The 288,358-nt window shown below is 44.1% G+C and overlaps 1 protein-coding gene across 4 annotated transcripts; it reads right to left on the reverse strand.

Moving 5' to 3' along the window:
• Positions 1-34,981: 34,981 nt before the first annotated feature.
• Positions 34,982-236,175, reverse strand: CCBE1 (collagen and calcium binding EGF domains 1). Of its 4 annotated transcripts, XM_039545813.1 has the most exons (12): positions 236,033-236,144; positions 234,499-234,623; positions 232,979-233,105; positions 69,096-69,148; positions 60,178-60,312; positions 59,313-59,450; positions 52,177-52,283; positions 46,244-46,364; positions 43,080-43,219; positions 42,938-42,973; positions 39,815-39,850; positions 34,982-38,437 (listed from the first exon to the last, which is right to left on the reverse strand). In XM_039545813.1, exons 3-12 carry the CDS (start codon positions 233,032-233,034, stop codon positions 38,204-38,206), a joined length of 1,056 nt encoding a protein of 351 aa, XP_039401747.1. In that variant the 5' UTR covers positions 233,035-233,105; positions 234,499-234,623; positions 236,033-236,144; the 3' UTR covers positions 34,982-38,203. The 4 variants fall into 4 exon arrangements, with proteins under 4 accessions (XP_039401747.1, XP_039401746.1, XP_039401744.1 ...); XM_039545812.1 differs by lacking the exon at positions 234,499-234,623 and having other exon boundaries at positions 236,033-236,175; XM_039545810.1 differs by lacking the exons at positions 232,979-233,105; positions 234,499-234,623; positions 236,033-236,144 and adding exons at positions 222,489-222,569; positions 222,690-223,004.
• Positions 236,176-288,358: the final 52,183 nt, after the last annotated feature.

The raw sequence follows: 288,358 nt of genomic DNA on the forward strand, positions 1-288,358 counted from the left end.
ACAGCATTGAGCATTCACTGTGCTAACTGTGCTGGGCCTATTCACCTTTTTTTTTCTCCTTCCCTTTAGATGCATTTAAGACTGTTTTGCTGGGAAGCCGGGCCTCCCAGGAGTCTCATCGTTCCCCATTCAGGGGCTACCTGTTTACAGCTCACAGAGCAGAAGGACTTAAACAATCCTATATTGTACGCTTAGTGCTTCCTTAAACTTAGGCCTCAATAATGGCATGTTTTCAGTGGCCGGGCAGAATAAGTTAAAGGCTGGCTTTATACTCATTAAGTGTTCTAGTTGTACTGTCTTCTAATTACATGGGAGGGCAACAATATATTTTTTTTCAATGAGAGTTCTTTGGAGCAGTTAATTTGGTGCCTGTACTAAATGCCCCAAACATTAATTAGTGTGGAAGGAACCCTAATTTCCTCAGTAGCTTTCCTCTCCATTTACTCCCCTTGTTTTCACATAGGCTTGGATGAGCCTCTATAATGAAATTACCTCATTAATGCCTTTATTCTTGCACAGCAACTCATTCAAGATCTACCATTTAGCTTTAATTTAATGCTGTCAAAAGCAAAAGGTGCATTCATGGCTTTGATTAGTGAATTTTTTTCTCTCTAAAGGGTGGACAGATTTAAATTATTAAGATGGCAAGTAGTGAGTTATAATTGGATACAAGCAGCACTTCAGAGAATATTAAATGCTTTCAAAGCCTGGCCTATGTAGTCTGCTGACTATTAACTGTGTCCAGCAGGTTTTTTTGTGGTTTCTGAATTAACGGCATCTTAACTACTGTGAAGCAAATTAAGTTTAATTTTTGTTTATAAAACCAAGGGTGATGCCTTTTATCCGCATGACATTCAGTTCAGTTTTTCCCATTGTCCTAGCCTGACCTCATCACTTGCTACTACTGGGAATCTGGGGCTTCATCCTATACTCCTTATACACACAAAACTCCCACAGTGCCTAATGGGAGACTTGCCAGAGTGAGGAATACAGGATAGGGCTCCTGAATTGCAACTGCCACTTAGCTCTTGATGCTCCCTATAGGGTAACCAAAGCCGAATGAGCTTTCAGGTGGAATCCACCTATATGACATGCAAACAAGCCTGCATTTCCTTTTTAAAGGAATGATACTTAGCACTTATATCAGGGGTTCTCAAACTGGGGGTTGGGAACCCCTCAGGGGGTCGCAAGGTTATTACATGGGGGGTCACGAGCTGTCAGCCTCCACCCCAAACCCCACTTTGCCTCCAGCATTTATAATGGTGTTAAATATATAAAAAAGTAGTTTTAATTTATAAGGGGGGTTGCTATGTGAAAGGGATCACCAGTACAAAAGTTTAAGAACCACTGACTTATATAGTGCTTTTCATCCATAGATCTCAAAGGACTTTACAGAGATGGGTTAAGCAAAAAGCTAGCACACTTAAAACTGCCTTCACCAAACAGGAGCACTCCACGAGAGGAGTAAATTGCATCGTGGAACAAGCCACTCAACTACACTGAGAGAACCTGCTTCAATACAGAAAAAAAAAGAAAACACAAAAAAAACCCATAAACTACACACTCCTTGTTGTCACCTACCACTTCACACTGGAACTCATATGGGTATCATTAAACAATTATAAGCCATACTTGATGGGGCCTACATCCTTAAAGAAATCTTTTCCAACCTCCCTCTTCTGGCCTTCAAGTAACCCCTCACTTCACCAAGCTCAGCATCGGATGCAAACTCTCCACAGATGAGGACACACCAACTCAAAGCAGCACCAGACCCTGCCATAACAACAGATGTAAAACCTTCAGACAGATCAACACCCCTCAGAACACACCTTTCAAGATCCATGGGTCCTACACATATCTATCACAACATGTGGTGTACCTCATCCAGTGCACTAAATGCCCCAATAACAACGATGTGGGTGAAACCAGACAATCACTACTCTCTCAGACTCACAGAGGAAAATGATATAAGATAAAAACACTATCACCCAGGGATGAACACTTCACAAAACAATCACTCGCTATCTGACCTCTCAGTTCTCATCCTCAAAGGAAAGCTTCACAGAAACTAAAAATCATGGCCTCGGTAGAGACATTGGATTTATGGCTCATTACAACAATCTCTAACCCACTAACCCCCTTTTTTGGTCCAGTGACTTCAGAGGTGTTAACTGCCCACTTCACCTTGAATGGTCTCTTGCAACATGTGCTAATGCCTTTACTTAACAATCTGTTCTACCTTGTATCTAGCTGTAACACTCTGAGGCCTGGTCTACACTGCAAAGTTAGGCTGATGTAAGCCACCTTGCATTGACCTACTCATGCATGTGTCTACACTTGTATTTATTTCCCACTGATGTAAGTGCCCTGTTACACCAACATAGTAACACTGCCTCCCAGAGCAGTCTTGAGCCAGGGTTGATTTATAGAGGTCATTGCAGCACAAGTGTAGACACTGCGTTACCTATGTCGACCCCCAACAGTCCTCTGGATGCTGTCCCACAATGCCTCACACTGACCGCAGTGGTCACAATTGTGAACTCCACTGCTGAGGGTTCAGGTAGACCTCAGCCAGCCCACCCCACGCCCAACTTTAAAACCCCTGCAATTTTTTGAAATGCCTGTCCTTGGTTGTCATGTTCAGTGAGCACACCTCTATCTGATCTCCATAAATGTGTGCAACTTCCCAACTGACCATGCTGGCTGGATGCTCCGGACAAACTCCGGCCTGGAGTAGACAGGACACATGGGATCTCCTGGCCTGTGGGGAGAAGAGGCTGTGCAGACACAGCTATGGACCAGTGATAGAAACTTTAACATCTACAAGCAGATTGCCCAGGGAATGCAGGAGAAGGGATATGACAAAGATGAGTGGCAGTGCCACGTGAAAGCCTAGGAACTGTGGCGGGCCTACCAGAAGGCCAGGGAGACCAACAGTTAATCCAGTGCCAAGCCGCAGACCTTCTGCTTTTACAATGAGCTGAATGCTGTACTTGGTGGAGACCCCGCCTCCCCTCATCCACACAAACCACTGTGGATACCCCTGAGACACCTAAGTCACAGGCCTCTGTTGGGAACAGCGAGGAGGAGGAGATGGACAAGAAAGAGGAGGAAGCGTATGGGGGACAGGCGACTGGGCAGGCAGGGGCCAGCTGTGCCACAAGCCAGGACCTATTTTTGACTACACCACAGTCTAGTCAGTCCCAGCAGTCAAGCATGGGCAAAGGCCAATACTGGGGAAGGAGCCTTGGGTAAGGGTGTACATAAATTTGCCATTACAGTGGTGGCACCCCCCTAATTTAGCAGGACACAGGTATTGACTTTCCATGAATTTACTTGTGCTGGAAGAGAGAGAGTGATACAATGAAGAGAGGTAGAGTTGCTATCTGCTTTTCATTCCCCTCTAGAATTGAGGGGGCGGGGGTTGGGGGGCAGGCATGTGGCGCACTTTATGTACAAAGTGATGTCTCTTGAATCCTGCAGAGAGATTTTGATGACACTTCCATGGAGATATTCTGCAATCCTCTCCCAAAGGAGCCGTACCTTCTTCCTCTGCAGGAGGACAGTTTTCCATGCCAGTTGATGATAGCTTCAACAGGCACCATTGCTAGTGACATACAGGCCTGTGCTCTATGTGCGTTTGTTACGCTCTCAGGCATGTATCTCAGGCATGAGATCTCAGCTACAACCACCACCACCTGGGGAAAATGGTGCAGTATTCAGTGCCATTGCCCTATGATCACAATTTCATGCAAACGAGCAATTCCCTCCTAGTTTCCTGCACCCCTCATAGACCGGGCTCACCATGGCTTGAGCTGAGTGTGGCACTGGGAATCAGGAACTCCAAAGCAGAAGTGTCAATAAACTTGTTTAACACTTTTGGGGAGCACATTCTGTTCCTACTGTAATGACAATAGTACATTTATGTGTTTTATCGGCAGATGTGGCCATGGCGGGCTTGAAGGGTACCCCTCCACACCAGCAGAATGACTCTCCCAGATAAGGATGAGAAAAAAAGAAGACATGGGAGGACATGTTCTGTGAGATCCTACAAGCTAGTGCTGCATCAGACCTTGAATAGCAGGCCTGGAGGATGAATATTGCAGACTGGAGAAGGAAAGAGTGGTCAGGAGACAGGTGCAGGAAAAGGAGAGGGAGATGCTTCCTGTGCTTGCAAGGGTCATGACAGTAGTGCAGAACTGTGCAGGCTCCATGCTTCTGTCAGAGATGGCAGATAGTGACAAGTACCACGCCGATTCATTGGAAATAGGTGCACAAATTATGGGATGAAGATATTATTATGGGATGTACAACACTGAATTATGGGAAGGTGATCCCTTTCTCCCGGTCACCACTATGCAAGTCATCTCTGCCCCACTGTGATTGGCCAAAACTACCCAAAAGACAGTGTGCTGGATGGTGATGGGTTGCATACTGGGATATCTACCCTTGGTGCACCACACTATGCATTGACACAAGCACTCCTGGTGAGTACGCGCACCGCCAACGCAAGGAGCCATGTATACACATGTACAAATGATATACTAACTGTGGCAGTGATATGCTGATGTAGCTTGGGTCAGCAAAACTTTGTAATGTAGATGTGGCCCGTGTACCTTTCCCAGATCTGAAGAAGAACTCTGTGTAAGTGCCAAAACCTGTCTCTTTTGCGCCAATAAAAGATATTACCTCACCCACCTTGTCTCCATCCTATCCTGGGACCAATACAGCTACAACAACACTGCAAGCAAAAAGCTTTGTCAGTTTCACCAAGCACAAGCTTCAGAAAAAATACCGATCGTGACAAGGCAATCATGTACTTAAAAGTGTTAGGTGCTAGTGACTGTATATTTACAGTAAGACTTTTCTGTGCACAGAAAAGAGTGAAGTCCAGGGATGTTTCGCATTACATTTTATCTGTGTGAGGTGTATGCTCCTGTATGGTACTGGACTGGCATACCTAGAGCCTGAAGGCCTGTATTTATCCACAGGCAAGCTGTAGCATGTGTTTCAACTCTGTCCTGGAGGCGTCACTTCTAGGCATAAAAGGATAGTTGAGGATCCATGTGACAATAATGTTTCCTTTTTATTTATTTATTAATTAGTGGCCTGATCCCAAGACCACTGCCCTTAATTGAAAGACTCCCATTAACTCCAGTGGGCTTTGGATCAGAACCTTGGTCATTAATGTGCTATTAATTGTTTGAGGTTTATATGCTGCTTAGACGATGTGAAACGCTGTATTTCCTAAGAGCTGAGTCTTACTGTTTATTTTCTCCCTGGAAAGAAGGCACAAGAAGATTTGCTTAAGAGGAAATCTTTGGTTTTGTTTTATAAAAATAATAATCGAGTGTAATTGCTGCTGCAGGTTTTTGCCTTCAAATTATTTGCAGGTGCAAATGAGGGAATTTGGAACACCTGAATACCTGATTTCTGAGAGAAACTTCAGGGACAAACTTTGTCTACAGTTAAGTGTGGATGCAAAGTCACATGCTCATTCATTTGTGTCAACAAGCTGTGGTCACAAAAACAGAGGGCGGATTTCAGAAATCTGGTCCTTGAGCTTTAATCCATTGCTCGTCTTCCCTCTTTTCTTCCTTTCTAAATCATCTAAGATGCTTTAAATGGAGGAATATTTACTTTGATGCTTTAGTGCTTACCCTGGCTCAACTCCATCCCCCTGCCTCTCACTGAAAATGGTCAACATTGCACACAGAAGAGATCATAATGGGAAACAGATAGGTAATACCTTATCCTATGCCAGGGTTCGGCAACCTTTCAGAAGTGGTGTGCCGCGTCTTCATTTATTCACTCTGATTTAAGGTTTTTAGAAGGTCTCTTTCTATAAGTCTATAATATATAACTAAACTATTGTTGTTTGTAAAGTAAATGAGGTTTTTAAAATGCTTAAGAAGCTTCATTTAAAATTAAATTAAAATGCAGAGCCCCCACCCCGAACCGGTGGCCAGGACCCAGGCAGTGTGAGTGCCACTGAAAATCAGCTCATATGCTGCCTTCAGCACAGGTGCCATAGGTTGCCTACCCCTGTGTTATGCTAATCATTACCTGCTGGGACTCCCCCAGGCATCCAAATTGGGTAATGGTTGGCTGGTTATTACCCTTGAAAACTGGCCCATTACAAGGGCCTGCCTGTTATTTCTGGGGGCGGGGAGATAAGGGGGAAAGAGGTAGAGAAAATGGATTTGAGGGCCAGGAGCTTTTTATTTCCTGTCTTCATTACAGATTTTTCTCAATTTGGTTTGTTTTTTTAAATGGTGCACTGGGGTGGGGAGTGCGAATGAGGAGCTCAGCTCTCTTCCAGCCCTTTTCAGTGATGCAGGTTTCCTCTCCGGATAGACTGAGTGCCGCTGGAGAGAGGACAACTCGAATCTCAGCAAGGGCTTGCACAGGATCACGCTGGCTACAAATTGAAATACTGCACGGTACATTACCAGGAGCCACTCAACCCAAGGAAAACCATCTGGCAAAGGAGTTCCAGCTCAGCTGGATGTTCACAACACATGAGAGTCCCCGAGCATGTTCAGATATGAGCTCTTATAGCATGGTAGGGCATTAAATCCCTATTTAGAAGCTATATACCAATTTTCCAGTAGACCTCCAAGCACTGTATTATTGACTAGCTAGCGAATAAAAGTTACCTTTCAAAAAAATGCTGAAAAGTGTGGCCGTAGGGAGCTTTGCGGGCAGGGTTGGGAATTTGGGGAGGGAGGAGTCAAAATGTGAAAGGCCACTAAGGTCTACCGACTGGATTAATCTCCAACACTGTATTCAAAATTGAATGTGAAAACAAATGCAGTGAAACCCAGGCAAAGAAAATAGCTTGTTGAAAATGTGGCTGCCCATTTCCTCCAAAGGTTAGGCACACACAAACACATCAGTACTGTTCTTCAGGCTCTCCCCTGATTCCTGGTTCAAAGCCTGGGTCCTGATCTTCAAATCCCTTAGTGGAACAAGTGCAGCTACATTAGAGGCTGCATCTCCACCTATGTTTCACCCCCACAGTTGTACTCCTCTGGGAAATGCAGATCACAGAGCCCAGTGCGAAGGATGTAAGAGCCAGGGGCAGGCCATTCTGAGGCCTTGGCTACACTGGCGCTTTACAGCGCTGCAACTTTCTCGCTCAGGGGTGTGAAAAAACACCCCCCTGAGCGCAGCAAGTTACAGTGCTGTAAAGCGCCAGCGTAAACAGTGCCCCAGTGCTGGAAGCGCAGCTCCCAGTGCTGTAAGCTAATCCCCACGGGGAGGTGGAGTACCTGCAGCACTGGGAGAGCTCTCTCCCAGCGCTGGCGCAGCGACCACACTCGCACTTCAAAGCGCTGCCACGGGAGCGCTCCCATGGCAGCACTGTACAGCTGCAAGTGTAGCCATACCCTCATTTGAATACATCGGCTGCAGAAGAAACTTCTAGAAGAGCTGAGTCTAATCCAGAGTTTGACCACATGTAGGTCATGCTGCAAAATCTTCCTCTTTGCTAAAGCCTTCCCAACATTAGCAGATGGTGGTTACAGCAACCACCATTCCCTTCCACCAGCACCCGTTCTCTCCCCCCTCCAAAATCCCCCCCCAAAACAAAAGAAACAAAAACAAAACCCCAAACCACTCTACTGCAAGAAGAGCCAAGCACTCCATGAAGTCCACCGGGGCCCTTATTATACCAGGCACTCAGATACTATGGTGATGGATGCCAGTACAAAACGGTAAGAGGAAGAAACAGAGCAATGGGGTCTGAAATACAAGAAATGTTAGCCTATAAAGTAAGAAATGCACCCCTCTTAAAACTTTTGGATTTGGTCAACTAACTAGCTTTCTCTACGAGGGCTACTCCTTTGTCCAAACTACCCTAAACAGCTGAAAAAGGTGAATTGTCCAAGGAGCCTGATGAAGGTACCGGTCAGGTAACCCATCTGTAAATATGGCTCCATATCCAAAGGAGAGTATTCAAATTTGCAGTGGAGATGAGGGACTTGTTCAGTAAAAGAGCAAATAGTTTGATGTAGGTCCAGTGGCAACATTGAAGGGAAGTATATTGTGCGTATGAGAATGATTTGATGGAAAACGTAGTCTCTTATGATTGATGATCCTGAGCTTCAAGGTACCAGATCATGCAACTCTCATGACAATGTAAAGGCTCAGAGTTTACATATTTTGAGAAGTGATCACACCTAGACTAGGACAGGGGGTTGAGTTGATGATAGAGCAGTAGATCTAAGCTGCTTCTTCTTATGTGGCATCTCCATTACTGAAGGTTTGCAATCATGGTAGCCCATTCTGTATGGTCTGCTGTTAATCTCTTTGCTGATAAATAATCTTTTTTGATCCACACAGGATACCACATCGCCCATCCAAGATTCTTCTGCCATCAATTTTCCTGAAAGTGCCTGTAAACATGCATTGCCCACTGAACCTCTTAGGAATATGTCCTGCAAATAGAATCTCTTTTTTTTTTCATACAATCTGTCACTAGCATTTGCCAAGTTCTAATAATTTCCAATACTTCTTTGTTGGTTATGTGATCTATCTATGATATTTTCAGAATTCTTCATTAACACCATAAATGAAAGGATTGTAATTTCTTTATTATTGATTGTTCTTTCATTATCAGTTATGTCCATGTTTCACAACCATAATTTAGCACAGAGCAAATGTAAGTTTTTAAGAGTTGGAATCTTGTCTTCAGATTTATGTCCCTTCTTCTCAGATGTTTTTTCTTCCAGAATTCTCTTTTGCTCTTGCTATTTTGATGCTGACTTCAGTATCCAATTTTCCATCTTCCATAATGATGCTTCCTGAGTAGCAAGCCCTAAGTTACTGTGAGCCAAAGAGAAACGGGAAGAGAGGAACAACCCAAACAAATAAAAGCACATACAAATGAAATTTTTGAGGAAATGTAAGATTATGAGGATGAAAAAGTGGGCAGATTTTTAAAATGAGGAAGAAAATGGTTAACAACAGGCTGAAGTAAAAATTGCAGAATCAAGGTATAGGGCAGACCTCAATAAGGGAACAAGTAGAGGGGGGTAAGGAAAAGATGTAAGTAGCAGTGAGGCACCATAGTGCTCGCAGAAATACAGTTTGCAGACATGACCCGGGTCTCATGTTGGCCTCATGGCTGGTACAGTAGGATAGAAAACCTATTTCAGGTATAGATGAAAACCGAGCAAAAGCTGCAGTGGATCCAGTAATGTTGGACTGTAGTAGAACAAACATATTTGGAAGTAAACCAGTTTTGAGGAATTAGGAGCTGTTTGGAGCAGGGGCTATCTTTTTATTCTGGTTTTGTACATTACCTCGCACAATGGGATTCTGGTCTATGATTGGGTCTCCTAGATGCTACAGTAAGACAAATATATAAACTAAATGAACTAACCCTAAAATAAAATAAGAATAGGATGCACACTAAAGAGCAGGACTTTCATCAATACCTTGACCAGCCTTTGGGATGGGTAGACAATAGCAAATTGGAAAGTTGGCCCCCCCAAAAATCAGTGCTGATCATGGGAAGGTTTTAGATTTGTAAGGCAATAAGAGTCATTTTAAAGGTAATGTAGCCCATATTTGGGAGACAGGCAGTGTACTAGTGCCCTCTTCTGTTCATGGGTAGCCTCAAAAGAAGAGACAGAGCTGTAAGGAGACCATACGCTGGGGAGGGGGAAAATAAGCATGTGAGGATGCCAAGGGTAACTTTACAGGGGCAATCAGAGGAGAAAGTGACAAGTATAAGAGTGGCTGAAGAAACAAGGAGGACATATTATGAACAGTAACAGTGATCATTTAAAGGCCTCACGGAATTAGAAGAGGAACATAAAGAGGAAAATCAGGTTTAATCCACAAATATGTTAGATGCAGTTCATGTGAATGGAAATTTTAGAGGTCAGATGCAAAATGAATGGAAAAGAAAACAGGGACAATAAAAGCCTGTGCAGAGATGATTTTCATGTCTTGGACTTACCTGGAACATGGCAGGGAAGCGAGATATCAGTAGAATGTCTGTATTGGGGATACGCATTATTAAGAGATGTCCAAGGAGACTTGAAAGAAGTGAAGGAAAGTCTTCCTATAGCAGCTGCCTGGCAGGGCCAATCCTCCTTGTTTCCAGATGCTCATGGGGTTTGGAGTTCAGGGTTGGGTGTGGGGGAATCACTCCTTTTCAGCTGCAAGTTTCAATGCTTGGTTTCAGCCCAGAGGTGAATTTTTAGTAAAAATCCCTTCACTAGGGTGACCAGATGTCCCGTTTTGGGGGACTTTTTCTTATGTAGGCGCCTATTAGACCCACCCCCATCCCGTTTTTTCACAGTTGCTATCTGGTCACCCTACTCTTCACCCTTTTTGGAGTTATGGAAAAGTGAAAAAAAAATGAATTTGATTTAAAATGGGGAAAAATGGTAAAACCCTTTTAGCTTAAATGTAACACCACCAGCTGGCTTTACAATTTGAAATATTCACAGAGGCTGGAGTCTCACTGAGATCTAGGCTCTATCATTGTTTCTTCTTTTCCCCTCCAAGAAAGAGTAGCAGTTATAAGATTTACAAACTCAGATCCTCATCAGGTGGATGGTAGTAACTTTTGCTAATGCTGGGAACTATGATGCTATCTGTGGTTATAAGTTATTTACATGATACATCTGTCCCTGTGAGCCTACTACTGTAGTCCCCAGGTGCTGTGTGGATGGATAATTGAAGCCAGCATTCAGAAGAGAAGGTCAGATCTCCAGCCCACTCTTTAGTATAATCACTAAGCACATTTGAGTGCACTTCTGGTCTCCCTCTGGGGAATGCGAGAGTAAAAGGTGAGTCTTTCAGCCTGAGGGATGGGATCAGATTAAAATGCCACATTTATCCGAATGTCCTTCTCATTGGATGATAAGGTTGATAATGCATCATAAACAGGGATAGTCTGCACTTCACTATTCACAATCACAGAATGTTCCTATTTGGGCTTACTTAGCTCTCTCTCACTCCCCTCTGCAGATGAGCCCCCCTCCTCCTGAACTGCTAATGCTAGAGAAAGTGCTAACCTACAACTATCTGTTCCTATTTCTATCTGTAATTTAACATGTCAGGTATAGATGCTTCACAGGGGATTAGGCAGCTGCCTTACTTATCCCATGTGGTCCATGCACTGATTAATTCCTACATATGACCGGTGTGTATGTAGAATACCTGGTCAAGTGTCCAATTCATTTGGATCAAAAGAGCCGTGGCACAATCAAGCTTTTAGCTGAACGAGCAATTCACTTTGAATAGCACAAATATTTGGATTCAAGTATATGTCAGCAACGATCAATTGAAATCTTAATAATGAAAGCCTGTGGGAACAAAATGGGGATAAAAGAGGGGAAAAGATTCTTTGTGGGGGGAAGTCATTGCAGAAGGACTACCCGAGAGGTTTCCCCCACTGCAAATAAACAGGGTTAGTTAGGTTCTGAGCTAGAGCAGAATGGGACACAGAGCTGGCAATGAACCAGTCTGGCCAAAAGACACAAGCCCAACCCACCTTAATATCCTGTCCTTTGTTCGGTTCGGTTTTAAAAGTCTAGGATGAGAAAAATGATGACCTCTTTATGTTAAAAGAATGTAAGGAAGTTGCAGGACCTGCTGGTACCACTGGGTAATTTTAACTAGTCAGGCACTCACTGGTTGAATGGCCCCTGGGGCCTGGTTAAGGGAAGCAATTCTTCTCACATGCTATTTGGGAGGAGCTAACTCACAACTCATCCTTGTGAAGTACATCGGAGTTAATAATGGCAGCAAGTGTAGGCGCTCCCGGGATTAAAAGGGCCTGTGCACAGTTAGGGTTGATACTGTAATGCAGGGTGACTTTCTGAAACAGGTGACTCAGTGACTATGAACTTTAAATGGGTAGATTTTTAAAAGGAGGAGGAAACTGGTTAATAACAGGCTGAAGGGTGAAAATAAAAAATAAAAAACTCAAACCATAGAGTTTTGGAATCTCATGGAGACAGGGCCGCTCAGACTCCAGCGCCGCCGCGCGCATGGGGGCGGGCATTTTCCTGGAGGGCGGGGCGGGCGGTCCGCGGACCTTCCGCAGTCATGCCTCCGGAGGTCCACGGAGCCGCTGGACAGCCTGGACCTCCTGCAGGGATGATCGCGGGGTGTGTGCTGGTGGTGGCGCTCGGCAGGCAGGGCAGCCCTGCAGAGACTCTCCCCCCCACCCACCCCAGCGCCCCCCGGCGGCCGCGGCAGCAGCGGAGGTCCACCTGAGCCTGTGGACCTGTCCTGGTCCCCTGGTCCCCGCCCGCCCGCGCGACGCGCCTACTTGCGCGCCCAGCGCCCCAAATTGCCCTGGAGAATGTCATCATTGAGGCACAGAAGGTGTGAGTGCCTCTAAAAAGAAAAGGCAATGACTAGAGAAAAACTACATGGTTAAGCTTCCACACAAACTTATTAGGGCTAAACAAAAGCATCCTATAAAGAACAGAAAATGCTTTTGGGATGACATCCATAGACAGGGAAAATATCAACTGTAAATTAAAAAGGACACAATGCCAATCTGACTAAGGCACCCCTGCTGTCACACATACTTCTCCATTTCCATCCTCCAGTGTCTCTGTAAGTGCCTCACCTATGCCAGGGAAACCCCGGTGAACACAGACTCTCCACCAATGGCTGCCCACGGAGCTTTGGAGAGCTGCAGTGACGGTCCCTCAGAAGTGGTCTGCTGGTGAGTGGCTGGTAGGGTGAACCTGGTGTGGCCAAATGATTTTGGAGTGAGTGGCTGTGGAATAAATACACTTTGAAGGAATGTGAGTGGAATGAGCACAGCACAGAGCAATCACCCCTCAGAGCTAGTACCTTTCATGGGGAAATGGCAGTGGGAGTGTGAGCCTGTTGATGCTCCCAAACTCTCCGGGGCACTGTAGTTCAGGGGAACTACAGTGTAATGCGAGGTGGTAGGGGAGAAAAGACAGGAACACATAAGCGGGACCAGATTGCAAGAGTGAAATATCAGGACACATTGGGCGAGTGGGGAGGAAGGGGTCAGGGAGACAGACAGACACAGGTGCACAGCCCCGACCGGAGCCAGATGCACTGGTCTGCCTGGCCCTGTGCTACCAGCGTGCCCCTTCCTGTTGGGGGTGGGCCCATGCTGTACCACAGTTCCCTTGGCCAGTGCCCCCTGGATCCACTATGCCCAGAGCCCCCCTACAACCCTTCCACCACAAATGCACAGTACTGCACACACACATACACACACGCCGCCTAGTGCCCCCCTGCCCACAGCCCCACCACAGCTGCCCAGCACCCCACACAGAACCCCCCACTCGCTAGTTTTCCAAAACACACAGATTTCCCCTCCTTCCCTTCCTTCCTCCCTCCCAGTGCCCTTCCCCACAGCCCCACCACCACAACTCCACAATGCCCCACACAGACCCTCACTGCCCAGTGCCCTGACACACACAGATCTCCCCCACTTCCACACAGTCCCCCCAACAGGCCCCCACTGCCTAGCACCCCAACACACACAAACCACTCCCACGGCCCAGCGCCCTGCACACCCTCACAGCCCTGCACCCCACACATACCTCCCAGACACTCACTCCATCACACCCTGCCCCCTTCCCTGGCTGCCCTCACCAGCCCTGCTGGGAGGTCTCTGGCTCCTAGGGGAGAGCACCGAGGGGAGTCTCCAGACTCTACACGTGCTGCGCCCGCCACAAGCGCGAGCTCCATGGCTCCCACTGGCTGGGAAAGGCACCGATGGGAGCTGCCAGAGCCGCAAAGCAGGGCTTGCAGGCGCCGGCAACACGCAACTCCCCTCCCCCCATCCAAGAGCCAGAGGGACCTGCCAGGCGGCAAGGTGGGGAGTCCCAGCAGTGCTCACCTGAGGCAGTTCCCATCCCAGGAAGCATCTGGCAGGCTGGCCCCTCTGGCTCCTAGAGTCAGGTCGAAGGGGGGGAGGGCGCCTGGGAGCTGCCCCAAGCAGCGGTGAGTGGTGGCGGCACAGCTTCAGTCCCGTGGCTGCGGTCCGGATGGTTCCTGATATCAGGACAAAGTGCATCCCAACCGATGTAAGGTCAGGACACGGGACAAGTCCGCTATAATCAGGACTATCCCGATAATATCAGGATGTCTGGTCCCCCTAGGGACACGGCTCCTCTCACTCAGCAATTCTGAAATATATTTTTAGAAACTAAGTAAATTCCTGAACAAAAAGCTCTGTTATTCTAAAGTTAAAGGTCAAGCGTATGTACAATACCACTTACTTAAAGCTTAGAACGAAACACTTCAGAAAAACATTGTAATGATCAATAAACAAGCACTGGAAAACCAGGAAATTCTGAGTTAAAATAAAACTTAGCCATAGATTCATAGATTCCAAGGCTAGAAGGGACCACTGTGATCATCTAGTCTGAGCGCCTGTATAACACATGGCGTAGAACTTCTCCAAAATAATTCCCGGCGCAGATCTTTCAGAAAAATAACCAAGCTTGATTTAAAAGCTGACAGTGATGGAGCATTTACACCTTATTTCCAGTCTGGATTTGTCTAGCTTCAAGTTCCAGCCACTGGATTATGTTTTGGGCCCTACCAAATTCACGGTTCATTTTGGTCAATTTCACGATCATGGGATCTTAAAAACCATAAATTTAATGATTTCAGCTATTTAAATCTGAAATTTCACAGTGTTGTTTTTGTAGGGGTCCTGACCCAAAAAGGAGTGTGTGTGTGTGTGTGGGGGAGGGGGTTGCAAGGTTATTGTAGTGCGGGGCGGGGGCTGTGGTGCTGCTACACTTACTTCTGTGCTGCCGCTGGCAGTGATGCTGCCTTCAGAGCTGGGGACCCAGCTAACAGCTGCTGCTCTCAAACCACCCAGCTCTGAAGGCAGCACAGAAGTAAGGGTGGCAATACCACGACCGCCTTAAAATAACCTTGTGACCCCCTGCAACTCCCTTTTGCATCAGGCCCCGCAACTTGGGAAATGATGGTCTCCTCCCATGAAATCTGTACAGTACAGGGTAAAAGCACACAAAAGACCAGATTTCACGGTGGGAGAGCAGATTTCATGGTCTGTGACGGGTTTTTCATGGCTGTGAATTTGGTAGGGCCCTAATCATGTTAAACCCTTTCTCTGCTAGATTGAAGAGCCCATTATTAAATATTTGTTCCAATGTAGGTACCTATAGACCACGGGTGGCCAAACTTACTGACCCTCCAAGCCACACAGGACAATCTTCAGAAGTTCACAAGCCAGGGCGTGGCTTCCGGGACTCGGGGCTTCAGCGGGGGAGGGGTGAAACCCCGAGCCCCGCCAGGCACCTCCTGGGGATGAAGCGCCCAACCCCCCCACCCCTGCTGGACAGAAGTCCCAAGCTCCCCAGTCTGGTAGGTAGGGGTGGCAGGAGCTTCACAAGCCGCATTTTAACTATAAAAGAGCCACATACGGCTCATAAGCCACAGTTTGGCCACCCCCTTATAGACTGTAATCATGTCACCCCTAAACTTCTTTGTGCCACTAAATAGACTGAGTGTCATGCCCCTGGCAGGAGGCAACTTTGGGGGGCAACAGCTGGCTCAGAAAATGGGCTCACATTAATGTTGTATTGTCCCTTTCTTCTCTCTCTCTCTCTCCTTTGCCCCACATTCAGCTAGGGTTTTAATTTACCTACAGCAGTTTGGAACTGTCTATCCAGGTACTCATTCAGTATCATCGTATCAAGCACTTACTTTATATCTGCAGGCGTCATTTTGGACATTTGATTGGTTCCGGTTTAATATTTACTTTTTGTGTCTTCTCTTGATTGAAGAGATGGTCTAGCGCGCGTCTGTTCATTCCAGTCAGATGGATTAATTGAGACCACAGGTAAAGGAGTTTTCCAGTTCTCACTTGGGCACGGCTGCTGCAGCAGCAGCCAGGAGCAGCAATTGAAGGGTTCAGCCCTGTCAGTCGCTGGGCTGGAGCATGTGCAGTGTAGGTGGAATCTTTGGATCATTTTGCTGCCATACTCCAGCGAGATCATGTAAAAACTGAGATTTTTTGGAGCTTTTTAATTTGGCCCAATTAGGTGGCTTTTTTCACAAGAACTACAAAAGCCATCCTGAGACCAGAGTGATCCTCCTGCCATATCTGAAGTCCCTGCTGGGAAGCGTGGAAGTACTAGAGGGTTTCAACAAAATGGTTGTAAGATTTTTTTTCTTTCATGGGCCAAAAACAATGCGTTCCCCCTAATGTCATTCTTGGAACCAGCTGACCCAAGTTTAGCCGAAACTTTCCAAAATAATTCAGCCTAAGCATCCGAGCATGGAAATTGGTTAAAGTTTGTTAGAGTTATAAACAACTGGAGACAGGATCTTATTCAACAGTGGCAAGTGTAAGGCAATCTTAACTAAAGGCATCGCTGCCTGCTTCCACTAAAATAAACAACCCCAAACTAGTAACTGTAACCCTGGCTCTCTCTTCTATCTTCCCTTTGTCTGTTATCACTTGTAAGATGACTACATTTAGATCGTCGTCTCTTTAGAGTACGGACTGTGCAGCTCCCACACTTTATGCACTATATAAATAAAATGAATAATAATAAATAATTCATTCCTCATACCTTTGATTGTGTACACTTTGAAACTACTAGCACTGTAGCACTATGTGTGGAATTGGGAACAAAGACAAAATGGACATGAAAAAACAACAAGGAGTCCTTGTGGCCCCTTAGAGACTAACACATTTATTTCGGCATAAGCTTTTGTGGACTAGAGCCCACTTCATCAGATGCATGGAATGGACAATACAGGAGCAGGAATAAATACATGAAAAGATATGAATTCCCTTACCAAGTGTGAGGTCAGTCCAATGAGACACTTCATTTGCCAGCAGGATACCAAGGGAGGAAAAATAACTTGAAGTGGTAATGAGAGTGGTCCCTGGTATGGCCATAGTAACCTTAGGGCAACTTAATCTAGGAAATGTTGACAAATGTTGAAATTTTCCTAATAATTCAACTGTGCCATCTGCTGGGCAGCCAGGAAAATACAGCACTGTAACAGATTTTTAATACAGAAGGTAATGAGGAACTCTATAGCGTCTTTAACAGTTATTTAGCTGACTCTGCATGGGCTGATTATTTTCACCCAGTAATTTCTTCTTGTATTTTCATGTGCACCTGGCTATAAAGCATTGGTCACCTGTTGCTTTTCCCATTATGCTCCCTGTCTGTGGAATCTCCTTGCAATGGCGAATTATGCAGAGTCTTCTACAGCTTTAAATCAGCTGACATTTTATTTAGTTAGTTCTGCATTAGTTTATCAAAGGCTTGATCCCACAATGCCTAAGGTCAGGCTTGCCAAATAGCTCTCTGTTTGCACTGTTGGGAAGTGCTCAGAGGTACCTGCCCAAAGAGCACCCTATAAAGGGAACTGATTGCTTAATCATAGAAGCTAGAGGTGGAAAAGCCTGTGAGGTCCATTATTCTAGCTATATAAGTAAGAAAGTTGACAGTCAAGGAGAGTGAAAACACAGTGCCTTCTTCCGAGCTTCCTGCCCTCAAACCCCATGGATCCGTAGCCTCACCCCAATAAGACTAACCCCAAACATTCCCTTTTACACAGCTGATCTGGAGGGATTATACTATAGCAGGACAGAATCAGTGGCTGGAGGTCAGGGAGCTGAGAGATTCCAGCCAAACTGAGGATCCTTCCAGGCAAAGGATAAGGTAGACTAGTGGGGCTGGGGACACTTGCACGGCGGCTGTGTGTGCTGACCCTCTCCTCTGGATGGAGGATTGTGGCTAGAGCCTGTCAAGCCAGATCCTGACAATGAATTCATGTATACTGAGAAAGAAAATAGAAATGGGGGGAAGAGAGAGAGAGCAATGGACTCTCGTCATACAATGTGCATTATTGTTGCTTCTGCTGAACTATTCTGCTGTGGATGTGAGCTCTTCTGAGTGGCTGAAATAGACAATGGAACATCCTTTGTGCACAGTCAAAAATCTACAGATTAGCACCCCCCTCACCCCCGGTTAGGTCTGATGCCAGCTGCCAGGCACAGATGTTGATTGCGCTGTAGTTTATTATTCACAGCTCCTGATTAGACATGCCCCCCTTAAAAAATATCTTCAGTCCCAAGATACATGAACCGTAAAAAATATCTTGCTGGAGTGAAATATCATTTCCTCCCCTGCCCACCCAGCCAGCAAATCATGGCACCGATTTACAGCCACAGCGAGCCCAATCTAAAACCAGCGGAAGGGAAGTTTTCTTTCTAGTTATCCTCTTTCTAACTGGGGAACCCAATTCCAAACCAGTCTGCTCCACTGAAATGGATTTATGAGTCTCTTTCTGTGCCAAAGCACAAGTTGTACCTTTGTTTGGTTTTTTTTTTAAAAGGACATTATTACATAAAACCAAATGTAACACTTCATTTGTCACATGTCTTTAATTTCCTGCCTGTCCCCAACGTTTAAATCAGTTCTTGTGATACCATCTGGATTTCCAAAACTGTGCTCCCCAAGGTAACTTGAGTTGTGGCAGCACATGACCAAGTTTTTCATTTTCTCTGGGAATGTGTTTTTGGTCTTTTGAAAATTTTGATGCTGTGTATCAGGAGGATAAAGAATTGCTCTTGATTTTATTACCTCTTTCTTGACAAGTCTCTGATCAGATACAGTCTATATTCCTTTCCAGATGACACCTAGCTCACAAAACCAGAAACCAAAACAGTAACATACAGGATACTACCCATGATCACACTCCATAAGCAAGTCAACATGCACAAGATAAATTTGATGAATGTGTGAAACATGCTATAAAGTGCATAGTGTTACTTTATGGGAAATATGATAGAACTGTACATTAAAGCAAGACATATCAGAAATCAAAAGCATTTTCTAGTTTCTTCTAAAAATTCTCACAGTTGCTACCACCAGTAAGCTTCATCAGTGGTACCTACAATGAAAATGGCAGTGTAGGTGTGTCCGCCTGTATTTTAGCCAGCAAAGCCTGGATGCACAAAAGGAATTAGGTGTTTGTGACTGCGCATCACTGCATCTCACTTTTAGGCACATAGAAAATCACTGCAATTCACAAAGGATGAGTTTGGCGCCTAGGTTTCTCTATAATGACTGGGGAGAGATAGGTGCTTTAAACTGTGATTCACAAAAGCCAGCACATTAGGCAGGGACCTGCATAAGCTAGGTAATGGGAGATGCTAACCAGAGGGGTGTGCTAAGGCCCACCTCTCTCACAGAAATAGGTGCCTTACTCCAGGTCATGGGTGGCGGAAGAACACGCCCTTAGGGGAGGCTAGCCCCCGGTCCCTCCCCCTCTTCCCTGCCTCTTCTACCCTCCCTCCCCTGCTGGAGCCCAGAGCACATTGCCCCCACCCCATGTGACCCCAGCCCCAGCTGGAGGCGAAGGGCACAAGGAAAGTTAAAATGAAAGCCTTAGTTAATACTTTACATTTCAACATAAGAACATAAGAACGGCCATACTGTGTCAGACCAAAGGTCCATCCAGCCCAGTATCCTATCCACCGACAGTGGCCAATGCCAGGTGCCCCAGAGAGAGTGAACCTAACAGGTAATGATCAAGTGATCTCTCTCCTGCCATCCATCTCCATCCTCTGACAAACAGAGGCTAGGAACACCATTCCTTACCCATCTTGGCTAATAGCCACAAATGGACTTAACCTCAGTGAATTTATGCAGTTCTCTTTTAAACCCTGTTATAGTCCTAGCCTTCACAACCTCCTCAGGCAAGGAGTTCCACAAGTTGACTGTGCGCTGTGTGAAGAAGAACTTCCTTTTATTTGTTTTAAACCTGCTGCCCATTAATTTCATTTGGTGGCCCCTAGTTCTTATATTATGGGAACAAGTAAATAACTTTTCCTTATTCGCTTTCTCCACATCACTCATGATTTTATATACCTCTAGCATACACCCCCTTAGTCTCCTCTTTTCCAAGCTGAAAAGTCCTAGCCTCTTTAATCTCTCCTCATATGGGACCCGTTCCAAACCACTAATCATTTTAGTTGCCCTTCTCTGAACCTTTTGTAATGCCAGTATATCTTTTTTGAGATGAGGAGACCACATCTGTAGCCAGGAAGAATAGAAGAGGTTGTGCGGGGTGGGGAGTGGCACTATATGTGAAAGAAAATGTAGACTTAAATGAAGTAAAAATCTTAAGTGAATCCACATGTTCCATAGAATCTCTATGGATAGTAATTTCATGCTCTAATAAGAATATAACATTAGGGATCTATTATCGACCACCTGACCAGGACAGTGATAGTGACGATGAAATGCTAAGGGAGATTAGAGAGGCTATCAAAATGAAGAACTCAATAATAGTGGGGGATTTCAATTATCCCCGTATTGACTGGGAACATGTCACCTCAGGACAAAATGCAGAGACAACATTTCTCGATACTTTAAATGACTCCCAAAAGGGGAGAGGCAATTCTCGATTTAGTCCTGAGTGGAGTGCAGGATCTGGTCCAAGAGGTAACTATAACAGGACCGCTTGGAAATAGTGACCATAATATAATAACTTTTAACATTCCTGTGGTGGGAAGAACACCTCAACAGCCCAACACTGTGGCATTTAATTTCAGAAAGGGGAACTATGAAAAATGAGGGGGTTAGTTAAATAGAAATTAAAAGGTACAGTGACTAGAGTGAAATCCCTGCAAGCTGCATGGACACTTTTCAAAGATGCCATAATAGAGGCCCAACTTAAATGTATACCCCAAATTAAAAAAACACAGTAAAACACAGTAAAAGAACTAAAAAAGAGCCATCGTGGCTTAACAACCATGTAAAAGAAGCAGCAAGAGATAAAAAGGCATCTTTTAAAAAGTGGAAGTCAAATCCTAGTGAGGTAAATAGAAAGGAGCATAAACTCTGCTAAATTAAGTGTAAAAATGTAATAAGAAAAGCCAAAAAGGAGTTTGAAGAACAGCTAGCCAAAACTCAAAAGTTAATAATTTTTTTTAAGTACATCAGAAGCAGGAAGCCTGCTAAACAACCAGTGGGGCCCCTGGATGATCGAGATAGAAAAGGAGCACTTAAAGACGATAAAGTAATTGCTTCAGTCTTCACGGCTGAGGATGTTAGGGAGATTCCCAAACCTGAGCTGTCTTCTGTAGGTGACAAATCTGAGGAATTTTCACATATTGAGGTGTCACTAGAGGAGGATTTGGAATTACTTGATAAACTTAACAGTAACAAGTCACTGGGACCAGATGTCATTCACCCAAGAGTTCTGAAAGAACTCAAATGTGAAATTGCAGAACTACTAACTATGGTTTGTAACCTGTCCTTTAAATCAGCTTCTGTACCCAATGACTGGAAGATAGCTAATGTAATGCCAATATTTAAAAAGGACTCTAGAGGTGATCTCGGCAATTACAGGCTGGTAAGTCTAATGTCAGTACCAGGCAAATTAGTTGAAAAAATAGTAAAGAATAAAATCATCAAACACATAGAAGAACATAAATTGTTGGGCAAAAGTCAACATAGTGTCTGTAAAGGGAAATCGTGTCTTACTAATCTATTTGAGTTCTTTGAAGGGGTCAACAAATATGTGGACAAGGGGGATCCAGTGGACATAGTGTACTTGGATTTCCAGAAAGCCTTTGACAAGGTCCCTCACCAAAGGCTCTTATGTAAATTAAGTTGTCATGAGATAAGCAGGAAGATCCTTTCATGGATTGAGAACTGCTTAAAAGACAGGGAACAAAGGGTAGGAATAAATGGTAAATTTTCAGAATGGAGAGGGGTTACTAGTGGATATTTTGTTCCTCAGAATGATTATGTCCCATTGATTGTCCTCACTCCACCAGGTTTCTGTGATGCCTATTATAACAATATCCTCCTTTAACATGAGGCACTCTAGTTCACCCATCTTATTATTTAGACTTCTAGCATTTGTGTACAAGCACTTTAAAAACTTGTCACTGTTTATTTGTCTGCCCTTTTCTGATGTGGCGGTTGTGGCGGATTCTTTTTTATGTGAATGTTTCTCATCTGATCTGGACCCTAATTTATCCTCTTCCCCTGACTAAAACCTAGAGAATTTCTATCAATAGACTCTCCTCAAAGAGAAGTCTCTGTCTGATCCACGTGCTGTAACTGTTTTTCCCTTCATTTCTGTAGCTTTAATAAATTGTCAAAGGATTTTAATGGTGTGTTTGCCATGGTATTAAGCAGGCTGAGGCCTCTGTATATCAAACCCCAAACCTTGTTTGAATTTTTTTATTGCTGGAGAGCAGCTGGGTTATGTTAACACCTTTAGCCCATATATTCCATCTAAATTAATATAACAGTCCCTTAACCACTGGGCTAAAAGTTATGAGTGAGCCCCTTCCCCTTCAGGCTCAGAGGGCCCCTACCCAACTGGGCCCTACATTCAACTGAGGCAGCCAAACCCCTCTCTTCCTCTGTGAATTGCTCTGGAGCTTAGGTGGGAGACAGGTTCTTCAGATGCCTAGAGGAAGTCAGCAGTGCTCATGCCCAGAGGCCGAAACATAGACACCTAGGGAATTTTTACTGCAAAAATTTAGGCTCCAAGTGAGTTTAGGCTCCTATGGGGTTTAGTGGGAATTTTGCATATCACAATGATGATGGAACTGGGATTTAGGTGCCTCAATTCTTCCATGTATCTAGGCCTGAGTTGTCTAGATCTGCTGTAGATGACAGGATGTTAAGGCAGTGCTGACAGGTCTATTATTATGTGCATTGTGGTAGCACCTAGGAGCCCTAGACATGAACCAGGACCCAGTTGTGCTAGGCACTATACAAACACAGACCACAAAGGCCCCTGAGTTTACACTCTACACAAATGGTCCCACTGTTGCCACCATTGGTGGAGTTGAAACAGTGAAAGTGATGGTAGGAATTGTCACATCTAGTGTTGACACAGACAATGAGGGGAAGTGAGATCCAATTCGGTGAGGTGCCGAGTGCCTAACAGCAGTGAGGGCTTAAGTTCCCTCTAAGCTGCATGGCCGCACAGCAGGCTTTCAAGGGCCATGCAGGCCGGGAGAGGTACCCTTCCCCCAGCCCATTCCAGCCCCGCTGGAGCTGCTGCAGCCATGGAGAGGCACCCCTCCTCAGCCCAGCCCAGCCCAGCCCAGCCAGAGCTGCTGTGGTCATGGAGAGACAGGCACCCCTCCCCTGGTCCAGCCCTGCCAGAGCGGCCATGGAGAGGTGCCTCTCCCCACAGCCCCAAGCTGCTGTGGTGAGAGAGGGCTGGGGGGAGGCCTCTCTCCCTGCTTCAGCCCCAGGACAGCCTACACCCCAAACCCATCATTCCCGGACCCATCCCAGAGCCTGCACCCCCAGCCAGAGCCCTCACTCCCCTGTACTCCAACCCTCTGCCCCAGCTTGAGCCCCCCACACACTCTGAACCCCTCATCCCTACCCCACATCACCTCCATATTGGTGCACATAACAAAATTCATTCCACACATGGACATAAAAAATTAGAGGTAACACTGGTGAGGGCTATGGTTGCTGAAAGGGCTCAGTATCTCACAGGAAGGTCTCACCACCTTGCAGGATCCAATCCATTTTGAATGCAAAGAAAGAACATAAATGCAGATTCAAAACAAAGAAGGGACATTAGGATACTGCTGTGAGATTTTGTGGTCTCCTTCCTGGAGCAGGGATTTGAACAGGGTCCAGCCACCTCTCAGGTGAGTGCCCTAACCATTAAGCAAGGGGATAATCTGCTATGGGTTCCCTCAGTGTCTCCTATTAAAGTTGTTAAATAGCATTTGGGCCAGTGATAGAGTTTGAAAGACTCTATAAGAGCTGTTTTGTGGCATTAGATGGATTGAGCATGCCTACCGGCTCAGGCCCCACACTTGAGTTAAGCAGCCAAACTCCTATCTTTCCACAGTGCATGGATCACAAGCAGAGGCAGGTCCCTTCCTGCAGCCCAGAGTTAGGCACCTATCTCCAGGAGAGGGGCAACCCCCCACACCTCGAGTCAGCATCTTCCATTGGCTACCTTAGGTGGCTCCCCACCCAGCATGCTGGTTTTGTGGCTCACAGGCTAAGGCAGGATTCTCAACCTTTTTCTTTCTGTGCTCCCCCACCCCCTCCAACATGCTATAAAAGCTCCACGGCCCACATGTGCCACAACAACTGTTTTTCTGCATGTAACAGCCAGGCTGGCATTAAGGGGTAGCAAGCAGGGCAACTGCCCAGGGCCCCACACCACAGGGCCCCCGCGAAGCTAAGCTGCTCAGGCTTCAGTCTGAGGCCCGGTTGGCAGGGCTCGGGGCAGTGGGGCTTTGGCTTTCTGCCCTGGCCCCCTGTGAGTCTAATGCTGGCCCTGCTTGGCAGACCCCCTGAAACCTGCTCCCAGCCTCCCAGGGGGCCTCGCACTCCTGATTGAGAACTGCTGGTCTAAGGTGCCTGTCTCTCCCCATTCATTGTATCGGGAATCTAGGCCCGTAAGTCAGGCTTTGTGGATCACCGTGTGGTTCCTGCGATTTGTTAGGTCCTGTGACGCTCATAATCTCAATGCCTTAGTCCCTTTGTGGAGCTAGGCCTTTATGACTTCCCAGCCATGTAGGAAGCACCCCCTCCCACTACTTCCTGAGGGCGGGGTCTTTCCCCTCTGGAAGAAGCCATGCAGGGAGTGTTTGTGGGTGTGCCACACACAGAGATCCAGAAACTGTGCCACAACACGCTCCTTGAAATCCTTCTGGCAAAGAGTTGATAACTCTTCTAAAAATGGCCCTCTTTTCATGCGTGGCTGAAATAGGAACAACTTCTGTTTGGTCCAAAAAACAAGATTCAGCTAAAAAAATTATAAAGTTAAGCCAGTTATGGTTTACTGTCAGCTATGGAGGAGGTTTTTAAGGCCCTTAAGTATAACATTCTTTTCCCCTTTCCTGTACTTCAGTTTATCTCTCTACTGGGGTATAGAAAAGAGTTTAGTCTTTTCAGGACTTATGTAAAAAATACAGAGTTAAATCTCAGAGAACAAAAGTGACACAAAAATCTCTAAAGAAAAACACATTTACTAAATCCATCCAAATGTGTGTGTGTAAATGCAAAACAGTTTACCTATGACCCATGAAACAAATGTGATTATTGCCAATAACAACTTTTTAAAGATAACACTTTCAGGATGTCTTCCTCAAGTTTTTTTCTACCCCAAGTTTCAATGCAAAATATAAATTATGCCTATGTACATACATATGATTCCCCAGGACTCTTTTCTGGGAGGATTTACCCACTTCAGTCTCTGAGTTGTGGGCTCCAAAACCTCTGTAAAGCTGCAAGTTCCTTTGAGTTCTTACAGTCTCCTTCAAATTCCCCTTGAATCTCTGCAATAATTGTCTGCAATTTGCACAGCCTGCATCACATTCCAGTCCTCTTCTTCATCTACAGTGTGAAGGAACCTGCAGTCAAATCCAACAAAACTGGAGCACAACACTTACAGCCATTCTGTCTGTGGTTGCACCATTACTGAATCTACAGTTTGGCACCTATTCCTGCTATTTATAAACTACTCCTCCTCCTGTTGAGTTCCTATTGGTTCCACTCTCATAGAGTATCTCTGGGTGTCTTCAGCCAGAGTGCTTGCCCACAATGGAAATCACTTAAGTGGCTTCAAACAGCTAATGAGTATGCCTAATGCCTACCACATGCAATTTCTGGATGATTCTGGTCTATCCAGCAGAGTCATCCCATCCAGCTCCAGCCAGTGTGCAGGCACACAAAGCACCACAAACAAAAACATGAACCAAGTAATAAATGAATGTCACCTCTCCAGTGCAAAGAATGGGAATAGTATTGTTCTTATTCTTTGTAATTGCTGAAGGATCCAGCCTGGCCTCACTGGGCAAGCTGCTGTTTGCCCACAAAAGGAGACACTCTCTTCGTCCCATTTACCATCTAATTTATCCGGTCAGCCTGAGTGAGAATTGAATGTTTTAATTTTCTCAATTATTGTTGGCCAACACAGAGAAACAAATTCCTGCGGCAGAAGATGGATACTTGGAACTTCATTAGCTCAGCGGGAACAGCATGCAGATCCTTCTGCTCTCGCAGTTTGTGCCTCAGCCGCTGTGCTAGACGGGAATCTCCGTTAGCTGCTAGCACTATCAGGAGCCATACCAGGCATACCTTGTACTGGGAATTTGGCATGATCATGCAACTAAGTCTGTATGGCACATGTCCTTGGAACACAATGCAGAGGTGCAGGGATGTGCCTGCAGAGTCAGTTACAGGATCAAGACCTTAGTCATTGCCCTTGGTTGTTGGTGTGGTAGTTTTACCCAGCCTCGGGGGATAGAAAGTGGGTAAAACCAGCAGGATAACGTGACTGTAATATCACAAAAATTGTATGAGGGGCTCTGGGCCCTGTGTAACTGCTTTTGACCCACTCTTGTAAATGGCCTTATCTGACATCTCCTAAAGCATGCTGGGAGTGCACACAAGATGGTACCTGCCTCAAAGGGATTATAGTTTCAGTTCAGCTGTGAGAAATAAAGGGTTTACAGATCAGAGGGGAGGGGGGAGGGCATGACTTACAGCAATAGGATTACAGCGTTACCCAGCAAAGATTAGTGCACAGCACAGTGAACGTGTTTTATTATAGTAGCTTTGCCGAGTCCCTTGTTCTACACATCATAGCACTAGCTGTGCTGGGCAAAGTAATTGCTAAATTTCATGCTGACAGACAGCATCCCTTTCAGCTTGAAGTGTGCATGAACTAGTGAAACAGTTCAGCACGCAAACCACAGCCCCACTCTTCCCCCAGCCAGATCCTGGTTTTTTCCAGGGAAAATGTTCTTTCTTGGTCACATAAAAATAAAAAACAAACAGCAGTTGAAACACAAAAATACTTCTCCCTCCCAGCTTGGAGTTTCTTACCCAGCCCCAGGAGTAACAAACAGCCTCACCCATCCTTTTCCTGGAGCAGCTGCTCTGATGGGCTCTCCCTGAAATACCTGTATGAGCCTGAGCGGCTGTTATTTCCCTGTGTGCCAGGGACAGCATAAAACCTCTGCATCCTGCCATCACACTGGGAAAGTGAGGGACGAGGGTGGGTAAATGACTTTCCCAAGGTCACCCAGAAAATGGGAACCAGGATTTTGACAACGCATTCCTGACTCCCAGCCCCCCACTCTAACAACCGGATAATAAATATTTCCTTGGACACTGACATGTTTCACGGTATTTTAAACTATAAGCTTCCCCTAACATAGCTCCTCTGTTCTGCTACACCACAACAAAATGCAAAGCACGTTGGATACGCCAACTATAACAAAGAGACCCTATGACTAATTATGTTTATTGAGACATAAAGCAAATTAATTTACATTAAATGCTTTCATGCACAGCCTGTGTGAACCTTGTCTAATGAGCATGACAAGCCTTAGGACTACAAGATGCTGATAGTTTAGTTAACAAAACGCAGAAGAAATCTGAACATCGTTTTTATGTGGTTTTAGAATGGTGTTTTGAAGCCACTTCATTGTAAAATGATTTCCAGCTGTTATTTCCTCTTTAAATAATGTAAAACAAATTCAATTTGTGCAACTTTCACATTTCTAGCCTTTCTAAAAGGAAAGTACCAGCATCTGGTTCTCTCTATTTCTTTTCAACATATGTTTGTCAGTTGTGAAATATACTTTTATGGTATATAAAGAGCATAATCTGCAAACAGAGGAAAGACAGACTGTAACTGTGCCATCTACAACACTGGCAAAAAAGTATCTGAGTGACACGGCCAAATTGTGCTCTTATTTACACTCATGCATGTCTATCACTGAGAGCAGAAACAGGCCCAGCGTGTGTATTGTTACTAAATAAAAATGTGACAATGTCAGTAATTGAGATGAGTCAGAGCAGTTCCAGTGAACCAGATTAAATATTGTATTACAGAGAGAAAAAATGTAAAAGGAAAAATAGCCAAGAAAGTCCTCCAGAATGTCTTTAATGTTACATGCTGAAAGACGGCCCTTTGCCTCATCTACCAGGCACATCTATTTGTAAAAGCAAATGCAAACTACTTGGGGATCATTAGCAGTTTGATGTAACTGTTTCTGCCCTTCATAAAATGACTGGCATGTGTAATGTGGCTGCAAAAGGAGAGATGCAACAGTGCTGTGGTCCGAGGCTAAAATCTCTTCAGGTGAGCAGTTAATTGCATAGCAGGTGACCAGAGGTAGGTTGTGTTCTGAGGTTCCACAAATGATGGCGCAGCCTGAGTGCTGGCTTAACAAGTCAGACTATTGCAGTGCTACATTCTTTGTTAAAACAGGTCCGTGATTATTGACAACTTGTCTTGGGACCCTCAGCCTAAGTGACACACTAATTCATGTGGTTTATGTACCCTAATAGATATTTTAGTAGACTGTAGAATCAGTCAACTTGCCCCTGCTGGTGTCAACTGTAGGAGTAGTAACAAGAAGCTTAGCTCATTTGTTCAAAAACTTTTTTTTCCAACTTGAACCAATGGAAAGCAATTGTAAATTTGGATTTCTGGTAAAAGGCCCAGTTTCTCTCACTTCTGCTTGTTTATGGCTGAGGAAACACGTCTGTTTCTCAATAGGCAACGTTGTGCTGTTGGCTATTCATTTTCTGTACTTTGTGCATAGTTTAAGCCATGTCCTTATCTATCAGTGTCAGTAGGAGCTGTGTGGCTAATTCCCAGATCAATAGCCATATGTTTTTGCAACAAAATCTGCTATCACAATATAAATGTTTCCCCACTGGCCTGTGTAATGTCAGAGTTCGTAAATAGCACCTCAACTACACAGCACTAAAACAATCAGTGTGAATCTTAACTAATAGCCACGATCCCCATGACCTTTCCTGGGGGCTCTCAAGACAAACCTGGAGAACTGATTTAGACTGTGTCTATACTGAGCTTTCTCCTACTCATGCAACAGTGGGAGTTCCTAACAGTGGTAACTGTAGCAGGGTGCTACTGTAAAGTGCTGCCAGCATTTTTACCACCTTGTCATCTAGCTCTGTTCTGAGAAGGTGCAGAAACTATGGGGTTACTTTCCTCAGGAGCCGTCTCCATTATCATTATGAGCAACACCTGGGCTGCACCAGTGGTAGTGCACTAGTGAGTGTGATGGTGGCAGACTAGGTGGCAGGTCAGGCCAAGGTTCACACATCTCAACTAAACACTGACAAATACATAGCTGGAAGCAGTCTCGCTCCCCTGTGGGTTAGTATTGTTAAAATAGGTATTAAAGTTATAAGAATGTGCTTAGTGTTTAGACTTAAGTGAATGCTTGTGAGTTGCTCTCACTTACAATATCTGTGACAGTGCACCCCACAATGCTTTATGGAAATATGCTTGTGAATGTAAATATGACATAACTGCAATATGTTTTATGCTACATATGCCATGTAACATATCTCTGGAAAGGTTATTATCTACTGAATATATTCATCCTATTTGTATGCATGTATTTTTGTATTAGAAGTTATGAATATTAGCTTTGTACTTATTTGATTTTAAGTAGCCTTAGTAAGGCATTTGGTCAGCTTCTTTAGAAAGGAATTTGCAAGTTAAGTGCCTGGCCAAGAAACACTTAACGGACAATGGATCTTGGAAGACTCCAATCCACATAGAAGTCTACCTGAGGATGTTCAAGGTAGCATGTAAACAATGGCTGCCACTTGTAAGAAACTGAGTCATGCAAGGACATGTGACTTGCCCATGTGACTCCAAAACTCCATCTTATAGCTGGGATTCTTCACAAGGGGAAGGAGGATATATGTACATGTGGTTATCAGGACAATAGAAGCTATTACTTTTTGAAACTTAAGATTGGAACTCATTTACAAGAGTAAAGCAGGCAAACATATAAACCCACCAATAACTCTCATTCCCTTTTCCTAGTTAATAAATCTGTATATAGTTTATTATAGGATTGGGTGCAAGTGTTGTCTTTGGTGTGAGCTCTAAGGTGCAATTGACCTGGGGTAAGTAACTGGTTCTTTGGGACTGAGCGTAACCTGAATACTGCTGTGGTATTTGGTGACAAGATAGATCAGCGTATGCAAGGGGACAATCTATGATTCCATGGTTAGGTTGTTATAGTGCCTGAGGCATTTACACTTAATTAATGGTTGGTGAAATCAAAGTATAGAACTCATGGCCAATTTGGGTTTTGGGCCCTGCCTCTTAACAGCTTGCCCTTAGATTGGTACTTATGCTCTTGAGCTACTGCAGGACAGCTTGACAGTGTGGAAACCACTATAGGACCCTTAAACCCATATCTCTACTTTTTAAAGATCAGCAGTGTGGATATAGCAGTATATACTAATTCATTAATACCAATACAGTGTGGATACAGCAGTATCATACTCCCATTTCTTTGAAACTCTTACTAGGTGGCTCTACTCTGAAAAGTGATTCTGTAAAAATGACTTCTTGAAGTTTCATGTTAATTGCCCTCCAGAATGTGGAATAAAAAGATAGTGGAGTGTTTCCCCCTCCCACCCCACCCCATCAGTCCTGCAAACTGGTTAAGCTAAGTTCTTTCTTTCTTGTGCATCATCGCTAGTTATAAATGTCCTGGCTTTCACTTATACCTGTGTATCCTCATTGTCTTCCATTTTTGCATGGACAGCTGTGCATTCCCCGTGGGGTCAGAGTTTGCACAGGTGAAACTGACTGGAACTTAGTAAAGAGTTTGGCTGGTGTTGCACAAGAGGGAGCATGGGCCAGCTCACTCCTTTGTTAGTGTGTTGGCTCTGCAGGGCTAGCCACAGTGAAAAGCAGAAAACAATGTATTCCTATCACTAACAAAGTGCATAGACCTCTGAATACAAAAAAGGGACTAAGAAGGTGCCATGATTACATAACCACTTTTTAGAAGTGAACCATATTCTGTTGAGTTAAGATCAAAAGTGGAAAACACTATATAAGAGCTAGGTAATAATGAATTAGTATTATTAATGACCTCACAAGAACAGTCTCCTGCTTCCTCCTCCCAAATAACAGTTGACAAAATGAATCAGGACCACGTGTGCATGCATGAATCCGCACTCGCACATACACATGTTGCCAACTGGCCACATACATGGAACTCCAACAAGAATGAAACTAGTTTCCCACAGTATAGACTTCTGTCCAGGGATAGCAGGCCCATTCAGTCTGCTGGCAGAGAGAATTGTTATAAATGAACAGGTGTTACATATTGCTGTGAAAAGCAGCTTTACGTTGGGAATAATAGTCGTCAGACGTTGACCACCTAGAAGGTCACAGTGCTACCAAGGTATAAGTGGTAAGGCTGGGTAAAAATATTCCATGAACGCTATTTTTTGATGAAAAATTGTTTGTTTGTTTTTTGACAAAGTGAAATTGTTCACAAAAGGTGTTTGCTTTCCATGGAAAATGTTGATACTTTGTCAAAAAACTGACCACCTGAAAACCAAAAGGTTTTCGTTTTTGGGCCAAACCCCCCTAATTTTGATTTGGAAATACTGCCATAGAGTCTTGTAAGAGCTGGGACTGCCATGATGCACTGTGGCATCTCAGCAAGAGGGGAGACTCTGGTGCATCATGGGAGATGTGGTCTGCTCAGGTAGTCCAGTCCATAGAAGATAAGGGGGGCATGCAGAGCCGGTGCAACCATTTAGGCGACCTAGGCGGTCGCCTAGGGTGCTAGGATTTGGGGGGTGCATTTTCTTCAGCAGTGACCAAGGTGGCTGGATCTGCAGCCGCCCCGGTTGCCACTGGCATTTAGGCGGAGGGAGCTGGGGCAGGGGAGCGTGGGGAGGGCCGCCTGAAGCAAGTAAGGGGGGCGGGCGGCACGCAGGGGAACTCCCTGCCCCAGCTCACCCCTGCCCCGCCTCCTCCCCGAGCACGCCGTGTCTGCTTCACTTCTCCCGCCTCCCAGGCTTGTGGAGCCTAAGCTGATTGGTGCCGCAAGCCTGGGAGGCAGGAGAAGTGAAGCGGTGACAGCGTGCTCGGGGAGGAGGCAGAGCAGGGGTGAGCTGATTCACTTCTCCCGCCTCCCAGGCTTGCGGCGCCAATCAGCTTAGGCGCTGCAAGCCTGGGAGGTGGGAGAAGTGAAGCAGTCACGGCGTGCTCGGGGTGGAGGCGGAGCAGGGGTGAGCTGGGGCGGGGGGGTGCCTCAGGGAGGAGGGGGGGAGCTGCTGTGGGGGCACCTCAGGGCGGGGGGCACGGGGAGGGGAGGGCACAAGGTGGAAGTTTCGCCTAGGGCACAAAACATCCTTGCACCGGCCCTGGGGGCATGAGGCACCTGAATTACAATTCCCAGGAGACACTTTGGCGGCATTTCTGATTTGAAATATTCAGCATTGATCTGAAAGATTTTGGCTGAAAATTTTCAGGTTTTGATTTTTTTTGTCTAACAGTTGAAATTTTTCATGGAAACCCTCCCCCCCCATTTTCTGACCAGCTCCAATGAATAACATTGTGTGCCATCTGAAAAGATTTACTAAATCTCTATTTTGATACAGAAGGGCCTGTATAACATACTTTGTTCCATGTGAAATAATAAACAGGAGTCTGACTCATGTTTCAGGGGGCTGATATTCTTTTGTAACTCCCAGTCATTTTGTTTTTACCAAAACAAAAAACCTGGAAAGCTTCAGGGAAAAGATTTGTAACAAAAACAACTACCAACAGCATAAGAAAAATATCTTTGTTATTAAGAATACATCATATAATCATAATCATTTTTATACACATTTTAGTATTTCATATACTTATTATAAATAACATGAGCAGTGTACAAAATGTTTAACTGGAACAAAGTTGTGAGTCTCGGCAAATTAAAAACAAATTCATGGACCCAATTCTAATCTTTCATTGACGTCAGTGGGATTCTAATTTATTAACTATGAAATACAACCAGGAAGTGACTTGATTAGAGACTCTTTTACACTGTGATACCAACAAGCTATTACTTGAATGTCACTTCAATTTCTTTTATTTTTTTCCTGGTTTTCTGATTTACCATGACTACACTGGAAATTTTCAGGCTGTACTTTTTGCTTTACTATTCCAGCTTTACATGAATGGCTAATCGCATATTAACTTTGTACACTGTTGGGAGAGTCAAAAATTTCTTCCAGCTTTGTTGATCTAATTTTGTTAAAAACTAATACCAACGCATTAACAATAAGAATTCTGCCCATTACTACACATCTGAAAATGTTTCAATTAAATATTTAATTCCAATATTAATAAAAGAATGAACTTTTTACCTTAGTATCCTTCTCTTTTAAACTCAGCACATTTTTAATTAATCAAAATAATATTTCTTTCTCATAAAATTATACATGGTATTTAGCTAGTTGAAACAAAGTTGTCATGTGCATGAGACTAAGTAATGAAACTAGACAGATGGATGACTGTTGCTGTATCCATATGTTTGTTTGTTTTTTGTTATTTTAAGAATTATAAAGGAGTAAGTAATTAACAATTTAAAAAACCTCATCTTGAATCTGGAATCTATTTATCTTATCTGGATTTTCAATGCTTCAGGTAGGTCACAGAAAATACCTAATACCTTACCTTTTTATCTGAGGATTTGTGTGTGTGGACATGTATATAAGTCTCTCCCTTGGAATCCTAAACTGAACAATTTCTGCTATAACTCCTTTATTGTGAAAAATATCATATGGTTAACTGAAAATATAAGAAGAAAGGTCCATCCAAAAGATATCTGCTCCATAAGCACACCTAGGGCTAGATCATCCCAGAAGAGGTCACCCTGCCAGAGGAACTCTGCTTGCAATGTGAAAATGGCAGACCTTGCTCAATAGCACCATCCCCGAGTCCCTGGGACACAACCAAGGCATGCTCAGGGGTTGGAAATCCATGGGAGGATTGCGGGGAAGAGAAGAAAGCCCAAGCATGAGACCAGAAGTACTGGTCAATTAAATCTCCTACCCCAGAAACCTACTGGGTGTTTGCTCAAGAAGTAACCCCTTAGGCTGCATAACATTTTCCATGGTTACCCTCCTTTTAAGGATGTCCCAAGGGGAGTGGCCAAATAGGGAAGCCCATTCAGCACAGCTTCCCCAGAACTGGACTGCCACAGATGATGTGGATAGAAAGCTGGCTAGATCGTCGGGCTCAATGGGTAGTGATCAATGGCTTGATGTCTAGTTGGCAGCCGGTATCAAGTGGAGTGACCCAGGGGTCGGTCCTGGGGATGGTTTTGTTCAACATCTTCATTAATGATCTGGATGAGGGGCTGGATTGCACCCTCAGCAAGTTCACAGATGACACTAAGCTGTAGGGAGAGGTAGATATGCTGGAGGGTAGGGATAGGGTCCAGAGTGACCTAGACAAATTGTAGGCTTGGGCCAAAAGAAATATGATGAGGTTCAACAAGGACAAGTGCAGAGTCCTGCACTTAGGACTGAAGAATCCCATGCACTGCTACAGGCTGAGGGCCGACTGGCTAAGCAGCAGTTCTGCAGTAAAGGATCTGGGGATTACAGTGGATGAGAAGCTAGATATGAGTCAACAGTGTGCCCTTGTTGCCAAGAAGGCTAACGGCATATTGGGCTGCATTAGTAGGAGCATTGCCAGCAAATCGAGGGAAGTAATTATTCTCCTCTATTTGGGACTGGTGAAGTCACATCTGGAGTATTGTATCCAATTTTGGGCCCCCCACTAGAGAAAGGATGTAATTGGAGAGAGTCCAGCAGAGGGCAACAAAAATGATTAGGGGACTGGGGCACATGACTTATGAGGAGAGGCTGAGGGAACTGGGTTTATTTAGTCTGCAGAAGAGAAGTGTGAGGGGGGATTTGATAGCAGCCTTCAACTACCTGAAGGGGAATTCCAGAGAGGATGGAGCTGGACTGTTCTCAGTGGTGGCAGATGAGAGAACAAGAAACGATGGTCTCAAGTTTCAGTGGGGGAGGTCTAGGTTGGCTATTAGGAAAAACAATTTCACTAGGAGGGTGGTGAAGCACTGGAATGGGTTATCTAGGGAGGTGGTGGAATCTCCATGCTTTGAGGTTTTTAAGGTCAGGCTTGACAAAGCCCTGGCTGGGATGATTTAGTTGGGGTTGGTCCTGCTTTGAGCAGGGGGTTGGACTAGATGACCTCCTGAGGTCCCTTCCAACCCTGAGATTCTATGATTCTATGAGTGGGAGAGGCATGGATGGCCTTGGCCCCTAGCAGAGCCCTATACACAGTTTGTGGGGGCTCATCCCCATGCCTGTTCCACTGGGGACAAGGGCCTGCAAAAAACCTTGTGCCCAATCAATGGAGTGACATGATGGAAATTCCACAAGGGGAACCTCACTAAGGCTCAGATTCAGGAAGGTACTTAAACATGTGTTTAGTAATCCCCATAGATGTCAATGGGACTACCTGCCCACTTAAAGTTAGGCATGTGCTTAAGCAATTTCCTGATTCAGGGTCAGAGTTCTCCTCTCATAGGTACTGTTGCACACCAGGGCAATCTCTCCGTTGGGGTGTCCAAAAGCTTTAATTTGTTGTTTTTCCTACAACTGAAAAAGCAAAGCTTAAAACTAAAACCGAGCCTTATTTTAGATCACATTTTCTTTGGGGGGGAAAAATCTTGATTGATTTCCAAAACATCCTGTTCAGTAGTTTGTGTTCCAAAAACTCTGCAGGTTATTAATGTATGGAGAATATCAACCTGATCCAGCAGGTTAAGTGCATGACATAATTGTATGTATGAGTTACATATATTTTTTAAGAAAGTGACATATACATAGTTGCCTACATGAAATTAACTAAGGGCACGTCTGCAATATAGAGCTAAGTCGACCCAAATTACACAACTCCAGCTACGTGAATAATGTACCTTAGGTCAACGTACTGCAGTGTCTACACGGTGCTGGGTCGACAGGAGAAACTCTCCCGTCGACTTACCTTATGCTTCTTGTTCCAGTGGAGTACCAGAGTCAACAGAGAGTGATTAGCAGTCGATTTAATGGGTTTTCACTAGATCCAGTAAATCGATGCCCGGTGGATCGATCACCACGCGTCGATTCCCTGGTAAGTGGACACAAGCCCTAAGTGGGCCATATACAGCCCATCTAACTAGGGTGACCAGATGTCTTGATTTTATAGGGACAGTCCCGATTCTTTTTCTTATATAGGCTCCTCTTACCCCACCCCTCTCCACCCCATCCCGATTTTTCACATTTGCTGTCTGGTTACCCTACATCTAACGCTGGTTTAGGTCTTCCACTGTGATGACTCAAAGATTATTCCACTTCTGGACACACCTTCTTTCCCAGAACCCCAACCGCCATTGCTTGGTTCTCAAAATATTTCAATCTGCAGCTCACAGAAATCTTCAGAGCCTTGAAGGTCCATGGGTTACTGTAATTAGCCTAATCTTTACCGATTATGTACTCAGTTCTTTTTAATTTGGGATATACACTCAAGATCAAGAAAACAGGAATGAAGAAAAAAAACTTATTCCATATGATCTGCAGAAATATACCCATAGGAAGGAATTGAAAAAGGTATCTGAGGAACTGACAAGTCCCCCAAAGAAAATTTGCAAATTTCACAAATTTCAAGATTTCCTGAGATTCTCTGCTGGGACACTGCAGGGCTAATATTAAGAGTTTGAACTATATGGTTAATATAATATGGGCATGTCTATACTGCAATTAGACACCTGCGACTGGCCCGTGACAGCTGACTCGGGCTAACTGTGGTGTAGACGTTTGGGCTCAGGGGGCAGCTTGAGCTCTGGGACTCTCTCACCAAGCAGGATCCTAGAGCCCGGGCACCAGCATGAGCCTGAATATCTACACTGCAATTAAAAAGCCCCTTAGCCTGAGCCCTGCGAGCCCAAGTCAGCTGGCATGGACCAGCCATGGAGTTTAATTGCAGTGTAGCCAACATGGACAGTATTACTGGTATAGGAATTATAGTAGTTGCCCCCCCAAAACCTCCAATCAACACATGCATCTTGGAAAGGTGCTGCTTGTATCACTGTCCATACTTGCTCCAGGGAGAACATACAAGCCCCGAAGATGAAGTGGAGCAATGAGGGGTTTTCTTTTGCATTTGTCACAGGGAAGCTGTCTTCTTAACACTACAAGTACTGTAGGAGGAGGAGCCATGCAAATAAAATGTTTGTGCTTAATACACTGGAAAAACTGTTCAAACTATAATGGTGGCAAAGTGACTGCCAGGTTCAGTAATCTGCCAGGAGTGGTAATATACACTGTAGATGACTCTGGGTACACTGACCTGTTGATCCAACTTTTCAGTACAGCGAGGTGAGAGGAACGGGTTCCCAATTAATTCTTCAATCCTGCTTTCAAACAACAATTTTCTTTCTGGCCCCAGGGCAGCGATGTGACTTTCTCCAGAGTTTACCCATGCCATCCCAAGCACCAGCTACAGTGTTTGGTCATATGTACTCCTTTAACCACTCCTCTTCATTATATACTGAGTCAACGATTCTTGTGACATATTACACTTAGAAGAACATCAGTTACCTTCAACTCATACAGCAGATGCTTGTGCTACAGTCTGTAGAAACAAATTGGATGAAAATTCTTTTGCAAACCTTAGGCCTCATTCTGATTTCATGTACATCAGTGTATCACCACTGAAATCAATAGGATGACCTTCACGGGTGTGAGTGAGATCAGAATCAGTTAGTGTACCCCTAGTCATCTACAATGTATATTGCCACTCCTTTCATATAACTGAACCTGACAGTCAGTTTGCCACCATGAGGGTTAGTTGATTTTATCTGTGTGAATCAGCAAACTTGTCTCATTCACACCAGTTCTTCCTCTTAGTAAGTTTCCTGCTTTCTGGCCTACCCCCACATCACTTATAGACCATATTCTCTCACTGCACAGCCAGAAATCTGTTGCTGAATAAATCTTACTGCCTACACTGGATTAGCAGCAGGGTATTTTTAAGGGACAAGCAGGAGTAGTTTTAGGACACACGCATCTCCCAGGTTTACCTTAGACCTCATTGTATGACACTTCGGACTAACGCTTAGCCAACTAATTTCCATTACAATAATATCTACATACACAAAGCACAAAAACTGGCACAGGCTGGAATGTATGTAACCACCACTAGTAGATGTCCCTGTAAATAGAGAAAGCTACAGGACATGGGGACAAGAAAAGAGAAAACTGGAAAATTATATATATATTTTACATCATCAGTGCATTTTTATACCATACAACTCTGAACATCTCTCCTTGCTATATATAACCAAACCTAGCTAATGATGGGCCGTTTTGTGCATCCTAGAGTCTTTGGGTGCAATTCTTTGCTTATAGTCCTCTCCAGATCCAAAGTCTACTGTGTCATGATAGTTTGTAAATTCCTGAGGTAATGGATACTCCTCTGCTGATGAGTGAGTCCTGTGTCCAAACACTCGCTCCTGAAGCTCAGCAATGTCATTTCTGATGTCTGCCATCATCAGCAACAGAAAATCGAACGAGCCTGGTGGGCCCTGCAAACATGACGTGTGATCATTAATAATACTTATTACTTAGTGCTTTGATATTTTCCAAGCACTGCCCAAATATTAACATAGTTATGCTCGCTGGGGTACTTTGACAAAATATTGCTTGGTGTTGGCTGCCTGAAATAAAACATCTCCCGTTCAATCAACCTGGAATAACTCAGAAAAACAGCTTCAACTGGTAAATGCATTTAGCAGACAGGGCTCCATCCTGCAAGATGCTGAACACTTCTGTGAGTAGCCAAACGCCTTCAACCTCTATGGGCATCAGCCCTCATCATCTCAGAAGAGTACTTTGCACTGAGCAGGCACAGAGCATAGTTCAGAGGAGATTCTTTTCCTCATGTTCCTTCTACTTGAAAAAATAATGACTTACTTTTTATGAATGGAAGATTTATAATAAAACACAATCTATATGAGAAACTGAATTTTAAATGAATCCATTTCAGTACCCTGACCCAAATGCTGTTTATTAATTACTAAATACGTTTCCATCGGTAAAAATGTTTCCATCTGGTTTATCTCATTTGACAAAACCATAACATTTTTTTAAGTTCTCTTCATATGGATAAATACACTGTAGCATACTCCTTGTGGAGGCATGGGTGGACCATCCACTTAAGAATCTGCTCTGTAGAAACAAGAGTCTGAAAGGATTTAACATGCTGCAAATATTCAACTTTGTCCAGATGACCTGCCCAGTGCTACATCCCACTCAAATACCAGTTAAGTCCTATTTTGAGGATATAAATGGTGACTAAGGGCCAGATTTTTTTTTTTAAAAAAAGGGTATTTAGGTAGCTAAAAATGCAGATAGGTACCTAGTGAGACTTTTAAACACACACCAGTGTCTAACTCCATTGGGCGTGATTGGTCTGCTGCAGAGGGCTGAATTTCATCCTGACTGAATAAGTACAGGAGAACAAATACTCTGCATTGCATCTCTCTCTCTCTCTTCTTATTTTAATCTTTATTTGTTAATTGCACCAAACCCCAGTTAATCCCTTCTTACTGGCTAGTGTTCCTTTTAAGCAAACTGTTTGCTAATGCTGTCCCAATCAATCATCTGTTACTGCCATTTACTATTATTAAGCTAACTAGTTCCATGGGAGATGTCCCAGGACAGTGCCTTCTAGCGATGTACAGTACACCATGATGGCATGGCGATGCAGCGTATCCACTGAAGAGAGAACAGGGTACGTAGACAAGTGTTAGGCTTGATGAAACATTAAGGTACAAAATACTGATACAGTAACAGAGACATAGAGGGATTGCTTTCACCATAGGTATCTGACTGTGACATTGTTACTAGATCATGTCCTTTCTCTACTGTGGAAATCCTGGTTGGCTGGCAGTGATACTTACAGGTGGCCCTTTCGGTCCTGGTGCTCCTCTCTCCCCCTGTAATAAATACCATTTTAATTAGCTGTGATTAAAGCAAGCAGAAAATGACATAGCTTTGCCTCAACTGAGGCACTCATTCATCCCTGTGGATCAAGAATCCCTTGGTAACTATAGGCTTCATCCAATAAGGTGATGTAAACTAAGAGGAACAGGTGGGGCAGCTTCCATCTAGCCTACACACTGAGGATTGAATCAGGGACCTCCAGAACTTCAAGCAAAAGCTCCTAAAAGCTTGAGCTAAAGAGCCATGCCTCCCTAGTTCAGTCTGTAATAGATGCATATCCCAGGCACACTGGGGGACCTGCCACACTCTCTGACCAGTGGGTTACACAGGTGCTGCAGGCTAGTAGGCCAGCTAGAATATTTGCCCAGCATATGCCATGAGGGAATTAGCAGCTGGCTGTGAGAGCTAGGGGTTGCATGGAAACCTCAGACACATTTCTTTGTCAGAGGCTGGTCTTCACGGCTGTCTCAATTCTCACTTCTATGTACAGCTCTGAAGCATGTTTAAATATCCTATAAGTGGCTGCTATGCACCCACTGGATTTAAGAACTGATGCCCTGGCTACACGCTCACCCACTTTCCCCCAATTCAACGGAGCTTGTTCACTGTAGGTATAGAGGTTTTCACATATTCCTCCTCACTAGGCAGAAGCACTAGCACAGAGCAATTACTGAGTACATGCATTATTGCTTGTGTCTCCATGCTTTCCACAACCACACTCAGCAACCTGTAAACTTACACCCTATTAAATACCCCTGAGGACAAAATTTCAAATTTTGTCTGGCACAAGGATCTACAGAAGCAATCAATTTCTGAAAGGTTTGTAGAAAACAAGGTTTACAAAATGGCACCAGTAGCTTTCCAATAGCCTAAAATTATTTTAAAAGTAATAAATAGTAATTATCAGTCAAAATTGGTGCTGGTTCTTAAGGATATTCACTGATTTTTATGATTTATAGAGTTCATCATAAAAAATACAACCAAGGAGAGAGTATTGACCACAGAGGAAATCACATTTCACTAGAGGAGAAAGACTTTACTCACTTATTATAATAATCAAATAATTATTACGGTGAAGAGCTGATGTTTTGGGTCCCCAGACACATGTAAAACTAAGTGTTTGCTACCATTTGTTATACATGTAAGACAAAAGCTTTCCAAATACAATTTGTTTTTTTTCCTGAAAGTATTCAGATCAAGAGGAAATGCCATGTTTGCACAATCTCTTAAGATAGAAAATCAGACTAAGAAAACAACCAAAAAAGAAGCCCTAGGAAAAAAGAGACCAGAACGACATAGGCCCTGATACTCAAAGGTATTCGGTGACTAATTGCCATGGAAATTAGGCCTCTAAATACCTTTGCATACCTGGGCCATAGTCACCAAGAGAAAAGAGTGAGGAATTAGAAGACTTGGATCAGTCAGATGGAAGAGGCAGAAATTGCAGCAGAGGGAAGATAGAGATCAGAAATCAGCGTGAAGAACTAAATACATTTCATGCATGTAACAACAGAAGTGAGCACTTTCTACTGGGATTTTAGGAAGAGAAGTTTCATATCATAGAAGTAATTAGAGCATATAAAGATAAATTGGCTGATTACTTCCAAAATGGCTGTGATTCTCTTTTCTAAAATATGTTTTTATTTCTGGCCCAGAGACAGATATCTCCACACACAATATGTATAAGTTTAATAAGATGGCCATCCCATTATAAAAACAATTAAATGTAGGAGCACTTATGTTCCAGCTGTTAAAAATGAAATTACCCACATGAATACTTTTTTGGAGCACCGTCTTTCCTTGAACACAACTTGGACGCATGTGCTAGAAAGTTTATGTAAAAAAAATATATATAGTTTTCTTAAGATACCCCAAACTTGCCACCATTCAATGATTTCAAACCTGTGGGCCAGATCCTGAAGTAAACTGAAGTAGTGCCATTGACTTCAATAGAACTATATTGATTTACATCAGCTGAGACTATTATTAAGGACCCAGGGTAAAATTTTCAAAAGCACTTAAGTGACTTGAAACCTAAGTCCTATTTTCAAAAGTGACTTAGGTACTTAGCACCCAGAATCTCTTAAAAAGTCAATAGGTCTTTGGCCGCTAAGTGTCTAAGTCACATTTGAAAATGGGACTTGGGCTTCAAGTCACTTAAGTGCTTTTGAAAATTTTACCTTTAGCCACGTAATTATCCTATACAAAAGCCTCCAGCAACCAGTGGGGGTTTTCATTGCACAACAGTTGCAGGAAAATACCCTTCATGGATAAAACAAAGCAGTGATTTTATCTTGTGAATCAGGTTCCATTTTGACTGCACTCAATACCCGATGAAGGACTTGATTCTAATTTTCTGCTATGGTCATACAATCATAGAAAAGTAGGGCTGGAAGCGACCTCAAGAGTTAATTAGTTCATCCCCTTGCACTGACGCAGGATCAAGTATATCTAAACCATCCCTGACAGGTGTTTGTCCAACCTGTTCTTAAAAACCTCCAATGACAGGGATTCCACAACCTCCCTTGGGAGCTTATTCCTGAGCTTATCTATTCTTAGTTAGAAAGTTTTTCCTAATATCTAACCTAAAACTCCTTTGCTGAAAATGAAGCCCATTACTTCTTGTCCTGCCCTCAGTGAGCACAGAGGACAATTGATCACTGTCCTCTTTAAGGAGCGATATGGAGAAGGAAAGGGCAGGTGCTCAGCATAGAATTGGGGATAAGCATTTTCAAGAGCCAGGGAACATAAATAAAAGCATAAAACAGAGTGGGATGAGGACACAAGGGATTTGTAGGTGAGAAGGATTCAGCAGTGCATAGGGATTGAGAGAGACTCTGAGGACATCAGTGCAAATGCATGGATGGTCTTGAAAGTGAGGCTAAGGAGCGTGAACTTGATGTGGAAACAGAGAAAGATGTGGAAGGGCTTTGAAGGGGAAGGAAACGTGGTCAAATATTGGGAAAGGAAAATTATCTTAGTATTTGGAATAAACTGATCCACAATAGCCATCAGTGAGATTGATGATAGCGATTGTGGGATGCATGCGTACAGGAAAAGACTAATACTTCTGGCCTCACCTTGGTACCATCTCTCCCTGGTGCCCCCGGTGGACCCTGCAAGACAAAGGAATGGTTGTCACAAGAACGGAAAGGCTTGTGTGTGCTTGTGGAGGGTGGGAGGACACACGGCATGTTCTTGACAGGAAAGTAAAATACTGACCACTGGGCCCCGTCTGCCCTGCTTAATATGTGATAGGTCAGGCGATGGTCCAATGGGTCCCATTGATCCTCTAGGACCTGGTTGGCCTGGAGGTCCAGGTGAGCCAGGAAATCCTGGACTTCCTTTTGGTCCCGGGGCCCCTATAAATTAAAAGTGATCCAGTGAAGGTTAACACCCAGTTAGAGACTTTCTGTTCGTATATCAATGTCAGCAGCAAAGTATACAATTTCCCTAATGGATTCCCCTTTTCCTTTCTCTCTTTTCTTTAAGATAATACTTCGCTGATTAGCTGCAGTAATTCCACAAAACCAAAACACAGCACTAAGGCAGTCAGGGACAATGACATTATTCAGAGCAGCAGCACCTTTCTTCACTTTCATCCCAGGATCTCAATGTGCTTCACAAACATTAACTAAGGAAACCTCATGAACAGAACTAGACCACAACTGCTATCGGACAGGTGGTCAGGGATATCAAGAGTGGGAAATGAAGGGAAAAGCAGAAATGTCTCAATACTAACACAACACAAAGCAAATGGGCAAGTTAAACTAAAGAAAAACCTCTTGTAAAGAAGGAAGCATCAGCAAACTTGCAGCAATGGTGCACTCCATATTCTTTATGAAAATATGCTTGGAATGTGAATATAATGTAACTGGAATATGCTTTATGCAAAAGGTCTCTTGTAATGTATCATTCAAAAGCTTATAATCTACTGAGTGTGGTCATCCTATTTGTATGAATGTATCATTCTTGTATCTAAAACTAGAAATATGGAGTATTACTCTGAGGTCCTATTGTAATTATGCAAAGTGTGGGCCATTGATGGTGTTTTTCCATTTAGAAGGAGGGTGGGGATCCAGAGAGACAAAAGATTCCTGCCTTGTGCCAAAGCTATAAAAGGGGGGTAGAACAGAACAAAAGGGGTTGCTGGTCATGAGAAATTGCCTAGTTACCACCTGAGCTGAACTAACAAGGACTGTACCAGGGGAAAGGATTGGACCCAGACTAGGAAGGAGTTTAGTCTGTGAAAGAAGCTTATTGGAACATCTCTGAAGGTGAGATTTACCTGTATTCAATTTCTTAATGTATTAGACTTAGACTTATGTGTTTTGTTTTATTTTGCTTGGTAACTTACCTTGTTCTGTCTGTTATTACTTAAAGCAAATTAAATCCTACTTTCTATATTTAATAAAATCACTTTTGTTTATTAGTAAACCCAGAGTAAGTGATTAATACCTGGGGGAGCAAACAGTTGTACATATCTCTCTATCAGTGTTATAGAGGGTGGACAATTTATGAGTTTACCCTGTATAAACTTTATACAGAGTAAAACAGATTTATTTGGGGTTTGGATCTCACTGGGAGCTGGGTGTCTGGGTGAGATAGGTGACTTGCTGAGCAGTTTTTGGTTAAAGTCTGCAGCTTTTGGGGCATGGACCTGACCTAGGTCTGTGTTGCAGCAGACTAGTGTGTCTGGCTCAACAAGGCAGGGTTCTGGAGTCCCAAGCTGGCAGTGAAAAACAGGCTCAGAGGTAATTCCAGCACGTCATGTGACAGCCTCAAGGGGGTCTCTGTGACCAAACCCATCACAGGTGAATTTAAGGCTCTACAGAGGAGAGGCACAGAAACAATCAGGACTTTCAAGCTTAGCCCACTTTTATGGGTGATGTGTTGCATCTTTCTTCTACCTGATACATGAGCAGAAACGTGTACTGTTCTTCCATTCCACTTCTTATACTCATCAGCTACCAGGTGACTGTTGACTCAGTACAAAATATACTTTTAAGAGGCGAAGCAAGACAAATTAAGTATATATAGATCAAGAGAAACATTGCCTTTCTTTGCCTCTCACAAGTAGACATCATGTCTGAAACAATGTTCACATAATAAGCAACACTAATATGGTATCTGGCTGAACTGCTTTATAATCAGCAGATGATGCATTCCTCTTCATAGTGCATGGACATGAGGGGCACAAGAAATGAAAGTCAAACAATGAGGTGGAAAACAGAACTAAAAATGTTTATGATTAGGGTTTGCAAAGGAACCAGACACCCAACTCCCAGTGAGTTAGTGTGTCATTCCATTTGAAAATTCCAGCCTACTTGATCACTAATCACACAGGAAATAGGTTAGCATAGATAATTTTCAACTAGAAAAAGATAATTCTACAGTACCTTGGACAGCGCAGGTCATTGAGAAACTAGATGGAAGAAGTGTAGAGACTAGAGTCAAGCCTTGTTCAGAATGATTTCAAGAAGATAATAAACAGTACATTGCAGTCAGAGTCTTAGCCAGAAGAAGGGTCTAAAATGATATTGTCTCTGCACTGATGACATACCGTAGACTGAAGACACTCTCCTCCAAGAAAATAAAGCAAAGATTTTTTCTACTCAGAGAATAAAAGAGACAGTAATGATAGGAATCAATTAAGTAGATAAGAAATCAAACCAACTAAGGAATACAGCTAGAGCTCTGCAAAACTTCCTAATGAAACCCAGAACCAGGTAGAACTCTCTTGGATTTGTTACTAATCCAAAATTAGACCTAAGTTAATCAAAGTTAGTGAATCTTTTAGCATATTTGACCTTAGCTTGAAGGCATCAGGGATGAATTATAGATTTATAAACTCTGTGATTTCTCATGGTTTCAACCCCAAACGAGACAAAATGCAGTGTCTCAGTGGAGTTTTGTTTTTGTTTTCTAATGCGTTTGAGTCCAGAAATCAGCACTAAACCAATGAATGAATCCATGTAAAAGTATCATAGGAAAAAGGCTTGTTTGAACCCTTGCAAATTAAAAGCACATTTCCTATTGTGCTAATGAGAATGGGCTAAAGTAACAGGCATTTCTGAAATGAGGTGAGGACAGTTTCAGGCTGAGTTACAAAAATAAGAAATGGTGACTGAAATATATGAGTCACCCCAGGAAGAGATGGGGGAAAAAGAAACGTCTATAGGACTAGTATGTTTTAGATGTGAAGAAATGTTTGATGAAGAGAAAATGGGAAAGCTACAGATGGCACTGTCAGATTGTGATGTGGTGGATTGGCAGATAAAATCAATTTTAAAAGAAAAATGTTGCACACTTAGAATCATATTAAATGAAAAGCTTTTTGTTCATATCACGATTTTATATTTGATTTCTCCCGGCTTGCATCTTACCTGGAGGGCCTTGGTGTCCTGGTTGCCCAGGGGGACCTGGTATATAGGCATTAGATGCAAGCACCTTTTCACCAGTGATTTGTTTGCTAAGGTCAGCAGCGTTGTTTGGAAGCAAAGCAACCTGAGGGGGAAAAAAGAGAAAGGGTTGTAGATCCACTCTAGTTCCCCAATTTCAATTACAAGCCTTGTTAAGTTTCTCTGGAAACAAAGTGAGTGAAACTTTAAAGATGCAGATGAAGTATTTATGCAGATGAAGTATTTATTACTAATATTCTCACTATTATTTATATTATGGCAGTTCCCAGGGGCCCTGTCAGGTTTGCAGTTCCCTTGTACTAGTTGTTGTACAGACACAAACCAAGACATATTTCATTGCTTCTAGGTGCTTCCAGTACAAGGCCCCAATCCTGCAATACTAGACTGCGTAAGGGCAGACTGGCTATTCCAGTGTTTGCTTCCTTCACATTTGCATTAGAGAGCTGTATTCTAAAGCATAACGATTCTTGTTATCTGGCGTTAATTTGACCAGCCACGTGGAATTCATTGAATCGGATGGTCTCAGGACTCCTCTAGTTAATTGCTATCAATTGTTGACATACACTCACCTGCCAATGGTATAAACCTACGGCTGTTAATGTAAGGAGATGGTAACACTATGTGCCTGTAATATGCAGCAACTTTTATGCAAGCATCTCCATCAAGGGATGGAGGCATTTTGCAAGCATTAATGACTTAAGCCTGGGATGGAACTAAGTGTTAGTGTCTGTTTTAGTGTCTGAGACACAGGCAGGTCAAATGACTTGCCATACGTCACACAACAAGACAGTGGCAAAGCCACGGGGGCCCAGGTCACGTCCTCTCCTCTCCTTCTCACTCATTGTAACGCCCCAGTATCTACAGCCCTCAGGCTGCAGCCAAGACAGAGAGAGAGGAAATAGGACCAAGTGTCCTAATTTAGTTTCTTTAAAGAAAAGAAGAGAACTGTATTTTCGAGGAATGGGAAGGTGTGTGTAGAAGGATTTGCTCTTATCCTCCCCTCTCATCTGACACTGGTCACACCTCATCCGATGAGCCCCTTGCTCAGCTCCTTGTTTGAGGCCTGTTTTAGGGCTGTCAACCAGGGACAGTGATTGTGTAACCCAATCCAGTCTCTCCCTGTCTGTTAATCAGCCCGCTAAGCCTTCTTGCGGCTCACACTCAGTGCCTTCACTGCTGTCATTCCACCAGGGCCGGCTCCAGGCACCGGCTTGGGGCGGCCAACGGAAGAGGGAGGCACATCCGGCTCTTCAGTCCCTCAGTGCCTCTCAGAGGGAAGGCCCTGCCACCCAATTGCCGCCAAAGAATGATCACGGCTTTTTTTTTTTTCCCTCGCCGCTTGGGGCGGCAAAAACCCCGGAGCCGGCCCTGCATTCCACAACACCACATACCGCAGCTGGGCTGTCTGGAGTCCAAAGGTTTTTCTTTACTGCAGAGCTAACGCAGGCTCTTACCCGGGTGTTGTCCCTAATCTGGCTCCCGTCCACGCACAACACCCTTTCAGCCGAGTGCGGTGGTGCTGTACACCTCAGCTAGCTTGTCTGTCCTGGGGCACAGGCCAAAACTCAAGTGCAGCTTACACTCTGGGAAGAGGAAGGAGTTGAATGGTCAGGGTGGGATAGATATTTCCCAGGAGCCCCAGAGGAAGCACAGATGCCGGCAGGGCATTGCACTTTTATCCTTTGCTTTAAATTAAAATATTTCCCTCATCAATTAATTTATGGATTGCAGGTGTGCCAGCCGCTATTTTAGCTATTACCCAAGGATTGAACCTTGGACCTCCTGAGCCAAAAGGATGAGTTGCTACAGCTTGAGCTAAATAACAAGGTTCTGTGGGAAGGGGTCTGTATCAGACCCCCAGCCTCTGTGGATTAAACATAAGAGGGATACATTATACGCACTGCTCAGTGGGTTATACAAGCTTGTAATCTTGGGCTGTGCTACCACTTGTTTGGGAAGCATAGAAGAACCAGCTAAATGCTGCAGGAAGTGACAGTGGTGACTCTGTAAATGAAATTCTTCTCTCTGTGTAGGTATTAAACCAATGCCCCAGCACAGTTTTGGGGCTACATTCTGCCAACGATGCTACTTTTAGACTGAGAGCTAGAACTAAGTCTTGACCACTTGTGATCGTTAAAATTTCCCTACCACTTTTGGCAGGAGGGTTCTAGGTGTCTTAGACCCAGCGTCTCTATACATTCAAACTAGTAAGTAAAATTCTGCCAGTCTCAAGTTTCAACTGGACTAAGCAGCCGTGTAGCATTTATATGCACTGTTGAAAAGCATGGAATGTTTCATGCCATTGATGGTCACATTTGAGTGATGGATTAATTAATTTCCCCAATATAGATTTTATTTCAATTTGTGGCCTGGAGGTTACTTTGGGCTCTTTCAGGATCCCAACTGCAATACAAATGCCACTCATTATAGTCATTACAATGACCAATTCTTCAGTTTATGTTCTGAACAGCCAGACAGGAATATATGGGTGTAACTGTAAAGGAGCGACATGAACAGAATATAAAAATGTCTTCTGTTACTGGGTAAAAAAAATAAATGACGTGTACTGTCAACAAGCCTTTTTATTAAATAATTTAGTAAGTAAAAAAAAAATCACATATCTGCAAAGCCAGAATACACACGTGCCTCCTCACTGAGTCAGCTGGACCTGAGACATGCACCAAACATGTCAAGTGAGTGAGTCCCGGGTCTAGTTCACTAACTTGTATATCTCCTAGCCAGAAACTGCCTGTTATACAAATTGGTGCCAAACCATGTGTTTTTGATGTTGACTGTTATCCTCTTAGGGATTAACTACACTCACTGACCTAATTCATATTTCATTCTTTGGATGGACTGGGATACTTGTCCAAAATGACCTTGGCTTTCTCCATCCATAACTCAAAATCCAACCTTTCCTCGCAGCCTACCTTTTTCTGTCTCGGTGTAAAGATTTGTGTGGATACATTTTTAGTGCTAGAAACAAGATCCTCACACCATCAGTGTTTCATGTTACATATTGTAGCTTTGAGGGGTTCCTATGAGAACTGTAGATTAGTTGATTTTGACATGGTTTGACTGGACTGATGTGTAACACTGGTTTCTAATAAAGATGCTTACAGATGTCTGGGTGAGCAGATGTGCACTGATTCCAAGCACTGGATTGCTGACTGATATATTTTTTTTATAAATTTTGACAACTCATTTTGCATTCTTCAACTTGTTCATCCCAGTTTCACTGGAGCTATCCTGAATGTTGCACGGTTCAGGGTCAGCACAACTCTGCAGCCAGGATGTTGCACTAGTACATCAGGGTGACACTGAGTCCCACTGGAGAAACCATTCAAGGTGGCATCTCTGTCTTGATCCAGCCCTATTACTGCTTGGCTCTGCCATCTGTGATGCCTCAGCCTGTAGTGGATTGTTATATGAAATACTCCTGGGAGAATTCTGTGCCACTGCAGAATTTATGTCCCTCGCAGATTTCTTTGCTTCCCTGCAGAAAAATGACTTTCTGATGGGGAAGCCACAGGAGTGGCCATGCAACCCTCCCAAGCAGTATATTTTGGATGCCAAGGGCAGCTGGCAGAGAGGTGAATCACTATGGGGCAAGACTGGGGAAGACCTGGCTGGTGGCTCCTACCCTGCGCCACTCTCAGTTGCTAGTCCTGGCTGGGCTGGGGAGGACGGGACTTCCTTTTCCCCTGCACAGCATACGGGACTGTGTCAGAAATCTCGGAGTGGGTCTCCCCCGGCAGTAGAAAGCTCTGCAAACTCCCAACACTCCTCTGCTTCCAGCATCCAACGTTCCTCAGCTGCAGGGGAAGGGATCATTGTACAGGGAGCTGCTCCCCCCTCCACCCAACCTCCATGCATCCAGACCCACCTCGTAACCAGACCCCCCCAACCAAGCCTCGCTCCCCACACATACCCAGAACCCCCAGAGGAGCCCCCCTCACCCTGTACCTGGCCCACCCTGACGAGCCACCTGCACCTGTTTCCCCACCCCACTGAGCCACAACCAGCTGCACCTGTATCCCTACCCCACTGAGCTCCACTCTCCCAGCATCTGGACCCACCACACCCAGACCCCCCGTCAAGCTCTATCCCCCCCACAACCAGCCTTCCCCGCTGAGCCCAAAACACCTTCACCTGGACCCCCCTGCACGGTCCCATTACCGTTGCACCCAGAACTCCCCAACAAACCCCTTTGCATCCAGATCTCGCCCCACTCCCGGATCCCTCGCTGAGCTGCTCACACCCAGACGCCCCACACAGAACCCTCTCAACCCCACTTGGATCCCCCCACACTAAGCCTCTTCACACTTGGATCCTGCCTTGCTGAGCCTGCTTGCCCACACCTGGTGCACCTGGCATGGAGGGGAAGGGCCCTCAGGAGTTTCTGGGGCAGGCCTGCTCCTTGTGCTGTGTCAGGGTTGGTACAGCCTCACCGCTGAGTCAGTGTCCTGGGGAAGAGCTGTACAGTGACCTCCCATCTTTGTGCTGTCACTGGCCTGTGCTTCCCAATGCCATGCTGGACCCTCCACACTTATTTGACAAATAAAATTTGCAGAATTTTAAAATATTGTGTGCAGAATTTTTAATTTTTTGGTGCAGAATGCCCTCGGGGTAATGAGCTAAAGGCAACCTAGACAGGCAGGGCCTAGGCATTAAAGTTCTTGTACATGCCTCTGTTAGAAGGCCTTCTTTTCTGTTTGCTAATCTTTTCCTCCATGCATACGTGCCTTATTCTCGTAAAACAATTCTAAGTCCAGAAAGTCACTCCTGATCAGCCAGTATATTTTGCTATAGACCAGGGGTCTGCAACCTTTCAGAAGTGCTGTGCTGAGTCTTCATTTATTCACTCTAATTTAAGGTTTCGTGTGACAGTAATACATTTTAACGTTTTAGAAGGTCTCTTTCTATAAGTCTATAATATATAACTAAACTATTGTTGTATGTAAAGTAAATAAGGTTTTTAAAATATTTAAGATGCTTCATTTAAAATTAAATTAAAATGCAGAGCTCCCCGGACCGATGGCCAGGACCCGGGCAGTGTGAGTGCCACTGAAAATCAGCTCATGTGCCGTTGCCTACCCCTGCTATAGACAAAACTTAATTACCAATGGAGATAAGCACACAAGCTTAAGTGTTTACAATACCCACCAAATCTGAGAGCAGGATACTTAGTACAGGATTTGATGCCAGGTTTCTCAATTGGGAACAAATAAATTGGGAACAAATAACTGGGCAACCAGCCCATTCAAAGAGCCATATGTATTATAAATAGTTGCACATAGTAGCACACAATGACTTGTCATTTTCTTTAACGTTGTTTGTTTACAGCCAGCATTGCTATTTTATAAGCTGTTCTCATTAAATGTTGTGTATTTGAAAGGAATTAAAGGAGAAAAGATGACGCAGCTTGTCAACACTGCTGGGTTCAAACCCTTGTAAGTGGAACTGGATTTCATGGTCTTTTCCTAGCCCACAGTGGGTATCTGTCCATATCTCAAAGCTACCACTGAATCTGATATGATTAGCAATCTGTTTGGATGAGGTCAGTGGAATAGCAATTGCTGCCATTCACACATGATTTTAAAACTTTACACTCAATTTCATGAACACAAGCCTCATGTGGCTGTGATTCATCAACATTGGTATGTTTAAAGTTACCCTCTAAGGAATCATAGAATCATAGAATATCAGGCTTGGAAGGGACCTCAGGAGGTCATCTAGTCCAACCCCCTGCTCAAAGCAGGACCAATCCCCAACTAAATCATCCCAGCCAGGGCTTTGTCAAGCCTGACCCTAGGAAGAACTGCGGCTGTTTCTAGTCTTTAATTTATACTGTTAAAATGTATAACGTAACGATGGGACTGACAAAATGTTTGTACCTTTTGTTTTAGTTGTAAAACCGTCTGCTTTATCTGGTGAAATTCCTTACAAGAGGCACAACAGGTTCCTGCTTTCACCACGTTGTCAGCCTTCTCAGAAAGCCCGGCTAAAATTAAAACAATTTCCAATACATTTTAAAAGGGCAGAAAACCCAAAGGAAAGAAAAGCATACAGCAATTGCAAAAGCTACTGTGCCATAGAACAGCCTTTGAGGTTTTGAGACTACCCAATAGTGTGAAAGGAAGAGAGGCTCATGCCATTACCAACTTTTCAATTATGAATCACAATGTAAGGCTGAGCAATTTCACAGAGGCAGCCCACATTTTAAATGCAGCTGTTTCCAGTTAATAGTCCTAAATGCCCTTTTCCTTTTTTATATCTGAAAATGTTTACACTTGTACTTCCATCTGTGCATTTACACTACGCCAGCCCTATAGATCTGAAATGATTTACAATCCCCTCCAACGGCCACTTTTCATACACTGTGAATTACACTCAACCCCCATGCAACGTGACAGTCTTATTCAATTTACACACAACCGGTCTTTATCAGCACAGATTATTCTGCTGTGCAATGGAGCTGCAAGAGCGAACAGGGCTGAGAATTGGGATTCGTGGTAAAAGTTTACAGCCAAGTTAGAGAAAAGGTCACTATAACCGTTAGGTATGTAGGAATGAATCTGTTGCGGCATCTGCAGAATAACCCTGAAAATAGGCATTGCAACCTTATTATTGTTGGCCTCACACAGAGCTAATCACTTTAGCAGCACAAACAAAATTATCGTTTTAATAGTTGTTCCATATGCAGGCTTGCGTAATGATCAGCCACAAGAGCCAATAGGAGGGTTCAAACTCTGGACCTTCAGAATTATGGTACAGACTTCTGCTACTGGAGTTAATGGAGGAACTCTAGTAGCAATAGTAGGCTGTTTGCCTCTAAATGGACCAGCAGCAGCACACTTAGCTATTGTGTTATACTTGCCCATTTGAAAACAAACTTTAATATAGTTGTTTGGGTCATGTTTTCATAAATGTGCTTTTGAAAAATAAAACTGCAACACTAGATACTGTGACAAAGTTCCTCCTCTACCTTGGTGGGTCCTGCGCTTATTGGCAGATTTGCTCGCCTCAGAGATCTTCTCTTCTGGTAGAATCCACAGTCTGGGTCAACTCCTCCTGTGTCTGATCAGGAGTTGGGAGGTTTGGGGGGAACCCGGCCCGCCCTCTACTCCAGGTTCCAGACCAGGGCCCTGTGGACTGCACCTGTTTATAGTGTCTCCTGTAACAGCTGCATAACAGCTACAACTCCCTGGGCTACTTCCCCATGGCCTCCTCCAAACACCTTCTTTATCCTCACCACAGGACCTTCCTCCTGGTGTCTGATAATGCTTGTACTTCTCAGTCCTCCAGCAGCCCACTCTCACTCTCAGCTCCTCTTGCTCCCAGCGCCTCACACGTGCACCTGAAGTGAGCTCCTTTTTAAACCCAGGTGCCCTGATCAGCCTGCCTTGATTGATTCTAGCAGCTTCTTTACTGGCTGCAGGTGTTCTAATCAGCCTGTCTGCCTTAATTGTTTCCAGAAAGCTCCTGATTGTTCTGGAACCTTCCCTGTTACCTTACTCAGGGAAAGGGGACCTACTTAACCTGGGGCTAATATATCTGCCTTCTTTCACTCTCCTGTAGCCATCTGGCCTGACCCTGTCACAATACAAACAGGCTTTCTTTTAGTACAGTATTAAGGACTTGACTTTTGGTTATATATATATTTACTCTGTCCAATGTAAAAAACTTCACATCATTCCCCTTTGTTCAAATTTCACTATGTTCTTCTGTAATACATAAGGATACAATTCTGTTGCAGAGGTCACAGGTTCTGTGACATTCTGGGACCTCCATGACTTTTTCTGGGCCAGGGCTGGAGCAGTGGCTACCAGAACAGGTGACAGGTGGCCACCTCTGGGTTGCCGAACAACTGACCAGAGGTCACCCTAGGGGCCACCGCAACAGCTGGCCAGCGATCAGCACTGGGGCTGCTAGAGCAGTGGACGCCAGAACAGCTGGCTGGCAACCAGCCCCCAGGCCATCAGAACAGCAGCTGGGGGGAACCGCTGGAACAGGTGACCTGCCGTCTGCCCTGCGGCTGCTGGAGCAGTGCTGCAGCCAGCCTTGGGACCATGGAAACAGGGACAGGTTGTGAGCGTCTGTGAATTTTTGTTTATTGCCCACGACCTGTACCTGACTTTTACTGAAAATACCCATGACAGAATCTTAACCTTAGTAATACACCAGGATAATAATACAGCTTCACAGCCAATTGATTTTTCTGTAGGATTATTCTACCAGACTCCACATCCAGGAAGCCTTTTGGGATCCACTGCAACAAGCAGTTCTGCCTTTAAGAGAGAGAGGTTTATTTTTCTTATCTTGGCATGTCAGATCAGAAACGTGCCCCAAACCCCTACTTCATTGTCCTAAAGCACAAAGAGGAAGATGATAAAGAGGAGGTAAAGTTAGCTGATCATCAGTATTAAGGGTATCAGAATTAGCGATGAATAGTCAAAAGATTAGAAGATTCAGACAAGCAGCTAAGCACTCATATGCTTATCAAGTGCCTCATCTAACACTCACGGTAGCCAATAGGAATCTTTTCACTGATTGCATTGGGCACTGGAACATCCCTCAAATACTTCTCTGAATTTTATTCAGTCCTTTTTTCAGCTTGAAATACCAGGCTTCTTTGTGAGCTTTCTAGTGCTTCCTAGATGGTAACACCAGGAGAACAGCTTCCCTCATCATATTCTCCAAAGATTCATAGATCTAAGACCAGAAGGGATTATTACATCATCTAGACTGACCTCCTGAATAATACAGGCCATAAAATTCACCCAGTTACCCCCTGTGCTCAGCCCAATAACTTGTGTCTGGCTAAAGCATATACTTGAGAAAGGCACCTAGTCTTAATCCGAAGACATCAAAAGATGGAGAATCCACCACCTCTCTTGGTAGTTTGTTCCATTGCACAGTTATAAATTTGTGCCTTGTTTTCCATTTGAATGCGTCTGACTTTAATGTCCAGCCAATGGTTCTTGCTATGCCTTTCTCTGCTAGATTAAAGAGCCTTTCAATCGCCAAAGTTTTCTTCCTGTGAATGTACTTATACACAGAAATCAAGTCACCTCTTCATCTTCTTTTTGATCAGCTAAACAGACTGAGCTCTTTCAGTCTTTCCCTGCAAGGCATTTTTTTCCAGACCTCAAATTCTGCACCGTCTCCCAACTTTTCAACATCTTTTTAAAAATGTGAATATTTTGATGCCAGTATTTCTAGATAAAAGCAGGAATTGCAGAGGCATGCATCATTTTAAAAATAAAAAGATAATTAGGCTTGTCTGTTTTTAAACTACAGTAAAAATGTTGGTTTGGAACAAGTATTAAAATAAAAATTGAAAGGGACTTTGGTTTATCCCAATGAGTTCATCCTCCGTCCACCCCCGGCCCCCGATGACTGGACTGTGTTGAGAAATGTTGTTGAAAGCAACAACAGTCATAGAGAAAAAACTGCCAGATTTCTCCACTGTCTTTAAACCCCATGCAATCCCATTGGAACCAGTGGGACTGAGTGGAGTATAAGAAACACTGAATTCGCCCCTAGTTCTAACATATAATCCAGTTCATCAGTACAACTGATGTAGAGCAAAGGCCTGTGATCAACAAAATATGGTTATAATAGTTGACTGTGGCTACCAGTGAGGTGGTCTATCAGTTGGAAAGGATCGTGCTGCAGAGAATTGTGTGAATCCAGTTGGATCCATTAGTCTCTGTGACCATCAAAACAAAATCCAACACGCTGGTGAGAACAGGGATAAGATATCTCCCTACTTCTGCTTCCCAACTTGTGCAAGCCAGGATTCCCCTGATTTACACCAAAGGGAGGTGATGTTCTGACCATGAAAACAGTCATCCATCACTACCTTGTGATCCCAGACATCAGATCTAGAATGTGTCCACTTCTGAATAGAACCAGAAACCGTCTGGGTCATGCCCATTGGTCAAGGAAGCAATGAGATTCTGAGGCAGTCATCATTGGTGCAGATACTGAATTCAGGCAGAGTAGATCTTGGCAACCCCAGGGTTCACCAACACTTCAGTGGGTTGTTTAAATAAATGGTTTTCATTGTATAAAACTTGACAGAGTCCCTTTGAACCTGTCTCATCTTATAGGGCCTCCTACAGTACAAACGATTAAGTCCAGCTCACATGATGTTTTGTTGGCCTTCTTCAGAGCCTTTTACCTCGTTACTGGTGAGCCCTGCAGCTGCTATTGATAAGAAAACTGCTTGGAGAGGCAGTATGTTTCCTTAGCATATGCTGGAAGTCACGATCTTGCTTATGCTGGAAGAGAGAGAGATACTGCCAGGAGGAGATCTCTACAGGGAGCTGTCCTGAATGCATTCTTTGCACAGAGATTGTTTAGCTTATCATCTGTGTTGTATTATCTGGGCTCAGACTGCAGAGAAGGTTTAGTTTGTCCTCTTTTGAGTGTGTAACTGTATTGTCTCTGTAATATGAAAAATGATTGCTGAAGCAGCACGGATGCAGCCCCTTTTGGTGCCTGATGTACAAATCTTCAACATATTTAATCCAATCCACTGCTAGTAGGATAGGGCCAAAGAGTGTAATTCTTCTGGCATTGCAGAGGAAACACATTATTATTAACTCTCTGTGTAAGGTATGTTATATTTGGAATTATGGTGAGATGTCAAATTTTTGTCTGTTTTTATGTTGTCTCATACAAAATATTATCAGAAAATCTGGCTTAGTGTTCCAGTGACCAATATAATGTGACTCTACTGTAGTTCTATATAAGGTTATTACAACTTAAATGTGTTGTTGTTTTATAATGGTGCAGGAACTTACATTTACCACAAGGTGGCACATAATTTATAGACCTAGAAGTCAGCTGCTGAAAATCTTCTTGTTCTGCATTCTGGCCAGTATTTTGCAGGCTAGTGTGCTTAATAAAAAATAGCTAGGGCCAAATTCTGCTCTCATTTAGATCTGAAATCAGTGAAATTATTCTAGATTTACACTGGTGTAACAGAGCAGAATGTAGCCCTTAGATTCTGTATGCTGCCTCTCCAACTGCTGCTGGTAACTGTTTGAGAGATGGTGTCCTACACCACACAGGAGACATGGATTATAGTGAAAAGAAATTTGTGTTACAAACTGCTCTTTGAAGATAGTTGAAGTTCATTTACAAATGCCTAGAATATTTTGAACAGTCAGTAATCCTGACTGCTATGGACATTCCTCTGTCAGAAAGCTTGAACTACAGAGGAAATGTTAATTATAAAAATATCTGCAAGGGTATTAGTGACCACACACATGTTTTGTTAATGACATCTTTATAAATGAAACAATTAGAAATGTTTTAAAGCTACAAAGAGCAATCACAGATTACTGGGATGCTCCAGATACATGTTTTCAATGGGACAAATAAAAATTACAAAATGTTTGTGCCTATTGTCCAGCTGGGGTTTGGAAGAGTCAGTGATATAAAATGTACTTTCAGTCATTAACAGGTGAACCAACTGTAACCTATCGTTCATCAAAAGATGTTTTCAGTTTTTCAGTATTTCCTCTGTTGCTAACTTTTTATATCTGTGGTTGACTTAAATTATCCCAAACTTTATTAATTTAAAGGCATTGGATGATGGCAAACACTTTTATATTTAATACCAATGTTCAAATAAAACAAAACAAAGCCCAAAAGCTCAACATTCTATATTTATTGGAACAAATTCTGATCTCTGTTGCAACAGTGCCATGCAATTAACTTCAGTGCCATGGAATTCAAGAGCTCTAGTCACAGATGGAATTTAGCCTACTGATTTAGATTATTAAAACATAAGTTGAATCTCCAGGTACGATTTTGGTGTCTGCCTGAAAGCTCAAAAGTTCTAACATTGGGCCATCTGCTAATGTCATTGGCCTCAGTCTGTAAATACAGTCTAAATCCACTTAAGTGATTTTGGCTTTATGGAGGTCAGAATCTGGCTCATTTTCCCTCTAAGTGAGATCCCACACTGGACTAAATTCTATTCTTAGTTACGGCTGTATAAATTGGATTTGGCTTATTATTATTATGTTAGCTGCAAGTATTTTATGTGTTTCAGACAAAGTGGCCTAAATTAAGTAATAAGAGCAAGATTCGTTATTCACCCACTCTTCCCCTCCAGGGAGAATGTTTTCCACATGCTTCAAAATATTAGCTTTTCATTTGCACTCCTCTCACATGCAGACATGACAGTTCATTTAATGCTAATTACAGGGAAAAGGTACTTCCAGAACAAGCCACGGGAATTGCCCTAGGAATGAACTCAAGAGTACAGTATCTCAGGGGCAGTAAAAGACTTATGCTCATGTAGATTTTTTAAATTATTACATAGTGGTCTAGTTGATGAGAACCTAGGTTTGCCCGAATGTAAAAATATTTTTATCAACACTATTTCAAGTCCACCAAATGTAGGGTGACCAGATGCCCCAGTTTTATAGGGACAGTCCTGATTTTTGGGTCTTTTTTTTTATATAGGCTCCTATTACCTTCCACCCCCTGTCCTGATTTTTCACATTTGCTGTATGGGTCACCCTAACCGAATGAGGTACAAATATCTTCTCTATAGATCACATCATGAGACAACACCTGGTTGCCCCCTCCCATGGCTAAAGGAGAGGAAATCACCAAGAGGTTCTCCTACAGGGGTTTTCTTCCCAAACATGCCATCAGCCAGAGGGCAGTGTATTTTGCCCCCCTGCAGAACAGACAGTGAGAGGCTAGTCCCAAAACCCTGTGGAGCCCCTGTTCAATGGGAGGCCAGAGCCGTCCATAGGGGTTTTCTAGACAGTGACTGTCCCTAGGAGCACCATGGACAGAGGACTATGGAAGCATGGTACAGCCTTTGGATTGTTCACTTGCTTTTTAGTAATCTCAGCCAATGGGCCAAATTAAGTTCTGTTATGCCAGGGCACCTGAATTTGGCATTGGCTGTATTACATTTCCACAGCTCCCTCTCTACGATGGGTCAGTTTTCTTGGGCTATATTTGGCCCAGGATATTACTGCATGCTAGTATATACCTTTGTCTCCTTTGGTGCAAGTCCTCCCATCATCTTCCCGGATATAGCCTTCATGACATTCGCATCTGTAACTGCCAATGGTGTTGACACAGATTTGAGAGCAGAGAGTCTCATTGCTTGTGGCACACTCATCGATATCTGAAGTTGAACAAACGTTGAGAATTCCCCCAAAGTTACAGAGGTTCAGAGATCAAATAAGATATTTCCCTTAAGGGTTCCATTATCAGAAGGGATTCTGAATGGATGGTCAAGCAACCACAGGACTTCAGGGGGCCTGGGCCACAGCTTCACGCCAACTGTATTATAATTATTAACATGCATGGCCCTTTACACATGACCACCACTTGACAGGTCTTTGCATCAAAACTTGATCCTGCAAACCTTGGTTCACATGAATACTCACCCATGCAAGGCAGTGCTTTTGAGTTATCTGGGAGTGGTATAAATCCCTGAATTAGGAGTTACAATCTGAATTGAACCTCAGAGGTTTGCTTTAATAATTTAACATAATTTCTCTGGTTTTCAGTTTGATGCGAGAATCTTGCCCTGTTTCATTTCCAAAGACCTTGAATGCTGCTCAAAGACTGCCTGGGGGAGGGGACTTATACAGCTATTTACTCAGATCAATTAAAAGCACACTCATACTAAAAGAATGAAGGAAGGCAGGGCTTTAGAGCCTGGATGGTAACGCCCTGGCGAGGCTAACAAGGGTGCTTAGACCCAGCTGCCAATCACACAAGTTAAGAGGAAAGGGTCTAGCACCATTCAGCTTCTTCTTTGAAGAATTTCTAAAAAACTGAAAATTCTGCCTGTAGCAGGACACAGCCTTAACCAAAGATAAATTTCACATGTTCTTCATACCCACCTAGGCAGTAGGGTTTCTCTCTGTTCCTGTGTCTCTCCCGGTCATACCGGTATCCAGGATAACATGTACAAAGGACACGTCCAAAGTTATCTGTGCATTGCTGTTCACACGGAGCTTCTGCACACACATCGTAGTCTAAAGAGAGAAAAGTGTGCTTAAGGGAAACATTGATTGCAGGCCCATGTGTTTAGGACAACCATATCATTTGATATTTTATCTCAGCTTATGTTATTGTTCATTAACAAAATCCTGCTACATTATCACAGCAGATGGAAGAAACACAAGTGAGATTGTCACAAAATGTAACTAATGTTTTATTGGGGAATTGTAATTCCTTGTCACAGCTTTTCTACAGGTCTAATAATTTAAGAAAGGGGCACTGTCTTTGTGTTTGTACCAGCACCTTGCACTATGGGATCCTAGCACAAATGAAGCTCCTAGGTGCGACAATATAATAAAATAATTAATATGCTGCTTTGGTTGCACAGAATTAGTAATTATTCTCAGGGAAATATTAGTTGCATAAGAATAATTTGCTTTTTTTCCCCTCCCCAAATTCACAAGTGACGGAAGCAACAGCTGCTGTGTAATAGACTATACAATAGCTTACGGATAATTCTGTTGCAAATACATCGAGAAAACGTTGCAGAGAGAAAAGTTAGTTAAAATAAACACATTACCTGCACCAAACCAACCCTAACTCCCTAAGCAAAGAGCACATGGTTAATAAGGTATCACCGTTTCTAATAATATAAATGTACAGACTAGCATCTGATGCCTACCCTCTTCCCGGAGTGTAGTGGAGCTTTCCCACCTGGGCCAGCTGGCCCCCTGCGGGTGTAGGCTGAAGCCCAAGTGTAGTTTTCATTCGGGCTGGGAAGCATTCACTTTGCAGTGAGGATGCAGGCTAAATCACGCCAGTGATGATAGTCATCCAGTACCTTCCCACAATTTCCCCCACGCTCAGAAGCATAGACAAATTCGCCCACAATTCACTGGGAAAGGATTACAGAGCGGCTCATCTGACCACAGCACTAAGATCCATGGGCTATGCCCCCAGAAGTCTGAGTGACATATACAGGTGAGTGCAGTACCAGAGAGGACACAATGATTTAGGCAGGGCTTTAGAGTGTGGATGGTAACGCCCTGGCGAGGCTAACAAGGGTGCTTAGACCCAGCTGCCAATCACACAAGTTAACTCTGCAGTAAAGACTTTCCCTCAGTGAGAAGGTTGATTAGCTGGAGAAGAAGGGGAAACGGAGACAGTGGCCGGGCCAAAGCAAGTCTGGATAAGCACTGTTGCAGGCCCTTAGAGTTTATATCAAAATTCATGACAATATTGCTTTATATCATTTTAAAAAAACCTTCTAAATGTTTAATTCCGAGTTTATAAAAGGGCCAGTCCATTGTTTTTAACCTTTTAAAAAATATATTATTTTTAATTGTTGCTTGTATTATTTTGGCACCACGGAGCTGAAATCATGGTCCAGGACCTCACTGCATCAGGCACTGTACAAACACAGGACAAAAAGATAGACCCTGCCCCCAAACACTTGCAACTTAAGAAAATGTAAATCTAAGTAAAATCTAAATGCTTTTGCCAACATTCCAACACTCTTTGCGTGTATACCATGCTTCCAAACTTATAGAAGAAATATTCTGATTCATACCAGTGACTGGCAGCCACCTTGTGAATTGCTGAATTTTCCAAAAGATCAAATGTCATAACAAATTACTGACAGATGGCAATGCAGGTTAAACACTGTCACAGTTTCAGACTTAACTGCACTTTGCTCCCACTCCTGGTCTTTCTTGAGGGCACCCTCTGAAGGTCTCAGGCTCTCAACCATCACTTTTGTCAGACAGAGCGCTGCACCTCTCTCCCTCCAGACCAGGGGGTTGAGGCTTGTCACCCCTCTGCACCTCACTGTGATTTCCCCAGCAGGTCTGACCAATGTCTGGTCCCAGTGGTTAACCTTTCTTCAGGGGCTACAGCAGTGTACACCAGTTACCAGCCAGTCTTCATACAGCAAAATACTTTTATTCTTAGAGTAAAAGCATTACAGAAAAAACATAAAAATCAATGAAAGTTCCCATATACATGGGAAAAGCTTACTCAGAGGCCACCCATCAGTCCTATGGGGTCCCAGTAAGCCGAAGTCTTTCCAACCCTGAGACAAGGGTTGGGACCCCCACCCCCTTGGACAGAGGACCCTGTCTGCTCATTGAATCAAAGGAAGGCGCTTTGTCAGTTCAAGCTCATCCTTTTATTCCAAAAGCCCTTTCTTTGTTCCTAGCCTCTGGAAAAACTCTGCTTGAACCAGTATATGCAAGCCAGGAGGCAGAGAGGGGAGAAGCTCTCTTAAAGGGGGAGAGGCAGAGAAATAGGAAGGGGAGTTGTGGCTTATCAGGTAATGTGTTTCAGCGGGCCTGATCAATTCAGTGTGCCTCAACTCACTATGTTTATAATCTGTATCTAAAAGGTATCACGTAATATGTCATTGGAAACCCCCGATCATTAATATTATTGCATGATGTATATATGGGGTGTGTATTAAGAATCATGGATATTGGCAGGAATGATGACTAAAATTTGCTTAAGCCAGGCATGCCAGGGGGAGTTGGTAAACAGGTCTGCCCTAGAGGAAGGAATGTGTATTTGCTTCTCCAACCAGCAAATGACACATTGGTGATTAACACCATCATAAAATGTATGTGTTAACACTACGTAAGGAATTATGGATTTCTATTGATATTAGTCTTTACAGTCTGTGTCTAACAAAAGGAGAAAGAGGTCTCTCTCAGATAGGTGGGAACATCACAGCTATATACCTGTCTCCTATATCAATTAAGCATGGTGGAATCAAAACAATGGACACCCTATTTACATACAGGGTAATGGGAAGCTCACAGAAAGAGGAAAACAGAATGAGGTCATCCTGCCTCTTGAAATGACGTCATTGAACTTTGGAAGATATAAGCAAAGACGGAAGCCATCTTTGGCATCCATCACTAGATAGACACAAGGGAACAGAGCTCTTGCAAGTTGAGAAAGATGGGTCCTTCTGCCAAGTGAAGGGGTTGAAGTCTCTGCATACTGAATATAGATGAGAAACTTGCTTAGGCAAAGACCTTCCACCGAGGAAGACAAGGGAAGCCAGCATCTTGTACTGCTGTGGAAGGTCCTGACTGAGGGAACGTCAGCCATGGCTGAGAAGAAGGAAGACCGGTGAGAGAAAGCATCTTGAACAAAGCCTGTACCTTACTAAATTTAGTTGTAGACTTTTAGATGCGTTTTCACTTTTATTTGCTGGTTTCCCTTTCTAACTTTATTCCTTTTACTTGGCATCATTTAACCTATGTCCTCTTGTTAATACATTTGTTTTATTTTAACTATAAACCAACTCAGTGCTGTGTTTGAAGAGAAGTTACCTTGTGCAGTAACTGTGGTTCTTCAAGAGGTGTGTCCCTATGGTGCTCCACTTCCGGTGTGCATGTGCCTCTCAAGCCCTTAATCGGATATTTTGTGTCGGCAGTGTCTGTTCGGCCCATGCATGTGCTATACGACCTCATGGTGCACACCAAAGTATATAGAGCTACACGGGTGAACGGCGCTCAGTTCCTTCTCTACCCGAATGTCCAACAAAGAATGGTCCAAAGCAGAGAGGAGGAGGGCGGGTAGCGGAGCATCCGTAGGGACACACATCTTGAAGAACCACAGTTACTGCACAAGGTGAGTAACCTCTTCTTCAAATAGTGTCCCTACGGGTGCTCCGCTTCAGATGCCTCCTGAGCAGTATCCCCACATGAAACTCCCCCACCCCTTGTTTCACAGTCTCTTAGAGGGTATCAAAGATAGTAACATCTGTTCTTTTGGGGAAAACAGAAGAATTTAGTTGAAATGGGCTGGAGCTTGTTGTTGTTCAAGTCCAATCCCATTTCATCCCAGGTGGTATTCAGTATTCAGCTGGAGCCAGAGGAGGGGCAATGTCATCGGAGTCCCTCGCTCTTGCCCGGTGTGGTCAGGGTTAGGATCAAGAAGGTCTGGGGTACCAGGAAGCCATGATGGTGAAGCTCACTCCATAGCTAATTTCCCCCCTCCCATCTCTTTAAGGACCCTTAAGGAGCTTCGGAATTGAATCTAAGACTGAAGACAGTACAGCACAACCAAGCATTGCATCAAATCTGGCATTGTGGACCAAGGCATAGTGTTTACAGAAAGTATGCACTGAGGCTTGTGTAGCAGCTTTGCGTCTCTAAGACGCTGGAATGTTCTTGACTAAAGCTGTGCCTGTGATCTGGTAGAGTGTGCTATTATCCTTGGGGAAAGTAGAGCACCAGCTGTGTTATTGCAAGTGATGATACACCCAGAGATCCCTCTTGAAAATCTCTGTGTAGAAATTGTGGACTCCTTGGATCTCTCTGTGATAGAGACAAAGAGTCAAGGTGATTTCCAAAATTGTTTGATCGTATCTAGATAAGAGGCTAATGCCAATCTAACATCTGTCTCATACTGAGGTATATGTGGTTTAGGGGAAAATACTGGTAGATGAATGGCCTGGTTAATGAAAATCCAACAGCACTTTATGTAAGAATTTAGGGTGGCCATTAAGATATCTTGTCCTTGAAAGATACCATAAATGGAGGGTCTGCCATCAAGGTCCCAGCCTCACCAACGCTGTGAGCTGATGTGGTGGCTACTAGAAAGGCCGTCGTCATAGATAACTGAAGCAAAGAGCAAGTTCAACCTATGGCAAACAAAGGTCCCATGAGGTACTTAAGTACAGGTTGAGATCCCAAGTAGAAGTAGGATCCTTAAACTGGGGGAGAGGTTCCCTAAACACTTAATAAATCTTGAGGATATAGGGTGAGCAAATATGGAAAACCCTTTTAGTGAGGAATGAAGTGCTGATATTACAGCCAGATAAACCTTAAGAGAGATAACTGATAACCTGATTTCTTTAAGTTCAGCAGGTAATCCAAGACGACTAAGGGCAAAGAAGATTCAGGCACAACACTGTCACAGTGACAGTAGTGGTTGAACCTTTTCTATTTCTGAAGGTAATTTTAGTTGACTCTCTTCTGCTGTTTAGTAATACTTCTTGTACTCCTGTTGAGCAGGTGGATTCTAATCTTGTGACCCTTCTAGGAGCAATGCTCTGATGCAGAAGCCCCCTCAGTTGGGATGAAGCACGTGATCTGCACCCTAGGAGAGGAGATAAAGGATGGTTGAAAACTGGAACGTAGGTTGGACGCATAGGTGAAGCAGGTAAGAATACCAAATCTGTCTCAGCCAGGTTGGTACTATAAGGATAACCCAGGCATTGTCCTGTCTGATCTTGTTAATCACTCTTCATATTATCAGTATTGGAGGGACCGCAATGAAAAGGTCATAAATAATTCTAGCTGCAGCATGTGGATGGACTGAAGACTGGACAGGTGATAAAGAAAGAGACCAGAAAGGAGGAAGCAGAGTTTTTGGTAATGGGGATACTGAGGAAGGAGAATCTGACCAGGGTTTGTCTATACTAGACGCTTATCTCAAGTTAATCTTTGCCAAGAAACTCACAATAGTGAACACATTTGTAAAAGCTACCATGGATACTCCCTGAATGTTTGATCCAGGCTACAAGCATGTGTACTTTGCTTTAGGCTGAGCCCAGAGAAGGAAGAGAGCATGGAATTGTCAAGCACAAATAGTAAGACAGAGAGAGAGGAAATTCTGAAGAAAAGATGAAATGTTCTATTTTTGACACGCTTGGTTTGAGAAAGTGGGGCAGAAGGAGATGTCAGAGTGGCAACTGTAGTAATAAAAATAGTACTTAGCACTCAGTCTCAAATTGCTTTTCTAAATATCATTATCCCCATTCTACAGATGGGGAAGCTGATGCACAGACCACTGGACTGCATTGCCTTCTAGCTGGATATGTGGGATTTAGAGAGTAGAACAGGGAAGGGAGAATGGATGGAAACAACAGGAAGGAGGTTGAAGATCAATGACGATGCCATTGCCTTAGGGAGGAGAGACTGTTTAAAAAACCACCTGCCCCAGAAAGAGAACCAGGTCTTTCTGCTGCAGACATAATAGAGTAGATGGAGCAGAGTCTGCCTGAGCTCCCAAGCCCTTCCTTGTACTCACAGGTAGTTGCACAGGAAGACGGTACTACAATTGCTTTCTTGGTGTTGTGATTGCCAGTAATGGCTAAAAGGCAAAGATATACTTTAATAAGGAAACTAACAACCTGAGACATCTGTAATATACTTATGCGCCTGTGATGAGATATGCATTTCAAGCACACTCATACTGCCAAGATTATGATGGAAAGATGTGCAGGGAGTGGTTACATTTTAACAGAGTAAGTTAAAAGAGTTTCTCCGAATCATAGTGTTTCTAGTTTATACGCTATTGCCCCAGAGAGTTTCAGCCGTTTCCGCTGTTCCTTTGGTCTGTGAAATTCAAGGTGAAACTCAGGTCAGGTTGAGAGGGGGCTAATGGAGGATACAAAGAGGGCTGAGCTGGAGGTAGAGAAACCACAGCCAGCAAACAAGTTCATTTAAAGAAAGAAATTCTCCAAGTTTGTTAAGATCCAGAGCCCAGGGAGAGCTTAGCTAAAGTCAATGGAGTCATAATTAAGAGCCACTTTCAGGTTCACCTAAATCTGAATAGGTCAAAACTAGAAGCACCAATTCTCTTTTGTTGTGGCTTTTTTTGTTATCCATACCCCTGTTTCTTCTCCCACAATCTCTGTGATGCTTAGTCAATAATCACTATAGACACGGGATATTTTACTGGAGAAAGCCAGAGGATGGATTTGCAGAGAGCCTGAGTTCTTTCCATTCTCTGTGGTCTCTGTTTCCGTCTTTCTATATTCTACAAAACCCAAAAATTCTTCAATCCAACTCCATGCTTCTACTCAGTCTGACTCTCTCACACTCACCAGTCCTGCCATGAGCTCCCTACACAGACACAAAGGCAAAGCCCTAAATGAAAACCATGAACATAAGCAGACCAAGTTGATCTCATTCAGACATCACTCATTGTTGCAGCAGCTCTGCTGGGTCTTGTGCTGGGAGCACTTTGAATTTCTCACCACACTGACAGCATGAGGATCAATATTTTTAGGAGGTGACTATTTTTTGTTATCTGACAACAAACAGCTCACTCATCCAGGGGCAAATGGCAGTAAGATCCACAGCTGGGAGGAACTTGTTGTCCAGAATGTATAAGCCAAAAAACAAGCAGTTCACTGGGTTTCTCAAGAACGACACTACCCTGCCTCTATTCCCTTCAAAATGTTTACATCTCATAGACTTTAAGGTCAGAAAGGACCATTATGATCATCTAGTCTGATCACAGAATCTCACCCATCCACTTCAATAACAAACTCCTAACCTATGTCTGAGTTATTGAAGTCCTCAAATTGCAGAGAATCCTCCAGCAAGTGACCCGTGCCCCATGCTACAGAGGAAGGCAAAAAACCTCCAGGGCCTCTGCCAATCTGCCCTGGAGGAAAATTCCTTCCCAACCCCAAATATGGTGATCAGCTAAACCCTGAGCATGTGGGCAAGACTCACCTGCCAGCACCCAGGAAAGAATTCTCTGTAGTAACTCAGATCCCAACCCATCTAACATCCCCTCACAGACCACTGGGCATACTTACCTGCTGATAATCAAAGATGAATTGCCAAATTAATTGCCAAAATTAGACTATCCCATCATACCATCCCCTCCATAAACTTATCAAGCTTAGTCTTAAAGCCAGATATGTCTTTTGCCCCCACTACTCCCCTTGGAAGGCTGTTCCAGAACTTCACTCCTCTAATGGTTAGAAACCTTCGTCTAATTTCAAGTCTAAACTTCCTAGTGTCCAGTTTATATCCATTTGTTCTTGTGTCCACATTGGTACTAAGGAACCTCACTGACCAACTCCATGGTCCCAGTATGGCATTGTCCTTGTACTGATGTGTTACCCAGCATAGCCTTTTTATTTTCAGCTTAAAGAGTATGCCTACAGCAAGAGGATTTTACAGCTTTGCAGTCAGTCTTAGCTCTGCATATATGGCTTGATCCTGCATCAGGAAAGTCAGTGAGAGGAGGAGACATCTTATGTGACGCAGTTTTGTGAATACCTGTTTTAGGGACTAATCCAAAGCCTATTGAAATCACTAGAGAGACTCCTGGTGATGTCAATGGGCTTCAGATCAGGCCCTTAAAATTCCTGCCTGTCAGCCAGTAGCATTGTGTGTTGTGTCTATGAGCTACAGCTTCACTTGCAAATGCATCTCATTCTTTTCTAAAAGATGATCCAGATGTTCGAAGACCTTTGAACTCAGGAGATTCAAAAACCTGTATTTACAAAATATGGTTTAGCATCACTCACTAATGCCTGTAAGAGAAGACTCCCTTTCACCACAGCATGAGCTACGCAGAATAATTCTCATTGCCTTTAGGGACAGCCCTGTGTAAGAGGCAATGTCTAAGCTGCACCACCCCAGGAGTACCCCGGGGCGACACCCCTCTGAGGCACTATCCTCTCCCAGCCTCCGCACTGCTGCTGTTGGGAGAGAAGGAATAATTAGCTGCTGGCCTAGCTGCACTGACTAATACTCCTGGGTGAAGTGGCTCTCAACACACATTCAAGGGCAGAATATGGCCCTGTGTGTACACTAATTCATATCACAAGATCTATACAACCAGATGTATGTAGGGAGAGCCAAGACCTGGCTTCCTAGCTGAAATATTTTGAAGACACAGAATTTTATCGTATTGCTATTTCTGGTAATGAATCCCACACCAGGGAAAACCAAGCCTGTGGTTAACTCAGTATTTTCTCCCAAATTAACAGCACAGAAAACAAGAAATGAGAAATGGCTAATGGCACTGGGATGTGACGGGTAAGAACAATGAAATCACGTACCTTCGGGGATGCATTGTCCAAGAACAAATTTATAACCCTTACAGCATTTTTTCCTGAAAGACAAAAATAGAATAAAATAAAATAAAATAAAAATGCTGTTTAAAGGAGATATGGCCTTTAAAAACAACTTTTTAAAAGGTTTAAAAGTTCTATTTGAGAAGCGATCTCAAAAATAAATTTAAAAAGCCATTATTTCAAAAAACTGATTAATAAACTGGTGAGTTCTATTCCCGGGTATAGAGAGAGATTTGAAATGATCCATACTAGCACAAATGGTGCATGGTAACTTCAGAACGAAAGGCCTTTTTCCGTCCTAGATGCATCCTGATCTCTAATGTCTACACTACCAGAGTAGTTCGATTTAACTTAACTCGAATTTGTGGAATCGACCTTACAAAGTCAAACGTGTGTATCCACACTAAGGACAGTAATTCGACTTTGTGAGTCCACACTAACGGGGCAAGCGTCGACATTGGAAGCGGTGTACTGTGGGCAGCTATCCTACAGTTCCCGCAGTCCCCACTGCCCATTGGAATTCTGGGTAGAGCCCCCAATGCCTGCTGGGAGAAAAAATGTGTTGAGGGTTGTTTTGGGTAACTGTCATCATTCAACCGTCACTCCCGCCGGCGGGCAATCAGTTCGCGCACTTTTCTGGTGAGTGACAGCGCGGACGCCACAGCACTGCGAGCATGGAGCCTGTTGCGATCATCGCTGCACTTATGGCCGTTGTCAACTCCTCGCACCTTATCGTCCACCTCTTCCACAGTCAGATGCTGAGAAATCGGGCGAGGAGGCTCCAGCAGCGCGGTGAGGACATGAAGTGTGAGAGTGGCACAGACCTCTCACAAAGCACGGGACCCCGCGCCGTGGACATCATGGTGGCAATGGGTCATGTTCATGCTGTGGAACGGCGATTCTGGGCCCGGGAAACAAGCACAGACTGGTGGGACCGCATAGTGCTGCAGGTCTGGGGTGAATCACAGTGGCTGTGAAACTTTCGCATGCATAAGGGCACTTTCCTTGAACTCTGTGAGTTGCTGTCCCCTGCCCTGAAGCGCAAGGACACCCGGATGTGAGCAGCCCTGAGTGTGCAGAAGCGAGTGGCCATAGCCCTCTGGAAACTTGCAACGCCAGACAGCTACCGGTCAGTAGCGAACCACTTTGGTGTGGGCAAATCTACCGTGGGGGTTGCTGTGATGCAAGTAGCCCACGCAATCATTGAGCTACTGCTCTCAAAGGTAGTGACCCTGGGAAATGTCCAGGTCGTCATAGATGGCTTTGCCGCGATGGGATTCCCAAACTGCGGTGGGGCTATAGATGGAACTCACATCCCTATCCTGGGACCGGACCACCAGGCCAGCCAGTATATTAACCGAAAAGGCTACTTTTCAATGGTGCTGCAAGCACTGGTGGACCATAGGGGACGTTTTACCAACATCAACGTCGGGTGGCCGGGCAAGGTTCATGACGCGTGTGTTTTCAGGAACTCTGGTCTGTTTAGACGCCTGCAGGAAGGTAGTTTCTTCCCGGACCACAAAATAACTGTTGGGGATGTGCAGCTGCCTATAGTGATCTTCGGGGACCCAGCCTACCCGCTAATGCCCTGGCTCATTAAGCCCTATACAGGTGCCTTGGACAGTGACAAGGAGCTCTTCAACTACCGGCTGAGCAAGTGCAGAATGGTGGTGGAGTGTGCTTTCGGACGTCTCAAGGAGAGATGGCGAAGCTTACTGACTCGCTTGGATCTCAGCGAAACCAATATCCCCATTGTTATTGCAGCTTGCTGTGTGCTCCACAATCTCTGTGAGAGCAAGGGGGAGACCTTTATGGCAGGATGGGAGGTTGAGGCAAATCGCCTGGCTGCTGATTATGGTCAACCAGACAGCCGTGTGATTCGAAGAGCCCATCGGGAAGCGCTGTGCATCCAGGAGGCTTTGAAAGCTAGGTTCCTCAGAGAGCAGCATGACTTGTGACTGTTCAGTTTCTTTACAGAGAAGCTGAACCTGCCCCTGTTTCTTTACCCAGTTACTGTTGACTATCCTCTGCAGTTACATACCCCATTCACCCCGTTTCCCCCTTTCCAACACATGTTTAAAAATAAAATACATGGAACATTGTTAATTAACAAAGTTTTCTCTATTAATGACTTCGCGTTAAAGGGTTGAAACTGGGATGCAGACTGTGGTGGGTAGGGGGTGTAGTGATGTAAAGACCGCTTCTAAACTCGAGGAATGACAGGCTCCTGCTCCTAGAGCAGTCTGCAGTGCCGGTCTGGTTGTTTCAATGGAGCCTGCCATCCCTCCTTTTCGGGACTCTGTGTGCGGGGGCTACGTGACCTTGCAGCAGGATGAAAACAGTTACAGATTCCCCTGCTGCGTGGCTCTGTGGTCCAGGACAAGGACCGCTGCATAAGATCTGTAACCACCCTCCCCCGCCACAAAGTCACGTACCCCCCACCCACACAGAACATGAAAACCACCTCCCAGACCAACCAGGGTGCCTACTCACTGCACTGTGTGTGTGACCTGCTGCTGATCCTGCCCCAGTGTCTGCACCCTGGTAAAGGTGACTGTCCTATGCAATTACCAACCCCCTTTCTCCCCCCTTCAAACATAATCTTCTGTACAAGAACATGACGGAAACAGTAATTAACAGCAAAGTATTTTTAATAATCAACTAGACAGTTAGGGGATGAAACTGGGATTGGGGCTTGGGTGAGTCAGGAAGGGAAGGACTTTTCAAAATGTAGGGAATGAGAGCTTTTTGGTAATTGAGCACTCTGCAGGGGTGGAGTGACAGTTTTCACGGCCCCTGGCTCCCCTCCTTCTTGTTACTTTGGGTGAGGGGGGTATGGGACTTTGTGGCAGGGGAGGGCGGTTGCAGATACACTGCAGGGGGGCTCTGTCCTCCTGCCTGCGGTCCTGCAAAACATCCACAAGGCGCCGGAGCGTGTCCGTTTGCTCCCTCATTAGTCCAAGCAGCGTTTGAGTCACCTGCTGGTCTTCTTGACGCCACCTGTCCTCCCGTTCGCTGTGTGAGCGCTGGTACTGAGAGAGGTTCTCCCTCCACTGGCTCTGCTGGGCCGCCTCGGCTCGGGAGCAGCCCATAAGTTCAGCGAACATCTCGTCCCATGTCCTTTTCTTTCGCCGCCTAATCTTTGCCAGCCTCTGTGAGGGGGATGCTGGGTCAGGTCGGGAGACAGTCGCAGCTGTGTGATGGGAAAAAGGGAGTGAATTCCTTACAAAGATACATTTTTGCGAACAATGAACATAGTCTAGTCTGTCTCTGTGAACAAGACCATGCACAGCACCTCTCTCATGAGCACTCAGGACAAGTTCGAATTTTCGGCCTTCGCATTCATTGCCTGGGGTCTTGCATTGGAGATCAGACAAGTGGGGCAGGACAGCAGAATCCGTGGAGCAGGCAGGCATGGTAAGCCGTAGACTTTTGGCTGCTTAAAACTTAATGTATAGCAGTGCCCTCCTGCTGCAGGCAATCCAGAAAGCATGAACTCTGCCCCTGTTCCACCCCCTCGTGGCTGTCACCGGGAAAGATCCCTGTATGCTGCCCCTCTGCAGCCTCCACCACGTGGCTGTAAACCGACGCTTATTGTTATGCAAAGGAACAGTGAAGCATTCCCAATACTAACATTACCCTAATTCACCTAATTCAATGCAGGAGTCGCCGAGCGAGATCACCCTGAGGAGGATCACTGAAAGAGATAGAGAGCGCATGCTGCGTGAAAGCCAGCACAAACCGGGGGCCTATGCTGCCATGCTCGTGGAGGCAATGCTCCCAGAGTACCTGATGATAGCCTGGCGCGGAAAAGCGTGCTACCATGGAGCACCCAATAAGGCAGCTCTCCCCAGGAACCTCATGTGTAGGCTTTTTGATTACCTCCAGGAGAGCTTCGTGGAGATCTCCCAGGAGGATTTCTGTTCTATCCCCATATATATAGACCTTCTTTTCGCATAGTTAATATTCCTGTTCTGTTAGAAATAAATGTTTACATGTTTAAAGCACTTACCGACTGATCCTTCCCCTGATTCAGGGTCCGGGTTAACGGCCGGGGAGGGTTGGTAGGGGATCTCCGTGAGGGTGATGAAGAGATCCTGGCTGTCGGGGAAATCAGCGCTGTAAGCGCTGTCGACTGCCTCGTCCTCCTCATCTCCTTCCTCATCTTCCCCGTCCGCGAACATCTCCGAGGAACTGGCCGTCAACACTATCCCATCCTCAGAGTCCACGGTCACTGGTGGGGCAGTGGTGGCAGACCCACTGAGAATGGCATGCAATGCCTCGTAGAAGCCGCATGTCTGGGGCTGGGATCCGGAGTGTCCGTTTGCCACTTTGATTTTTTGATAGCCTTGTCTCAGGTCCTTGATTTTCACGTGGCACTGCATTGTATCCCGGCTGTATCCTCTGTCTGCCATGGCTTTGGAGACCTTCTCGTAGGTCTTTGCATTCCGTTTTTTGGAGTGCAGCTCCGAAAGCACAGACTCATCGCCCCACACAGCGATCAAATCCAAGACTTCCCGGTCAGTCCATGCTGGGGCCCTCTTTCTATTCTGAGATTGCCTGGACTCCTCTGCTGGAGAGCTCTGCATCGCTGCCAGTGCTGCTGAGCTCGCCCCGATGTCCAAACAGGAAATGAGATTCAAACTGGCCAGACAGGAAAAGGAATTCAAATTTTCCCGGGGCTTATCCTGTGTGGCTGGTCAGAGCATCCGAGCTCAGACTGCTGTCCAGAGCGTCAACAGAGTGGTGCACTGTGGGATAGCTCCTGGAGCTATTAGCGTTGAATTCCATCCACACCTAGCCTAATTCGACATGGCCATGTCGAATTTAGCGCTACTCCCTTCGTCGGGGAGGAGTACAGAAATCGAACTAAAGAGCCCTCTGTGTCGAACTAAATAGCTTCGCTGTGTGGACGGGTGCAGGGTTAATTTGAATTAACGCTGCTAAATTCGACAGAAACTCCTAGTGTAGACCAGGCCTAAGTGGAAAAGCAAAGTTCTTAGGCCCCTAAAAGCTCTGAGCATCCTGTTCCTCTGCTCTGCCGCGGTCAGGGCTTTCTGTCTCTCTTATTTAGGCTGGTTGACTGTGCTTTTAATAGGTGAGTGTTTGGAGAGAAGTGGGGAAGTTTATGGAGAGCATCTCAATTACAAAAAAAAATCATGGAAGGTATGGAAGTTTGGACGAGAAGATACCTGTTGAAAACGACCTGGTACTATTTTGTAAAGCAAGAGTATTTTGGATCTTTATTCAGCCAGTTCTAAGGCAGGGTCCTTAGCCAAAATTTTCAAAAGTGACTAATGATTATTGGTGCCTCAGATTCTTGGCTTCTACTTGAGACACTTTAAAAGGGTCTGATTTTTGGAAAGTGATGAGCACCCCACCGTCTGAAAATCAGGGCTCTAACATTGTGCACCCAAACACTGAACAACTCAAAATCATTAGTCCCTTTTGAAAATCGTGGATAACTTATGCCTTTGTGTGGAAAGCACACGATATACTTCTGGACCTATACATGTAAACAACCATGATCATAACTTTCATGACATGCCATAGAGCGTTTCCAAGCATCTGTCACTCTAAAGTAAACTGACTGAAGGGCCTATATCTCAGCTAGTCGTACACACAAGATTAAATGTTATAATTCATTTCCCACATTTCAAAGAACTCTGAAAAGATGACCGATTAAATAAATGAGATATTTTAACTACAGAAAGATTAATAGGGCACTTAGAATGTTCTAGAAACAGGGACACTTAAATATTAACACTTCTATATGGTGTAAAATTTCTTGAGCTGCTCACTACATGAGAAAGTTCTGGGTGTAGGGAAAACATGTGTTTCTTATAGGCTAGTGTGAAATCACATTTAAACATATGGTGTTATTTCTCTGCTTTTATTTTGTATGGCACAACTACAATAAGCTTCCAAGTTTCTTGATAGCATTTCTGAATACATACTAATGGATACAGTCTTTACAGTCCTCTATTAGAGCAATACTAAGGGCCGAGACTGAGTGATATTTTCTATTGCTTGTGGACTGCCAGCACAGCTTACCCAGAAGTAACCTGTCATTCAACCTCCTGTGGAATTAAATTTAAATTAAGTGACTTAATCTGGTTTTTGAAAGCTTGTGGATTTTAGAGATATGGACTCTAGAATGTTTTGCAGACGTGCTGAAGTGAAGTGTCTGGTAAGCTAAGAAGTAATCACTCTTCTGTTTTCCTCCTTAAACGTATAATTGAGCCAGGAGAATGCTAACGCAATGGAAGTCAATGACACAAATGTATCCCCTAGGCGACCCAGAGTTCATCACAATATATCATTATGTTGCATTTAAAACAACTATCAGTTGCAACTGACCATTTAAAACAAACAATATATTATTCCAAACTATGTAAAAACAAACTTTGGCCGCACATTTTATACACTTTCAAAGATTAGCCAGAATATAAATTAAATTTAATGAAGTTTGGACGGCTGCAGGGGAAACTTTGTCTTGTTATGCAAACACTGGTCCTCATTAGACTTCACTACAAACACTGCTGTGAAGTTTTATCTTCAAGACAAACAAATGAAGAGGAAAAAGTTCAAAGGTGCATCAGAGAGGCTGTTCAGATGCTTCAAGCTATGCAGAGGGCTTTCCAAATGCACAGTCATCTCCTTTCCTCTTCAGGATAGGGCAAGACTGACAGCACCATCTCCTTGTAGGCAGTATAGGCACATACCAGTGAAGAAACCAGCTGGTAGTGGTAGAGAATGGAACAAACTACTCAGATGCTTAAATCTACGCACATGCTTTGCCGGATCAGGGTCAGAATGCTCAGTACCTTTCAGGTTTGGGTCCTATCCTCCTAAATCAAATACTTGTGGGTTTTTTGCAAGCTAAACTGTGTAAATCTAAAGCTAACATATCTTCCCTTCTGGATTATTATATTAGCTTGTTCCCCTGCCCTGTTCAAACTCCTTCCCACCCCAGAATGTGCCAGATGCGCAGAACTCTCATTGACTGTGATGTCTATAAAAACTTGACAACAGCTGCTGGTGTGCTGAGACCAGAGTCGATCATGCTGACCAATACTGTTTCATTGTTTCCTTGTTCCGCCCCATCTTTTTATCCGTCTGTATCCAGCTATTGTCTCTTGTCCGATACTTACATTGTAAGCTTCTTGGGGCAGGGACTGTCTTTGTGCTGTGTTTGGACAACACCTACCACCATGGGATCCTGGTCCATAAATAAAACAATAATAATGAGCGGGCAGTGACTCTTCATGCTACTGGGGGTAAGGGAGGTTCCCCGACATAAGAAGCATTGTGACACTGGACCAGACCCAAAGTCTATCTAACCCGTATCCCATCTCTGTTAGTGGCCGGTTCCAGATCATGTAAGGAAAATGCAAAAACCCCGTGATAGGCAGATGTGGGACAGTTTTCCCCTATATAGGTCATGTCCTGATCGCTAATAGTTAGATATTGGTTTATGCCCTGAAGCACGACATTTAGTATTTCTTCCAGAATGTCCGTTGTCATTCATTATAACTACTGGGTATTCTTGGTATCCAGATAAACAGCCAATCAATTTTTCAATGTTGTTAGGTTCTTGGCCTTAATGACACAGTGAGGCAATGAGTTCCACAGCTTAATTCCACAATGTGCAAAAAAAAGTATTTCCTTCTCTGACTTCTGAATTTCTCACCATTTAATTTTACTGAATGTCCCCTTAGTCTTGTTTTATGAGACAGGGAGAACAGAAGTTGCTGATCTCCCCTCCTCTGGATTATCCCTGCTCCTCTGCATGGTACCTTTAAGTCCCATATGAGGGAATGGCACAAAAAGGACCTAAGCAGGCCTCAGAAACTGCATTATCTCCCCATACAATCCCTTAGCAGTAAATTCCCAATTCAGAATATCGGCTTCTTTTCTTGATACATGACTTTTCTAAATAGCAAACATTAATTTGACACAAGTTTGCAAGAGGATCTGACAGGTTAGGGTTCATACACAGAAAATACAATACTACAGTACTTGCTGGCCTGAATATCATATTACATCTCTAAGTCTAAGTAACACAGCCTGGGATATATTCTTGATGACCTTGACATTCTTTAGGCCAAATACATTCCTGAAAATCAATTTATCAAAATAACTGACACTCAAGTTGATTATTAACAGAGGGACTTTAATGGTAAAACTTATTTTCAGAACCTGGCTGACATTTCTAATCAACATTGCATAATTATCATCTCATGATACATAATGAGAGGCAAGCAGGCTGCTACTGATCTTTTTAAACACTGAACAGTTTTCTTCAGACCTGTTGCTAGGTAGTTGTACATTTAAGTGCGAATCAAATACAGGGGACAATATTTAGCTGCCTCAGAATGTGAAACAGTAGTGGGTCTGCTGTGAAATTAGCTTGGTTCATTATTAAGTTCTATTTCCAAACAGCGGTAACTTTTTAGCACACCTGCCTTTCATATCATCTAACAGGGTGCTTTACCTATCAGAAAATGCTGTATCAACGGTTTCCTGTCAGTTTCCCAGGTTTCCATGAGCTCAATGAGGTAGTATTCATTCAGGAAAAGCACTGTTTTAAATAGGAGTTTCTCCTGAGTGAAGACTGCATAAGTCCCCATCTCCCAGAATCTGGCACCTGAAATATTAAAAGAGTTGCAGTATCAGGGAGGTGTCATAATTCTACAGCTGTCAGCATTCTATAACATTCTAATTGAAAGTGTGTACATGGCCTTAGATGGATATTATATTCATCCATTTCCAGGTATCCATCATTAATGCAGCAAGAGGCCACATCTCACAGAGCTGGTCAGAAATTAGTATTTTTCTCGATGGAACGTCTTGATGAAAACAAAACACATTTTCATCAAAATTCAGTGGCAAACTTTGCCTTTTTTCCCCAAAACACTGGAAAATTTTCAACCAAAACCTGTCAAAAACCAAAACACTTCAGGTTTTCAGAGGAAAATTTTCACATTTGGGGTTTTCCAGTGAAAAATCCAAATTTTCAAGGCTATATTCCATGAACATTTTCATTTAATCGAAAACCCAATTTTCCATTGAAAAAAAATTCATCAGAAAATTCACCACCAGACCTACTCAAAGAATATCATAACATGAACTCACAACAACCTGTGCACTATCTCACAGATCAGAGTTTCAGCAAGAACTGCAAGTGAACCTGCTGTGCTTAATAACACAAGGGAGCCTTTGTAATATGTACACTGAAGGGATACTTATTGTGACTGTCCTAAGTGCTTCTTTGATCTTGAATTTCAGAAATATGCAAGACTCTAAAAGTAATACCAAAAAGGAATAATTAACTTCTATACCTGGCTGATGAATTGTTTAGAAGTGAACCAAACTGCTACAAAAATCCTTTGGTTTTTAAAAATTATATATATAATCCAAATGAGCTCCTGCACTGCCTGCCAAATCCTGCATGGACAAATAAGGCCCATATGTAGTGCGAGAGTGCTCAGTAACCCAGTAGCTGTGGGTATCTATATTTCACATACACAGAAGATTTATGCAGTTTTGGACAACATGATCTAAAACGGAAAGAACATGCGTTGTTTTTATTTGGGATACATACCAAAATCTTGAGTAACAGTGACTGGTGTAGGGAGGAGGGATAGCTCAGTGGTTTGAGCATTGAGCTGCTAAACCCAGAGTTGTGAGTTTAATCCTTGAGGGGGCCACTTAGGGATCTGGGGCAAAATCAGCACTTGGTCCTGCTAGTGAAGGCAGGGGGCTGGATTTGATGACCTTTCAAGGTCCCTTCCAGCTCTAGGAGATTGGTATATCTCCAATTATTACCTTTAGCAGTTCAGTATCATAAGCTTTGCCATGGTTTCTAGACTGAGTCCTCTTTTACAGCTATCTGAAAAGATAAATGCAGCCAAGGCAGCATTTACTATCCTGGACATCTAACCTGCAAAAGCGGGACTCCTCTCTCTTCCTCTGCATATTTCTCTCATCAATCTAGTTCCAACTGTCATTGCAGTCAATGGAAAGACTCCCCGTGACTTCAGTGGGAATTGGATTGAGCCTATAATCATCAGAATGAAATGAGCTGGGACCACATCACCACATTAAGGCAGTTTCCCTCTTCTGAAGAAGTCTTTCCATTGATTTCAATGAGATTGAATAATATTAGGAGCAGCAGGTTCCTGTTATTATCTAAAACAGGGGTAGGCAATTACTTTTTGTCAAGGTCCAAATTTCTTGGTCGACATATAGTCAAGGCCCAGACTCCAGAGAATATAATTAAAAAAAACCCAATAATGATACTAATAAGTAAATAAAAAGATTTTGGGGTCTGTTCAAAAGCATCTGGTGGTCCAGATTTGGCCTGCAGTCTGCCTATTGACTATCTTGGATCTAAAGAATCTTCCTGATACCTGGGACCACAACATATGTACTGTGTTCACACTAACTCATTCACCAGATTATTGGAAAGCAAAATGAGAATTTTGACTGAGTAAAGATCAGAAAGATCCCCCTGGGACAAGAAAACTGAAGAAGTCAGAGACCTGAGAATCAGCTGGTGTAGTAAAAGACCTGATTTCTTAAAAGTCAGGTTTCCACTGATAAATGGATTTTGAAAGATGCGAATGAAGGTCATTGTTCTGACCAGCAATTGCAGTTAGTGATTCAGTCTAGTTGTGCATTACTGTTTTCTCTAAAACAAAATGCTGCTTGGCTCTTGTTCTTAATATTTTTATCAGGAAATAAATCCTTTTTTGGTTGCTGTTAAGGTGAAACCCTTGATAAGACTGAAAATGCATGCACTATATTACTCATTCTCCAAACACTGCCACAGGCCAGATCCTCAGCTGTTAAAAATCAACATAGCTCCATTGACCCTGTGATTTTGAAAGCTTTCTGACATGCTATTTGGCTGTCCATTACTGAAATGTATTATTATCTGATTCTCTTCCTCTCAGCTATTTGAAGTGTTGTTTTCTCCTGGTGTTTTTATGGACACAGGGAGTTTTATGATGCGTGAGTAGAAATTGTGTTTCTTGGCGTCCTAACTTACAGAGGACATTGCAAAAATGACAAAATGATGAATTACTTTGCAGAGCTACTGCAGAACTCAGTCTTGTCACATGAAGGAAACTGGCTGCACATCCATGGATAAAGAGACACTGTGATCTTGAATCTAGTCAATTTCAAAAGGTGTGTTAAAAAGAAATTAACTACAAAACTCCTTCAGTAAGACAAAATCTCACTAAGATCAAACAGATCCAACTGTTGAGGCTCATGGTGATGGATATGCTGAGAGGAGATAATAACCAGTTCACCTGGAAAAATGGATTCTTTTGAAAATACATTGAAATAAACAATTTGAAGATTTGGAATTTACCAAATATCTCCTAAGCTGCACCCCCCCCCCCCGAGATAGTTAGGTGCCTACCTCTGCTTGGGATTCACAGCTGTGAACCCGCTCCTGGAGTTAGGCACCTAAATCAAGTCAATTCACCCCTTTCTTAGGAAAAGAGAGCGAGACTGAATCTTCACCCCATTATAACCAATAGCCCAGTGGTTTGGGAACTCACCTGCAATGGAAATGCAACTTTTCCTCATTTGGAGCAGGGACTTGAACTTGGGTCTGCAATATCACAGGTGATGCCCTGACCACCAGGCTATCGGGTATTCCGGGATGTAGCTTTCTTAACCCCTTCTGCTGGAGCTGTTCCACTTCGTATAACTAAATTAATATTCATTGGTGGAGGAGCTTGAATTTAGTGGTCCCACATAACAGGTGAGTGGCTCCCCATCCACCCACAAGTCCTAGCCCAGAACAGTCCCAGTCTGGTTGCCCCCAGCTGTTTTTTGTGTGAGGCCCAGTCTAGTAGAAAAGGCCTACTGGACCAGGCCCCGCAGGTGACACAGGAAGGGAAATGTCTTTTTTGAAAATCCTTCCAGGTCTTGAGGCACCAAGCAGCTCAGTGGCACCAGGCATTAGATGGCTTTACACAAGTTCAAAAGCAGAAATGTAGGCACCATGGGGATTTTTCCAGCAGAAACAAAGGTGCCTAGGGAATATAGGTGCCTCCAGGGTTAGCTGGCAGGTGAGTGAGGGTTTTGAGGATCAAGGTGTGCCTAAATGTTCCATGTAGACACCTAAAGTGGTAATTAGGTGACTAAGTCTCTTTGTGGGTCTGGCCCTTAGTCTCTCTGTGCCTCAGTTCCCTATTAGTAAAATGTGCCCTGTCTCACAGAGGGGTGTTTGTTTGAATATATTAAAGACTGAGAAATGATCAAATACTATGGTAATGAGAGCCATCTAGACTTACAAAATAAAGGTTGACCAGCGCAGCAGCACTTCCCTACCACATGTCATTTGATCACCAGTCACGTGACCAACACAGCTGTAACCCCTCTTTCCCACTAGACAAAACCCCCACTCTCAGCTCTCTGAGCCAACACTCATTCAACACACTGGCTTTGCAGCATGCCTAAAAGGTCAACGCATCCTGGCTATTTCAGACCTTGCAGGACAGAGCTTGTCGAAGGAAAGGGACCCTTAGAAAGAAAACCCCATCTGCAACAAGGGGGTTAAAGTTCAAGAGCCTCTGCTGAGTGTAGCTGTGGCAGTATGGCACAGGGGACAGAGAATGTCTCACAAGTAGGCAGAGCCAAGCTGTTGAGATTCCGTATTTGTAAGAATGGTTCCTGTGACCCTCCCTTCTGACTGATAAAGAGAACTCCCTTATTGGCATTTCCATTTCCAAATGATACAGACTGGGTTCTAAAGGAACTGAAATATGGAATTGCAGAGCTGCTACCTGTGGTCTGTAACCTATCACTTAACTCAGCCTCTGTACCAGATGACTGGAGGATAGCTACTATGACATCAGTTTTTTAAAAAGGCTCCAGAGGTGGTCTTGACAATTACAGGGCAATAAGCCCAACTTCAGTACCAGGCAAACTGGTTGAAACTATAGTAAAGAACAGAATTATCAGTCACATAGATGAACATGAATTGTTGCAGAAGAGACAACATGGCTTTTATAAAGGGAAATCGTGCCTCATAAATCTATTAGAATTCTTTGAGGGGGTCAACAAACATGTGGACCAGGGAGATCCAGTGGATATAGTGTACTGAGACTTTCAGAAAGCATTTGACAAGGTCCCTCACTGAAGGCTCTTAAGCAAAGTAAGCTCTCATGGGATAAGAGGGAAAGTCCTCTTATGGATCAGTAACTGGTTAAAAGATAGGAAATAAAAGGTAGGAATAAATGGTCCGTTTTCAGAATGGAGAGAGGTAAATAGTGGTGTCTCCTGGGGTCTATATTGGGACAAGTCTGTTCAACATATTCATAAATGATCTGGAAAAGGGGGTAAATAGCGAGGTGGCAAAATTTGTCAGACGATACAAAATTGCTCAAGATAGTTAATCCCAAAGCAGAGTATGAAGAGTTAAAAAGGGATCTCATAAAACTGGATGACTGGGCAACAAAATGGCAGATGCAATTCAGTGTTAATAACTGCAAAGCAATGCACATTGAAAAACATAATCCCAACTTTCATACAAAATGATGGGTTTTCAATTAGCTGTTACCATTCAAGAAATAGATCTTGGAGTATTGTGGATAGTTCTCTGAAAACATCTGCTCAATGTGCAGTGGCAGTCAAAATAGCTAACAAAATATTGGGAACTATCAAGAAAGGGTTAGACAGTAAGACAAAAAATGCCTCTATATAAGTCCATGGTTTGCCCACACCTTGAATAATACCAGTTCTGGTCACCCCATCTCAAAAAAGATAGATTAGAACTGGAAAAGGTCAGAGAAGGGCAACAAAAATGATTAGGAGTATGGAACAGCCTACATGAGGAGAGACTAAAAAGACTGGGACTTTTCAGCTTGGAAAAGAGCCGACTAATAGAAGATATGATAGAGGTCTGTAAAATCTTGATTGGTGTGGAGAAAAAGAATAAAGAAATGTTATTTACTCCTTCCCATAACACAAGAACTAGGGGTCACCCAATGAAATTAATAGGCAGCAGGTTTCAAACAACCAAACGGAAGTATTTCTTCACCCAACACACAATCAACATGTGAAACTCATTGCCAGGGAAGTTGTAAAGGCCAAAACTATAACAGGGTTCAAAACAGAACTAGATACATTTATGGAGGATAGGTCCATCAGTGGCTATTAACCAGGAAGGTCAGGGATGCAATCCCATGCACCGAGTGTCCCTACCCTCTGCTTGCCAGAAGCTGGGAATGGATGGCAGGGGATGATGGATCACCTGATGATTGCCTGTTCTGTTCATTCCTTCTGAAGCACTGATATTGGCCTCCTGTCAGAAGACAGGATACTGGGCTAGACGGATCATTGGTTTAGCCCAGCATGGCTGTTCTTATGGGTTCTCAGACTTTCTGGGAAGCCTCAGTGTTGTTCTGTGGCGAAATACATAATATTGGTCTTTGCCATCGCCAAACATAACCAGGCCTCAAGAATGGTATTTTTTAGCTATACACAATATATCTTAAATGTTGATGCTGAACTATCAATATTAGTTCCTTGGAAATGTCATGTAAAATAGCCATAGTTCTATTCTGTGACATAGTTCAACTGACATTACCAATCAGCAGGACGGCTTACCACAGACAGTCTGATAAAGTTTAGCTTAATGATGTCTGAAAGTGGCAGGCAAAACTGGTATGTGAACTTGATCAAAGCAAGTTTAGAGCACAATGTAAGTATGTGACTTCAATAATGCTGGGAAGTATGTACTCTGCCTACCTTAAAGAGCCATCGATTAGATTCACTAGGTACCTCCAGAAAGTGGATGTATATCACCTTCTTGAAGATAATATGGATAAAACTGGAATTTTGGTTTCTTTTTTTCCCCTTCTATTTATGGTTTTGGACCATATTTTCCCATTTTTAAATGGGGTTTAATACAAGCGAATATTCATACAATTTTTTATTAGATTGTCAGAAAATAATTATAGGATTAAATAAGAGTGTGTGTGACTAATATTGTCTGCTCAGACCTGGTTTTCATACTCTTATGTGCTGTCAGATTTATAGGCTATCTCCCTTCTCTCGTCTTTTTACAGCTCTGTTTAATTTGTTGACCTATACCAATAAAGTGGTTTTGTTTAAATGCACAGGTAAAATCATTTGGATTTCAATAAATCAAATTTAGGATAACAGGGGTGACATTTTGGGAAAAAATTAAATGATTAACGAGAGAGAGAGAGAGAGAGCAAAGCTATGTTTGTTGTATATTGTTGTATTCTATATATATAAAATATATAGAATACAACAAACATGGCTTTGTTCTTATTTGCTACATATTCATTCTCACAGGGTGGCAAGGTAGGATTTATCCTTATGTGTTTTCTTCTGCAAAAAACATTCGTGTTCTAAACCTCATTTGAAGACATCCAAAACTAAGCCCACGACATTTAAAATAAGAAAAGAGAATAAAGATTTTTTTTCACCATCTCCGACTTCCAATTGGAGCCAAATTTCTTTCCAAGCCTGTAAACAGCATGTCTTGCTCATGGCGCAGGTTCAGTTATTTATCTAAACAAAGGTGAGCCAGAGTACAGTGCTAATCATTGCACATCTGTCCAGTGTCTTGGAATTCTTAAACTTCCATGACTCTTCATTTTGTGGCTCCAATTTCCTACAAAAAAATGCATTCTCGATAGAAAGCCATAAATTCCTTTTCAGTAATGAAAGTCGTGCCAAAGCATGCTGTAAGGAACGCTGTGCTCATTAGCTGGCTGCTGTTCTGTTGCTAGGTCACTGAAGTCAAACAGAAATAAGTTGTTGGCAAGTTGTTAGATTTACTGACTCCAATCCAGTTTATAAAGCATCTTTCATCAAGAAGATCACAAAATGCTGTATAAGCAATGCCCAATAAAACCTTTTTTTAATAAACAATAAAGGCAACCACACAGTTTGCATATGCACGCACACCCAAACACATCATACAAACAATACAAGGAATTCAGATTTTAAAAGTTAGGTTTCCAAATGAGATATAAATATTGAGTAAAGTCAATAACATCGTCCAGACTGGGGAGGCTGTTGCATAAGAGCTTGACCCTGTTTTCCGGAAAGTCAATGGCAGTTTTGCCACTGACATCAATATGATTAGAATTAGAGACACAGACCAAGATTCAGAACAGTACTTAAGCATGTGGTAATGTCCCATTTACTTGCCCAGAATGGAATTGCATGCTTAAATGCTGTCCTATAAAAGGATGTTTTCCTAATTTGCAGCATAAATAGAAGAGATCTTGGGTGAAATCCTGGCCCCACTGAAGTCAATGGCAAAATGGCAGATGAAATTCAGATTTCAACCCCCCACACACCACCACCACATTTCTCTGCCCCCACCCGACATTAGAAGGCCTTGTTTCAGAAACAGCTATTTGATTTTGACTTGTCAATGAAAAGGAACATGTGACATTTCTCTGCGGTACCCAGTGTTGTGAGGCACCTTGCCCCACCTCTCCTTAGTACGAGGAAGTCTTGTCTATGCTTGCTATGCATCAGCCCCCTGGCAACACAAGCATTACCTTCCAGGCCTTGGCAGGCTTCGCTTGCTCTGCACAGGATAGTGATAGGCTAGGGTTACCATACGTCCCTATTTTCCCAGACATGTCCGGCTTTTGGGTTCTTAAATCACCATCTGGGAGGAATTTTTAAATATCTAAAAACATCCGGGATTTTGCCATTATTATTTTTCCCCAAAGAAGAGTTGATCATTCAAGAAAGAAAGTGAAAGTTGATCACTCGAGAGAGTGCCCGCTTTTTCCCCCTAGCTCCCAGCGCTTGTGCCACAAAACAGCTGTTTTGCACAGCTGGGAGGGAGGGGGAGGGAGAGGGAACGTGGCGAATTCAAGGGGAGGAGGTGGGGCCGGAGCGGGGATTTGGGGAAGGGGACCAATGGGGCAGGGAGGGGGTGGAGTTGGGGCGGGGGCTTTGGGAAAGGGGTTGGAATGGGGGCGGGGAAGGGGTGGAATTGGGGTGGGGCAGAGGGCAGGGGGTCATGAGCACTCACCGTCACCGGGGAAAGTTGGAGCCTAGCCCTATGGTTCCAGACAGGTATGATCATTTTTCCATAGTGGCGATAGTACAACGTCGACAATTTCAGTGTCTTTTCTGAGTTTGTACCGTGCACGGTAGTGTTTCCTCAAGAGCTCTTTATTTGATATTTTATTTTACTACCCCCAAACACAATGCCAAAACGGAAGTGTAAATTCACTGCAGAACTAAAGACAAAATGTCTGTGATTTCGAAGTGGTAGAGAAGAATGGGAAACTGTGTGCTTGGTATGTAGACCTGGTACTTTCATCTCTGTGAAAAATAAAGGCGCTAATGATTTACAAACTCATGTGGACTCAGACAAGGACAAAAAAGCAGTTTGAGGAGAGAGCTCATCAACAAAATTGACAGATTATTTTGTAAAACCAGGGAGCAAATCCGAGGATGCTGTTACTACAGCAGAGGGTGCTTTTGCATTTCACACCGTTAAGCATCATAATAGCTTTAAGTCAATGGATTGCACATCTGTCTTGTTGAAGAAGACATTCCTTGATTGTTGTTCTGAAAATGGTTGAAGAAAATGACACTGTTTACTGTGGAGTTGCTACAGATGGAAGCAATCGCAGTTCGGTGAAAATATTTCCAGTAATTATTCAGTATTTTGACTAGAAGAATGGCAGTTTGTAGTCAAAACTGATGAGGTCCAGAACACACCTAATGAGACTGCTGACACAATTGCTCATTACGTAAAAGAAATGCTTGAAAAAAATGGTTTGTTCAAGAAGTGTATTGCATGTACAGGTGACAACTTCAATACAACATTTGGAGGACTCCAGCATGATGAAGATGGAAAGAACGTGTCTGCAAACTTAAAGAAGTTGTTGCAGAAGAGAACATTGAGTGGTGTAGGTTGCCCAGCACACATTTTGAACAACTGTGTTCACCAATTATGCAGCAGAAAGAATGAACACTGACACAGAACATTATTTTTAAAATTTACTAGTACTTTCATATCTACACTGTCCGAACTGAGCAGCTGAAGGAGTACTGTGAGTTTGTTGAATACAGAAAGCTGCTTTCTCATAGCAAGACACAATGGCCGTCATTATGTCCAGGCATTACAAGGCAGATACAGATGTTTCCAGCCTTGAAGTCATTCTTTTTGTCACAGGACAAACCACCCACCGTGCTTAAGACATTTTTTGAGTATGAATTAAGTGAGATTTACCTCTGGCACACGCATTCACTCATGAGTGTATTCCAAACTTACATCTAAGAAATCGAGAGGGAAAGCAAATTCTGTCGTGGAAATGCTGAAAAGTTTGAACTCGGTTCACACTATCCTTCCTGAACGCAAGACTCACAACTTTATGTCCCTGAAAGTTAAGGGACTACTGGCACAAAAGCGCACGGAAAGAATTGATGAAGAGTGTGACAAATTCTGTGCTGAAGTAGATAATATGTACAGCAGATGCTTAGAATATTTGGAGAAGTGGTTTAGACCCTTGGAAGACTTCTCTTGTTTCAGGTGGATTACCCTGAGTGAGACATCGAATTGGAGTGATGTGGAGCCTTGTATCAAGTACCTGATTGATAAGGGGGTGCAAATTGATGATGTGAAGTGTTTTGATCAGGTCAGCAACCTGAAGAAGTTTACGGAAAGTTGCAATAGTGATGAAGAGTTCAGTAATTATTTGCTAGCTCATCAGAAGTGGACCAAATATTTTGAGGAATCCAAAAACATTGAGCGTCATTCAGAACTGTTAAAGATTGCACAGTTCTTCTTTGCTATTCCTTTTCACAATGCAAATGTAGAGCGAATTTTTTCACTGATGCAAAGCAAGTGGACAAAGGAAAGGAACAACTTGAATGTTGAATTCAAGGAATTCTACTTGTACAATACAACTTCAGACAAACTACTTGTAAAGACTTTCATGCCTTCATAAAGAGCCATCAACCACTGCTGAGAAAAATGTGATCTACAGAGAAGTATGTGTGGAGAAAGAAAAAAAGGAGGAGAAAGAAAATTGAAGAACTGGTGAAAGGAAAGGACTCACTACATATAAAGAAGTACAGTAAACTTTAAATAATTAAACTTCACTTTTGAGGCCATATCACTTTTTCTTATACATACTCAATATAGACGACATGTAGCGCACAGCATATATAACAGTATAACAACACATTAATACAACGCGAGTTGGTAGAAACTGGTGCAAATACCCTTCCCCACCCGGGAGTGTCCTCTTTTTTGAATGTTCAAATATGGTAACCCTATGATAGGCACATGTCAACCCCTGAGTACTCTGAGCATCCCTCTGGACGGCTCAGCTCCTGTTCTACTGAACACTCCCAGAACTCTTAGGGTATGTCTACAGTGCAATAAGACACCTGTGGCTGGCCTTTGTCAGCTGATTTGGGCTTGTGAGGCTGTAAAACTGTACTGTAGATCAGGGGTAGGCAACCTATGGCACGTGTGCCAAAGGTGGCACCCGAGCTCATTTTCAGTGGCACTCACACTGGCCGGGTCCTGGCCACCGGTTCAGGGGCTTCTGCATTTTAATTTAATTTTAAATTAAGCTTCTTAAACATTTTAAAAACCTTATTTACTTTACATATAACAATAGTTTAGTTATACATTATAGACTTATAGAAAGAGACCTTCTAAAAACATTGAAATGTATTAACTGGCACGCAAAACCTTAAACTGGAGTGAATAAACGAAGACTCGGCACACCACTTCTGAAAGGTTGCCAACCCCTGGTGTAGATGTTTGAGCTCTGGCTGGAGCTGGGCTCCCAGATCCTGTAAGGAGGGAGGGGTCCCAGCTCCAGCCTGACATGAATGTCTACAATGCAATTTTATAGCCACAGATCCTGAGTCAGCTGACACAGGCCAGCCGTGGGTGTTTTACTGCAGTGTAGACATACCCTTAGATCTGCTATTCCCAAAGGCGTTGAGTGGCTATGGGCTACCCAGGGAGCTGTCCCTGAGGTCTGACAGGGAGCCAAGCTGTCACAGAGAGAGGCACTACAGAAGAATCTCTAATGAATTAGTCCTTCCAGACTCTTCACAGGGAAAAAGACTAGATACTTAGCAAGCAGGCTGGTTCATTGGTTTAAAGATGTATGTTTTCTCTGAAATGCTTTCATTCCAAATGAATGATACTTTGCTTTGAGGATGCTGTTTGGTCACTGATTACCACTGGCATTGCTGCAGAGTGTGAGCTTAAGTCAGGCCTGGTCTACACTACGCGTTTAAACCGAATTTAGCAGCATTAAACTGAATTAACCCTGCACCCATCCACACAACGAAGCCCTTTATATCGATATAAAGGGCTCTTTAAACCGATTTCTGTACTCCTCCCCGACGAGGGGAGTAGCGCTGAAATCGGTATTGCCATGTCGGATTAGGGTTAGTGTGGCCGCAATTCAACGGTATTGGCCTCCGGGCGGTATCCCACAGTGCACCATTGTGACTGCTCTGGAAAGCAATCTGAACTCGGATGCACTGGCCAGGTAGACAGGAAAAGCCCCGCAAACGTTTGAATTTCATTTCCTGTTTGCCCAGCGTGGAGCTCTGATCAGCACGGGTGGCGATGCAGTCCCAAATCCAAAAAGAGCTCCAGATGGACCGTATGGGAGATACTGGATCTGATCGCTGTATGGGGAGACAAATCTGTTCTATCTGAGCTCTGTTACAGAAGACGAAATGACAAAGCATTTGAAAAAATCTCCAGGCTATGATAGACAGAGGCCACAACAGGGACTCAGCACAGTGCTGTGACACAAGCGTAACGGAAAGCCAAAGAATCAAATGGACGCTCATGGAGGGAGGGACGGGGGACTGAGGACTCCAGCTATCCCACAATCCCCGCAGTCTCCGAAAAGCATTTGCATTCTTGGCTGAGCTCCCAATGCCTGAAGGGTCAAAAACATTGTCTGGGGTGGTTCAGGGTATAGCCTGTCAATTTACCCTCCTCCCTCCTGTGAAAGAAAAGGGAAAAAATCATTTCTTGTCTTTTTTCAATGTCACCGTAAGTCTACCGCACGCTGCTGGTAGACGCGGTGCTGCAGCGCTGAAGAGCAGCATCCCCTCCCCTTCCTTTCCTGATGGCAGACGGTGCAAAATTATGGAAAACCGTCCTCATCATCCCGTGAGTGCTCCTGGCTGGCCTCGTTGAGGTCGGCCGGGGGAGTCTGGGTAAAAATGGGAATGAGTCCTGGTCATTCCCGGCAGATGGTACAAAAGGCTTGGTAACCATCCTCATCATAGCAGCTGGAGGCTGAGCTCCATCAGACCCCCCCTCCCCCCTTTAATGTCTAAAAAAGATTCTGTACTCCCTGGACTATCATAGCAGCTGGAGGCTGCCTCCCCCTCATTTTATCTCGCTAAAAACTCAGTGTTTCTTATTCCTGCATTCTTTATTACTTCATCACACAAATGGGGGCACACTGCCATGGTAGCCCAGGAGGGTTGGGGGAGGAGGGAAGCAACGGGTGGGGTTGTTGCAGGGGCACCCCCTAGAATGGCATGCAGCTCATCATTTCTGCAGGATATCTGGGGCTCTGACCCGGAGCGGCTGTGCTCTCTGGTTCTCTAGTACACTTGCCCCATATTCTAGGCAGGACTGGCTCTATTTTTAGACAAAACATAAAGAAGGGAATGACCAGGAGAGTCGTTCCCATTTTTGTCCATGCGCCCCCGGCCGACCTCAGCGAGGCCAGCCAGGAGCACCCATGACAGCAGCAGACTGTACAAAAGGATTGATAACCATCATCACCAATTTCCAATTGCAAACAGTGCAAAATGACTGACAACCATCATCTCATCGCCAATTTACAATGGCAGACAGTGCAATAGGGATGGTAACTGTCTCTGCTACCTTGCAAAGGCAAATAAATGCTGCTGTGTAGCACTGCAGTACCGCCTCTGTCAGCAGCATCCAGTACACATACAGTGACAGTGACAAAAGGCAAAACAGTTAATACCAGAGGATTGCAACCCAGGATATGGTCTGAGAGTAGAAGAATCACTTGAATCCCTCCTGAGCACAGGTGATGGCCTGAGATCAGAGAAAGGGGTGCACATTCAATGAAGGGGTCAGAGATATAGTTCACCCAGTAACTGTGACAGATATCACAAAAGAATGAATTTAAATTCCTGAGAATTCCTTTACAACAAACATTTTCATTCAACTGTCACTTGAACAAAGTTTTACCAGCCTGATATTTAAAATGTATTAGCCTCTGCTTCTCTTTCATACCGTACTGGGAGTTTCTTTTTCAGTCACATCTATTCCTGAGAGCGAAAGGACAATACATTTCCAATATCCTGCATTTACCAAAATCAAAAAGCCCCCATTAATCTGTATGGCTATGAATCAAAAACCTGTCAACTCCCTTCAACAATATGCTGCTTGTAAAGTAAATCAGACTAGTGAGCTGCTACTTTGCTATTCCTGCTTCAGAAAAATCGCTAGTTGTCTCCTGGGCACTGTTTATATATTGTCTAATCACGGACGGTATATATTTGATTTTTTGTGCAAGGACTGAAAAGGTGCACACACTTTGTAAGAGTGTAAAAAGTACAGTGAACCATTTTTATTCATCATGAATTGCAAAACAATGTTCAGCATAAGTTACCCGGATTTAATGTACACATTTTAACACAACATGCTTTGATACGGCTAGTAATGGCCAGAGATATAGGGTGAAATTCTGAAGACAGTGGGAATGTTGGAGCTAGGATTTCACCCATCCTGCATATACCTTAAACAAGACCTAAGTCAAATCAGACAACTTGCTTTTCTAATCATGCTATATGCATGGAAGACATTCTTGCTACATGATCACTAGTAGAGTTGCTTGAAAAGTCTTAAAAAGTGGAAAATACCAAAACAAAACAAAAAAATAAATACAAAGAAATTTCAGTTTCTCAATTAAAAACAAAAACCTTTTTTTTGAAAACCTGAAAATATGTTGGTGTTTCAGTCCCCTCCCACTTCCTTTATCTCCAAACTAAAGTTCAGACCAGTCATATATATACACATTATGCTTTTGAAAGGGCTAATTTCACAAAGCTGAAAACAATTTTGAGCCAAATTAGCCTGGAAGAAGAATTCAATCAAAAATGTGAATGATAATTGGGAATCACTGAAGAACACCTTACTAAATGCTCAAAAAAACACAATTGAGGAAGAAGGTTTTACTGGTTAAAAATCTGATGTCCTTTAGAGAGAAAGTGAAGGCAGCTGTAAATTTTAAAAAAAATGGAAGAAAGGGGAAATTGACACAGTAGATAATATAAATGAGAAGTTAGGAATTGTAGAAAATTGATAAGGGAAGCCAAGGGACACAAGGCAACCTCTATTGTCAACAGAGGTAAGGACAATAAGAAGAGTTTATATATATATGGATGGGGGAGGGGGAAGAGAGAGTGAAACAAAAAGAATCCTGACAATGGTCCATAACTAGATGGAAATGGTAACATTAGCAACAACAACAGAGAAGAGGCAGAAGTGTTCAATAAATATTTCTGTTCTCTATTTGGGGAAAAACAGATGATACAATCTGATCATATAGTAATGATAACACTCTTTCCATTCCACTAATATCTCTGGAGAATGTTAAACAGAACCTAGTAAAGTTAGACATTTTTAAATCAGCATGTCCAGATAACTTGCATCCAAGAGCTTTAAAGGGCTGTCTTGAGGCTCTCCCTGGACCATGATTGCAATAGCTCTTGGAACACTGGGGATGTTCCAGAAGAAAATTAATATTGTGCCAATTTTTCAAAAGGGGAAAATGGGATGACCTGGGTAACTATAGGCCTATCAGCCTGACATCAATTCTGGATAAGATAATGGAACAGCTGATGTGGGACTCGATAAATAAAGAATTAAAGGAGGGTAATGTAATTAATGCAAATCAACATAGGATTATGGAAAATAGATCCTGTCAAACTAACTTGATATCTTTTTTTGATGAGGGTACAACTGAAGTCTGGTTGATAAAAGTAATAGCATTGATATACGTGGACTTCTGTTGGTGTTTGACTTGGTGTCACATGACATTTTGATTAAAAAAACTAGAATGTAAGATTAGTATGGCACACATTAAATGGATTAAAATGGGCTAAATGATATGTCTCAAAATGTAACTGTAAAGAGGGAATCATCATTAAGCAGGTGTGATTCCAGTGGGGTCCCACAGGGAGTAGTTCTTGGCCCTATGCTAGTTAACATTTTTATGGAAGAAAACAAAGTCATCAAAGATAAAATTTGAATCTGACACACATAATTGAGGTGGTGGTGAATAATGAAGAGGACAGGTCACTGATTCAGAGCAACCTGGATCACTTGGCAAGCAAACAACATGCATTTTAAAACAGCTAAATATAAATGTATATATCTAGGAACAAAGGATGTAGGCCATACTTACAGGAAGGGGGACTTTATTTTGGGAAGCAATGACTCTGAGAAAGATTTGGAGGGCTGGGGGTGGACAGTCAACTGGACATGAGTTCCCAGTGTGACACTGTGGCCAAGAGAGCCAATGCGCTCCTGGGATACAAAAACAGGGGAATATTGGGTAGAAGTAGAGATCATTTTATTTCTGTATTTGGTACTGTGTGACCACTACTGGATTACTATGTCCAGTTCTGGTGCTCACAATTCAGGAAGGATGTTACAAAGAATTCAGAAAAGAGCCACCAGAATGATTAGAAAATATACCTTATCATGATAGACTCAAGGAGCTCAATTTATTTAGTTTCACAAAGAGAAGTTTAAGAGGTGACTTGATTACAGTCTACAAGTATCTACATGGGGAACAAATGTTTAATAAGGGGCTGTTCAATCTAGCAGAAAAAGTTATAAAACAAGCCAACGGCTGGAAGTTGAAGCTAGACAAATTCAGACTGGAAACAAGGAGTACATTTTTAATGCTGAGAATAATTAACCATTGGAACAATTTACCAAGGGTTATGGTGGATTCTTGATCACTGACAATTTTTAAACCAAGGCTGGATATTTCTCTAAAAAGATCTGCTTTAAGAATTACTTTGGGGAAGTTCTATGGCCTGTGTTATACAGGAGGGCAGAGTAGATTGTCATAATGGTACCTTCTGGCCATGGAATCTACGAATCTCTCTTTCCCTCATCCTTTTCCCTTGGCAAAATAGGAAAAAAGAAGAAAAAGGTGGAGGCAAAACAACACCAGAAAATACAGAAAATTTAGAATGAAACAAAAAATTCCCTCCTAAATTTTAGATTAGAAAAATTGCACTTTTTTTTCTCATCAAAATTTTTTCAAACAAAAGATGTTGACCAGCTCAGATGAATATCGATATAGCAAAGCAATGAGACTATGGAAAAATTGTTCCATTAATACATATTCTAACATCAAAAGCAGCACATAAAGAACATGGAATTAATTTCTCAATGTGAGTTAACAAAATCTGTAGAGAGATAGCAAAGAAGAAATTATTTCAAGTGTGTTTCACTTATCCAGATGTTTCTCTTTTCTGCTTCATTTTTTTCAGGGAAGACCTTTTAAAGATAAAACTGATTATTAAGTACACAGACTTAATGAACTGGATGAGAAAAAAAAATTGTTCAAGTGACCATGCCAGATGAATGTTTATTGCCCAAGGAGATGATAAAGACATATGCTACAGATAGAAAAGTCATTATTTGGCTGGAGTACATTTCTATTCTATGAACCACTTCCAGCATAAAGAAGTGATTTGCTTGTAAACTAACACTGTATGAAAGTCTGGTGAATTATATAGTGTTATTATACTGTAATCTCAATGCCATGGATTATTTTTAGACACGCTCAGCTGCAGGTTATTTGCTGCAGGGTGGATTATGCGCAGTGAGTTGTGAAGCGGTTGAATCATTAGACAATCATTATTAGTATGATTTATTTATACAGTGCCTTTAGAGAGAGTCAAGGTAGGTGAGGTAATATTTTTTATTGCACCACCTTCTGTTGGTGAAAGAGACTAACTTTCGAGCTCCACAGAGCTTGTCTTCAGGTCTCTTAGCCTATGTCTACACTGTAATAAAACTCCACACAATTGACTTGGGATCACAAGGCTATAAAATTGCAGTGCAGACATCCAGGCTTGGGCTGGAGCCTGGAGGGCTCTGGGACACCCCCCATCCCCAGGGTCTCAGGACCGGGTTCCACCTCAGACCTGGACATCTATAGTACAATTTTATAGCCCCTGCAGCACGAGCCTGTGTCAGCTGACATGGGCAAGCCACAGGTGTTTTATTGTAGTGTAGACATACCTTTAGAGTATGTCTACACTGCAATCTAAGCCCAGGGTTAGTCGAACTTGAGTTATCAGACCCTGGATTAGTTAACCTAGAGCTTGAGCGTCTACACTCACTTGTAATCCCAGGTTAGGAATTGTTGAACCCTGGGTTCCACCCTGAAGCTTCAGCATCTACACTACAGTATGCAGACCCAAGTCCAACCAGCCATTTTTCAGACTTCCTAGTGCCCTCCCAAAATGTGGTTGCTCTAACCCTCTGTTCATGGTGCAATGTGAGAAAATTTGACTGTCCAGAGGCCAAAGAAAGTCAGCCCATGAGATTGTGGGATACTTTTGGTGGACCCCAGACCACGAGTCCTGTGGGACTGCTTTTACATTGCAAATCAAACTCTGGGTCCCGGTTTGATTAAGGTGAGGACCCTCCATCCCTGTGGGGTCCTGGGACTCTGGGTCCAAGCTCTGGGTTAGCACAATTTGTGTGTAGACAGAAGGGAGGTTAAGCTCGAGCCTGAGTTTTAACCATGGGCTTACAGTGTAGTGTAGACAAGACATATCCTTAGAGTCTTCTTTGAGACAGACTGCTGCCATTCACAGGAGCTTACACACTAGGCAGGCAGCTGCAGTGGTGAAGAGTGAGGATGCGAGCAGATACCATTGCAGTCAATAGATAATGGAAGGTGAGGTGAAAGAAGTGGCTTTGAAATACAGCACTTCCATTATATCCTTTGTTTAAAATGCAAGGAGTAGGGGGTCAATCCAACTCCCTTTAATATCACTGATGTCGTTCTTTGACATTAATGTAATCTGGATTGGGCACAATCTTCTCTCAGTGTATGTGCATAACTCCCTTAACTTCTCTTGTTGAGAAGAGTCATGGTCCTGACGATATTTTTCTTTTTAACTAAGGCTTGGGCTACACTCAGAACTTACGTTGGTATAACTACGTCACTCAGGGATATGAAAAATCCACCCCCCTGAGTGATGTAGTTACATGGACTTAACACCCAGTATAGACAGCGCTATGTTGATGGGAGAAGCACTTCTGTCACCATAGCTACTGCCTCTCTGGAAGCTGACGGAAGCTCACCCATCAGAGCAGGAGGCATCTTCACTAAGAACTAAAGCACTGTAAGTGTAGACAAGCCCTGAGTTAACCAGTTTCCTGTCACTTCCTCCAGTTTCCCTGCTTCACAGAGTCCACATAAAACAGCCTGTGAGCCTGTCCACTTTTTGAATTTGGTGCCGACTGCCCATTACTCAGATACAGTGTGTGGTCACCAATGCCATGATCCAACTAAGCCATCTGCAAGCAGAACCCCAGCACTAAGTCAGAGGAGAGACCAGCTCAACAAACAGCTGCTGCAGAAAGCTGCTGCCTCTCATGGATCTTGCTGCTGAAAGGTGAACTTGGTCCTGAATAGCTTCCTTGCCAGGGTCCAATGCAAGCCCTTCATCTAGTCTTACTGCCAGCTGTTCCTCACCTCCTCCCAGAGTCTTGTGCCACAGGTGAGAATCCAACCCATAACAACTTCCGGCCCCATTTTCCTGTAGTGATCTATCATGGTGGGCTAAGCATTCAGAAGCCTGGCCTTCACCACACCTGGCTCCCAGAGGAAGAGAGGGTTGTAGAAGTGGCCTTTCTTTCCTACAGCAGAGCCTGGGGGGCAATTCACTATATTTGGGGGATACCTACCCTCTCTCTCCCCTTATCTGAGATGCCCGCCTTGCATTCACTCCCTCTGCCAATTCTGGTGTCCCTCTGGGATTCTCCCCTTATTCCATACTTCCTTGCTCTGCCCTAACATTTGAATGTCATCTATTTCCTCTCATCTTCCATGCACAGTACCTCATCTCATCCCATTGTCTGAGGGTGGGAGGAAAATCTGCTTCTGGCATCATGGCTGCTTGCTTTGGGGGTTGGAGGGCACGGTGAAGAAAAGGCCAACTTTCTTTCCCGAAAGGAAGCACTCAGAGTGGAAGAATGGAAACCCAGCCAACAGAGCAGTAAAACTAGCGGTGGAGTATTAGCACGAGAGGCCTGCAGAACTGGAAGCCCCAAGATGCCAGAATGGAGAAGTGCAGGCAAAAACTGTCTACTAATCCCAGCTCTCTGGGACTCACAAGGGAACCAAGGATAAAGGTCAAAAGCTCAAGACTGTCCCATCCCATCCAACTTGGCAAATCTATGCTGGCTTCATGGCTCTGAGCCGTTGGGGGCTGTGTGTCATGGAAGGACTAAAAGTCTCAAGAGCATTCGCAGTTGGGATCAAATTTGCACAACTTCTCTGCCTGCCATTTGGTTCACCAGAATCAAAAACATCTTTATTCATTTAAAAAAATAGAATTCCCATCTTTCCTCTGTAAGGAAAGCCAGACGACTAGGATCTGTGACTTACAGGGCTTGTGCTACTTGGGAAGCAGAAGATATTTTCAGCTGCATCAGCCCATTAATTAGAGAAAGTAAAGCATACAGATCTGGCACACAGTACGTTTTCTGGGCAAGTATGTGTTTTACTTGGAGAAGTTACTTATTGGGTTTTTTTTTAAAGTATGAATAAAATTTATCTATAAAAATGAACATCTCCAAGGAAAAGTAATGGAGTGTGTCATTTTTAGGCATTGAGCCTGCTGGGTAATATGCCTACAAATAATCATTTAGATATTTTTATCCTTATTCTTATTCTGCAATTTAAAATGCATCCAGGATTCTTCTTTACATTCTGGCCTGAACTGCCGTGTAATGTTGTTGTGCATTTCAGCCACATTCTGCTTTAGGAGTGGATGCATTTCATTAGTGAGTAAAATGATCCCTTTGGAGATATGGGTCATTTTTCTTTGTAAAGTTCTTTGGGTGGAAGGTATTCTATATCTGAAATTATTCAATTTTAGATTTTATGCAGAGTCAAAATAATACATGCAGAAGCACATTCAAATTTTACATTGTTCCAGGGTTGTTGTTGGGTTTTGTTGTTATTTTATGCAGTTGCTTTATCAACTCTGTTAATCACTCTAATTAAGAGGACAAAACAACAGTCTTGTGTTGCTACTTCTTATTTTTTGCTACCTTTTTTTTTTTTGGCCACTGCTCCCTTTGTATAGTAGAAATCTGTTTGTGGCTGTCTGGTACATTTCAGTGTTAGCACAATATTGATAACAGATTTTTTTTCTTGCTACTTGAATGGGTTATTATATATGTATTCATGTATTTACTATTTTTATAATGCTTAAGTAGTTATGTTTTAATACTGTAGTGTCTTTATATTGTAATTGGACTTACTGTGTACACACCGTAGCTGTCTGTATGTGTATATTTTAAACCAAAACACAGACATTCACCTGTCCTTTACACCAGTGTAAATCAGAAGCAACTCTACTGAGGCTGGTTGACTAGATTCTGGTCACAGGTGAAAATTCAGAGCAAATGTACTGAATTCAGTGGATTTGCTCTGCATTTAAAAAAAATAATAATGGAGCTATCCTATCGCCATTGAGTCCAGCCCCCTGCCTTCACTAGCAAGACCAAGTACTGATTTTGCCCCAGATCCCTAAGTGGCCCCCTCAAGGATTAAACTCACAATCCTGGGTTGAGCAGGCCAATGCTCAAACCACTGAGCTATCCCTCTCCCCAACATTTACTGGTGTAAATGAGATTAGGATCTGCCCCAAAAGAGTTTCAATGTACATTACACCAAAGTGATCTCAGAATCAGGGCTACAGATCAATTTAATATGAGCAAGTGTTAGAAAATATCCATAAAATGGGTTTTGATATGCATTGATGTTTGTTGTTATAAAGTATTAACATTATTTTAGGAGAGGTGAGAAGAGGCATTGAGATAAGATCATTGGCTTCTGACCTCTCAGTATGCATAGCATTTTATGAGGCTTGGAAAGGGCTTACTTAGCTTTACTGGGTTTGATCTTTTTCATTTTGTCTGGGAATGTGTTTTTCTTAAGAATTTCCCTCTCCCCATCCTGACAGTCTTATTTAGTCAGATTTTCCCCTCATTACAGACCTTCCTGTATCGTTCATAACATAAAACTTTGCTGGTAGAGAAATATAGTTCGCTTGGCTCAATGGATTCATCCACACATGCAGAGCTTCTTTTAACTCACTTTCAAATGTTTGTTTTCTTCTGGTGATTGGTTTTTGTTCCGTCTGCCTTTCTTCTGTGAGCCATGACTAAGGGATGCTTCCTGCTGGCAGCCTGGTTAGAGATGTACTTGATGCATGCCACATGTTTGTTTATTCATGTGAATGCTTCTCTCTCTCAGAATCATCACTGCGGAGTTACAGTCACCACGTACTGGTTTGTAGACTAAATTTTGTCCAGCTAGACGAAACTGTCTTTTGAACAGCCAAAGATGTCAGTTTTCATTTACATCCACCACCACACCAGGTATTTTCCTTCTCTGTCCGCATGCTTGAGCTATGAATGGTCACAACTGCTTTGGGTGTTTTTAACTGTCTTTTTCATCAAAATACTGTCTTGGGCTAATGGGCTCTCTCAGGATCTCTTTCACTGAATATAATACATTCCAAATTAATGACCCCCCAGGCAACTCTTAAGAGAGACTGAGAACTCTCATCTCCCATTTACGTCAATAGTGCTAGGCACCTTGTGCAATTCAGCCTAAACCAGTGTAGACCAGCCCAAAGTTGATCAGAACACATATATTAGTATAGCTAAGTCTCTCCGGGTATGAAAAATCCACATCCCTGAGAGACATAACCATGCCAACCTAACCCCAGCTGTAGACAGCACTAGGTCAAGAGATGAATTCTTCCCTCAACTTAGCTACCGCCTCCCATGGAGGTGGATTAACTACACCAATGGGAGAACACTTCCCATCACTGTAGTGAGAGTCTACACTGAAGTGCTACAGCAGCGCACCTAAAGCCCTGCAGCTGAGTCACTGTAGCATTTTAAGTGTAGACATACCCTGGGTGTTACTGCTTCATTGACAGAAAGCACCGGGCTACAGTTAAGAGAATGATTTCTGGTGGGGGTGGAGGTGGGGTGTTGTTCTACCATAACTCTTTAAATAGCACTATGGGTTACTTGATGGTGAGGCTATCCAAAAAGAGGAAGTTTAGGTCCAGGATTTATGAGAGTCATTTGCATTCCACTGGTACAGTATAAAATCATCTGTGTTGAAAAGGAATTGGTTGGGTCACTCAGGTTTATCTTTGTTTATCCTCCTTTTAGGTCTCATCTTCAGTTATCTATTTCTCTTCCTGGAGGATGGTTTTGGCTCATTTCCTCAAGTCTTCATTGTTTACTTATGAAGGCTACTGCTACACATGGAGCTGGGGGTGCAACTCCCATCTTAATGAGACAAACTTGCACTAGATCTCATTGAGCGAATGTGCTAAAAATAGAGTGTAACCATGGCCATGTAAGCAGCTGGGTGGGCTAGCTGCCCTCAGCATGTGCAGTCAGAGTCCCTAGGCTCGTACTTGGGGCAGCTAACCCACCCTACCCCTCACACTGCTGCACCTACATTCTATTTTAGTGCCCTAGTGTGCCCTACTGCGCTAGTGTGAGTGTGTCTCCTTTAGCACGTGTAAACATGCCCTAAATTTCAACCTAATTGGTTCATTTTGTAGCACTCATTTCCAAGGGATTCTAACTGCTTCCTTGGCTGTTCTCACCTAATATTAGCTGAAGCATTAAAAGTATATGGTTTGCCCTTAATCTAATTACAGGTAAGAGTATTTATAGATTTTAAGACCAGAAGGGACTATTAGATCATCATGTATAGCACAGGCCATAGAATTCCATTCAGCTGCCCCTATATTGAACCCAAGAACTTTGCTTGAGTTTTTCAGAGCTCTATAATTAATCCATCAACAGTAAAAACTAAGTTTCTGAATGGAAAAACTACCTCTGCCAACAAGGAGGATACAATCCCTACTGCAAACTTCTCTGATGCTCGTTCTGCCACCATTACTCACATTGAGTCACCTAGTGGACAGAACCCTGGAGTGGGACTCAGGAGACCCTGGGTTCTGTTCCCAGCTCTGCACCTGGTCTAGAGGGTGACCTTATGTAAATCACTTCACCACCCCTTGTCTCAGTCTCCCCATTTGCAATTTTGGACAATGATACTGCCCTCCTTTGTAAAGGGCTTTGAAATCTACTAATAAAAAGCACCACATAAGAGCTAGGAAGAAGTAGTAGTATCTTACTCATTCTGTAGGCTGAGTGAAGTGAAGTACTAATTTTGGAGTAAGGTACAACTGGCTATGAATAAGTAATAGAGAATCCTGCCCACTGTGTTCACTTGATATATTTACTATAGCCTTGGATTGATGTCTGTTATGGGTTTGAATCTTGTTGCAATCAATACATTCATACTCTACAAGTGCATACCCATATGTGATATACAGCGATGCACTTTCCTTTTAGAAAGTCATTTTTAAATGTGTTTGATACTGTTAAATAATCTTTGCATGGATTAAAATACTGGCAGGTATACCACACAGACCGTTTAGGGCTGAAGTAACAGAAGCTTTTCTTATTTAGCAGCCACACAAACACACACACAAATGTCAAACTCAATCTGCCTTTTCAAAGACTATATGAGTGTTAACAAAATTTAGAAAAAAATAGCTAAAACCTAGTCTGCATAAGCTGCCTTGTGTCAACCTATGCCAGGTCTACACTACAGACCTATATCGGTATAACTACATTGGTATAACCACACCCCTGAGTGACATAGTTATACCGATCTAACCCCCCATGTAAACAGCCCTATGTCAATGGGAGAGCTTCTCCTGTCGACATAGCTACTGCCTCTCAGGGAGATTGATTAACTATGCTGAAGGGAGATGCTGACCTGTTGGCACAGGAGTGTCACCACTAAAATGCTATAGCAGTGCCGCTGCACTACTGTAGTCCTGTACATGAAGACAAGCCCTTTGTCTCCCACTGATGTAAGTGCCCCTTACAACAACACAATAACACTACTTCACCGAGCAGTGTTAAACCATGGTTGATGTACTGAGGACAACGCAGCCCCAATGTAGACCCTATGTCACCTATGTCGACCCTAGCAGTCCTCCAGCTGCTGTCCCACAAGGCCTGACACTGACTTCTCTGGTCACAATTGTGAACTCACTGACCATGCGTCACAGAGACTGGAAGGCCTCCCCCACTTAAAAGCCCCATAAATTTTTGAAATGTCTTTTCCTGATTGTCCAGCTTGGCAAGCACACCTAGCATTGTTGCGTGACACTGCCCAACTGACCATGCTGGCTACATGCTTCAGTTGCTCACTGGCCCAGCGTGGACACCAGATATTGGATCTCCTGGAACTACAGGGAGAAGATCCTGTGCAGGCATAGCTATGGACCAGCTGTAGAAATGTTGACATCTACAAACAACTTACACCGGGGATGCAGGAGAAGGAGTATGATGGGACCAGCAGCTGTGCCAGTGAAAGCAAAGAAAGCAAGGCAGACATATCAGAAATCCAGGGAGGCTGAAAATCAATCTGGTTATGATCTGAAGACTGTCTGTTTTGGTGGAGCCCCCCTGCTCATCACCATGGACACCTCGGAGGAGCCCAAGCCACAGGACCTCAGCATGAACAGCAAGGATGAGGGAGGAAGGAGGAAGATGGGGGTCATGTGACCGGGCGATCCAGCTATGCCACACACCAGGACCTGCTTGAGATGCCACCATAGTCCAGTCAGTCCCAGAAGCTGAGTACGGGAGAGCCAGTTGCAGGGGAAGGAACCTCTGTAAGTATGTAATTGTATTTCACATTACAGTGATGGCGCCCCCAACTTAACAGGTCACAGCTAGCAGCTTTCCATGAATTTATTTGTACTAGAAGAGGTAGCAGTACAACAAAGAAAGGTAACATTGTTATCCGCTTTTCAGTCCCCTGCAGAGTTAGGCAGGGATCTGAGGGGAACCATGTGGAGCAGTTTGTTTATGAATACAGGGATGTCCTTTGAATCCTCATGAAGGATTTCAATGAAACTTTCAGAGGCACTCTGCAATCCTCTCCCACAGGTTTCTAGGGATGGCAGCCTTATTTCTTGCTCCACAGTAGGACACTTTCCCATGCCAGTCAGCGATAACTTTGGCAGGCACCATTGCAGTACACAGGCTAGCAGCATAAGGGCCCAGGGAGCTTTAGGACACCAGCAGCAGCTGTGCTTTCTTTGTTACCCTCAGGAGTGAGAGATCAGCTAAAATCACCACCGCCTGTGGAAGACGGTGCTGGTATTCAGTACCATTGCTCTACTCATAGTTCATACGACTGAGCCATTCCCTCCTCTCTTCCATCACCCTGGGTGGGCCTGATTGGTGCTATGAGTCATGCTGTACACAAGCACTCTGAAGCAGAAATGTCAATAAGCCTGTCTTGTTTAAAGCTTTACAGTAGCAAGGGAAGGGAGTTCTGAATCTTAACTTTCGTGCTCCATTGAGACTATACTTACCTTTGTGTGTTATCTGCAGCTGTTGCCATTGTGGCTTTGAGGGGTTCTCTCTCCATACCCATGGAATGCCTGAGCCAGATAAAGAGGACTCACAATGATATGTTCAGTGAGATCCTGCCAGCCAGTGCTACATCCAGGCCGGCTCCAGCTTTTTTTCCGCCTCAAGTGGCGTAGAAAAAGAAAAAAAGAAAAACCCGATTGAGCTGCCACCAAAGTGCTGCCGAAGAGGACAAGAGGGAGTGAAGGACCTGTCGCCGAATTGCCGCCGCAGACCCGGACGTGCCGCCCCAATAACGGACAGAGTGCTGCCCCTTTCTATTGGCCGCCCCAGGCACTTGCTTCCTTCACTGGTGCCTGGAGCCGGCCCAGGCTACATCAGACCATGAATAGAGGGCCTGGAGGATGAATATTGCAGACTGTATGGAGATGGAAAGAGCTGACAGGAGAAACACCCAGGAGTCCCATCAGGAAAAGGAGAGGGAGATGCATCAGGACATAATGAGGCTTCTCCAGCAGCAAACACAGATGCTGCAGACTCTTGTGGACCTATAGGTTCAACAATCCCAGGCTCCCCTCTTTCTGCACTCCATGAAGAGTGCACTACTAGAATAGGTAGCAGTACAACAAAGAGAAAAGCAGGGGTCTGGGAGGAACCAGATAGAGCAGTTTGTTTATGAATACAGGGATGAAGAACTCCTGCGTAGCACCTCTCTACATCCTCCTTTCAACATGCTCTGTGGCATCAAAGGCCGCATCCCTACCTCTACTTCTCCACACCGGAGGACATTAAGGATAACCACAGCTTCACATACACTAACCGTGGTTCTCACATGTTAGTGTATGTGGAGCTAAAATGGACATGAATGTTCTTTCTTGTTAAGTTCTGTGTGGTGTTTAGATGTTGCTTGTAATTATTAGAACTGGGAGCACTGGCTGCTGGGAGTCTGAAAGGACAGGAAACAGGAAGGAGAGGGGAGGAGTTGAGGAGGCAGAGTGAGAGTTACAGAGGGTGCAGCAGCAGCTTGGGAAAGAGGTTTCCACTTTAAAAATAAAGTCCTGTTGAAGTTTGTTAGTACCTTGCCTGGCTGATACAACATTCTGTTACATTAAAACCTTGATAAATGTATGGATTTGCTTTTAATTTGCACAGAATTTTTGAGGTGCTTTCATTGCTCAATAAAACTCTATTGTTTGGGAAACAATTCACCTTTAATCATTCCCAACATATGGACAGAATGCCTGGCAGCAGTGACAGCACCCACTTAGCTGTTATTGTACACGGACACAACTCATAGGATCAGAGACAAACACGGTGTATTAATCACAGATGTACAGGAAGCAGCACAGAATTAATAAGTGCACGGTCCGTGTTACAGTTATAGATGTGCACCAAGCACCACACAATTCCTAACAGGCCTTCAAGCTATAGGGCCAGGTAGAGCACAGTACACTGCAACCCATTACTGTGGCTCACTGTTAAAGTGCTCTTTCAAAGCCTCCCTGAGCCATGTACCTCATACTGATCTCTTCTAATACTGCTTGGGTCTGGCTGTCCAAACTCAGCAGCCAGTTGCTCCACCTCTGTGGCAACTTTCCCTGCTTTGCTTCAGGGTTATTATGCAGGATGCATCAGGCAGCTACAACCATTGGATTTTTCACACTGGGATCCAAACTTGTGTGTAAAAACACCGGCACCCCTTCAGTTACACATTCAACTGTCATTCTGCACTTGCTGAGCTGGTAGTTGAATCTTTCCTTGGTACTACCGAGTTGGCTGGCGTACAGCTTCATGAGCCAAGGGAGTAAGGGGTAGGCTGGGTCCTCCAGGATCACTATTGATATTTCAACATCGCCAGTGGTAATCTTCTGGTCAGGAAAGGAAGTCCCTGCTTGTAGCTTTCTGGACAGTCCTGTATTCTTAAAGATGCAAGCATCTTGCAGCCAGCATTGATGTTGGTGAAATGTCCCCGGTGATATGTCAGTGCTTGCATAACCATAGAAAAACAGCCCTTTCTGTTGACGTACTCAGTGACAAGGTGGTCTGGTGCCAAAATACGTATGTGTGGGCTGTCTATTGTCCCAGTGCAGTTCAGGAACCCCACTACTTCAAATCCATCCATTATGTTCTGTACATTGCCAAGAGTCACAGTCCTGCAAAGTGCTCTATTGTAACATAACACAAGTGCTATTTTAAACACTGGGGTTCTTCTGAAACTGTAACAGAAAAGCTACAATATTAATGAAATCTTGTTGACATTCTGTTTCTGGATATTCCAGATCATTTGTACCTGTGATATCTCACAGATAGGTATGATGTATATTTCTGAGACTATGAATAAAGTTCTATTCATATACCGCATGGAAACATGCACAATCCTCGTGCATGTTTTCCAGTGATATGCAAGACAGGTTTAAACTTTCCAAACTCCAGCATGCTGAAAATCTGAGGCCCAAGCTGTCTGACAACAAGGCATACAGCTGTTTATATGAAAAGCTTACACATGCATAAGCTATGGCAACCAAATTACCAAAACTGGCCTGGATTATCATTTTGAATGGTAGGAACATTTTTTTGGTTGATGGAGATTTCCTTCAGCCTTTCCTACCATTGCACAAAAATGTGATTAGTAAGCAACTTTTCCTTATTAGAGAAGGGAACTCCCCCCCCACACACACACATTTACAGAATGGTTTAACCAAGGAAAACATCTTTTTGCACGGTTAAAAGGGGAACATGAGGAAGGGTCCTGCATAAAGAATTGGAGATAAGTAAAAAGTTCTCTACAAGGGAGTACCAAGAAGCTGCTCACGTACTTTGGGCTAGCCGTCCTCCAGTTAGGTACCTTTTCTCTCGGAGCACCAAATCATGTTTGTGTGTTGGGCATTTTAAGAAATGATACATGTACAAAACCCCTCAAACACTGCCCCTCTTAAGAAAACATCAGCCATCAGCTATTTAGATTTCTTGCTCTTAGGTCCCTTCAAGAAGCTTGTTATGCAATTCTACAGCGAACAATTGTAAATCTTGGCAATTTGCGGACAATTCTGATTTCATGGACTGTGTCCTAGGTTTTCAAGCACCAACAGAAGTATCTGAAGCCCAAAACCTAGTTTATCAGGAGCGTAGCATTTGAACAGTCCTGCATATGCTACTTGTACCAGTCATAAGAACTCTTATCTACTAGTAATGTTAATGATTAAGGCTGTGTGCCTGTCACGGATTCCGTGACTTCCCATGACCTCCGTGACTTCTGCAGCGGCTGGTGTGCTGGCTTCCGGGCTGCCTGAGCAGCTTGGGCAGCCCCTGGGCCAGCCACACCAGCCCATTGCTGGGGCAGTCTTGGGCCACCACACCTCTCCCACCTCCACGGCAGCAGTAGTTTGGGAGAGGGTTCAGGCAGGAGATTGGGGTGTGGGGCGGTGCTTACCTAGGTGGCCTCCCTGAAAGCAGCTGGCATGTCCCTGCAGCTCCTAGGCAGAGGGGCCAGAGGGTTCCCAGCCAAAGGGAGCTACGGAGCAGGTGCTCGTGGCGGGGGCAGTGCGCAGAGTCCTCCTGCCTTCCTTCCCCCTAGAGGCAGCAGGGACATGCGGACGCTTCCTGGGAGACGCATGGAGCTGGGTAGGGAGCCTGCCAGTCCCGCCAACCCTTCCCTTCACTCCCCCGAGCACCAGCAGGGGTCCTAGGCCGCACACACATCCCAGCACCCTCCCGGGTTGCCCTCCCAGCACCCACGGCGCCCCGGGCCACGCCCCCCCCCGAGCACCCACGGCCCACTGGTCCACATTTTAGTTAGGGCTTTATAGTAGATGTCACAGACAGGTCACAGGACGTGAATTTTTGTTTACATCCATGAGCTTTACTAAAAATACTCATGACTAAAAGGTAGCCTTATTCATTATACACAATTCCAATTACCTATTAAAGACATGGGTTTAATGGAATTATTCCACGGATTAAGTTAGCCCATTGTTTTAAATGTCTCTGCTATGAGATTTAATTGAAAACACCACTTTCTTACACAGCACCTATTTAATGATGTACTTGCTTTAAAAAAAAAAAGACTGATTTTTTAAAAATATTTTTTTTAAATAAATAAGTGTTTTCCTGTGACTTTGTTCAAGCTACCTTGCTCTTTTTCCAACAGAGCAGAAACTGATCATGAATCCTATTCTTCAAACAGTTAAACATGTGACTAGCTTGTAACTTTATGCATGTGAGTTAGACCAGTTTAACGCCGCGAGACTACTCAGGTGCATAAAGTGCTCACATACATTTCAGGACAGAAGCCAAAGAGACTGACTGTACAGGACAAATCATGAAACTGAGTATACTCAAAGATCAGAGAATTTTTTTCCTGGTACCTTCTTGCAGTTATAATGCTTTTATATGTTACTTGTAACTTCAGTAGTCTAAACTTTCAGACAGTAATGCCATTCCCAAGCCAGTGTTCCTTTAATGAGTGTAATATAGACTGTGAAGGAAGTCTGGAAGATAAGAGAGTCCTGTATTTTTCCTACTATCTGGCCTGTCACTGAATTGTTATGTGACCCCAGGTCACTTGGGTAAGTGATTTAATCTTCTTGTCCCTCCCATAAAAGAGGGTTAACATTGGCCCTCGCTGAAACAAATACACGCTGCAGCTGAGTGGAGCTAATTACATTAGCCTATGTTAACTCCAAAAGACAATCAGCCAAATTCAGCCCAAGCGTAAGTCAGTGTCGAGATGGTCAGATTTACCCTTTTCTGCCCCCTCAACGTGCCCATCACACTAATTCAGACTCCCTGTAAACTCACTCACTTGCCCACATGTAACACATATACCTAACCCACACGTTGCTCTGAGTTAGGTCCACTATTCCCAGTCACACACCAACATACCACTATGGTGTTATGTGTTACCCAGAATATACAGACTCAATCCCGCATTTCTTATTGTTTACAATAAAAAAAAATTATATATCTAACCTGGCATGTTACTCTAACTTGATAAATTCAGGGCGGATAGGTCCATCATTGGCTATTAGCCAAGAGGGTCAGGGGCACAATCCCATGCTCCAGGTGTCCCTAAACCTCTCACTGCCAGAAGATGGGACTGGATGGGCAGGGATGCATCACTCAGTAATTGCTATGTTCTGTTTATTCCTTCTGACGCATCTGGCACTGGCCACTGTCAGAAGACAGGCAACTGGCTAGATGGACCATTGGTCTGACCCAGCACGGCCGTTCCTATGTTCTAACAATTGAAATCTGATTCTGATCAGTGATTTTAAAGTGCAAAATTGTTTCTGGCACAAGCAAATAAATCTGAATATAATTTTGCATGTGGCTTACAAAGTAGAATCTACACAGAGCGATGGATAACAGCCTATTGAAAGGAATATTGTGCAGATTCCCCCAAAGAAACTTCACTTGTTACCTTTACAGAATTTATTTTCTCTCCTCTCTTATTATATTCTGCTGTTTAGTTAAATTACCTTGTTTATCACCATTACTGCACTGCTGGGCATAATGTGTTTGGCATTTCAGCATTTGCATCATTTACATTCCTAAACCTGGAATCTCAACCAGATGTCTGATTTCTCTCCAAGACACTGTCTGTGTTCATGTGTTTGTTATTGAAATGAATCACAGAACTAACAGAAATCCATCATTTATACTTATCACAACTGCACAGTTAAATGACTGAGAGAGGATACATTTCTCTGCAGATTCATACAATAGTAGCTAGCTTTGACATTGGTTTCCCTGCTTGTCCAGACCCCTCAGTTACAAATTAATCCCTCTCAATTTAGAAGAAGTTCCAAACATACAGGGAAAGCTGAATATTGAGCAGAGTATTTCATTGCAAAAGCAAGAGAATTTTGTCCTGAGTAAACAAGCAATCTAGAGATAGCAAAACTAAATAAAGCCCCGTTAACACAATAATCCTTATCAAGCATCCGGACTGGGCTCCTTTGAGCCAGGTCTACATCTATTCTCTTTTTTGTACAGCTACCTCCACAATGCTAGCACTCAATAAATCAGGGGTAGGCAACCTATGGCATGCGTGCAGAAGGCAGCACGCGAGCTGATTTTCAGTGGCACTCACACTGCCCGAGTCCTGGCCACTGGCCCAGGAGGCTCTGCATTTTAATTTAATTTTAAATGAAGCTTCTTAAACATTTTAAAACCTTATTTACTTTACATACAACAATAGTTTAGTTATATATTATAGACTTATAGAAAGAGACCTTCTGAAAATGTTAAAATGTATTACTGGCATGCAAAACCTTAAATTAGAGTGAATAAATGAAGACTCAGCACAGCACTTCTGAAAGGTTGCTGACCTCTGCAATAAATGATAAATGTCATCACGTTCAACCGGACCTACAAACTGAGTGCAGAAAGTACTATCTACTGGATTTTCTGTGTAAGTACAGCTGGTCAAGGTTTTCCAAAATTTGATTTTCTGAAAGGGGAAAAAAAAGTGGGGGACAGACATTTTTCATGAAAATCGTTGTGAAAAGGATACCCTGGTTTGGACCAGATTAGTGAAACACATACAGTGCCTAATCTCTGAATGGGAGCTCTAGCTACTACCACATTACAAATAGATAATAATTTCAGTGGTTTTCATCACTACAAGAGCTGCGTGCCACCTAGCACAATTAAGATTTGTATAGGCCAGTCCATAGTGCTTAATTTGTAATGAAAAAGGTACCGGGGCTTTTTTTTACATTCATAACTGATGCAGCAGGCCAAAGTCCCAGGGCTATGAACTGCCAAGCCTAGAGGTGCTGCAGCTCAGCCCTGGCATAAATTAAGCACTGCCAGTCCATAGAAAGCTTGATAGCAGACTCCACTCTTCACCTCTCCCAGGTTCAACAGTTTTATTATTAATTACTTGTATTGCAGTAACACTTAAGTCCCAGTCATTGACCAGCCCCCTATGTACTATGCACCATACAAACAGCAAGAGTTTGCAATGGAAGTGTCAGACAAGAGACATACAGTTGAGGGAGTTAATACACGATGAAGATGTTCTCGATCTTTTAATTTCTTGTTTAATGAAGGCAGAGGAAGGATGGACACAAAGCCCTTTGGTGGTATTTAGTAGCATCACTTTCAGCATCAACACGACTGTTGTTCTGCAGGGGGTGTTAATCTACTCAGCATCTATCCGCTGATAATGAACAAGTATCAGCAACACCAGACCTTGCGAACAGAGCTTTGCTGGTGTTACAGAACCTGGCTGGCCCGTGTGGAGCATTTCATGTGACTTAGTGTCATAACTGCCTCACTGCTGCCAAAGCCTGTCCCAGCAGCAGGGAAAGACTCCAGCAGCAGGGGGAAAGCTCTGGCAGAGAAGAGGCAGTGGGGAGCTGCCGGGTCCTTTCCCCCTCCAGAGCCTTTCACTGTGGCATATAGCTGTGCACCAGTGTGTATGCAGCCTGCTTTTCACTGCAGCACGTAGCTACATGTAGTGTAGCACCCGATACCACCAGTGTAGACAAGGCCTAAGTCAGAGCCAGGGCCGGCTGCAGGCACCTGCTAAGGAAGCAGGTGCTTGGGGCAGCCAATATCAAGGGGCGGCACGTCTGGGTCTTCAGCGGCAACTTGGGACAGCAGAAAGCCTGGAGCCGGCCCTGGTCAGAGCTCCTTATTTTACTGATAAAAACAATCTTTTAGTGTTAACAGCTAGCAGTGCGGAGCCACTTCCGTTATGCCTGAGTGAGAATGGATACTCTTAGGCCTCGCACACCATCAACACATTGTCAGCCAAGCTCTAATTGCACTGAATTCCTCAGTGATGATGATAATCAGGGCTTGTCTATACACAAGTTGCACTGATTTAACTTAAATCAATTTAGTTAAACTGGGGCAGCTCTTATGTTTCTCATATGGTTTAAAACTAATTATATCAGTTTAGTTGCACCTGTAAATGTGCTGACACAAGCTTCACCAATATAAGTGAGGTTTGAATCAATATAAGAAGATCCACACACAATGTTGCACTGGGTTAACTAAAATCGTTATATAATCATGCCTTTCATTACACTACTGCAACTTTGTATGTAGACCAGTCCTCAAATGAAGCACAGTCTGATTTTGTTTCATTTGTAGGGCTGACAATCTGGAAGAAAGACTTATCCAGCTACCTCCCTTGACAAGGAAACTACTGAGAGAGAATAAAAATGGAACCCCACAACGTTCTGGAGCAGGACACTTTTCAGAACAGAACTGAACCTTGCATTCTTTTCCAATGTTCACATGGCAGAGAAAAATTAGAAATAAGATGGATAAGAGGGTCTACAAAATAGTGAGAGACAAGGGCACTGTTTAGCAATTTAAACACAGAATTAGGAGAAAATCCAGAAAGTCTGCCATTGATTTGCTGTGTGGTATTGGGCAAATAACTTAATCTCTCTGTCCCTCAGTTCCCCATCGGGATAATCATACTTCCTTACCACACAGGGATGCTGTGAAGGTTAATTGTAAAGGGCTTATTATCAAACTTCTAACAAGGCCATGCTAGAAATGAAAAGCTGCCAATAACTGATAAATAACTAGTTATTTTGTAAGTTATTGTGCATGTACCGTATGATCAAAATACTAGAGCATCAATAAAATTACCCGATAGGCAGAAATGAACCAATAATGATTAAGTAGGATATTCGAATACTGTCCTCCTCTACAATAATGTAGTATGTATTTGCTTTACGAAGAGCCAAATTGAAAGCATTTACAAATTCTGTTTCTACCTATCAGCAAATTCTAAATATGTGAATTTAATTCTCCCAGAAGCAGCCAGCTGTAAAAGAGTAATTAATGTGACAGCCCCCAGGTTTGACCTTTGCTGTTTCTTATGCAGCACCTACTTATCAATTTAATGTAATTCTTCAGATATTTTTCTAACACAAGTTCTTACATGCACTTGTTTCTTTACAAATAAAATCTCCAATAATCATGGCCAAACTTACAGCAATGAGATAGCACCCACATGTCCTGGAGAGAAAGGGAACAGAAGAGCTCTCCAGGCAACGTAATTACTCCAGCCCTTGGAAGCGGTGGTAGCTATGATACATAGCACCATCCACACCGGTGCTTAGGTTGGTGTAACTTACGTTGCTCGAGGGTTGGCTTATTAACACCCCTGAGCGACAGAACTTATACCAACGTAAGTGGTAGTGTGTACATAGCCTCAGCTGATGGAAGGAATTCACTTGCATGACTCATCGTCATGGCTGGCGGGGAGGGGAAGTAAACAGCAAAGTCTTTTGTCTTCTTTAAAGTTCCACGCTAGTCTGTCTGGTTTCGACGGGCCTTCCTTCTTGGGCAGGATATAACACCTTCTATAGGAGACCAGCATTTCACACTAGTTATTGTCTCTCTCCTGTCTGATGTTTCACACTTTACAGAGGCTTATGATCCAAAGGCTTAAATAAGACCTTACAGTATGGGATACAGATGTAATAAGAGAGATTAACGCATGCAGTAACACACAAGCATTCAATACAGTCTAAATATTCTTATAATTCTAATATCTATCTTAATACCAATCCATAAGACTGGTTCCAGTTATGTACTTGTCTGTGTTTAGTTGAGACCTGGAGACCTTGGCATGAACTAGCACCTGGTCGGCCAACATCACAACTGATGCTGGCCACTTCCCACTGCCTGTGTCACTGAAAGAACTGCCAGGCTGCACCACAAACTTCCCATTCTCAAAAGTCTCCTGGGAGTGTCTAACTCCTCCCAACCTATCCATTAGGACAGTAGGAGAAGGGAAGGCCCCTCCCATCTCCCCAGCTATCATGCTAGGCCTTAAGTGTCACTGCGTGCTCTGTAGTATAAGTACAAACTGCTGCAGTGGGAGGAAACGGGTATTGCAGGAGAGTAAGGGCGAGGCCACTTCCTAGCCACAAAAGTCTTTCTGGAGGAGCCAGCTGTCCTGCCTTGCAGCCACCCAGCACTCCCCAAAGGCGGAAGAAGGGCACCACATGAAACAGCAGGACACTGAACTTGCCTTGAAGAGACACCAGTAAGTAGTGGGATTCTGGGAATTCTTGGGAGGGAGGAAAGGAAAGGGTGGGCACTAGGAGGGAGCCCAGCAACCAAGGGGGAGATATTATAGAAGAGAATGCAAATTTCCCCTTCCTCCTCCTAGATTTGCAAAACTCTATTGAACCATGAAGCCAGACTCAGCTCAGAGCACGTTCAGGGTTTGATATAACTGTTTTGGACATCTCTAGCAAACACTTGGCAGCTTCAGGCTTCTAAAAGGATTACTGTAAAGAAAAATGAGCAAATAACCAGCAATAGTTTGACAGCTTCCTATAGCTCCAACGTGATATTTCTTTGCCTGTATGGTATAAGGGCAAACGCTGGGTAAGTTTAGACAGTGAAATTCTGCATTCAAAAGGAAATCCATTTTAGATGTAGCCCCCACTTTAGTGCTGAGAAGCAGGGCGTTCTAAGGGATGAGTTAGTTCTCAAATTCGGTATTCTTGAGTCTGATGAAACATGAGGATGGATGTTTGAAACATGTCCTTAGAACCAGCCATATGGCGACCGATCCAACTCTCATTTTAGTCAATAGAAAGAGTCTCATTACTTCAGTGGGAGCTGATCAGGCCTATACTGCACTTCCATATAGCACTGACGTAGTTAAGAAAACATTTGAGATCTTATAAAAACAACCCCACATTCACCAGATAAAGCTCAATAAGTTTTACAACACAACCTACACAAATGTCAACCGTGCAATTTCTGAACAGGTTTTTGTTGTTGCTTTTTGACAGCTACAGCAAAGCAAAGCAAAATTATTGAAATCTCTCTCATAAAAAATGGGCAGTAAATTTCATACTCAGCTCTGTCCATGAAGAAATGTTTATTATCTATTGCCAAAACCCACAATCACCCTAACGTTTTCCCCGCATCTTAATTTCCATTCTGACAAGCCACTGATGAATCTGTTACCCCTCAGGACATCTCACTTAGAATAAACAGTTTTATAAACAGTTCTTTATATCTGCTCTCATAATTCCTAGAGAAAGGCCACACACTAGTTAATAAGCTATTGAGAATGACGCCATCAGAAAGGGAGCTCCAGTTTGTTAACCAGCCCATGTGTAGCTGTGTTTTATGGGTTGAAGAAAAACCACAGTGAATTTGTCAGGTTTGCACTTCTGGGCTTTGGGACACCCTTGGTCTCTAGATACCCATGGAAGTGCCATGGCTGGACAGACCTATGAGAGGGAATCCTCTCACGACAGGCTTGCTAGGAAGTGTCACAGATTCCACTCCATCTGATCACTATGGCCATGCTCACTGCATCCCTAACTCCAAATGAGGGTGTATTCCTGCATCACAGCTGCAGAGACTTAACTGGCCACATGGCCCAAACAGGAATGCCCCATCTGACCGCTATGCAGCAAGAATCTAAGGACCCTTCAGATGCTGCAAGGGACTGCCACTCAGGTCCGGCTAGGAGGGTCTTCCTGCCAAGCCCAGCCTCACAGGGTCCTTCTGTGGGACTCCACTCTAATCCTCCCATGGCGAGGCAATGGCATGAGCAGCACAGAACCGCTATAGACCGAGGTTCCAGCCCTGCACGTTCTTACAGTCTGCTTTATGGACACACCTGCAAATCTTGGGACGCAGATCCATTAAGTCAAGGTAACATTAAATGGGGTGCCTCACTCAGCTCCTTCCCATTATATCCAACAGGCAAAGGGTGAAAGCGGTCCATTAAGTGAGGCTCCTCAGTGCAGATGTGCTATAAATACATAGCATGCAAATAAGATCAGTCCTTAGGATTGACCATTTTACCAGCGAGGAAATTACTCTTTTGGCTTTCAAATGACAAAGGTTTGTAGATCAAATTATTTTTTAGCCCCATGTTTGGTTTAATTCCTAATGAGAGAGGTTAATCTTCTCTTACAGATACATTTTGTTGTATATAGGAGGTTAAACTTCCCAATTTAAAACATATGCACCCTGCTGAAAATATATTAATGAAACCAAAGCGAGAGCAGATTACATTAGAGATTGCTTTTTATGCCCACTCACCCTCCCACCCCACATCTTCATTAGTAATTTTATCTTGGCTGGCTTTTTACATTAGACTAACTAATGATATAGCAGCACATAATCAGATCACCATCTGATGTGACTTGTAACAGGCACTGAGATTAGAATTTTGAACTATCAACAGAGGAGAGAGAGTCCCATGAAGACTGACTCTTCCAGTTCCCACCAGCCTGCAGAAAGTAGTTAGGGCTTGTGAGTTTGAGTCAAAGCATTTTTGTCAAGGCTTTTTCCCCATGACTAGGCTCTCCCCAAGTCATTTTACTAGGCTACTGAAAGAGAGAGAGAGTCAACCAGTTATGGATTATAGTTCATCATTGGAAATATTGGCAGCTTCTCATTTAATAAATACATTATGATACAGGCATGACTTATTCAGACACTGAAGTAAAATGAATGGTCTATATTTTATATGGAAAATGTACACACATATCCTAAAAGCTTACACAGTAGAAAGAGTCAAGAGTGTTTGTGTTTGTAAGAAAAATCTGAAAATTATATGTGTACTCTGTTGTATACAGTGAACTCCAGAGATAAGCTTATGCTACAGAGTTTGGATCTAGATTCAGATTCAAACTCCCCCAAAGTCTGCAGGTTGTGATTCAGCTAATGTGCCCTCCTTCCATTGTAGCACCATCTTTGGAAGCTAAGAATGTAGTAGTAATAATAATCAAGACCAACTCTACAGGACTTAATCTTCAGTGTGAATCCTCCCCTCCCCATCCCAATTTACCCCAAACTCTTCTTCCATACCATTGGAGAGGGTGGGGAATGGAAGGTGAAGCAATAAAGAACATGAACAGGTCTGGGATACCTATTCCTGGAGAGAGTAAGAGAAACAGCTGCCAGAAGTTTCCTGTTGAACAGGAAGTGGGAGAAAACATGTGAAAGGCACAATAAAAGGGAAGATGTCTCGATCCCACACAAATGTCTTGATCATCACAAAACTCACTAAGCAGTTCAAACGATACACCCGATGGTATAGAGGCATTAGGGCAGAATATCACAGCGGCATTTCAACCTGGCCCTCAGGCATCTGTCACACCATGTCAAGGGCTCCTTGTGTCTATCAACCCCACTTAAATAGGCCCCAATAATGGTAATTTGCACTTTGAGTCCTCCAAAGAAAGGCAGTAGAAGAGCTTTGTGAATATTAAATTTCACTATGGTGCAAAAGTACCACAGTACAGTACCAACTGTAGAATCAATGTAACTGAGTCCCAGCAAGGTTAAAGGCCCAGCCCTACATTCCTTCTGGTTGCTGAGCAACCTCATCTCCCATTCACGTCAATGGAAGCTGAGGGCCTCAGCACATTCAGAGTAAGACTCAGTATACCAGAGGACTGGAGTATAAGTGACTCAGATAAAGTCATGCTGTGAATCAGTGTCAAGGCATTAGTCTGCAAATCCTAACCCTGCACACGAACCATTGTTTCCCTATTATCAACCCCTTAGCACAGCAGATGCAGTGGAGAATGAGTCGCCATCATTATTTGTTAACATTCTATTTAAGTTTTATTAAGTCATCCAGAACCTGGGTATCTTAATGCCGTATCAGTTGATATCAGTGGACCATTAATAGCACAAGGTGGCATGTTCTACATGAACTTAGATCTGACATTTGCAGCAGCTGCTGCCCAAATATTTAAAACAAAGGCAGTTACGTATTTGAGTGCATTTGGGAGCCAAGATAAAGCAGCCCTACAAGTGTTATGACAAGAAAACTTTTAGTAAAGATGAAGCAGATAGTCTCCGTTTACAAGAACCCTTTGTGAATGGAAACTGTAATTGAATTTGAAAGGAAAACTGCATGGACAGAATCTCTCTCTCATGAAAGCAGCAATAATTTTGATGTCACACTGCAAGGTAAATGATCTTTCTCCAGGAAAGCAGGATTATGGCTGCATACTTGTAGCATACCTGACCTTGAGAGTGCTCTGAAGTGCAGAGAGTGAATAATATCTCCCCCTTGCACTGTGCTATGTTTCCCTGGCACAGCCTAATGAAAGCTTATGGAACAACTAAGTGAGTTTACAGAATAACTCAAGCCATTTTTCTGGTATGAAAGCTTGACAGTTTTTTCCAGCAAGGATGGATACCAGCCTGCTTCTGCTGTTTCATTGTCAGCAAGAAGCGTGTGAAGTAGGTGATGGGTTCTGCTCTTAATACCATGTTTCACTATTCAACGTATAGGTTTAAAGTACATGGGGATTTAGAAGGCTGCTCCAATATTTATTTTGCCACTAAACATTCCATGCAAAGACCAGACTTTGGCTTGTATCTTAGTCCACCTGAATGGTAAGTTAGATTTTGCAACTATTAAAAATGACTTCAGATGAGAAAGACAACAGTGGACTGTGGGGGAAGGGTGGGGGATTGTATGTAGGTGTTTTGCTAAGAATCTTGTCCATTATCATAGGGTTTGTTCAGAAGCTATAAGAAACAAGCCCTGATGATTTACAGTCTCGTATTGACACGTGATTGGGAACAGCGGGTATCGTAAAACTCCTGTGCTCTCCTTACCACAGAGATTCACAGCAGCCATGGAAATATACTATTGGCAGAAAATCTAGAAAACAGCCAGCAGCAGCAGCAACACCAGCAACTAGAAAAATGCAGCCTTGGCCTGACTGGCCTCTAAGTGCTACCACAATATAAACATGAAATAAAAACCACCACCAAAACACCAAGAGAGAAACAGAATTTCAGTCAGAGGTCTTTCCCCAGCAAGCTCTCAGATCAGAGCCATTCAGAGAGAGAAGCAATATGCACAGAGCCAGGATGTTAGTCACGCTTAATTACAGGTGGACACATAAATCCAGGTGAGTGTCAGGATGCTAACAAGGACAGGCAGGATCAAGGGTCAGAGAATATTTAAACTTGAGGCTGGGAATAGCAGAGGAGTTTGTAGTCAGGTGCCAGGCCAGGGTCAATACCAAGGGCCAGAGTCTGAATCAGGTTTCGGGATCTGGGTCAGGAGGTGAAGTCCAAATCAAGCTGAGGTCAAAGCCAGGAGTTCAGGAACAGGAATGGTTGTGGCAGCTACAGAAAATCCACACTATTGCCTGGACACTTCCTGGAATGCCCCTTGCCTTTATATAGTGCGGGGAGCCAATCAGCAGTCATGAGGCTGCTACTTGTCAAACCCCTTGAGGTAGGACTTCCCCTAATCTGTGTCCACAGGGGGTCATGGGTAGGGTGACCAGATAGCAACTGTGAAAAAAATGGGATGGGGATGGGGGCGCCTATATAAGAAAAAGTCCCAAAAAATGGGACTGTCCCTTTAAAAATGGGACATCTGGTCATCCTAGTCATGGGTAGTGGAGTGCACCTTATAGTTGCTGCTGGGTAGCGGCCTGAAGCTGTTACCTGGCAACTCTGCAGGCCTGAGTTCTAGACCCATGGGGTTTTATAATGAGTCCTTCTTCTCTTTAGTCAAACCCCCATGTGCCCCTGTAACCAGGACCGGCTCTAGGTTTTTTGCCACCCCAAGCTCCGAGAGCACAACTGCCCAAGCAAAAAAAATTTTTTTTTAAAATGCCACCCCTGGAATTGTGCCGCCCCAAGCACGTGCTTGCTTTGCTGGTGCCTAGAGCTGGTCCTGTCTATAACAGGGAAACTGCAGGAGAGAGAGAATCTGCTAAATACAATTAGATGTTTTACACTGTAGCATGCCCTCTGATACATGCATAACTCCATCATGAAGAGTACAGTGGGCATGACTAAAAATCCCATCAAATACCACATGGCTCCACCACCCAAAATCAGTGCCAACACAGGGCACTGGACCAAAGGTGTTTTCACAAAGTCCTCCCAACCCCTTGTCATCAAACACAGACAACAGCAGCCAATAATCCCTGCATGTGAAACCTTTGGGTGGGCTAGAGTTTAGTTTACCACGTCTCTCTTAGTGCTTCCCCACAACTCCTACAGAAAAGCACATGGAGACTGAGAATTCAGTTGCTGAAGATTTTCAGCAAGGGCCACACAGAGTCAACCTCCCCATAACAAAATCCAAATAGAACAAGAGGAATGAACTTAATTCTTAAGTACCAACTTCATAAAGATAAATAATAATAATAATAATAATAATAGTAGCTTAATTTCCATTAAATAAAAAGGCTACTTCATAATCACATACATTATCTTTATAGTTATACCCGAATATACACATGATAACCAAATTAAATCTCAACAGATAAATCCCCATGGAAACACAGTGAGAAGTAACTCAGAGTTCCAAAAGTTTAGGCTGAGTTCACCTGAGTCTCAGTCTTTGCTCATCAACTTCATACAGTCTGCTGAGACAAAAGCACTGCAATAATATCTTCCTTCCTCTTGCTGGCAAAAATCTGCAGTTGGCACCCATGCAGATGTTTTCTCCTCCTCTGCTGGACTGGAATCACTCAGTTTCTAGTCAGCTAATTAACCAATCAGTATGAAATATGTAGATGAATAACCCTATTACAAGAAAAATACAAATCTGAGAATAGCAAAACATAGACGACTCTTTCCTCTTTGTCACAGTTATATGAGAAAAGACTTGGTGGACCAGACTGGCTAAGACAATTTGACTACAACCATTTGGCTAAAGTGAAATAACGTTCAAGGTATACAATTAAAAAGAAAGACATTAGTTTGCCCTCCCCATTTCCCCTTTCTATAACTACGACTGCCAGAGTTTCTCTGTTGTGAAGTTAATAATATCACTAGCCTGCTGCAAAATGCTTCAGAGTTAGGGGAAAACAGCCTGCTTTCTGCTCCTGTGGCTGAGCCTCTCCCAGCCCACTCCCGTCATACGTCCTGTTGGAAAGCAGTTGCCCTGACTACTTGCCCTCAGTGGAGTCTATTTTGCTCAATAGGCTCCCTGTGGCTTGACTATGCCCAATGCTACCACACCAAATTCCAGAAACATGTGAGCCTGGAATGCTACTTGTGCATTGGCCTGGCAACAATGACCCAGACACAGCTCATTCCTCCCCCACGTCTCCTCTCTAGATCTCTTAAAGAGACGTCTTCCTATTGGGCATGCGTGGATTACATATATGCACCACAGAGGAACCAATATGCATAGCTTACCTTGCTATATGCAATGTAATGATGTCCCAGGCAGCTGTAACTGGGACCAGAAAATACAGACTAATCTCTTACCAGCACTCCCATGAGTCAAACCTTTATTTGAAGGTACTGAGAGCCCACTTCACCCAGCAACTCCCAGGATCCACCCATCATTTAGCAATCACCACACGCATCCAGTGTTTTTCTTAACCAATTTCCAATCTCCACTTGCTCTTGAGACATTTGATTGCAATAGATTAAAATATGTATAGTGTATGTGGCATTTTCAATCAGTGTCCCATTCAGGATGGCAATTTTGTAACAATTTTTTAAAGCACCATCCAAAAATAAAAGGTAAATCAATTAAATATTTGGAACCAATGATTAATTCAGTTCAAATCTCTGATCTGAATGCTATGGATGTCCCTGAAATGTTTCAGATCAACAAGGTGGTGCTGTATGTTTAATGAAGTAACATGGCAAGATATTCCTACATAGTAAATGCTAATAGGCAGCCGCTATTCAAGACTTGAAATTTCACCAAGGTTCTCCCTGGCAGTCACTTTCAAAAGGACCATCGCTTGTTGCAAAAGGGAGTTTGTTTAATTAATCAATTACTCCATTACTTCCAAAGACATGCTTTAAACAGTGGAATAAATTGTTCCATGCTTTTCCTGAGTAAACTCTGCCACATACAAATATCCATGGTGCAGAACCATTACAAAAATTAGATCTATAAGCCCAGCAGGGTTGAATAATTGAGGGAGAACATTGTCAAGAAGCATAACCACATGATAGCACAGGAGCCAAAGAAAACAGGCCTGCTCGGGGGCTTTCCTTTGCATAAATGAAAAACAGAAACATCAAAATCAAACCCCACAGGTAGGAGGCTTTAACTACAAACACTTTTCTAATTCCAGGTGGTGTTCATTATTTCTATCATTTTCAATAATTTATAGCAGCTTTAGATACTCTAAAGGCACTTAACCATCTGGAATATACTCTGCGCTGTTTCACACGGTGATGCACTCTGTGTTGAAAGAGTTAGGTTTGTACAATGAGAATGGTCTTTTAAGTGAGTTTTTACAATGTTTTTTTTCTTGACATGTAAAATGTACTGTGAGACGGTGCCATCTCCTCAGCAATAAGGAAGTGAAAGCTGGGAGCAAACAGATCAAAACTTAAATGCTATCAGAGAAAGAGAGACGTAAGCAACTGCTGCCAGTGGCAAAACGGCCACTACTACTCAGCTCCACAAAACGTACAAAGGACAACCCTAGAAAGGCAGGACAGGGAAAAGAACCCCTGAAAGGACAACCATACACCATAGTGGGGCCTGGAAAGTGACCAGCGTGTTCCTGGGGAAGAGGCTGGTTTGGTACCACTGCCTTGCCCACCTCCACCGTATCACAAATGTATTCCATGAAATACACACTGGGTCTGATCTCAGTGCTCTTGAGCTTACCTGTCTGCAAGCTCATCAACATGCCTATTTTGCATGTGCACTATCGGATACATAGACAAAAATTTACACTTTGGAATGTCTGAAAGAGCCAGATACTCAAATATACCATTAGTGTTATTACAGTGCTAAACAAATCCAATAGTTATAACGAGCTCACTGCAAAACATATAACTGTGATGGCTAAAATCACTAGTGCTGCCACAGGTTACTGCTAAAATGACAAGTATGAATTCTCCACCATTTCCTACAGTTGAAGGTCAAGGGGGAGCCAAACGGGGCCTTCTGAAGTAACAGACTGGCCCCATCTGTTACAAATAAAAGTTCTGTCTTGGCAGTGAAAACACTACAAAAAAATAAGTCTGTTGTCTGCGTTTACTAACTGTAGGGACTGATCCTACACGGGCTGAGCACTCCCAACTTCCATCCAGTCAAACAGGATTTGAGGGTGCTCAGCCACTTTCAGGCCCTTAGCAGAGTTCAGTTTGTGGTGGTGAACTCCCAGAATGCACAGAATCTAAGTATGCTTTCTGCAAACTGCCTACATTACCCAAGGCAGAGACACAGTATGCCCCAAGGCAGAGACACAGTATGCCCCGGAATGTATCCCTTCCTCTTTCACTTCAGCTTTAACTTGGGCTTCTGCCTTAAACTTTGCACTAGTTGGGATACCTGTGGTCACTGTGGCATTTAGTGCCTCGCTGTAAGTGTGACAATGCTGACAGAAGAAAATCAGTGTAGCAAAAGTTCAAGCTATTTACATGTACACACCATTTGTGCTGCTGGCCACAGCTGCAGCTTGTCTCCAGACAACGATAAAGTAGGAGTCATGTTTTTAATACCAGAATGTGAGAAGACCTCATATCACCAAGGACAGGAGAAAGTGAACTGCAAAAACACTTCTCCCACGACATTCCTTCTGAGTGATGATTAATGAAAGCACATAATCAGCTATAGTGCAATTATTGGATATGACATGCCAGTGAAATACAAGTTTGCATAACGAAGGAGAGAGATGAAGGCAGTTTCCCTGAAGGCCATCAAACACAGGACATGGACAAGTAGTAAGAAAGAATAGCGATCATCTATCCTGGGTGCAATTTGGATGCTTATCATCCCTCTACTTCATCTTGTTTTAGATCCTTACCATTGAAATACCAGACTAAAGCCATGTCATTTCTCCTCAACTTCATATCTTACTTTCTGACACAAAACATGTATGTTTCTTTCTGGCATCACAGTCATTTATGTTTAGGTCCCTCCTATAGATTCAAAACATACCAAAAAAATCAAGGAAACATATGATTTTCAAGTCACAGGAGAATTCTGAATAGCATAGAAGACATGAGGCAAAAGCTGGAAATACACTTAAAAATAAATTAGCAAGAGTATAACACCACTACTAATACTTTTTGATGAAATCCTAAATCTATTAAATTCCTTACAGCAGAATTGCACTAATGACCAGGAGAGCTATTGTGAATGATCAAGTAAGCAACAACAACCCAACAAAAGCAGTAGTTTTACTCTATGTCAGAATTAGAGAGGAGTAAAATGAAAACCTTTTGTCTGAACCACAAACCCAGAATCTTTGGGAATTCTGGTAACGGAACTTAGATTTGAACCCCCGCTTCTGGCTGAATTTTTTATTGAGAATAACAAGCTTTTCACACAAAAAGAAAAGAAAGTTTTGCCAGCTGGGATTCTTTGAAAACCTGTACAGCTCTACCCTAAACTCTCTAAATCCTACAGGCTTTCTTGTCCCTATGAAAAATAATTACTATAAAGAATATTTCCACATGAAACTCTAGAGAACAAATTATCATACTTCTCTGGAAAAAACACTATTCTTTTCCATTTAAAAAAATGTTTTTGTGATTGTTTCCAAGAGGTAGGCAAACAAGCAATATAGCCAATAGAAATAGTGTTCGGTATTTAATTTAATATCATTTCTGCTTTCTGGCACCATTCAAAACATGTCCATTTTAATTTTGGAAAAGTCCACTAAAGTTAATCATCAGATCCATATGGCACTCTTCTAGTGTGAATTCCAAGCTAAGACACTTTAATTAGGAGTATATTAACTCAATAGGCATGTATGTACATGTTAACATTCATCTGCATTCATTAGTACAAATGTTTGTATAAGCACTATGAAATACTGCCAAACAAATTAAGTTTTAAGTGTCCAGAAAGTATGGCCTGTATGCAATAAAACAAACGTTTTAAACAGGATGCATTAAGTTTTTCGTGTTGGATATTAATGTTGCTGGGATTTTTTAGAAATAGCACAGTAAAAACAGTAACTAGAAAAGCCTTAAAATTCCGAAAAGATATTCATATATTTTCCACTGTGCTGCAAAGTGCCAAAGATACTTTCCAACACTGCTAAGGTTGTCCATTATATATACACACACACACACACACACACAAAATACTAGAAATCACAAAATACCCCAGCAACGGGGTGCATGATATTTGCTTTAAAAAACAATAAGATGTGTTTCTTTATTGTCTGTCTCAATTACGTCTGAAGAATTCTTGACATGGGCTTTATAAAAACATTGGCTTCCAAGAATGCGTGACCTCAAATAACTAACTGAGTGCCAACAAGAAGTTCTCAATCAAGGAGGATGCTCAAGGATATCTTTAAGACTTAGTTCCTATGCAATTGTTAAGATTAAAAGGTTAGTTCAACATTTATACCTGGTGTTAAGTTTAACTCCATTATCATCAATATAAATACATCAGAAAATAGTTTACCTCCAATGCCCTTGTATTATGAATACCAGATTTTTGACAATACACCACTGACTGTGAAATTGACATAGTCAATATGGAGGGCAGAAGCTAAAAAGGCAATTAAAACAAACCAAAACCTAAAACCCAGCTTCTGCCTGGTTAAATATTTCAAACACAAAGTAGGAGACATTTTATTAACTTTTCCTATTACTTTTTAGAATACTGGCATTTTCCAGACTTCCAGACAAAATAGCAGTAGTATGTTTTTATTTATTATTTAGATTGCAGTAGCCTCCGGGCTCTGCTAAACAGGTTCCAAATGCAGAGGAAGACATTATCCTTGCACCAAGTACTTTACAGGACTCAAACAGGTGTCCTCATCCGGTCAAAACTAATGCTGTGTGTGTAACCTGTGCCAGTCAAACCATTCTCCTCTTTTCTTGCTGTAGCAATTGTCCTCCCATTCACTACAGAGATACTGAAAAGTTCCAGAATCTTATTAATTCTATGCAAGCCAGCTCTTCTGGAGGATAATACTGAATCACGTGGCACCTGAAATTCTGAGTGTCTATGCTACAGCTGAGAGTAAACCTCCCCCACTGGGGTACACAGACTCATGATAACAAGGTTCACGCTAGCATGCTAAAAACAGCAGTGTGGATGTTGCAGCTCAGGCTGGAGCTCTCAAGACCCCCAACTACCTATGCTTGAGACCCGGAGCTGCAATGTCCACATTGCTATTTTTAATGCACTAGCTCCAGCCCCTCTTGTATGAGTCTCTCTCTCCAGGCTGGGAGGTTGGCTCCCAGCTGCAGTGCACACATACCCTGCATGACTCCAAAGAAGAGCAGGGCAAATCACTGGGTTTTTTTTGGTTTTCTGGCTGTTCCAAAAATGGAATTAAAACAATAAGAATTTCAGGCTGAGTGAAATGTTTAGTTTAGGTTTTGAACTTTTAAAAAAATGTTTAATTTTTTTAATCAAAATTAAAGTAAATTTCTAATGAAAAATCGAAACAGTTTGTTCCGAAAATGTTGAAATTAAACAGTTTAATTTTGTCTGAATTTTTTTTTGGAGGGTGATGTTTCAATTCTACACAAGTTTGTGAAATGTTGTAGTTGAACTGAATCTGCATGTTTCAGCTGAAAAATGTCATCCAGCTCTGCTTCAAAGGAAAATGTGGGCAAGCAAAAAAACCAACCGCCCTTCTCCCCCACCAGGATTGGCCCATGTAAACTGTAATAATATTTCCCCCCTTAATGTTGCAACTTGAGTACTAGAATCTGTACTAGCTGGAAGGCTTTTCCAGATTCTATGCTAAGATTAAAATTGTGAAGTCAATTTCACTATTAATACATTGCAAATCACAATGTATTAAAACAGCATGAGGTTCTTTTACATCAATATAGACAGTTTTACTACACGGAAGTTTAATTAAAGTGGGTTCTACTGCACTTAAAATGTAATATTTAATACAATCAACCAACCCCAACATAGATTAGTGAGATTTTATATTAATGCTTCAAATATATTCTGATAACAATATTAACTCTACTGTAAATATATTAATTCTGTCTTATCATATTTGCAGTGTAACCAGATCCAAAGATTGTGCATGAGGAGATGATTGGATAAACTATTCATAGTGAATACCTTAGCAAAGCAATCTGCTCAGGAATTATACACAGACTATGGATTTTTGCAAATTTAGTTCTTCATATAAGCTTTGTGAACATATTTCAACCAGTGGGCTTGTTCATAAATAAAGCTGGTTGAAAAATTTTCAGTGGAACAGTTTGCTGTCAGAAAATGCTGTTTTGTTAAACTAGAAATGCTTTGCAGGAATATATCTACTTCAACTAAAATTCTGACAGAAAAAATTCAAAATGATTCAAAATCATTTTGCAGTATTTCATTTTGGTTTTCTCACTTCATTTTAACTTGTAATAACAAAATCAATATATTTAATATTTACATATTTAATACTTGCTATTTTATAATATAACATTTCAGCATTATCATCAAGGGCATAGTGATGTTTATGAATTAAAATGTTTTGGAATTTCCATTCTGCAAAATATTTCAAGATTCTGACTTTCTGCCCTGATTCAAGAGGAAAATAAATGTCTAAAAGTCAGCATTTCCCTGGGGTCAGAAATTCCATTTTGCACTCAGCTGTTTTTGTGAACTATTTTTTATTTATGGCTGTTTCTGATCATCTGAGTCCACATGATTCCTGTTCAGCTCCCTGACTGAACAACTGAGGGCCTGCTTTTCAGAGGCACTGAGCACCTGCAGCTCCCACTGACTTCAATTGGCCTGGTGGGTAGAGCTGAGTGAATAGTTGATTTTTTTGGTTTAGGAGCTGAACTGAAAAATCTGGGGGGAAAATAGTTGATTTTGAACCACAACTGAATTTCAACTTAAAAAAAAATAATTCTTCAGTTTTTTGCCGAATTCAACTGAAATTTGTGATTGTTTTGATGCGCTGCCAAAAAAAATAAATGCATTTTTGGGGCAAATTTACTATTCACCAAAAAAATGCACCCTGCTTTACTAATGGGTGTTCAGCACTTCTGAAAATCAGGGCCTGAAATTTTTTGAAGAATGAGTATTTTAGTGCAAATAGCGAATACCTTTACTTGCACGTGAATACCCTTGTTGCCATGGAAATCTGGATGTTTGAATGAAAAACAGCCACTCTCTAAAATCTGTGTGACCAAAAACAAAATGAAAAGCATCAGTTTCCTGCAGACAATCCGTTCAGTTCCATTTACCCAGCAAATATAACATATGCAGTTTTGCTCTGAGCTCAAGCATATGCTTCAGCCAAGCAGCCATTCTTGTCCATTAACTGTTCACAGGGACCTCTTTGGCCAGTTCGTGTTTACTGAATTTTTAAAAATATTTTAGTACATTAAGATCTATTTCCAGAATTTAACTTTTTGTCTATAGATGCTTCATCAGCACACTGGAGCATTTTGCAGCCACATACTAGTCTTCATGTTCTTTGCTTCTAGCTGACTTTTAAACCTGGGAGAACAGCGACAGTGAATTAACAAAAAGGTTATTCACTATAGTCCCAGGTCAGATGACGGAGCAGCAGCTGAATACATATCTCAGGCCTTTGCAATCTTACATATGAAAGGGAAGTATAATTTTAATAAACACTTGCAGAAAAGCAAACTATTTCAGGTCACCTCAGGTGGGTTTTTTTTTGGCAATGTGTTCAGATTAAAACCTGGAATTAAGTAATTTAGTTAACATGTTTTCATTAAAAAGGCATTAGGCAGTTCAATGCTACCAGCTGTTCATGAAGTTGTACTTTCAACCACTCCAATGTCTCTTTTAACCAATGTTGGGCACACAACCAAGGAGTAGGCATCCACACTTCACTTTATGATCCACCATCTGATTCATGGTATGAAATTAATATAACCAATAAGATTTCTAGATAAATCAGTGAAGTAGCTGGATTTTAAGGGGGCTGCATAACTGAGTAATGAATTCCATGGTCCAAGTTGAGAGCTTGTCACAAATGGCATTAGGAAAGAACAGCTCTGGGCAATTGTCCAGGTTTCTTCATCCTCTAAAGCATCAAGTAGTAACTACTTGATGGACCAATCAATGGTCTGATCTGCTAAGTCCTCTTTTCCTAATGAGGTCTCCATAACTCCCAACCCTTGGCATCAGAAACTAGTATCTGCTGGAAGATTTTTTCTTTTCTACCTGCCCTCATTGAATAGCTGTGGGTCTGATGTGAGATGCAATGCCTCTCTCTCATCAGTGTTTGCAGAATGAATTTTTGGCTCAGTAATTTTTCTGCATTGCAGTCAGGGCTGGCTCCAGGCACCAGCCCAGCAAGCAGGTGCTTGGGACAGCCAAGGGGAATGGGTGGCACGTCGGGCTCTTCGGTGGCAATTCAGCGCGGGTCCCTCGGTCCCTCTTGGAGGGAAGGACCTGCCACCGAATTGCCACTGAAGAAGAAAGCGGCACAGTGGAACTGCCACCAATTGCGGCTTTTTTTTTTTCCGCCGCTTGGGGCTGCAAAAACCCTGGAGCCAGCCCTGATTGCAGTACTGCCCGTAACGGAGCAAGTCGTTCTGCACTCCTACAGGGGAGGCTGGACTTGGTGGTACTGCTCAATTCAGGGCTGGCTCCAGGCACTAGCGAAGGAAGCAGGTGCCTGGGGCGGCCAATAGAAAGGGGCGGCACTCCGTCCATTATTGGGGCAGCATGTCTGAATCTGCGGTGGCAATTCGGCAGCAGGTCCTTCACCCCCTCTCATCCTCTTTGGCGGCACTTCGGTGGCGGCTCAATCGCTCCGCTTCAGTCTTCGGCAGCGGGTCCTTCACTCCCTTGTCTCCTCTTTGGCGGCAGCTCAATCGGGTTTTTCTTTATTTTTCCACCAGCAAAAGAGCTGGAGCCGGCCCTGGCTCAATTTAACAAAGAATCTGATTATAATTAACAACAACAAATCTGTCCTCTAGCCTAAGTGAGAGAGATTTTATCCCAATCTTTACAAAAGGAGAATTTAGTCCAATCTTCCAAAAATCTCTTTATTTCTCAGTCTTCTTTCCCTGTAAGCAGCTGCCCGACAGCAGTGGAGGTGGTGGCTTATCTTGACTTTGTCTCTTTGCGTACATATAGGCCTCAGCTGTGTAGGATGCAGTTTGACCTAAGAATTTCCTAAGGTTCAGCCAGTACATCATGCAACAATGGATTTCTGCTCTGAGAGTTTTAAATCCCTGCTCATTCAGAGCCACATTCTGATAGCCTTGCTACTATTTAGCAGCACCTTACTCCAATGGCTTGTGGGTGACTACCTTGTGGAGTAAATCACTGCCCAGCGGGATTGAGAGCATTAGAATCTGGCCTCTAACAATCAGAGCAACCACAGAGAATACATCATTCCCCTCTCATTGGGCTATTACTGATGTCGTGGGTATTTTGTAAGTGGATACTTTTTCTAGCACCATATAAAAGAAGCGGTGGGAATGAAACAGAATTGACAGATTGCGAATGGACCTGACTAAAGGCCTGTGCATTTTTAGAAAGGAAGCCAAACCCTTGTGCCCTTTCAAGGCTGGGATTGTCTCTCTAATGTGTTTGTACAATACCCAGTACAATGGGACCCCAAACCCAGTCAGGGCTGTTGGGTGCTACCACAAAATAAATATTTACTGCTACCACTTGGACCAACTCATGAACTCCTTACTTGATTTTCTCTCGGTCCTTATATAGGCTGAAGTCTGAATTCAAATTTTGCCTCAGCAAAGACTACTAAAAATGGAGGACTAGATTATGGAATTTAGTAGGTGTCTACTGATGTTCTCTAGCATGCATGGAGAACATGCAATTTTCACTGTCCTGTAGGATGAAAAAATCTGTTCCTTGCAACGTGCCATGCAAAGATGAGAGGCTGTTACTTCACCTCTTCCCTACCCCCGTTATAGCAATTTGTGTCCCTATGGACAGCAGTCGTCCCTGGACTTTCAAGGGTGGCACTTTGTGGTCTCCTCCCCAACATACATGAACTAGGCCAGGGATAATCTGGCCTCACATAAGAACTTCATGATTTAGCCGCACAGAAATAAAGCTTCTTTAATTGTTGTGGATCTTAAATACCTCAGCGAAGTTCCCTCTAGGCCTTCTGGTGTTAAAACTACATAATCCCAGAGTTTATAATCTCCCCTCACATGTAACTCCTGCCCTTCTGCTAACCACCTGCATTTACTCTGGCCTGGTCCTGTTCAGTCTGAGCCCTAGTCAATGATCATGACCCCATCGTGCTAAACGCTGCACAAACACAGAACAAAAAGGCGGCTCTCACCCCACACAGCTGACAGTCCAAGTATAAAAGAAGAAAGGTGACCCACACACACAGTTCTCTACTTGTACTTCACATAAAGCCTAGTATTTCCAATTTAAATCCAGGGGCGTCATTTGCTGTGGATCTGGGGGTGGCGGGCAGTTTCCCATTCCTTCCCTCCCAGCCCCAACTTCCTCGCTCCTCCGACTTTTCATAGCTCCTCACCAGCCAGCATTGCAGTTTCTCCCTTGGGCCAGTAGGGGGCGCTGTGTAGCAGACCAGGCCAAATTTGAGTGGTGTTTCAAGCCAGTGCGTCAGGTTACAATTCCACTCACTCAACTTTGGCCTGGCTTGGCCACCCCTCTGTCATGGCAGCTTCACCAAATCTGCTACCCTAGGCCTACAAGAAGGGGGGCAGCAGGTTGTCACGAGCAGCCTCTGTCACTGCTGCCCCTCACACCCTGCCACCTGGAGAGTAAGCTGAAGCAGTGGCTTGGCCAGAGCTGAGGGCGGAGCAAGCCAATCTGATCCCTGCCCCTGGCTGACAATTGGTGGGACACCTACCCCGAAACACACACCTCATCTCCCCATGATGGCACCAGCATGCAACCTCCCCAACCCCCGGAAGGATAGGACCAACCTGGTGACCCTCCCCCACATTAGCAGCTGCAGCCTCGCTGCGGAGGTGGACGCAAGATGCTGATACAACCTCACCACGTTTTTCTGAAATGATGCCCCTGTTTAAGTCCCATTTAAATCAGTGAATGAAGTCAACACGATGTAAGCGCACGTGCACAGCTGAACAGGGCTAGACTTTATCACATGCTTAAGTGCACTGCTGAATATGGGCTGAATGCCTTTTACTGCAATACCCTTTAGTGACTAAAATCCGCTAGCAAAGCTTGTTCCTACTATTATTAATGATTAAGGACAATATTCTGCCACCCTTACTCAGCTCGGTCTCAGGCTCTGAAATCAATGGAAATACGTGTGTAGCAAGTTACTACTCAACATGAGTGAGGAGAGCAGACTGGTCCTATTTGTTCTATGCTAACAATGCACTCAGCAATTTCTAAAACACAAAGACACAGATAGTCCCTGCTCCAAGACACCTGTGGGGGAACTGAGGGGAGGGGGAACAGGAACTAATGCGAAGCCAAAAGCAGCCAGGAATTTGGAGGATTTTTTAGAAAAATGAAGATGACTTAATTCTCATTGGCAATGCAGAACCAGAGCAGTGTCCAACTCTTACCTTGGGTTCAGTCACCTCAGCTTCTTCTTCACACCTGGCTGGTATGATATCCACGGAGTGGCCAGAAGTTCAAAGTGAATTTCAGGGACACTCATGGCAGGCATGTTGCTGGTGGGGTGAGGGATGTGTGCATGGAGTGGTGTGAATAGGTGTGTGGGGAACAGAGAAAAGTGACCACTCCTCTCTGTCCTCTCCTCTGCTGAGCAATGGTCCTCCCTGACATCCTGTGAATTTGACACTATGCAGAGACCACTGGTGCAAGGACTCAGGCAGTGCATATGTTCGCTGGGTGGCACCATGGAGGGGAGGCCAGCCTACCAGCATGTGACCTGCCTGGGGGCTACAGCTGCCTAGAGGATGACAATTCCATTTCACAGCAGCTTTTGAGGTTTCCTGATCTGTTTTGCTTCCACATTGGAATGAAAACAAAACCTTTTGGAAAGAGAATTGTGTCTAAATGTCAATTTTCAGCTCAAAACTTCAGCTTTTTTATTCAGGATGGTGTTTTTAGGTCCAGGGCTTTGTGGTCACTTTTGGAGAGAAACAGACTCTCCCAGTTTATAGCAGGCTAGCTATGGCACTGCCTTGGGATATGGGAGATCCAGCTTCAAGTTCACGCTCAGAGCAGTGTTTGATTCATAGTGATCTGAGATGAAAACGCTGCTCTGAATCAGGCAGAGCAGGGAATTAAGTCCGGGTCTCCCACAGGCCAGTGCCCTAAACCCCAGGCTATAGTAGGTCAGTCTCTGTCATATCCAGGGTTATGTTTGGAACAAGGTTCCCCACAGTTATGCTAATGGTCAGATTGTGCAAGCCACATTGGTGCGCTCTTACTCACATGAGTAGTCATGCTGACATCAGTAGAACTACTTGTGTCTAAGTTCTCACCAATGGGAGTAGCGTGCACAACCTAATCCTAAGTGTCCTGTTTGCTGCCCCCGCCCCGTCCTCCTCCCCCCACCCCGTCTCCTGCATAAACTCAAAGTTAAAGTACGGTTGGGGAAGAAGAGAGAAGAACCAGCTTTTTTATAGAAGATTTTGGCATTTTGATGCTTTTACTAATCTCTTTGCTCAGCTCTAAAAGTAATAAAACGTCACTACACACGAATAAGTCATTTCCCCTGTTTTTTATGATCTATAGCACCAAATCAGGCTTATGATCAGAACACTGCTGAGTATAATCCAGCTGAGGCAGTATTATTGTAGCTGTCAAGAATTAGACTTTTTTTAGAAGCTGGAACCAATTGCTAGTTACAATGAAAGAGGAATCTCAATACAAATGGCTCAGGATTTCCTGTTATTGCAGATTGATTTTTGTGATGCAGGACTAGTATCCTTCACCCCCCTCTCAATAATTAAACACATGTGAAGTGGCATTCTTTCCAGTCCACAACAATGACTTTCTTGGGGATTGTTTTGACAATGCTTTCAAGTGAAATATTTTTCATAAGGAAAATTAATATAAATCAGTTTGTTTCTCAAAGTCATGGTTCCACAATGATATCATCTTGCACCAATTTATTTTTAAGATGATACATTATTTGCGAAATGTCAAAATGTGTAACTCCCCAAAAAGTTATTTATCTTGATCTATTTCATTTGGTTGAGATCATTGGGACTTGCTTCCAAATGTACTGTTGGTGCAAAATACAGTACTTAAATATAAAATAGATCATTTTATAACTTGAGCCTTAACTGTATTCTATTACACTTACATTTGTTGTTTAATGCAACTGTGATTCACTACAAGGATATTCTATAGTACATTACAAAGGTAGATCTCTGCTTAACCAGTAATACAGTTATAAAATTGTGGGGTTTGATAGGAAAAATGAGCTGTGTTTATTAGTGTCTAGAAATTCACTATGGTTCCAATCTTCCATTTACTTCAATAAATCCTGTGGCAGGAAACTGTGACACTCTGTTCCTCAAAGTAGCACCCTGGAACCCCCACCTTCACCACTGTCATATAATTATGATATGTTTTGTACAAAGCATGCCTTGTGAGATATCACTTTAAAGCCTTCATCTGTTGAACATTAACATCCTGTTGGATTGTATATGCTATCATTGTATGTGACGTTATGAAGTTTTGCTATGTTACTGAAATATGTAGTGAGGTAGGGAACACCCATAGCCAGCTTTTCAGGTACAACAATGGAGGGAATCCACTCTCCCAATGACCATCTCAGAGACAACACGTATGGAGACTGCTTGACCCACATCATAGCAAAGGACCTTTCCAGCAAGAGGGGAAGTGACATTATGACTTGGCCTCACTCCCTTCTCCCACTCCCCCCGGAAGAAACATTTGGAAGAGAAAAACTTTGAACTGGAGAGGGTGGTCCTGGGCTGGAGGAGAGTCTCAGCCTGTATAATGAGGAACTATACCATCTGTCAGGGTGAGACACTGCTTGATTCAAATCCTGTTTAGTTTATAGAACTCAGACTGTGAGTTTACTTTTATTTCTTAGGTAACCCACTTTGATCTCTATGTTTGCTACTTATAATCATTTAAAATCTATCTTTCTTTAGTTAATAAATCTGTTTTATATTTTACCTAAAATTAGTTCAAGTGCTTGGGAAATCTCAACTCAGTTTACAAAGGCTAGTGTGTCCCCTCTCCACACTGAGGGAGGGGCAGGCTGGATAATGAATTTACACTGGTCATGCTTCTGACCAGGGAAAGGTGATACAGTTCTGGGGTGCAAGGCTGAGGGGAATTGGCTGGAGCCTCTCTATTGTTGCTTCATGAGTGGCTGGAAGAAGCGTTCATGTTACTCACTTGGGTGCATCCCTGCCTGTGGACATCTGTGTAAGTGCAGCACCTGTCAGAAGTTTGTATCTAGACATCGTCATCACAGAGTGAGAGGGATACCCCAGGTTCGTGGGGCAGAGGGCTCAGCGGTGCCACAGTCCAGGTTTCACCCTGGGAACCCCATCACAGAAATGCACGGTCAAGAACAATATTTTCTAAAAAGTAGTGCTGTGACTTCTAGAGTAACAAAACAATTTCAACTGAGAGAGAAAACTTAAGATCAGAGTCTATGGATTCTTACATCAAGCAACCAATCCACTCTGCAATAGTCCACCAAGTGCTATTCAATGTGAATAAGGCCTGTAGTAATTCAGGTCCAATTTTACAAGGTACAGAGCATCCTTGTTTCTGTGGAAGCTGGGTGTGTGCACAGCATCTCACAAATCAAGGCCCTAAAGTCTCTTGGGTCTCCACCTTTATGTTACAGACCAAAATTAAATGCACCTCAGTTTGCTCTAGTGCACATTTGCTGGGCTTAACTAGAAGCCCACACCCCCCACACACACACGCCCCTTGGGCACAGGAAAGATGAGAGTGTGAAAGTGAATATATTAAGCAGATTCAGACATTCCATAACACGCTAATGGGAAATGACCGTGCACCCCACACTTCAAAGGAGGATATACTTCTTTGGCCTCCCTCCCAACAGAAAATGATGGTGTGCAATAAAGAATAGGGCATCAGACATCTGAAGCCTAAAGTGAGCTCTTTGTATTTTCATTTTTGCTTTATTAACTGTGGGATAACATATCTTTTGTCACTTCCACTGAAACAATTCATTTGTATCCACAGTGGCTTCAAGTAAAGGCAGGATTTAGTTTTTATCTTGGCTAAGCTTTTCAACCCCCCGCCCCGCCTTTTCAGTTTCTTTTGGTGCCAAATGACGAATGTTCACTCAGGCTTCAACGTACACCTCCAAGTTTACAAGGACCAGTTTGTTAAAATCTCCACACTGTCTTCTGAGACTCACTCACAAAAGCAGATCTCCCCCTGGGGATTACATGGTACCTTTGAAGACTGCTTGCCTGCATTTCTGCTCTTTATTTGACAAGGTATTTTATCCCTCTGAAATGACAGAGTGCTCGGTGTTGCTGAACAATTTGTGGACAATTTATTATTATTTATTCCTTTTACATAACAAAATGCCTAGCTTTCACCTGGCAATTTTCATCCAGAAATCTCAAAGTGCTTTGCAAAGGCAGTATCATTATCCCTCTCTTACACGTGGGAAAACTGAGGCACATAACAGTGAAATGACTTGCCTAATGACACCAAGCTGGCCAGTGGCTGAGCCAGGGATAGAACCCAGGTGTCCTGCGTCTGATGAAGTGGGTATTCACCTACAAAAGCTTATGCGCCAATACATCTGTTAGACTACAAGGTGCCACAGGACTCTTTGTTGCCGAGTCCAAGGGTACGTCTAGACTGCAGCTGGGAGGTAGAATTCCCAGCTCAGGTAGCAGTACAGGTGCTAGCTCCCATGGAAGAAGCTCAGTATAGCAGCGTGGCCACAGACACACCGGTGGGTAGCCCAAGTCACCAAATGTGTCACTACGGCAATCCTGCTCTTTTTAGCATGCTAGTGTGATCCAAGATTGCACCTCCCAGCTACAGTGTGGACATACCTCTTGCCCGCTGTCCCATTCGTTGAACCAAACTGCCTTCCTCCCCCAGAGATGTGCATGGCATTTTCCATAACAAATGGAAACAGAGCTGGACTGGTTTCTCAAAAGTGCTGAGTGCTTGTATCTCCTATAAAAGCAGCAAAGAGTCTTGTGGCACCTTATAGACTAACAGACGTTTTGGAGCATGAGCTTTCGTGGGTCTTGCATCCGACAAAGTGGGTATTCACCCACGAAAGCTCATGCTCCAATACATCTGTTAGTCTATAAGGTGCCACAAGACTCTGTCGCTTTTTACAGATCCAGACTAACAAGGCTACCCCTCTGATACTGTATCTCCTATCAACATCAACAGGAAGTGCAAGTGATCACTTCTGAAAACTCAGGCCCTGAGTTCCTGTCAAAAAGAGCTTACAGTCTAATACAGAGGTCCGCAAATTGTGCAGTGCACACCCTAAGGGGGCAAGGAGGAACATTTGAGGGGGCATGGCTGTTATCTGGGCCACCCCCCGGGGAGGAAGCCCTGGCCTATGCCCAGAGCCCTGGATGCCATCCCTATGCCCAGGGCTCCGCTCCTGTCCCCGTCTGCTACCCCTGCACCCTGCTGGTGCTCTGCTGCCGATGTGCCCCCACCTGAGCTGTGACCCCAGTCTCGGCCCCCTCACCCATCTGCGTCCCCCTCTCCCGGAGCTGCAGCCCCGCTCCTGCCCCCAGCTTGGACGGGAGAGGGAGCGGACAGGAGTAAGGGGGGCACAAGGTAAAAAGTTCGGGGACCACTGATCTAATATGATCATGACAAGAAAGCGTCAGGTGAGGATTCCAAGGGTTGGGGAAGGAGGGTTGTCTCGGGTCCAACCGTGTGTCTCTTCACAAATGCGCTCTCTCCTCACCCAGTACCACAACAGAATCACGCGGAAGGTAGCACGTAACGGTGTATGTCTCTTAAGGTGAATGTTCTCTGTGGCACAAGGTGCTCAGTCGGTGCAGGTGGCTGTGATTTACACATTGCTATTTATTATTTTGGCTGAATCTGGCCCCGTGCATTTAAATTGCTTCCATGATACACACTGCACTCCAAATAATGCATGTTAAAAAAAAAGACTGGAAGAGGCATGGAATTTTTTTTTGGAAAACAATTACATATTTCAGTTGCAAACACATGTGCTCGGCTCTCATTTTTAAGCCCACAGCCACAGTAATTATTTTTAGGCATGTACTATAGACTAATATTTAAATGGTTTTTATTATACTGTAGGTAGGAAATAAAATCATTGCACAGCAGAGCTACTTTCACACCAACATTCATCAATCATTCAGACTAAAGCCCACTCTAGCTGACTTAGCTCCTGTTTTAGAAATTTACCCAAAAAAGCTAAAAAATCCAAACTTGTCTGTGGCCAAACTGGAGAGATACAAAGTAATTCTGATATGAAGTGATCTCATAGAGGAAGACAATTTCCTCCCATTTGCAGAACTACTATCCAAATAGCATCGCCAAACTGAAATTTCAGATAAATTCTTTAAGTACGTTCAACTGGAAAAATGTATTAGAAAAAGCATGCAATCTAGCATTGCTGTTATTACTCATACAGCATCGAAGGCATGTGTGTGCCTTTACAATATAGATGACAGATTCCCTGCCCCAAAGAACTTGCAATTTAAGTAGAGGAAAAAACCCAGAGAAAGAATAATGTGCTTATGTACTTAAATATTCACTGGGCCTAGGAGCTCTACTAATAACCTATTGCATGATAGGGCCCCTTCAGCCTCCTGCAAATCTTTAGGGGAATCAACAAAATAGTAGATAAAGGAGAAATGGTAGCTATAATTTAATTGATTTTTAAAGGCCTTTAATAAAGTCCCTTACAAGAAGCTGATACGGAAACTTAAGTAGTGATGTGGTGAGAGGTAAAATTCTGGCATGGAATAAACACTGGAAAAGAGAAACACAGAGTAGGAAAAAACTGCCAGTTTTCAACATGCAAAGAGTTTAAAAGTGGGGTAGGGATCTGTATTAGCTGTTAAGAAGTATCTGTCTTCAGTTCAAGAGGAAGTGGTGACGAGAAAGATGGCAAGATCTATGGACGACAAATGATTCAGGTTGGCTGGGTCTACAGAGCATTCTGAGGCACTTCAAAGGGGTCCAAGAAGGCTAACAGATTGGGCATCACAATGGCAGATGAAATTCAGTGGAAACAAGTGAAAAGTAATGCACCTCCAGCAGGAACAATTTGATTTCCTAATACACAATTCATAGGTTCTAGTTTAACTGCAACCAGCCAGGAAAAAGATTCAGGCATCACTGTGGATAATTCAGGGGAAACATTGGGGGTGGGGAGAGAAAAAAACAAAGAAAATAGACCAATAGTAATACTAGCACAGCATTGTGTAAATAAAAGCCTAGGCAAGCTAAAACACTGAGAAAAGCTGGCCCTTATTTAGGGGTCTAAATGGAAGCTGAGCTTTTCTGAAAATCTGAACCCAGATATAGATGCTGAACCAATCTGGCCCTGAGCTATTCTGAAACTTTGGTCCATAGTCTGTGTAATAAAAAATGTGAGACACTTGCTTTCTAGTATCAGAGGGGAAGCCGTGTTAGTGTGGATCTGTAAAAAGCGACAGTTTTGTGGCACCTTATAGACTAACAGACGCATGTAACGCATGCGTCTGACGAAGTGGGTATTGACCCACGAAAGCTTATGCTCCAATATGTCTGTTAGTCTATAACAGTGGTCCCCAACCTTTTCTGGGTGGTGGCGCCAGATGATGAGCCACCGAGGACCATGGCCAGTGGACACGCATCCGCCGAAATGCCGCAGAGAAGTGGCAACGTCAAGAGGCATTGCCGCCGAAATGCCGCCAAAGTAGCATCATCAAGAGGCAGCGCCGCTGAAATGCCACCGAAAATCAGCGGCGGCGGCACCCCTTGGTGATGCCGCTTTTCAGTGGCATTTCGGTGGCGACACCTCTTGATGCTGCTGCTTTTCAGCGGTGCTTGTCCGCTGGCCAGTACGTGGGCGCACACAGATGCCATTGCGACCGCGGGCACCACGTTGGGGACCCCTGGTCTATAAGGTGCCACAGGACTCTTTGTCACTTGCTAGCTAGGTATTTTTGTGGGCTTGTTTTTGTGCGAGTTACACTAGACACACAACACTGCATCTGCAAAGTACATGGGCGGGCGGGCTGTCCAAAGAATGGCAGCTGTCAAAGATATTAACCCACTAGTTAGGCAGGTATTAGTCAGTAGCAGGACTCAGGAAAAGCTCTCGAGAACTAAAATAAAAGGCATAGGGAGTATCCCTACTATTTAAAATAAGCATAACAAAGCCAGATACTGATGGCCAAAATAAATAACAACAGAACAGACATAAATCTTCCATGGGAACAAGGGCACTGAGAAGGTTTTAGCACCTGGATTTTAAGCATCTAAAGCCCCCTAAAACACACAGCTTGGTAATGTGGCAGCAACACTGACAGGGTGAAGGTGACATAACTGGCAACAGCTGCTGAACTCATCAGTCGTCAGTCTGTTAAGAAGGGAAATTCTGTCTCTCCTCTCAAATCACCCGTAAGACACATCAGGAAACATGGAACAATTAATCTGCCCATCCATCTCCCACCTATGTGACATGCATAATTTATTGACTGCTTCCTTTTATTTAGATAATTTAATTGGAGAGTGATTATCTGGTAATTTGGTCAAAAGTACTTGGGTGGCTAACAAGTCAGCTGAGCGATCCCTTTCCAGTTCAAAAAGCAGACTTGGTGAAAGCCTAGCAAAGCCACATGGTAGCTGTGGGCAATGCACTTATCGCCTGGCATGTCACATTTTAGGTCTGATGTTATTCTATTCTATATAGATTCTTATACTGCGCTTATCACCATCATATCTGAGCACCTTCCAGATACACGTATCATGTGTTGCTTCTCCTCAGCTCTTTCTTTTTCTCATGCATTTGTCAGTACAGTTCCATGCAATCTTAGGGCACCGTATAAACAATAAATGACAAGAAAGCAGGTTTTTTTTTTTGTTTTTTTTTTTTTTTTTTTTTTTTTTACAGAAATGGGTGGATGGCCACCTTTAGAAATAGACTGCGCCACTGGAGAAATGCAAAGCTGCCAGAACAGGGTTGAGAATCTGGTCTCTGCCGCTACATAGCCATCCAACTACCAGACATCCCCAAAGCAATTTGAAAGAGGTTTCAGAGGGACACAGCAGTTTACAGACTGATGAAACGCACCGTGCTATCTCAGTGGAAATAGCCTCCACTACTTGCAGAATTAGATCTTTGTGTGTGAAAACAAGCATTTGTGAGCATAAATCTCTCTCTGCAATTATAATTTGTTGTTTTTTTCTGGACTGAAATGTGTACACCCATAATACTTTCAGGCATGTTTTCTTAGGCTCTTTAAAAACAAATTCATGTATATGAAAATGAAAAACCTTCTATTTAATAGCATGTCTATTTTAATAACAGCTCTTTGGCCCAGAAATCAGACTAGAGACCCATAAAGGATTAAAGATGAAGATTCTATAGTAGAGAGTTTTGTATTTTAATTACTTTTACCTAATAAATTTTAAGAATATAAAAAGGGATAATTACAAAACATGCCTTATCTACCCAAGAAACAGGGTCTCCACACAGACATATTCAGGCAGTTTTTGAAAAGTTCATTATGTACAGCAATCAAAGAAGCTGTTCCAATTTATCAAATCAAAACACGTATGCAACGTTATGGTTCCCACAGCTACCACAAGTTACGCGCCTCTATGCATATGTAGCCTTTTTTGACAATTGTGTATGGTGTTAATTTTACTGACTCCATCTATGTGCAATGTGGCCATGGTTCAGTTGCTATAACTTTAAATTTCCTAACTTTATTGTGGTTAAAGTCTCCACATTACCGTAATATTGACAGTGACTTCCCTTGTGGATTTGTTTTGTGTTCTGTTTCAGATCCTGTTTAGTAAAGAGAAAAGCTTTCTGTAACATGTACTGTGGCTCAGGACAGGGAATGAAAACAACACATTTTGTCTTCATTGTGAAAAGAGAGTGTGTGTTTACCATGGGATAACTAACACACTTTACCTATCCCATTGTAAAATCTTAGTGGAGAATAAGGCATTGTAGTTTTACAGAGAGAAACTAGGCAAGATCAGCCATGGGCAAGGGATATAATGTTGACCTTCCTTAGCTACCTCACAGTAAAAACTACAGGGAGCTTCTCACTGTGGTGGGGCACACTTTTAACCAGGCATAATGTTGCCAGTATCTTTGGTCCCAGTTCTTCCTGCTTGCCTCTGACTCCAGGTCTTGTGTGGCTCAGCCCTCTGGCCAAGTCACAAAGTCCTCCATGAACTTAGCGAATTCTTTTCTGAAACCAGTTATATTTTTGGCCTTCAAAATATCTCCCCACAACAATTTCCACAGGTTGACTGTGTGTTGTGTGAAGAAGTACTTCCTTATGTTTGTTTTAAACCTGCTGCCTTCTAATTTCATAGAGCGACCCCTGGTTCTGGTGTTTTATGAAGTGGTAAATACAGGAGCGGCACCAGGGTTTTTGGCATCCTAGGTGGGGGTCCTTCCGCGCTCCCGGTTGTTGGCGGCAATTCTGCGGCGGGGGGGTCCTTCCGTGCTCCTGGTCTTCGGGGCACTTCGGCAGTGGGTCCCGGAGCGAGTGAAGGACCCGCCGCAGAATGGACAGCCGCCGAAGACCCGGAGCGCAGAATGACCCCCTGCCGCCGAATTGCCGCCAAGGGCGGCAAAATGCTGCCCCCCCAAATCCTGGCACCCTAGGCAACCGCCTAGGTCGCCTAAATGGAAGCACCGGCCCTGGGTAAATAACACTTCCTCATTTGCTATCTCCACACCATCCATGTTTTTATAGACCTCTATCATATTCCTTCTGAGTAGCTCTTTTCTAAAATGAACGGACTTGGACTGTCTCAGTCTTTCTAAACACTCTTCATATGGAAGCTGTTCCATACCCCTAATGATTTTTGTTGCCCTTCTCTGTGCTTTTTCCAGTTCTAATCTATCTTTTTTGAGATGGGGTGACCAGAACTGCAGACAGTATTCAAGGTGTGGGCAAACCATGGATTTATATATTGGTAATATGATATTTTCTGTTTATTATCTATCCATTGCTTAATAGTTCCTAACATTTTGTTAGCTTTTTTGACTGTCACTGCACATGGAGCAGATGTTTTCAGAGAACTAACCACTCAAGGAAGAAATCTTAGAGTATCTGTGGTAATTTAGACCCCATCATTTTGTATGTATAGTTGGGATTATGTTTTCAATGTGCATTACTTTAACATTTATTAACATTGAATTTCACCTACCATTTTGTTTCCAGTCACCTAGTTTTGTGAAAGGCCTTAGTAACTTTTTTCAGTCTGCTTTGGACTTAACTATCTTGAGTAATTTTGTATCATCCGCAATCATACTTTACCACCTCACTGTTTACTCCCTTTTCCAGATCATTTATGAATATGTTGAACAGCATTGGTCCCAGTACAGACCTGAGGGGGAACCCCTGTATTTACCTCCTTCCATTGTGAAAACTGACCATTTATTCCTATAATTTGTTTCTTGTCTTTTAACCAGTCACTGATGAGTGAGAGAACCTTCCATCTCATCTCATGGCTGCCTACTTTGCTTAAGAGCCTTTAGTGTGGAACCCAGTCTAAGGCTTTCTGAAAGTCCAAGTGCACTATGTCAAATGGCTAACCCTTGTCCAGATGATTGTTGACACCCTCAAAAGAATTCTAGCGGATTGGTGAGACACGATTTCCTGCTACAAAAGTCTTGTTAACTCTTACCCAACACATGTCTATCTGTGTGTCTGGTAATTCTGTTCTTTACTTGTAGTTTCAACCAATTTGCCTGGTACTGAAGTTAGGCTCATTGTAATTGCCAAGATCACCTCTGGAGCTTTTTAAAAAAATCAGCATTAACTTAGCTATCCTCCACTCATCTGGCACAGAGGCTGATTTAAGCAATAGGTTACACACCACAGTTACTTCTGCAATTTTGTATTTGAGTTCCTTCAGAACTCTTAGGTGAATACCAGCTGGTTCTGGTGATATATTACTGTTTAGTTTAGCTATTTGTTCCAAAACCTTCTCTATTGACCTCAATCTGCCACCGTTCATCAGATTTGTCACCTAAAGAGGAACAGCTCTGGTGTGGGAATCTCCCTCATGTCCTCTACAGTAAAGATTGATGCAAAGAACTCATTTAGCTTCTCCAGAATGGCCTTGTTTCCCTTGAGTGCTCCTTTAGCACCTCGATCACCCCACTGACTGTTTGGCTTGCTCCTTAGATACTAAAACAAATTTTTGCTGTTAGTTTTTGTGCCTTTTGCTAGTTGCTCTTCAAACTCTTTTGGCCTAACTAATTATACTTTTACACTTGACTTGCCAGAGTTTATGTTCCTTTCCATTTTCCTCAGTAGGATTTGACTCCCAAATTTTTAAAGGATCTCTTTTTGCCTGTAACCGCTTCTTTTACTCTATTGTTTAGCTATGGTGGAATTTTTTTTGGTCCTCTTATTGTTTTTTTTTTTAATTTTGGGTATACATTTAGTATGAGCCTCTGTTACAGTGTTTAAAATAGTTTCCATGCAGCTTGCAGGCATTTCAGTCTTGCGACTGTTCTCCTCATTTTTGTGTTGTTTCCCTTTTTGAAGTTAAATGCCTCTGTGGTGGGTTTCTTTGGTATTTCCCCCCCACAAGGATATTAAATTTAATTACATTATAGTTGTTATTACCAAGCAGTTTAGCTATGTTCCCCTCTTGGACCAGATCCTGTGCTCCACTTAGGACTAAATCAAGAATTGCCTCTCCTCTTGTGGGTTCCAGGACTAGCTGCTCCAGGGAAGAGTCATTAATGGTGTCTAGAAATTTTATCTCTGTATCCCAGCCTGAGAATACACGTTTCCAGTGCATATGGGGATAGTTGAAATCCCCCATTATTATTGAATTTTCTGATTTTGTAGCCTCTCTAATCTCCCTGACCTTTACACAAATACCATCACCATCCAGGCCAGGTGGTCGGTAGCATATTCCTGCTGCTAGAGTCTTGTTGTTCAAGCATGGAATTTCTTTCCACAAAAAGAACAGGAGTACTTGTGGCACCTTAGAGACTAACAAATTTATTTCATCATGAGCTTTCGTGAGCTACAGCTCACTTCTTCAGAGCTTGGCTGTAGACAATGGATCGTGTGGTGTGTCCTGGATGGAAGATTTCCAGGTTTATGGGTCTTGGGTAGCAAATAGAATACACCTGGTCGGGGTTCTAGGCATGTGTCTGTACAGATCTATTCCTGTGCTTTCTCAGGGAGTTTTTTGAGCAGATGGTGTAGTTTCTTTTGGTAATCATCAGTGGGATCAGACGGTAATGGCCTATAGAATGTGGAGTTAGAGAGCTGCCTAGCAGCCTCTTGTTCATATTCCGACCTATTCATGATGACGACAGCACCTCCTTTGTCAGCCTTTTTTATTATGATGTCAAAGTTGTTCTTGAGGCTGTTGATGGCATTGTGTTCAGCACGGCTTAGGTTATGGGGCAAGTGATGCTGCTTTTCCACAATTTCAGTCCGTGCATGTTGACGGAAGCAATCTATGTAGAAGTCCAGTCTGTTGTTTTGATCTTCAGGAGGAGTCCATGCAGAATCCTTTTTATTGTAGCATTGGTAGGAAGGATTCTGTGGGTTATTATGTTGTTCAGAGGTGTGCTGGAAGTATTCTTTGAGTCAGAGACGGCGAAAGTAGGATTCTAGGTCACTGCAGAACTGTATCATGTTCATGGGTCTGGAAGGACAGAAGGAGAGGCCCCGAGATAGGACAGATTCTTCTGCTGGGCTAAAAGAATAGCTGGAAAGATTAACAATATTGTTGGGTGGGTTAAGGGAGCTACTGTTGTGGCTCCTTGTGGCATGTAGCAGTTTAGACAATTTAGTGTCCTTTTTCTTTTGTAGAGAAGCAAAGTTTGTGTTGTAAATGGCTTGCCTAGTTTTTGTAAAGTCTATCCATGAGGAAGTTTGTGTAGAAGGTTGGTTTTTCATGAGAGTATCTAGTTTTGTTAGTCTCTAAGGTGCCACAAGTACTCCTGTTCTTTTTGTGGATACAGACTAACACGGCTGCTACTCTGAAACCTTTCTTTCCCCAGAGATTCTATGGTACAGTCTGATTCATTTAAGATTTGTATTATATTTGACTCTATGCTTTCTTTCACATATAGAGCCATTCCATCAGCATGACCTACTCTGTCATTCCTATATATTTTGTATCCTGGTATTACCATGTCCCACTGATTCTCATCATTCCACAAAGTTTCTGAGATACCTATTATATCTATATCCTCGTTTAACACCAGGCACTCAAGTTCACCCATCTTAACATTTAGACTTCTAGTATTTGTATACAAGAACTTATAAAATTTGTCAATATTTAGTTGTCTGCCTTCATGTGATGTAACTGAATGGGACTATTTTTCATTTGACTGTTTCTCTTCAGTTCCTATGTGTACTTTAGCAACTTTTATCTTCTCTTTACTGGAATATAGAGCACGGGTTCTCAAACTGGGGGTTGTGACTCCTTAGGGGGCCACAAGGTTATTACTTGGGGGGGTCAAGAGCTGTCAGCCTCCACCCCAAACCACACTTCGCCTCCAGAATTTATAATAATGTTAAATATTGTAAAAAGTGTTTTTAATTTATAAGGGGGGTTGCATTCATAGGCTCGCTGTGTGAAAGGGGTCACCAGTACAAAAGTTTGAGAACCACTGATATAGAGAATCCCTGTTTCATAGATCCTCCCCTAAAGGATGTCTCTGTCTGAACCCTGTGCTCCTCCCCACCTATCAGCTTTCCCCAACCCTTAGTTTAAAAACTTCTCTATGAACATTTTAACCTTACATGCCAGAAATCTGGTTTCATGTTGTTTTAGGTGGAACCCATCCTTCCTGCATAGGCTCCTCCTTTCCCAAAAGGTTCCTTGGTTCCTAATAAACCCGAATCCCTCCTCTGAACACCATCATCTCATCCATGCACTGAGACCCAGCAGTTCTGCCCATCTAACTGGCCACATGCATGGAACTGGAAGCATTTCAGAGAATGCTACCATGTAGGTCCTGGACTATAAACTCTTACTTAGCAGCCTAAATTTGGCCTGCAGGATCTCTAAAATTCCTACTGTTAAAAAATCCCTCAGATATAATATTGATGGGTATAGAATAAGGCATAGACTAGAACTGTTGTATGCACAGAACAAAGGAGGCTGGGGTGAGGAGAGCCTTGGGGAAGAGCTCAGGAACCGTCAAGCATCCATAATCCGAAAAAAGTGATCCCTTTTGCCTGCCAAGAATGTCTCTGGACAGATGCTGACATCTTCACTTGAGGTGGCTGGTGTAGCCCATCGCCTTATTGTTTCCATGGCTATTTGCCCAGAATTTTGAAGAATTAGCTACACATTATATGTGGTATAAACATGATGATCTGTGCAGATTTTGCAATAGTAAATCTGAAGATGGCAACAACAAACAACAACAACAACAACAAAAGAATTAATGGTATAAATGTACCAGATGGTGAAATATAGTTTTTAGTTACTATGTGGTGTGGACCAGCTCAGTGTTGTTTTTACTTGAGTTAATATCATAGGGCATCTGAGGTCTTTAAATTTCTGTCACCAGGCAGTGCAATTGAATGCTTTCTGCACTTTGTGATAGACAGAGAATTTAATTGACACAGACCTCCTTCAGCTGGTCCAAAAGTAAAATGGCCTTTTCTTGTTCCTAAGCTTGACAGGTTGGCTGCAGAATATGCTGTAGAGCTATAAATGGACCTTTACATCACTAACTGAATGAATGAAAGTGCCTGCGTGCACAGTAGTTTCCAGTGTTTTCCAGATATTGCCACATTAGTCTACATTTTAAAAAAGGATAATATTAATAACGACTGTAAAATATATCATAAAATCCTGGCAACAAAGCAGAAGGATACAATCCTCATTCAATCTAACCAAACGTACATACACACACATACTGGAGATCCTTAGCTTTTCATGATTGCACAGGGCAGTATGGGAGAGCAAGACATGACAGAGTAGCCTCAGGTCTATAGCTGGGTGAAAAATTTTAGATTAAACTTTTTTTCACCAAGAAATGCATTGTCGGGTTGACCAAAACATTTAATGAATTAATGTTAAATTCACCAGACTGTTTTAGCTGAAGAAAAATTACCAAAAAAAGCTAAAGCATTTTTCTTTGACATTTTCAAAATGAAAAGTTTCAATGCCTCAAATTTTACTTCCATTTTATTTTAAAAAATGTAAAAAAAAAAAAAATCTCAAAAACAAAACATTTTATTTTGAGTCAAACTAAAAGTTTCATAAAAATAAAAAAACCTTTTTAAAATTTTTTTGGTTCAGCCACCGAACAAAACAGTTTAATTATTTGCACAACTCTACTCAGGACCTCTGCTCTTAGCGTATTGCAAAATTCCTGTTCTTTCTCCAAGAGAACAAAACACTCCATCACTCTTACAGTGCTTCCCTCTGGTGGCCCATCAGTGGAATGGTATGGCTTGCCAGTGGCCTCAACAAAGGCCCTTTGAGCCTCCTGACTGGACGAGAAGATGCAATGGGGAAATGTACTACCTCAGAGAGAAGACGAGGAATAAATGAAGATAACATCAGAGGACAAAATAAATATGTTTGCTTAGAGGCTCTAAATAAACACACGCACAGTGATGTGCCAACACAATAAAAAAATGCATAAGACAAATTAAAAAGCCCATCCAGGTTAAAAATGCTGCTTCTTGTATCAGTCTTTATCTTGTAGTAGAACAAAGCTACAAAACAAAAGCCTTCTTTTGTAAAACTAAAACCAGAGACATTTGGAATTTTGTGAGGGATCTGACAACATGTGTAATGGATGGGTTCAACGCTGAATTCATGCCAACAGCACAGATCACAAAAGCTTCATCTCTATTTTTTTCAAATAAACCTTGCCGAACGTGGGCTGGTTCTCTTTATTTGACCGAATATCAAAAATAAAACCTGTGCTAATATGATACATATGATAGAAAGGTTTTGGAAACATTTCAACTTTTGAGGCTAGTCAAAAGTTTGAAATTAAAAAAGCTAACACTTCAGAAAGCTGCAGCACTGGGGCTCGGGATAATCATTCTTGGCTTTAATATGATGACTGAAAAAAAACAGAAAGCTTCTCCAACTCACTGCATGATCTGGCTTCAGAATCCTAGTGCTTTCTAGAAGACACACACACACATTCAAATGTATAACTAACATCTGCAGTTCCAGCCACGTGAGATTCCTTTTACTGTATCTTGCTAAAAAATGGTAATATTTATGCCAAGCTATGAAAAAGGATGACTGTTGATTTAGCTTTCCTCGCTCGCATAAGGAATGGAGTATGGTCTCCTGGCAATGCATCCTTTAAGGCAAATTCACAAACGTTAGTGGTGACTCATGCTCTACCCATCACAGTTGTTTGCATACCCAGTGCACTCAGCCCTCCCGTTTGTTCACAAATAAGCATTTGCACATGCAAAATAAGTTGTTATATACAAATTTACTTCTATGAATACTCTGTTTTTTAAAATTCAAATTTCCATCGCCTGTTTCGAAGGCACAAATGTGCGGTTCTGTGTGACGGGTGCCAGTGCAAATTTTGTGGGCACACCTTAGGTGCCAGTCTGAAAATTTGGTTGCCAATTTCAATGGTGATATTTGGGGGGGGGGGAGGGGAGGAGGTGATGATATGGACGCTGTTCTTCAAGAATCTAGTGAGACCACAAATTTTTTCACGGACAGTAGCCCAATGAACAGCTAGAGAGAGAAGTGATTTTTCATCCACAACTGACCAGGGCTAGATTTGACCTAAAGTATCAAGAGCCCATTTAAAAATCTTCTGAGATACCCAGTCCCCGCTTTGCTGCACATTAGCTTTATAGGGCTTATGGGATGACCCAGGATTACTAGTACGTACTACTATTTAAGCAGGCTGCATTCAGCAAGTTTAATGAGGCTCAAGATCACAGCGGGATGGAGAGACTGTCAACCAGCACTTTGAACTTCCTCATGTGGGTTTAATTTTGGTCATTTATCTAAGGTCACAGAGGCCTGTTCACACCCCTAGCACGCATGCACAGAACCCACGCAGCATCCTGCCTTAATTGCTCAGTATGTATGAGAGGCTAGTACATGCAGAAGCCCTCCAGACACCAAAGCAGCGTGACCAAATGAGTCTGGAGTATGGGCAAGCCCCCACCGCTATCCTCAGGGCATCTGCTCGTTTCCAGCAACAGACAATGGGGAAGCACATCAGCAGGTTAGGATGCTGGATAACCTCTCCCCACAGTGCTCCCAAAGACTTGCTGCCTGCCCCTTTTCTACACAATTTGCAGGATGTTTCCGCTGGGCTGCTATAGCTCTGCAGCTTCTCAGGAGAGGAGCGAACAGCGGGAGTTTACCCTAACCAATTTAATGTTCACACCACCTCTGAGAGGCAGGTATCCTCTCCATTTTAGAGATGATAAAACTGAGGCAGAAAGGTTGCCAAGACCACCAAAAGGTAGCCCATGTATAAGCCGGAATGGGAACTGAGAAATCCCTCTGCCCTCACAAGCACACATCTCCCCACTATTCACTGGGTCCTGAGGTAGGGTGACCAACTTTCTAATCGCACAAAACCAAACACCGCCGCCCCACCCCTTACCCTGCCCCTTCTCTGAGGCCCTGCACCTGCTCTCTCCATCCCCCCTCCCTTTGTCGCTCACTCTCTCCCACCCTCACTCACTTTCACCGGGCTGGGGCAGGGAGTTGGGGTGTGGGAGGGATGAGTGCTCCAGCTGGGGGTGTGGGCTCTGAGTGGGGCCAAAAATGATGAGTTCAGGGTGCAGGAGAGGGCTCTGGGCTGGGGCAGGGGGTGAAGGCTCCAGCTAGGGGTGTGGGCTCTGGGGTGAGACCGGGGATGAGGGGTCTGGGGTGACGGAGGCAGCTGGGGCAGGGTGTTGGGGCGGGGGTGCAGGCTCCGGGAGGGAGTTTGGGTGTGGGAGGAGACTTTGGACTGGGGAAGGGGGTTGGGGTGCAGAATTGGTTCGGGGTGCAGGGACCCGGCAGCGCTTACCATGGCTCCCAGGAAGTGTCTACCAGGTCCCTGCAGCCCCTAGATGCATGGGTGGCCAGGGACACTCCACGCACTTCCCTCGTGCCCACAGGCACCACCCCAGCAGCTCCCATTGGTCACGGTTCCCGGCCAATGGGAACTGCAAAGCCGGCCCTCTGGGCAGGGGCAGCACGCAGAGCCTCCCTGGCCTCCCATGTGTCTAGGGGCTGCAGGGACCTGGCAGCTGCTTGAGGGAGCCACATGGAGCTAGGGCAGGCAGGGATCCTGCTTTAGCCCTAGGCCCCCACTGCACTGTTGACCAGAACTGCCAGGGTCCACTTTTGACCGGGCGTTCAGGTCAAAAACCAGCTGCCTGGCAACCCTATCCTGAAGCAATGCATTTGAAGCCAATGGGAAGGCTCCCATTGACTTCAGTGGGTGCTAGATTGTCCCAAAGCACCTTACCCAACCACAAGAATTCAAAAATCATGAGTCAGGCTCACCAAGAAACATGAGGTTGCCTTAAAAATCATGAGGTTTTTAAATGAATAAATGTGGGTTCTTTTTATTTACCACCTGGTGTTTGAGCCTTTACGGTTCACATTTTCAAACCCCCCACCCTTCTGCAACCATCAGGGCTAGAAGCCCCCCCTTTTTTTTTTTTTAGAATGAAAGCTGAAATGTCTCATAACAACATGACTCCAGGAGATGGGGCTTTAAGAAAAGCACCAGATACCAGAAGATTTATGATAACATTGTGAGGGGCAACAACACTGTCATAGTCAAGGCAGGGACTTTCCTAATTGTTCTCAACAGCACAGGTTCCACATCCCATGCTAGCCTCCTTGTATTCAGCAATCTGCCAGCTGGTATCACAATCATTTGTCAATGAAAAGCTTTCAATCATCCACAGACAATTCCGACGTTGCTTTTAGCGCACACCTGACTCAAATCATTTTAAATCACCTCTCTGAATTATGCTACACTCTCGCCACTTAAATTGACTTAATTGTTCAGAGTAAAATAAACCATAACCCTAGAATAACATTAGAAGATTAGAAAAAACGAACATCAGAAAATGAGAAGATGTAGCTGTTTTGTCTTAACTGCGCAATCCACTTCTAGTATGAATTTGTAAAAGACAAATCTGGATGAAGATCTTTTAAATAAGCCAAGAATAATAAAAGGGAGTAAAAGAATGACAGCCTGAGTTACTTCATCCAAGACTTTTAATCATATCTCAGAGTGTTCTCCCATTTTGAAGCGTTGTGTTTCTTTCTTTGAAAACTTTTATGATTATTTTAAAAGTATTTCATTTTCAAGCAGCTGAAAATAATTAGGAAACTAAAACCGATTGTGAACTCATTAATTATGCATGTGCTTCAAATGCCCATAAAGATCAAACATTTAAAACCAGGACTATAGTGGTACTAGAAAAAAATCCATATATAAAGAGAACAGAACTAAGTAACCGATGAACACATTTAATCTGAACAGTATCTGGAGAGTCAGGCTATCCAAGTGGACTCTTTGTCCTGATTAAAATCAATTTCCAGTTATCAGAAGATGCTGTTTTCAATATTAGTGCTGTCATCTAAGAATTTGCACAGCTGTGTTGAGCTCATCATGTAGTTAGCAGACTTGGACTTACAATGTGCACTGGGGTAGATTAATCATGGAACCTGCCCATGGCTCGTGGTAGAGGCACCTGTGAGATGCAGAGTCAGCATGAGACATCCACACACAAACACATATTCACTTCATCCACCTGAAGACATTCCATTTAAGCAGGGATCATTTCACTGTATATCATTAGAATGAAGGCTCTCATATACTGCAATGCTGGTCACTGTATAGGAACTAAACAGATGGACAAATTCCTTGGGAGATTAAAAGTGCTCCTTAATTAAGTATGACTCGATTATATGACTTGTCCTTGCAACGTAAATAGCTAGCGATTCTTAAGAATCTCCAAAGGCTTTTTTCAAACTTTGGCACACAGTTTTAGATTCTGCCCCATCCCCATCAAATTGACATTAAGGCCTAGGCATGTGCTTAAGCATGCGCTGAATTTTAATCATGTGAACAGTCTCAATGACATGAAGCATATGCTTAAGTGCTCTGCTGGATTGGGACCATAACTTTTTTCCCAGCAAAAAATGAAGCATCGGCAATAGCAAAATGTTTTACCAATATATGTTTGTTTTGCCAAATTGTTTTTTTTGGGGGGTGGGGGGAGGGGAACCTAAAAAACTTTAAAAAAAATAATAAAAAAAATCCAAGATGACCAAAATGTGTTGAAACCCAACTTTTCATTTCAAACTTTCTTTTAATTTTATTAAAAATCAAAACTACTTTAAAATGGTCAGAAATGAAACAAACATTTCTATTTTGTATAAACAAAAAAACACACACACACAGAAAAACTCCCCCAAACATTTCATTCAACCCCAGATTTTTTTTTAACTTTTTTGCTCAAATTTTTTTTGAAAAAATGTTATCCTTTCAACCCAAAACAATTATTTTCTGATTTTTTGGACAGCTTATTTGTACAGCGCTATTCATCAGGAATGTTTGGGCATCTGGAGTAGGGCTGGCTTCCAATGTTTGAAAGCTAGGCTCTTAGTAGTAAAACCTTTTGAAACAGAAAGTAGATATTTCTTTTTCTTTCTTTTTTTTTTTAAATTGAGACAGAATTTTTCCCATCCCTTTCTCACTCCAGCCCCAAATTGTCATGAATTTAAATCTCTGCTCTCCTTTGGACTATACTCTGATTAGAAGTAGATTCTGCCCTCTGATGTTCATGTTCAAATTAAGTTCAATGGATCCCAGTGCAGAATTTCATCTTTAGTTTACTTGGCTCTTCATATAGGCAATCTGACCTTTCATGGATAGAACACCAGCATTTGGTCCTTTATGTCTTTCAACCAAGATTTGTGAATTTGGGTATCCAATTTGCTACACCTTGAAGTGGTCTGGATTTCAGTAAGGGCCCAGCACCCACCCTCTAAAAATCAGGCCCATTTAAATGACACAAAGTAGGTGCTCAAAAATCAAGGCAGCCAAAATTACTAGTCACCTTTGAAAATCCTGGCCACACTGAAATGACACAAGACACCTTTTACAGAACACCTAATTTGAAATGCACTACAGCCTTCCCTCGGACACACTCAATTTACTAAATCTTTTGAGCAGACACAACAACACCATGTGAAACATAATATCCATTTAGGAGTTTTTCCTGATATGCCTGTACTATATTTTAGTTAGTAAGCCAACTCTGCTTTTAGATTTACAAAGATTAAATTGCAGGATAATTTCTTCTCTCTCTCTCTCTTTTTCATATACTTCTGGGGTTAAGTCAAAAGGTCTCAGCTCTGGTTCTTATGTCAGCTAGCTTCTGCTTAACCTTGGAAAGGTCCTGAGGTACTCAACTGCGCAGTGCAAAGTATGGGGCTAGACTGTTGTAAAGACACACCCAGACCCAAGAAGCCCAGTGCCTCTGACAGTGATAGGAGGACTTCGGGCCACAATAGCCCTGCAACACCCTCTTATGTTTTACACTCTCCTTTCCCCTTGCACCCTTCGCCTGGCCGGTGTGGACAGGAGAGGGAAATAGGGCTATACCCCTACCCCTCACCACCCACTTTTGGAGTCTAGTACCTGGGTAAGTGTTTGACTTGTGCAGTTCTTGCATGCAAGTACTGTGATCATGACGAGCACCTAGGCACTTTGCCCAGCCACCTCTACATCATGTGTAGACTGTATTTATACAGTCGGAACTTACCCCCTTCCTGTAGTTTCAAATTCTGAGCAACAAAAATTACAGTATGATGATAAAGTTCAGCTCACACCTTCTCCTCAAGACTGGCGGTTCCTCCCTCAGACTACTCAGCCCACAGCCTAGACCGTCTCTCTAGAAAGCCAGTAGAATCCCCTCATCCCTTTCTCAGCAGAATCCACACCCCCACAGGGTGAGGTTTTTCAGGCAAACCTTGCCAGCCTGTTACGTGCCCCAACCCAGGAACATACGGGGAGCTTTCCTTCCCCACCTTGTGCAGCCATAATCAGGCCTTCAGTGTTCTCCTAATTTTAATCCTGAAGATTTTTATAGATACCTTGGTGGGATACTTTTTCTCTTTAACAGGTAACAACTGCTGGGTATCATAATTTACACAGGGTTCAATCCTTACTCAATAGTAGTTTTGCCTGACTAAAGGCTGTGCAAGGACTTCAGGATGCACCCATACATTGCAAAACAGTCATGTGGTGATGAGAAATAAGCTATTAGGTACAAGAACTATCATTTAATAATAACAACGCACTACTTTGTACTGTGCCTAGCACAGTGGGATCCCAGCATGACTCTTGGAGCACCTACAATATAAATATTTCATAATGCCAAATAACAGCAATGAGCCAGATTCCCCACAGCCCTACACCTCATACAGTCAATTACACCCGTGCGAGGTAAAGCACAACTAAATCAGCATGGAAGTGATTTGCATTGATATAACTGACCACAAAGGTGCAGGACAGCAGAGAATCTGGTCCAAGAGTAACTCTGATGGAGGAAACAACATTAACATCCACTTAGCTGCAGCTGGGGGGGCTGTTAACGCTGTGGAAAGAGATACTTGAGAGTCAAATTCTGTTCTCCATTTCACTGGTGTAACCTGGAGTAACTTTAGTAAGGTCACTCTAGATTTACACCAAAGAACTTTGGCATATGTCAAAAATACACTCTGCATATGAAGTACTTTTTTGTTAATGAAAGATATATCTGTGATGTTCTGTACCTCGTGGGAACACCCTACCCATGTTCATCCTTATTATATGATTATGTGCGGGTGTCTTCGGAAGGCTCATGATGTACTGAGCATTGTTGTTATGGTAATGTTATAGTAATCGTTGTTATAGTAATGTTATAGGTTGTAATTTCATGTATACAGTTATGAGGCTGGAAATGTGTCCTCATGGCTTAAAGCAAGCCCAGGCAAAACCTCCCCAAGAGCAGAGGGGCAGTTCACACCTCATCAGGGCATGTATGGGACAAACCCAGCCCAGCCTCACAGGAACAAAGGACACTGGCCTAGGCAACAACAAAGGATCTGTTGGACTCCCGAGTGAGTCACCCCCCCTTCCTTTGGTCAGTTTGGGACTGCCATGGGGTAATGTTCACCTGACTCTAAGGGGCGGCAGCAAAGCCAAGAGGGAAGAAAGAACATGATAAAAGGGAGAGACGTTTGCCATGTTCTTCCTCTCTCTTCCACCTCCAGCTACAGACACCGCACCAAGCAACTGAAGCGCTGATCAAAGGGGGAGCCTGGCTGACGGGCAACCAGCCAGCCTGTGGTGAGAAGCATCTAAGTTTGTAAGGGCACTGAAAGTGTTAAGATCAGCTTAGAATGTGTTTTGCTTTTATTTCATTTGACCAAATCCGACTTGTTATGCTTTGACTTATAAACACTTAAAATCTATCTTTATGGTTAATAAATCTGTTTGTTTATTCGAGCTGAAGCAGTGTGTTTGGTTTGAAGCGTGTCAGAGACTCCAGTTGGGATAACAAGCCTGTTACATATAAATTTCTTTGTTAAATTGATGAACTCATATAAGCTTACAGCGTTCAGTGGGCATAACCAGACACTGCAAGACGGAGGTTCCTAGGGTTGTGTCTGGGACCGGAGATATTGGCTAGTGTCATTCGGTTGCACAATCCAAGCAGCTTACATGCCAGAGGCTGTGCGTGAACAGCCCAGGAGTGGGTGCGGGGTTCTCACAGCAGAGCAGGGTAAGGTTGGCTCCCAGACTCAAGGATTGGAGTGACCTAGCAAATCACCGGTCCAGATAACACCAGGGGAATGTCACAATATCCTTGTGTGGTTTTTTCAACCTTTATACATCAAACTTTGTTTTAATTTACTGCATGCTTAAAGAGGCTATTATGACATCCTATAACAAATTGTCTTCAAATAAAGTAGTAAACATTCTTTACTCCTAAACGATATATACCATATGTTGGCCTAGCCATGCATTCCTTGTGGCCAGCTAAGTATTTATAGAAGTTATTCTCAATTTCATACGATAGGATAACAAACAAACCTTTGGTGGGGGTAATTTATAACAATGTGTCACTGGCTAGTTTAATTTCAAAACACTTAAACTTTTGTAATTTTAAATAGGGCCCAATTTTGTTGGACTTTTCCCTGCTTTTTTAATGATTTATTGCTGATACCATATCACAGCTGTACAAAGAAACATTTTGCATCCAAAAATAGTAGCAAAATAGCTAAGTTGTCATAGGAATTCTGGTTAAATTTATACCTAGTTCATCCCTCCACTCCAGAGAATAGACAAGATGCCATTTGTTAAAATCGATAAACACTGATCATTGCTGTGACAATTTGGGAAATTTGTATATTTAAAAGTTATGAATTCTGGTTGATTTTACAAAATTGTTCTTTTGTTGAATGCCTCAGTGTGTACTCAATAAGCCATTTGCTAACAGGGTTTGTGTCATGTACCTCCCCGACCTGGGCTAGGTAGGTGCTACAGGAACAATGAAGAGTCATTAACCTGAATGATCTTCCATTCAGGTAGATCTACCTTAGACCAATGGGATGGCTCCCCAGGTTGTCTGCAGGGGGTAGGGTTGGAGCAATGGAAAACCTCCAGCAAAACAGAAGGGGGGGAAAGGATGTTAAGAGCTTCTCTTTAAAAGGGCCAAGCTCAGCTTTTGACTACCAGACCTGAATAAGCAAAAGGGAGCTAGAAGCATGAGTCACAAGATAGATTAGTCAGACCCGTAACCAGGAAGAGAAAACTGAGCTGGAGGAGTGGGGTCCAGAAGGGGACCCAGGACCCCCGAAAGGCACTGACTAAAACCCAAAGAACGTTCCAGCGTGGTGAGGACTTTAAGTGAGGGAACTGCATACAAGTGTTTATTATTTTGCCTAGATTTGTGTATCTCATGTGATTTGTCTATAAGGAAAGTGTGATTGGTTTAGAAATTCCTCAGCAAAGTCTGTGCATTGCTTGCTTCAACTATCACATGTCCCTGAAAGGTTAAACCGTAAACAGAGTACTCCCGGGGGTGAAGGTCTGGGGACTGAGTGCTTGAGGAGTCAGGACTGGCCCTGTGGGCTGAGGGAAGTGTATTCCCTAGAAGTGGTACCAGAGACACAGTTCTATGCCCAGGAATTGTGTCGCCAATACCTGTGACTGGACCCTGGAGCATTTAGAAGCACATGGCTCCAGCACATGGCTCCAAACCAGTGCTGAGAGAATTTTTTCAGATAAATAGTTTATTCACCAAAAAAATGCAGTTTCTGTCATGCTGAATCTATTACTGAATTTGACCCAATTAGTTTTGACCAGTTTCAGAAAAGTAAAAAAAGAGAGAGTACAGACATGAGATGGCAAGTGCCCTGGCCACAGGGCAAAAGGTTGATATGTAGAAGACACACATTTGAATTCCCACTCTGAAGCAGGGAGTTGAACTCAGGTCCCCTATCTGTCCGGTGAGTGCCCTAACTATCAAGCTTTTGGCTAGTCTGCTCTCAGCTTCTCTTATTGAAACTGTTCAATTTTTATACATATTTAACTATTCACTGGCCCCCAGCCTGCTGATGAAGGCACTCACTGGGGAGGAAGGAGATGTGCAGTCAAATCCCCCCTCTAAGTCAGTCAGAGAGAACATATGAATCCACAGTTCCTACTGACCAGGAAAGTCCCTTAATCACCAGACTAGAGAGTCATTCTCACTCCTTCTAGTTGGCCCAGTGCATATTTAGGTATTTATACAAAGGGGAGCTTCAATGAGAGAGAATGAGAGCAGCCCACCCCAGAACAGCCTATAGCTTGGTGGTTAGGCTGATCATGGGTGGGGGCAGAGGTGGGACGGGGGGACAAGACCCTCCTCCAGAGTAGGGATTCAAACCTAGGTCTCCCACATCCCAAGCAAGTGCCCACTAGGCCAGATGGACACACACACACAGAGTTTTCTGATGCTGACTACAACGAAATGGACTTTTCTGATCTGTTGACAAATTCTGAATGTTTTTAAAACTGATCCAAATTTTTTTTTTCTGATTTTTCAGTTTGCTCTCCACAGTAGCGTAGCTAGGAATGGAAATTTGGGTGCGCTCCAACTTATGGTGGACGGGCAATGTCCAAACCCTGAGTACCCGCCTTCAGGATGCATGGCTTAATAAAATAAATAAATCAATAATAAGCCTGTTTGTTAACAAATATACTTAAACTTGGTATTCACACAGGCTCAGATTTGAGTTGGAGCTAAGGCCCAGGCAGGCCCACCCATGGCTATGGCCCTGGCTGTCTGAACAAAAACAAACAAAAAAATCATTCACCCAGCTGTAGTCCAAACACCACCCCCTTTGGTGAGTGTCCAGCCGGGGGGGCTGTACCAGGTCTGTGATACTCGCATAACACTTTTAATCAAACAAACCAAACCACCCTGTGGTTCAACTAATACATTAGAACAGTAGCTGAAGCAAAATTCATGCATATGCAGAAAGACAGCTGTCCCAGTGCGGCACCATTGTGGCACAGGCTCTGGGTCGTGGAACACAGTGAGAGGATTTTAACACATATACTCTCCGAGCTGGCCACTCCAAATCTCACACTGCTTACTCTTGTTCCTGGGAGTAATAACATGCTGGAGGGCTCTCCATGGGACTGTGCTCAAGTCAGAGTACTGGTCTGTATCAAAACTGGTTTTGCAGTAGTAACAATTCCCAGGATGGGTCATCAGGAATGGGGACTCAACCCGGGACCTCTGGATCTTAACGCATGAGCTGCTACTGCCTGACCCACTTCTGTTAGACAAGACTGAAGCAGGTTTATCAACCTCTGTCTGCAGCTCAACCATCACTAGGAGGGGACAGAAGTCCAGATCCACAAAGGAACTTAGGCACATAAAACCCAGATTTAGGTGCTTAAGTGCTAGTTTCTGGCAATCCACAAAACCACTGCTCAGATGCCACCTAACCATGTTGACACCTAAAGTCACTTGGTGCCTAAATTTTCACTGTAGAATCTCCATTGGCACCCTAAGTTTCTGCCTCTCTGGGCCTGGATAATGCTGCCTAAAGCAGACAGCCAGCTGCCTACCTCACACCTGAACTCCAGCACAATCCTCAAACCAGCAAGAGGTAGGCAGGGCAAGGCCTATCTTGACTGTGGGGCCCAATCCAGTTGGCATGTCTGGGCACACCCAACTCCACCCACAATGCTTAAGTCCTTTTGTGGATCCAGGTGAGAGTGCCACACTGTATGGATGTGAGTTTCACAAGATTGTGCAAACCTGTTTTTACACACTCAGCTTGGGGCTTTAGTTTGGCCTGTACAAAATAATCTTCTGACACAAGCCCACCAGCGATGCATATGTTGTGCCCTCTGTTCAGTACTGGCCTGTTGTGACCACTTCTTTTTTTCCTCTTGCTCTTCCCTGAAATTTTCTCTTGGACTTGTGTATTTTTTTGGTTTTGTTGTTTACTGGTGACCACAACAAATAAATAAAATGTGCTCAAACAGTAAAGTACTTCTCAGTGTGAGTAAGTGTGGCAGAATAAGGCCTTATATTTGCAAACAGATTGTCCTGTGTACACCTCCCATTACCACTCACACAGACCACCTTCCCATCCGCTTACAGTCAGTGGGGCAGCTACTGCAATTGATTACATGGAAAAATAGGATTGTGGATATGTGCATACGTAATGGGATTTGACAGCTAGAAACAAGGAGAGTCAGCATCATGTAACCAGGCAGATCTCCAGAGACCATATGTCAGAGAACCTCTACTTCTGGGGTTGTTCACTTGAGTTAAACAAGTGCATTATGCCGAGGGAATTTCATTTGCTTTGGACATGGTATGTTAAAGATTTATGTTAAAATGTGCAAGAGATTATTTTGCTTTCTTCCTTTATTTATTTTTTGTTGCCTGGAATACTCTTTGGGAATTCTGAAACTAAAAATTAATTGGAAAAAAATGGTATGATTGTAGCCAAATAAATTTGGGCATATGCTGTTAAACAATGAACTTAGATGTGTACAGATTACATATCCATTTAGTCGAAAGTGCAGGATTATTATTAGACCTTCAGATTGCATGCATCCCAATTTAAAGATTATAATCTAAAATGTTTGGAAAGGTTTGTGCAGTCTGGTTTAATCTGATCTGATAAAGTAAATGGCTGATCTTTTTCTTGAGCATCATCCTGTATAATATACCTACACATATACAGGAAATAAAGGAATTGCATTCCTCTTAGGCCTCCTTATATCTCAAAACTTTGCTTGGGAAAATGCAAAAAAAAAATAGAAATATAAGAAAGGTGACTTCATTTTGAACAGAGAAAAGTATGAGTTGCCAGGAAGAGAAGAGCTCGTTTCTGTTTAGCTGGAGGTGGGTCATAGGGCAACAGGTGGAATGAAAAGCCTCAAGCAGAAAAACCTTTATGTCATGCTTCTTTAGAGTTTCTTCAGGCAGGTTTAAATCATGGACCTTGTCACACAGTATTGGCCTTTGACTCACACTAACTTCTGTCCTGGGGCGCTTTACCACACAGGCTTTTGAGATTTTAGGCCTATAAAGCTCTACAATATGTGCTCAGTTGAAAGTATTACTACAGAACAACTTCACTGCAGGACAGGGTTACAAAGGTTGAATCTAAATCCTGATTACCCAGAGTCTGAACACTTCACAGGCTTTCCCCTAACGAATCAAGATACAGCGCAGCATACAGTAGGCTACATCAGAACAGTCTTATCACAAAAGATATTTAATTGAAATGAGACACTTGGGCTAATTAGGCTTTTTAATAGGCTAATTATGGATCATACGACTTACTGGGAAGCAAAATGTAGCTCGGATTTATTTAATCTTTTATGATTAAATCTCTTATATATTCTAAACTTTCGAATTAAGCCCTCGGCTCCAGAGCTCAAATTAAACCATTTAAGTGGAGTAGAGTTACACTTTGATGGGTCTCCTTACACTCCCTAACATCTGATAAAAGCCTTTGGAGTAAACAGTGCCTCTAAATTACAAGCCAGGAAGACGCCAAATTTGCACAAGGTGTTCTGCACAATAAACACTGTCTTACTACTACTATGATTACCTCTCTTTGTGGAGCTGTGAGATGTTTCGGTGCATTAAATAGTTGATTATTTATAGCTCCCAAGGAAATTCTCACTTTTCAGATGGACTCAGATGCTTAACTTTCAAAAGGGGCAAATCTCTCACTTCTACCCCCACCCTCCAGCCCCCTTTTTATTTATTTATTATTATTTTGTGTGCGCGTGTGTGTGTGCGCGCGCGCTTTTGGTCGTTACTGCTTTCTCTCCTTGCAGGCATTAGCAGCAGGACAGTTAGCAGCCACTCTGTTCCCCTCTAGGGTGACCAGATGTCCCAATTTTATAGGCACAGTCCCGATTTTTGGGTCTTTTTCTTATATAGGCTCCTATTACCCCCCACCCCTGTCCTGATTTTTCACACTTGCTGTCTGGTCACCCTAGTTCCCCTCCCATATACACAGTGTTGTGTGACATCCATCACTTCTAGGAAGTGCTAGGAGGGTGATGGATAGTAACAGCAAAGACTGTTGCTGGGGAAGAGTTCCCCTCTCAAAAAGGATACTAGGACATCAGATAAAATAAGTGTAACTTCATCCCAATTCAGTGTTACACTCCAACCTTAAATTCGGGGTGTGGGCTGCAGTGTGGGGACACTACTTCCAACTATATGTGATACATTCCAGGAGAGGATTCCAAAGCAGTATTATGACGCTACTGAGTAACCAGCAGAGCGCTGAGGTGCATTTTCATAGTCCCCGTAAGTAAATGAGCTTAAAGCTGAGCAAATAACTGAGTTTTTGTTTCAGTGCACTGAAAAATCTGAACAAAATTCAAATTTGTTTCAACGTGAAACTGAATTTGTTTTCGGTTTTTCTCACCAAACGAAACTCCACCAGAGAGGTCCTTTGGGGCCATCTGCCTGTCCCAAGTCAGCCAACAATAGAGTTAACAGAGACTTTTAGCCTGGAAAAGAAGGGTCTTCAACTCCGATCACCCTTCTTGCAGCCAGGAGGATTACCATCGGCACATGGGTTGCAGCAGAGATGAGGAGCAACAACCTGACCCTACTAGGCATTAGCGAGACAAGATGAGCTGGACAGAGACGACTGTTGACAGGAGAGCTGTTGCTGTATTCAGGACATGAAGAGCACACAGGAGTAGGCTTCATGTTGTCCAAGCAGGCACAGAGAGCACTGATTGGTTGGGAGGCACATGGTCCCAGGATCATCACAGCATCCTTCAGAACTAAAATGAAGAGGATTAAGATGAATGTTGTTCAGTGCTACGCTCCAACCAATGACAGTGAAGAGGAGGACAAAGACTACTTTTACAACAGACTCCAGAAAATATTAGAGACTCTCCCAGACAAAGACATTACCATCCTTATGGGAGACTTTAATGCCAAAATTGGACCTGATAACACAGGATGGACCCATGCTCTGGGAGAGATGAGTGAGAATGGAGAGAGATTTGTGGATCTGTGTGCACTTAACAATCTGGTCATAGGAGGCAGCATCTTTCCTGGATCCACAAGAGTACCTGGGTATCACCAGCAGGCATGACAGAAAACCAGATCGACCATGTCTGCATTAGTTCAGAAGATCCTTGCAGGGCGTTAGAGTTAGAAGAGGAGCAGGCGTGGCGTCCGACCATCACTTAGTGGTGGCCAGATTGAAGCTGAAGCTGAAGAAGAACTGGATGTCAACCTTCTGAAGGACCATAAGACCAAGGAAGATTTTGGATTGGCGCTGAAGAACAAGTTTTCAGTACTACAGGATCGGTCTGAGGAAGAGGAAGACAGTGTACTCAACAGATGGCAGAAAGTGAGAGACACACTTAGGTCAGCATGCCAGGAAGTGCTTGGAATTAAGAAACACCAGCAGAAAGAGTGGATCACAGCAGAGTCCTTGACAAAGATAGAAGACAGAAAGAAGAAGAAGGCAGCAGTCAACAACAGCAGGACTAGAGCAGCAAAGGCCAAAGCTCAAAAAGAGTATGCTGAAGCCCACAGAGCAGTGAAGAGGAATATTAGGAAGGACAAGAGAGATTATGTGGATGGACTGGCAGCAGAAGCAGAGCAGGCAGCATACAGCGGTAACATGAAACAGCTGACTGTCTGGAAAGTTCAGGGAAAGTCTATAACAGGAATAGAACTACAGATGAACAGATGGGCGGAGCACTTTGAGGAACTCCTGAACAGACCAGCACCACCAAATCCACCAGACATTGACCCAGCCAACGAGGACCTCCCAATCAATTGCGATAAACCAACCAGAGACGAGATCAGAAAAGCCATCACCATGATGAAGAACAGGAAGGCGGCTGGACCTGGCGATATCCCAGCAGAGGCCCTGAAAGCAGACCTGGATGCCTCAGTGGAAATGCTGTACCCTCTTTGAGAAAATATGGGAAGAAGAAGTGATTCCGGCTGACTGGAAAGAGGATATCTCATCAAAATCCCCAAGAAAGGAGACCTCAGCAACTGTGCCAACTATAGAGGAATCACACTCCTGTCGGTGCCAGGAAGGTCTTCAACCGAGTCCTCTTAGAGAGAATGAAGGATGCCGTCGATCCACAGCTACGAGATGAACAGGCAGGTTTCCGGCAGAACAGATCATGGTACATCAACTTTGTTGACTATGAGAAAGCACTATGGCATCCCAGCAAAGGTGGTCAACCTGATCAAGAATTCATACGACGGCATACACTGTAGAGTGATCCACGGAGGGCAGCTCACAAACAGCTTAGTCAGACAAGGATGCTTGTTGTCACCACTTCTCTTTCTTCCGTCATCGATTGGATTATGAAGACATCCACTTACAAGCGTAGGAATGGAATCCAATGGTCATTGTGGACCCAGCTTGATGACCTGGACTTTGTAAACAGCAGATGCAGAAGACCACATCACAGGTTGGCCTCAACATCCACAAGGACAAGACCAAGATCCTTAGGATCAATTCCATCAGCAACGACCCAGTCACACTGAATGGAAGCTCCCTGGAAGAAGTGCAGTCCTTCACCTACCTAGGTAGCATCATCGACCAGCAGCATACATCAAAGTAAGGATTGGTAAGGCAAGAGCAGCCTTCTTACAGCTCAAGAACATCTGGAGCTCCAGAGAGCTGTCTTTGGCAATAAAGATTCGACTGTTCAACTCCAACGTGAAATCAGTCTTACTGTATGGAGCTGAAACCTGGAGGACAACCAAAACAACCACCAGGAAGATCCAGACCTTCATTAATAGCTGCCTCAGAAGGATTCTCCAGATCCGCTGGCCAGACACCATCAGTAACATCCACCTCTTGGAGAGGACCCATCAACTCCCAGCAGAGGAAGAAATTAGAAGGAGAAGGTGGGGCTGGATAGGACATACACTCAGCCAACCAACATCACCAGACAGGCACTGCAGTGGAACCCCAAGGCAGGTTGATAGCAAAAATGGGCTATACCTGGAACCAGCTAGAGCGAATGGCCCAGGATAGAAGACTATGGAGATCTGTTGTTGGCGGCCTATACCCCGGTTGGGGTGACGGGCATGAATGAATGAATGAATCACCAAACGAAAAATTGAAAATAAGTGTGTTCAGGTCAATTTGAATCAATATTTTCTAAATGAACCATTTTGCCTAAAAAAAAAAAAAAGTTAAAGTACATTCTTAGCCCTCACTGTTGAGCAGGAAAACGTGAAACGTCAGCCAAATGTACCCCAAAGACTGAAAAAACAAAAAGGCACATAAAAAGAACCCTCTTTTTTATTTTAAAATCTCATTATTTACTGTGGGCCTGACTCATGATTTTTGAGTGCTTGGGCCTGCAGTACTGAAAAGTGATGGTGGATACTACACCTATCTAAGCATGGAGGACTTGCAACATTTTCTTCATCGAGTGAACATGAAGAACAAACTAATTAAAGAAACCATAAAGGTTCTTTGGGGTTACACCATGAACAACCAATAATTAAACACCCACTGTCTCCACTCCTATGTAACCTAAAGCCTCTAGAATAAGTCCTGTGACTGCACTGACCTCCTCTACTACAAATAGGTTTTCCCTTCCTGCAGTTCTGCACTAGCAGCACTATTTCCCATCTCTCTTTGACTCCTTTGCCCACTAGCTACTTTTGACTCTTAAAATCCTCCCCCAGTCCTAACCCAGGTTCACTTTCCATACAAGATTTCCCTGAGTTTTTCAGAGAAAAGAACAAGGAATACCACAACTCCCATCTTATCTCCTGTTCTTCATCAACACTCCATCCCAACATAGCATCCCCCTTTGTTACTGATGCATAGGTTCGTTTATCTCTAACCCTGCAACCAGCCTCTTGGCTCATCTCTTTCCAGCTACTAATTCCTCCATTCTCATCCTTCCTTCTCATTCTCTTCTGGCCAGTTCCCCTCAAAGTACAAGCATTCTTGTATCTCCCTCATCCTCAGAAACTCTACCCTAGATCCTACCTGACTTCCCAACCACCCTGCCATCTCCATCTTCCTTTCACCTCAGAACACAAACTCCCTATTTACAACCATTCCTGTTCTCCAACACCACACTGGAGATCCTCCAGCCTGCCTTCCACCCTTTCACTCTGCCAAAACTGCTCTCATCAAAGTCACAAATGACTTCTTCCTACCTAAATCTCAGGGTCTCTACTACATCTTCCTCCATAGTTGCGTCATTTGAGGCCACATCACTGTCCTCAACCTAAAAGCCAAATTCTACTGTGAACTATGGGTTCTCACTCAATTGAGTGACATATATCAACATGTTGGTGGCCTCAGTCTTGTTCTTAATGGGGGAGATGGTGTTCATGGCAGCCACAGAAGTACATCCACAGGACTTCAATTTTATTTATTTATGAGAGTTGTGGATGCTCTACAAAATATTGATGTGCCTAAATATGATTTTTGCCAAATAACTTTAAGCACCAAATTTGAATACTTTGGCTCTAGTTCCTGCTTACACAACAGCATTTCTCAATCATATTCTTCCAAGATGCCTGTGAAAACACCTTTTTTTCAAACTTCCTCCTTTAAGAAACAGGAGTGTTGGAGATTACAAGGATGCAATTTCACCATAAATGAAAATTAAATGTATGCAATTCCTGCAGAGAAAAAAGTGTTTTGCTTTAATCATAAAGCTACTGAAAGATAGAATTATGCTACAGTTTTCACTTTTGGTTTATATATGAATCTCTGGTAAATGGACAATCAAAACTAAATACTGGCTCAGTTTACTTGGGCATGGTAGTTGGAACTCAAGTATTAAATTAGCCACATGCTTAAGTATCTACCTGAATTGTAGTATCTACCCTTTCAATATCATTTAACAGAGAACAACTGAATTCAAGACAGACTTGACTAGAGATAGAACAAAAAGCTATGACTTCTGTAGCAATGTAGAGGTTGCATTTCTCATTGTACGTGCCATTTTCCTCAGTATCGGTAACATTAAAGGGCAAGCATTTTTTTAAAAAACAACCTGAATTTGCATTAGAATTACTGCCCAAGAGATCATTATAAACTTTCTACGATTTGCCTGCAGTATGAGAATTAGTAGATTGTCTAATGGACATAATCTTATTCAAAAGTAATGGGGCTAACCCATCACAAAAATAATCAAAATTAAAATAAATAGTACATTTGACAGGAGAATTAAGAATTTATTTGTAGACTCAGCTAATTGCCTGGGATTACAATTTTGACCTTTAACCACATCTACCTATTTCTTTAAATGCTTATTTTGAGTCACCAAGTGCTGAGACGGTTCCTATTGTAAAAATACATGATTTAATATCAAATGTTTTCATGTTCTCCTGTGTCAACAGTGCAGGTAAAGATCCAGGACTAGAAAGACCTATGTTGGGATGGGCAAAGAGCAACCAACAGATTGCTGGAATATGGCATGGATGCCAGTATGAACTGGTGGTGTGGGCTTTGCTGGACTGGAGCTGCTGGATTTGGTGCCTGTTTTGACCACCACCAAGTATAAATGGATTCAGGAGTGAGGCTGTAGGCAGATGGAGACTACTTGAAGAAGAGGAGTTCTGAACTCTACAAGCCAGACAATTAATAACTGGGACTATGAGGCTGGTCATAGTCTGGATACACACTTTGGGTTTTGTTAATTTTTAATCTCATGTAAGTATATGGCTATTATGTTTTTTTCCAGTGAAAAGGTATTTGTGGTTTCACATTCCTGAGGACTCTTGAGTGCTTGTGAGTGGAGAAGAACCACCCGTAAAGGTGCACGGGGGATTAAAATTTTAAGTATCTAAAACCAGGGAGTGAATAAGATTTGAGGTGGGGGTTCCGAGACAATAATTTTATTTATTTTTAAAAGGTATCCCTGGACAGCATTGAATCCAGCCTTTACTATGGCTAATGAGACATGGCACAAGGTTTACAATCACACCATAATGTTATGAAAACTATACCGTGATTGCTTGCATGGAAAAATAGCATTAAAATACATAATGTAGTTTTAGTTGTCTTTTATTGAAATGTAGCAGGTGGAAACAAGGAGAGAAGGCACCTGTGACCAGTCTGCTCTTTGCAGAACACCACTGAGATTTCATACCGTCTCTAGTTTACTGTCCTAACCCAGACAGTAGCAAGTACCAAATGCTTCAGAGGAGGTCCAGAAACCCAGTAATGAACAACCTGGGAACAACTTGCCTATGGGTTAAGCTTCTTCCTAACCCCCTCAGTTTGTGGGTGACTTGAAACATCAGGGTTTGTATCCTAAAGTCATTGTGGATGCTCTCAGCATCCATCTAGAGGTCCAGCCTTTTTTCTGAATTCTACTAAGCTCTTTGCCTCGATGATACCTCGTAGCAATGAGTTCCATCATTGAATTATGCATTGTATAAAGCAGTATTGCCTTTTTATTGGATTTTAAATGGTTGCCTGCAAGTTCATTGAATGTCCCCATTGTTCTCATCAGTAAGTCCATAGTTTGGACAACCTCTTACCTTGCATTGTGCCCAGCTCCTGAAGTTCCCATTCAGGAAGCTATTGGAGTGATTTTTCGTCTCTTGGCTGATTGCAGGGAAAGGGATGTTAGAAGTTAGTGCTGCCTTAAAATGTAATTCTAAACTTCTCATATGTGGTGTATGACGCAAATGGCATTCCATGCATGGCTTGTCTGAATTTTACTTTTGAGGACAAGTTCAAAATAATGTACCTAAAGTTATGCTATTACAATAGGATTTACAATAAGGATTTGTAATGAAGTAGACTTAAAAAAGAATTCCTAAATGTCCTATCTGCATTCTACAGAGTTTCCAACACTATGAACGCATAATATCATGTTTGTATAACTGTTTTATTTTTTTACCCATTACACATAACTACTGTTCATCTTAACAGAAGTTCTCACCAATATGAAAATATGATGGAAATAGAAAAATGGCTCTGTATCACTCTGTATACACATCTTGCTAATTTCCCAGAGGATGAGGAAATTTCATTGCAATACAGTTAAAAAAAGACAACATACTAAGACATTTGGGTTTCCTAACAGGAGAGCAATTTGTACAAAATGGCAAATGCACAGCTAGACTGTGGCTCTGGAAAATTATTTAACTCCATGAAACAGTGGGATGCTATAATGCTGTAGAATAATGTTGTTTAAAGATCATGGCACACCGTTAAATGTGAGCACTACCATGAAACCTGTTTTCACTCTGCATTCTCTCACTTTTCCTTGGTTAGGAGGCAATTCAATTTTTAAAAAGCCGCATCTGATTATACAAGTTCTTTTTGTGACAACAGAGGCCATTTACAGAAAAACTCCCTGTTTTACCATTGTAAAGTGTAACACACCAACTAAAAATAGCAAATGAGGGCCAGGCACTTTAACAGGAAAATGGCTGGCCTTCTGCATCTGGGATTGGAGACCAAAGCTGTAAAAAGGGTGGGGTGGTTTTAACTCCATCCCTAGTGTGCAAGAGTCCACACCACAAAACCATTAACAAATACAGTAATTTGACCCAAGCAGCAGGTCCGTACCTGAACAAGCACAAAGGCTGAATTTCACGTAGAGGGAGGGTGGTCCATCTAGGTCATGACTTAGGTCAGTGGGTAAGCAATTTAAGGAGGTGCGCGGCTGCCTGCACACGATGCACGGCCGAGGCGTTTCAGACTCCCAGTTACTCCAGCTCTTTATGAAAAATCGTCCAAAATGTAAGAGACACTAAGGGGCTGATCCAAAGCCCACTGAAGCGAATGGAAAATCTCCCACGGACTATGATGAGCTTTGGATCAGGCTCAAATACAATACTGGGGCTTGCCAAAATAGAACACTTATTTCTTAAGAATATTGCTATATAGATGTTTAAGTTAGATTGCAATAAGGAATCATTCCAAAGATACTTTGCATGATGCACTATTAAACTGCCACTTATAAATGGACTACAATTATTTTTAAAAAACTGTAAAAAAAAAATCGGTGCCCTTTTTATTTAATAAGTGTTTACTAAAACTATGGCCATTCACTAAGTGTAATGTTCTAACCACAGCACACTCCAGGGGCTGAGCAAACCAAACTGAGCAGAGTCAGCCAAAAGAATGTGTGTTCCCAACTCCTCAGTAACCTCTATCCGCACGCAAAAGGAAAGCTGAATCAATCAATCAAAAAAGCTGCAAAGGGACAGATCAACAGTACCTTAAATTGCCACAACCTGGGTATAGGCTTGAGCCTAACCTGGTAGTCCTTGCATATGCAAAACTTCCACTGCAATCAGTGAACATAACATAAGCAAGGCCATACTGGGTCGGACCAAAGGTCCATCTTGCCCAGTATCCTGCGTTCTGACAGTGGCCAATGCCAGGTGCCCCCGAGGGATGAACAGAACAGGTAATCATCAAGTGAGCCATCCTCTGTCACCCATTTCCAGCATCTGGAAAACAGAGGCTAGGGACACCATCCCTGCCCATCCTGGCTAATAACCATCGATAGATCTATCTTCCATGAATTTATCTAGTTCTTTTTTGAACTCTGTTATAGACTTGGCCTTCATAACATCCTCTGGCAAAGAGTTCCACAGCTTGACTGTGCTTTGTGTGAAGAAATACTTCCTTTTGTTTGTTTTAAACCTGCTGCCTATTAATTTTAATTTGGTGACCCCTAGTTCTTGTGTTATAAGGAGTAAATAACACTTCCTTATTTACTTTCTCCACACCAGTCTTGATTTTATAGACCTCAAACATATCCCCCCTTAGTCATCTATTTCCAACCTCAAAAGTCCCAGTCTTATTACTCTTTCCTCATATGGAAGCTGTTCCATACCTCTAATAATTTTTGTTGCCCTTTTCTGAATGTTTTCCAATTACAATAGATCTTTTTTTGAGATGAGAGCAACTTCATCTGCATGCAATAGTTAAGACTGAGCATACCACTGATTTATATAGAGGCAATATGATATTTTCTGTCTTATTATCTATCCCTTTCTTAATGATTCCCAACATTCTGTTTGCTTTTTTGACTGCCACTGCACATTGAGTGGATGTTTTCAGAGAACTATCCACAATGACTCCAAGATCTATTTCTTGAGTGGGAACAGCTAATTTAGATCCCATCATTTTATATATATAGTTGGGATTATGTTTTCCAATGCGCATTACTTTGCATTTTGGAGGGAGGGGATTAAGGTTGGGGGGACTGTGGTTGTGGTTAAGGCACTGCATTGAGAGTCAAGTGACTTCAGTTCAACTCCCAGCTCTCTCACAAACTTCCTGTATGACTGGACAGATCACTAGCGGACTTTACACTGACTTCAGTAGTCTTTGGATTGGGTCCTTCATTTCCCTATGCCTTACTTTCTCATCTGTGAAACGGAGATGCTCCAGCCCAGGGATTGTGAGGAACTTTAAAAAATCCAACAACAAATAACAAAAGCAATAATGCCTCGCACAAACCAAGGGCTGCAAAGTAGAGAGGTACAGTAGTTGCCATGCCAATGGAATTGTGCCTTTATTGATGTCAGTCTCTCAGGGAAGACTTTCCGTTTCCTCTTTGTTTTCCCAAATACTGAACTTTCTTCAGAAAATGGACATGCTGAAATGGAGCAAGCTTAGAAAAAAACAGCCCCATCTTTAATTTTAGCAAAAAAATGCCAAGCCTCAAATAAATCTCTCTGCAAAAAAAGCTCTAAAATCATTTTGTACTTTTGATTGAGCCAACAATGAGTCAAAGTCATAGTCTGGACTGCAGAACTGATTGTGTTTCATCTACCACACGAAAGGTCTTCCAGAGTTGCACTAAATTTGTGGTCTGACATTCTAAAACGTGCCATTTTCAACAACATGCTGAAATCTGATAAGAATTACCTTCAAGATGCTGCAAATTTCAGATTCTATTCTAATCTCACTTACCCAAAAAGTTCCGCTCCCTCGCTCACATGCATGCAGTAAGTGCAGCATTTGGGCCCCAATTCAGGAGACTATGTGTAACCCACACACCTCGTAGATGTGGTATGCTGTCTCATCTAGCGGCATGGAGACCACTTAGATAGAGAGATAAAATGAGTCTGTTCTACAGCCTTAGCTAACAGCCAGTTGGCTCTACCACTCATGTGACAGAGGTTCCTGCGCTAAGCTCCGGAAGTCCCCAGTTCGATCCTGCCTGCCGATGACTGGGGTCTGTTGGTATTATATATGCACATGCTTAAACTACCTTGCTGAATCAATGCCACAGTGAGATAAACTGTAGTAGAGGCTCCATTATCTGAACACATAATTAAGCCCCCTGAGTACAATTCAGCCACCAATATTCCTTTTGGTTTCCAAAGAAATATGTGGCACTTCTCCAAAATATTATTGGCATAAGCAAAACTTAATTATTGTTAATCCCCATTAAAAATTCCTTTGATTTTATTATATGATCTGAAATCATATGCTTTTAAACCACATGTAAAGCATATGAAATGTTTTTAATTTTCACTCTTGATAAAGTGTGTGACTTTAAAACTTTTTCCATTTAAATCTGTTCAACTTGTTTATATTTCACAAGCGTTTTTTAAAAAGGGATTAACTTTAATCACATGAATGCTAACTGCTATTGTGTGGGAGTTTTGTATTTTCAATTAAATGACTATCAATGACTTACAATTATAAACATCAGATCATAACCCCAAAGTCTGCTTTAAGGAGGCAATACATCTTCGAAAACATTTCCGTTGTGTGGTCTGAATGCTAAAACTTCACTGGCAAAATGTCAGTGCAAGCTAAAGTAATTTTAGCTTTTATCCCACAGTAAATATCACTCTTCAGCTTTACTCCTCAGAACAAATCAATATTAAGGCTTTGTCGGCACTTAAAAATCTGCATTGATAACAGCTCTCAATCGCCCAACCGTTTTCAACACCAATTGATGGGGTAGTGTTGATGGTAGCTAGTTGTTGGCGCCCATTGTCACAGACAGCCAATTTTTAAGTGACGACAAAACCTAAACAGGCCAGCTCAGTAATGAAAGTATAATGTTTTCACTGGCTCTAATACACAGAGAAATAAAATATTCAGCCTCAGTTGTCCTTTGCTCAGTACTAACCTTTTACTTAGAGCGTCCTGCAAATCTTTGGGAACACCGTAAACACTTGCCTTGATATTTACCCCTGTCAAACGATGGTGGGCTATTCTGATATGCCCACCTTAGGGCCTGCCTCTCACAGGGTGAATGTCTCCTGTAGCAGCCTGTTAGCACAACACTTCTGGGGCCAAAGTAAGCTACACTAGAGTAGCAATGGCTACATACTGCACTGTGTTCATAGCCCCTGCCCAACTTCTGTGCAATGGGATATACCCCCTGCCTGCATAGCTGGAGAAGAGAAAGTGCAGGAGATGTGATGAAGGTCTTAAGGATAAAGAGCAGATGCTCCATATGCTGTACTTTTGAGCTAGCTGTTATGCAGCCATTTGGGAGCCTAGCAGTTACCTCTCCTCTTAGGTCAAGAGTAACTGCTACACAATTGCATCCGACGAAGTGGGTATTCACCCATGAAAGCTCATGCTCCAAAACGTCTGTTAGTCTATAAGGTGCCACAGGATTCTTTGCTGCTTTTACAGATCCAGACTAACACGGCTACCCCTCTGATACCTGCTACACAATTACTTCTGATGGGGACCATATGCAGCAAATCCCTCAGACCAGGGAAATGCCCCACACAGAACTGGCACATCCACCTAATCCATTAGTAGCTGTCTTTTAATGGTATCCACTGTAATGCCATATCTGAGTGTGACGGGCAGGGGCAGCTCGCACTGGTAACAGCAGGGGTTTAACTTCTCTCTAGCAGAGGGAGCCCACGCCAGGAAGTGCTGGGCATGCGCAGCTCCAACTGGCAGACCAGTAAAAGCCTGCAGGTCTCTGCTGTGGGCTGCCCTGGGGGGAGGGGGGGAGACCGGCCTGCTGCGAGAGAGAGAGCAGGGAGCCAGCCCCGGGCCAGACGCCAGCCGGCAGAGCGGAGACCGAGACCCCGGAGAGGAGAGACCTGCGGAGGGGGGGGGGCCCCCAACAACGCGCCCACAACGCCAACGGCCGGTAGGAAGTGACCGGGGACTTTACCCACGGGACTTAGAAACCGACAGCAGTACCGCCGGTTGCGGCGGGCGGGGGTGTTGCGGCGGATCCCGCCAAGGCCAGGCAGCCCTGCTTTTGCCAATCAGGGGCGGGGGAGGTCCCCCTCGGAGCCCGGCCCCCCCCCCCCCCCCCCCACCCCACCCCTCTCTACGCCCGCTACTTGGCGCCTCGCGCCAGCGGCGCGCGCTCCCCGCCCCCCGGCCAGGAAGGGCCTTATGGACCCTACCCGCCCAACCCCGCCCCCCAGCCGGCGCTGGGCGACCAGCGCCCGGCCGCCGCGCCTTGCGCCCGCCGCTGAGGCGCGCCCCCCGCCGCTCTGCCCCCCCGCCCCCCGCCCGCGGCGCCTGGCCGGCCGCGCCGCCGCCCTACCCCGCCGCGCTGGGCGCCCGCGCCGCCGCGCCGCTACCGCGCGCGCGCGGCGGCGGGCGCCCGGCGCTCGGCGCGCCGCGCTCCCCCCGCCCGCGCGCGCCCGAAGCGGCGGACTCGCCGCTCGGTCCCCCCCCCCCGGGCCCTGGCCGCGGGACCTCGCCGCTAGGCGCGCCGCGCGCCCACCCGCGAGTGTGTGGACCTGGGCGCCCGCCCGCCCGCGCTACCTCGCGCGGGCGCGCGGCCTGGGCGCTGGGCTCCGCCGCCCGCGCCGCGAGCAGGCGCGACCGGAAGACGCGGCGCCGTGCCGCCGTACCCAGCCCGCCCCTGCCGCCCGCGGGGGCACTGGGCCCAGGCCACTAGGCACCTGCCAGCACCAGGCCAGCAGGCAGGCAGGCGTGCAGCCCAGGGCCCAGCCTGCCGCCTGAGACCCGCTGGGCACTGGGCTGGCTGGCACCTGCAGCAGCAGCAGCAGGCATGCAGGCAGCAGCAGCAGCAGAGCTGCAGCAGCAGCAGCGCGGCCCAGCCCTGAGAGAGCTCAGCAGCAGCGCAGCAGCAGCAGCAGCAGCACAGCAGCAGAGCAGCAGCAGGCAGCGCAGAGCGCAGCGGCGGGGCAGCAGCCACAGCAGCAGGCAAGCCGCAGAGCATCAGGAACAGCAGCAGGGGGGCCTCCGGGCCCAGACCGGCAGCAACACAGGCGACCAGCCGCGCCAGCAACTAAGATCGCCGCCGGATGATCGACCACGCCTGTCGCGACGCAGGGGCGCGCCCGACCCCGGTCCCGGAAATTACCCCGCCCTAGATGGGGCCGGGGCCGCCGGGCCCGGCAGGCCCAGTCGTGGCGCCGCCATGAATGGTCGCCACCCGCCAGCCCACTGGCCTACCTGGCCCCCCAGCCCCAGCGGCCCCTGACCCGGGCAGCCCAGGACGGCGCTCCGGAACAGCGGACTTGGGCGCCCGGGCGGCCGCTGGCCGGGGCGCGGGCGGAGACCTAGCTGAGCCAGCCCGGGAGACTGCGGGCACAGCAGCCGCGCCCGCTGGGGGCGCCGCGGCCCCGGCCGCCGGACGCCCTCTGCAGAACCGGGCTGAACCGGGACGCGGGGCTGGAACCGGAGGGCGGACGGGCGAGAGGGGGAGTTGCAGGCTGACAGCCCACAGGGCGGGGAAGGAGGCCCCCCAGGGAGGGCCCAGGTACAGCGACGGCCGACGGCCGAGGCGGACCGAGGACGAGATGGACCCGGGAGAGGCAGGGACAGGCAGGGGGCCCCAGGCCCGCCCAGAGCCGGGGCCAGCCAGGCCTGACGGCCCCCCCCCGTAGGGGGGACGGGGAGGCCTTCCACGCCGCCCCCAGCGGTCCCCCGCCCCCGGCAAGGCCCCCCACCGGAGAGCCGACCCCGGCCCGCGACGGCCCCCCACGACGCCCGGGGGGAGCCCGCCAACCCCACCGGGGGCGGGCGGAGGCAGAACCGCGCAGGGGCGGAGGGGCAAAGGGGGAAGGGGGTGCAGAGCCATGGATTGTGGATTAGGAGTCTGCCTGGGCCTGTCACTGGCTGGGGAGGGGCAGGGTGTTGGGGGGAGTCGGGGAGGAGGCCCTGCCCCACCGGCTGGCCCGGGATGGTGGCCTGTGCCGGGGGTGGTGATGGGGCCTTAGTGCCTGTCTGGGGGGCGGGAGGAGCTCCCCCCCCACCAGCGGGGGCTGGCCCATGGGTGGCACCCCACAGCGCGGGGCGTACGAGGCCAGGGGTACCTCGGGCGGCGGGGGGAAGTGCTCCCCAGGGGAGCGGGTGGTCCCAGCAGGGGGCGTGGGGGGCCGGGGGCCACAAGCCTCTTGGGCGGGGAGGGGCGGGTTTCGGGGCCGGGCCGGGGCTCGGGCCCCCGGGGAGGAGGGAGAGAGGGGGGGACGGCAGAGCCAGGGACAAGGGGCAGGGGATGCCCGACAGAGAGCTAGGGAGAGGGAGCCTCGGAGCCAGGGAGCGGAGGTAAGGAGCCAAGGGGAGCCCAAGCCGGCGACCCAGGTGCCCCGGCCAGGAGGATGTGCTCGGGCCCCATCGAGGAGAGAACGAGGAGCATGCCAGTCCCACCTTGGGAACAGGCGAACAGGACCGCAGGAGGCAGGGGCCCGCGGGTGGGCGGTCCCACCGGCCAGAGAACGGTGGGCCCCGGGGTACCATCGGGAGAAGCCCCCTACAAGACACAAGTCTGGCTTGGACGGCGCCTGCTACCCGCAGCCGCGCCCCGGGGGGTGGTTCCTGCGGTTGGCAGAGCCCCTGCCCCAGAGGTGCAGAGCGCCAGAGAGCCGCCCAGGAGGTTGGCCTGGGAGGCCCCCAGAACCGCAGAGGCCTGCGCTCCTTTGGCCAAGCCCAGAGGAGAGCCCGCCCTGCCCAAAAGGCCCATCGTCGACCCTCCCCTCTTGTGCGCCGTGGACCGGTCGCGCACCGGATAGGTGGACTTCTCGGATTATCGGGGGTCAGGCGTACGCAGTGGTGGTAACATGGCACTGGTGGTGTAGAGCTAACACTGGATCACACTGAGGGCACGGTCGGTGCGGTCCTAAGGACATCATGGATCTAGGGACGCCGGAGGCATCGTCGCCGGGTAGGTACTGTGTAGGCTGCTGAATCCCCGAAGGGATGCGACGCTACCTGACCAAACTGGCTGCACTGGTGAACCTGACTGAGGCCCGGCACCGAGCCCCGCTCCGATGGGGATGACGGAGCGCTTCAACGCACTTCCCTCACTGCCTGAGGCTGGCCTCCAACGCTCCTGGGGAAGTTGAGAGGTACACCCCTCTAGGGAGAAGATCTGGACTCTCCTCTCTCACGAAGAAGGAGGGCCAGGCCAGTGGGCTCTCCCTCCTAAAGTCCCCTCCAGAGGAGGGAGGGATCTAGTCCTTTGATAGAGGCTCCTGCGGCTCCAGGAGCGGGAGACCCAGAAGATGGAGCAGTATAGCCCAGGGAGCTATCCAGAGCTCGCTTCCTTCCAGGAGGCTGGGCTCGAGGTGGGGGGGGAGCTCAGCAGACTCAGGAGGGCTCAGTATAACAAGGGGGGCAGGTGGATTACCGGAGCCAGGGATCGGCCAAGATCACGACTTACTTCCCTTCCCAGTCAGGAGGATGGGGGGGCAGCAGGGGGAGCTGACCTCCCCGGGCCAGGAGAGGGGGCCAGCAAGGAGGTACGGAGGAGGGCGGCGGAGGAGGACCACGCGAACCTCCTGCGCCCTCCGAGAGACCCGGGACCCACCGCCCCAGGGCCAGCATGGCCACCCCCCAACCAGAAGAACCAGGCAGGGGGGCAGCTAGCAGGCCCAGCGGCGGGACGGGGTGCGACATGTGCGAGCCCCAGCCCCCCGGGACCGCAGAGGAACGAGCGCGAAAGATGCGCCTCACCCCAGCGACCACGGGGAAGGGCTTAGTGCCGTTAGCAAACCACCACATCGCGGAGGACCCAGGACACAAAGTGGAAGACACAGTGCCCCGCCTCCCATCAGTGTGAGGAGGTGTTGGAGTCCCCTCTGATTTGATGAGAGGTGGTGGTGGGGGAGTCCCAGGAGTCCCGAGAAGTCCCATAGTATTGGTCCCATGGGACTTAGCAGACCACGGCAAGACAGAACTTAGAAATTAAATGCCTCAGACACGATGGCCATGCCATGCTGATTTAATGCTAGCGCTGCACAGTACCTGCCTGCGGGCGATGCATGAGCGGGACCTCTTCCTGACCCAGAACACGATAGAGGGGCTCGACACCGCACCTCCTCAACGAACATCCGCATTTCCACATCTCTCGAGAACACCCAGGGACGCGCACGCTCGCTCGATTGCACGGGCCGCTCATGACCTGACTGGCGAACCACACATGAAGACCGCGCACACAACACGCGACTGGGCAGAAAATTACCATTTAAAGGCACATCGGGACACCCCGGCGGAACCGTCCTGGGGCCAAGTGGGTCATGGATGGGCTGGGGGGACGACCCCTGACAACCAGCCCCACGAAATGTCACCTGGGCCAGGAAGGGGTAGGCCTAACTGGCTAGTGGGCCAGAAGGCGGTGACTTACATGGACACCACGCGGTTCAGCGGTTTGGTGCCGACTCCCACAAGCCAGCCGCCGCGTGGCAAGAGGGCTTTGGGACCCTGGTACCACGGCCAGCAGTTAATATGCCGCGGGCGCCTGGCTCCAACTTCCTGGCGACGGCCGCCGGGGCAGAAGGACGGAGGAGGGACTGATACGCTAAACAACACGACGGCACAAACCCTTCACGGGCCAGAAAGGCCCCCCTTCCCCAAGTACTAAGACAAAGCAGCAAAGGCGACCACACCACGTCAGACGCCCCGGGGGAGGCAGGACCGTACCTTTGACCCAACTCAGTGTGACTGACCTAAAACCTCGCGCGATGTAGGGACGCATAACACTGTCTTCAACAACCGTTGCCGACCCACCAACGAACCCACCCCTCGCCTTCCGCGGTTGCGGCACGCCGGTACTACCTATTGGGAGTGGTACCTCGGCCTCCAACCGCCATGAAGGGAGGAATTAATAGTCCCAAGGAGATTGAGCTGCGGACTTCACGAAGTATGGTATAAGGTCCTCCAGGCAGCGCCGGGCAGTCACAGCAGGTGCAGGGGGCAAGGGGCACCCTACGTGGAGGGTCCGTGAAGGGGGGGGGGAAGGACGGAGAGGGGCCAAAGCCTGGGAGGCCCAGGTGCCCAGGCGTGGGGGCCGGGGGTGGGGGGGGCAGGGTGTGGCAGGGGAGGCAGGGACAGGGCACCAGGCTGCTAGCAGAGGGGGGGGGCCCCAGAGGGGGTGCACAGCGGGAGGAGAGCAGAGGACCGGAGGAGAGCCTTCAGCCTGGCAGGGGGTGGCAGCTGGCCCGGCTCCTGCCGTGCTGGGGGCCTCGCGGGGGGACGCTGGCGGAGCGGGGACGACCGGGAAGGGGCAGGCTGCTGGACCGGGACCGAGGAGGGGCGGAGGCCTCCTAGCCCGCCGCCGAGCCGCCCCACAACAAGAGAGGACGGACTCTGGGCGGGAGGGGGGCGAGCGGGGGGACCGGGCCCACTGACAGCCTTGCCCCTGCAGGCCAGCGGTCTCCGGCCGGGAGAGCGGATCTACCCCGCTGCGGGCAGGGGCGGACTCTCGGCCCGGGGCGAGGGTCCCTCCCCGCCCGGGGGCCGCGCCACCCCGCCCCCGCCTCCGGGGCGCCGACCTCGCCCCGACCCGACTCGCCCCCGGCCGCCGCCCCCGCCCCACCCGCTGAGCCACCCCGCGCCCGCCCGACCCGCGCCCTCAGCGCCCTACGAGCGCCCGCCCGCCCTACCCCGCCCCCGGCCGCGCGAGGGCCTCCACCCGCGCGCAAAGAGGGCCGCGAACTCGGCGCCGCGCTGCGCTGCCCGCCCGGCCGGCGCCGGCGCGCTATGCGCTCGCCGCGCTACCCGCCCCGACCGGCCGCGAGCGGCACTCTCCGCGCGCCGGCGACTGGCGCCGGGCCGGCGGGACGCCTCGCCGCCGCGGCCGCTCCGCCCGGCCCCCCCTGCGGCGCGGCGCCGCGCGCTGGCGGCGCCACCGCGCCGGGCACCCCGGGGCCGCGCGCCCCGGGGCCTGCCGCTAGCGCGCCCCCGGGGGCTGGCCGCGACCCCCCGCTAGGGCTACTCTGCTCCACTGAGGCTAGATTTAAGCAACTTTTGTCCACTCAAGGTGCCTTATTCTATCTTAATTAAAAAGAAGCCTATTAGTAGTTTTTGTACCTGGGTGTATTGTACTCAAATTATTCTTCCAACTCCACACAGAATTATCTCACACACATCTATTTGTTCTGAAAAACCAGGGTCATTCCCAAAAGATAACCCAAATGCACCTTTCCACAACTGATTAATCCAGACAGGTTTTTTTACCTAACATGTCAGATATCAAAAATATGAGTCAACAGTGTGGAAAAGTTTCCACTTGTAATGTAATAGAAAGTATTACAAAGATGAAGTTCTAAATTGTGTACATCTGGTGCAATAGGACACTTGCATAGATTCTCATACAACCTTCATGCCCCTTCATTGTTCTCAATATTACATAAACATCTCTTCCTCCCTCCCTCTCAAACACACACACACGCCCCCCTACCTACCTGTTAGCGGCAATGCAGCATTTTGTGACATAGATCCTACAAATCAGTGGAGAGGGAAGTTGGACCTTTTAGATACAAATGTTGCTTTTTAAATTAAATATGTTAGTGCTTAGATCTTAGTTGTCACATTACAGACAAATGCATGTCACACCTCTCATGTCTACAGATCCAGATTAACACGGCTACCCCTCTGATATTTGTCACACCTCTGTTTTTCAGTTGCATTAGGTCACCTAGACTGCATCATGACTCGTTTTTACCATGTCACAGTCCATCTATCATACCACAGCAAGAAAGCCTGTATTTGTGACAAGTCTCTCGGTTCACTGACATAAATATACCACAGTGTTTTGCAAACTCAACTCACATTTTTAATTAATCTCCATTACGTTGTGTTACAGAAATCTATACTGTCAGCTGGTGTAAGTTGACGAAGGTCCATTAATGGAGCGATGCCACTTTATGCCAGCTGGGAATCTGGATGCTATCCAACCACAAGAAACTAAATCCCACTTTGCTCATCCCACAGTTTTTTGAAAAGATACTTTATTAATTTCTATATATAATGCTCAGTTTACTCATGCTGATTCTAATAATTTAGATCACAATAAAAGGAGAAATATTTTAAAATACATTACAGTGTTAGCCTATATTTCAGTTTCCCTTTAAATAACATGAAAATATCAGTGCAAGATTACATTTGTCACAGTTTAAAATACTATTTCATGTCTCACTGTAATCCCACCCATTAGTTATGGATATTGGGAATTGCCACAAATCTTATACTGTTAAACCCCAGTGATAGATTTTTGCATTTGGATCTCTGATTTAGTTGACAGATGTGTGAGATCACATATATTCTGAGACCTACCCATGCCTCTCAGGAGACTGAAGAACACAAATTATCTCAACACTTTTCCCTCCAGATTTGCCTGTTTCAGGTGGTTCCAAGCAACTAAATGTTTCTTATGGTCTTCCCCTGTTTTTGCTTAAGTTGTACCCCTTAGGAGATGTTTGCGAAAGACAAGAGCACAAGACATGGTCATATTATTGAGACCTGAATTAAATACAGATACTGTTACTAACCCATAATAAGTAAATAGACAAACCTAAGCACCCAGACAGATGTACGTGCCCCCCCCCTTTTTAAGATGCCACAATGAATATGTATTTTTGTTTTTCCTTAAATTAGAAATCATAATTCAATAAATACAAAACTGATTTGAACCAAAATGCCTTAAGCAGCAGCACCACCAGATGAGTTAAAAAATCAGGCCAATTTTTTCAAACTGCTGTTGCATCCAGATAAACTGCCTGATTTTCATTTTTGTGAGCATGCACAGCTGCTGTTGAAGTCAATCAGAACAGCAGGTACTCGGCACCCCTGAAGATCAGGCCACTTATTAAGCAGATTAAATATGAATTCGTTTTAGTTTAGGAACCCAAAGTTTTGAAACATTGGCCCCCAGTGTGCACTCTTCAGAAGCATTTAACTGTCTGTGAAAACACTCCAAAACATGTGATGCACAACTATTTTGTGCTTACTTTTCTATTTGATTAATAAATTAATAGCAGGAACCACTATGATCATTTAGTCTAACCTCCTGCATAGCACAGGATGAAGAACATCACTGAGTAAATTCCATCAGTGGTTGGAAATACTCTTCAGTAAAATTTACTCGTGGCTTGGTCTTCCTTATTGCTATACACGATGAACTATTTAAGTTACTAAATCATCACTATGTGCACATTCTAGACTGAGTAACCATGTGATTACATTGCTGTAAACTTAGTCCTTCTTTGCCCTATCCCCTCATCACAGTTAGTCATCACCCCTCCGATTGTGTTACGTCTCAAATTTCGCTTGGAATTTCGTTCTCTGAAGTAACTAGAATGCCTGTGGGCATTGTCAAGGACCACAGTCTGCTAACTTTACTAATACTGAGTAATCTTACTCTGTGACAAGTCTCATTAAAATCAACAGAAGGGGGGCAGAAACATGCCCACAATTATATTTTTACTCCAGTATTTGTAACTGAAGCCTTGACTTCTAACATATCATTCAAAAATGATTTTCTATTCCTGTATTTAGGTACGCTGCTTCTGACTACATTTTCCCCAGGACTTTAACTTTATTCTATCGGCCAAAGTCTTCATTAAATAGTAAGACACTCGGCTCATCAGAAAATCTTCCATAATTATGCAATTTCTGTGCAGGATAAGAACCACGGATCCAGCCTCCACATCTGGCCACTGATTCAGCTCAAAATTATCTGTCTTTGCAGAACTTTAAAAAAATAAAGTTAACTTTCCATCACCGTGACCCGGGAACACAGACCCATGGAGAGGTTCCAGGAAAACACAAGCTCCTTCGAATGGATTAGCAATCCTAATTAGGATTCTTGGTGTCCTGCAGGATAGAGAGGATGTATTTTCCTTCTTTGTGCCCTTAAGCAAACTAAGGACCTGACCCATCAGCCCTCCGGACGCACCATTTCTGTGTGAGAGATAATGCTCCTGTATCAGATTACCACTGGTATCAGTCAAACTCTTCAGATCACTAGCAAGCTCCCCAGTCTCAACCATCACTTCATTTTCAGCCTTTATTGACATAACTGCTGCTCCCTCTGTTACTCCAATTTTAAGGGTCACTGGAGAGTTAGACCAAGGTCATTCCACTGCCCCACAAAAGGTCCATGTTACTATTCAATGGACAAGAATCTGTGACCCTCCCCGAAGCACTGTAAAAACAGGGAAAAGAACAACTAACCTCTCATTCTTCTAAGGGGGAAAAAAACCCAGAGCTAATACCAACAGGCGTTGCACTCAATCTGAATGGGCAACATACCAGTTAAATACTCTCTATTGTTTTGCCTGTATCTGAGTCATCCAGTCCCCAAATTGCTATATTTGGTGACTCAGATAAAAGGGCAAAGTTCTGCTCTTGTACCCACATCTATAGAAACAGTCTCTCATGTTAGAATTAACATTTGCTCTGTGCAGCATAGGTACAGATTATTGTAAAGAGATCCCCAGAGCACAATGAGAAGAATATAGCCCAAATACCATATCCTTCCTTCCAACCCAAAACACTAGCATAAAATAAAACCGTTGAGTAATTTTCAGAATGCACATTGTCAAGTAACATTGTTTCCCAAGAATTAATGCATCTGAATGACATTAAGGCTCTAACTCCTTTTAGCTTTTAATCATTCCACACACAAAATTTAACATGATTTAGGAACGCAACAAGAAGTCTGACATTTTAAAAAGGCTCATCATCCTTTTAGTATAAAGAATAATCATTTCAGAGGAAAATTTAACATCTGGGCTACGGCCATGTCTACATTACAAACTTCCGTTGATGCAAGTTTCATCAGCATAAAGCTGCTGCAGCTAGTATAGTGCTTGTGCAGGTCCATACTTGACTCCTTGCATCGGCGCTGCACAGACTCACCAGAAGTGCTCGTGTTGATGCATAGTGTGATGCACTATGGGTAGGTATCCCAGTGTGCAATCCACTACCATCCAGCATATCCTCTTTTGAGAGTTTTAGCAAAGCATGGTGTGGCAGAAATGAGTCCTGCAGGGATGCCTGGGAGCAAGGGGCCAACTTCCCAGCGTGCAACTGTCTCCATTCTGTAATGTCATCTATATCCCATAATTTTTGCACCTTTTTTTTAAAAATCCCATGAACTCATGTGGCATTCCTTACTGTCCACCAAATGTGGCAGGAGCCTGGAGCCTGCCACATCTCCGCACTATTGTCATAAGCACAGGACACACAATCCACTGATACTTGCAGAACCAAATCAGCAAGGCACATGACGATTTCCTAGAGGACACATTGCTGTTGGACATGGTGGGAACCAATTCAAGGTTGTTGGTGGTGTTCAAACTAACTACAGATGGTGGAACACCATTTTTGGGCCTGAGAAACAAGTACTGACTGGTAGGACCGCATCGTAATGCAGGCTAAGGATAATGAGCAGTCTCCCTCTCCTTTTCCTGCTGGGACTACTGAGTCTTTCTCCTGGCTGCAGCATTTTCCCTCTGGGACCTTTGCTCATTGTCTGGCTGGCAGGATCTCATGGAACATGTCATCCTGAGTCCCCTCCTTTCTCCTCCTTATTTGGCTCGAGTGTTCTGTGGGTATGGAGGGGGAGCCCCTCAAGGCCACAATGGCAGCAGCTGCAGATAAAACAGGCAGAAGTACCATGGCCCGTATAGTCACAACAGAAAGTGAACGTTAATATTTAGTACTCCCTTCCCTCGCTCCCATAAAGCTTTAAACAAGACAGGCTAATTGACACTTCTGCTTCGGAGTGGTTGGACACAGTGCCACTCTGAGCACCAGGGGTGAGGGTAAAGAGGAAGGAATTCCTCGGTTGCATGAAACGATGAGCACAGGACAATGGCACTGAATACTGGCACCATTTTCCACAGGCGGTGGTGATTTTAGCTGATATCTCATTCCTGAGGATAACAAAGGCACAGAGCACAACTGTTGATGGTGTCCCAAAGCAACCTGGGCCTGTGTACTGCAGTGGTGTCTTCTGAAGTTATCTGGGGTGGGAATGTGTCCTACCATGGAGGAAGAACTAAGGCTGCCATCCCTAGAACCTTTCAGGAGAGGATTGCACAGTGTCTCACTGTAATGGGAAATACAATTACATCCTTACTCAAGGTAACTTCCCTTGCATCAGGCTCACCTGTGCTCGACAGCCAGGACTGACTGGACTGTGGTGGAGTCTCAAACAGGTCCTGGCTTGTGTTGTAGCTGGATCCCGTTGGTCACATGTCCCCCATCCTTCTCTTCTTCCTTCTCCACCTCACTGTTCATGACAAGGGCCTGCGGCTCAGGCTTCTCAGAGGTATCCATTGGGGCATGTGGTGGCAGGGGGGAGCTCTGCCAAGTCTGGCATTCAGCTCTCTGTAAAAGCAGCAGGTCTGCCACTTGGCACCAGATTGACTGTCAGCCTCTGTGGCCTTCTGATATGTCTGCCTCAGTTTCTTTGCTTTCACATGGCACTATTGCTGGTCCCTGGCCCTGGCCCTGCATTCCCCAGGCAGTCTGCACATAGATGTCCATGTTTCTACAGCTGGTCTGTAGCTGTGCCTGTATAGCCACTTCTTCCCATAAGCCCAGGAGAGCCAATATGTCTGGTCTACTCCAAGCTGGATGGCATCTGGAGCATGTAGCCAGTATGGTCAGCAGTGGAGAGCTGCTAGGTGTGCTCACCAAGATGGACAATCAGGAAAAGGCATTTCAAAAATTCACAAGGCTTTAAAGTGGAGGAGGGCCTTCTGGTCTCTATGTCCCCTGGGCAGTGGAGTTCACAAGTGTGACCGGAGTGATCAGTGTTGGGCATTGTGGGACAGTCACTGGAGGACTGCTAGGGTTGATGTAAGTAACACAGTGTCTACACTCACACTGCGTTGAACTCAATACATCGAGAGTGGCTCAACTGTAACTGGGCGTTTCCATGGGTCGGAGACAAATTCAAGTGTTGACACATCCACATCTAGGTTGACGCAAGGCAGTTTACATTGACCTAATTTTATAGTGTAGACCAAGCCGTAGATGCTATGAAGTGTATATTAACAAGCTGAACATGTATAACAGAATCATGGGAAAGTTTGCAAAACATTCTATTTTAAAGACAAGTCTGCTTCATAGCAAATATTTTCTGTTTCTCCTTTCCTTTGCTTCTCATTGCTAGGAATATTTATTCCATAGCAACAATGATACTACCAGCTTTGGAGGTTCATGAGAAGACAACTGTCATAGGAGGTGGACTGCAACCTGGAACTCACTTCCACAAGAGATAAGGGTGCTCATACTCGCTACTTGCAAGAACAAAACTCAAGGCCTGACCAAACTCCCAAAGAAAATGGATGGTCCCCTGGTTAGGGCACTAGCCTTGGACTTGTGATACCTAGCTTCAATCCCCTTAGGGTTGCCAATCTCTCCAAGAATACATCCAACCAAAAGTGGCAACGGTAATTCCCTACTCTGCCACAGACTTCCTATGTGACACTGGACTTATCATAAGGGGCCTGTTTTCCCTGCAGAGCTAGCTCAAGGTGCAATCTGAGTATTGTCCCTAACCTGACTCCTGTCCACACCCAAACATTTTCTATATTGAGTAAATGCAAGATAACTAGCCTGCAAAGGGGCGTGGGTTGAAGCTCTAGTGCTGCTGATGTAGGGGGGTTGCAGCTGCTTCAGTCAGCACAATTCATCAGTTGCTAATCCAATCACCCAGTTCTCTAATGAGATCACTCTAGAGAGTCATTTTGCAGTGTAGCCTCTTGAAGGCGATATTCACACTACAAAGTTTGGTTGATGTAAGTTATGCACATATATTGTACATGAGCCTGCACACTTTGGGGCTTGCATCAGCACTGCATATACTCACCAGGCGTGGTTCATGGATGGAAAAAACAATGCAGCAAGGGTAGGAGTTGCATGGATGCAAAACACAATGCACCAAGGGTTGGTATTCCAGAGTGCCTTGCGTTTAGGGTGACCAGGTGTTCTGGTTTTTAACCGGGACACCTGGTTGAAAAGGGACCCTGGTGGCTCCGGTCAGCACCTCCAGACAGATCCCGCACCCCAACCTCCTGCCCCAGCCTGGAGCCCCCTCACGCACCCTGAACCCCGAATTTTTGGCCCCACCCCAGAGCCTGCACCCCCTGCCCCAGCCCAGTGAAAGTGAGTGAGGGTGGGGGAAAGCGAGCCACCAAGGGAGGGAGAATGTAGTGAGTAGGGCACAGAACCTTGTGGGAAGGGGCAGGCTAGGATATTTGGTTTTGTGCGATCAGAACATTGGCAACTTTACCTGTGTTGCTGTCCTGCACAATGTCTTATGGGACATATTTGCAGTGCTTTGTAGGATACTAAAATTTCACCCATAAATTTCCAGGACCCAGGGGTCAAGTTCCCATAATGCCACTTCTTCCATCCCATAATTTCTGCAGTTTTTTAAACCTCCCATGGTCACGTGTGCCACTTTTCAGTCTCCACCATCTCTCTGGCAGAAGCAGGGATCCTGCAGAGCTCAGCACAATTCTAATGACCGTTGCTAATGCAGGATGCACAATTCTCTTGTATTTGCGGAACTTCAGCTAAGGGGGGAGGGATAGCTCAGCGGTTTGAGCATTGGCCTGCTAAACCCAGGGTTGTGAGCTCAATCCTTGAGGGGGCCATTTAGGGATCTGGGGCAAAAATCTATCTGGGGATTGGTCCTGCCTTGTGCAGGGGGTTGGACTAGATGATCTCCTGAGGTCCCTTCCAACCCTGGTATTCTATGATAATACTCTATAACCGGGTGTGCAAGGAAGAGGAGATGTTTTGATGCCCATGAAATGCCAGGTTGCTGCTGGAGTGGAGCTTTTGGGCCCGAGGAACAAGCACAGATTGGTGGGCTCACATTATAATGCAAGTCTGAGATGACAAGCAGTAGCTGCAGAACTTTCAGCTGTGGAAAGCCACGTTCTTGGATTGGTGTGATAAGCTTGTCCCAGCCCTTCAGAGCAGGGACACCAGAATGAAAGCTGCACTGACAGTGGAGAAGCAAGTAGCAATCATGCTCTGAAAGCTTGCAACTCTCGATTGCTTTCGGTCAGCGGGCAATCAGTTTGGAACTGTCATCCAAATGTACAAGGCCCATAAGCGTATCCTGGTGCACAGGACTGTGACTATCAGCAATATGCAGGACATAGTGGATGAATCTGAAGCAGTGCGGTTCCCAAACTACAGTGGGGCAATAGATGGCAAACATATCCCTATTCTGGCACCACCCCAGCTTGCCAGTGGGTACAGAAATAAGTACTCAAAGAAGGCAATCAACAGGGAAACAGTGTTAGAAAAGCACAAGATCCCCATGATTATAAATATGCCTACAGAAAATACTGGCATACTTTGTCTAAAGTTATGGTTGTAAAGAATATATAAAACAAACATTACTCTCTGGATATAGACACACCAGTTTTTCAAACACACAGACCGAGTTGGCAAGCTCCCTACTGCAACTATAAGCCAGACATATAATTAAATTTGTTTACATCAAGCCCATGTCAACTATGCATATACTTATAATTATTAACTGGCTGTGTTTCCACCTTGATTAGAGGCGAGCTAATGCACAAGTAGCGTGTTCATTCCTTTTTTGTTCCTTTATTATGCAATGTTTGTTTATTTGTTGTTTGTTGTGAGTACACATTAGAAACATCAGATCTTGACTTGCCAAGATTTGCTGATGCTTTGGCAAGCCACACTATGGACACCGCAGAGAAAAAGTCTTTTTTGTTGTAATCAATATTTGCTCTGTGAAATGGAAGACTGAAGAACTAGTGAGATTATGACATCACAAGAGGAAAGACAGGAAGGTGAGCAACTGGGATGGGAAGCAAAATTTAGTCAGGCTTTTTAAAACACTATGGTTTTGTTTTGGTTAACACAATTTCAACTCACAAGTTTGCCAAACACTTAGGAGAAAAGCTGTCTTTGTGAAAAATTCAACATCCATCCTTTTCAGCTGAGTGCTAGGAAAGCTCATATTCCACTTTTCAGGTCTTCTATATAGTCCTCAGGACAAACACAAGATGATGTATTATTCCTAATATTTCTTAATTTAAATACATTTAAAAATAAATGTACATATTTATACATCATAAAGGAACCAGCAAACAAAAATTCCTTTTAAAGGGGAACTGCACAGTAACACAAGTTATAATTTTAAAAGTTAGTTGCTTTTTCTTCCATGTTAAACACGAATATTAATATACCTATATTTAAACTATGCAATTTTGTTGAGAGAATTAAAATATGTAGTTCAATACATCTTTTGCAGGAAGGATTATTTTCTGGGAGCCAAGGATTTGGATTTTTCAAATTCAGGATGCATCCCACATGGTCTTTTTATAAATGGGTTTGGAAGAGTTGAAACTGAAAGTTATACAAAACCTATTGAAGAGACAAGTTCATTAAAAATAGCTTTTCAGGAAAGCAACAATAGTTGTAGAATCTTGCCGTGTCCCTGTTCATATGAGATCAGAGCTGAACTGGACAAAATGGATTATAACTGTGCCACAGTATACATCTCTAAAACCATATCACATGGGGATAACAACTCTTCCCTACCACACAGGAGTGTTATGAGGACAAATACATTAAAGACTGTGATGAGCTTTGAGAGCTATCTATGCAAAGTACTATATAAGAGCTAGGGGTTAATATAAACCAGTGCACTTCCCACTGGTGCTAATCCTTCTGAGGCCCAACATATTGCAGCATAAAAGCAGCTGATTTCGGTTTAAACTGAGAACTGTTCCCAACTGACACACCAAAGTGAAGAAAAAAACACCCTGAGATCAAGAGGAGAGCACCGTGAGTTTGCACCAGTGGAACTATAAAGGTTTATCGCAGGGGTAGGCAACCTATGGCACGGGTGCCAAAGGCAGCACACGAGCTTATTTTCAGCGGCATTCACACTGCCCAGGTCCAGGGGGCTCTGCATTTTAATTTAATTTTAAATGAAGCTTCTTAAACATTCTAAAACCTTATTTACTTTACATACAACAACAGTTTAGTTATATATTATAGACTTATAGAAAGAGACCTTCTAAAAAGGTTAAAATGTATTATTGGCACGCGAAACCTTAAATTAAAGTGAATAAATGAAAACTCGGCACACCACTTCTGAAAGGTTGCCGACCCCTGGTTTATCATCACACTTTAAATTATACCAATGTACTTTCCAAAGTAGACAAGGCCTCAGGCGTGCCCTCTTTACTCACACAAATCAAGGTGGCAAGGCTGCTTCTTCACATGCACTTTCTGAAAAAGCTCAGCAGCTCTTTCATTAAGAGTATGGGAATGATTTAATTTAAAAGGAAAGTCAAACCCTAAACAGCCCTGTTCATTTTCCCACATGTGAAGGAAATCAGGAAAGTCTGCAACTGGCAAGAGCGATTGATATATGGTATGGGAACATCCGATTTGGTTCAGACACGTCTCTTTTTATTAAGTGGAACAGGGGTTCATTCTCTGAGCAGATGTTGTGACTCTTGCTCTACACTCAGGTCCATTTCTATAATTTTCTACCTGATTCACCTCACCATTTCATGTCAGCCAGGGTAACTCTGTGGTATTTTAAAAGCTACAGATGAGATTATGTAACTTTGCCAAGGTCTGCTGCTGGTGGCTCTCTCTCTCCTTCTAGAGACATCCAATTCCTCCTCTAGCAGACTTAACCGGTCCCTCTGGACTGCTGGTTTTTCCCCACTCAATCTCATTTTGAATACAATTAAAGTATTTTGAAGCAACTAAAAGACAATATTCATTTCAATACAACCAAATGTAAAGTCAGACATCTAGGAACTGCTGACTACATTGCTTTGTGCACAATGACATTATGCAAAGGCAAACCAGTTTTTTAAAATCCTGCTCTGGCCACAACCAAAAATCACTCACAAATCTTTGGTGAGGAAAAAAACCCCTGCTGAAATTACAATAAATGCTGGGTTTAGACAATTCATTTTTAAATGAAAGCTGATTACCCTATCTTGAAAGACCTGTACCTCAATGTACTGTTGACCAAGAGAGTTTTAGGAACCTTTTCACAAATTCTGAATTCCAGAGGCCAAATCCTGCCCCTATTTACACCATCCACTCATTTAGGCCAATATAAATCTAGGGAAATTCAACTGAAGCCAGTGGAACTACTCCAGATTTACACTGGTGCAACAGAGCAGAATTTGACCGTGGATCATTATTTCTTGTTTTTAGTGGTTGAAAAACAATATTCAGGTCTAATTATCAGCCAACTGTTTTAGAATGGGTATTATATGGAGAACAAGCTCCCATGACAGTGACTTTTGCATTGCAGAAGGGCAGCAGTGACTCCATAGCGAAGGTTGCAGCAGAGTTTCCGTTTAAAGACAATTTTTCTAAGGGCTTGTCTACACAAATTCTTAGTCTGCAGCAAGCTGGGGTGTAAATCTATGCCGCTCTAGGTACACGCATGAAGCATGCAAGTGGACCCTGCTGCCACACACTGAAAGTTCTCTAGTGCACTTTGATCTACCCTGCTTTGAAATGGGAGCAGGGTAGGAACTTTTAGCGGATGGCAGCAGGGTACACCCTCACACTTAGTGCGTGGTAGATTTACACTCCTGCTTGCCATGAATTTAGGGCTGATCTGTACTGAAAAGTTACACCAGCATAGCTATGTCTCTCAGGGCCGTGAAAAATCCACACCCTTGAAAGATGTAGTTAAACTGACCTAATCTACAAGGTAGACGGCACTAGATCAACAGAAGAATTCTTCTGTCGACCTAACTACTGCCTCACCGGCAGGTGGATTAACTACTCTGACAGGAGATCTCACTGTCACTGCAGCGAGTGTGCAGGTTTCCGCCCCAGGGTGCCACCTGCAACTGGGGTACCGCTGAGCCCCCTGAGCCACCACCCTGACCCCCCTCTCACACTGTGCTGCCGTGACAAGTTGCAAAGCTTTACAATCTTGCTCTTTCACCAACATACACACAGGTAGAGACACACTCAGCTGCAGAATTTACAGGCTGCTGTGATCAGCTCTGCATAGGGAGGCTACAGCTAAGGAAGTGCCCAACTGCTTAAGAATACACCCCACTCTGGAGCATAAACCCCAAATTATACCATCTTACGCCGCACAGAGCTCTGTACAGCGTAAGCGCTTGAAATTCGCCTCCTCCCTCAATGTGGAGAGGAAATATACAACAGCCTTTTGCCCCAAGTTATAACTCCCACACACTGCTTTGTGAGAAAGCAAAAACAAATTGATTAACTACAAATGATAGATTTTAAGTGATTATAAGGGACAACAAACAGATCAAAACAGGGTAGTTAACAAATAAACCAAAACTCAATCTAAGCTTAATATACTAAAGAGATTGTATGTAAGTAGCAAATTCTCACCCTAAATTATTATTTAAACCAGCTGCAGGCTCTCAAGGAGCAAGCTGCACTTGTTTGCAGCTTAAAATGCCAGTATTCCTTTCACAGGCTAGATATTCCTCTAGACTGGGTCTAGCACTTCCCCCCAGTTCAGTTCTTGCTCCCCAGGTGTTTCCAAGCGTCTCTTTTGGGCAGGGAGTTAGTGAAGAACCCAGATGATGTCAGTCCCCTGCCCAAAATAGCTTTTGCATATGTTGGGAACCCTTTCTTTCCAAGCTTGGTTCCCACGCCTTTCAGTGGAAACACACTGGCATTCAAAGATGGAGTCCAGTACTAGGCAATCTGGTCAAATGCCCCTGTAATGTCATAGCAGCCATGACTCGGAGGCTGTTTGTAGCATCCTCAGGAAGGCTCCCCGGTGGCAGATACACTTCTTCTAAGGCCTATTGTTTTTCCTAATGGCCCTTCCCAGCCAGCTGTCTAGACTGATTGCATTCTGCTTAGTTTGAGCGTTCCCCAGGGGTAAACACATCTGTAATACAGATACATAGTCAATATTCCTAACTTCAGATACAAAAATGATACTTGCATAAAAATAGGCTAATCATATTCAGTAAATTATAACCTTTCCAATGATATCTCACATGACCTATCTTGTATAAACTACAACATAGTTATGCCATAATCATATCATAATACCACCTCTATGAAGAATATGGGATGCAGTGTTCCAGTGAGTGTCTACACTGAAGCACAGCAGCTGTGATGCTGACGCATTTCGAGCAAAAACATAGCCTACATGTCATACAGACAAGCCCTAAGGGCAGGAAAATACATGATCTGGTATAAGCTATAAAACTGAAAGTCGTTGTTTCTAATCTCAAGAACAGCGTTAGCCCTCACCCTACTACACACTTTGCGACATCTTAGTACGTGACACCCAATGAGACACCCTTATCATTAATAAAGTGGTTATACATTAGTCTGAGTGCTTGTCCATATGGAGACCTAGTGACTGGAAAGCTACAGCACACTACAGCCACAGACTAAATCAACATGTAGACCCTAGGGCCATGCACTAAAAGTTCCATAGTGCACTTTGACCTACTATTATTTCGAAATTCTTCCATCGACCTCATGTTGTCTACACTGGAGGATATGTCGGCTTAACTATGCCATTCAGGACTTTTGCACCTGGCCTCAGTCTCTTGACTAAGATCTGCCTACCTAGGCATTCATAAGGCACTCTTCATTATACTGTCTAGGTTCAAAGTGTCATAGCAAACAATTCTCTACCACCAGACTACATTCCCTTCCAGAGAGACAAACCCAATAATTGAATAGATCTTTTCCAACTCTAACAATTAGGATCCTAATTTGCCAGTAGAAAATCCCTTTTATGAGATATCTATTGATTTTGATACAGTGCTATATGTTACAAGAAGGAAAATTAAGGACAGATGCCATCAGAAACAACAGTTAACATACATTACATTGTCAAAACAAATGGCCTTACAAGAAGGCTTACTACGGACCATCAAATTATATCCCATTAGTCGTCTAGGAGCATTTCATAGAATGGAAGGCCTGGCCAACACTTATAAGCTGGTCGACATAGCTAGATCGGTCAGCGGTGTGGAAAAAAACATACCCATGACCAGTATAGCTCTGCCAATCTAACCGCCAGTATAGACACAGCTATGTTGATGGAAGAATATTTCCATCGATTTAAATACCATTGTTCGAGGAGGTGATGTTGCTACGCTTAGGGTATGTCTACACTACGGAAACCATACCGGCATAGCTATGTTACCATAGCTATGCCTGCATAACCCCATAGTGTAGACAGAAGGTTTTTTTCTGTGTGTAGGGACACCGCCTACTTAAGCAATGGTAGCTACATCAACGGACACATTCTTCCATTGACATAGCTGCATCTACATGGGGGTTAGGTTGGCACAGCTACGTCAGTCAGGAGCATGGCTTGTTCCACACCATTTACCGATGGAGCTATATTGATCTAGCTTTTAAATGTAAACCAGGCCTGGAAGTAAAAAACACTTCAGTCAGTGCAGGCTGTGTCTACGCTATGGAGTTACGCCGGCATCATCATCGTTAGTATGCCAGCATAGTCTGTGTAGTGTAGACATACTCTAAGGAAGTTTTACTTTCCTAAAGGGAAATTCAGAATAGGGTGTGTGAGCAAAAGTATGAAAGCAGTAACGTGAGACAGAGGGATAAACAACTGCTGTTGATAGCCAATAATGCCTGTGGTCTGAATCTCACGAGCATCTGTCTCACAAAGTCTTCTGAAGACAATCCATTTAGTAGAGTAAAGCAGGAAAATAAGCCACCATGTTTCAGTCTGCAAGGAGGTGTTGGGTTTTTTGGCTCCTACCAATAATAAAAGAATTTTGTTGTGATCACTTGCAAGCCACTAACTTCAATAATTTTGGATGCCAACTGAGATATGCATACATAAAATGGATGATTTTGTGTAAAAGGCTAATTGTAAAACTTTGTACAATGATACAATAAAGAAAGCTTATATCAGGGGTCGGCAACCTATGGCACTCGTGGCAAACACGGCACGCAAGCCGATTTTGAGTGGCACGCTGCCGCAGTCCCAGCCCCCAGCCCCCCCCCCCGCCCACCGCTCTCCCCTGCAGGGGCAGGAAGCAGAAGCTTGGTCCTCTGGCAGCCAAGCTTCCCCCTCTCCCGCTTCTTCCCCCAGCATGGTGCTTTCCTGCCCCTCCCCCTCTCCTTCCCTGCGCTAACCAGCTGATGGCCCTAGTGAAGGGGAGGGGGAGGGGGAGGGAGAAGAGCAGCAGCGTGCACACAGCTTGTAGAGGCAGAGAGAAGTAGGAACGGGGCCTTGGGGAAGGGGGTGGAACAGGGCATATCCCTTCCATCCCCCTGCTATGAGCCACTCAGGGCAGGGGGCTGGGAGCAGCCCTACAAGCCGAACACCCCAGACCTCTGGCCTGACCCCCCCCTACACACTCAGCCTTCTGTCCTGCACCCCCGCACCTCCCCAGCCCTCTGCCCTGACCCTTGAACCCCCCACACACACCCAGCCTTCTTCCCTGCACCCCCCACCCCCACTGCCCTTTGCCCTGACCTCTGAACCCCCACACTCCCAGCCTTCTGCACTGCACCCCACAGCCCCCATCCTCTGCCCTAACCCTGAACCTCCACACACCCAGCCTTCTGCCCTACACCCCCCACACCCCCACTGCCCTCTGCCCTGACCCCTGAACCCCGCCACACTCCCAGCCTTCTGCCCCACAGCCCCCATCCCTCTGCCCTGACCCCTGAACCCCTCCCACACCCAGCCTTCTGCCCTACATCCCCCATCCCTCTGCCCTGACCCCTGGAACCCACCCCCCAGGTCTGGGGTCCCGGCCGCAGGCCCTGCTCAGCCTGTTGCTGGCCTAGGTGAACAGAACGCCAGGATGGCAGCGAGCTGAGCAGGCTGGTGGCATAAGATCTGCATTTTAATTTAATTTTAAATGAAGCTTCTTAAACATTTTGAAAACCTTGTTTACTTTGCATACAACAATAGTTTAGTTATATATTACAGACTTATAGAAAGAGACCTTCTAAAAATGTTAAAATGTATTACCGGCACGTGAAACCTTAAATTAGAGTGAATAAATGAAGACTCGGCACAGCACTTCTGAAAGGTTGCCAACCCCTAGCTTATAGTATGAAAGAAATGGAGGGAAATATTACAAATAGAAAAGTGCCCAAAGAAGCATTAATTTTTATTTTGTCTTCAAGAAGAAGAAGAAAAAACTGATATCTATTAAAATCCCTATCACTGAAGGATTTTTCTGCAAAACATGTTTATTTCTAACATTTAACTTATATCTAGGTTTATTCATCACTGACCGACCTTTCCTTGTGTGAGCAGATCTTATTCATTCAACAGTAAGGATAGCATCCGTAAAGCTCAACGTAAATATGAATATGTTGAGGAACCAGGATTACTCTGGGAAAAGAGATCAGATTGGCAATAAGAAACCTTTTGCATTCAGTTATTGAAGTCTGGCTGCAGAAAGGTCACTTGCCATTTGTCCAGCCCTCTCAGACACACATTTTGGGGTATTTTGGCTTCATTTGGCCTTAACTTACCTCCCCAACAGTCATACACAACAACTGCAGCAAACAAGCTGTAAGAAAAGACATGGAATGATAGACTCCAGTTCCTTTACTCTTTTTAATTAACACAGAGTCTCATTAAATTAGTGAGGCTACTTCTGGAGTAAGGTGCCTGATGACCGTGATTAAAATTCATGTCCTCGGGCATTTTCCTCAAATACCCATCATGCCTCTCAAGAAAGCAACAAACTGTATTTCTGAGAATTCTCATCTCTGTCATCTGTGACTTTTTCTAGGTTAACCAGGATACACAGGCTCATGTACCACACTAAGGGTACAACCAGACTACCCGCAAGATTGGCAGGTAGCAATCGATTTATCGGGGATCTATATATCCCATCTCATCTAGAAATGATCTATCGATCCCTGAACACGCTCCCATCGACTCCAGAACTCCACCAGAGCGAGCAGCAGTAGCGGAGTCCATGGGGGAGCTGCGGCCGTCGATCCCACGCCGTGAGGACGGGAGGTAAGTTGAAAAAAGATACGTCGACTTCAGCTACGGTACTGCCGTAGCTGAAGTTGCGTATAGACCTCCCCCCACAGTGTAGACCAGGAGTCAGATATGAGGTTATTGTGACAAAGTTCCTCCTCTATCTAGGTGGGTCCTGCACTGATTGACGGATTTGCTTGCCTCACAGATTCACCCTGTGGGTCAGGAAACAGCCCAGAGACCTTCCCCTCTGGTAGAAGCCACAGTCCAGGTCAATTCCTCCTGTGTTTGATCAGGAGTTGGGCGGTTTGGGGGGAATCTGGACCCACCCTTTACTCTGGGTTCCAGCCCAGGGCCCTGTGGACTGCAGCTGTCTAGAGTGCCTCCTGGTACAGTTGCGCGACAGCTACAACTCCCTGGGCTACTTCCCCATGGCCTCCTCCTAACACCTTCTTTATCCTCACCACCGGACCTTCCTCCTGACGTCTGATAACGCTTGTACTTCTCAGTCCTCCAGCACTATGCCTACTCACTCTCAGCTTCTTGCATGCCTCTTGCTCCCAGTTCCTCGCACACACTTCCTCTCCTCTGGCTCCCTGTGGCCTGACTGGAGTGAGCCCTTTTATAGCATCAAAGGGGCCTTAATTAGAGTCAGGTGCTTAACTGCCTCACCTGACTCTTAGTAGGTTAATTGGAGTCAGGTGTTCTCATTAGCCTGGAGCAGCCCCTGCTCTGGTCACTCAGGGAACAGAAAACTGCTTATCCAGTGACCAGTATATCTCCCTTCGACTACTCTGCTGTTCACAACTGGCCTGGGTCTATCACATTGTTTAAAGTTGCTTTTCTCATATTTAATCATTTCATAACTGATACTGAATTTCAGTAAAATGACCTAATGCAACATGTTCACCTAATAAACCATTAAAGTTTTATTTCCAAGAGCTGAAGATTAAGACACTATTTAAAATCATGTTTTCTGCATTTGCCTTAATCCTTCCTTCCAAAGAAAAGCACTACAGAACAATGCCACACCTTCTGCTGTACAGAAAATCTCCATAATCTTGAATATAATTCCATCATCTACAATCAACAGGAACTGATCACTAAAAAGTGCAATCTCCATGTTTATTCCCATAGATATATTTTGTTATCCAGGAATCACTTGTAAAAACCTTAAAGAAAATTAGAACAATTCTCTTTCTATGGAAGAGCTTTTAACTTTAATGGCAAGAAGGGCAGCTGTAATTCTAGAAGTGTCTTTCATTCTTGATACTTTTCAAATACCCAGCAGACTATATTCAAAGGAAGATGTGTAAGTAAGTGTGTTTGTCTGTATGAGAGAGACAAAGCAATTCTTTCCCTTTGACTACTTGTTTTCTGCTTCTTTTTTCAGTCAACACAGCTATTTTTACTGGATATATTCCAGTGAGGTCTCGTTAGCTTATTCCCACTGTGGAAATTGTCTGGATAGTTTTGTAACATAAGAAAACATCACAGAAATCAAATTTGTCTCTTTGTGGATGTGAAAACTGTACTCCAAAAAAATGCAACAATTTTTGTCCCATCTCACACAGAAGTAGTTCAGTGATCTTGTATGACTGTAAATCATTATAAGCAGATAAGTCTAACAATCATTCGAGGGGTTAATTAACAAGGACCCTTTTGATATAACAATAACATAACATCTTAGCATCTACATGGAATTTTACACTTTCAAAGCACTTACACAGGTAAATTTATGATCAGTTTATCTTTATCTTCTCTACAAAGTAAGGATAAATCCCCATCCCTCTATTTTACAGAGGGGGATATAATCAGAACCAAATTCTGAAGTAGTAGACCCCAACAGGGGTGACTGAGGGCAGAATATGGCTCAGAAATATTAAATGACTTGCCCAAGGGTACACAGCAAGTCAGCACAAGAGCTAGTAGTAAAACTCAATTTCTGGCAGGTAGACCCATGCTTAAACAATCCTGCGTCCCAAGATCCCACTGCCTCCCTGTGATACAAGTCTGGAAAGGCAGTGTAATGCACCTCTTTTAAGAAAATTTAATAAAATTAGTACCCAAACTGTCTTTCCTGGTACAGGGGTAGGGTGGGGAAAAGAAACAGCACACTTACACATGATTCAGATACACAAACACAAATCAGGGGACATTCTAAAACATCAGCGATGAGACATATTTAATTTATTGCAACAACTTTATATGTATTTATTTTTCTTAGAATGTTATAAAGAATAAAGGGCTAAATCATTAACTGGCACAAATAGGCATAGTTTCAATGAAGTAGGTGGATGCCAATTTAAACCTACTGAAAATCTGGCCCTTTAACATTTTAAGTGACCAACAAGGGACCAACATAAGAAGGGCCATACTGGGTCAGACCAATGGTCCATCTAGCTCAGTATCCTGTCTCCCAACAGTGACCGATGCCAGATGCTTCAGGGGAATTAACAGAACAGGGCAATTATAAAGTGATCCATCCCCTGTCATCCAGCATCTGGCAGTTAGAGGCTAATAGTCATTGATGGACCTATCCTCCATGAACTTATCTAACTCTTCCTTGAATCCAGTTACGCTTTGGGCCTTCACAACATCCCCACCAATGAATTCCACAGGTTGACTGCATTGGGTGAAGAAGTACTTCCTTTTGTTTGTTTAAACCTGGCTGCCTATTAATTTAATCTGGTGACCCTTGCTTCTTGTGTTATGTGAAGGAGTAAATAACACTTCCTTATTTACTTTCTCCAATACCATTCATGATTTTATAGACCTCTATCATAACCCCTTTAGTCATTTTTTCCAAGTTGAACAGTCCCAGTCTTTTTAATCTCTGCCCTTCTCTGCTCCTTTTCAATTCTAATATATCTTTTTTGAGATGGGGCAACCAGAACTGTATTCCAGGTGTGGAGGCACCATGGATTTATAGTGTCATTATGATATTTCCTGTGTTATTACCTATCCCTTTCCCAATAGTTCCTAGCATTCCATTCACCTTTTTGACTGACACTGCACATTGTGCAGATTGTGACAGGTTCCCCCCAGGGTGCCACCTGGCACTGGGGTACCACTGAGCCCCTATGACCCACCAGCCTGCGATCCCTTTACACCATACCAGCCTGCCAAGCCCTCTCCCAGGATCCAGCCTGCAATTTAACCAGCACACATACAGGTAGAGACACACCCAGCTGCAGAACTTATAGGCTGCTGTGATCAGCTCTGCATAGGGAGGCTACAGCTAAGGAAGTGCCCAACTGCTCAAGAGCACACCCCCCTCTGAAGTGTAAACCCAAAATTATACCATCTTGCGCCGCACAGAGATCTGTACAGCATAAGCTCTTCAAATTCACCCCTCCCTCAATGTGGAGAGGAAATATACAACAGCCTTTTGCCCCAAGTTATAACTCCCACACACTGGTTTGTGAGAAAGCAAAAACAAATTGATTAACTACAAATGATAGATTTTAAGTGATTATAAGGGGCAACAAACAGATCAAAACAGGGTAGCTAACAAATAAACCAAAACACAATCTAAGCTTAATATACTAAAGAGATGGGATATAAGTAGCAAATTCTTACCCTAAATGATGATGGAAGCTGGCTGCAGATTCTTAAGGGGCAAGCTCTGCTGGCTCACAGCTTAGAAACCCCAGGTGTTCCATTCACAGGCTAAAAATCCCTTCAGCCTGGGTTCAGCACTTCCCCACACTTCAGTCTTCGTTTCTCAGGGGTTTTCAGGAGTCCCCTTGGGCAGGTCAGTGAAGAACCACAATGATATCACTCCTCTGCCTTATATAGCTTTTTTATATGGCAGGAACTATTTGTTTCAAAACTTAGTTCCCACGCCAATCAGTGGAAAAATACTGGTATCCCAAGATGGAGTCCAGCACTGGGTGACCTGGTCACATGTCCCTGTGGTGTTACAAAAGCCATGAGTCGGAGGCTGTTTGTAGTCCTCAGGAAGGCCCCCAGGTGGGAAATAAGCTTCTTCTAAGGTCTATTGTTCTCCCTAATGGTTCATTAACTTGAATGGGGCCTTCCCAGCCAGCCATCTAGACCAAGTCTTTTGTCTAGGAGGCATTTCCCATGTGTAAACACATTTGTAACACAGTTACATAGTCACAATAGTCCTAACTTTAGATACAAAAATGATACATGCATACAAATAGGATAATCATATTCAGTAAATCATAATTTTTTCAGTGATATTTCATGACTTATCTTACATAAAATGCATCAGAATTATGCCATAATCATATCATCATCATATTTCTATGAAGAATATGGGGTGCAGTGTCACACAGATGTTTTCAGAGAACAATCCACAATGGCTCCAAGATCTCTTTCTTGAGTGGTAACAGCTAATTTATACCCCTCATTTTGTACGTATAGGAGGGATCATGTTTTCCAGTGTGCATTACTTTGCATTTATCAACACTGAATTTCATCTGCCGTTTTGTTGCCCAGTCACCCAGTTTTCTGAGATCCTTTTGTAACTCTTCACAGTCTGCTTTGGACTCAATATCTTAAGTAATTTTGTATCATCTGCAAATTTAGCCACCTTACTGTTTACCCCTTTTTCTAGATCATTTATGAATATATTGAACAGCACTGGTCCCAGTACAGTTCCTTGTGGGACCCCGTTATTTACCTCTTTCCATTCTGAAAAATGACCATTTATTCCTACCCTTTATTTCCTGTCTTTTAATCAATTACTAATACATGACAGGACCTTCCCTCTTATCCAACAACTGCCTACTTTGCTTAAGAGACCGGGATGAGGGACTTTGCCAAAGGCTTTCTGAAAAGTCCAAGTACACTGTTTCCACTAGCGCTCTCTTGTCCACATGTTTGCTGACCTCCTCAAAGAATTCTAGTAGGTTGGTGAGTCATGATTTCCCTTTACAAAAGCCATGTTGACTCTTTTCCAACACATTGAATTCATCTATGTGTCTGTTAATTCTGTTCTTTACTATAATTTCAACCAATTTGCTTGGTACTGAAATTAGGCTTACTGGCCTGCAATTGCCGGATCACCTTTGGAGTCCTTTTAAAAAATAAGTGGTACATTAACTATCCTCAAGTCATCTCGTACAGATGCTGATTTAAGAAATAGGTTACATAAGACAGTCAGTAGTTCTGCAAATTCATATCTGAGTTCCTTCAGAACTCTTGAGTGAATTCCACCTGGTCCTGACGACTTATTACTGTATAATTTAATCACTGTTTCAAAACCTCCTCTATCGACACCTCAGTCTAGGACAGTTTCTCAGATCTGCCACCTAAAAAGAATAGTTCAGATATGGGAATTTCTTTCATGTCCTCTACAGTGAAGACTGATGCAAAGAATTCATTTAGCTTCTCCGCAACGGCCTTGTCCTCCTTGAGTTCTCCTTTAGCATCTTGACCATCCTGTGGCCCCAGTGATTGGCAAGCTTCCTGCTTCTGATGTACTTAAAAAAAAATTGCTGTTAGTTTTTGTGTCTTTTGCTAGTTGCTCTTCAAATTCTTTTTTGGCCTGCCTATATTATATTTTTACATTTGAGTTGCCAAAGTTTGTGCTCCATTCTATTTTCCTCAGTTAAAAAAAAAAACAAAAAAAAGAGAGAGAGCGAGAGAGAGAGATTGGACTTCTAATAAAAACAGAGTAGAATTATACTCACTGAGAACCCAATCCTGCAAAGATTTACACACTCTGAGGGTACGTCTTCACTACCCGCCGTATCGGCGGGTAGCAATCGATTTCTCGGGGATCGATATATCGCGTCTCATCTAGACGCGATATATCGATCCCCGAACGCGCTCATGTCGACTCCGTAACTCCACCAACGTGAACGGCGGTAGCGGAGTTGACATGGGGAGCCGCAGACGTCGATCCCGCGCCGTGAGGACGGTAAGTAATTCGATATCAGATACTTCGACTTCAGCTACGTTATTCACATAGCTGAAGTTGCGTATCTTATATCGATTTTCCCCCATAGTGTAGACCTGCCCTGAGTTAATATATGCATGAGATACTGACATACAGAAGTGTCTACAGCAATGCGGCTTAATTTAAGACCAGATGCAACAAATAAGTTTAACAAAATTTGAGAAGAGCTGACCAGAAAACCAAGATTTTCCCAGTGAAATTTTTTTTGGGGGGTGGGGGGGAAATCCCCTAATGAAATTTCCCCAACAGGAAATTGAGGTTTCCTCCTTGGCATGGGTGGCCTGGACTAAGGATTAGCATTAGGAGCTGGCCAAGGGTCTAGGGGCCAGAGGAAGGGCAGCATGGCCTGGGAGTTAGTTTCTGGCACAGACCAAAGATCCAGAAGACAGAAGCCAATTACCAAGAATCAGGCCAGGCTGGAGTGCCAGATCAGAATCAAGAGACAGACTGGAGGCCAGGGATCAAGAGTCAGTTATCATGAATCAGACCAAGTCAGGGTACCTGGAAGTCAGGTTCGGGTGACAGAACCGGAGGGCAAGAACCAGTTACCAAGAGTCAGGTGTAGTCAGGATACACCAGGTAAAGAGGTAAACACCAGGCATGCAGGACAGAGACCAGCTGCATGGACAACTTCCTGTTTCCTCCTCTGGCCTAAATAGAGCCTTCAGCCCAATCAGGAGCCTCAGATCTCTTCCATTCAAAGCATAGGAGTGAGGCTTGTGTCCCAGATGGGCTTCACGGACCCCAGTCCCAGCTGCTGTCAGAGTTGCCGGATGGAGGATTGAAGTGTGATGACTCTGAGGACCCCCATGAACCTAGGTTCAAGACTCACAGGGTCTGACATCCCATTGTCCCCAAGGGGCACCCTCTGGTTACTGTGGGTCTGGGCTTCTCAAGGTGGTTCTCATGGAAGGCTTGTATTAGAGCAGGAGCATGAACATTTTCTGCTGACTCTCGCATACGCTTCTGAGGATCATGAGCCTTCCCAATCAACCAGGTACAGAAGTTTACCCCACCACTGTTTAGAATCCAAGATCTAATGGATGACGTATTTCTCATGGCATTGTATGCATGCTGGTGGGAGAGCTGGCTAGGTCCTATGTGGAAACAAATTTTCAGTATGTGGTTTCAGGAGGGATATGTGAAATACTGGGTGGATCTTGAGAGATCAGGATAGGTGTGGTTCATTGGTGACCAGGTTCAATAAGGGCCAAGGAACTGGAAGACTACCTTATGTGAGGGTCTCTTCATGTGGATGTGCTCTGTCAACAGCTATATTGTTTGTCCCACTGAAAGGTAGGGCCTTGTTGACAGTGTTGGGCTACATGTCACTTGTAGTCAACTTTCACTTTTTCCAGGTGGCCGATGAATCCTCTGCACCAACCCTGAGGTGGTTGGGTTAGGTTAGGAGAGCTCATAGGAAGCGGTGAGTGGAATCAGAGGTTGGCAAAGAAGGAGCTTTTCCCTGTGGAAGCATGATCTGTGTTACTATATGCAAACATCGCATAGGGTAACAGTGAGGACCAATCATCCTGGTGGTGATTAATATAATATCAGAGGTATTTCTCTAAAACCTGATTGACCCTTTTCATATGGCTGTTGGAATAGGGGTGGAGGCAGAGGAGAGATGCAGCAGGACTCCCAGAAGACATAGGGCCTTCTGCCAGAACAGGAGCTGATGCAATCCAGTGAGCCATGGAAACGGATCCCATCTCTTCAGCAGGCACAAAGTGGGACATTTTGCTGAAGTGGTCTACCAATGTCAAGACTGTCATAAATCCACGGGACTGTGCGAGCTCCACAATAAAATCCAATGCAATAGCAGCCCAGGGTCGGGACTGGGTACCTAGAGGTTAAAGTAGACCAAACGGTGTGTGGAATGGCATCTTAGCTTGACCACGCACTTCGCAAGATACTGCGAAGGCCTGTATGATGGGGCACATTCAGGGTCACCAGAAAAGATGGGATGTCAGCTGCTGAGTCTTAAAATGACCCAGGTGTCCTACCAGGGGGAGCGGTGTCACACCTATAAGGCTGCCACTCTCGCCTGACCTAAGGGAAGATAAATGAGGTTCTTCACAAACATGACCCCTTCTGGAGGTCATGCAGTTTGCTGTCGATGGCAGCTAATTTGTAAGGTGGAATTTCTGAGGCAGAGGTGTAATAAATCGCATGACTAGGTTCTGGTGAAGGGCAGCATTCAGGAAGTCACAGGGCTTGAAGATGTGGGCCAGTTCCTGGCTAGGTTCACAGAGTTCAGTATCAAAGATTTGGGACAAGGCATCAGCCTTACCATTTCTCGTCACAGGACAATACGTGATGGTGAAGTTAAACTGTGAAAAGAACAGAGCCCATTGGAACGACTGTTGGTTTAGTGCAATGGTTCTCAAACTTTTGTATTGGTGACCCCTTTCACACAGCAACCCTAAGAGTATGGCCCCCCTTATAAAGTAAAAACACATTTTTTTTATATTTAACACTATTATAAATGCTGGAGGCGAAGCAGGATTTGGGGTGGAGGCTGACAGCTCACAACCCCCCAAATAATAAATTTGCAACCCCCTGAAGGTTCACGACCTGCAGTTTGAGAACCCTTGGTTTAGTGCCTTTGCCCTGAACATGTTTTTGTGGTCAGGGTGTATTTCAGTTGAATGGTGAGCGGCTTCCAAATAATGTTTCCTCAAAGACCACCTTAATGGCTCTGAGTGCCTTACCTCAGATCTCACAGCTCTGTCTGGCAGAGAGACGTTTCTGTGAATAATGGGCCAATGGGTGGTTCCGTGTGGCTGGGAAAATCTAATCCCCAATTGCCATACTAGATGTATCCGCTTCTGTAAGAAAGGCTTGCATGGCCTCTGCGTGGGCCAGTATTGTCACAGTGGTAAAGGTGAGTTTCAGCTGATTGAATGCGCTCTGGGTTTCAGGGCCCACTGGAACTGGGTATTCTTCTGGAGTAGAGTGGTGAGAGGCCCAATTCATTTCAAGAAATGTGGGATAAACAGCCAATAAAAATTGGTGAACCCTAAGAAGCGTTGCAGATCAAGTGTTGTCGGGGTTGGGCGGGGGGGTGTCCAGTCACAGATAGCCTAGACCTTGCATGGGTCCATCTTGATCCTTTAGGGATCAGGATAAAGCCTAGCAATTCTGTGGAAAACTGGACAAACATGCACTTCTCAAGCTTATCATAGAGTCTGCTGCCATAAAGGCTTCAGGGCCACTCAAATGTGATCAGTGTGCTTTCGGGGTTGTTTGAGAAGACCAGGATATCATACAGGTAAACCACTACATACTGGTCCAGTATGTCCCATAACACATTGTTCATGAAGTATCGGAAGGTTGATCAGTCCAAACAGCATCACCAGGGATTCAAAATGACCATAGTGCATTCAGAAGGCGGCTTTCCATTCATCACTTTCTCTAATTCGCACTGGGTCCAACGTAGTAAATATTCAGGTAACCCCCCACCTCCCACCCCAGGATCCAGTAGCTCAGGAATCAGGGGCAGCAGTTGCCAGTTTCTTACTATTATTTGATTCAGGGCATGGTAATTGACACAAAATTGTCAGAAAGTTTTGTTTTATTAATTTTCCCACAAGAGAAGCATTATTTTCCAATAGGAAAATTTCAGATTCCAACAGGAAAAAACAAACCATTTTCTGATTAAATATGAAAATTGACAAGAGTGGAGCTAACGTGTGGTTTCATATACTTTTTTCAAGTTTATATTCCACAAAATCAAAAAGGGTATAAGCTGGGCTGCGGTAGGAATGTGTGTGCCTTCTTCTGAAGGAAGTTAGCTGACTTAGTTAGGTCACAACACATTATACACCAAAACAACAATGTTTATACATTTAACTAAATTTATACACAGTTTTCCGGTTGACCGAAATGTTGCTTACTGTGTATGTATACAGGGAGAGAGCTATCACACGCAGTAAACATCTGTTTGCACCATGCTATTTACAGTCAGAGACTGTAGACTCTGCAGTGTGGAGCCAGTGTGGGGACAAAAAGTCTCATCGTGCTCCTGTTCCCAGTAGAAACGGTCTTCACTGGCGAAGGTTCCAACTAACAGAGGACTCAGTCCTGTGTGGTGCTGATTGCCTTCTACTCCCACTGAAGGCAACAGGAGTTGACAGCACTCAGCCGTTTACAGGATCAGGCCCTTACAATTTTCAAAGATACTCCAAGTAATTTAAGTATGAGAGGAGTAGCCGTGTTAGTCTGGATCTGTAAAAGCAGCAAAGAGTCCTGTGGCACCTTATAGACTAGCAGACGTATTGTAGCATGAGCATCCAACGAAGTGGGTATTCACCCACGAAAGCTCATGCTCCAATATGTCTGTTAGTCTATAAGGTGCCACAGAACTCTTGCTTACCATTGCCTCTGTCCTCTGTTTTTATGAGTAAATAGTACTTAAATAGTACAGTGTTGGATGCAGTTCTCCAGCTGATAGAGAGATAAAAGGCCTTTCTTACATCAGTATGACATTTATTTATTTGTTAAATATATTAGAGAGATAAAGTAATTTCCCCTTCAGCTATTTTCTGTTTATAGCATAAGTCATTTTAACTTATTCTCTCTCAAGGGCAATGATCCCTAAAATAAATGTGTTGTCAACGTTTCAGAAAGCAACTTTCCGAAAACAACACTGCTTTCCTTTCTGCAGCTATGCAAATAAACTTTACAATGCAAGCTGGGTAATTAATGATTAAATCATTTTGCTGACCAGCCGAGACGTCTTATTTACAATATATCTAATGTGATCATAAAAGGTGTTAACATTCAGTTGAGATGGTAAGGCTCCATGCTACACCTTTGAAAATTATTTAAAATGTATCTGTTAAGGTCCTGTGCTTCTTTTTTAATAAAACAATTGTGAAACAAAGATACTGAACAGATGCAACAACTTGTAGTTTACCAAGTATTCTGAAATGTCGGCGTTCATCAGCAATTCTTGGTTAAAGAGGAGACCTACATATATTCTAGCATCAACTGTGCAAGCTGAGTTATTGGCCACTACCTAGAAGAATTAGATCTTCAACCTTCACCTTCAGCGAGAGGTTAATGAGACTGGAGAGCCAATGTGAACACTGCTGTTTTACACTGGAGGCTACACACCACTAATTTCCCTATAGAAAATACTTTTGTCCTTTATACGCTTGCAATCCCAAGATGAATATTCTCCTCCACACATTTAAGCTTCCCCTTTGGTGTAACTTGTATTTAACTTATAATAAGCCTATTCATTCTCCAACAACAATCCTTTTAAAATAAATCAAATTATTCCTTTGGACTTTGCCTTTCTTGCCTATTTAAAATATTGCATACGACAGTGTTCCCAGCCTACTTGAAAGGAAGGGGAAAAGTCTTTTTGATGTGGATTTACTATTGAATTGCTGCTAATACCGATACAATGAGCATGGTCTTTATCTGTGCCACCTAATTTAAATTCCAGTACAAACTTACTAATGGAAATGTATGTATTTAGCTTTCATATGTAACAGAAAATATGTTGCCTGATTGTAACTAAACTCTACACTGTATAATGTTTCAGTTGCTTATATACTCAGCAATGAAATTTACTGGATAAGATGGATAAGCCTGTATTAGTGAGAAGGATTCCTAACGCAGAACTAAGATCTGAGACTACTGTCTGCAACTAAAATTGGGATTTTTTACGCCAATAAGAAACAATCTTCTCAACAATTCTCCTGAATCAGCATCATGCAGGTCCTGTTCTCTGTCTAGTTTGATTATAATTGGAATAACTTAGAAGAAAAAGCAAAGAACAGTAATGGAACCACGTTCACAACTATTGTGTTTATAACAGACACCAATAAATAGTTTGAAAACTAATCAGTTAAAACTCAGGTAAAGAAAATGGGCAAAAGAGGAAGAAAAATGATAACCAGAAATTTGAAAACAGGTGGGCTAACAATCATCACTGTAAATATCCATTTGTTTGATCTGTGGGCCTAATCCTGCACCCTTAGTGGGAATAAGTTTCATAGACATTAATAGTTCAATTGACTGCACTGGAATAATTCATGTAAATAAGTAGAATAAGTAATGTAAGTAAAGGTTCAAGAATCAGACCCTTTACTTTATCTTGTTATGCATATTAATATTAAATGAGTGCAGCACAATCACTGTGATTATAACAAACTCCAAGTGAAATGATACTAATATTGAAGTGTTATCAGTGAAACACAGACAGGGAGAAAATCTAGGAGAACTCTGGGGAAGAGGTAGAGGAGACAAAAATAAAGGATTAAACTGACAGCGCTACAAATTTACACATGTGAGGCTTGAGCCTATGCTCCTATTCACTTTAACAATGCAGGCTCAGGGCCATGTGAACCATGCAGATGAGTACGTGTTTGCAAGATCAGGACATATGGGGCAGATCCTCAGCTGGCGTAAAGTGTCACAACTCCATTGACTTCTTTATACATCTATTGACTGTCTCTCCTCCACTCCCACCCGTAGTCCTGATATGATTTTAATGGAGCCAGGATGATTCACACCAGCTGAGATTCCACCCCACAGTTTGTGGGGAAGTGTTACAAAAAATTAAATGGAAAACAAACAAACAAAATAGGAGACATGTTGTTATAAGAAAACTGCACTTTTTAGTTCAGTTTAAATATTTCTTTTTAAATTAGCTCTCCCTGATTTCATGGAATCAGAATGAGGACAAACATATTTTCCTTCAAAGGATTGCAGAGCCAGTTTGCCTAGGGAAGGCAAGTGACACTTAACCTTTTGTTCACTAACATCATGGACCAGCAAATACAGAAGAGCAAAGTAAGCCAGCTTGAGCGAAGGGTGAGTGGGCCAATGTACGCGCCTGTCTGTGATACACTCTCACTACTCCCATGTACCTAGAATATACAGTAGGGAAGAGACTTTTTCAAACCGGTAAAGGAGAGAGAGAAAGGAAGGAAGAAATGTCAAGAGAAGATGCAGCATTTACTAGATTTTTTTTATTCCAAGTATAGTTGGGAGTACAAGGTTCTTTCTTAGAAATTTTTTTTTTTTTATAAAACAGAGGCAATCTGGAAATATTTTAATTGGAGCTAGTTAGGGAATGATTTCCCCCACTACACACATACAAAAATTAGATGAAAACAATGACAAGATGAAATTTCTCTTTCCCATTTCCTGTCTCCACTCATCCCCTTTTCTGCCTGTTTTAGTTCCCGTCTTCTGTTTCTCTACCTGGTTGTTCATTTTCTTTGCCCTTTCCTACATCCTTTATCTGTCTTGTGTATTTAGATTATAAGATCTTCAGGGCAGGGATTTTCTATCCAGCACAACGGGGCCCTGATCTCAGTTACACCCCCTCTATGCTACAGTAATGCAAATAATAATTAACAACAACTAGCTCACACTGCCTGCCTATTTTATTTAAAACAACAAGGGATGTGATCAGATTTTTTTAAAGACAAAATAGTCTGACCCTCGGGAGCATATATGATACCTAGTATGATCTTAAAAGCCACTTTCCCTCTGGTGGCCTAGATTTACTACAGATTTTGTATCAACCAGAGTGGGCCCTTAGGCTACTATTTTGTTGGTCTGGAATCTTTGCGCTAGACGACGTGCCCTGAAAGTCAGTTCATATTTAACCCTATAGTCTGTAGATCAAAACCATGATGCAGTGCACCTGGGTTTCATTACTGATCAAACCACCAAGGACGGCACTTATCAGATAGTCCGTGGCTTGCCAATTTTAAAATTCTGAGAACTCCTTTGATGTGACCATCAAGAACCTCCCGTCTACATGAATAGCTATTTGCCAGACCTCATCCTTTGTAGTAACTCCTGCCTCAATACGTTATTGACAATAATTACACCAGCCCACAGGAAGATCATAATTATATTGGTCCATTTCACAGTGAACTGACTATATTGAGGGGTAAGTATAAATAGGAGCTTTTTTACAAGTAAACCCAAATAGGCATTGATTTTTGCTGTTACTCTAGAGCAAGGGTCAGCAATCTTTCAGAAGTGGTGTGCCGAGTCTTCATTCATTCACTCTAATTTAAGGTTTCGCGTGCCAGTAATACATTTTAACCTTTTTAGAAGGTCTCTTTCTGTAAGTCTACAATATATAACTAAACTATTGTTGTATGTAAAGTAAATACGGTTTCAAAATGTTTAAGAAGCTTCATTTAAAATTAACTAAAATGCAGAGCCCCCCGGACCAGTGGCCAGGACCTGGGCAGTGAGAGTGCTACTGAAAATCAGCTCGCATGCCGCCTTCGGCACCCGTGCCATAGGTTGCCTACCCCTGCTCTAGAGCTATTAAAAACATGTATTTATGGGACTTTGAGGTTTCTCTCTTCAGTTATCTTAACAAAACATCATTGCTAAGCGCAAGAACGGTTTCGGGTTGGGAATTTGAATGGGAATTAAGCACCACATTTCCAGATGTTCTTTTGAAAAACCCGTCCTTAGCCTCCATACTGCAAAACATTATGATGCATTCACATTTGGGGTAGATGGGAGGTGATTAATAAAGGATAAACAAACATGAGCAAAGTGAAAGGTTGGCAGCAGGGGGCTGCATTCAGAAAGCTTGTGGAGTACCTGGTGCTGAGCTGGGAGGTGATTTGTAGAGCTGCACAGAACTGGTTACACTCTTGTTCCTAAGGGAGTGCTAATTTTCCTCCAGCAATAGCTGCTAAGCATGTCACTGGCACACTGTGGAGCAGCAGATACATCCATTGCTCCAAGAGAAAAAAGCCCTGTGCGAGGCTCCTCCTGTCACACTTCCCTAGGAAAATAAGAGAACTTGCATTTTGTACTGTGTGATTTAGATGTCTGTGTAAGATTCCGACTGAGCTTAGCCCAGAGGGCTGTCATCCAACATGGACTAGACTTCACAGAGAGTGTATTAATCCTTTGCTCTTCTGCAGCAGAGTACACATTTTGACACCATTTGTGGTCTTGATGGGTTTGCCAGGCAGGCAAACTCAGATCCATAAGATGATCTTTTACCAAGAGTTCCTGAAGAAACTCACCCCCTTTTCTGTGCAACAAATTTGGAAAATATGTATAAGTGTTACCACGTGTGAAAGTGCTTTTCTCTAGATCTAAAGTTTTTGTATATTGCCAACAACCACAATAGCTAAGTGCTTCAGAGAAAAATTTGGGGAGGTTCTGGTTTTTGTGCAGAAAATAACTTTTGGAGTATTATCCAAGCTATCATCTGCATCCATCTTTGACAACCTTTGAGAGGAAGGATCGTCCAGTATTCAGGGCACTAGCCTAAGACTCAGAAGACCAAGGTCCAAGTCCCTGCTCAATCATAGATGCCCCATGTGGCCTTGGGCAAGTCACTTAGCCTCTCTATGCCTCAATCTCCCATCTATAAAAGATATAGATAACAGTACTTCCTAGCCTCTCAGGAGTGTTGTGAGGATATGTACATAAAAGACTGTCTTTTATGTACATATGTACATATGTCTCAGGTGCTACGATAAAGGGTGGGGGGGATATATTAGCGAAGGCACACAGATATATCCTAACCCTCGGTATTGCATCTCGTAAGCAGCAAGTATATGATCTAAAACTATATAGACCTCAGTGAAGACTTACAAGAGATCATATATAAATGTCAAATGTGTTTAGTACACATAGTATAGTATTCTGAGACTGCAAACGCTGATTTTCATAAACATTCCCAGTTAAACTACATGGTGACAGCATACCGATTGTACTGTGCCTGATAAAAATGAGCCTGTGACCTTGGTATGGGACACATTTTTAATTTTAAAAAAAGGACATAAAATACTGGAAGACTGTATTGCTTCTTGTCAATGGTAATTTTAGGCCTAGTCTACATACAGTTTTTGTAGGGTAGAGATGTGATTCTTTTACTGACATATTTATACCAGTACAACCACTAATGTGGGCACAGTTATGCCGGTGTAAAGGTGTCTTATTCTAGCATAGCTCATTGCCTTTCCTGCACAAGTAGAAGCAGCTTTATACTGGTATAACTGCATCCACAATAAGGGAGGGTTGTACCACTTTAACTATACCAGTCCAGTTAAAGCAGTACAACTTAAGTGTTTAAACGAGGCCTCTGTCACTAGCACAAATGTGTCTCCAATCAGTAATGGTGGAAAGCCATCATGACCAACTACCAGCAATTCAGGTACCTACATAAGATGTGTGCATGGTGTTGGTTTTGTTCCTATTGACAGAGGTCCACATCATAATTCACCACAATTGTTGACACCAATCAGTTCCCTTGGTAGTCTCAGCAAAGATGTCAAGCCAAGGACTGAATGGGCACAAAACCTTTGTTGCTGGGGTGCTACTTCAAAGTAGTAGTGAGGATAAATGATTAGGTGGCATGGGGAAGTTTATTCCACTGCCCTGGTTTACCTGTTTTGTGAAAAAATAACATGCTACATTTCCCTACAAACTATCCATATTCACAAGCACTACGTTCTGAGTAAGAACAATTAAAAAGCAAATATAGAAGAAAGAGATGTAGCTATTAGAAGCACTTCTGCATTCAGCATGACCACAATACTTATTAGTGCTTGAGAAAGCGCATTGTGCTACTGGTTTTAATCCGAATTACTAAAAGTCAGATGCTGAAAATAGCAAGTCTATGGGCCAAATCCTAAAAGATGCTGAGCACCCAAGTCTCCCATCCAAGTCAGTGGGACTCAGCACATCTCAGGATATGGTCCTATGTTTTTGTTATGATGCCTAGAAGCCTCAGGTTTGAGATAGATAGATAGATAGATAGATTTTATGCATGACAGATGCATTGACATATCTAGTTCTGAAATTCCCATTTTGAAAATGATGACTAAATAATATTCATCATTCATTTATAGTCACACTCACAATGTGCTAGGCACAGAGGTACCAGCACTGTCCCAAAGAGCTAGCAGCCCATTGCACTTTAAAGTATGTGAAATAAAATCTATTAGTTTATGGAAACAAACAATCTTGGCAAAAGCATTGTTACAGATGTTGTAGCTGTTTACTTTTCTAAAACAAAAAACAAAAAAGCACCACAAGTAAAATATAACCAAGAACATCTCATCCTCGTGAATTCTCAGCAAACTTCCAGCATGCAATACATTATCCTCCAAGATAACTGGGGCTTATGCATTTTTTTGCCCTAACTGGATAAATGTCATTTACAATTTAATATTGTAACGAGAATTAGGGTTAGGTTGATTCCGCTGAAAGTGATGACAGCAGAGTTTTGGATTAGAAAGGCAATGGAAATAGTGTCTGGAAAGCAAAAGAAGAGTCTTGAGATAAAATATCACCTTTGCTTTCTCTGGCTGAAAACTTCAAAAAAATCTATGTAGTCAAATTAACTGGGAAGCAATGCAACATGCTCTTCAGGGACTCTGGGAACTAAGAACTGAACATGGTCTCAGGGGGCATATCAGTAAAGTGCTGCCCTTTGTGGAGCAGTTCAGTTCTAACTTATTTGCAATAACTTTTATCCTTTAAGAATGTGTAAAATGATACAGTCTATAAAAATTGGACTCTGCCAGCACCAACAGCATTCAATAGAATAAAAAGATGACTTTTTTTAGAATGTGATCTTCAGTCAGCATCACAATTAGCTAGCTTATAGGCATACATGTATTTCTGCCTTATGTTTGAATTATCTTTTTGTTATAAAGTTTAGAGTATCCTTTTCATGGCAGAATTCAACACCTGCAATACTATACTGACTACAGATATTTTTAGCTGCCAGACAATTATGAGATAAGAAAATGGACAATATTCCATAGTTGTACAATCATTATATCCTCTTTCAAAAGCCTGCATGGATTTATTCTAGGGAAATACTGGCTAATCTGATGGATATTGTTAGTACTTAAGAGCCTGATAACTTTCAAAATCATCACTCTCTTCATACTACCATAGTGACGCCTCTTGCTTCTCCATCTCAGGCTAGAGGTCAAAGCCTGCACCACATTGGTACCACTTGCTATTACTGATCAGTGGTAAAGTCTGATAGGGATGACAGCCTCCTCTGCAAGGTAGGATGAGTGAGGTGATGCAGCACGGGACAGATGTTCTCTAAATGGAAAAGCAGAGCCCAGAAATGGGGAAGCTAACCCGCTATTCAGACTTATTCTCATTGCCTAGGGCCAAATGCTACACCAGAATGGGGGTAAATGGGAGACCTGAGAGAGGTTGCGATGAGGGGCTCTTCTTCCCCTCACAATCCTGAAGGTTGGCAAGAGATGACTGTATACCACTTCCACTGCTACAGTGTTGCAAAGTCTAACAATATTAGGTCATTTACTTGGAGCCCCAGCTCCTGGAGACAAGTGATTACATGGGAATTACAGCATTAATTAAAAAAATAATAATAAAAGGATATCCTAGCTAAAGCTTTCTCCATCCTGTGAAAAATGCTGAAAGTTTGAAAAACAAAATTCTTCCCACATCAGGATGAAATGTCCAAATTTCAAACGTTTCCACAAAATAAAATTCTGAAAATAAATTCATTTTGTTTTGATAAATTAAAAATGTTTCATTTCAATTTCAGTCCTTTCTATTTTTTTAATTTAATATCAAATAAATTTCAAAACAAAAAAAAACCTTTTCATTCCCCAAAAATGTCAAACAAGACATTTTTAAATGGATTTTTTCAATTTTGTTTCTAAACAAAATGTTGCCAAAATCTGTGCAATGTTATGAAAAAGTTCCATTTTTTCAAAATGGCATTTCCTTACAGAAAACAGTGAAAATACTCACGTAGTGGACAAAAGTTTGAAAACATGACCCAAATGAGCCCTAAAGACTCAGAAACCGGAAGGCAAGCAAAAAGAACCCAAAAGTTACTTTTAAAAAAAATCTCCTATTTTAAAGCCAATCTCATTACCTTTTCAGCTGGATTCACTGTGATTTTTAAAGCGTGTAGTAGGCAATACTATTACTACAGACATGGACTGTGACGCCGCTTATATCCAGGAAAAGTCTTGCCCCACTGCACACAGAGCAGAACGACATTGCTATTGCTACATTTGGGACCCTTTGAGTGTGGGAGAATTTTACAAATTGGAGGATTAGGCCAAAAGATTCTGACGAGGTTCAACTAGGACAAGTGCAGACTCCTGCACTTAGGACGGAAGAATCCCATTCACTGTTACAGACTACGGACCGAATGGCTAGGCAGCAGTTCTGCAGAAAAGGACCTGGGGATTACAGTGGATAAGAAGCTGGATATGAGTCAACAGTGTGCCCTTGTTGCCAAGAAGGCTAACAGCATATTGGGCTGCTTTAGTAGGAGCACTGCCAGCAGATCAAGGGAAGTGATTATTCCCCTTTATTCAGCACTGGTGAGGTCACATCTGGAGTATTGCTTCCAGTTTTGGGCCCCCCGTTACAGAAAGGATGTGGACAAATTGGAGAGAGTCCAGCAGAGGGCAACAAAAATGATTAGGGAATTGGGGCAAATGACTTATGAGGAGAGGCTGAGGGAACTGGCTTATTTAGTCTGCAGAAGAGAAGAGTGAGGGGGGATTTGATAGCAGCCTTCAACTACCTGAACAGGGGTTCCAAAGAGGATGGAGCTAGGCTGTTCTCAGTGGTGGTAGATGACTGAACAAGGAACAATGGTCTCAAGTTGCAGTGGGGGAGGTCTAGGCTGGATATTAGGAAAAACTATTTCACTAGGAGGGGGATGAAGCACTGGAATGGGTTACCTAGGGAGTTGGTGGACTCTCCATCCTTAGAGGTTTTTAAGGCCCAGCTTGACAAAACCCTGGCTGGGATGATTTAGTTGGGATTGGTCTTGCTTTGAGCAGGGGGTTGGACTAGATGACCTCCTGAGGTCTCTTCCAACCCAAACCTTCTATGATTCTACCTTCAGGGAGGGCAAAAACACCTCAGTACATGGACCTCACACTGCTCATTCTGCTCCTTCAGTCTTCAAACTCTTCAGTGTCAGAGGTTGCTCTCTCAATAAGGTTGTCTCATGATCTGAAAACTCTGCCTCTGAAACACTGACACTTTAAATCCCATTCAGCAGCCTTCCTTTTCTCCACTGCTTATTACCATCTCTCTGTAAAAGGTTTTGTGGTACTGTGTGTTAAGGAATTGTATGCAATAATGGGCTCTATTGTACCTTTAAAAGGCAAAGCCATGGGGATGCGGAGAAGGAAGACAGGAGATTCAGCAGTGGGCTGGAGCAGGGACCAGTGAAGAAAAAAAGACTGAGTCATGGCACCATCCAACCCTTTCTAGAGTGTGAGATGATATACTAACACTCTCTGGGGACAGAAGTGACTGGGCCGTGACTTCCCTTTGGCTGGTCATCTACATTGGTATATTCTGTAATCCCAGATGTTGTTATGGGTTCATAGATTCATCGATTCCAAGGCCGGAAGGGATGATTGTGTCATCTAGTCTGGCCTTCTGCATAACGCAGGCCGGAGAACTTCCCCAAAATAATTCCTAGAGCAGATCTTTTAGGAAAAACATCCAATCTTGATTTTAAAATGGTTAGTGATGGAGACTCCACCACACCCCCTAGTAAATTGTTCCAATGGTTAATTACTCTCACTATATATTTACACGTTATTTCCAGTCTGCATTTGTTTAGCTTCAACTTCCAGCCACTGGATCATGTTAAACCTCTCTCTGCTAAATCGAAGAGCCCATTATTAAATATTTGCTCCCTGTGTAAATATTTATCAACTATAATCAAGTCATCCCTTAATCTTCTGTGTATTAAGCTAAATAGATTGAGGTCTTTGAGTTTGTCATTATAAGGCACGTTTTCTTACCCTGTAGTCATTCTCCTTGCTCTTCTCTGAACCCTCTCCAAATAAACATCCTTCTTGAATTGTGAGCACCAAAACTGGGCACAGTAATCCAGTAGTGGTCACATCAGTATCAAATAGAGACATAAAATAACCTCTTTGCTCCTACTCAAGATCCCCTTGTTTATGCATCCCAGGATCTACAGCTTTTCTAGCCACAGAGTCACACAGGGAACTTATGATAAGTTGATTATCCATCACAACCCCCAAATCTTTTTTAATCATTGCTTCCCAGCATAGAATCCCCCATCCTATAAATATGGCCTACATTCTTTGTTCCTAGATGTACACATTTACATTTATCCATATTCAAACACACATTGTTTGCTTGCCACAGGCACCGACTTTCCAAATTGCCGGGGGGGGGGGGGAGGGAGGGAGGGAGGGCGGGCGCCATCCCTGGCTCTGCCCGAAGACCTGCCCCAATTCCACTCCTTCCCCAAGTCCCCACCCAGTTCTGCCCCCTTCCCATAGCACGCTGTGTCCTCGCTCCTCCCCCGTCCTGCATGCCATGAAACAGCTGATTGTAGCAGGCAGGAGGCACTGATCTGTGGGGCCCGCCAACAGGCTGGAGGCGCTGGTGGGGGGTGGGGATGAGCTGATAAGGGGGTAGCACCCACCATTTTTTCCCCGTTGGTGCTCTAGCCCCAGACCACCCACAGAGTCAGCGCCTATGTTGCTTGCTCCCAGTTTACCTATTAATCCAAATCTCTCTCAATCAGTAGTTATTTTCTTCATTATTTATCACTCCCCCAATTTTTGTGGCATCTGCAAACTTTATCAGTGATGATTTTATGTTTTCTTCCAGGTCACTAATAAAAATGTTAAACAGCATAAGGCCAAAACCGTTCCCTGAGGGATCCCACTAGAAACACATCCACTAGTGACAATTCCCCATTTACAGTTAGAGTGGAGGCAGAACCTATGTGCATTGCAAAGCTACATTTTCAAACCACCTATATTTATACTAAATAAAAGGCATTGTGAAAAGAAAAACAATCTGTCACCAAAAGAGGTTTTTAAAAACTCCCCTTTGTCTTCTATCATTTATGGATTTCTTTAATGCCTTTCACTAGCACCAAAGTGCTTTCACTGTATCGCATGCTCCCTTTATGTAATAGCAGATCACTTAGCACACACACACACACCAATGTAGCTACCTCTGGAAGTGGCTGTGTAGAGGAGGTAAGTGCCTCTCATAGGCTAAACATCTTGTCTGAGAGAGACTAGATTATTCAGAGGACATTGGTAATTAGATATTCGTTTACTTGCTGTTTATGTCTTTGTCAAAGGCTCCGGATACATTTATATACGTTAAAACAATTCTAGTTTTGACAATTTCTTGCAGACAAGTGGATATAAAAAGGACATTCCTCAAATTTACAAACATATAATAAAAAGTGGAAACTCAGAGACAGTATCTCTGATCAATAACTACAGAAAGGCCATCCTTAAAGACATAACATCCTTCCCATCAACTTATCTCAGGCAAAGGCCTAAGTAAATAGATGGATTTATGAACCATACCCCAAAGGTTAAACTCTTTCAGATCAACAGAGAAAGTGAGTTCCACATTCTAAGACCGCTCCATTGAGAACATCTGGCCAGCACGCCCCAAACATTCAAATCTAGGGGCTGCTAGCTAGGGCATGTTGGCTAATTTTAAATGCAGCCCTAGTTAGTGCATGGCAAGAGGAAGTGTCAGTTATGCAAATCATGCAGGGTTTCATAGATCAATATTATTCCCTTGAATTGCACCCCTGTGGAACATGAAACCATTCACTTCTAAGACATATGCTATAGCCTGGCACAGATGAAACCCAGCAATGATTGAAAGCCATAATTATATGATGGTGTTTTCAGTGGGTTCATAATAGACAAGTATCTATCTAAAAAAAAAAGTTTGTCACTATTGGTCCCTTTGTTGGTAGTCACTGCAGAGAGGTCAACTATGAAATGGGCCCAAGAATTGAATTATCCCTTTACCCCAGTAGGTTGTTCACTCGAGGTTAAGATTAAGACAAATGCTACCAGAGCGATGTGGTTGGAAGCCTATACTCCTACTTCCCAAGCTGCACCTTTCTGTGGCTGGAGAGCTGCTATAATTTAGAAAATGTTACTAGTACACAGGGGGTTGGTTACCTGTTATACTCCCTAATTCAACGTCACCGGAGCAAGTGCTGAATACGCTGCATCCCATTCACTCCACAGAGCGACTTCCCTGAGTCTAAGCGCTAAGCAGACACAGCTGCTGAAAGACTTTGCAAGGAAACACAACAGAGCCAATCAAACGTTAAATATTTCTTTCTGGCTGACTTTAGATACAACTTTTATAAACAACATGCAACCGTTAAACCAGCTATTCATCTTCTCGATAGGACTGTCATGAATGTTTACATGTGTAGTACTATCAGCGCCCCATAGCCTACAAACTCCAAATACACACTCTTACACACACACAAAATACACACTCTCACTGTCACCACACACTCGCTGATCACAACAGTCACACAAGTACCATAACACCGCATCCATCATAACACACATGAAGAGACTGTCAAGCATTCTCATAGGATTGAGCCAGGTCTGGGAACTTCACTACACAATATCTGGTGCCACACCAGCAACTGTGGCCACTCTGCCTGGCACAACAGTCCTCAGGAGGCTGTGTGTGTTTGATGACAACACTCACTACCACAATACAACAATCACACAAGTGCCATAACACACCATTCACAACACACAAAGACAAGCACACACTATCACAACACAGTAACCACACAATACAAGACACAAGTGTCACACACACAAGAAGATAGTCATACATTCTCATACCAACAAGCACACACCAGCTATCACAACACAATGCACTTCCTCACAAACACAGGCAGTGGCAGTCTCATTCTGGTAACAAGTACACACACACTCATAACACAGTGACCATACCACACAAGACACCGGTGGCACACACTCAGGAGGTGGCAGTCCCACATGCTGGTACCACACACACACACACACACACACACACACACACACAGAGGCAGCAGTCCCGGTAACACACACACGGGGGCAGTCCCGGTAACACACACAAGGAGGCGGCAGTCCCACGTGCTGGTAATACACACACATACTGTGCTGGTAACAGCGCACAGAGGAGAAGGAGGTAGCAGCCCTGGTAACACACACACACAGAGAAGGGGGCAATCCCGGTAACACACACACACACAGGCAGTCCCACGTGCTGGTAACACATATACACACACATACACAGGCGGCAGTCCCGGTAACACACACACACAGGCGGCAGTCCCCACGTGCTGGTAACACACACACACAGAAGGGGGCAGCAGTCCCGGTAACACACACACACACACACGGCAATCCCACGTGCTGGTAACACACACACACACAGAGAAGGGGGCAGCAGTCCCGGTAACACACACACACACACAGGCGGCAGTCCCACGTACTGGTAACACGCACAGAAGGGGACAGTCCCGGTAACACACACACACACAGGCGGCAGTCCTACGTGCTGGTAACACACACACACAGAAAAGGGGGCAGTCACGGTAACACACACACACACACACAGGCGGCAGTCCCACGTGCTGGTAACACACACACAGAAAAGGGGGCAGCAATCCCGGTAACACACACACACACACAGAGAGAAGGGGGCAGCAGTCCCGGTAACACACACACACACAGAAGGGGACAGTCCCGGTAACACACACACACACACACACACAGGCGGCAGTCCCACGTGCTGGTAACACACACACAGAGAAGGGGCCAGCAATCCCGGTAATACACACACACACAGAAGGGGGCAGCAGTCCCGGTAACACACACACACACACAGAGAAGGGGGCAGTCACGGTAACACACACACAGGCGGCAGTCCCACGTGCTGGTAACACACACAGAGAGAAGGGGGCAGCAGTCCCGATAACACACCCACACACACACAGAAGGGGGCAGCAGTCCCGGTAACACACACACACACACACACACAGAGAAGGGGGCAGCAGTCCCGGTAACACACACACACACACACACACACACACACACACACACACACACACACAGAAGGGGGCAGCAGTCCCGGTAACACACACACGCCGGCCCCGGCCCCGGCCCCGCCTCGCTCACCTGAAGCAGGTGGCCAGCTCGCCGCCGGGTTTCAGACACGGGTACCGGCTGGTGGCGACCTTGTTCTCGGAACAAACCTCCCTGCGGGAGAAGCCGGAGAGAAGAGGCGGCTTTAGCCAGAGCCCCAGGGGGGCGGGCGGGGACTGCCAGGTGCGGCGCGGGCTGGGAGCCGGCCCCGGTGGGGCGAAGCGGGGGACCCACCTGTCGCGCTCCTCGGGCTCCTCCCGGTAGGTCCAGGTGTGCCCCAGAGCCAGGAGCAGGAGCAGGGCAGCCAGGCTCCGGGGCAGCAGCCGCCGCCGCCCAGCCCCTCCCGGGCCGCCCTGCAGCACCATCGGGCGGGCTCTGCTTCCGCGGCTCCCTCGGCCTCCTAGGAGAGCAGCGCCGCAGCCCCTGCCTGCCCCGCCTGCGAGGAGGAGAGCGGCCCCCTGCGGCGGCACAGCAGCGGCCAGATGTTAGCGCGGGGGCGGCCTGGAGAGGGGCGGCCGCTGCAGCCAGATGCTCCACAGGGGGCAGGCAGCGGTACCCGGGGGCGGCGGGGTCCTAGCCAGAGGCACGGGCAGTGGGGACAGAGGTAGCCAGATGTTGCAGCGGGAGCAGGCAAGGTAGCTAGGGGGGCTCGGGAACCAGGCAGACGCTGCAGTAGCCAGATGTGGGGGGCAGGCAAGGTAGCTAGGGGAGCTCGGGAACCAGGCAGACGCTGGGGTAGACAGATGTTGGGGGGGCAGGCAGGGGTAGCTAGGGGGCTCGGGGATGAGGCAGGCGCCGGGGTAGCCAGATGTTGGGGGGGACAGGCAGGGGTAGTTAGGGGAGTTCGGGAACCAGGCAGACGCTGGGGTAGCCAGATGTTGCGCGGGGGGGGTGGGGGCAGGCAGGGGTAGCTAGAGGAGCTCGGGAACCAGACAGACGCTGGGGTAGCCAGATGTGGGGGGGGCAGGCCGGGGTAGCTAGGGAACCAGGCAGACGCTGGGGTAGCCAGATGTTGCACCGGGGTGGGGAGAGGCAGGGGTAGCTAGGGGCTTCAGTAAGAGGTGGGACTGGACGCGGGAGAGACGTTCCCTGGAGCCCGTGTCCCTTTCCGCAGGCAAGTGCGGAGGCAAGCCGCGGTGTAGCTGAGTGGCTGTCGGGGAGGAGGGGGGTGTATTTATGGGGTGGGGGGGGTCAGTTTCCTAGCGTAGGGATCTCCCCGTCTGCCGTTCTTACGCTCCTGTGTTACGCGCGGGGAAATCGCCCTCGCCGTTGTCGGTTTTTACTGACTCGCGATCCGGACTTAGCCCTGTTCTCTTTTCTGCCCCGCGATCCTACCGCCGAAGGGAAAGAACGAAACACGTGGGGCAGAGGGGAGGGCGGGGGCGAGAGAGGTCCGAGAAACCCAAAGACTCGGACAGGAAAACCCAACAATCTAAAGCCGCCCTAGGCGGTAGGAATGATGAGAGGCTGAGTGTCGGCACATGGCTGCCTTCCAGATCCAGCCTTATCTTACATGTCTCTCTCACAAGGCCAACGTAGACACAGGAGCTCCGCTACAAGTGTTGTTTACCTTTGTGCACAGTTACCCCTTCCACACCATTCACACAGGGGAGATCAACTGATAAAATAATGCATCAGCTGGGGCCCCCTGCACCATGTCATCCTGTTTTTATAGTTAAAAACCCTTTAGGAGCAAACACAATAGAGGAAATAACCCCCCCCAAATGAACCTACCTTTGTAAATTGGGAGGAGAGCTGAGAAACATTAAATCACCAAATGGGCTTTGATAGGAGGGGACCTGTCTACAACCATGAAAAGCTTTTGGACAAAAGCTAGTGCTTACAACTACAGTCCTTTCACCTGTAGTGCTGGAAACCATTTACAGAAGTAGTATTATAACCCCAGTTTACAGCTGGAGAAACTGAGGAACAGAGTTTAAAGACCAGAGTGTGACCCCCTTACTCCCACCACTAACCCTGCTGACCTCACTGGGATGAATAAGGCCATAATGTGAATAAATTGTCCAATACCACAAAGACAAACTGGAACAACTTAATTTTAGGGCCTTTCAGAAGTTTCCCTTGAACTGCCAACCAGATTCTGCTTTGCTGTAATAACCTCAGCAGTAAATAGTTTTGTTCTCTTACACTAGCAAAACTGCTTTTCTGTTTTGGGGATATTTGATGGTCCCATCTCACAATTATAATAACCTGCTTCTGTATCTTACTAAAGCATATATGGTCCTTACTGGGAGTTAAGTGTTTCTTCCATTCTCATTCTTTATGTACAAAATAAGGAGTAGGCAGAGACAGAGCCCACACCTACTGCACTGAAGTCAATGAGTATTAGGGGTGTTCCTGGCAGGGGTAAGCCCTAAACTTCTCATTCAGTCTCACTTAAATTCTGAGATAACAGGGAACAAAAGACAGGAACCTGGTGTTTGGATCTCGGGGCTTTGTAAGCACCTGTCTCTGTATAATGTTCCTTCCCCTTCCCAAGGTGGATAGTATCCAATAACAGAGTTTGAAAGGAAGAGAAGCTTGTACTGCTACAACCCATACTCTGCCTATGTATGCAGTAACAACAGAACTATTTTCTAGTGATGCTAATCCAGCATTTTTCCACAAGAAGTAAAATTCTACCCCCTAAATTTTGATATTTTTTTTTATTTAAAGTGATGGACACAAATGGGAGGACTTTGCCACATCCCCTCTACTCAGAACACCACACTTCAGAGAAGTTCCAAATTTCACATCTTGGGAACATCTCTGATTTTATTTTTTTCTATAAAGATAGGCTAAGTGGGATGTATAGATTTTTGTAAGTCATTACGGTAACTTTTGTAATATGTAGGCACTGTAATTCAGTACCTGTGCTATGGTGGTGGTTTTATGTTTATCACCCATTTATGTAAGAAAGTTTGTCCTATCAACAATATTGTTTATCTTTAGTAAAAACTAGCAACAAAGGCTGTTCTGGCAAAGGCTTACACTTGCTTCCATTTGACATGGGAGTAGTCCCACTGACTTTAAGAAAAACTACATACATATGAAGCTAAGCACGTATATTACATCTTTGCAAGATCAGGGCCTAAAAAAAAAAAAAATACAGTATAAGCAAGATTTTAGTTATCGCCATGATACACAAAACTAAACAAGTTTAAGTAAGTTTAGATAATATCCAAACACAGGCCTTTTTGTTTTTCCAATTAGTAATTTTATTACCAGCTAACACATAAAAGATGTTGTTTGATCTCTTTGCTGTGTCTCATTTTTAAATGGACGTGCAGCCAAGCCCATTAGGAGCACAAGGGTTACATTTTTAAAAGTGTTGAAGTGTGCCATTGGTTAAGAAAACACTGAAGTCCTCCGATTGCCCCAGGCAGGAATAATCTGGAGGTTGTTTGTTTTTTTAATTCAATAAATAGGCATAAAGTGCTGTTTGGTGTGAGGGATGCTTGTCCTTGCATCGAGGCAAACTTTGTTTTGTTTTGACTTGCACAACTCAAGTATGTATAAAGTTAATAACGCTGTGTATGAAATTTTGGAGCAGTCTCAAAAGGAGATGAGGAATTCAGCATAAATCGTGGTGCATAATAACAATTTTCTTGATGTTGTTTATGCAGGAATGCAAACATTATTGTTGCCCGATGTGTTTTTACAAATAATATTGATTAAATAATATACAAATTCATGTTTTTTCTTGGATTTCGCAAGTAGTTTGAGTATTTCATAAACTGCACATTAATAAAGAATCTTTCGTATGCCCACATCTGGAGCAGGAGGGCACAACCATCTAGAACATTACACCACAGCAGGGTTCAGTGAAATGTGCAAAGACACCATGGCAAGCCCTGACTCATCCAAAATACATCTCTGAAGAGATCACAAGGCCTTGAGTTAATATACTATTATGCTAGCGCCTAAAAGCTTCAGTAAGAGCTCCATTGTGCTGGGTACTGCCCCTAAAAATTTGAAATAATAACAGGTGATTATGATCTATAAAGATGACTTTAAAGTATTCCTTCCTCTGCACAAAAAGGATGCCTCCCGCCCCCACACATACCTTAGGAAAAGCAAAACTTCCAACAAGTCTGGTCTTCCTTGGTTTTGCTAGGAGTCTTGTTGGAAGTTTCAGAGATGTGCATTGTGCATTTTCTTAGCTGTTTATTGAAAAAAAAGAGTGAGTGCGCTGATATTTAACAGAGACATCTTGTCAAACGTCTCCCATGTGTGTGAATTAAAAAGATGTTAAATAAAGAACAAAATTTTAAACAGTCTGAATAAAAACCACCACCGCTCTCACCTGCATTTCATTTGTGCCATGTATCTTTGTGGTCATAATCCTCTGTAATCCAGTTATCATTAAATCCTTCTAGTGAAATCAGGGCAGAACAGACCTGATGTTTAAACAAACAGGAAAAAGTTTTTTGAAGCCATTTCTCAGGTCTTCCTTCTATATCAAAGAATCCATTAGAGGTACACAAGCCATTTTTTCCCTTTTGCGTATTACTCTAAACTTCATGATGTTGAACTAACCTATCTCAGAAGATGAAGGCATAAACTGAACTTGTTCAGATTTGAACATGTGGTTCCAAGGAGTATTCCAGGGCCTGAAGTTTATAAATACAAGTTATCCCTCTGTTGGGTAACTTGGGAATGACCATGCTATTTCAGACTAATAGCCCATCTAGTACAGCAGCCCATCTCTGAGAGCAGCCAGGACCAGATGCTAGAGAAAAAGGTGCAAAAAATCCTTCTTCTCTAGTGAATAATTATGCAATAACTCGTCTATGGAGTGGGGGCAAGCAGTTCTTCCTAATCAGTTAGTGGCTGACAGAGAGGGGCGTAATAAGTAGAGGACTCGTGGAACGGGGAAGAGAAAGGCAGAGTAAAGAAGACTGGAGAAGAACTGGCAGGGATAACGACATGGGATTAAAAAAAAAAGAGAGAGAGAATGGTTGGGAGGATAAGCAGAAGAGCAGCAAAAGGAAGGATAGAGAGATGAAAAACAGAAGGGAGGAGTGTGTGGGGGGAGAGAAAGAGAAAGAAGCAATGCGGGAAATAGGAGAAAAACTGAGGAAAGAAAAGCAAAGCGGTGAGTGAGACTGACATGGGTGGCCACATTCAGCCCTGGTGGAAGCAGATGTGAATTCGTTGCATTCAGAGAGGGCAGGAAAAGGAAGTGAGACAGAAGGAAGTGGGGAACAACTGGGAGGGGATGACAGAGCAGAAGGGAGGTGGGGAAAGAAGCTAAAAAGTTAGTGCAAAGAGAGTGATATAGAGGGGTGGTGGTAAGAGATCAGAGCTACAAAAAGAGAACAGAAAGCAGAGAGGGGAGTACTTCTGGCAGGGAATGGTAGTTACCCAACCCATCTATTTACTTCATCTTTCTCACACACCCAGACAACAAGCTCTTTGGGGAAAGAACTTTTTCTTCTTTTACTTTGCCTTGTACAATGGGATGCAGTCCCTGACTACGGGGCCTCTAGCTGCTATTGTACAAATTGATATTTAATAAAAACAAGTAGGCAGAGAAGCAGAGTGGGGAAGGCGCCCTTGTCATTATCATTACACCTCTCCCCCGATATAACGTGACCCGATATAACACGAATTCGAATATAACGTGGTGAAGCAGCGCTCCGGGGAGGGGGGGCTGCTCACTCCGGCGGATCAAAGCAAGTTCAATATAACACGGTAAGATTTTTTGGCTCCCGAGGACAGCGTTATATCGGGGTAGAGGTGTATTATGAAGCTTAATCCAACTAGGGGACAAGGAACATTAAACTTTTATCAGACAGACATTTTCATTAGAAATCCTTTAATACAGATTGAAGGTATATTCGATTAGATTTGTGTAGCTTTACCCCATCTGATGGAGTGGTAACTTTGGGAAAAGATACTTCAGAAACAGCTATACAATGGACAGCATCATGCTTTGCCTCTAAAGTCCATCACAGCTACTGAAAGGAAATACACAAGACTGCTTTCTCCCTTACACAAATACTTACAGAGCTCTTCTTAGATTACTAACAAAAACAAATGGATTTTGAAAATGTCCAATAAAACAACAGCACTGCTGACCAAGCAGAAAATAAGTAAACAGTAGCTCTAATCCACCAAAAACATACACAACGACATATATGGCACATGAGAGAACACTAAACAGAGCTGACATTTTCTCTCAGGTTAGTTTTGGGTTTCATTTTGTTCTAAGAGATTAGAGCTGAAGAATGTGAAATCTTTCACGATATTCTGGCTATCACTCACCAATGGCCTCTGAGGTGTGCATGTGCTTCTTGTCAGTCCTGGCCTCTTTGACAAGGCTTTGGTCATCATTCTAAATTTAGGAACAGTAAAACAAAACAGTCCCCTTTGATTTAATCCTTGCAATTATTAGAACAAGGTCTCTGTGAGGAGCTGTGAAGGTTTCAGACCATTCCGTCCAGTTGTATCATTGCTAGAGTAACCATCACTTTGGCGTGTAGTTTTATATCCAAAAGAAAATGCAACCCTGGAGATTCTTGTTCACATGCATGGCACAGAAATGACTGATACATTTTTAATCAGGAAGGAGTTTTTCTGCCACCCATATACTGGCATGGATCTCAGGAGCCTTACTCTGCGTGGTTCCATGAGTAGAGCATAAAACTTGGAATCTAGAAGAGAGCATCAAACCAGGAATTTGGCAGCTTGGCCTTTTTTTGGTTTGCAAATAACTCACAAACCGATTTTGATTTCTGTACGTGAACTCAGCATTCACAGAGCAATACAGATTAAATATCATTAATCAATGTGTTTGAAAACTGCAAGAAAGATGTACTTGTGACTAAGGCATAGGAGGCCTGGATTCAGTCCCCCATTCTGACCTTGGGCAACTCACTTAATCTCTAACATCTGTACCTTTTGTCCTCCTTGTCTATTTAAAACTATGCTTTCCAGGGCCAGAGCTATTTCTATTTGCATCGTATAATAGAGCCCTGCTCTCAGTTGTGGCCTCTAGGTGCTTATGGTAATACTATTAACAGTCCCTTCAAATTCATTATTTGCAGCGTGTGGTCCTGTGGTGTATTTTCTGCTCTTTGATTGGACGACAACCCTTGTAACAGGAGAGCAACACGTCGATTAAGGGGAATGGATACAAATATGTGTTATGTCAGTTGTAAATAAGGCTCATGCATAGTTTATTCTACTGAAGAATTTCTGAGCTAGAAATAGCAATGGCAAGTTAAATGGACTATTGGGAATATGGAAAAAATCTTAGCGATAAGTGATATGAGAATTAGGCTCAAATGTTCACTCAATACAAGACAGGCACTTGAATACTGAAGCATACAACATCTGTGTTCACTTTTCAAAAGTTTGGCTTGCATGGTGTCATGAATCACCTATCTTCTGTGCACGCTATATCAGTGTCTGCTAACCCTCAGTATCACTTTACTTTGTAGGTTTTCATTCAATCGCATTTTAACTTTAAAAACATGCTACCCACTTGTTTTTACATTACATGATGGGAGGCAAATATATAACCTAATCCAAGTTTTTATTGTGAACACTGTAAAGGAGGGCACACCTCAGGACAGATCCAGGGAGTTAGTTATTCATGACTGCAGTGGGGTCTGTTGGGAAGCTAAATACATTCATCCTTAAAGAAGGCTTTTGATAAAAACCTGCCATCCCAGGCAAAATATTTTACACATATCCATTGATTTTCATTTGTGCATCTCCTGGCACAAATAGTCATGAGGCTTAAAAAATTTTTAAAAAGTGAGTAATGATTCTGGGCCCCCAATTTGAGACACCTTAAAAGGGCCTGGTTTTCAGAGGGTAGGTCTTCAGAAAATCTGGGCCCCTTGAAGGTGTCAAGTTACACACCTAGAAATTAGGCACCCAGGACCTAAATACTTTTAAAAATCTGGCCCTTAGGCCTACATTTGCCAAAGTAACTAATAAATGAACAAGATCCTGAAGCTCAGCGGGGGTTGAGGACCCTCAGCAGCTCACAGGTATTTCAGTGTTGGAATGTAAGATGACAAGGTCATGTTCAATGTACAAATTTTAATTTCTTACTTATCCCTGTTTTACCAGGAAAAAGGAGATTAACACACTATTGTGCTGATTTCACTATGTTCTTCCAGAGTTGCATAGTCAAAAACTTGCATCACTAGGGTTGCCAGGCATCCGGTTTTTGACTGGAACACCCGGTTGAAAAGGAACCCTAGTGTCTCCGAGTGGCACTGCTGACCAAGCCGTTAAAAGTCCGATCAGTGGCGCAGCAGGGGCCTAGGGCTAAGGCAAGCTCCCTGCCTGCCCTAGCTCTGCACGGCTCCCAGAAGCAGCCACCCGGTCCCTGCTGCCCCTAGACACATGGACAGCCAGGGAGGCTCTGCGCGCTGCCCTCCACCCCCAGGGCCGGCTCTGCAGCTCCCATTGGTTGGGAACTGCCACCAGTGGGAACTGCGGGGGCTGTGCCTGCAGGTGCAAGGGCAATGTGTAGAGTTTCCCTGGCTGCCCACATGTCTAGGGGCTGTAGGGACCTGGTGGCTGCTTCCTGGGAGCCACAGTAAGCACCACCTGGCCCCCACACCCCAAACCCCTGCCCCAGCCCAGAGTCCCCTCCTGCACCCGAATTCTCTCCCAGGGCCTGCACCCCAACCCCCACCAAACACCCTGCCCCAGCCCCCTCCTGCAACCTAAACTCCTCCCGGAGCCTTCACCCCCCTCCCACACCCCAACCTCTGCCCCAGCCCAGTGAAAGTAGGTGAGGGTGGGGGAGAGCAAGCAACAGAGGGTGGGGGGATGGAGCGAGTGGGGGCAGAGCCTCGGGGAAGGGGTGTTCGGTTTTGTGCAGTTAGAAAGTTGGTGACCATAATCACTACTGAACTCCACTGTGAAAGGCAGCACTAAGCCACACCTAGGTAACCAGCAGCATTATGGCCAGATTGTCGCTTCGAACCACTATCTGTTTCGGGTGGGGGATGCCGAGAAGGGTTGAGAGCCCAAGGAGGAATTCTAGCTGTGCACTCCAGTTTGAGAGGACCACACTCTCCACTGCATGTGAATGGAGAAAGGCCTAGATCCACAGAGGGACTCGCACGTTGCAACAGTGAGCATCACAATGCCTAACTTCTAGGCACCTAGAGAATCACTGGAACAATGGGATCCACAAACCCGGAGTCAGGCACCTAGGCTACCTGTATAATGCATGGGGAGAGACAGGTGCCTAAAAATGGGATTGACACAAGAGCCAGCATGCTAGGCAGGGTTTGGAATTTAGGTGTCTAATTCTCTCTGTGGAGCTGGGCCAGAGTCATCCCAATCATCAGACCTGGCTGCACCTGCCTTCTTTGGCAAGACAGGCACCATAAGAAGTTTCTACATCTATTGACAGAAAGTTAGTTTCCATCTGCACATAAAAATGGACAAAGATTTAACTCAAATGTAACAAGCCTAACCCTGGAGACTTAAAATAAACACAGGGCATTTATACTGAAAATTAGATTTGTTCTAAAAGTTCTAAGCATCTAAAACACGAGGTTATAGTGGCCTTCTGATCTAAACCCTAAATATGCAATATATCCACTAGCAAGGGAATAATAATAATGTTTATCTCCAAACAGTTTAATTACTCCAGACTGCATGCTGCCTTTCCAGCTTAATACAAACTAACCCCTCCCCCATTTGTAGTCTGAATGAGACAGCTGTTCCTGGAGTTTATCCATTCTGATCTTCAGTGAAACACATGCAACTCATCAGAGAGATCGGCCAAATTCTCCCCAATGACTCTAATTTAATGGAGTATGGTACCACAACAACAGCAGACTATGGCCCTAACTCTACAACATGTGACAGCTCAATTACTCCTTATTTATTTACTCTTCACTCTTTGCAAAAACACCGCCAGCACTCAATCAAATGTCAAAGAAAGGGGTCAGAAGGCAAGTGACTTAAACTACCTCTTTTAAACAGTCCCTTCCCATTAAAGCCAGGCTGTTTTTATCAAAAGATAAAAGGCTGTTTTTCCTGTAAGGAGTGACCACTGCAAATAAAAATCAGTTACAAATCATCTGAAAATTAGTTACTATCAAGTTATGATCATGTTCATTCCGGAAAGCTGAATCTTCTGTCACACTGTAGATTCAGTAGCAAACGTTTGTGTACTTAAACACAAGTTATTTACTGTAGCCAATGATCTCTACTTTAGAAAGAAAACAATGCTCCTCCTAGCCAGAATTCCCTGAAATGCACAATTGAGGTTAAGAAAACTTAAAACAGTGGTTTTGGGGATTTGGAGAAATGGAAAACTGGTGAGAGATTTAAAAAAAAAGGAGGAGGGCGTTAACCTGGAAAATGTTGATCTGAAACAATCAATGGTGCATAAGACAATTTCAAAGTTTGAAAATAGGCAGGAAGCAAACAGTGCACGTTGGGAAAAGATGTGTGTCATATCAATATGTGAAGAAAAACACATTTGAAAATTTATCAAAGTACAAGTTAAGATAAATACAAAAGAGAAATCTTACCTTTGAGAAGGACCTTTCCCCTCATAGATGTCAATTTCCATCTGCCATGAGTTCATGATAAAGGGCCATAATCCCCAGTTTGTGATATCCCTATCTGTCCCTGTGGCCTCACAATCAGCCTGTCTTACTGTAAGAGATTATAGGTGCCGTGTGTGAATAAAGCAAAGATGGGTGCATGAAGACCAGTCAGACTCTATGTGTATTGAAACTGGGCTTGATTCCCATCACCTCCAACCCTTCCTAAAATAGTCACCATGGAGTGTACTGTCTTTGTATGTACTAGTCTGATGTTACCTTTTAGCAGCTGCCCCACGGGTGCCATTATCATCATTAATAATCAGCTGAAGGATTTCTCCTTGAGTTCAAGTGGTTGAGGGCTGTGGATCTGGAACTGAAGGACTGTGTTTCTGTTCCTCATTCCCACTATGCGTGCAATTCATGTTATAATTGTTCCTCTTGCCAGCTGAAGTGATTTGTTCAAGAATGGCACCTGAGCTCCTGTGACTTTCATAGGTTTGGGACAAACTTTTGTAGGTCAGAAGGGACCATTAGATTATCTAGTCTGACCTCCTGTTTGTCCATTGGGGGGTAGTGTAACAAACTGCCTCCATTGTAGAGTATGTGATGTTACCCTCTAGCATCAAGCTCACAAAGAGGATACTAAAGGGACCAATTACTATCATCCCTTAGAGTGCTGGCTCGGTGATAGAATTTATGTGCATACTTGGGTCTTACATGATGCAGCAGCAGGTTTTTGTTACAAAGCTTACACACTATTATGACAGGCTAAGCCTAGGAGCCTAGGTGCCTGCCAAGGAATGAGGCTACAGCAGTACCAAGCATCCCCCACCACCCCTTTGCTGGGCAGGGAGAGCAAAAAAAGGGGCATCAGTCAACTGGTCTCGTCAGGTGGCCAGGGCAGACGGAGCAGCTGCTGATAAAACACCTTCTCTCGGTGGCTCCTGCCAAAGAAAGAGTCTGTGGAGATCCAATGGGAATTAAAGCCCTGCCATGCTCAGAAATTCACTCTCGCCAGCTGGCCTGACTTGGGCCATTTCACACACAGCCCACCCACTGCAGAGATGTAATTTAAAGCTCCTTGTAGCCTATGTCAGCGTCACTGATTCTGGCCTACCATGCAGAACAATGGGCAACATTGAGATCCCACCCAGTTACAGACCCCGGGACTCTTCCCTGCCTGCCCACGTTTCCTCAGGCATTTCAGGTAGGGCTAGTTGCAGGTAGAGAGAGAAAACCGGGTTTGTGGGGGGGAGGGGGATTCATTACTATTGGAATTGGATGGTAGCACCTGGCCACGTGTTAGTACTGTAGCCATTGTTATTTTAATTGGTATGACTTTGAAGTTATTGTGATAGTGCTCCGAGGCCTGGTTAGAGATTATTGATTTATCAAAGCTAGCCACCTCTACAAATAACGATCTGTTTGTTGACAACACAGTAGCAGAAATAAAGCGATCCTCTCACTTCGAGAATTGGACCCAGTTCTCGACTACCCCTTACCTCTAACTCTCACTTACACCACAGCAGGAAAGCACGAGGCCATGTCTACACTAACAAGCTTAGAGTGGCGGCTCAGTTGTACTGATGCAGCTGCGCTGCTGTAAGATCGGTCGTGTAGCTGCTCTCTGCGGAGGGGAGAGAGCCTCCTGTCAACATAAAACCACCTCAATGAGTGGCAATAGCTGTCAGTGGGAGAATCTCTCCTGCTGACATAGCGCTGTGCACACTACTACTTATGCTGGCAAAATGTACATCGCTCAGGGATGTGGTTTTTTTCCACACCCCTGAGTGACATAAGTTTTGCTGACAGAAGTGGTACTGTACACATGGTACTATTCCTGTGATTTAGTAGCATTTTACAGCTACTTTGCACTAGTCAAATGCCAGCGTGAGATGCAGGGCGATGGAGAATCAAGCCCAATGGTGCAGGAAGGAGGGTCTAGAACAGTGATTCCCAAACTTTAACAACCTGTGAACCCCTTTCACTAAACTGTCAAGTCTCGCAAACCCCCTCCTAAAAATGAATATTTCTAGGGATTTTCTCCTTTACCTGAGTATAAAGTTATACAAGCACTGATCTTGGAAATATAAGGTTTGTTTTTATGACATGCTTATTACACGCTATTATTTATCATTACAGTATTTTTATTACATTAGGAAAACAGCAACACTCTTCCAAGATCTCACTTTTGTAGCTTGTATCACTTTGAATAAGCCTCTTATAAGACAAGGCTCCAATGTTTCATCAAGGAGTATCAGATGTGAAAAGCATGAAGGTATTTAAGAAGCCAACTCACAGAGTTCCTCCTACACAAGCATTCAGGTCTTGAGCAGTCCAGGCAAACAACACATGTTACAACACAGCTTAAACTTGTTCTTCATAATAATTTTAAAAACAATACAGCTGCCTATTTAGTTTTAAAAACAGCAAAAAATATCCACCTCTTTCCATGTCTTATAAGGAGTTTTGAAGTTTAAATCTCCTCGGTGTGATAGATATGCTTGCTTTGATCTGCTTAGCTCTTGGAAGTTCAGGGGCTCTGGGCTGCTGGCCCCATGCTGCTCAGGGTCCCTAGGGACAGCTGTGTCCACCATTAGGGTTCCCCCCCCCCAAGAACCCCTGTAACATTTCACAAACCCCAGTTTGGGAACCACTGGTCTAGAACTAGGCCACTAGCCTGGGGTTTGAGAAATCTAGATTCAATGTCCTGCTCCTTCACAAACTGTGGGTCACTGGCAAGTCACTTCATCTCTGTGCCACAATCCCCCAGTTATAGAGCGGGAATAATAGCACTTCCCTACATACATAGATACATTAAAGACTTTAAGGTGGTCAGATAGGATGGTAACAGGGACTATAGCAGCAACCCTTTACCCACTCTGGCTTCAGGCTAGCCACTGCCTCATTTTCCCCTTCAATCCCATGGCCAATCACCTACCCACATTTTCCCCTTCTTTCCCAGGAAGGGCTGACTGCCACATCCTGAGTCTTTCAGGCCCTTGTTTTAATAACTGAAACAAACATAACACTTACAATCAGCACAGGCTATGAGAGACCTTTCACCCTTTTCTCCTCCGCTAGGCTAGTCACAGAGACCAACCTCACTACCACAACCCCTTTCAACTAGGGCTTTTCAGCCATTGATAGAGAACACCTGTCCCCGCCATTCTCAGGTGGGTCTGATACATTGAAAAGGGCAAGTTGGCCTGAGGCTCCCTAGTCCTTAAAGGGGCAGGCCCCAGCCTGTTACAGGAGCCATAACTATCTTAGATAGATAGATAGCAATGAACATTTCAACCTGCTATTTAAAGGTCTTTTATTCATTACCTTTGTTAGAATCTTAAAAGAACCACCAAAATGGAGGCACAGAATTTAAACTAAATGGCCTTGCACATGCTACCTGTCCCTTGCAGCCAGCAAACACTACGTGTCTGATCTTTCATCTTTTCCAAGGCTGAGATTTAAGAAAGAAAGGTGAAAAATAGAGACAAAAACCAGAAAACCAAATCTACTTTTTCCTCCCAAATGGGTGGGAATGATTTAAATGTCAAGAAGAGAGGGTTTTTTTTCCCATGAACCGCTGTATAAACAAACCCCACAGAAGTTCAGTCAGCATTTCCCTTTGTAAAACTACCTACATATAATAAAGGAGTGAGCACTGGAACAATCATGATTGCAACTCATTTTTACGGAGCAACGGAAGAAACTCGAATAAAGCTAGCCGTGCATGTCTTGGCACTTAGTTAAAGTTGGCCTAAACTGCCTCTGCTTACTCACCCGCCTTTCAAGCAATGCTTCCAATCTGTTTCTCTGGAATATGTTCCTTGTGTCGGCAGGAGCTATTTATAAACTACAACACTTATTTTTGGATTACACTCATCTAGGTGGCTCCTTGCCACTAGAGAAAAGGGGTTTAAATGAATTCCAAAAACGTGTATGAAGTATTGCACTTGGGCTGAAGCACTTCCAAGTACAGTGGCCTGGCCATGTGCACAGAATGGTCAAACCTGGTGCGAGCAGGCACAGCTCCGCTGACACCAGTGAACACTCTCTGATGTGTTGACATGGGTTCTGGTCTCTTAAGTGCCCTGCCCTTTTTGGTAGGGATCTCCTCAGAAGAACCTCTCTCAGAGCATAGGCTGATACATAGGAGCAACCAGGAAGCAGCTCAAAATGCTTTGTCTGTGTTGGTTATGTAGAACAGTGGTTCTCAACCTATTTACCATTGTGGGCTGCATCCAATACTACCTGTGTGGCCCTGAGGATGTCACATGGGCCACAGCTCCGTGCTGATTGGGCCCCAAGTGGCTCGCGGGCTGCAAGTTGAGAACCACTGATTTAGAACCTGTCCTGGATGCAGGGCCGGCTTTAGGCCAATCTTCAGCGACACTTCAGTGGGGGTCCTTCACTTGCTCTGGGTCTTCAGCGGCACTGGTGCGGCGGGTCAGTGCTAACCGAGACCTGGCCGAGAGTGAAAGGACCCGCCGCAGAACACGGTTTTTTTTTATATAGCCCCATGTTTTTTTTTTTTTTTTTTTTTTTATATATATATATAGTATCCCCTGCCCTGGTTTGGTTGCCCCCATGAATTGGCCGCCCTGCCTGCCGCCCTGTGTATGCAAGCTGTGCATAGGTTTCAGCAATGCCTACTCCTGTCCACCCCACCCCAAGAAAGGGACACGTTAGAAATGCTCCCACTTGTTGTCTTGTCATCTTAGATTTAGGCTGTAAACTCTTCAGGATAAAGCTTTTATTTTGTTTTTACAGCACACAATGGGGGTCTGGCCTCTGGGATCTCTCAAGACATACATAATAATAACAGATTCGCCCATCTGCAACGAAGTCTGAGCAAGAGAGATTGCTATTATCAGCTAAAGGTGAATAGGAAGTGTCATTAATATCATGTTGTAATAAAGGTGTGCCAACAATTGGAGAACTAATTTATATATTCATTGTGTACAGACCTTTAATTACAATGGAGTTACTCCAGTTTTACAGCAATATAAGTGAAATCGGAATCTTGCCCTATAACATATGTACATTGCAAATATAACTTGCCAGTACACATAAATACATTTGTTTGTAAATGTGAAAACACTGCAAAGACTACTAGATATCCATACCTATATTGGGTGGCAAATCCACCTCTTCTGACGTGGAAGAACTTGCATCCAAAAGGTGTGCAGTCTAGGCAAGAATCCTATCAATTGCCCATTGTTCTCATGGCAAATCTGAAATCATTGCATTGTCCATATGGAGGCAGTGCTGCCTATTGGAAAAGCACCAGACTGAGACTCACCCACTGGCTTACTGGGTGACTTTGGGCAAGCCACTGCCCCACTCCCCATGCCTCAGTTTCCCCATCGGCAAAAAGAGGACAATGATGTTGCCCTCCTTTGAGTTCTACTGATGACATATGCTGTATAAGAGCTAGGTATTATTGTTGCATTTCAGACAGACTGTTCTCACCCTGGGTTTTATTGCAAAATGTGTTTCTTTCTGCTCTGGAGTATTTGCAACAGCGATGGGCAAATCTGCAGTCAGTTATTTGAGTAGCTGGCAAGCTGTAGTAGTCACAGCACTAGCTTCAGTATCTCATGGACCCATTCATGTTACATTTATACTGCAACAGCGAGATTTCCTAAAATTCCCAGAGAGCAGCAACACCGAAAGTCAGATTACTAATGATGTGACAACATATAGAGTTACATCCTGCTCCTGTGGAAGTCAATGGCAAAACTCCCTCTCTGACTTCAACCAAAGCAGGATTGGGTTTTCAGTCTTATTATTTTCAGCAAGACAGGTTGTCAAGTTAGCAATAGAACTTTTTCAAAATGTAAAGAGAGAATGTGTTTTGAGTGACTGAAGCTCTGTGTTACTCTGTAACTAAAGCCCTCAATTTAAGAGGCATTTTTGCCATTTGCTCGTAATTCTTAGGAGGAGAGAAGGTGAAAAATGGGCCAGTCCCACTGGTTTTTGTTGTATTGTCACCCCTATTAGCTGGCATGCATCTCTTCCCCCCCTCTCTGCAGGCTGCCCAATCTGTGTGCGGTAATTTGGATGAGAAAACACAGGAACTGCATAATTTAAACAGCAGCTATATCAGTCAGGTCTCTTGTGTCAGTTACATGAAAACATTCATGATTTTTTCATACACACAGAGAGACCCCATATTTCCAGCTTGAATAATTTGTTTTAGCTTAAGGGAAACAACAAAACAAGAATGAATAAAACTAAAATCCCATGGGAGAGGACAGGGCGCAGAGAAGACGTGATGTATTAACTTAGTTTCAAAATGGCAGCTGCTCCTGTAGACTCCCTAGAAATTTAAAGGTGCCTTCCATTAAAAAAAACAAACACAAAGTTATATCAGTAACACACCCATACGCCCCACAGAAATCCAGCTATTGTTAGGGTTGGGTCAAACCTTGTTATTACAGGTCAGGCATAACCACCGCCATATATTCAGGATAAATGTAAAGAAGCCATCGTAAGCAGGCAGCTGCAACAGTTAAACAGCCTCCGCTCCAAACGCAGGCCCACGTCTCCAGCCAAAACAAAGGCAAACCCAAGGCCACTCAGGAATTTTAACTATGTTGGCAATGTATCATGATCGGTGGAACTGAAGTCAGATGACCCATGTTCCTTGGCAGGGCCGTTACTGAGAAGGCAGCAGGGGAACAGGTACAGGTGGAGTTAGGCTGGAAGCAACTCAGCTTCATGGACAGAATAGTCTGCAGGGTTTAATAAGTTCAACTTAACCTGCATTCAGCTCTACTCTTTCCTAATGAAACAGGCAGGGACTCAGCTGGGCATTGCTTAGGTAAAGTGCATGTGGGTGAATGAAAGGCAGCCAGCAAGCAGTGCCAGCAGTGCTGGCAATGCGGCCCTAGAGAAAGCTGAGAGAGAAAGAGTTTGGGGCACAGAGTGCTGGCTGGAAAGGCAAGTTTGGGACAGCGAGCAAAGAAACTAGCTCCTGCTGTTTAATTTCTACTGTGTTCAGGGAAACAGGACTCTGTAAATAAAGAAGATTGCATCAAAGAAATACCCAACTCTCATCAATTTCTCCTCCTGATTGGAACAACTTGCAACATCCTGAATTTAGCTAACCACACAGGTCAAAAGGCATAAACTACATGGGTAATGGCAAAATAGAGTAGTGTATTTGGGACTCTCACCCTTTGGGCCCAGTCCCATTCCCATTAAAATCAATAACAAAACTCTCATGGATTTTAATGGGATCAGGAGCAGGTCCCTTTTTCCTCTCCAAACATTGCAGTTTGATTTCTGGAGCACTGTGAAAAATTGTGGCTAGAAAACTTGGTCACTATCATTTGTCAGTTTCCTGTTTAACATGTGCATTCAAAATGGCAGGCCAAAGTCTGGTGCTATGTGCACACTAAAGAAACTGAAACAAGTACCAGGAGCAATGGCACTATGGTATGGCATATATCAGAATCAGTGGACTAAACATTCAAAATGGTGCACACCATTTGTGCAACTCCAAGCCAACATTTTCACACCAAAGTGCATATGAGAAGTGAGGTGCAAGGAATTAGGTGTGGCATGCATTTTTTACTCCTGGGGGAATTCTGTACCACTGCACATGCACAGAATTGATGTCCCCCGCAGATTTTTTTTACTTCCCAGCAGAAAAATGACTTCCTGACAGGGAAGCAAAGGGAAGTCACAAGATTAGTCATTCAACCCACCCCAGCGGTACATTTTGGGTGCCCAGGGCAGCTGGCAGAGAGGTAAATCACTGTGGGGCATGGGGCAGGACTGGGGAAGATCCAGCTGGTGGTGCCTACCCTGCACCAGGCTCAGCTGTTAGTCCTGGCTGGGCTGGGGAGGACAGGACTTCCTCTTCTCCTGCATAACATCCGGGGCCATGTCAAACCCACCCCCAGATTTCTCCCCCAGCTGTAGGAAGCTCTGCAAACTCTTCCTCCCTCCCCCCCACCCCACTTCCTGCAGCCATCGCTCCTCCGCTGCAGGGGGAGGGGTCACTGTACAGGGAGCTGCTCCCCCATCCACCCAACCCCCACGTATCCAGACCCCCTTATACCCAGACCCTCCCGCTGAGCCTCACTCCCCCACACACACCCAGAACCACCCCATGAGCCCCACTCCCCCTAAACCACCCTGAACCATCCACACCTGGATCCCCGCTATACCGAGCCACGCTCCCCACTGAGGCCCCCACACCTAGACCCTCCCTGCCGAGCTCTGTGCTCATACCCAGACCCCTGCCCCCACTGATCCCCAACCACCATCACCTGGACCCCATGCAGAGTCCCATTACCATTGCACCCAGAACCCCCCACAACAAGCTCCTGTGCATCCAGATCCCCCCCCAGACCCAGATTCCGCACTGAGCCACCTGCACCCAGACTGCCCACATAGAAACCTCTCAACCCACACCTGGATCCCTCATACTAAGTCCCTTCACACTTGGATCCTGCATTGCTGAGCCTGCCTGCCCACACCTGGTGCACCTGGCACAGAGGGGCGGGGCCATGGGATGTTTCTGGGGCAGGCCTGGTCCTTACACTGTATCAGGGTTGGGTGCAGCCTCACCACTGAGTCCATGTGCTGGGGAGGGCAGGGGAACTGCAGAGTGATCTCCCTCTGTGCAGCCCAATGCCATGCTGGAGTCTCCATATTTATTTGACAAAGACAATGTGCAGAATTTTAAAATGTTGTGTGCAAGATTTTCATTTTTTGATGCAGAATGCCATCAAGACTAATTTTTAAATGTGAATCCAGACACATGCAGTATTGCACAGCTGGGTCAGAAAAATTGGAAAAGTGTGAGCCCAAAACTAGGTATACAGATCAAACCTTTAAAACAATTTGGATGCACACATTCCATTCTAGAATACTGCAACTAAAAATGGCATATTAAGTTACATGCGGCAAGAATGCCTGTAGAGAGGCATGATCTGAAGATAGGCTTGCAGCCAGGAACTGTTGAGTTCTAATCTTGCTGTGACATAGTGTCAGAGGGTGACAGTCTAATATTTCCATTTCCCTTTCTGTAACATGGGGGAAACTCTTGGTGTTGTAAGCATTAATTTATGTTCATAAAGCCCACTGATGGTGTTGAGTACTAAGTCTTACTAATCATCTATATAAACTGCTGAAGTTTCCTTATGGCCTTCAATTCAAAGTACATATAGAAACTAAATTGCTATGTAGCTGCTAGCAGTTAATATTTGAGTGGAGAAAGGGTTCTATAGTTTTTGAGTGGTGACTAGAAGCAGTTTGGAGTATTTGTGCAAAGCAGGTATTTTCCTGTACAATTATCTAGAGATTTCTTTCTCCGTCAGTAACAACTGGCTTAAGGTAAGGAGTTTTATGGAGTAGCTATCATAGAAGATTTCCTGATTGTCCCATAGGCACAAAGTGGATTTGATACATTATACAATATTTTAGCATAGGTGCTTCAGAGTTCTCCCATTGAAACGCACCTTTGGGAGGGAAGGATAGGGTGAAACAAGTTAGCAACAACAACATCCTCAGAAATCAGCTAGTTCTTGGCACGCAGTGAAAAATAAATAGCTGTGAGGAAGCAGGATGCCCTGCCCTCCACATGTGATTACCTCTCCACCCATATGGAATGGAGATCTGTTCCTAAATCTCTCAGAGGAGATGGGGAGTGAGAAGGCTGACAAGTGAGAGAATGCACATTGTCTCCATTCTAGGCCCCAGAAACACCGGAGATATAATACTCATCAGCCCCAGACTGTTTTGATTTTGTTTCTTTCCTATTCTCAGTAGCCTGTGCTATGAGATCAACAGTGAAAGAGGTTGTTGTTTTTTAAATGTAATGTTCATGAATGAAGATGCCAGACTGACCATTCAGGAGACTAAAATCAGAGCGTCATCCCTCTGCCAAGCAGTAACTGATATTGAGCCCTTGTAGATCAACTTCCTACTGGAGGAGAAATCTGTGACATGGTCTGTGCATTTTCTTAGTGTAACTTGTTTGATTTACACAAATATCAGTCCCTGAGCAGAGGGGGTCATCAACAGCACCCAGGCAATTCCCTCTTTCAGGGATCTCAGCCCAAGCACTGGTGCTTGGTTTCCAGGGAGCTGTGCCTCAAGAACTGAATCTAGATGAGTGATTAAAGCAAAGAGCAAATTCCCTTATTGCAAGTTGTCACAGCTCTTCCAAAGAATCTACATCAGAAAAACAACACAGCATTTCTTCCAAGACTAAAAACTTGCTCAAACACTGAGAAAGAAAATGTGTAAGACTATATAATTCCACCATCTGGTGACTCATGCCATAGGAATATATTTATCCTCACAAAAGGAATAGCACAGCAGTGGGGATGTATATTTCCTCCGCTCTGCTATGCCAATGTACCTGTGGCCTGGCCTAAGGGGACCAATGTGCACTATATCCATTACATACGGCCAAATATCTTCTAGTTCAGTGTCTAATTCAGAGTTTCAGACTCAGATCAGCATAATTTCTCACAGCTATCAAAGACAATTAAAAAAAAAAGGTATTTTTGCAGTATAAAGTTTACATGTCCAAAGTTTTAGGCTTCACTCAACAATTCTGCAGTTAGTCCAGCTCTCATTGCATTCAGGAGGCTTTTTTCCATTGATTTTAATGGAAGTTAAAAATCAGATGTTTTTCTGAAAGCTCTACTCTAGAATTATTGTAGGGAACTTCTAGGGCCTGTAGTATACGGGAGGTCAGATTCGATGATAACTATGGTTCCTCTTGGAATCTATTAATCTCTGGATAAGTTTGATGAGCCTTCCTGTGAGCTCAGGTCGGTATGTGCAATGCTGTCATTCAAATGTGTTATCCGTTTTAAACAGTCTTTTAAATATTCCATTTAGAAGTTCAACTTGGGCCAAACACATTAAATCTTAACTGATGGCTTCCTTTGCAAACAACCAGTTTTAATTGCTTCCTTTGACCTTGAGATGGCAATTAATATTTAATTCAAAACAATCAAAAAATTATATGAGAGATTTAACAGAACTTTGCTCTTTATGGAGTTTCAGTGTCCAAGGGCGGAAGTGGATTTCCTAACTGTATGTCTGTACCATCTGATATTGATGTTGGGCTCTGGATCTGGAATGCTTGTCTCCTTCATCAACAGAAGTTGGTCCACTAGAAGATATTACTTCACCCATCTTGTCTCTCTCATATCCTGGGCCCAACATGGCTACAACAATGCTGCAAACAAAATATAAACATAAAGCATTCATAAAACCGGCACAATGGACATATCTAGACATTTTAACAACTTCCCTTCCACTTAGTGTCTCCAGTTTCTACCATACATAGGGAATAGTCTAGTTAATGGTGATCTGCCTTCAGTACATCCCAACATTACACTGTCTGAATACCAAGAAGGACGATCAAAGGAACACTGCCACTTACCGCTGCTGCTTCATTGGTAGAGCGTGTCATATTCAGTGACCACACTAAGCCAGTAGCGTACTCAGTGATGAGCTGCCAAAGGCTTAAGAACCAGTTCCCTACCAGTTCTTCAGTGGCACTTCGGCAGCAGGTTCTTGAGTCACTCCGGGTCTCGGGTGAAGGACCTGCCGCCGAAGACCCGGTAGGGAACCGCCTGGTGAGTACAAGCCCCCTCTCCATCCCACTCACCCAACCCCCACTCACATCCTGCCCTCAACTGCCCCCCTCAGAACCCGCAACCCATCAACCTCCCTGGTCCTTGTCCCCTGACCACCCCCTCCCGAGACCCCCCACCCTAACTGCCCCCCAGGACTCCACCCCCTACCCAACTCCCCCCATTCCCCATCCCCTGACCACCTCCTCCAACCGCTCCCTGCTCCTTATCCAGCCCCCTCCCAGCCCCGGCCCCCTTACCATGCTGCTCAGGGCAGCATGGATATATGCCGCGTGGCCCGCTGGAGCTCACAGCCCCACCCCCTTACCATGCCACTCAAAGTGGCAGGAGCTGCAGAGCTGCCCAGGAGTGGTCCAGAGGGCTGGCACCGGCGGCACGGCATACTGAGGCTCTGTGAGAGAGGGGAAGGCAGGGGTGGAGCCAGGGGGATCCTTCCCAGCAGGGAGCTCAGGCCGGTGTAACGACAGAAAAACCTCCCAATCCCAATTGCCCACCCCTTTAACAACCGGTTCCAAACCAGCTTCTAAATTTAACAATCGGTTTGCGCGAACCGGTCACTGAGCATACTCGAGGGTAACGTGAGCTTACCCATTTCTCATGTGAAGAATATGGGATTTAGGTTTATCCATTTTTTTATTTTTTACCATTGCGCCGAGTCAAGCTTAGAAATCCCTCAAACTCAGGTACATTCACCAGAAGTGATTACACTAAATAACAGAGAGTAAAACAATATGTATGCATTTATATTTCTTTATATTAGTGTTTGAAAAAGTTGACAAACTTGAAAAAATTTTGGGCAAGGACTGCTGCTTTTTCTTCTCTCCAGCAACGCAGGGGTTTTACTGTTGTACTTACAACGTACCTTTAGGAAGAAAATTATAGAAAACACGAGCCACTTCTTGTTTTATGTTTTCCCTCTTGTTAACAAAGCCACTAGATGTCAGTATATCCTAAGTTACTCACAGCCAATATTTTTCTTGTGCACCAATCGCCCCAATACCAGAGTTGCTACCTGCCAGGGATCATCCTTTTTTTTTTTTTGAGGGAGCTGACCTGGAAAAATCTATAAGGATCCTCAGTGCACACTGCCAGCTGGCCAGTTTAAGCATTCAGGATCATCCCGGATGTCCCAGTTTTCTGTACTGCAGCGGTGGCCACCCTAACTGGTGACGTGAGAAAACTGATCTCATTAGGCGTGGCAATGCAACCGTTCAACATCACCACAGCTGATACAGTAAAACCACTGAAACAAAAGTGTTCGGATAAGCCGAGTAATAGAATATGAAAAAACACAAAACAAAATGCAAAAAACATACCCATAGAGAAACACGGGATAGTGTTCTAGGTGTCAGCAACATGGGTCTGGATCCTGGAAGGTGCTGCATGCCCTTCACTCCCTCTGACTTCACACAGCCTTTGACACGTGCACAGGCTAGAAAGAATTAGAAAAGGAATAGTTCAGCTATTGAAAGCTAAAAACCAGCTGTTACAGAGAGTCAGTATTAGTTGTACTGTAGCACCTACTGTAACTCCACTCATAGACCAGGACTCCATTGCACTAGGTGCTCCCCTGCCCCAAAGAGCTTACAATCTAGGTAAGGAGTTAGCTCCATTGTGATGGGAGGGACCTGCATAGTTCCATTAAGATTCAGGGGGAAGGGTGCATAATTTCTCTATGTTCTGGACACATTTGATCACTGTCCATTGTAATGCAAATTACATGGAAGTTTACTGTATGGCAAAAAAAGGAAGCATTTGAACAGCATATTTATAGAATGAAGGAAGAGTGTGCTACTCTAACTCTCTTTCTAGAAGTTATTCCTTAAATATGGGTTGGCATGAGTTAACTACTGCCCCAACCTAACACGGCCTTGTGAAACTTCCCATCAGATTTCATGTGACTTCCATGGGCAGCCAGCTGTGAAAGAATGCTGGACTGATTGCCAGAGATCAGATACATTTTGTAAATATTGATAAGACTCAAGAACATAAATCTCTCTTAATAGGATAGTAAGGGTTTAAAATGTGTACAAAACACCATGGAGCATTACAGCAGTAGGTAACGGCCCAGTCCTGCTAGGCAGATAGTACTTCTAGCTCCTACAGGCTTTAGAGCAGTGGTCCCCAAACTTTTCACATCATGTCCCCCCCTTATCCTTATCCAAACCCCTCTGCCCCAGGGAGCCAGAGTCGGGAACCAGGGCCACGAGCAGGGACATGGCTTCTGTGGCAGGGGTGGGGGCGACGTGGACAGAGGTAAGGGGGACAAGGTTGGGTCCAGAACCGCAGCTGGACCGAGACCCAGCAACCAAGGCCGGGGTTGCAGCTGGGGACGGGGCTAGGGCCAGGGGCGGAGCCACGGCAGGGGGCCGAGGCTGGGGGTGGGAGGGCGCAGGGCCAGGAGTGGAGCTGCAGTCAGGAGCCAGGGCTGCACCCAGGAGTGAAGCTATGGTCGGGAACTGTGGCTGGGGCAGAGTTGGGCTGGGTGGCTCTCCCTCCCCGCAGACCTAGGCCCTGCCATGCCTCCTCAAATGTTCCTCTGCACAGTTTGGGGACCACTGCTTTAGAGGGAGTTAAGGAAGCTCAGCACCTTTAGGGTGTAGCTCCATAGGCCTCATTCTGCTCCTATTGAAATCAATAGTAGTTTGTAACTGACTTCAGTGGGAGCAGGACTGACTCTTCAGTGAAGAGCCCTTTCCAGTTCTCTAGCACTGCAGTCTTATTGCCTTTGCTTCAATTACATCACTCATCTGAATCAAGAGAGTGAAACAAGTTTCCCCTTTCTACATATACATCTATCTAATCTCTCTCAATGGGTATGCAGAAGGCAACATTTTTTTCACTCTTGATTCAGATGAGTAATGGATTTGAAGTATAAAATAGATATTTTACTCACACACTTATTTGCATCTCTCTCACACACACAGGTACGTTGTACTGCAGTTACCAAGTACATCCATTGAGCTGGTACAGCTTAAGCAATGGCTGTGCAAAATTTGAAAGTATTCCACTTTAGCCCACCAACTTGACCTGAAGGGATCACGTTTAAGGGTATGTCTACTGCTCCAGCAGCATAGCTACAGCCGCAGCACTGTAGCTATGCTGCTGTAGCACCAGGCTGTAGACATTTTCCATCGCTGCAGTTAAGCCACCCACTCGAGACATTGCAGTTAAGCACAGACACAGTCGCTGCGTTGACAGAAGAATGCTTCTATCCGTGTAGTCGTGCATACACCAGGGCTTAGGTTGACTTAAATGTATCTATCGGGGACATACTGTGCGACGGAGCTAGGGCAACCTAAGTGTTAGGCATAGGTCGAGCCTAAGAATCAAAGTCTCCAAGAGCTACTCATGACTTGTCACTAGTTACCACACAGGGCTGGCACTGCACAAGGTCATCTGTAGTGTTTTGCACACTGTGGAAATGAGAAGGTTAGATATGGATTTAAAATGGTTCTACTCTTTTAGTCTTAGTATTCTTATGACCTTACAAACAGTAAGACTAGATTGTTCAGACACGGCCATCTGCATTCTGGAGTGCAGAAATTTATAGGGACAGCATATTAGGGCACTAAGAGGCTTCAGAATCTGATCTGCAGACAATTAGGGACTTGAACACTGGAATGATCTAAATTGTGGCCCCAAATAACTGCACTAAAACGCATCTGGAAAAACAGAGGCCCAGTTAAGGCAATGCTGAAAATTTGGCCCTTTATCTTCTTTTAATACAGTATTTCCCATTTTAGAGTGAACATGTTAAATTAACAAATAATCCTTTGAACTAAGGGTCTTTGTGAATATAAAACATGGCATAGCATGGACAGTCTACACAGAGCTACCATAGAAACAGCTTCCGTTACTTCAAGTTCTTCACATATTCACGGATAGGTTAATTGCCCTTTCAAGTCGTTATTAGGGGGGGATCCGACATTACAAACAAAGCACATTGTCAGCAAACTACAGGGGCAAAAAGATCATGACTGACGCGGTGATAGGTGGTGTGATCTAGCGGTCAGGACACGACTGAGCCAGGAGATCATGGTTCTCATCTCTTCACTGACCTTCTGTCTGACCTTGGGCAAATCTGTGGCTCTCTTTTCCCTCCCTGCCTTTGTCCGTCTTGTCTAGTTACATTGTAATCTGTTTGGGGATGCAGGGACTGTTTCTTACTACACCTCTACCCCGATATAACGCGACCCACTATAACACAAATTCGGCTAGAACGCGGTAAAGCAGCGCTCTGGGGGGCAGGGCTGCACCCCTGTTGGCTAAGAGAAAGATAACGGCGCTGCTAGGCAGCACAGTTCAGCTAACAACTCCCAGTGCACAAGCCAACACCCCTACCCCCCCCAGTGAGCGATCAGAGGCGTGGGCAGGTACAGGACACACCAGCCAGCCCGAGACAGCCAGGAGTGGAGTCCTCTAGGTAACAGCCCATCAGCCCCCCTGTGGCAAGGCGCCGGCACACACGAGCAGACCCATCTCTACCTGCACAGAGCTCGTTATTTTGCCACCATGTTGGACAGAAGGGCACAGCAGGAGAGATGTGGGAGCCCTGTCCGAGCCTCGCCCCACCCCTCAGAGCCCAGCTCCCCATCGAGGAGTCAGGCCGCTGCCCACATAGCAAAGGCTGCAGCCAGTCGGCGTGGCCCTCAGCAGGAAGGCAGGACCGAGGAGCCACTTCTCCCAGCAGGAAGAGGAGAGAGGACAGAGACCAAGCCCTTGCGTGGGGGGATCGCCAAGGGTGGGAAAACAGGACTTCCCTGTTCCCTGCCTAGAGCGAGATTGCAGCAAACAGCCCGGGGGTAGCTGCTGATTAACTCAGACCCGCTGTGGTCACAGCTGCCGCCATGCTGGCCCCTCAGCCTAGAGTAGGGTTTGTAAGAGGTCTGAAAACTAGCTGGGGACCAGAGAGCTGGGGATCGGTGTCTGTCAATCGAAGGCCAAAGCAAGTTCGATATAATGCGGGGTAGAGGTGTATGTGTTTGTCCAGTGCCCAGCACAAAGGGCCCACTAGGCCCATAATGCAACTAATATAAACTTCCGGGATAATTCTGGATCCATATTATGCTAGTCACAAGGGCCCCTTTGGATCTCTTTTGTGATTGCTTTATTATTAACTGCTACGGAAATGAGCTTCAGTATCTTATGATTATTTAAGACCTAACAGGGAAAGTTAATACGGCACTTGCAGACAGCGAGATGTAGAATTTACTACATTTATATTATTGTGTGGGGAGAAAGAGATTTAACAACTCTCCCTCTCTACGAGGGAGTAAATCCTTTGAATGCCCCGTCAGCCACGGTTCTTTTCAGAAGTGCTTGTTTAGAATGTCTGTCTCCTCTCCATTTCTACTAAACTCCTATTTAAAGCAATAGCTTTAATCATTTCAGTGGCAAATATTAAACACCTCTTTCCCCACTTTTATAATAGCAAAACCATGGCCGTGTGTCACTGAGAAGGCTATATGAAAAGCAATGTTAGATCTAAAGAGAGGATGTGGAAGGAAACTGTGCCCATATCTATAAGAGGGTTAGCATTTGGGTCTGCAGCTTGAACTGTAACCTGTCAAGGCGAAGATTTAATAGAGATAAAACCTAAGTAGATTGAAATTGGTTTTGCCTACATGTAAAAACGGATCTGGTCACACTTTCAATCTGGCCCAGAATCCAGACCAAGAGCCCGTTCTCACCTGGGGATCCAGATCTGAAATAGGGTTGCCAACTTTGGTTGGATGAATTCCTGGACATTTCATCACATGACATAATCTTTAATTAAAGATTAATCTTTAATTTCTGGAGACTCCAGGACAATCCTGGAGGGTTGGCAGCCCTAATCTGAAAGGGCTCAGATGGGAGGTTGGAGTTTGGGCCTGTATTCAGTTACGGACATACGACATTCTAGCCAAATATGAAAAAAGTAGATCAGGAAGTTTTGTTTGGTTTCCTGGGAGTCGTATTGAACTGTAGTGCAATAGGACACTGGGTCTTAGGAGCATGTAATCACATTCCAGTGCTCCTGAGACAGCCCTGGGCCCTTTAAAATTGGGAGCTATAGTTGTAGGGCACATATCTTCTCTTAGCCACACGTTCTATGGGAAATCACATGTAAAGCTTCTTGCCTCAGAGTAGCAAAGTGGGGAAACCCAGGGTCAGGGAAGGACCAGGAAGCAGGTGGTTCTCTGTGCCTGTTGAACAGAAGGCTGGAGCAGGAGATACCTGCAGAGAGCAGGAGTTACTTGGAGAAAGCCTCAGCTAGGAAGCATCATGAAGTCCTGCACCAAAGGCTGTAATGACTGAAGCTCTGGAGACAAGGGCTGAGCAAGACCCCATGGGGCAATGAGACTGGTTTTGAATCTTTGTGACTAAAGAAAAGCCCTGAGAAGAGTTGGGCCAGTGTTTGGAGCATGAAATGGCCCACCAGCTTAAACTGTTAACACACCCACTGGTTTCCAAACATTGTACATGGGCTACATACTGCCTACCATCAAAGCAAGAGCACAGAGTATTATTTTCATAGCACCCAGACTTGTATCCACCTCTGACTCTCTATCAAAGGAGGCTAATGCAAGCAACACTCTAAACTGAATAGAGCCATAGGCAAGATTTAGTCTTATCCACTGCACTACTGAATGTTATAAACAGAGGCATGTTATGACATCACAGTGTTCCAGGCCAGCTACCCAGCTCACTGTAGATAGTTTGGTAATACACACATTGCCACACGGGTCTCATTCCACAGTCTCAACTCATCTCTAAATAAAGGCTGGGAGGCTGTAAACTGGAAGACTTTAAAGTTTAAATGATAACCTGAAGGCTTTAAACACTTGTGAGACAGGGAGTACTGAAAGCCTTGTTTTCTTTCAGTGCTGTATTTTATAGGCGCTCCTGGCAGACGGTCAAACATTCCCACCTCACTCAGCCAGCTTCAAGAGAGGAGCACACATGGATCTTCTTAAAAGCCTTTTGGAACATTGATGCTGAACCATAAAACTCTTTAGAAAGTCCTGAGCCCAGTTCATAAAAAGTATGAGCCAACATTTGTCTAGAGAAAAGCATTCACTTTTTAGACTTGAAAGCAAAGGCTAGCTGAGTAATTTGTCACTTTGTTGGCTAAAAATATACAACCACGAACTGTTAACTTCTGTTCCAAATGACACTTATGTATGAATGGGGCGCCTATCTTGCAAACATGGTTTTATTGCAAAAACTGACTGGAAAGACTAAATTTACCTTTGGGTATTTAGCAACTTGTGGTAGTATAAGCCAGGTTGCAGGGCCAGTGCTGTCCCAAACATAGGCAGAGCTGGCCAGAGAAGAGGTGAAGGTAGGGAGGCCAGGGGATGCGCTGATTCAGTGTATCTTCTGAGCAGCCACTGCCTACAGTGCTCATGCAAAGCCTCCATTGGAAACTAAAATTGTCCTTTCTCTATCAGGAACCACAAGAGAAGGTGTCTGTGGAACACAGCCTGCCCCGAAGGGAAAGCCACCTGATGTGCAAGGCCACTCTAGCCTCGGGAGATGCCATTTGCATTTAGGGGATGAATCTAGCAGCCGCCCCCCCCCAAATAATAATCATGAATGTCCACTCATTGTGTGTGTTCTGGTTATTGGCTTCCCAGCTCAGGTCCCGTAGATGTTTCCTGCTGGGCACACAAAACAGAGTCAAAGTCAGTAAATGCTCTTGAAATGTTTGGCTTTATTGTCATTTGGCTAGTGACTGCTCAAGGCACAAGCAAAATCATAGGTGGAAGATGTTTTAAGTTACATTTTCAGCTTGGTCAACATTGCATAAGCAAGGTGCATCTCGAGTACTTCACGGCATCAAGAGAGATCATGCCTTCCATGTTCAATTATTTTCCAGTATTTTTCTGCCATGAGAATTATTAGAATAACTGAATAACAGCAACTATCCATAAACTCTGTATGTGTGAAAAAACAAATCTGGGATTCATAACTGCCAGTTTATTACATGAAAAGGACAATAGGATATCCAGGCACAATACCTTCCAACAACAACATAAGGTTGAGGTCAAGCTTTTTGGATCTCGGCTATGTTGGCATTTGTTCCTACATTAAAAATATATATATATATATTCAATAAGGTTCCCAGAGACCTTAAAAAGCAGAAACATCTGTTGCCGCTCTGAACAGCTTGTATGCTAAGTTCAGCAGCAGAAACACGAGCAGCTTGACCAGGTCTGCCCTTACCACTGAAATGCCTCTGTGCTCAATGGGAAATTACAGACCGTTTCAGGGGACATATCAATAAGTCAGATAGCCAAAACACATAAACAAACAAGAAATAGTGCTTTCTTCCTTTTCTGTCAGGAGACCAGCAAGACGTGATGATGTTACTGATATCTTAGTTTGTGGTTTGCAGCATATTATTTATCAATGCTAGATCTGTAAATCCATGTAGCTCTATTGACTTCAAGTCAATAGAGTGACGCAAACTCACACCAGATGAGGATCTGTCCCATGGTATTTCTATATATTTTTTAAAAAAAGATGATTTTTAGCTAAACAACCCACAGGATGGAGATTCAGTAAATCTGTTTTTTTGTTCTCCGCACTATAGTTTCCTGTGAAAAATCACAACCTTTCAATGCCTCAGTTTCTCATCTATAGCATGAGACTAATGCTCCCCTATGTTGCAGGATCTTGTTTAACTTTCAGATCCTTTGATGGACGTTGCATATAAATACAAAGTATTGCTTTTGACACAGCTCTGCCAACTACGACTACAAATCCTCAGCAGCAAAATCCTTCCTATGCCCATGCCAAGACCACCAAGTGTCCTGAAACTGCTCCATCACATGCCGTGGATTTGTAAGTAATGTGGATAAGTGTCCACTGGGAACTAGGGTAAGATCATGAAATTTGTTTCACTTGTGACCTAAGCTATATCAATCATCTCTCCAGAGAGGAAAAGCTGATGCATTAACCCATTGCACTATTTAGCCCTTCACGTGTTTGAGGTGGGAAACCTCACTAAAGTGAAGTCCCTTAGAAAAGGAAGAGTCTTTACAGAGCAGATTTCCATGGAAGTGCAGATTCCCAGAAACAGAACTTTAGTTTATGTGGCACCTTTTATAGAAAATTGACCCCAAAATGCTTTACAGAGCTAAACACTATCAAAGGGAAACAGAAGTCAAGGCATGCACACACCAGGGACTGACTACATTGGCCCCATTCTCTTCTCACCCACATACTGGTCCAAATCAGGAGTGACTCCTTTTAAGTCAGCGGACTTCTGCTGTTGTACAAGTGGGGTGAGTGGAGAATCAGGCCCATGATTTCAGATGAGAGTTGAGAAGAGAGAGGATTGGAAGACATGAGACTGACAGGAGCACAGACCCTTGGGAATTTGTATTTATTGTTTAGTTTCATACTATTTTACGTTCACCAATATTAAACATAACTTCTGTCTACAGTACTGCAGATTGCAGTCTTTTTTAAGTAGCAGGGGGTTGGACTTCAATTTGCAGATATCAGGTGAAGTTATGCAGGACCTCAGGATTTGACACCTACAATGGTATTTAGCTAGAAGACCACAGCTGAAACCCCAAATTCTAGCGAAAAGTGCTATAAGATACTTACCTGACCAAATGAGATCAGGACTTTGGTTTTACTACTCACCCCAAAGAGGCTTCCAGTAGCCATACTGGTTCAATGCTGATTCAAAGGGAAATATGCCTCCTACCCAGTCATCAACATCACCTCTTGTCGCACTTGAAATTTCTTTGGAGGTCTCCCCTCCAAGTACCTAACAGGTCCAAACCTGATAAGTTTAAGGTATCTTCAATCTGACATAGTTCTGTAGAATGACTGCCAGGAAAACTTCATTGCAGACTCAGTTTTTGATTGCAGAAGGACCCACCTCACCCCTATTTCGATTATCACTTAACAGAACTTTCTGATCTGGACATGGATGGGGGCATAGGGGGAAAAACACTCTTGGAAGACTATTCACCATCACAGCCTGGTGATACAAAAGGGACATACTGTAATAGCAGGTAAGTGTAGAATGGATATCATGATCCCACTCAGCTCTGTCTCTTACCCTGCTGCCAAGGAGTCTGGGAGGAGATAGGAGCAGTCTGTATGCTTGGGGGAAGGAGGACACATACAACAGCTATGTTTACAGAGCACAGAGGCATGGACACCAGGTGATGTCACCACAGCTCAAGAATCACTGAACTCAAACTGAAGGCTGCAAATTCAGGAAGATAAAAATCCAAACAGCTCTTTATCATTGTCTCTCTCTCCATGCTGCAAGCCTTGCAATATTTTAGTGTTTCCTTAATGCCCCAGCTCCTGGAGGCAAGTGATTATGTAAGAATCTCATCTTACATGTTTTAAAAAAATGTTTCCAACTGCCATGGTTGCAGAGCAAAACCTGAAAATGTGACCCAACTGCACCCTAAAAGCTCAAAAACCAAATAAAAAGAACTTAATGTTTTTAAAGTCTCATGATCTCATGAATTCTTGGGGGTCTATTTTGACATGCTTGGGGCTGGCCCTACTGCTCATTACATAGTTGGATAGTGCCTAGCACACTATGAGCTCTACTGTAATGTAATAAGCAATCAATAAAGATATCACCAAGTAGTTGTGCACACCTCTAGATAATTGGTCTTGTGACAAAATAAGTGCTATTATTTTTAAGCTAGAGTCTTGGTGCATGTGTTATGTTCAGAGCTTCCCATTATTGATAAATACCAGAGCTTTTTGCGGGCAATCTTGCTGACACACAAATTAGCGTCCATTTTGGATTTTTTTTTCCATATACATACTTTCCATTTGACCTTGACCTTTTAATTCATCTGACTCTGTCCCCTTTTGAAATTGCACATCCTGCTTTTGATTAACAGAAGAGAGGTCAGATGGAAAGAAAAAAAAAGGGGGAAGAGTTTGATAAATAACAGAAAGTGGATCATTTATAAGCACACTACATTTAAAGCTAAGACATGACCTAAAATTAAAAAAATAGGATAAAGGACAGGAAATAGGAGAGGAATATGTTCTCTCCTTTCATGTGTTATGATTTCTAGATCTCTTCTATGATTGTTTCGTTGGCGTAATAACACCAACATGATTCAATTCTGTAATGCATGCTCATGAGTAGGATTACTCATAGGAGGAAGCACTGCAGGAACGCAATGATCTTTAGAAATTGCCTATGCCCACATAAGAAGTAAAATGATAATTTAGCCACTGCCATAATGTAAATGTTAAATCATCATCATATGAAAGCTAAGAAAAATTGAACTCATTACAAAATTATCTTCCAGATCAATCGATTCTTGTTTCCTAGTATGGGATACTGTCCAAAGTTAGTGGTACTAAAAATAATGGTAAATACTCATCAAGGCTTATGGAAAAACATGGGGAGGGATGTTCAGAAATGCTCGTCATTGCCCTAACGCTACTCTCTAAAGTCAATGGAGCTTTTACCATTGACTTCAATGGGAGTGAAGTTAGGCCTGTTTTGAATGCTCCTGAAAATCCCACCCGTAACACATAACGCAATCGGCTGATCACATGTACAAAGAAACTGTTACAAGAGTATTAATTGGAGCAGGCGAACAAATTCATTTAGAGAAAGTGAGGAAGAACTTCCCTTTCTGTACAGAAAAGCTCAACAGAAAGCTGATTCTTGTGAGATCAACAGCACTATTTGATAGGGCTTTTCAGTTTGGAGAATTGAACTAAGCAATGAAGAAGCACCCAGTGCTAAAAAGCCAGAAGAGAAATGTTATGCAAGAAGGTGAGTAATCTTGCAAAGGAGCAGACTGACCAAAACAGGAAATAGCTCTGATAAAGAAGGGACTTCAACTGTCTTTTGAAAACAGGAAGGAAGATGCTGAAATGGATAAGCAGCAAGTTATGAATCACCAGTCCTATGGGGTCACCACAGAAAAGATTCAGTCTCCCACCACCTAAGATGCAAAGGCTCCACAAGGTAGGCAGTAGAGCGTAGACTCATTGGGACAATGCTCACAGAGGAGACCTTGAACATATCTCCATGTTTATATATCAATGATTATCCATCCAGGGGTCTTAAAAAAAAAACCAAACCAAAATCCACCAACAGGACCAACTATAAATACCAAACCAATCCATTATTTATAAGCAGGCAGAGTAGGATTCACACATTGAGTGTAATACAGTTCAATCACAAAAGCATACGCCTGTACCCAGATGTTTTGTTGCATTCCACACAAGCGGAAGATTTGATATCAAGCACAAAATCTACTCCCTACTCACTGCAGAACTTGCTTTTTCCAAAAAGAAATATGGATTAGAAAAGCCCTGTAAGTTTCATAGTCTGGAGGCTTCTTTGATTTCACTTCTGTGCATTTGCTTTTTCCATGAAAAGTCATTTTATGTGTAAGCCTTCTGCCAGGTGGAGCCAGCCGCAACCAGGGCCAGGTTCAATATCTAAGGGTTGGTTCCTTTTCAACAATACAACACAGAACCAGCTCAAGCCCCACTAAGTAACCTGGGAAAATTACACACCACTCTGGGTGCCTCTGAAAGGCAATACTTCCCCATTCGCAAGTACAGAGTCTGAGTGTAGCAAAGAAACTTTTAAGGAAAGGAGGGAAGTCACCCGACATTAATTAGGGAAAATGCCACAAGCAGGATTCATAAACCTAAAACTGTGAGCAGGACACCCACCCCAGAGTCTGTGGGGTAGTGCCTTCTGCCTCATGTTCTTGAGTTCTACAATCAAAAGTTCCTTTACTGTGCCCCTCTCTGCCCCACTGGTGGTTATCCTTGGTCAGTGAGGACCCAGGGTTCAGAGGTCCATCTGTGTGAGTTCATCTCCCACCCAGGGAAGAAGACAACTGGCTTGCTCCTCCTGGCCACCCTGCCAGCCACTGCTCCTCACCGCCTGGCCATCCTGCTGACTGCTCACCATTTTCACCAGCTGCCCATCAGTCATCTCATGCTGCCACCTGCCTCTCTGCTGTGATCTCTCTAGGTCAGGCTCTTTGTGATTTTTAGCTCTCAGCAGGCTGGGAAGAAATACTGCCTCACCACAAGTGATTTTAGCTCTCATTGAACACTTAAGATAACAAAAGGCTCTTAATGAAGCCTATTTAGCTTTATCTTTAAACAGTGGGGAAGAACAGGTTAAACCAAACCTGGGACCCTTTGGGGAGTCCACACCTCCTGTCTGAGACACCTGTCCCCACCACTTACTTTCACAGGGTTCTGGCATTTGAGCCCCTGGCTTAACAAGGTCCTTTCATCTGAGGGTGATCCCCAGTTCTGCTCACCTTTATTCATACAATAAAGGCAATAATATTGATAGCAGCATTTCACTACCCCTGCATTCAGTACTAACGTGGTTTGTAACTCAAAGACCAGCCAAAATTGATCACTTTGAACAACACAGCTCTATCTGCTGGATATCTAAGCAGAGTAGGTGTGTTCATGTAAATACAGTTTGCTCCTGAAGTCCTTCCCCTTCCCAGCTAGCTGTCAAAGGAGAGTTCATTCAGACCCTGCTTACATCTGCAATGTCCAATTCCTGCGGGATTTCATACTGATTTCCTGTTTTAACTGAGTTTGCTTCCAATTATGTATGTATACAAAAAACACTTCTGTTTTTTGAGAGGGTTCATGATAAGCATTTAACACTGATTGAAATGAAACCATATCATGTGTCACCCTGGAAGTCATCGAAGTAGAAGGCAGTATCATGGTGTAAACCTCCTTCCTCACAAAGATCTCGGTTATTGGCATATGATAGACATGAAAACAAAGCATATCAAGCATCTCTCTGGCCTGGTTTACATGGAGAAGTTGACCAGCATAGCTATTCCAGAATAATAATTTTAAAAAAATTCCCCAATAGTCAATCTATTCTGGAAAAAAAAAAGTCACAGAATAATTAGTGCACTTCCAAAGTAATTATTGCAGAATGAAGTCACTTTTATTCTGGAATGGAGTGTCTATCTGGGGAGTGTAATGCGGTACACTAGCTCTATAAGAGTAGAGGAGGCCAAAAGGCCCCATTCCAAGGATCTGGAATGAACAAAGGCCCAAGAAATCACCCAGTAGCAGAAGAGAGGAAGTGCTTCTGGGGAATTAGGAGTTGGATTGAGGGGAAGGGAGGGAAATCCAGGATACTGTTCCTTTAAGGGCCCGGGATCAGGAGCCTTGTAGTGTGGAGTAGGGCAGGGCTCCCATCTCTTCCAGCCAATTGGGATGAGCTGTCTGGAGAAGGCCAGTATATAGACTGCCTCCTCACGCAGAACAGGGGAAACACTGACAGAAGAAGGAAGCCAGAAAGGGCTGGAACTATGGCTTCCCGTGGAGCAGACTGACTCTCTCTCACACACACACACAGAGCTCTGCGTGTGGCAGAAGAACTAGCCCTGAATGCGAATTTTTGTGTTATCGATGTGGACATTATTTTGGAGACTCTCTGAAGATTTTTGAACCTTTTCTGTTATTAAATGAGCCCTGGTTGTGGGGAGGGAGGAGTGCTGTTGTCCACAAGCAAGGCTGTCTGGAGTACTTAGGGAGCCTGCAGGTAAGGGCTAACAGGGAATGGGTGCCTGCAAAGTGACCCTAACCACAAGGGGGAGCTAAGTAAGTGGCCACCCCGATACAAGGAGCTATTGTGGAATATAGCTAATCTGGGGCCACTGCAGGGCTGATCTTCATGGGGAAGAATCTCTCTTTCTCTTCCCTGAGTATTTGGTATTCTCCCTGTCTCAAGTTTATTTGTAAGCTGAACTCTGAGGAAGAAAACTGAATCCACCTGCTACAAAGGCCATTCAGCATCAGAGCCCCTGAAAACACAGACAAATGTGTTCTGTAGCTTCCAATCCACTGTGCCCTCTTACTATTGAGGAATATATTTTTATTATTATTATTCCAGAATAGCTATGCTGGTCAACTTTTCCATGTAGACCAGGCCAGAGAGATGCTTGATATGCTTTGTTTTCATGTCTATCATATGCCAATAACCGAGATCTTTGTGAGGAAGGATACTGTGGTGTATGTGCTGTGGCATGCTGTATTGTTATTTGCACTTGAGGCAATACTCATTTTTTAAAATGGGCCGACTTTCACATAAAAGTTACATCTCTCTGTTGTGTTTTTTAAAATTAATTTCACAATGGGGCCTTATCCTGCTTGTGATAGGGATGAAAGGGTTGGGACTCCAGGGCAACTAACTAGAGAGGAAGGATCATCCAGTAGTTTGGGCCCCAGCCTGGGACTTAGACATGCAGGTTCAAGTCCCTGCTCTCCCCTAGACTCCACGTGTGACCTTGGGCAAGTCACTTAGTCTCTCTGTGCCTCAGCTCCCCATCTGTGAAAGGGAGATAATAATTGTACAGGGGTGTTGTGAGGATAAATATGAGGGAAGTACACAACTCCTCAGATACAATGGTAATGGGGATCATAATAACCTAAGACACAGAAATAGCTCTGTGGGATCAGATAGCTCACAACTAAGGGAGCCAGACAAACCCATGTCCCACTTACAGGGTCATTACTAATCATGACAACCTGAGTGGCTCCAGAGACCAGACCTCTGTTGCTTTACATGAACCTAGGAATTTTGTAAGGCTTGTTGTGTGAAATCCAGGTGTTGTGGGACACATTTTCAACCAGCCTTTGCTAGCTCTCCCCTTTTAATTTTGTGAGATTATGGGTATAAATAATTTCAGGCACAATTCTGCACCTGTGGTTGTTTGCACTTGCAGTTACTGTCAAACGTGTAAGTATCCAATAGCAACTCCAAGTCAGGCACTGACTCCAGCAAGTGACCGCAATTACGGGTGGTGAGAGAAGCTATTGCTTCTTTCCCCCCCGCCCCAAATCTAAGTATTTATTTGACCCCCACATACATTGAGGTAGAATCAGAGCACCTCCCAAGTACTAGTGTGTATTTATCTTCACAACACTCCTGTTATTGCTATTTTAGAGGTGGGGAACTGACACAAAGATAGATGAAGTGACTTCAAGTGAGTGACACAATCAGGAATTGAACTGTTGTCTCTCAAGGCTCCATCCCATGTTTTAGTCACAAGACTATTATGACTGTCAAATAAAAAAAAAAAAAACAAACAACCAAATAAACAAAACAAAAAACACGAGAAAAAAAATCCCCAAATAGTTCAAGTACTCCCCCCATACACACCTTTTTGAAATTGTGTCCAAAAATGTCATGAGAAAGTTTGGAAAATGTCATCTAACTGTAGCAATTATTCACTCCACCCAAATGTGTGATTGCTACATGTACAAATTTCATGGCCACATGTTGTACCTTCCTGTTTTCTAAAACTGGAGCCTAACAAAACATGTGACTTGGGCTGGGGAGAGAGGTAGAGATACCTCGAATGTGGAAACTGACTTAAGCAGGGGTGAAAAAGTCACATTATGTTAATTAAAGAGAATTGGGACTCTACAGCAACCTCAACTTTCCTCATTTTTGATGTCCTTCCTCAATTTTTATTTATTTACGTTTTAAGTCAGACCTTCCGAATAACCCCATATTTCTTTTTAGTTTCCCTTCCTCCCCACCCGCCAATTATAGCAAGGACTTTATGACAAGATCATGCAGAATGGCAAATCTATGACACGGTCTATGACCACTCTAATTCCTTTTCACCCAACTGCATCATAACCTAAGTCAGGTGGAAGAACCTGCACCTTTCCTGCTTTGGGCAAGAGTTCAGGATGACAGTGGCCTCCAAGCTCAGCAATGCATTCAGCAGGTATCCATTGTACATTCCCAATGTACATTTTCCTAGACAATAGTTCATCTTGTTCCACACAGTCTGTGTATAGGAAAAAGCCACATGCTAAGTTAAATGACTTACAAGCATGGGTGGCTTGGACCTGTCAATTCCTTCAGTTGATTACGGCACATAAAGATAGTCTATAGGACTCAATTTTGATGGAAGGGGAAGATGCTGTGACTGTCCAGCTACAGCCTGTCTAAACAGCAGCTTGGAGTTCAATGAACTCTGATACTTAATATAATGGAGATATACCTATCTCATAGAGCTGAAAGGGACCTTAGAAGGTCATCAAGTCCAGCCCCCTGCCTTCACTAGCAGGACCCAGTACTGATTTTGCCCCAGATTCCTAAGTAGCCCCCCTCAAGGATTGAACTCTCAACCCTGGGTTTAACAGGCCAATGCTCAAACCACTGAGCTATCCCTCCCCCCTTTAGGCCAGGCAGACTGAGTTGGCATTAAATAAGAACTGACAATTGACATTCCCACCACATACAGGCAAAAATAGTCTCTCTCAGTTGAAGTGGGATATAAGTTTATCACGAAGAGTTGAGGATAGGTCCATCAATGGCTATTAGCCAAGATGGTCAGGGATTCAACCCCATGCTCCGAGTGTCCCTAGCCTAAGTTTGCCAGAAGCTGGGAGTGGATGACAGGGGTTAGATCACTCGATGATGGTCTTTTCTCTTCATTTCCTCTGAGGAATCTGGTATTGGCCACTGTCAGAAGACAGGATACTGGGCTAAATGGACTATTGGTCTGACCCAGTATGGCCATTCTTATGCAAGAGTTCCACTTCTTGTCACAGTCAGCACCAATACGTTCTTCTGGTTTGCTTGGTACATTGTCTCTTGTTCAGTGATGCTTAGTCCTAGACCTTTCTATTCCCTGAGACACACTGGGATCTCTGCATCTCAATAGTAGCATGGCACTGACTGAATGCTAAGTGAGATGAAGGAAGGAAGGGAAGTCATTGCTGTCAAGGGAATTAAATAGGAGAAGCAATTTGCCCTCATCTCTTTCTCTAAGGGTATATCTATACTACCCGCCGGATCGGCAGGCAGAGATCGATCCAATGGGGGGGGTCGATTTATTGCATCTAGTTTAGATGTGATAAATCGACCCCCGAGCGCTCTTCTGTCAACTCCTGTACTCCACCAGCGCAAGAGGCGCAGGTGGAGTCGACGGGGGAGTGGCAGCAGTCGACTCACCGCAGTGAAGACACCAAGGTGAGTAGATCTAAGTACATTGACTTCACGTAGCTGAAGTTGCGTATCTTAGATCAATTCCTCCCCTTCCCCTCCCCCCCCCCCCAGTTTAGACCAGGCCTAAGATAATTAGACACAACAGAAAGGCTGCTGGTTTGAAATTCCTGCAACTGAAAAGACAGTGGAACTGAGTATGGCAGAGAGGAAAATAAGGAAGCCAAGATGCCAGGGCCGCAGTGTTCCACTGGTGCATCAAAAAAATCTCAACACCCCCTTACAATCTCAGCTTTTGAAAGGCTAAAGTTTTATCAGAGATACTTTTTAAAAAGTCTTTGTATTTGTGAAAGCATGAGATGATAGTGTGAGAATTGCTCTTAAAGCTCAGACTTGTTACAACTTCACAACCTCTAGCTGAAATGGGATGCTACTCCTGGATAGAAAGATCTGCCTAGTGACTAGGTCAGCATTATGATAATTTTGCATAATATTAGCTATATAATGCTTGGTAACTGTACAAGATTGTATTTAAATAATGCTGTATTTCTTGTCTTCCAGTCCAGGAATGAGAACATATTGCAGCAAAGGAGGGGTGAACAGTCATTGTTCATCTTGACCCGAGTTGTTAATAAAATAGCAACTTGCAGTTCTGTCAGACTTTGCATCTGAGGTTCTCAAAGCACTGAGCAAATGTTAATGAAAGTTCACAACCCAGAAAGGTAGGCAAATATTCAAAATTTACAGATGAAGAAACCACAGAACAGTATAAAAGTCCCAAGTGATTTGCTCAAGGTCACACAAGGTATTTGTGGCAGCAGTAGGAAAAGAACCTAGGTCACTTATTCCTCCAGCCCTGTCCTTTACCATCTTTCTTCCCCTTTTTAAGCCTCTTCTCACTAATGAGGATACTCTCACTCTACATCTGCAGAGGCATCTCTTCTTTTTTCACCTTCACTGAAATCTCCTCGTGCAGGCAGAATTGAGAAAGTAGGGGACAAACAAGAACCCTGAGTAATGAAAGGAGACTGCTACAAACACCCATAACATTCCGCTCCCACTTCAACCAGTGACCTAAGATCAACCCTTTAAAAGAAATCTACAATGGCATATTGAATACTCCTTCTGTCTGGAATGAAAACATGCCGTGGAAGAGTCATTAAACCTGAATAAACTGACCCAGAGTTCAACAAACAAGCTGTAAGAAATACAGATAAGGAGTTGAAACATCCAGAACAAACAAGAACATCACAGCACAGTGCATACTCTGAGCCAGAAGGAAGTTACTTAATGCACAAAGAAACAAAGCAATTTCACTTCTAAGTATTTGCCATGCTGTTTCCACTTAAACACTTATAGATACTGTATTCCTACTTCATGGAAATACAGGGACAAGCACATTTACTCTGTTACCGATTACAAAGATTATGATAGCAGATTTAAGGTGCTATTCTCACACCCAGACCTGTGATTAACTCCTGTTAGTATTAAACAAAGTTATGTGCATTCTGTAGGGAGAGAATATACACTGAAAATACCTAACTTATGCTTGCACCTCACAAAACACCATGTGTCCATAAGGCAGCTGCTTGCTAAGAGTTTTTGATTATTAGCATACAGTAGCACCCAATCAAGAAGTATGACCTATTATTGTGTTAGGCAGGGCACAAAACACAGAGATTGCCTATGCTTGCAATCTAATTAGAGACAAGAGACTTGCCTAAAGCCACAGAGCAGATAAGTGGCAGAGCTAGGACCAGAACCCAGCTCATTCCCACTCTCAGTCCAGTTGCCCTGGAGCCTATGGAAAATATACAGAAATATCTTAGTACAGAGGTGGGCAAACTACGGCCCGCGGGCTGGATGCCCCCTGTGGCGCTGCGGGCCCGGCACCACTCTCGGGTGGGATTGCTCCCCGGGTGAGAGGGCAGAGGGCTTCACGTGTGTTGCCTTGGCTGCCAGGCACCACCCCTCACAGCTCCCATAGGCTGGGAATGGGGAACCGCAGCCAATAGGATCTTCCTAGATATGCCATGTAACACATCTTTGCATTGAATCGGTAATTTTCACTCCATGCGTCTGACGAAGTGGGTATTCACTCACGAAAGCTTATGCTTCAATACATCTGTTAGTCTTTAAGGTGCCACAGGACTCATTGCTGCTTTTTACAGATCCAGACTAACACGGCTACCCCTCTGATACTGCTCAGAGCTGACTCCCCAGAGTCAGCTGCCTCAACCAACTGCTTCAGCGCTCTTACAGGGAACCAGCTGTTTATAGTTCCCTCCCCATGCCAAGTGTCTCTGGCTAGCTCATTTAGCAAACCTGCTCCAGGTCTGCTGCAGGCAGTGCCCTCACTCCCTCTGCTCTCTCACACCCTCACAGTCAAAAATGTATGCCTTAGCTCCAGTTTGAACTTCTGTCGCTTTCACTTCCAGTCATTGGATCACATTACACCTTTCTCTGCTAGACTGAAGAGGCAACTATCAAATATCTGTTCCCCATGTAGACACTTATAGACTGTCATCAAGTCACCCCTTAACCTTCTCTTTGTGAACCCTCTCCGATTTATCAACACCCTTCTTGAATTGTGGCCCCAGAACTGGACACAGTATTCCAGCAGCGCCAAATATGGAGGTAAAATAACCTCTCTAATCCTACCTGGGATCCCCCTGTTTATGCATCCCAGGATCACATTAACCCTTTTGGTCACAGCATCGCACTGGGAGCTCATATTCAACTGATGATCCACCATGACACCCAAATCTTTTTCAGAGTCACTGCTTCCCAGGGCAGAGTCCCCCATCCTGTAAGTATGGCCTACAGTCGTTGTTCCTAGATGTACACATTTACATTTAGCTGTATAAAACAAACAAACAAAAAACCATACTGTTTGCTTGCCCAGTTTACTGAGCGATCGAGATCGCTCTGAACCAGTGACCTGTATTATTATGTATTATTCCCCCAATTTTTGTGCCAAGAACTTTATCCGTTCCCATGCAGCAGACCCTCTCTCACACCCCCATTCAATAATAAAGGCTCTAGTCTAACTTTTCATATTTCCAGGAGTATCTTTAAATTATACTACTTGAAGCCCAGGAGTGGGGCAGCATTCCCAGCACCTATGGTGGCAGGACTTCCATTGCTTTGCTGGACTCTGCCTCTAATCCCAGTTATCACATAAGCGACCATTTTCCACAAGCATGAAAAACATACTTGAAAAAAGAAAAAACAGCCATGGAACAAGGAGAGAATTAAAATATTTGCTGACACCCTGCAGTGTAGACTATAGTGGAGGTTGGAATCGCTGTTTACCACCACCCCACTCCCTTCCAGCATTCTAAGAGCACCATCTTTTGGTTTCATACATAACACAAAGCTTTCAGCTCTCAGACTGTCAGGGGCCCACATTACGGAGTGCTATGGCTGCCAGGAGCTACCCTTACCTGTAACCCAACACTCTGAGAGCAAAGCTTTGACTAGCTTAACTCTCCTCATTTGATTTGCAATCTTTCAGCCTGAATAAACTGGGATGCACAAGTCCCTGAGGTGTGGAGCCACTCACTCACTCAACAACTCCCTCACCTGTGCAATGCCTTTTCAAAATGAATAAAATTAAAGATAAGATAGCCAGTTTGCAATCACAAATTCCCCCTCCCTCCCCTTCCATGCATTCCAGGTCCAGTGAAGTGTTTAGTAACATAACTCAAAGAACGTAGTCATTTTAACCCTCCAATGTACATAACATAACATTCCTTTGAACCCTTTGTAACCGGCCTACAGACAGGGAGCTAATCAAAGCCAAAGAAATTGCATGCTGAAAGGCAGTCATAAATCCAGGCTTTTTAGAAATGAGGAGGAGATAGCCCGGTCGGCTGGAACGTGTTGTGCGACTTGTAAGGAACCAAGGTCTGATGAGTAAGGTCTGAGGCGAGGAAGTAAGAAACACAACAACAGCAGACAGGGGAAAAATAGAATTTGCATATGCTTAAAATAAAATCTCCTCTTAAGATTTCAGTTATGCTTTTATTGGAAAGGGGCCCTTAGCACAGCCATGTTTGTTTTACACCCTTGCCTTACACACATACACCCCCCCACACAAACCACAAAATAGTATTTCAAGTATTTGCTCAGCATAACAGACTGTGGTGATACACTGAGCCCAGTCCTCAGTTGGTGCAAACAGGTGTAACCTATTGACTTGATTTACACCAGCTGCCTACTTGATGGATCAGAGACACAAGCAAAGTTGATGCTTTCATAGGCAGGGATAAAGGAAAGATATGCTCCTTTATCAGTTCTAATCCAATTAAGTTTCAGTGAAGAAGGTATGTATTTAATAGAAATCACCCCCTATTAAGCATGTTAACCTTCCAGTCACCTGTCCTAGCAAAGCACACTTGTGTATGTCTGTGATACCAGGACTAGATCCCTTTAGAGGATAAAAGAGAACCTGTACTAAATAAAAGATAATATGTAATGAGGTGAGAGGCGTAAATAGAGGGGAGTGATTCAAGAGCACATGGTTGCTATTCTAGAGGTGAAAAGTTAGGAAATGAGGTTGTAAATTGACTCAGGTCTCCCTGGATTATGACAGTGGGCCTTGACCTTCTTAGTGCTAGACAGCTTAGCAGCCACCTATATCAAGGGATGCATTCACATGTACCTCCTCAGTCATGCCCTGGGATGCTGAACATTAGACTGGAGGTCACTTTAATTAAAATGAACACTGTTGAAATCAGCTGTCGGAAGGCAAGCACGGCTGGGCAGCAGTTTACCAATCTTCATGGTTTCCACTTGGCCTCTAAATGACCCTGTGACTAATAATGATATTTTATTTTTATAAAGCACAGTGGTCTAATCCCCAATGTGCATAAGAAGCAATATAAAGCACGTAGAGAACCACAAAAGCAGCCATCCATGGGATGGAGGCAAAAACCAGGTGTCTAGCAGGGACATAGCGCACAGCGTAACAGCTGGCTGTGGTTAAATTGTTTGGCTAAGGGCACCATGGCAAACTCCTAATCTTGTGGAATGAGCTTCGTATCCAATGGCCACACAGAGCAGACAAAACAACTTTGTGTTTCAGAAAGTGGAGGAAGCAACCAGGGAGACAGCTATTTTAAACTTGGTTCTGACCAACAAGGAGTAATTGGGAGTGAATCAGAAGGTTGGAGGCAATATGGGTTAAAGTGATAACGAAATGATGGATTTCATGATTGTAAGGAAAGGAAGGAGCAAGAGCAGCAGAATAAGGACAACACACCTCTAAAAAGTAGACTTTAACTATCCCAGAGGACTGACTACAGAAAGTGGAAACATGGGGTACGTCTACATTACCCGCTGGATCGGCGGGTAGCGATTGATCTATCGGGGATCGATTTATCACGTGTAGTGTAGACGCGATAAATCGATCCCCGATCGCTCTCCTGTCAACTGCTGAACTCCAGCTCGGCAAGAGGCGGAAGCAAAGTCGACGGGGGAGCCACGGCAATCGACCCCACGCCATGAGGACGTGAGGTAAGTCAAACTAAGATACATCGACTTCAGCTACGCTATTCTCATAGCTGAAGTTGCATATCTTAGGTCAATCCCCTCCCCCCCCAGTGTAGACCAGGCCATGGATGAATTGCTAAGGAGGAGTACACAAAGGAATAGCACAGGCATGTAGGGAGAAAAAAAAAATCAGAACGTGTAAGGCACAAAATGAGGCACACCTAGCAAGGGACACAAAAAGCAATAAGAAGAGGTTCTTTAAATACATTAGCAGCAAGAGAAAGACAAAGGAAAAACGCATAGGTCCTCTACTTAGCAGGGAAGGAGAGCTAATAATTGAGGACATCAAGAAAGTGGAGATGTTTAATGCCTATTTGCTTCAGTCTTCACTTAAAAAGGCTAATGGTGACCAGATACCCAGCACAGTTAATAATCTCAAGGAGGAAGGAATGCAAGCCAAAATAGGCAAAGATCATGTTAAAGATTTGATAATTTAGATTTATCCAGTTCAGCAGGGCCTGATGAAATTCATCCTAGGGTACTTAAGGAACTAGCTGAAGCATCCTGAGAACTGCTAGCAGTTATCTTAGAGAACTCATGGAGGACAGACAAGGTCCCAGAGGAGCAGAGAAGGGTAAACACAGCATGTATCTTTAAAAAGGGAAACAAAGAGGACTCAAGGAATTAAAGACTAGTCAGCCTAAACTTCTATACCTGGAAAGATATCGGAACAAATCATCAATTTATAAGCACCTAGAGCATAATAAAATTATAAGGAATAAGCAGCATAGATCTCTCCAGAACAAATCTTGCCAAAACAATTTAATTTCCTTCTTTAAAAGGATTATTGGCCTAGTGGATGGGATGGAGGGAGAGGAAGTTGTAGCCATGATATCTTGATTTTAGTAAGGTTTTTGACACAGTCCCACATGGCAGTCTCAGAAACAAACTAGGAAAATGCAGTCTAGATTAAATTACTGTGAGGTGGGTACACAACTGGTTGAAAGACTGTACTCAAAGAGTAGTTATCAATGGTTCACAGTCAAGCTGGGAGGGCATATCTAGTGGGGGACTGACAGGGGTCAGTCCTGGGTCTGGAACTATTCAATATTTTCATTGATGACTTGGGTAATGGAGCAGAGAGTATGCTTATAAAATCTGTAGATGACACCAAGCACTTTGGAGGACAGGATTAAAATTCAACAAGACCTTGACAAATTGGAAAGAATTGGTCTGAATTCAACTATAGGAAATTCAATAAAGACAAGTGCAAAGTATTTCATTGAGAGAGTAGGGGAAAAATCAAATGCACAACTACAAAATGGGTATAAGTGGCTAGGAGGAAGTACTGCAAAAAAAAATCTGGGGTTACAGTGGATCACAAATTGAATATGAGTAAACAATGTGATACAGTTGCAAAAAAGGCTAATATTCTGGGGTGTATTAACAGGAGTGTTGTATATAAGACAAGGAAGGTAATTGTCCCAAGCTGCTTGGTACTGGAGGCTTCATCTGAGTATTGTGTCCAATTACGGGTGCCACACTTTAAGGAAGATGTGGACAAGCTGAAGACGGTGCAGAGGAGAGCAACAAAAATGATGAAAGGTTTAGAAAACCTCACCTACAAGGAAAGATTTAAAAACCTGGGCATATTTAGCCTTGAGAAAAGAAGACTGAGTGGGGACCAGATAACAGTCTTTAAATATGCTAAGGGCTGTTACAAAGAAGGCTGTGATTAATTGTTCTCTATATACATTGAAGGAAGGACAAGTAATTGGCTTAATCTGTGTCAAGGGAGATTTAGGTTAGATACTAGGAAAAGCTTTCTGACTATAAGGGTTGTTAAGTTCTGGAAAGGCTTCCAAGGGATGTTGTAGAATCCCCATGATTGAAGGTTTTTCAGAACAGGTTGGACAAACACCTATAAGGGATGGTCTAGCATTACTTGATCCTGCTTTAGTGTAGGAGGCTGGACTTGATGACTTTGAGGTCCCTTCCAGCCCTATATTTCTATAATTCTATTATTTTTAAGGCCTCCTCTGAATCAGCAATACACAGTAAATTGCATGGAATTCAGCATCTATCAGGACACAACAACTCTTCAGGTGTAAGGCATCTGTGTATTTCAAACCTGATGCTAAGACTTTTAAGCTACTCTCTCTTCCCAAGAGATCTGGGTCTTTTCAGTCCCCAAGTGATCATGTCCACTTAACTACCACCTTATAGCCTCTCCACACAGAAAAGTTCATGTAAAACTCAGTACTTCTGCCCTGTTTCTGTCACCCACACAACCTTACCCAGGATGCTCCAAGCGGACATAGGCACCACATGAAACAATCAGCTGGTGAAGGAGCACCTGGGGAATGAACAACAAGCAGCAAGAATACCAGTGCAGTCTACTGAAGCTTCCTGCCTGTATGAAGCCACCTGATATGAGACACTGAACTTTACCAATGTTCACAACCCTGTTAATTGTTCCAGACTGTTGAGGACCATATAACAAACCCACGGCAAGCTATTGGCATAGCACTGACCGACCAAAGTGCATATGTAAACCGATATTGTAACATTATCTAGGAATGCCTGCTCCATAGTAGATGGCTTGTAAACCATGGGTTAGAGTTAAGTGAAAGCTTTTGGATTTCCCCCCGCCCCCATGTGAAAAAAAATGCAGATTCAGATTGACTGAAACAGTTCATGAGTTCAGTTGAATTGACTGAATTGTTTCAGTCAAACAAACTTTGTATGTTGGACATTTTCAATTGAAAGTGAGTTTTCATTTCAAATTTTACCTGATATTTATTTTAAAAAATTAAACAGATGAAACCTTTTGTTCAATTTGGATTTTTTTTTAAACTTTTTCAGTTTGCCAAAAAATTCACAAAGTTTGTTTCAGGTTGACCCAAAACAATTAATTTTTTTTCCAGTTTGGCCAGTGAACCAAAAAAAAATACAGCAGTATTGTGTATAATTTACATCCACTAGATAATAATATGAATTGGAATAGGCTAGACATTTCACCCAGTAGAGGGCAGTGGTCCCATTCTCTCACACACACACGTCACAAAGTTTGCAGATGATACTAAACTGCTCAAGATAGTTAAGACCAAAGCAGATTGTGAAGAACTTCAAAAAAATCTCACAAAACTAAGTGATTGGGCAACAAAATGGCAAATGAAATTTAATGTGGATAAATGTAAAGTAATGCACATTGGAAAAAATAACCCCAACTATACATACAACATGATGGGGGCTAATTTAGCTACAACGAGTCAGGAAAAAGATCTTGGCGTCATCGTGGATAGTTCTCTGAAGATGTCCACGCAGTGTGCAGAGGCAGTCAAAAAAGCAAACAGGATGTTAGGAAACATTAAAAAGGGGATAGAGAATAAGACTGAGAATATATTATTGCCCTTATATAAATCCATGGTACGCCCACATCTCGAATACTGTGTACAGATGTGGTCTACTCACCTCAAAAAAGATATTCTAGCACTAGAAAAGGTTCAGAAAAGGGCAACTAAAATGATTAGGGGTTTAGAGAGGGTCCCATACGAGGAAAGATTAAAGATGCTAGGACTCTTCAGCTTGGAAAAGAGAAGACTAAGGGGGGACATGATAGAGGTATATAAAATCATGAGTGATGTTGAGAAAGTGGATAAGGAAAAGTTATTTACTTATTCCCATAATACAAGAACTAGGGGTCACCAAATGAAATTAATAGGCAGCAGGTTTAAAACAAATAAAAGGAAGTTCTTCTTCACGCAGCGCACAGTCAACTTGTGGAACTCCTTACCTGAGGAGGTTGTGAAGGCTAGGACTATAACAATGTTTAAAAGGGGACTGGATAAATTCATGGTGGCTAAGTCCATAAATGGCTATTAGCCAGGATGGGTAAGAATGGTGTCCCTAGCCTCTGTTCGTCAGAGGATGGAGATGGATGGCAGGAGAGAGATCACTTGATCATTGCCTGTTAGGTTCACTCCCTCTGGGGCACCTGGCATTGGCCACTGTCGGTAGACAGATACTGGGCTAGATGGACCTTTGGTCTGACCCGGTACGGCTGTTCTTATGTCACCAATATTGGAACTTTAAAAAACACAAACAAAAAAATAAGACATTGTTGCAAATTAAAATTCAGGAAATTCCAGACAACCCTCCTCCCCTTCCCCTCCTTTCCTTTTTAGTTTAGTCCAGTTATTTCCCCATTACAAAAATCTACCCATCAACTTGCTGTGAAGTTGATGACACATTCACATGTGCTCAAGCAGTGGCAGTCCCTAGAAAGCTAGTGCAGAAGTAAGTAAAATACCTCATCACCCTAGAGCATCTGTAACACTCCCACATTTAAGGGGATCTTCCCTGAGCTGAGCCTTCCCAGCTCCTGCTTCACCGCCGTGAGCAACTACCAGTACTTTTCCAGGGTCATGTTTTTGCTCACCAACAGCCATCTCAGGAATGAAAACTTGGCTGAATTGAGCACATTAGCCTTCCTGTTACTGTATCTAATCCTAGTTTAAATTTAAAAACAAATATCCAAAGACTGAAATAATGCTTGCCTGTTACAACAATCTAGACTAAACGGAGTGCAGGAAGGAAATAGCAAAGAGTTCAGTTATTTGCACAATAAAGTTGAGTTTGTGTGTTATTCATACACCGAGGGTGGCTGTTCTACAGTCACTCCCTCTATATACTTAGAGTGGCATTTTCCAAAGCCTTCAGCATTGGCCTAACTCTGCTCCCATTGAAGTCAGTGAGAGTTTTACCATTGACTTCAGTCAGAGTAGAAGTGCACAGGCCAGTGCAGTATACTTTTGAAAACTTCATGCATAATCAGCCCTATCCAAACCTCACTGAAGTTAATGACAAGACTCCCACTGACTTTGAGCAGCTTTGGATCAGGTCCTTTGCACTCAATACTTGCTAGCCAAAATTTTCAAGCTCAGATTCTGAAAAAAAAAAATATCATTCCCCTTTTTAAAGTGCCTGAACATGGATTTAGGTTCTAAACTTCAGCATCCTAATTATCCTCAAATTCCCCCTTTCCTTTGTTTGAATTTTAACATGGTGACAGGGGTTTTTGCCATCCTAAACTCCCCTGCCCTCTATCCAACCACACACATTCCCTGCCCCCTTACTGTGCTGCCTGGAGTGCCGGTGGCTGGCGGCACTACAGCCGTGCTGCCCCGCTGGAGCCAGGCCACGCTGCCGCCACCACCACCACGCAGCACAGAGACTGGGTCAGGCCAGGCTCTGCAGCTGCGCTGCCCCAGGAGCTTACAGACCCACCACCCAGAGCATTGCGCCAGCAGCAGAACATGCGAGCTGAGGCTGCGGGGGGAGGGAGAACAGCCGGGGAGGGGCCAGGGCAAGCCTCCCGGGCCAGGAGCTCAGGGGCCAGGCAGGACGTCCTGCGGGCCATAGTTTGCCAACCTTGTCTATAGAATCTAGGTCAGAGTTATCCAGAGAATCATTCACACTTACATTCAGTTCAGCCTCTTTAAGATGAGAGGGTTGTGAAGTCCAAAACTAGAACACAAAACCAGCATGAAGGTGTGACGGGTTGGACCCTTCTTCTGGGATGCCACCTGATGTACTGGGATTTCACTGAGCCTGCCTGCTCCACTAGCCTGGGGTCCCTCTCCCTGTTTTGCTGAATCAGGCTCTCTGGCAGTGCACACACACAGGTAGGGATGCACCAGCTGTAGAATCACACAGAGTCGGCAAACAGCTCTCTAGGAGAAGACTCAGCTAGGAAATCGCCCAACACTCAAGTGCAGCTCCCCTCTGGAAAGTACACCCAAAATAACTGTCTTGCACTGTAGAGAAATCTATACAACGCAAGCTCATAAATTCGCCCCCCTCCCGCAAGGTGGAGGAAATATGCACAACTTCCTCCCCCCCCCCATTATAAATTGCACTAACTGGGTTTAACAATAATCAAAAACAAGTTTATTAACTATAAAAGGCTGATTTTAAGTGATTATAAGGGATAGCACACAGAACAAAGCAGATTACCAAGCAAATAAAACAACACACACATTCTAAGCTTAAGATCTTAAAGAGACAGGTTTCAAGAAGTAATTTCTCACCCTAAATGTTGTTTTAGGCAAGTTGCAGAGTTTCTGTTGCTTAGAGTTCTAGTTATTTCTCTTTACAGACTAGACTCCTATCTTAGTCTGGACTCAGCCCTTCCTTTTCCCACTGCTCAGTTCCTTTGTCTCTTCAGATACTTTCAGCTGCCTTTCTTCTTGGGCAGGAAGGCAATGGAGAAGAGTCCTGTTTGCCTTACTCCCCAGCCTTAAATAAGATTTACATAAGGTGGGAATCTTTTGTTTCCCAGTCTTGACGACCTCCTCCTCCTTTTAGTGGAAAATTATTAGAAGTCCAAGGTGGTGTTCAGTACCAGGTGATAGGACCACCTGACCTAGTAGTGTCACAGTTACATCCCAGGACACCTCTCAGGAAGGAGAGATTAGGATCTTCAAAATCTTATAGGTGTCTTCCTAATGGCCCATTAAGGCTGATGGCCTGGTCTGGTGGGCATCTCCCAAATACACACACAGTTGTAATGGTTACATAGTCAATATTCCTAACTTTAGATACAGAAATGATACATGCATACAAATTGGATAATCACATTCAGTAAATTATAACCTTTCCGAGGATACTGTACGAGACACATCTTGCATAAAATATCTCAGTTATGCCATATGGATATCAAGTATATTTTCATAAAGAATATGGGGTGTACCCTGCAGCTCCCTACCTCTGCGGCAGCAGGGGGATCCCCTCATCTCAGCTGCCACCATGTGGGACAGGGGGGCCCCAGCAGCTCCAAGCTGCAGGTTCAGGGGGACTGTGGAGCTCCAACCCCCCACGGGTGGTGGGGGCAGCCCAGAGCTCCCAGCCACCCAACAGGTGCCCAGCCCCTTCCCATTTTATCATGGATATTTTTAGTAGAAGTCAGGGACAGGACACAGGCTTCCATGAATTTTTCTTTATTGCCCATGACCTGTCCCTGACTTTCACTAAAAATATCCGTGAAAAAAAATTAGCCTTAATAATGATACATTATATCTGGCCACTAGGTGTCAGTGTTGGCCAATCCGAGTTAGTTTACTGTCAGTGAATATGCTTTAAATAAAAGTAAATAAACTGACTTTTTCCTTGGATAGAGGTCACCAGCTGAAAGAATTTTGAGAGTTACAGAATAAAGGACAGTATTTACTAGTACAAGCTGTGACATGGGTTTTAATGATAGGCCTGTATGCCAAAGTGGGAATTTTCCGTAACATTTTTAGGAATCCCATTGCTACCCAGTGAAGGGGAAGGTCTCAGCAGGGGTTGTGAACTCAGCATGGCCCTGCTTGGAAAACAAAGGACTGGGAGGTGACTGACAGGGAATAAAGAGTTGCCCAGTTGCTTAGTGGAAGAAGCATGGAGTTGTCTACTAGGCCAGACTAAGGAAGTCAGAGGAACAGAGCCTGAGAATAGAGTTCACTGCAGCTTGGCTGATGAATGGTTCTGGTTGATCAGAACTTACTGTGCTTTAACCTACCTTTATTTCTCTGTGTTAACCTAAAGACTTGCAAGCTGTATTCCAGATGACTAATAATTTAGATCCTGCTCTGCTTTGAAAACGCTGTGTGGGTGTCCCTGCACAATGTAAGACAATCTTTAAAATTATTTACTTACCCAGGTCATTCTTAGATCACAGCATCAGCGGCTGGCATTTACCATCTTAACAGCCAAAATGTTAATTCTGATCTTTCCAAATAACTGATATTGTCACCATTAAAGGGGGGGACAGTAAAATGAACCCCTCAGATGTGAGCTCTGCCCTTCTCTTCTGTACCTAAGTAGACAGTGACACAAATGTAATCAGCATCCTCAGCCTTAAAAAATTCCAGACTACTTACTACCTATTTACTAGGCTGCTTCCAAGACAGACCTAGCATGCCTGACATAATAGATTAGAGCTGTGTGAAGAATTTATGCTACTTTCTCTGTTCAGGGATTGTCCACAAACAGATCATCACATTCTCAAATATATTTGCTATTTCAAAATAACAAGCAAATTTCTTCATGCCTTTTATCTCTGTATGGGACTCTCACAGTTTGTTGTGAACATCTGACATTCCAACTTCCATATTGGCAAGCTATGCAAGTCACATCCTATCGTTCCTGTCCCCGGACTGGATGAATCTTGTAACTAGCTGTGACATTTCGGGGATCATCCAGACAGTAAGGGGTTCTAACACTGCCTGCCTTGTAACTTTGGGTTCCTTAATACTATGATGCTATGAGAGCCCTGACACTCACACCCAGCCCACAAGCATAAACCCTGATTTCCAACAGCCTAGTTACTCCTTGCAGCATGTCACCAACAGCCCTTCCAGTCCTGAGTATCCCCAAATCTGTCTACCCCGAGTTCTTAACTACCAGACACTTGGACCTATTCCCCCTGGCTGACAGCCTGAAGGAATGACACCTGCCTGCAGTTATCAGTTCACTTTTGCACAAGCTCACTTCACACAGTTTGTACACCAGACATCTGCTTGGGATTTTAAAAGTGTGTATTTAACAGGAAAATCACAGATTCAAAGATGAAATAGTAAGGCAATGCAAACACATATACGTTACACAGAAAACAAAGACAGTTTCAAGCTTTACACTTCTATATTAGCTAAATTCCCTTTTCTAATATATTATGTGCTGTCAATGTTCCCCCACATACAGGGGATCCAGTGTTTCACGGACAAGTTCCCACTTAGAGGCCATCCCTCGTTTTTTTAAACCAGAAACCTTGGACACAAGCTTGCTTTTAAGAGGATTTTTCCCCTTTCTCTCCGAGCACAATGACTCATGGTTATTCAAAGTGTGGGGAACTCCCTCCTTTCTTAGTTTCTAAGACTGCAATTTTCTTTTTGGTTTCGATGTTTCCATTAGCTTTAACAGCACAAGAGTTGTCTTTCTGGGTTGTACAATGTAGGCAGCCCCTCCCTGTTAGGAGGTGGAGCTGAATGAATGTAGCACAAATTATTAGCACAGTTTTATATCTACAGAAATACAGAAATTCATAACCAGTCTGTATACATCTCTCAGATTCCAAACATTACAAGCTTTTGTAATAATGGAGATGGCACTATTCTCCCCTCTTTCCCCAAAGAGCTATGCTGCTAGAATATGTATTGTCATGCTGTCTGGAGTGGCTCACGACCCATGAGGCCTACCTCAGGGCAGACACCCCAAACGGGTGGTATGTTCTATAATTAGATTTCATCAACCCAGTAACAAATGTGACCTCCTAAAGTACTACAATAGTCTTATAATGGAGTCACAGACAGTCCGTTTATACCAGGGGTTCTCAAACTGGGGGTCGTGAGATTATTACATGGGAGGGTCACAAGCTGTCAGCCTCCACCCCAAACCCCGCTTTGCCTCCAGCATTTCTAATGGTGTTAAATATATTTTAAAGTGTTTTTAATTTATAAGGAGGGGTCGCACTCAGAGGCTTGCTATATGAAAGGGGTCACCAGTACAAAAAAGTTTGAGAACCACTGCCTTAGATACTCCAGTCTATCTTGCCACCCATGCAAACTGGACTATGCGACAGATGGTCACTTACACCAAATGTCACAAATATTCCAGGTTACACCTACTCCCAAAAAACCAGTCACTCAGCCAGGTTGATTTACATCCCAGATCCCACACCAAAGGCAAGGCTGGTAGCCAATTCTATAGTAAACTAACTAAAGGTTTATTAGCTAGAAAAAAGAAATGAGAGTTATTGAGAGGTTAAAACAGGTAAAATATAGGTACAGGTGAGTCACAATCTATAATTCCAAATGGTAACAGATATGTAGTAATCTGACAGTTTCCCAAAAGTCTCTCAGGGCTACCCAGAATAACTCTGGGGGTGGCCACCTTTTCATTCAGTTATTTTGCCCTTTAGAATCCAAATTGTCCAGAGATGACTAACTTTTCCTTGTGTCCATACTTAGAACTTCTTATCACTACCCACCTGGACTCTTTCTTTGACGGTGGAGAGAGAGGAGTGCCTTTAAAGTCTGATCTCTGATCATCCCACACAATGACCACTTGCCTTCAAATGCACAAGAATTAGCACTTTGCTGTTAAAGTTTTTCATTTGCATTACAGAAGGCTTCTTTCTTGTTTGATGGGTTATTTAGTTACAGGGGCATATACACCATGTATAGGTTTGCTATTACATTCTAACAGGATACAGATAATTGAAAACAATGCAGGCAGCATCCCATTGTTTTCATGAAGTTTAAATACCAAATATTTTCTTATATGCTTAACAATCACTTTGATCTGTACTGATACACAAGGAAATTGGCCTGGCTTCCAGCTGCAAGTTTGTCAGTTCTCAGCTGACGCCTAGGCCTTGCTCAGAGCTGGTACTTGGTCTGCCAGCATCACACAAAAATTAAATATTCAGAAACTCATTTTGGTTGCCAAAGAAATCATCATGTCAAGCTAGCCTACTCATCTGATGTTGGACCATGATCAGATGAAGGAAAACCCAGATTGCAGCTACCAGGCCCTCCTGTACATTGAAGATGCCTGATAGGTGAGGTCTGAATATTCCTTAAGACAAAATGTTAAAAATATTAGCTTTCAACGTTTTTTGGACCCCAATGATATACACAGGTGCCAAAGTTTCAGATTAGATTTAAGGATCTGATCCAAAGCCCTCTGAAATCAGTGGAAAGACTCTACTGACTTCAGTGGGCTTTGAATCAGGCCTTAAAATCAGCATCCAACCTTTGGGGGCCTTTTACTCAAACCCCAACTTTTTGGGGGTTCAGCTGCCCAGAGCATCCACATGTCTGGCAGGATGTGCCTTTACAAGAATTCAAAAAGCTACAGGTTCAAACTCTCTCTAGCTAGAAAGAATGTCTGGGGAAGTCAGTTACTTCGGCATTCAGCCTGTTTCATTTTACAACACAAACTTTAACTGATTCTAGAAGTGTCCCACCTGAACAAAGCTGGGTAATAGAAGGGAATTTTACAAGGCTTGGTGAGCTGTGGCAGATGACTCACCTCTCTGTTGGTTGGTCCTGGGAATTTAAATAATGAGTCCTTCAGTGTGGAGCAGCAAAACCTCTGCAAGGTGAGAATGATGCAATGCCCTTTTTGCAGGAGAAGCCCTGCCCTGATCCCAATCTTCCACAACACCTCTGTTTCCTCTGGGTATTACATATGTTCAGGACTCTGTTCTCACTAGCTCTCCCGCTCCACAAAACAGACTCTTGTTCTCCACTTTTGCCTGCATGAAGCCATGCCCATAGTGTCATATTTTCCAGGAAGTAATTAGTACTACTAACGTGGTGGCAGTTTCCTGCACCAAATTCATTGTCGCACAACTAGCTTCTCTTTTATTAGTCGACAGATGCACATTAGTTTGTCTGATTCTAAGGAGTTTGACAACTCTTAGGACCGAGCTCTCCTTGGCCACTTGCCCTCAGCTCTGCACTGAGGGAAGGCCGAGGAGTTTGTAGCATTTTGCCAGCTCAGACACCATCTAACTCTTCCCCCCGCCCCCAGCCCAGCCAGAGCTTTAATGCCCTCCCCACTCCTCCTCTTTTCCTTTTCCTATAGCCCTCCACCAAATCCAAGCCCCCTTTGGGAGCACCAATAGCTTGTTCTCCCATCACCTCCTTCCCCACACCAGCACAGGCACCCAGCCCCCTCTTTCCCTACCCTCTCCAGGCGCTTCCAGCCCTACCTTCTTACAGGGGTCACTCGGGCCTCTGTGCTGGTTCTTTCCACCCTGACCTCTGCTGATACACGTGGTCTCCTGCCATCTGGCTACCAGCCAGGAACCAGGAGCAAGGGGAGGCAGTGCACAAGAGAATAGGAATGAGGGTGGTCAGTAGCAGAAAGTATGGCCAATGAAATTACTCACCAAGCAAGGGTCCTGACCCAATCCTGCTTCCTAGCAGCCAGAATCCTTCCCAGGTATAGAGGTTCACAGCGGCTCCCACAATATGCCAACCTTTAGATGACCTTGGCCTGACTACTAACTACTTTCTAAGGGACTAACCGCTTTGGTGCTGCCCATTGTATTGAGTGTGAGGAGGAAAGGATCTGCATGCTATTTACCTCTAGCGTTGCCTCCTTGTAGCAGACCCAGTACATCACCTGCAACGTTCCAATGGCATATTGACAGCTAAAATGCTGCTGTGACGCTGTGCCCCAAAGCAACATTCTGGCACCCCCACTGTCATACAGGTATGACATGTTTTGAACAAAGCACGCCTTGTGAAGTATCATTCTAAAAGTCTTGATCTGTTGAACGCTAATATTCTGTTAGATTATATGTGCTGTCATTGTATGTGAAGTTATGACGTTTTGCTAACAGTGTGTGTATGTGTGTTACTGAAATATGTTGTGAAGTTGGAAACACCCACATTTAGTGTTTCAGGCACAACAATGAAGAAGCTCGACAGTGCTAATGGCCCCATTAAAGGGAATCCACACACCTAGGGACTATCTCAGGAATTGTATACTGGGGAGGCTTCCTAAAGGGAATGGAGGATACTTGACTGGTGGGGGAGGGGCAGGAGGAGGGCAGACCCCTGTCTCATGAGCAAAGATCTTTCCAGCAAGCTGGAATAAACTATAGAAGAGGGGAAGTGACATCACTTCACCTCACTCCCCTTACAACTCAACACCTGGAAACACCTTAGAAACAAAGGGTATGGCTACACTGGCGATTTGCAGCTCTGGAAAGCCTCCACCAGCGCTGCAATTAGTAAGTGGCCACACCTGCAAGGCACTTCCAGCCCTGCAACTCCCTGGCTGCAGCGCTGGCCGAACACCCCTCTCGGCATGGGGAATAAGGATTCCAGCGCTGGTGGCCACACACCAGCGCTGTGATTGGCCTCCAGGGAATAAGGTGTATCCCAGAATGCCTGTTCAGCCACTCTGCTCATCAGGTCAGACTCTACTGCCCTGGCCTCAGGTGACCCGCCCTTTAAATGCCCCGGGAATTTTAAAAATCCCCTTCCTGTTTGCTCAGCCAGGTATGGAATGCAATCAGTGAATCTTTACAGGTGACCATGCCTCCACGTGGCAAACGAGCCCCAGCATGGAGCAATGGCGAGCTGATGGACCTCATCAGTGTTTGGGGGGAGGAATCTGTGCAGGCACAGCTGCGCTCTAGCCGTAAGAATTATGATACCTTTGCCCAGGTATCGAGAGCCATGATGGAAAGGGGCCATGAGCGTGACGCGGTGCAGTGCAGGGTAAAAGTAAAGGAGCTGCGGAGTGCCTATTGCAAAGCACGCGAGGGAAACTGCAGATCCGGCAGTGCCCCCACGACCTGCCGGTTTTACAAGGAGCTGGATGCGATTTATGGGGGTGACCCCTCTGTAAATCCAAGGACCACGATGGACAGTTCAGAGCCGGTAGAGGAGGGGGAGGGGGAGGGGGAGGCAGACAGTGAGGCTACTGTGGTGGGGGAAGACACCCCGGAGTCACAGGAGGCATGCAGTCAGGAGCTCTTCTCAAGCCAGGAGGAAGCTAGCCAGTCGCAGCCCCTGGAACTTGCTGCAGAAGAATCACAGGAGCAGGTCCCAGGTAAGCAGCTTTTATTGCAATGCAAAGGTTTTGGGAGAGGAGGGGGATGGTATGGCTGCATGCCTGCATGCCTAGACATGGAATATCCCATTGATGTGGTCTATCACGTCGCAGTAATCTGCCTCTGTAATCTCTTCAAAAGTTTCTGCAAGAGCATAGGCAATTCGTGTGACCAAGTTTAAAGGGAGAGCCATTGTGGTCCCTGTCCCATTCAGGCTAACGCGTCCGCGCCACTGTTCCAGGAGGGGTGGGGGAACCATGCTTGCACAGAGGCACGCTGCATAAGGACCCGGGCGGAATCCGCATTGTTGTAGGAGACCCTCCCTTGCTTCTTTGGTAACCCGCAGAAGGGAGATATCTTCCAGTATTGACTCCTGTGGGAAATGGAGGGAGTGTTTCAGTGCTGGTTTCCCCAACTGCATAGCGCGGCAGGCAGTAACCCCAGGGTTAACAAAGCCCCGAAACAGGCAGCCTAGCCATGAAGCAAGAAGCACCCTGCTCGAGCACACCGTGGAAGGCAACCCCAGGGTTAATTCCTGAGGGAGATGGAGGTGCTGCGTTTAACAAATCAGCAGCACCCTGCTCGAGCACACCGCGGAAGGCAACCCCAGGGTTAATTCCTGAGGGAGATGGAGGTGCTGCGTTTAACAAATCAGCAGCACCCTGCTCGAGCACACCGCGGAAGGAAACCCCAGGGTTAATTCCAGATAGAGATGGAGGTGCTGCGTGTAACAAATCTACATCACCCTGCTCGAGCACACCTGGAAGGCAACCCCAGGGTTAATTCCTGAGGAGATGGAGGTGCTGCGTTTAACAAATCAGCAGCACCCTGCTCGAGCACACCGCGGAAGGAAACCCCAGGGTTAAGTACCATTACCATTTCTGGGAGGCTGTGAATTCTCTAGCAGTTGCTGAAATGTGTGAGGAATGCTTGTGAGACTTTAAAATAACTTCAGATTATACACAATGGAAGCTCTCTTAAAATGTATCATTTGCTGCATTTTTACAGTGACCTTGAGTAGTCCTGGGCCAGTCTTATCAGTGACTGAAAGAAAGCTGCAAAACCTGAGGAGGAAACCGAACAAGAGCAAAGAAGAACTGTTGAAGTCAGTAATGAACCAGTGTGCAACAGAGAATAAAAATGCGCAGGAATGGAGAGAAAAGATGCATCACTGGAGGCAAACAGAAAGCAGGAGAAAGGCGTTGACGCTGAAGAAAACCACGAGGCAGCTTATAAACCTCATTGCGCCAAACAGACTGTATGCAGTCAATGGTAGCAATGCAGGCAGAGCACTACCGTGCCAAACCCCCACCCTCCCAAACCTCTTTCCCCTATGCACCAATGTCAGCTCCAAGTCCCGTTCCCCAGCATCCAGGTTCTTACCTACACCATCACCAGCTGCCCCCGACACCTGTACGGTCACCTATGAGCCCAGAGAACTACGACCCTTACCCTCTGCACTCAACCCCCATCACCATGCAACAGTACAATCCTGAGGTGCACAGCACTCCTGGCAGTACATATGCAAAACCATGAATGTACAGTTCAACAACCAACCCCCCTGCCCGTGTACTTCCTTTTTTTAAAATAAATGATTTCTTTGATTATGAATCAGTTTTTATTATTGCATAAAGTGAAAGATAACAAACCCCAATGAAAACACAGGTAACAAACATCAAGGAAAACACAGCCACTTAAAAGCACTGTAACCAGTGCACGTCACTCCTGGTCAAGGCAAAAAAACATTACTGTTGGCTTTCAGCCTCAAATTTCTCCCTCAAGGCATCCCTAATCCTTGTTGCCCTGTGGTGGGCGTCTCTAGTAGCCCTGCTGTCTGGCTGTGCAAATTCAGCCTCCAGGAGTTGCACCTCGTTGGTCCATGCCTGGCTGAATGCTTCACCCTTCCCTTCACAAATATTATGGGGGGTACAGCACGCGGATAGAACCGCAGGGATGCTGCTTTCCCCCAAATCTAGCTTCCCATACAGACATCTCCAGTGAGCTTTTAAACGGCCAAAAGCACACTCCACAGTCATTCAGCATCAGCTCAGCCTGTAGTTGAAATGGTCCTGGCTCCTGTTCAGCTTCCCTGTATATGGTTTCATGAGCCAAGGCATTAATGGGTAAGCTGGCTCCCCAAGGATCACAATGGGCATTTCAACGTCCCTTACTGTTATCTTTCGGTCTGGGAAAAATGTACCTTCCTGCATCTTCCTGAACAGGCCACTGTTCCGAAAGATGCGTGCATCATGCACTTTTCCAGGCCAGCCTGTGTAAATATCAATGAAACGCCCACGGTGATCCACAAGCGCCTGGAGAACCATAGAGAAATACCCCTTGCGATTAATGTACTCGTAGGCTAGGTGGGTGGTGCCAGAATAGGAATATGCGTCCCATCTATTGCCCCTCCACAGTTAGGGAAACCCATTTCTGAAAAGCCATCCACAATGTCCTGCACGTTCCCCACAGTCACGGTTCTCCTCAGCAGGATGCGATTAATGGCCCTGCAAACTTGCATCAACATGATTCCAACGGTCGACTTTCCCACCCCAAACTGGTTCCCGACAGACCGGTAGCTGTCTGGAGTTGCCAGCTTCCAGATTGCAATAGCCACCCGCTTTTCCACCGTCAGGGCAGCTCTCAATCTTGTGTCCTTGCGCCGCAGAGTGGGGGCGAGCTCAGCACACAGTCCCATGAAAGTGGCTTTTCTCATACGAAAGTTCTGCAGCCACTGCTCGTCATCCCAGACTTCCATGACAATGTGATCCCACCACTCACTGCTTGTCTCACGAGCCCAAAAGCGGCGTTCCGCGGTGCTGAGCATTTCCGTTACCGCCACAAGCATTTTCATGTCACCCGCTTTAGGAAAATCCATATCATCATCGGACTCCTCACTGTCACTTTGGAGCTGAAGGAGGAATAGCTCAACTGCCAAACGTGCTGTGCTGGGGACAGTCAGCAGCAAATTCCTCAGCAGCTCAGGCTCCATTTCACAGCGTGCTGAACTGACAATGGCAAGAAACGTGGACGGCGAAACTGAGACTGCTGGGAAGTGAAGCGATGCACCATGGGGCGTTGGAACAGGAAGCGGAATGACCCACACACTTCCTTCCCCTTCCCACAATACTCAGCGCCAAAACGGCGCCAAAACGGGATGAGGTGCTCTGTGGGATAGCTGCCCACAATGCACCTCTCAGTACAGCGCTGGAAATGCTGCCAATGTGGCCACACTGCAGCGCTGGTAGCTGTCAGTGTGGCCACACTGCAGCGCTGGCCCTGCACAGCTGGACGACCAGCGCTGCAAACCGTAAGTGTAGCCATACCCCGACTGAACTGGGGAAGGGGGTCCCAGGCAGGAAAGAAGAAAGCCCTGCCTGTGTATGTAAGATTGGCCGACTGTATATACCATTAGGGTGAGACACTGCTTGATTCAAATCTTGTCCAGTTTAGAGAACTTTGATTGCATTTTTGTTTTAATTTCCCATGGTAATCTACTTTGATCTGTATGTGACTACTTATAATCACTTAAAATCTCTCTTTTTGTAGTTAATATATTTTTTTTTACCTAAAACAGTGTGTTTTGCTAGAAGTGCTTGGGGAATCGGCTCAGGAACAAAAACTGGTGCATTGTCCTCTCCACATTGAGGGAGGGATGGATTGGGTAACATACATATACTGGTCAGGCTTTTGACCAGGGCAAGATGGTACAGCTCTGGGGTCCTAGGCTGTGGATCTAGGCCGGGGGAGCTGGCTGGAGCTTCTCTATTGTTGGTTCCTGAGTGGCTAGGAGAAGCACTGCTGTAACTGCAGCTGGGGGTGTCCCTCTTTGTGTATGACTGTGTAAGTCTAAGGCCTGGAGAGGACTGCAGCGTGTCACAGCCTGAGAGGGGGCCCAGGCTGGTATGCCAGAGGGCTTGTCGGTACCCCAGTTCCAGGTTGCACCCGGGGGAAGTCCATCATAGCCACCATCTCTGGATGCCTTACATGTTCTTGTGTCTGGACTGTGACCCACAGCACCAGAGCATTTAAGGCACAGGGCAAGCAGTGACACAACGTCTTACTGGTCTGGATTGCAAAAAAAGCTTTCCATCGCCCTAGGGTGACACTGTGGCTAGAACAAGCAACCACCTCTCTCACTGGCACATCAGAAAATAAAAGGGACTCCAGAGTAAACAAATTAATTTACCACGGAGGTGGTTTATCTAGAGATTGAATTACCAACATAGCCCGGCGCTGTCTTCCTGCCTAGGATCTGGTCAGAGGGTAGGGTCAGAGGAGCTCCCTCAAGACTACCCCACTCTGGATAAGGCACTGCAGTTTGGGGGCAACACGCTTGTGCCCTCTCAACTCTGCCCATGGGCTCAAGGAAGGTTAGTGCCCATGGCAGTGGGGCTTCACACCCACCGCTCCTGGCTTCAGGGAGACATGGGGAGCTCGTGGTTTTAGCCCCACCCTGCTCCCAGCTTCAGCCCCACAGGAGTGCCGGGGCTCGGGGTTTCAACCCCACACCGCTCCCTGCTTCAGCCCCATGGGGAGTGCTGGGGCTTGGGGCACTGGGTTTCAGTGACGGGACAGCCAGATGACCAAGTTATTATGCATTTGGGGCATATAATTAGAAAACCAGTATGGTTTAGAGACACTTAATAGACTGATACATACAGAACTTATAGCGTAAATATTGTAAAAGGTAGGAATGTAGGACTTAAGGGGGATGTAATGAAATACTAAACTGCATTATACTGTTCTGCCACTAGGTAACACTGTATGTAAAATATTCATTTAAGCTTACCTCAGCCATGTCCGGCAGAGCATTAAATGATCTTATGAACACACCTGGTATGTATCTTTCTCAGAAGCAAGCTCTGTAGCCATCCCATATCTGGTACAGGACCATGGCACACACATACACACTCCACCCCAGCTCCAGTTCCCTATGCTCCCCTTTTTCCCCTCCCCAAGTCCAGGTCCCCACATCTCCCTTCTTTCCCCCCACCCCAACGCCACGGTCCCTGTCCCCACACTCTGTCAGTCCTACACACCCCCAGGCTCTTTTTAATGTTTGGGAGGGGTGGGAGGCATTAACTAACTCCCATATTGTAGGTGACCCTGAAGCAGTGGGGTTCTGGAAGGAGCTGTGTGAGAGAGGCGGTGGAGGCCAGCGCTGTAGGGATTATTTTGCTGGTGTTCCCACAGAAGAATTCCAGCCTTTTGTTCCACAGCTATTTAAGCAGCCTGACACACAGCAACCAACATCAATATTAGGTTACTATTTACTCTTGCTGCTGGATGTTGATGAGGGAGGCTGCTCTTTAAAGACATTTGTGCCCTCTGGAATACTAAAGTCACTAGTGCAAACTCATTAACCAACTGAGTTGCCAGTTTAGGTGGATTTTTTTTAAACTCTTTGATTTCCTTTATAACTTATTAAATAGATCCCTGTTCAGTATCTGAGGCTATTTCCTTTACAGCTAATCACTCCCAGGCAAACACACATTGAAAACCTCAATCTAATTAGGACTAATGCTAATGGCTCAGATAGCTCACTGGTAGTCTGGTGCCTTGCTATAACGGTGAATATAGCTCTTAATATAGAGCCCATGCAAGGTGTCCACACTCCTGGGAGCCAGAAGGCTCTGCTCCATGAGGGCTTCCCATACGCCACCCTCCAGGGGTGTGCAGTGGTATAGCATGACAGGACTCAAATAATCTCATTGGTTTCCAAGGACAGCAGAACCTCAGAGTTATGAACAACCGAGTTATGACCTGATCAGTCAACCACACAGCACAATTGGAACCAGAAGTACATAATCAGGCAGCAGCAGAGACATACACACAAAAAGCAAATACAGTAGAGTACTGTGTTAAATATAAACTACTAAAACAAATAAAGGGAAAGCAGCATTTTTCTGCTACATAGTAAAGTTTCAACTGTGCCTTTGTGGGTCACAACCAAGAATACCAAATTCAGAACAAACTGCTGAGAAATAGGGCAGACACACCCCAACCTGGTGATTATTCCTCCACAAGATATACCAAACCAGCAACAAAAATAGACTTCTGTCTCACCACACTGGCTAACAAGAAGTCAGGTAAGCAGTTTCCATAGATATTCCAGTCTTTAAAAGCACTCACCACCAAAAGCATACCCAAAAGCACTCACCACCAAAAGCACTCGGCTTAGAGAGGAGTGGTTCTTTAAAACCAAATCTCAAATAAAAGGTTCTTCTGATCCCGAAGGACCAGCCACATACCCAGGTCAATAAACAACTCAGATCTTACCCAAAAAAATCACACTGTTGCCAATCCTTTAGTATCTCAAATCTTTATTCATAAAAAGAAAGAAAAAGAAAGGTGAGGGTTAACATTGGTTAAAGGAATCAAATACATGCAACCTGCAGGGGTGGCAGGTTTGTATAATTGTTGATGGTGCCCAGAACAGTCATGGCAGGAAAGTTCATGAAGAGTAGCTAGGCGTCTTCCATTGTAAGTTAAGTGTCCTTTAATGGACCATTCTACTTGAATAGTTCCTTCAAGATGTGCAGGCTAAATATCTTGTGGGCATTACCCCAAGAGCAAACATTTGAAATACAGGTAGAGCCAATACTTGTAACTTCAAATACAAAAATGATATATGCATACAA

Source organism: Mauremys reevesii, linkage group 6, assembly GCF_016161935.1.
Source record: "Mauremys reevesii isolate NIE-2019 linkage group 6, ASM1616193v1, whole genome shotgun sequence".
NCBI classification, from domain to species: domain Eukaryota; kingdom Metazoa; phylum Chordata; order Testudines; family Geoemydidae; genus Mauremys; species Mauremys reevesii.

Excerpts from the sequence above, each read along its gene's own strand:
- CCBE1 (XM_039545810.1), bottom strand. The coding sequence starts at position 222,820 with ATGGTGCTGCAGGGCGGCCCGGGAGGGGCTGGGCGGCGGCGGCTGCTG. Across the intron at positions 60,313-69,095 it reads TGGACAATGCATCCCCGAAG|ACTACGATGTGTGTGCAGAA; the intron begins GTACGTGATTTC and ends TTCTCTCTTTAG. Across the intron at positions 46,365-52,176 it reads TTTTACAACTAAAACAAAAG|GTTGCTTTGCTTCCAAACAA; the intron begins GTACAAACATTT and ends TTTCCCCCTCAG.